At 44.1% G+C, this 288,358-nt stretch overlaps 8 protein-coding genes across 12 annotated transcripts; 4 read left to right on the top strand and 4 right to left on the bottom strand.

Annotated features, from left to right (window-relative positions):
• Positions 1–61,353: 61,353 nt before the first annotated feature.
• On the bottom strand, positions 61,354–62,606 carry RPS29 (ribosomal protein S29). The gene is made up of 3 exons (XM_073350232.2): positions 62,486–62,606; positions 62,133–62,232; positions 61,354–61,501 (listed from the first exon to the last, which is right to left on the bottom strand). Exons 1-3 carry the CDS (start codon positions 62,545–62,547, stop codon positions 61,493–61,495), a joined length of 171 nt encoding a protein of 56 aa, XP_073206333.1. The 5' UTR covers positions 62,548–62,606; the 3' UTR covers positions 61,354–61,492.
• A 4,119-nt stretch (positions 62,607–66,725) lies between these two features.
• On the top strand, positions 66,726–83,905 carry LRR1 (leucine rich repeat protein 1). The gene is made up of 4 exons (XM_073350225.2): positions 66,726–67,149; positions 71,856–71,954; positions 78,900–79,627; positions 82,769–83,905. Exons 1-4 carry the CDS (start codon positions 66,949–66,951, stop codon positions 83,019–83,021), a joined length of 1,281 nt encoding a protein of 426 aa, XP_073206326.1. The 5' UTR covers positions 66,726–66,948; the 3' UTR covers positions 83,022–83,905.
• Positions 83,906–92,952: 9,047 nt separating this feature from the next.
• On the top strand, positions 92,953–94,721 carry MGAT2 (alpha-1,6-mannosyl-glycoprotein 2-beta-N-acetylglucosaminyltransferase). Its single transcript, XM_073350224.2, has one exon. The coding sequence runs from the start codon at positions 93,277–93,279 to the stop codon at positions 94,600–94,602; it is 1,326 nt and encodes a 441-aa protein (XP_073206325.1). The 5' UTR covers positions 92,953–93,276; the 3' UTR covers positions 94,603–94,721.
• Positions 94,722–96,966: 2,245 nt separating this feature from the next.
• Positions 96,967–115,307, bottom strand: DNAAF2 (dynein axonemal assembly factor 2). Its single transcript, XM_073350223.2, has 3 exons — positions 113,294–115,307; positions 103,571–103,717; positions 96,967–98,122 (listed from the first exon to the last, which is right to left on the bottom strand). Exons 1-3 carry the CDS (start codon positions 115,097–115,099, stop codon positions 97,553–97,555), a joined length of 2,523 nt encoding a protein of 840 aa, XP_073206324.1. The 5' UTR covers positions 115,100–115,307; the 3' UTR covers positions 96,967–97,552.
• A 1,193-nt stretch (positions 115,308–116,500) lies between these two features.
• On the bottom strand, positions 116,501–145,291 carry POLE2 (DNA polymerase epsilon 2, accessory subunit). The gene is made up of 20 exons (XM_073350231.2): positions 145,111–145,291; positions 142,262–142,362; positions 141,526–141,601; positions 139,911–139,988; positions 138,646–138,739; positions 136,551–136,625; positions 135,239–135,322; positions 134,113–134,169; positions 133,621–133,669; positions 132,694–132,766; positions 131,210–131,382; positions 129,218–129,307; positions 128,942–128,996; positions 127,713–127,772; positions 127,538–127,615; positions 126,888–126,996; positions 123,889–124,065; positions 123,581–123,648; positions 119,446–121,986; positions 116,501–118,513 (listed from the first exon to the last, which is right to left on the bottom strand). Exons 1-19 carry the CDS (start codon positions 145,176–145,178, stop codon positions 121,968–121,970), a joined length of 1,584 nt encoding a protein of 527 aa, XP_073206332.1. The 5' UTR covers positions 145,179–145,291; the 3' UTR covers positions 116,501–118,513; positions 119,446–121,967.
• Positions 145,292–146,524: 1,233 nt separating this feature from the next.
• On the top strand, positions 146,525–214,644 carry KLHDC1 (kelch domain containing 1). Its single transcript, XM_073350229.1, has 13 exons — positions 146,525–146,812; positions 163,149–163,219; positions 164,392–164,509; positions 167,729–167,847; positions 169,529–169,607; positions 174,343–174,426; positions 176,352–176,435; positions 189,131–189,189; positions 204,040–204,152; positions 207,493–207,565; positions 211,437–211,521; positions 213,433–213,485; positions 213,814–214,644. Exons 1-13 carry the CDS (start codon positions 146,705–146,707, stop codon positions 213,986–213,988), a joined length of 1,221 nt encoding a protein of 406 aa, XP_073206330.1. The 5' UTR covers positions 146,525–146,704; the 3' UTR covers positions 213,989–214,644.
• Positions 214,645–218,779: 4,135 nt separating this feature from the next.
• KLHDC2 (kelch domain containing 2) lies at positions 218,780–235,889 on the top strand. 4 transcript variants are annotated; one of them, XM_073350226.2, is made up of 14 exons: positions 218,780–218,879; positions 219,552–219,727; positions 220,823–220,902; positions 223,201–223,318; positions 224,711–224,826; positions 225,187–225,268; positions 225,386–225,469; positions 229,178–229,258; positions 229,342–229,400; positions 229,882–229,991; positions 231,476–231,548; positions 233,841–233,928; positions 234,200–234,252; positions 234,608–235,889. In XM_073350226.2, the coding sequence occupies exons 2-14, from the start codon at positions 219,572–219,574 to the stop codon at positions 234,729–234,731; spliced, it is 1,224 nt and encodes a 407-aa protein (XP_073206327.1). In that variant the 5' UTR covers positions 218,780–218,879; positions 219,552–219,571; the 3' UTR covers positions 234,732–235,889. The 4 variants fall into 4 exon arrangements, with proteins under 4 accessions (XP_073206327.1, XP_073206328.1, XP_073206329.1 ...); XM_073350227.2 differs by lacking the exon at positions 234,200–234,252; XM_073350228.1 differs by lacking the exon at positions 233,841–233,928 and having other exon boundaries at positions 234,608–234,695.
• On the bottom strand, positions 232,387–274,258 carry NEMF (nuclear export mediator factor). 2 transcript variants are annotated; one of them, XM_073350220.2, is made up of 33 exons: positions 274,172–274,258; positions 270,889–270,957; positions 269,983–270,085; positions 264,709–264,834; positions 264,485–264,633; positions 264,182–264,249; positions 263,716–263,802; positions 261,980–262,056; positions 260,671–260,741; positions 260,505–260,580; positions 259,150–259,212; positions 258,030–258,107; positions 257,458–257,666; positions 255,178–255,366; positions 254,604–254,667; positions 253,966–254,054; positions 253,145–253,248; positions 252,077–252,139; positions 251,631–251,743; positions 248,305–248,362; positions 248,100–248,158; positions 246,985–247,105; positions 246,554–246,839; positions 244,180–244,231; positions 244,037–244,086; positions 241,341–241,488; positions 240,882–240,959; positions 240,602–240,793; positions 239,931–239,963; positions 238,642–238,748; positions 238,480–238,523; positions 238,307–238,386; positions 232,387–236,758 (listed from the first exon to the last, which is right to left on the bottom strand). In XM_073350220.2, exons 1-33 carry the CDS (start codon positions 274,228–274,230, stop codon positions 236,663–236,665), a joined length of 3,261 nt encoding a protein of 1,086 aa, XP_073206321.2. In that variant the 5' UTR covers positions 274,231–274,258; the 3' UTR covers positions 232,387–236,662. The 2 variants fall into 2 exon arrangements, with proteins under 2 accessions (XP_073206321.2, XP_073206323.2); XM_073350222.2 differs by lacking the exon at positions 264,709–264,834.
• Positions 274,259–288,358: the final 14,100 nt, after the last annotated feature.

Here is a 288,358-nt window from a genome sequence, read left to right as displayed (position 1 = left end):
TAAACCAGGTATTACATGTCACCCACCTGTTGCACTGCCCTTACCATCCACAGAGTGCAGGGGCAGTTGAAAGGCAAAATGGTGTGCTTAAAAATAAGCTGGCAAAAATCTGTAGTTCCACAGGGTCAAACTGGCCAGCTGCTTTACCACTGGCCCTTATGGAAATTCGGTCATCCCCATCCCAGAGTCACAAAATGAGTCCATTTGAAATCATCATGGGACGCCCTATGCGAACAATGGCTACTATTACCCCAGCCCCAGACCTAAACCTAACTCACAGCACGCTCCTCCAGTACTGCAAAGGGTTAATGCAAGCGGTGAGCTCCTTCCATTGGCAGGTGTGAGCAGCTTGGCCGAGGGAACCCACCTCTGCTGCCTGTCACACCCCTGAGCCTGGTGAGTGGGTCTGCCTGCGGCACCCCCTTCGGAAGCCTGCCTTGGAACCCCGGTGGAAGGGTCCGTACCAGGTACTGCTCACCACCCAGACAGCAGTGAAATTAACCGGCATCGCTGCACGGATCCACGCCTCACAGTGTAAGCCAGCGCCACCTCAAGGGGACCAAGCACCTCTGCAAGACCATGCAGAACCAGCTTCAACCCCAGAAGACAAAGAGGAACAGCCTGCAACCCCTTACAATCTGCACTCTCGTAAGGGTTGCCAGAAGCAGAGGGTAAGCAGACAGCAGGACCCAACAAACAAGAAGCAGTAGTGAGCCTAGCACCTGCTGCCTGGTGGACGTAAAACCGTGACTGTGGTTCCCTCGAAAGGGGTTGTCGGAACCAGAAAGGGTCCTGCTTCCAACGTGTGTCCTTTGAGAAGCTTAATCCTCAGCTACTGTGTCCTGAGGGTCTGGGGAATCCAGAGTGCTAATCTAATGTTGTTAAATGTCACCAGTGAAAGTAATGAAAAAGAACAATTGATGTATGGAATCCAGTAAGTCATTGGTCATGGGCGTAGCCTTGACCAAAAGGGGGGATTGTGGAAGTATAACATTGTGTAAGTATAGCGTTGTATAAGGGGACATGCTGCATACATTGTATACGAGAGGGCATGCCAAAACATGTTACAAAGTATCTGAGGGAGCACATGTAGGGACAGTTAGCTTTTGAATGGAGAAGCAATTAAGATAGAGCCAGCATGTCTAAGAAGCAGGCATCAGAATGGAAGGTGTGAAGGGCAATTAGTTAAGTTAACTGGAAGCTGTTAAAGGAGATTGTTAAGGGTAGCAGGTAATTGAAGATACGTGACTGGTCTCAGGGATCTCGAAGGGTGGTGACTAAAATCTTTTTTCTTCTTTGGTCTGTAACTTCTCTGTAACTTGTTCTCCAAAAACTGTATAAATTAAGAGACACAAGCCCCACTCAGGGGGGCTCACTTCTAAATGTATTAGCAGAGCAGCTTTGCTAATAAAACAGAGTGGTCTGATAAATTGTGAGTCTGAGTCAAACTTTGACAGCGGTTATACAGGGGCTGCAGCAGCAGTCTGTGGTCTTGCTGCCTTTCCCACATTACAGCGGAGCATGTCCGTTTGCTCCCCCATGAGCTTGACCACAGCATCCTGCCTGCTCTCATCACACACATCCCTCCTCTCTTCGTATTCATGTAACGCTTTACGCGACTCCGTAATTGTCTGCCTCCACGCATTCAGCTGGGCCCTATCAGTGCGGGAGGACTGGTGGCATCACCCCCCATAATTGCATGCAGCTCACAGTAGAAGCGGCACGTATGGGGCTGTGACCCAGAACACCCATTCGCCTCCCTGGCTTTTTGGTATGCTTGCCTGAGCTCCTTGATTTTTGTACAACACTTCTCTGTGTCCCTGGTCTTTCTGTCATGGCCCTGGAGACTTTAGCGTACATTTTTGTGTTTCTTTTTTTGGAACATAGTTCTGCCATAACAGATTCATCTCCCCAACATGCAATGAGATCCAGTACCTCCCGTTCGGACCATTCTGGAGCTCATCTGCGAATCCGGGACTGCGTGGTCTCTTGTGATGGTGGATTCTGCATGGTTGCCTGTGATGGTGGACTGTGCTGATGGTCACCTGTGCTGATGGTGACCGAACAGGAAATTCAAAAGTTCCTGGGGCTTTTACTGCCTACCTGGCTAGTGCATTGGAGTTGAGAGTGTTGTCCAGAGCGCTCACAAGGGAGCCTTCTGGGATAGCTCCTGGAGGCCAATAACGTCGAATTGCGTCCACAGTACCTGTAACCCGGGCCTGCGATCTCGATTTTAATGCTACTCCACTTGCCAAGGTGGAGTACAGAAATCAGATTAAAGAGCCCTTTAAATCGAAAAAACTGGTTTGGTCGGGTGGATGGATTCAGTTTTATTTCGAAGTAACTCAGCTAATTCTGAAATAACCGTGTACTGTAGACCAGTAAGGGAGGCGGTGTGGTTCCCTGCCACCCCGGAGAGGGACGAACCCCGATGAACCCTCTCTACACACCCCCTTTGGGATAAGAAATCATAAAGAAGTCACCTTTCCCTGCACAATGTTAATGAAGAGATCTTAATGAGGACCCCTTTGGTTAGTTCTATTTCCCTAGTTTTAAAGAGGCAAGAATAGAAGAAAGCTTGAATGAAGCCCCCAGATCCAAACTCTCTTGAATGCCGGAGGTGGAGATGGGGCTGGGGGGGCACACTGGGCTCCAAACTCAGATCTAGATTTCATGGCCTGGCACTATTTCTTTAATGGGCTGAACAAAAACTCCAGACCCGAACACACCCAAACTTGCATTTGTAATCTGAACCTGATTCAGATTTCATAGGGGGGCCCCCCTTGGAGGAGGGGAACTACTTTCACGGACACATCTGATTTTAAACATAGTGGTAGTCAGCACGCAGTCCAAGGGCTGGAATATTGCTGCGGCTCAAATACCACGGGGGGAAAGGGAAGCTCCTTCTGTTTCAAATATACTTGACTTCAACATTTAGCTTCTCCTGAGTGCCGGGTTGGACGTTACCAATATGCCAGCGCTGCAGTGGTTAGTTCTCTTTGTCCTAGGATAGAGTTTGGAGGTCTGGAAAGTGTCACCACTGCATATATTTATCATCATCCCTTTTGATCATGTCTTCTGGACAGCTCCCTAGATGAGATGCTAGGTATTAATGAGACAGCAGCTCTCTCCTTTTAGTGCCTACCGAACCGGAGTATCCATCTCAAGTTTTCTGTGCTCCACAGAATGAAAGAGTTGACCGACAGTGCCCCTTTTCCTTCAAGACCCATTTGGCGATAGCACTAAGGGAGTTAGATCAGTTTGCCCTTTCAGAACTTATGTTAATCAAAAGACTGTCAGCTTCAGGGCATACAAAACAACTATCTTGCTATGGAGACAACTAAGTGGGCAGCTTTTAAGATACAAGTTATCACCACATGCCCCTCTGTAGTCCTTACAAAAAAATCAATCTTTATAGCTGGAAAAAGACAGTGCCTTATTTAATTCATTACAAAAGCAAAGACAAGAGGAGAATAGCATTGAAGATTACACTTTCCAAGTTCAATGTTCTCTTATAATGTAATGAAATGAGTTATAGAGAAGAGTGAATTAATGCTAGATGCTGACCTCATCTCACTAATCCCGGAGAGCAATAAGAAACGGAGGGTTGCGTTAGCCAACTCGGTTTTTAAGGTCAGATAGAACTGAAGTGGTCAGTCTCTTCTCCCTGTAATTTAGTATTAACAGAGCAGCCAGCTCTGATCCTCCTCATTTATTCTAATCAGGGGAATTACTTTTGTGCCTTTGACAGGTGGTTAACTCTTGCAGGATCCAGGAGAGCATTAGAATTAGGGACTGTGGATATCCTACCAGCTCGCACACCAAAGCAGTTAGTCATTCCGGTGGTAGTTAGTACTTTTGCATTGTGCAGATTAATACGACTACAGTCAAGCAGCTGCTCACCTTGGCACGTCCACACACTGATATACACGGGGTTGAATAGCTTTTGGACCAGTCCTAAAGTTCTCCCATCCTTCCATGCTCAACTCCCAAAACCTTCAGTGTTTCCCTTCTCTTGTCTTTGGGATGTTCAAAAATTAGGAATGTGTTTAAGGTTTTAACTCTGTTCTGTTTGCCCAGGAAGGAGCTGAGCATGGAAGCAGGTTTTAGATGTTAGAGCAGAGAAAAGGTACTGAAAAATTCCTGTGAAAGGTGCTGCCCACATGAATTATCCTGCACTGGACTGTCATTGGAAATTTTATGGAAATTTTTTTAACTACAGGCCTAGGCATGGCTGATTAGTATAATTCATTTAGCCCTGAGTTTAACCTGAGGCATTCCTGGAGACAAGACCGAATGAGGAGAAAATATGGGCTTGCAGGCTGGAAGATTTAGACTGAGTAAAAGTAGCTGCCTGTGGAGACCAAGACGTGAGAAAGCTGCACAATGACAGGTTAGTGGCTGGGGAAATATTGCTGGTTTAACCACTATAGAACTGAATGTGCCTAATTACTGGTTCAAGAACGACCATTGTGCCAGGATAGGCCACACAGCGTTTCACCCACACAAGGCTCTGCCAGCTGAACTACTCAGGCATTATGGAGGAGGAGCACAGATGACTGAGCTGGGTTTCCCTGGATACTCATGAGGCCTATAAACCTTAGATACTGTAGGCAAATATTTTCATGGCATCCCTGCAACAGGTTTAAATAAATGACTCCTTATCATCCTGATCCTCATGTATAATACCCACCACTAAGCAGATTGTTCTGCATTTTTCATGGGTGAAATCCACCCCTGCGCAGACACCCAGCACAAGACCTAGAGATGATGTACATCTCTCTTAAATTTTATTTTGAGGATCCCAGTGGGCTTTATGTAGTCTACATGCCTTGTCCTGGCCCCTATAAAGGGACAAATTTAGCTACATGCGAAAGTCTGCATCCCACATGAACCTTGTATCCTGCCTGGTGGAAGTGCTTGTTTGATATCTGGAGAGTTTGTCCATGCACCCTTACTATGTACCTTCTGAGATTGCACTTCAATAAAAGATCTAAACCCAGCTGTATGATATGGGATTTGGTAGGAATTTTTCTGAACAGAATACACGGGTTGCATAATTTGTCATCCCACTTAAATTTTTATCCATCGTGTGAGTCTCTGTAAAGATAGAGCTATCACTGTGTATGAGCATGCAATGCATATTTTGTAACATGTCTATAACTTCCTTACAGCCCAGGCCTGTTCCCACTGAAGTCAATCACAAGACTCCCAAAGCCTTTGTTGGGACCAGGGTCCAACCCAAAATTTCTTGAAAGGAAAGAATGAGATAATAAAACACCTTGGCCTGGATCCACAAAGGGAATTAGGTGTTGCAACGCTGAGCTATGCAGTGCCTAGCTTTTAAGCACGTAAAGAGAAAAAAATCATTGGAATCTACAAACACTGGGTTAGACACCTAGAGGAGTTTTGTAGGCACCAACCGAGGTTTGGTTTTGGTTTAGGCACCTAAATCCCTTTGTGGATTGTCCTTATGGAAAAGGAGACATCAAAGACGAAAGCCAAAGTCCAGGAAATCCAGCAAGAACAGCAAGTCTCTGCTTTACAGGGGGGGGAGGGATAGTTCAGTGGTTTGAGCATTGGCCTGCTAAACCCAGGGTTGAGTTCAATCCTTGAGGGGGCCATTTAGGGATCTGGGGCAAAAATTCGGGATTGATCCTGCTTTGAGCAGGGGGTTGGACTAGATGACCTCCTGAGGTCCCTTCCAACCCTGATATTCTATGATTTCTATGATTCTACTAATCTCTCTGTATGATATGTACATAGGAGCTGATTCTCCTTGTTTACACTGCTGTAACTCCATTGGCTTCAGTGGAGTTACTCCTGACTTACACCAGGCCTAGGGAGAAGACACAGTAGATTCACAGTGGAATAAAGGTTTGCTCAGGAGTGAGAAATATAACCACCACAAGCACGAGGAGAAGCTACAACACTGCATTTTTAAGCCACAAGTTTAGACTCAATAAATCCATGTGCAGCCTTGAGAGCTGGGGGGTTACTAGATTCAAACACACATGCTGCTCATCAGAGCCCAGGGAGCATGGGATCCCAGTAATGAGCGAGTGTTGCGGGAACGCAGAATTGGTCCATGCTGTGCTTGGCTGATCTGGCAACTCATGGTGTCAGACGCCTTCAGGTGGTCAAGGGACATCACCGGAAATCGGCAATACCCGGAGAGAGGAGCTGGAGTGCCTTTGAGAAGTGAAGTTGGGAAAGTAACTGAAATACTTCCCTGATGGATTTTATTTACTGAAGGGCAACCTATCCTAAATTCTCAATTACTGAGGGACAATCTACACTCATTACTGTGTTTGCTTTCCACAAGCTACTTTTAGTCTAAACTTTCTATGACTGATGTACCTGAATATTTGGATGCTAATATTTAAACTGTATCATTACATTTATTAACCTTAAATTTGGGATATTGCAGATTATGTATTTTATGACTTTTAAATCAAACTTTGTACTTTTGGATAATTTAAGTATTATAGCCACCTGTATAGACACTCTTTCCTTAACCTGTTTGTTAGATAATTTTAACATTGAATGTAGGGGTACTGAAATGTTGATCTCCTTATCATATGAGTAAAGGGCAGCTTAGCAGGCCCTGATGGAGGGGGTCATCCTAAACTGCATCTCACTTGCTAACCAGGGGATAGGGATGCCAAATGCTGGTGAAGATGAGACTGGGTGGGGATTATGCTGAAAGACTCAGACATCATTTGATCCTCCTCTTGCCAGTGTTTAAAGGCAGAGGTGATTAGACTCACTTGAGAGTCCTTGTTTCTATTTAGTGATTGCTAGATGGAAGTCACTGATGAGTAGGTCTAGGAGCTAAGCCTTAAATCTTTTTCCGGAGCAGAGGTGGACCCGTGTAAACACACCTCTGAACTCTGGTCTTCACTGACTAACGACAACCAACTGTGAGTGGGGTACAGTGGAGGGAAAGGGGAGTGGCATGTTGGAGGTACTTTTGTTCTTTGGACAGTCACTCTGCAAGGTGGGAAACTGAGGCAAAGGCCACATGAAAACAGTTTACACCTTCAAGTAACAACTGACTTGAAGTCCAAAGAGCCAGAAGAAAGAGCTCCAAGAAATCAGGATCTTCTGTTATGAATATATTAATGTCAGTTCTACTCCCTCCTTCCCCATCACCTTCTAAAGCATTCAACAAAGATCCCGGACACATTTGGGGATTTGTCAGATGTCAATGAGTTTAACCTGAGAATCCAAACATTTGTGTGATCCAATCTCTTTATCTAGCAAAAAACCAAGTCCACCTACCATACGCACTGGGTGAAATTCATCCTACGGATGTCCTACTTAAATCCCAGAGGAATGGGTCTTAGACTACAGCAGTGATCCTGCATTTGGATTCACTTGGGCACACCTGTGCATTGGCACAGATCTATTGGCAGGACTGGAACCTAGTTATGTCAACACTATCTGGGTTCATGACTTTTGTAGAGTTAATTTCTATTAATAAAAGCTTTAAAGTTACTGGCCTGCAAACCTCCGTGTTTAAAACAGTAAACAAAAGAATCAGGAAACACAAAAACTAAGCTGTCGCTATTGCTCTGGCAGCTTGTACACCATACCCTCCCTCCCCCACGAGGGCTGTTCCAAATGACTATGTTCTCAGCCCTTGAGAAATGGGGCTTAGGAAAAGCTTGGCAGAGTCTTAACTAGAGAGCTCTGCTGCTGGGCAGCTAAAGTATTTTAGTCACTTCACTAAGTTGGACATAAATTTTAGAACATTTTAATCGGAACAATGATTAGAAGCCAGGTAAGTCTAATAAACGCATCTGGTTTCATGGCAAGGGCTGCTAACGTTGCTTTTGATGCATGAAAAGTGTTTTGCAACGTGGAAATTCATCCCCTCTCTCAATTCCTGATGAATAATCCATGTATATAAAGTGGGTGTCCTGGGAAAAATCATTCCTCCCGGGAATGTGAATAACTGCAGCTAACAGAGAAGAAAAGTCAACTGATCCATTTTTAATAAGTCATAAGCAGATTTGGGAATGTGTTGAATGTTCATGGCAAGGCTGTTTAACTGGCAGCAGCTTTACTTCACCACTCTAACATCTGGCTAAGGAATAGATGTCCCTCAAGGGGCAAGGCTCATGTCATTTATCAAGCTGGCTCCCTGACGATAACTGGGCAGAAGAGACATGGCTTTAGCTTCATCCCAGAAAGACTCAGGGCTGGATTGGGCCTTATAGGCACTGGCTATTCTGGGGCCATGGCAGCAGTAAACTACTCCAGTAGGAGCACCAGGAGCTGCGTTGAACTTGCGGATCAATAGAAACTATCACTCTCCAGCACTGTTGAACTGGCAGCTTTCAGCAGCATTTTAAAAAACCCAAAAAGATAGATAGGCAGCTGAGACCTCACTCAGATAGTGAACACAGAATATCTGCTCTTCTACAAACTGCAATCCAACCCAAACACAGAGCCTGCTCTAGGTGTTCACTCGGGGAACTGGGAGTCAAGACTGCTGGTTTCCATTCCCAGCTACGTCCGCAATTTGTTATGTGAAACTTCTTTATTCCTCAGTGTACGTAAGTGTAAGATGGTTAGAGTCCTTCTCAGAGCATGACTCTCCTCACTCACACCAGCAGAAAAACAATGCCACTCCACCAACTTCAGTGGGCTTACTCCTGATTTACACCAAGGTGAGCTCAGAAGTGAGGCCACAAACCTTATATTGATAGCTCTAGTGTAGTGCTTTTGGCCCCATAGTGCACGGGCCGCTATGCCACAGAGTCAGCACGTTCAAAAGGTAAAACTAGAAGGAGCCTTCACAAGCCTGAAGCAGGCTGGGATGAACCAGGACATAGCAGAAATATTTTTTAATAATAATGGTGCATGCCCCCATGTTTATTTATGATGGCTGACTAGCTATGGTGTCAGATTAAAGGGCTTGTAAGGAGAATCAAGTAGGAAAGCCAAGAGCACACATATGATGCCTCAGCCCCAATCCTGGGGACATGGTGTGAGCACAGATCCTCACCTCTGGGTCACCCCCCTCATGCCTAGATACAGTGTTGCAAGGGGTCCTCATCTCTGGTGCCCCTAGTAGGCTCTCCCTCAGACCTACATCTTCTCTCACCGCCCACTCCGGGGGTTCTGTAGCTTGGTGCTCTGGCCAGGTCGCATAAAAGCCTAAATCCCTTCTAAGGTAGCATGAACAAGTCCAAACAAACCTTCAAACTAAGAGCCCTTCCAGCCCCTCGTGCTTCAGTATCATTCCCTTGTTAACTCTACCACAGGGCTTCTCTTCTCCCCCCCATCCGCCTGCCCCTATTTGGTTAAACCTTACCCCAGGGCTTCTCTCCAAGTGATCTCCCTCAGCCTACTTATATGGCCTAGCTTCTCCACCTCTGGTCAGCAGGCAGTTACTTCCTTACGCACACACCTCAGGTGCAGAGCTTGAGTAATTGGGGTTCTTCTCTTTGCCTCACAGGTGATGGAGGTTTACCCCCATCACACACGACTGTTTTGCCAAATCTGAGAAGAGAGAAATCAAAGGGAACATTCAGCTGGTACAGGACCCTACACCTGGAAAAGGAAGGAGGGTGGGGTGACCGAAGAAAAGCTGCCTAGAGAGTCAGGGAGAGCTGCTCGGTAGGGGAGGAGACAGAAGGCACGTGCTGCTAGGACGGTCTGTTTCCCCTTGCCAGATATGGGTGTTGGCTAGGCTGAGGGGACTGAACAACTGACTGCAAGGAAAGGTTAAAGTGTAGATAGGGGAAAATCTCGGCACATGGGTCTTTACTGTTTTACTCTCCTTGCTCTGCGTGCTTTGTACCTCTGATGAACCCGGCTTTGTTTGGAAGAAGCTGTCTTTGAGTCCTTTGACTCGGCTGCTGTCATGGGCCCCGGCAGGTAAAGGGTGTACAGGTGCCAGACTCAGTGGGGCCTGTCCGGCTGATACAGTGAGGAAACGAGGGGAATGCAGCCCAGAGATCTAGGCTGAGGCTATGACCACGCTGCGATCAGAAGTGTATCGGCAGCACGTGTAGGCTGTGTTATACAGGCAATCCGGCTGGATGATCACAGTGGTCCGTTCTGGCCTCGGGATCTACGAGCAAGCTAGCTCCAGCAAGAGCGCTGCCCAGGACTCTGCGTATGTATTTGAGCAGCCAACCCATGATGCCACTAGTGCTCACTACTATTGTTGTTCCAGCAAGCTGGGTCACAAGCGAAACCAGCCCCAAATGGGCGTACTCAAGAGGGATGAAAAGGGGTCTTTGGTTTGCACACAAGCATTGGGCCAAATTCTGCTTTCAGGTTATGCCTGTGATAAATGAAGGTGTGGGGGGGTAACTCCCTTTTATGGACACCCAGCCAGCCAGTTAGCTACATAATACCTGTTAGTAGCTGTTCTCTACTTGATTTATGCATAAAGGGTTAAAAAAGCCCATAGGTAAAAGGAAAGGGAGTGGGCACCTGACCAAAAGAGCCAATAGGAGGGCTAGAACTTTTTAAAATGGCGGGGGAACTTTCCCTTTGTCTGTCTGTTGTTCTCCAGAGCGTGGAGACAAAGCAGAAGCTATGCTGTAAAAAGCTGTGAACCAGGTATCAAAATCACCAAATCATACCTAAAAACTACTCAATTTGAAACCTCAGATATGTAAGCAGATCAGGGAACGTCTAGAAAGATGCGATTAAGTTTATTTCTCTTTTATTTCTGTAAGGTTTGTGGACTCCTCTGTGCTAACCCCAGGTGCTTTTGTTTTGCTTGCAACCTTTTAAGCTGGACCTCAAAAAAACCATTCTTGATGCTTAACTATTATATTTGCTCTTTTTAAATCTAGCAATAGCCTAAGTTCCAAATGTATTTTCTTTTTTTGTTTTTAATAAAATTTACCCTTTTTTTTTTTTTTTTTAAAGAACAGGATTGGGGTTTTTTGTGTCCTGAGAGGTTTGTGCATGTGGTTTAATTAGCTCGTGGCAATAGCTAATCTTTCTTTCTTTGTTTGTTTTCTTTCTTCCCTGGGGGAGGATGAAAGGGCTTGCAGGTACCCCACAGGGAGGAATTCCCAAGTGCGTCTTCCTGGGTCCAAAGGGGCTTTTTTTGCACTCGGGTGGTGGCAGCATCTACCCATCCAAGGTCAGAGAGAAGCTGTAACCTTGAGAGTTTAATATAAGTCTAAAGTGGCCAGTATTAATTTTTAGAATCCTTGCGGGCCCCCACCTTCCGCACTCGAAGTGCCAGAGTGGGGAATCAGCCTTGACGGCCTGTTTATTGGACAGACAGACACACAGCTCTTACTGTAGAACTTTCATAAAGTTCTTTCACAGCAAAAGGCTTCCTGGGTGACCAGCTCTTAATACCAGTCCAAAATTAAGAGTAACTTCCCTTAAGTCCGACAAGTTACTCCTCATTTGCAGCGGTGTTGCTGGTGACGGAACTCCACTTATTGTGCAGTGGGTGGTCTCAGCATCTGGAAGGAGCTGTGTTGCATCCTCGAGTAGGAAGAAGCTAGGACACCTGAACAGCAGGGAAACTTAAAAATACTTTGATCGTAGCTGGTGATTCAGATAAAGACCGGCTTCATAGGTTTGGTCCCTCACTTTTACACTGAACAACTGTTATGAACTTATTTTCCATGCAAGGATTCTGCCTAGAAAATTTGGAATCTTTAGCAAAAACAAGGCAACTCTGCCTGTGCATTAGTTTAAGCAACATTACTTCTCTCCGCGGCATATTTTATTTCTAGATGAGCAGCTCTGACCTTTGCAGATGCATGACTTCAGTCTGCAGCTCTAAAAATGTCATCGCTGATTCTCATTTACTTGTTTCTATTAATCACTTTCTCTCTTTACACACTACATAATCAATGGGGACAAGTCCATAGTCCTTCTAACTGATTTCTATTATTCCTCATTATGCCCTTTGTTCCAATTCTGTGCTTCCCATCTGGTATTAAATATTTAGATGCCACATCTAAACTGTCCTTTACCGGTCTCTGTAGGGACAACTATGCTTTAGTCGTGTAATCAATTAGCCAGGCATCAGACCACTGGTTCAGATGCCTTCTTGGGCAGCTTTAATTATGATTAATATCTTTTCATGACTTTGAAACCATATAGGCATGATTCCCTACTCAACCATGCTTGTTAAAATCATAAATCAATCCATGTTATTCCCTGTAGATGTTAGGAGACCTTTCCGTATCCTACTATATAGCTACAGTGTACGAGAGACATTCAGGGGGCATTTTTTGTCCCTCTGCAGAGAGCAAGGCTACCCCATGGAGCCAACTCGCCTGGAAATGTTTGGTTTTGATTGTAAAGTAACTTTTTTAAAAGTTACCTCCCCTAGATGTTGCACTTTACAGCTTTTCATGTGGGTAGAAGGCAGCAAGTAGAAGTGGGCCCCAACCACAGAACTCCTACACCACTAACAGCACCCTCCCCCCCCAAAAAATCATGTGTCACTTTTAAAGTCTGGCCTCTGCTGACCCTACCAATGTGGCACCATTTTCTTTCTTCTCTCCCCCTGCCCAGCTCCCTTCAGAAAGAACACTTGGGTGCGGGGAGGGAATGTTTAAAAAATTCTCCATCTTCTCAACAGACTTTAGTTTAGGTATCCTTTGGGACAGTGATCTGTACTGGTACATTACATGGTCTTATCCTACTGCAGGGAAAAAGCAAACAACAGGAATCCAGAACATTTACTTTGCACTCCTAATGCTTACTATACAAGTATCCCCCCGCAAGACAGGTAAATATTATTCATCCTATCTGTAAAATGCAGCAACTAAGGCTCAGAGAAGTTAATCAGCATCAGATAGGACATCCAAGACAGATCCAGGAATAATACCCAGCCTGTCTGCCTTCCAATCCTGTATTTTAGCCACAAGAGCATCCTTCCTCTCTCATATTACAAATTGACAACTCACAACTTTCATATCTGACCATACCAGACCCATAAGGTGGGGTTTTAGATAAGCAGCTGTTACTCGATCAATGCACCTAAGGAAATATAACCACAAGGGTCAGTCTGGCTCAAACAGCAGCACTCTGTGTTCAAGGTTAACAGACCACACCAGAATTTGGGCTCATATCAGCACAGTACTAGGAAGGAGTTCTGAAGGGTAGTGGGTCCCACCTACCGCTGGGCCAAAAAAAAAAATCATTTCAAGTTCTGGGAAACATTTAAGCAAAAAGCCCCTCCCCATTTTTTCATCTCGCTCTAGTCCTGTCCATTGGATCATTTACTTAGATTTCAGTCTTATCCGAACGCCCCAAAGGACACCCATCCAAAGTACCCTTGATGTACACTTTAAAGCACAAGAACACAGGAGATAGTGTTACAGTAAAAGCTGCTCCCAAAAAGGTAGAAAAGTTGCCATTTGTGGAGTGGGGGTAATTTTTCCCTCAAAAATTTTTTCCTGTGGTTTTCTGAATTTTCAACCAGCTCTACAGTTGGTCATAAAAACAGGGAATTGTCCGTGTTTTCCTGTTTTGTTTTGGTTTAATTTTGGTTTGGGGTTTTTAAAGTTTTGCTCAGATGACTCAGAGTATCCCCTGGATGAATACAGCCAGACACAATATCTCTGGAGTGGTGCAAGCTGTTCCATTCATCTCAATGGGTGTCCATATTCTTTATGAAAATATGCTTATGATATGGATATGACATAACTGAGACACTTTAAGCAAGGTGGCTCATGTGAGATATGGTTGGAAAGGTTCTGATTTACTGAATGTGATTATCCTATTTGTATGCATGTGTCATTTCTGTATCTGAAGTTAAGAACATTGACTATGCAGCTGCATTTCAACTATGCTACTTTGAGTGGTGCCCTCTGCCAACACTTCAGGTGCAACAATGGAAAAGCCAGACTGGGCGGATGGCCCATCAACAAGGACAATGGACTGTGAAAGAGCTTAGTCTTCCTGTGAACGTGTGAGTCAGCCTGTGAAGAATGGCTACAAGGGCCCCACAGAGTAAGGTGGTCTTGTCACCCTGATACTAAAACATTACCTAGAACTTCTTGTAACTTTCCACTTAAGGGAAGGGGGGGTCAAACTAGTAGACAATGGATTCCCACCTTATGCAAATCCTATTTAAGGGTGGGGAGTGAGGTCATCCTAGTGGATGAGTTCTCCTCTGCAAACCCAACCAAGATGACGACTGGAAGCAACTAAGACTGACCAAGGGGAAAGAACTGGACCCAGGCTGGAAGGGCATCTCGTCTGTGAAGAAGATTATTAGAACCACATTTAGGGTGCGAACTCACATGTAACCAGTTTCTTTATTGTATTAAGCTTAGCTTGCATGCTCTGTTTTATTTTCTTAGTAATCTGCCTTGTTCTGTCTGCTACCTCCTTAACTACTTAAAATACACTTGCTATAGTTAATACATTTATTTCTGGTTTATAATACAATCCAGTTTATGTGATTTCAAACTGGGGGAGCGGAGGGGTGAGAAATTGTGCATACCCTCTTCTACACTGAGGGAAGAGGCGAATATAATATATCTTTGGGTCTGTACGCCAAGGGAGGGGGACATCTGAGTGCTGGAGCAAGTCCCTTAAGCTGAGTTTTCCCAGAGCTGATCTGCAGCTGGGTGTGGCCTTGCCTACATGTGTGTTAGAGGAGGTTTTAAGAGCCTGGCTCAGCAAGACAGGCTAACGGGGGCCCAGGCTGGCAGAACAGGTAGACTCAGTGGTATCTCAGCACATCAGGTGACTTCCCAAGGGGTCCAACCTGTCACAGTGTCCTCCTCCCTTTTCTCCTAAAATCTACCTCAGCCCCTGTTCTGAAATCAAGACAATCTTCCTATGTTTGGAAGTAAACTGATTAAAATCAGCTCTTGTTGGGGGGGTTATATCTGAGGCCCTTGACCAATTGATTCCAGTTTGCACCACTCACTCTATCCCTGGCCCTAACGTGGCACAGCAGTATTATGGTGGGGTGATAGCACTAGGATTTCCATTTTAACAGGTGTGAAAAAAGTCTACAAAATTCTGTCTTTTAGATTAGAGCATCATTGTACGTGTTTATTGTAGTTTGTGCACTTGTTGATTTTTCTACAGCTGTTCTGAGGGGAGGGGAAATATCAATGGCGGCTTGCAATGACTGTTTTATAAGGACAGTGGTACTCAAGTTTTTCTAGAGCCTGATATTTACTGTGGACCCCTTTTTTCCCCAAAAAGTACAGCACTTTGAGGGGTGAAACTGATAGGTGCAATCCCCGCATTTGTGCAGACTGGATGAATTCTTGTAGAAAGCTGAAATTCGTTTTCAGTGTTTACTTCATGATAAACATAATTTTCTGTTTTGACTAAGGACAGTATCGGGGCACTGCATTAGTCAATGTCAACTTTAGGCCAGCCCTTAGAATAGGGCTCCCTATGATAGATGTATTTCCTAATGCTCATCAACATGCTGACACTGATGAGAGTTGCAGCTACTTGCTTTTCTTTGATCACACTCCCTTGCCATTGTCCGGGGAAGGGGAGAGAAGCCTGAGGCATGATTGCTATATATTAGAGTCTCATGAAGATGAGTAGGGTTGGAAGAGACCTCAGGAGGTATCGACTCCAATCCCCTCCTCAAAGCAGGACCAACCCCAACTAAATCATCCCAGCCAGGGCTTTGTCAAGCTGGGCCTTAAAAACCTCTAAGGAAGGAGATTCCACCTCCTCCCTAGGTAACCCGTTCCAGTGCTTCACCACCCTCCTCGTGAAATAGTGTTTCCTAATATCCAACCTAGGCCCCCCATCTGCAACTTGAGACCATTGCTCCTTGTTCTGTCATCTGCCACCACTGAGAACACTCTAGATCCATCCCCTTTGGAACCCCCCTTCAGGTAGTTGAAGGCTGCTATCAAATCCCCCCTCACTCTTTTCTTCTGCAGACTAAATAAGCCTAGTTCCCTCAGCCTCTCTTCGTAAGTCATGTGCCCCAGCCCCCTAATCATTTTCGTGGCCCTCCACTGGACTCTCTCCAATTTGTCCACATCCTTTCTGTAGTTGGGGGCCCAAAACTGGATGCAATACTCCAGGTGTGGCCTCACCAGTTTCGAATAGAGGGGAAATAATCACTTCCCTCGATCTGCTGGCAATGCTCCTACTAATGCAGCCCAATATGCCGTTAGCCTTCTTGGCAACAGGGGCACACTGCTGACGGATATCCAGCTTCTCTTCCACTGTCACCCCTAGGTCCTTTTCTGCAGAACTGCTGCTTAGCCACTCGGTCCCTAGTCTGTAGCGGTGTGTGAGATTCTTCCGTCCTAAGTGCAGACCTCTGCACTTGTCTTTGTTAAACCTCATCAGATTTCTTTTGGCCCAATCCTCCAATTTGTCAAGGTCACTCTGGATCATATCCCTACTCTCCAGCATATCTACCTCTCCCCCCATCTTAGTGTCATCTGCAAACTTGCTGAGGGTGCAATCCATCCCATCATCCAGATCATTAATGAAGATGTTGAACAAAACTGGCCCCAGGACAGACCCCTGGGGCACTCCGCTTGATACCAGCTGCCAACTAGACATCGAGCTGTTGATCACTATCTGTTGAGCCCAACAATCTAGCCAGCTTTCTGTCCACCTTATAGTCCACCTTATACTTCTAAAGTAAAATCTGTGTCTGTATTTGAATTTTTGAGCACTTTCAAATATCGGCTCTTAAATCACAAACTTTACTCTCAGGGCAAAAGTTCCACAAGCAGCCCCTGGAAAATGCCGGCAGAGAGCAGCTAATGTGCATACCACACATTCTCAGAAAGCAACTAAGCGTGGGATGAAAACTCACAACCTATGGGTGCTTCATGGATTTAACAACCAGAGCATGTTACCTTGAGCCACTCAGTTGCTATGATAGTAACCTCTCTGCAAACCCTCTGGCTTGCAACACAGCCACGTCCTGCTGCTCATGCACAAGTGACATTCTCTAGTTGATCAGTATGGCTCAAGCCACATTGTAGATCCATATTTCATCCCAAATATCTTTTAAATATTGCTTCCCCAAAGAAAGTGGGTGCCAGACCCTCGCAGAGATCAATCCCCAGCAGGTGCTATCCATTTGGGGAGGGTCAGAGCCATAGTTTGAGCCCCCTGTGTACACAAAATAAAGTTTTAAAATGATAAGAACGGTAAAATATTGAATCCAGCATGTGGATTTTAGAGCACTTAGAAAAGTCACCCTTCACTACAGAGACCCTACACCCCACTGTAAGCAACCAGCTATGTGCTGCTGGTAGGGTACCCTGCGGTATCTTGGTCATAAAAATAACACTGTAAACATCCATTTGTAGTTCCTATTCCGTTCCCAATCAGGAAAAAGCGCAAGAAATGACAAGAAAGGTCAACTTAAATGTAAACCAACCGAAGGTATTGATCCAGTTTCCTGACCTGGACACTGGAAGTTCCGCGGGGACTCGGGGAGTGACAGAATTCAGCCTGCCATGCTGTGGCGTATCAGGACTGCACCAGGCTCTCTATTTCTGAGGCACCCTTGTCCCCTTCCCCAACGCCACCCAACCGCAACGTTCCAGCCATTGAGGCAAAGATCCTACACAAACCTGTGTGCTGCCGACTGCCACGGACATATGGACCCTGAATCCTGGCTTCTGGGATCCCTACCACGTTCAGGGGAATCACAATCATGTCCTGGCATGCATGGCCCTCCACAGCCACAGATGAGGAGCAGAAGCAACATTTGCCCCAATTCAAATAAATTACCATTCACATACAAATAATTGACCAGTGTTTACAGAAGGGCTGATCTAGCTCCCATTAAAATCAATGGAAAGACTGCCTTTGATTTCTATAACCCTGATCCAGCTACTATTTAATCAATGAGAAGCATTCCTTTGATTTAATTGGGAGCTGGATCAGGCCCAGCGATCAAAACAGATCACAGAGAAGACATTTGCAGCTGCCTAAAAACAGAGACACGTTCCTCCTCTTGGTTATCAAGAAATTGACATTGTTCACTCCGATTAGCAGGGTCACTGCTGACAGATTTATAACTCACAGCTGGGGTCTGAATAGGAAGCATGTGAGGAAAAAGTCACACCAGTCACACAACAATACTGAATCTTTTCAGTTTTGCTTAGCTTGGGTGGAATTCACCTCAGTGCAGAAAGCCAGCACAAGGCATATACCCTCAAAAAGACCTCTCACTCTGAGCACTAAATCATAGAATCATAGACTATCAGGGTTGGAAGAGACCTCAGGAGGTCATCTAGTCCAACCCCCTGCTCAAAGCAGGACCAATCCCCAACTAAATCATCCCAGCCAGGGCTTGATGGCTTAAATGGAGTGCAGATCTTCTGCTGGACCTCTGTTGCGGGGTGAATGTCAAAATACTTTGCAATGTCACCCCCAGATCATATTTTCAGGCAAAAAAATGCACCATAAGTAGATAATATAACGTATCCGTGTGTATTTTCAGCTAGAATCTGCTATCCAAGTGTCATTGTCCTGAAGAGTTCCAGTCATTACCGACCGCCTTCTTCAGTAGTAATGGATGGCACAGTTTAACATTCAAACAAATAGATTTGGAAATCAAACAAAGCTGGAAAAGTTCCACATCACTAACATTCCTGGAGTGCTCAATCACCTCTAAGAAGGAAGCATTGGCCAACATGCGTTCAAATAAAACCCACTCCTTTGCTTTAATGGCATTTGTCATCCACTTTATTGAGTTTCTGCAAACATGAGCGCCATTTTGTTCCTAGGAATGGTGGAAGAAAGCATGGATACTTGTGCAGATATGGATCTGTGCCAGGGCTCCCACTAGGGTTGCCAACTGTCTAATTGCACAAACCCAAACACCCTTGCCCTGCCCATTCCCTGAGGCCACACCCCTGTCCTGCCCCTTCTCCGAGGCCATGCCCCCCACTGACTCCATCCCCCCTCCCTCCATCGCTCGCTCTCCCCCCACCCTCACTCACTTTCACCAGGTTGGGGCAGGAGGTTGGGATGTGGGAGGGGGTGCAGGCTCTGGGCTGGGGCCAAGGGGTTTGGAGCGTGGGAGGGGGCTCCGGGCTGAGCCTGGGGCAGGGGATTGGGGTGCAGGAGAGGGAGTGTGGGTTCTGGGAGGGAGTTTGGCTGCAGGAGGGGACTCAGGTCTGGGGCAGGGGATTGGGGTGCGGGAGGGGGTGAGGGGTGCAGGCTCTGGGTGGCGATTACCTTGGGCAGCTCCCAGAAGCGACCAGCATTCCGGCTCCTAGGCTAAGGGGCGGCCAGGTGGCTCTGCGCGCTGCCTCTGCCTGCAGGCACTGCCCCTACATCTCCCACTGGCCGCAGTTCCCAGCCAATGGGAGCTGCAGAGTTGGTGCTCAGGGTGGGGCACAGGGGCAGCAGGAGAAGACCCCCCTGGCAACCCCCGCACCTAGGAGCCGAACATGCCGGCTGCTTCCGGGAACTGCATGGAGCCAGGGCAGGCAGGGAGCCTGCCTTAGCCCTGCTGCGCCGCTGACTGGATTTTTGGCCTATTAAAATCTCCCAGATTGCTTTTAATAGTCACCGGGAGATTGAGGCCCATTCTGGAAGACTCCCAGCCAATCCGGTAGGGTTGGCAACCCTAATTCCCACTAGAAGCCATGTGTTAAAAGCCTTCTGTTTGCAGTCACTCCAGTGAAGGTGAGAAATCATGTGACCAAGGCAACTATCACAGGGCACAGCTCACAGGTAGCACACACTGAAGTGAGTAGTTGCTGGGACCTTTTGCAAGCAATCCACAGGCTGAAATAGGTTTGCATTACATATTTGTCAGATAGTGTCAACTAACGCATTCATACATATTCCGTTCATGCTCAGAGTCATACATATTCCGTTCATGCACAATGTGTGGGCTAGATTCATTGAATAAATTATTCTTTATGAGTCGTTTGCCCACCTCTAGTCACTGCCAGGCAACTTCTGATTTACTAAAATTAATTGGATTTTTCCTACAAATTAACTCCTGTATAAAATGATTTTTTATAGAAAAAATATTCATTCCCCTCCTTCCCCTCCCCCCAGTTTGTCCCTTCAATTGCTACATTACCCTTGAACTGAGCAACCTCCGGCACATTGTCAAGAATTGAAAATCCAGACAGAATGTTTTTAAGTTTACAACATGATTTACCACCCTGACAGCATGGACAAATGTGGGACCTGAAGTCACTGGTTTCCAGATGGGCCTTTGTGAACTACATAAACCACCATGCAAATAAGGGGCTATCAAAAAATATTTTTTTAATGTCAAAAATTCTCTTAGGAATTTCTGGCATTTGGTTAAAAAAGAAAACAGTTCCTGATTCCCTTTTCTTCATTAGCTCTTTTAATTATTACCAGCAGAATGAAATACCATGCTAGTGATAGAGTAGACGAGGAACAAGACCCTGCTGCAGAACAATTAAAGAGAGGTTGGCGAAGCCAAGTATGTTGCATTTACATTGCAAAGCGCCTCCGAAAGCCAAGAGCAGCAAATAGAATGGATTGTCTTATTTAAACAATAATGGCAGGTTTCAGAGTAACAGCCGTGTTAGTCTGTCTTCGCAAAAAGAAAAGGAGGACTTGTGGCACCTTAGAGACTAACCAATTTATTTGAGCATGAGCTTTCGTGAGCTACAGCTCACTTCATCGGATGCATACCGTGGAAATAATGTGGCTTGCAACAAAACAATATAGCACAAGACACCTGCAGTGTGGACAGCAGACGCTGGCCCTGGTTCAACAAAGCACTTAAGTATGTGCTTAATTTGAAAATAGGGGCTAACGTTCTCCGCTTCAGAGCTTTGCTGAATTGTGACCACTGAGAGCAAGCACCAAACATTGGAGAGACGAGAGACAAGGTGCAGAGCAGAATCAGTGTGACAACAAATCAGAATGTAAGGTCATGCTACCTCCAATTGTAAGGCATGGGCCAATCCTTAAAGGGGCTCCTGTGAGGAGCTGAGCACCTTAAGCACCTACTGAAGACAATGGGAGCTGGTTGGGCTCAGCACCGCTCAGGTTCCGGTCCTTTGTCGTGGCTACAACATGCTGCAAACATACAGTATACATGTATATTGCACACTTACCACCTGCTTGGTTAGGCTGGCTGGGGAGTGATATTGACAAGACCCCTGCCCTCTGTGCATTTCAGAGTCAAAGGAGCTTGTCAATTCCAATTCTATCCTCTCTTGATTGGTTTTGAGTCACCAGGCCTGGGAGCTGAGATGGATGTAAAGCTGCTGCAGCTCTTGTTTGGGAAGAGCTAAAACATCCTTCTGATAGAGAGGTGAGTGTGTAACCGTGCCCCAATGGGTCACCAGTGAGGATGCCAAAATCAGGACCAACTGCTGAGAAACAGGGCAGATACACCCCAAGACTGGTGGCTAATCCCCCATAGGATATGCGAAACCAGCAACAAAAGTAAACTTCTGTTTCACCACACTGGCTAACAAGAAGTCATAAAAGCAGTTTCCTTGAGCATCCCAGTCCTTGTGTTACCACTGAAAACACTGGATTTAAAGGTGAGTGGTTCTTTACAACCAGTCTCATCAAATAAAAGGTCCTTCGGATCCCAAAGGAGCAGCCACACACCGAGGTCAATATGTAACTTAGATCTTACCCAAAAATCACACTGATGCCCATCCTTTAGTATCTAAAATGTAAAGGTTTAATCATAAAAAGAAAAAAAGAAAGGTGAGAGTTAAAATTGGTTAAAGGAATCAAATACATACAGTAATGGCAAACTCCCTACGTAAAAGGATAAATGGACACAAATCAGATATTAGGAATGGCAATATACAAAAACCTGTAGGAGAACACTTCAACCTCCCTGGACCCACAATAGGAGATTTAAAGGTAGCCATCCTGCAGCAAAAAAAACTTCAGGACCAGACTTCAAAGAGAAACTGCACAGCTTCAGTTCATTTGCAAATTTGACCCCATCAGCTCAGGATTAAACAAAGGCTGTGACTGGCTCGCCAATTCTAAAAGCCGTTTCTCCTCCCTTGGGGTTCACACCTCCACTGCTAGAAGAGGGCCTCATCCTCCCTGATTGAACTAACCTCGTTATCCCGAGCCTGATTCTTGCTTGCATATTTATACCTGCCTCTGGAAATTTCCATTACATGCATCCGATGAAGTGGGTATTCACCCACGAAAGCTTATGTTCCAATACGTCTGTTAGTCTATAAGGTGCCACAGGACTCTTTGCCAGTAATTGCAAATTTCTTGATTCAGGCTTGTAGCGGTGATGGCATAAACTGCTGGCTTAAATCAAATCTCTGTAGGCTTCCAAATCACTGGAAGGCCCTGAGTCCCTTGGTTAGAATGTTTCCATTAGTATAGTCTAGAGACTTGGGCAGGAAAGAGGCTGGAGCAGGATAAAGGCAAAATGAAGGGGTTTCCAGGCCCATTTATATCCTCTGCCATGTGGAGGGAAACCCATTGTTTCAAACAAAAACCTCAGCCCAGCTAGTGGAGAATCACAGGTGACCAGACAGTGTTTGGAGTCACATGGGCAAGTCACATGTCCATGCCCAATTTCTCTCAGTCATTGCAGGAAGCCTTTACCTGCACTCCAGACAGCACGTTTACAGGACAGTCCACTCAGTGTAGCTGAGCATTTCCCAAGGTCCACGGTGAGTTAAGTGTCCTTTTGATGGGCCACTCAATTTGAATAGTCCCTCCAAGATGTACTGGCTAACTACTTCCTGGGCGTTACCCCAGGAGCAAACATTTGAAATCCAGGTATAGAGCCAATACTTATAACTTCAAATACAAAAATGATACATGCATATAGACAGCATGATCATAACCAGCAAATCATAAACTTTCCATAGACACCTCACTTGACAACCTTTGTACAAGATTTGCTGAAAATATATAGGTTTCAGAGTAACAGCCGTGTTAGTCTGTATTTGCAAAAAGAAAAGGAGTACTTGTGGCACCTTAGAGACTAACCAATTTATTTGAGCATAAGCTTTCCAATGAAGTGAGCTGTAGCTCACGAAAGCTTATGCTCAAATAAATTGGTTAGTCTCTAAGGTGCCACAAGTACTCCTTTTTTTTTTGAAAATATATAACAGTGGTTGCAACAATGATCTATATAGTCATATTTTAATCAGATAATGTCACAGCACTCAAAAGTTTTGGAACTTGCTCTCTCTGGTCTGGAGCAATCCTACTTCATTGGCTTTCTGGGCATGTTGGAAGGCCCATTTGTTTTCCTGAACTGGGAAGGCTCCAGTGGCTAACTAGTTCTCTGCTGCTGAGAAGATGATGTGTATGTTAATCACAGTGCAGGGGTGGGGAATATCTCTGAGGAGTCTGTCTGTATAGCTGTATTGTTCCACCCCCAGACCTCCACCTCCCCCATACTCCTGCTTCCCACTCCACGGCTGGAATCCAGTCTCCCTGTGGGGTGGCCCTGGCTCAGGACACGCCACCTTCCCTCCCAGCGCTCTGCGGTTGGGGAAGCTGGCAGTTGGGCAAGGGGGCTCTGGACTCCAGTGGGGGGGTGTAAAAGGGGCATGGCTGGGGGCTAGCCTCCCCCAGCCGGTGGTTCACGCACCGCCCATGGATTTAAGATGCCTCCCGCTGACAGACAGTGTAGACACTGCTCACCCCTCCTCTAGAGTGAATCCAAATCAGTAACTTCTAAGCCATTCCTGCTATCACAATATAACATTCTCTCTCTTTCTCTCCCCTTTTCTCTCTCCACACACACACTGGCCAGATTTTCCAGAGGACTCAGCACCCAGCAGGTCTAGCTAAGAACAACATCAGATGTGGGGTGCTGAGCGCTTTGGAAAATCTGACCAGCATACAGCTAGGTCCAGTGAGCTGCTACTCTGTTAGCCTAATTGATACAGAGAGCAGCCTCCAGCAAACTGCTTCTCTGTAATGGGTAAGAAAGTCGTGGGTTTTTTGGTTCAAACGTTGGGGCCATAGTTTGTTAAAGTTGTGGTGCGGGTTTGGGGCCAAATTTGAGTGCGACAGGTCTCAATGCCTCTCACTCAGATTTAGCCTGGCCGCCCCTCCATCCTGACAAAGGGCCAGCCGGGCCACATCGGAGTGAGTGGCAGTGTGACCTGGCACCCGGGGTTGCATAACCACTCAAACTCGTGGTACATATAAAGTTGTCGTGAATGTTAAAAGTTGCACTTTCCACAACAAAACTACCGCCTGCGGTTTTCTTACAGCCTTGGGAAAGGTTCATTGAGCAAGGCGTTCATCCAAACCATGAACAACAGAAGGAGAGAGAACAAAATTCATACATCAGGAGAGAACAAGCTGTCTGTGAAATAGTTAAAGGGACAGCAGGAAATCAGCATCCCCACTTCAACATCAGGTAATAAGATGCTGGCATGTCTGTGTTCTCCCACCACTGCAGGATGCCTTGTTTTGGACCAAAGAGAACCTGCCTGACACCGTGGAAAATCCTTAGCTAGGGAGAGAAAGCATGTCCCCATTGTAAGTGCACCTATCTCTCTCACAGTGCTGCATGTTATGAGATGCAGGAGTTACCTCTAGGCAGGCGTGCTGGAATAATGTTTATAGTGGGTTTGCTGATGATGGAAACCCTGCATTAGGTGGTTGTTATTACTACTTCAAGCCCGTGGCAGCACCCCAGCACTCCTACTTCCAGCACCACTGCCTCTATGCCTACTAGGAGCTAACCAGGAAAGGCCTTCTCATCGCTAGTGTTTGCTAATTACATTGTCCTCACTTTCTAGAAGTAAATCAGGATCTTTTTGTAGTTAGGAGTTCTAGCAGAGTGCACTTGTTTAAGCCCAAAGGCCATGATGCAAGACTGAGTTTACTAGGGTGACACATTTAAATGATATTCCAGACATGCAATTCAGCAGATACAAGATTAATGTTCAGTCTGCCATATCACAATGCCAGGTCTGTGACACTCCACACATTAATCCCCCGATCTCCTCGTATCACAGACAGAGCTCCACCTACCTGTCCCCCCTACCGCCTCTGCCATTCAGTACAGCAACACTGGAAACAACTGCAGCGCGTGCAGTTAATTCCCAGCAGCTATTTCCAGCTCCAGGGGGCAGAATTAAGGTTATGTGGGGGTTTACCTTACCTCTGCATTGCCTGGTTTTCAGAAATGTGAGTTTTGCTGAACTTGCCGTTCTGCAAGGAGCTAACATCAGGCAACCTCAACTCTGCATTAACAAAGTTTTTTTGCCATTTAATTCATAGAATCATAGAATCATAGAATATCAGGGTTGGAAGGGACCCCAGAAGGTCATCTAGTCCAACCCCCTGCCCGAAGCAGGACCAATTCCCAGTTAAATCATCCCAGCCAGGGCTTTGTCAAGCCTGACCTTAAAAACCTCTAAGGAAGGAGATTCTACCACCTCCCTAGGTAACGCATTCCAGTGTTTCACCACCCTCTTAGTGAAAAAGTTTTTCCTAATATCCAATCTAAACCTTCCCCACTGCAACTTGAGACCATTACTCCTCGTTCTGTCATCTGCTACCATTGAGAACAGTCTAGAGCCATCCTCTTTGGAACCCCCTTTCAGGTAGTTGAAAGCAGCTATCAAATCCCCCCTCATTCTTCTCTTCTGCAGGCTAAACAATCCCAGCTCCCTCAGCCTCTCCTCATAAGTCATATTTATGTTAGTTCTGGATATCCATCTGTTCCACTCAAAATATGGAGCCACCCCAATCCTAGCGGTATGCCAAGCGTCTAGCATCGTCCAATCCCTTCCCTCCCCAAGTTAGCAGCTGGACCATAAAAAGGTGATCTGCCTAAAAGTAGACTTATTGGGCTAAATCCTCAGCTGGCACAAGGCAGTGTTGCTCCGCTCACACCAATGACATCAGTTTACACAGCTGAGGCTCCAGCCTGTGATTTCTATACCTGTCCACCTGGAAGGCAATACACACAGCAGATGTGGATGATTTCATCCTCAAACCAATTTCCCAGCAAGAAAATGGGGTGAGATGTGTGAATCACTTTCTCTTTATTGGGACAGAGCAGCGGGGAGAAGCAAGCAACTGACTCCACCGCCCAGGGTGTTCATCCGGGATGTGGGAGAGGCAAGTTCAGGCCCCCGCTCCAATAAATAGTTAGTTATGTATACAAAGAGGACCAGCTTCAACAGGAGATATTGACAGAGACCCAAGAGCCCAGACACTAACCTGAGCAGTGTGAGACGTGGGTTCAAGTCCTTGCTCTGCCTGATTCTGAAAACACCTCTCCCCAACCCCAGATGAGCACCCCACCCACTGGGCTAATGGGGTGGGGGCCAGCTTCTCTCTCTCTCTTAAGAAAGGGCTGACCTGACTATGGTGCCTGACTCCAGGAAAGGGGTCGTAGCTGAGAGACCTGAGCAGAGATAGGCACTTCCTTCTGGCCTGTCAGCCTAAGGCCCAGGTCCAGGACAGTTAGTGCCTAAGTACCTTTGTGAAACATATTCATAAATGATCTGGAAAAAGGGGTAAACAGTGAGGTGGCAAAATTTGCAGATGATACAAAACTACTCAAGACAGTTAGGTCCCAGGCAGACTGCAAAGAGCTACAAAAGAATCTCTCAAAACTGGGTGACTGGGCAACAAAATGGCAGATGAAATTCAGTGTTGATAAATGCAAAGTGATGCACATTGGAAAACATAATCCCAACTATACATATACAATGATGGGGTCTAAATTAGCTGTCACCACTCAAGAAAGAGATCTTGGAGTCAGAAAAGGGCAACAAAAATGATTAGGGGTATAGAATGGCTTCCGTATGAGGAGAGATTAATAAGACTGGGACTTTTCAGCTTGGAAAAGAAGCGACTAAGGGGGGATATGATAGAGGTCTATAAAATCATGAGTGGTGTGGAGAAAATAAATAAAGTAGTGTTATTTACTCCTCATAATACAAGAACAAGGGGCCACCAAATGCAATTAATAGGTAGCAGGTTTAAAACAAACACAAGAAAGTATTTTTTCACGCAATGCACTGTCAACCTCTGGAACTCCTTGCCAGAGGGTGTTGTGAAGGCCAATACTATAATGGGGTTCAAAAGGGAGATAGATCCATCAATGGCTATTAGCCAGGATGGGCAGGAATGGTGTCCCTAGCCTCTGTTTGCCAGAAGCTGGGATTGGGTGACAGGGCATGGATCACTTGATGATAACCTGTCTGTTCATTCCCTTTGGGGCACCTGCCATTGGCCACTGTCAGAGGACAGGATACTGGGCTTGATGGACCTTTGGTCTGACCTAGTATGGCTGTTCTTATGTGCCCTATGCTCGGCTCCTTTCCTTTGCATTTCACTTTTGGCTGGCTGAGGTGGCTCCTCACTCAGTCTGCTGATTGCTGAGAATCCCTTTCTTAGGTACCGAGCTCTCCCCCTACAATGCAGGGAGAACCTGGGCACCTAACCACGGGTTTGGAATTCCATTGCGCAGCAGAGCATCTAGGAGTTAGCAGTACCTAAGTCCCTTTGGTCTATGCATGCAGAACACCTGTATTCTAGGCCTCCATTCCCTGAGCCACAATAGAGGAAGTGCCCCATTTTTCACTGATAAATCGTGCCCACCCAGGTCTAGTATTACATACATTACAAAACCCAACTTCCAGGTCTCACACAGAAACGCACCAGTGACACATTCCACTGCAAAAAGAAGAGTTCTTGTGACACCTTAGAGACTAACAAATTTATTTGAGCATAAGTTTTCGTGGGCTACAGCCCATGAAAGCTTAGGCATAGAATGGAACATATAGTAAGAAGATATCTATATATACATATAGAGAGAATCATGAAAAGGTGGGAGTAGCCAGTTTGTATGGCAACTCCCACCTTTTCATGATTCTCTGTATGTATATATATATATATCTATATATCTATATAGAGATATATATATCTTCTTACTATATGTTCCACTGTATGCATCTGATGAAGTGGGCTGTAGCCCACGAAAGCTTATGCTCTAATGAATTTGTTAGTCTCTAAGGTGCCACAAGTCCTCCTGTTCTTCTTAAGGATACAGACTGACACAGCTGCTCTGAAACATTCCGCTGCATTTATCCCCAATTCTGAACATGTCATTGATCACCACCCATAAACCAAAGGATAGGAATCAATATTTCTAAATCCAGGATCTTGACACCCAAGGCTTCAAATAAGTATCACAATGATCCTCCAGTTTTGATGACTGCTTCAGCAAATTGTGCACTGCTCTGAGGGAATAATTGATTATTATCAATGGGAGCCAAAGCTTTAGTTATGTGTTTTCCCAAATTGTACAGCTGGGAATCTGTAAAACGGACCAGAGCCTAAAAGGAATATGACATGTTTCTGGATCTTTGTAATCCTAAAATACGGTCTCTCTCTGTCTGCCATTATAAAAAGCTATAAATACTATCAAATATAATAACTAACTAGAATTTCTTATATTACCTTACATACAGGAAGTTTCAGTATCCATTTATGACGATCCCAACCCTTTTTTAAAAAATCATTTGAGATATATAAATATCCAGAAACCTGGCATATTCTTTTTGTGAAGTGGCCAGCTATCCTGATTAAGTAGATAATACTGTGTAGGACAATTTTACATTTATATAGCACCTTCCATCTGAAAGCACTTTACGAAGTTAGCAGTGCTAAACTGCAGTCACCTCTGGGGTGGAGAGCAGCAGCGACCCAACAGAACACAGTATGCTGCACAATGGTGAGGGGAAGGGAATTTTTGTACAATGACACCAGGAGTGAACCATACCCTTGTGGTGGGCTCTATAAGCCACAGAAAGAACCTCAGGTTTTCAGGTTTGGTCTGGAAAAATCCAGAAAACAAACTGCAGGTTTATTTAAGCACCCATTTTATTAACCTTGCGCATGAAGGACTGAGCTAGCCCTGGCTGGATTTGAACCTATGCCTTGGAGGACACTAAGCATGTCAAATGGGATGTTTGGGCAACTAGGAAATCCCCTCCAGCAGAATCTAAAAGTTACTCGGTGTGGTTTTGTTTTATTTTTAAACCAGTGTCTCTCCATAAAGAAAATGCTCCTGGCAAAGACTTCATCTACCCAAATTCCTTCCCAAGTTATATTCAGCACCACCTCCCTCAGGGTTGCTCTGACTTGTACCCACCTGCCTATGGCTCCAAAGGGCCATTCCCACAGCGGAGCATATCTGGATTAGACACTCCAGCCACAGCCCACGCCCCATTCCGTCCGGCCACACTCCCTATGCCGGAGTACTACAGCAGTTCTGTGCTACCCGGGGATCCCTCCCCCCCACCCCACATGCCTGGATAACTCACAACTGGCCAGACCAGCTGGGGGCTGGTTCCTTTATGGCAGCAGAGCAGCACAAAGTTGCCGGAGCAGAACAGAGGGCTGGATCCACCATCTCTTCTCTTCCCAATACGTTCCCTGAATGTCCTCATGGATGAATTGGGAAACCACGGGGCTCACCCTGCCTCCTGCCTATGTAAGGCAGAGGCTATTAATCCCGAACTCCAACCTTGCCACAAGGTGTCTCAGCCACTCGCCTCACGCTACCCAATAGGTCAACGTATACCTTCTCCTCGCCTCTGACCATCAGAGTGTCCAGCTCTGAGAAGTTGTTCCATTTCTACAGGATGCTTATGATCAAGGCCTCAGTTACCCCAGAGATCCCACGAGGGTAATAGATTTTCAGCTTCCACAGCACCCAGCTGGAAACCTCTGCCGTCACCATTACCACCCAGATACCGCAGAGAAAGTGATAGACTGTGGCTTGGAGACCAAGCTCTTGGAGAGATTAATGCCTTCAGAAATTACTTTAGCAAGAGACAGAGAGAAATTAAAAGCAAAATAAACAGCAGTATTTCATGTGCACAGCTCTGGAAGGTCCAGCTGCCTCTCCACAAAACCCAAATAAATTTTCCTCTGTGCAATTAAATAAATAAATATCCCATTAGCCAAGTCAGGAGAAAATACTGGCATTTTTAGTCAGCTGAGACACACAGTTCCATCTCCATCACTCACAAATTACCTCTTCCGTTGTTAGAAAGGACTTTTTTTAAACACCAATTTTTTCCCCGCAGACCACTCTCACCCGCCCTCCTCCCTTGACTTATATTGAAGTATCTGATTTTGCAGTGTGTTGATATTTAAACGTACAAAAGTCTATGTCTGTCTGTCATTGATTCTAGCTGAATCATTCCTGATGGAAGGAGAAGCTTTCAGGAAAATAAGACCCTATATAAGTAAAGAATATTAAAATAATCACTTACCAGAGGTTAGCCATAAAATCACATGGTGGGCCGAGCGGCCCCTAACCTTGGCCCCAGTTCTGCAATCACACCACTGGGGCTTCTGCAGCATCTGCCCTTGTTGAGCCAGCTGCAGGATGGGGGCTTATACGACCTCATGAAGCAAAGACAGACCAGCAGGCAGCAGAACAGAGTTGCTGGACTGTCTCACAGATCACCGCCCTTTATTAAGATGGCCAGATACATTCCCATTATAAGATCTGTTTTCAGTTGCTTATAACTTTGCCAAACTTTAACTGTTTAGGCTGAAATTTTTCATACCGGGTGTCTGCCTCAGGCTGAATTTTCCTGGAAAATTTCAGACAAAATTGTTCAGCCATTTCCAAGAATGAGATTAGAGGGGAAAATACCTTGTTTTGCCCATGTTAAAAAATTCTGGCAGCCGTTTCTTTGATGACACTCTAGCACCCCCAGGCTTTGAAGCAGGGAATTGAAATTTGGCAGGGGGTTGGCCTTCGTGTCACGGCTGTGCCTTGTGCTTTCCCTGAGAAACCCATCCAAATTCAGCAAGTTATGACAAGCCTTTGAAAAATTTCCGTTTGCCCAGGCTCAGTAGAGACTTGCTAAAGCGTCACAGCTAAGTTCCCCCCAAAGATTCCATCCACATGGGCCATGCGCCTTCCCAAGGCTTATCGCTAGGGCACACCAGAGCCAGGCACCACGAGGGAGAGCGGGGGGAACTGTCTCTCCTGTGCAAGCCAGGACAGTCGGGAAGAGCATACCTGATTCGAATGCAGAGGGACCAAATGCTAGACCCAGGAGGCAACAGGGAGGAGGGAGGGGAAAGAGAAACTGGGACTAGATGCTGGAGCAGGGGAGGTGTCTGGTTGTCCGACCAGGGAGACTTGGGCTGGGAGGCAGGGAGGGAAATAGAGGGGAGGAAAGGGAGAATTTGGAGCCATTTGAGTAAGGAGGGGGTGGGGGGAGTCGGAGTGGGAAAGAGACAGGACTGAGACAGGGACAGGTTGGAGGGGATGGGAGAAGAAGGGGTCACGCTTGGGATGGAACAGGCAGAAGGGCTGTGCCCACTAGAACACACTCCCCTCCAGAGCCTGGAATGGAACCAAGATTCCTGACTCTCACCTGTCCTTTGCTGTCAGCAAAATACCTGTGAAATCTACTGGCAAACTGTCTCAGCCCCTCTACTGCTGGTCCACATAGAGGATGACAACCTACTACTGCTACCAGTTACTCTTTTAGCTCTAGTGGCAGAGGTCTGTGCGATAGATCTACACATCCCAACCTTGCTGATGAGCCACGTAGGGGTCAATCTGATTCCACATGACTGAATTTACTTTTTTTTCCCCAGGTTGCTTTTTTTTAAAAAAAAAAAAAAACCTGGAAATTACACACAACCCCCCTTTCCCCTTATTAAAGTTGCAAAGTCAAGCACTCAGAAGTTAGGAAATGCCAGAATTGTCACCTTAATTTGGACCCCTTGTGCATGTGCATTATGATACCCAGGTCCTGTGGAAAAACTAGTATGTGATCATGTAATTAAGAACTAGGTCATAATGCATACGCCTCTGCAACCTTAATTCTGGCATTTTTTAACTTCTACATGCTTGACTTTGCAACCTTAATAATGTTCTTTTAACATCGTTTTGGATGTGTAATATTATTTATATTACCTTGAGTGGTCTAAACTGAGATCAGGGCCCCACAGTCCCTACCCCAGACAGTATAAATAGAAAAGACAGGGCGGGAGAAAGGCAGGATTATGCTCACAGTTTTACAGGTGGGGAATTGTGGTGCAGAGACCTGTGACTCACCCCAGGTCACACAGGAAGCTTGCAGCAGATGTCTTGAGACTCAGCCCTGTGCCTTAACCCCAAAGCCACCCTCCTGCTCCCACTTGAGGAGCACACCCAAGAGGACGTACACAGTCCCTCTCAGTGCTACCCAACTCACGATTTCTTCACCAGTGATGGGTTTTTGGCCGGGGCTGGAACCAACCTCGCAACTGAGTGAGAATCTCCAGCCCTGTTGCAAATTTCAGCCCCGCCTGGGGGGAAGCCACCTCTGATTGGCTGCCTTCCTCACTTGCCCACCTCCTAGGCTAGAGCAACCAATCAGGGTCACTGGAGCTCTTCCCTCCTCTCCTATAAGCAATGGGGACAGCTCCTCTGCTCCTCCCCCCACAACACCAGCCCTGGGAAGGGGAGAGGGGGCTCTTCTGCAGCCTCCCCTGGCCTGGGAGAGAGGGCATGAAGAGCTGAGGCTGCGGGGACAGTTGTGGGGTCTGGGGGACAGGCAGATGTGAGCACGCAATGGGGAGAAGCTGGAAGCTCGGTACCATCAGGCAGCCAGTGGGAGCTCCGGGAGCAGGGCCCAAACTCCCCTCACTCACCAAGCATGGGAGAGCCGGCAACACCAACTGTTGCACACCACAACTGGAGGTGGGCAGGGGGAGTTCAAAACTCAGGAGACAGACCGACAACAAAATACGATTTTTTAAGAAAACCATCTCGTGCTTTTTGACCTTTTGAGGCTGGCAATACTGCTGTCTGTCTAGGGCAAGGCTGGGGTGGGGATGGATTACGGCCCAGTGTAGCCTCAATCCACCCAGATCCTCAGAATAGTGATTAGTGGCACCCCACCCAACCAAAGAAAAAAGCCAGACTCCTCACCCTGAAGCATCCCCATTGTACATTCACTCCCATTGTTTCCCTGCTTTCAGGGTCTCTTGATTAAAACGCCCCTCAGAACAATGGTGTTCGTTGAGCCTGGCGGTCTCCTACGGCCCCACCCTCAAGAGCCTCAAAACTGCCCAGGGGCCTTATCTGTCCCAGCGGGTGCCTCCGCCCATGGCAGTGCCTGGTACGGCCGCCTTGGTGTCACTGCTGGCAGGGCCCCTCGGAGTCCCTGGTCCCACCTCTGTAGAGCCCCCACCGCACACACACACCCCGTGAGTCTCCCCTCCCCTCATCTCGGTAACATCCCTTATAAAGCCCCCCCATGCTACACCCCATAGAGTCCCCCTCCCACACCAGGCATTCATGGCCCGCCATACAATTCCCATATCCAGATGCAGTCCTCAGGCCAAAAAGTTTGCCCACCCCCGATCTAAGTGGTTACACATTGCTTCCTTACTCTTCAGCTGCCAGTGCTGAGTTACTGATTCTTCTTTCATCTGGGGGAGCGGTTGCTGCTCCTTTTGATTTAGTCGTGTAGCTGTATAATGGAGATGGCTCCTAAATGGAGAAGAAGCTCTGAGAACTAGAGTGCCTGCACAAACAATGAGAAGCCTATTAGCCATCCAGAAAAGGTGCTTTAGGGAAGAGCGTACTATGGTCCCCAGGACACAGAATAACCAAAAAAATCATTCCAGTGTAAAAATGGTGCTGGCGGTGTCTCCAGGCAGGCAGCTGAGAGACTTGGACAGCACTGAGGCTGTACCTCGGTGCATTTCCAAATCCAGCAAGAACATACGTGAGAATTTCAGAAGCAACTAGCCATATTTTAACTCCCTTGGGTGCTTTTGAAAATTCTGCCCCAAGAAATCCAACAACTGCTGAGAGAGGAATGTGATACTGTGAACCCTGAAGCTGGAGTTGAACCTTAAGTGACCTTCTAGTTAAGAACGTAATTTTGAGAAGTTTTGAAACTATGGGACACCAATAGGAGGGCCAGATCCCATTTGCGTTAAATTGTGTAGGACGGAGGCCCAGGATCAGAACTCTAAGTATAACAGAAGTTTTAAAGACAACGGAGGGTGGATAAGATTTTGGATCACCACTTAGTGGTAACTCTTTACATCAAACCACTAAGACAAGATAGTGAGGAACATAACTATGAGCTTTACTGATCATATCAATGCTGCCAGATTATTTACACAGCACTTCTTAAGCACATGTACTATCATGCATTGGCTTCGTGTAAGACTTTGGAAGGATTCTCTAGGAGCAGCTTCGTCTTTGGCGTTCTAGCTCTTCCGCTAAAGTCCTGTCATGTTCATTGTCGAACATAAAGGCAATAATCCTAGTACAACTCAACTCAGAGAGGATTTACCACCTGGGCTTTAATCAGGGATATGAGGGATCTTGTCCTGAAGAATAAGATCTTGTGTACTTGGCATTACATATGGAACAAGTGATCTGCTTGAAACATTGTATTGCTATCAAATATGACCTGCCTTTGATGGGCGAGATTCCAAACCCTTTGAAGTCAACGGGAATCTTTCCTTCTGCTAAAATGGGCTTGGGATCAGGATCTTGGTGAATACAGTCTTGTGTATCTGGCAAGCTCCCCAGCATCCCTGATTACAGACAGGTTGGTACATCCTCTCAAGACCTGTGTTGTACTAGGGTTATTCCTTCTCTGATCTACAATGAACATACAGGGCATTAGCAGAAGAGCTAGACCCAGACTCTTGGATCCTGGACAAAAGCCAGGGGACAATGTCATCTAGAATGCCAAGTTCTTGCTGATATGACATTGACTTACAGCATGATAATGACCTAATGGCCCAATAAAACCAAATGCATCTGTCCCCTGACAAACCAGCAAGGTCAGCTTAAGACACAGGCTTGTGAACACCATGGAACACGCAAGTAATCTCTCAGAGACTTACTGCACATGGAGACAAAATCTTTCTGGTAGAACTCCATTGACTTTGGGGGAGTTCTGCTAGGGATGAATTCATCCCTGGTGGGGGTTTTTAGACTACTAAGATTCAATCCTCCTCTGCCATACAGTATAACCCCCCAGTACATCAATGTCAGAGCAAATGTACCTACAACATGTCGGCACAAAAGATTAGGACAAGGAATAGAGGGGGAGTGAAATTCTCTATTGACAAACAGAGCAGAAATCCAAAAACACACTCTCCCTATCAAGGAAACTCCCTGTGTGTGCAGTGTCTGCTGGTAACAACGGGACTGAGCTCAGTGATAGATAAATAAGGATTTGAATTCTACAGCCTCATCCCGCAAAGCAAATATTTTGGGATGTGCAGTCTCCCACGCAGGCAGACCTCTGGAAGGCTGAGCTAGCCAAGCTGGGCCTCCCTCCCCGGGCTCCATGAGCTCTGCCTGGAGGACAGATAGGTGCAGAGGCAGCCAGCTGCAAAGAGAGGAAATAAAAGGCAAAGAAAAGACACCAGACAAGAGACAGTCAATGGAATGGCCAGAAAACCCAAATAAAAGCAGAAAGTTGGAAGGAAAGAAGGGAATAAAGAAATGGAAAAAGCAAGACAAGAGCCCTGCCTCTCAGGTTACTGAACCATATCTTGTTTATTCAGAATTGTAGATTTCATTGTATTTCCATGAGGAAAAGGGAAGCAGAAAAGAGAATGTTATTTATGCACCTGGTTGGTATATAGACATTAATGCAGCTTCTGGAAAGCTGATTGCAGATTTTAGTGCCACAGGACAGGAGTGCCCAGTAGTCCTGAAAGTCAAAAGCTATCAGCCCATCAACGTTATCAGCCTTTGAACGAGGACAGGAAAGACAGCAAGATCTAAACCCACTAGCCTGATAGCCAAGAGCTCTGCAAGATAAGGAGTGAGGACAGACACAAATCTCAGAGCCAAGATTGTCAAAACATAGGACAGCTGCCCAGGACAGAAGGCATTTCTTACATGGCAGCTTCACTGGGGCACAGACGGCCTGGAGTAAGATTTTCAAGCCACGGGCAGTCATCCCTCAGCAGCACAGCATAGTCATCAGGGGACTGGTGTGTTCCCAGGAGGGTTCCCGAACACATGGGACACACAGAGGCCATCTGTAAAGCCAGCATCCCTTCTGCCTCTGGAAGAGGGATTTCTGCCAATATACCCATGGGAGGACAGCTGGCTGCTATTGGCAAGTGCGAGTTATTTGTATAAGCTAGTTATAAAGCCCAACCTTGCATTAATACAATATTGTATAACCAAACCCCAAACCTTGGTCACTTTACTTTCATTGCTCCTTCTCCCTACCCTGTCTGTCTGTGTTTAGATGGTGAGCTCTTTAGAGCTTGTGCCTTCTCTTCTGTTTGGGAAGACACTTTAGCACATTATGGGTGTGACTGGAAATAATTAACCCCACACACATACATACACATATGAGAAGCTTGCCATGTGGCCCTGTGAGGGGGCAATTTAAGAGTGTGAGCGCTGCCGATCACCCAATCAGTAAAACACACAGGAGACTAGTAAGTACAGGCAGACTTCTCCCAGGTCTTTCCTAGCATCACATCTAGTGAGGAGCAAGCCCTACCTTTTATTCATAGGAGCAATCAGCTGGCCCTTCCCAACTTCCTTTTACACTGATCATAGCCAGCTGCAGTTGCACCCAAAGCTGAAGGGTTAATCCCTTCACTACCTGTCCAGAGACAGGGCATGCCCATGAAGTCTCTAGCATGCCGTTTCTAAGCACCACGGGCCTGGATCCTGCTCACACAGAAGTCAAAATGGATCAGGAGGGAGTGATCAAAAAGTACATAGTGTTATTCTGGAGGTTGGATGAGACTTCCTGGATGCTGGTGGGCATGATAGCCACCCTGCTTTGAGGATAAACGTAAGAAACAGTTATGCTTCTTTTGTAGTCAGCTAGCTGAAACAATACATCCAGAACACATGGTACATGGAAAGCCAGTCAGGAGCTGAGCTAGGCGGGCTGAGGGCTGGGTATTGTTCTGGTGGAGCTGTGGGTGAGAGAGAGCCAGAGAGCAGAAAGCACCACCGAAGCAGAGAAGGTGGAAGAGAGCCAGAGAAGCACTTGCAGTGGGACCCTGAGAGAAAGCTGAGAGCCCTATCTTTTGTTGTTTGATTCGACTGTATTCAGGGAAACAGGACTGGCTACATTCTTCGCAAATAAACAGTACTGCACTAAAGAAACACCTGACTCCATCATCAAATTCTCCTCCAAAAGGAAACAACCTGCAGGACCCCGAATACTGGCTGATCACGCCATCCAAAGGGGTAGCAACAGTTATCAAGCTTTTACATAAAAACACAAACTACAGCTGTGAGATGGTCTCCCACATGCTCTTACTCTGATGAAATATTTATTTTAAGCTACCTTACATCATTGCCGCCTGACACGTCTCTCCTAAAAGGTGGTGCCAAGAGAAAATAATCAAATCTGCCTGCGCTAAAAACAGCAACGTGACAATGTTGCTTGATATGACGCTGAGTTACTCCTTGAGATCTGAAGGGAAGCACAGAGGAAATGGCAACATCTCAAGGAGCAGAAGGTAGGAAATAGCTTGTTTTACATCTGATGAATAACGCATTGCCCCTGTGTGGTAACTTCCATTTCATCCAGTAATTTGAATTTCCTTGTGTTTGCATGAAATCAGAGTAAAAAATAATGCACAGGAAATAAAGGCTCTTGGGGCTTGAATAGAACATGATGAGGTTGCCTCAGGCCGACTCTACATTTTGAGACCATTTGAGATATTTTGGTCATTAGGCCCAATTGAATGCATCTGCCTAACCACAGCCAGAGTGGCTTGTTCGCCATGTGTGCACCTAAACATTTTTTCTTGCCTGGGATCTCTGAGCCTCTAGGTTTGTAAATGCAGCCCTGCATATGGAATACGAGTTTGGATCTGAGTCACAATGCCAAAAAGCAACAGGCTTGGTTTTACTTCTGCTACCTGCATCTCATACTATGACCATTACTTCAAGAATAAGAAGTTATATTTACATAGACCCGCATCCCACCAGATTCACACAAAGTGCTTTACAGACTTAAAAAGCTAAACTAAAAACTACAGCCCTGGTTCACCGCTGCATCACTCCAGTTTTATGCCCACATAATTCCACTAAAATCTATTAAGCTAAACCGGTGTAAAACTTGAGTAATGAAGAAGTGATTAAGGTTTGTAGATGGATCACTACAGAAACCCCCAAAACACAGCCACCTCCGGGGTGTTCTTGATCCATATTTTTTTAAAGTAACAAAAACATATTTCCTCCAAGCAGAGCCTATTTTTGGATTCACTGCAAAGTTTAGGCCTTCCATGTCCAGTTGGCCTAACTACCCTGGAAGAGCGATCTTGACAAATCCTAAGAATTCTAAAAAACAGACCTGAGAAACTTCATTGCAAAGGCTAAAGCAAATGTAGCTGTCCTCTGTTTCAGAGAAAATGGGTATTATAGCATGTTAGCAAAGCTGTCACACCTGCCCTGTGGGTGGCTTTTATGGAAAAGAAGCCGGTAATTTTTCAAGGACTATAAAACCATCAGCTTCACAAGCAATAAATACAAACACACAAGGGGTAGATGGTGCGCCCTCAAGACATAAATATAATTTCCAAACACTCGCACACTCACGGACTTGACATAACTAAAAGGGAGTTTCTTGGATTCCATAACTGTCAATGGAGCCGAGATTTTGAGTCTACTTAGTACAATATTATTTAAGAGCTAATGCTGACTGCATGATGCAATAAAGGGCTACTGATTAAATGCTTTGAGTCAAGCTGAGGCATTTGATAACCGCAGAAGTTGCATTGCAAATCTATCCCGGTGCTATGAACATCAGTGCTATTATATGACATGATAAATATACAGGGGCTATTAGATTTGAAATGAAATAATAATAAAATATTTAACCATTTCCCAGGAAGTCAAATCTAGAATAAAGTGAAGAATGCACTAATAGGTGAGAAATCAATTTGATTTTAAGTTGGTGTAAAGCAGTTTTAACGCTCAAGAAGTAAACATTTATAAGTGAATAAATAGTTTTCAGTTTAGTCAATGAGCATTCAATAGATGTTGGCATAAATATTCAGTTATGGAAATTATTTGATTTAAATAGATTTTACAGTCCATAAATAAACATTGTTGAAGATGAATATACACTCTGAACAAGCGGCAAGACTCAAAGACCACTAATGCCTAATGACAACCTTGGAAAATGTTTCATTACAGAAGCACTTCTGCATACCACACTTTGAGTCAAATTCTGTCCGTCTGAGTTTCTAACGTTCCTATCACCATCTTGTCTGGATACCAGAATTGCAGTGGGATTGCATAAGTGTAGCCATCAGTATAATGTGGGCCGTCCTCTGCACTAATGTTTGGGCCCAGTCCAGAATTCCTTTCCTTGGGGCCATATTGGAGGCAGGAGAGAATCCAGGAAACCCACTAAGGTTTAACTAGTGGAGTTTCTGTCATATGCTCCTCTCACAGGGGAGAAATGTGGGGGAACCTCGGAGTTCTACTCTTGAAATTCAGATCTCACAGCCTCCAACATTACGCTGCAGACCTTCCACACTGTTCATGCCACTGGCTGTGTAAAGGATATTGTGGGAGTAGTGGGACATGAACTCCTGATTGAATATCTGGTGTTGGAAGGCAACATTCTCCCCAGGTCCACCTGCTCCCATCACCAAGCATGGAGTCCAGGCAGAAGGACATTCACAGGGCTCCAGGCAAGGGGAAACACAAGGTGAGGCTGTAATGCCCCTCTTCCATAACTCCAGTCACAGAGAAGTGACCTCCCCTACCTCCACCAAAGCAGATGGACTGATGATCAGGCCATTGGCCGTGACTGAGACGTAACTTTCATGGGCCTTAATAACCCAGGAATTCAGGATTGGGCCCCTGATTAAGGTATTTGCATGTAAACAGGCTCTTTATTTTTCAGAGTTTGTTGGTTCCTGCTGCTCTTTTCTCACAGGAAATGATGATTCTCTGCTGGTATCACATTTCATGGCTGTGGAGATGATTATGATGGCACAAAGACAGGATTACGTGATTTCAGCTGGAGAATAAACAGCAGGAGCAGGTGAAGTCTTAAGAAACAAATACCCTGTTTCCACGCAAACATCTTTAGTAATGCAGAATAAGGGAAGAAAATAAAACGGATTCTGCTATGCAACAGCAGTGCTTGTATGAGAGTTTTCAGTACATCCCTAGCAAAATAATTTCTGTTAATTCTAAGAAGTTAAGAGACTGATTGTGGCAGATTTTGCACTGGTGAGCAATTGGGAAACAGAGCAGGGACAATGTCTCATGCCCCTACCTAGGGGCCAGGCACGTTCATAGGGGCTGGTCTGCTCTCTGTTTTATGCAGTTTGCAGAAAGCCTCTGTGAAAGGGTTCAGGTATTTCACCGTAGTCATTTTTATTTATTGTTTATATTGCAGTCACCTTAACCAGGCTGGGGCTCCCTTGGGTTAGGTGCCACAGTACACAGCAGACTCTGCCCCAGGGAGAGCTTGGAGAAGTCGAATAGCCCCATTCATTTGTCCTTTTCTTGGATTGTCACTGTGGCTACTTTTTTTCTTTTTTGGTGATGTTCCCAATCCGTAACGCTTTTGTCCAGATCTGAACTTCCCCAGAGATTGGGGTTAGTGGCATTTGGGGCTCCAATTCATATGTCTCAAATAGAAAGTTTGGATCTGGATCTGATCTTCCCCGACGCTTAATTGGGCAGTTTCAGATACAAACCTCCACTTCACTGACATCTATGTCTTTTGTGGGGAACTGAAACCCCCCATGACTCCTAGGATCCTGTAGAGATATCTAACACTGGCCCAGGGATTTAAGTGAACTGAAGGCAGTGGGAGCTCAGGATGCTCCAGATGGTCAGATAGGACCACACAAGAGCCACATAATTAGTGGTGGAGTGAAGTTAAATAGCAGTCAAGTGCTGGAGTTACCATGACTGGTGTGAGGAGCATGTCAGTGAGTATACCGTGGAGATGGAACCAAATGTCCCAGGGGCTCCTCAATGGAAGATAGTGACCTTCCTTCCCCAAACGGCTGGTTTTGGATCAGCCAAGGTTGGTAGTGAAAGACCCAGTTCTGCATGGTGCTGTAGTCCATGACAAGTGAGCTGGGGGTTCAGCGCACTTCCCGGTGTGGACACAAATTCACTTCACTAAAAGTGTCATCCCCACCTCCTCCCAGGCTGCAACCCGAGCAGAGCCTGAGAACTCGGCAGGCACAAGAGCTGAACTAGTCCCTTATTCACGCCGCTACAGCCCTCCCCTCTATTCCGTAGCCTAGCGTGGTACCCTCCCTGCTCAGCCAGTGACTGTTTGAGCATTTCTCCCACAAGAGCCTTGTGCTTTCTCCCAGGCTGCCTCTTCCTCACACGAAGGCAGCCAGGAGGGGTGACAAAGGTCAACAGAGTTGTTTACGTCCATCTTGCAGTGAGCACACAACTAGTCTGTGTAACTGTGTGTTCCTAGCCCTGCCCCTCTGATCCCCCCACCTATTCCTTCTATGTTTGTGACACCCACTGGCTGAGTCTTGTGCAGCGACAACATTAGAGCCAACACTGGGATTCTACAAAAGGGGAAAGGACCAAAGGACAGTGTCTCACTACAGCATGAGAACCAGGACATAAGCCTGCCTACAGATAAAAGTGAAACCGCCAGGGAATCGGTCTCTTTGCCCAAGAGCAGGAAAATCCAAACTAATAGCAAGCCAAGAAGAGCGTGCCCGAGTTTTAAAACGGTGTGAGTTGCCCTCTTTTAAAATGGCTGCATGAGCTGGACAATGAGCGCACCGCCTACTTTGGGAGATGTGATCCCTTGTGCGCGTAAAAGTGGAGACTCAGAAAAATCAAAGGAGAGGACTGGAAATGTCGCTTTTTCTTTCTCCTCCTGTTCATCCACATGTGTAACTGCCATTAGTGTCAACCAGGAGTTGCGCATGAATGAGGAGAGCAGAACAGACCCCATGGGAGGAGTGAATTTGTCACAGTCTAGTTCGCTAGAGCACCTGCATTCCTAAGCATTCCAAACGAAAAATATATTTCCTGAAACAGGCTCTTGCAATTACACGGGGGATGATTGTGACATGCATTACAGGAAGAGTACACTGTAGTGCCTTTCAGAAAAGTACATCTTTATTATGGAAAGGGGATCATTTTTAGACATCTTTTATTTCCTGTTTACAGCTAAGAAAGCAATCCATCCACGCGACCGTTACTACAGGCCATTTTAACTTCCTGCTGCAATGATGTGATGACTCTGCCATCTAGCCTCTAAACTCAGGCATGGGAATTTATTAAACTTTCAGCCATAGCTTGTTGTTGTAGAGATTTAAACTATGCCCATTATTAAACCAGTATCTTCCCACACTGGCTGCAAAACAATGTTAGGAATTTTGTTGATCTTTTTCTTCAAGAAGCTGGCTTTACGCGGCTCTGGAAGGTTGTCAATGCACATGCGGGTTACTAGCTCTCAGCTGAGAGTATCGCCACCTTACAGGTAAACTAGCTATACAGTGATATCCGAACCAGAGCACCAAGTGTGTCAGTGGAACAACTCCTGATGGAATCAGTGGGCCTTGGACCAAGCTGTAGAAGCACCTCCACTTGGCAGTCCTCTGTTTGAAGCCACCACGTTAAAGTAACTGTTAGGGGGCTTATTCCTTCACCCGCTTACTTCCCTGGTCCTTCTCGCATGAACAGAGAGCAACAATACCCGAAGTCCAAAGGTGCAAACAATTCGCTGTTTATTGGGGTGAACTTCCAGCAAGCATGATTCCAGTTTCCTTCCTTAGTGTCCCCCCTTCCCAGCTCTGACACCACAGAGCCTTACCCCTGTGGCCCTGTTCCCATTCCTGCCCTTTGCCAAACATGATTCCAATTTCCTTACCCCCATTCCCCGTTCCCATTTCCCCCTTTAGCAAAACATGATTCCAATTTCCTTACATTCCCTGTTCCCATTTCCCCCTTTAGCAAAACATGATTCCAATTTCCTTACCCCCATTCCCTGTTCCCATCTCCCTCACCCACACACCCACCCTCTCACTTCCTGATTGACTGCAGAATATATAGTAAAACTTGAATTCTGCTTAGCTATACCTTAACCAATCATTTTCCTGAAATTTAACTAACCAATCCTAACATATTGTAACATGATTATGTAACCAATTATATCCCACCACCTTAACTAGTTTACACCCAGCAAAATTAATGATACAGCAGACAGGAACAATCACAGAACCAGACAGAGATTATACAAACAAAGAATAGCAAAGTGGGAACTATAATGACAAAACAATACAGAAGTGAGGATTTCACATCCTAGCTATTGATAAGTGAGTTCTTGCCAGACAGGATGCTATCAAACTAAGTTTCCTTTCACTTTTTCTAGGCTCTTCCCTGTCTCTGGAGGTGACAGGCATTATCAGGACAGGATTGTATTCCTAACAGCCCAATAGCACCTTCTTTCAATGTGGCTGGTTTGGGATGTGAGGATGTGACCGGTCGCTTCCCAGCTTATGGCTGCCTCTGCTGCTTAGCCAAAGGCCTTAGCCTAAGAACAGGGCCTCAGACTGTCACAGTAAGAGAAGGCCCTTACACTAGCAGACAGTGATTTTGATTCTTTCTTTTATACCTCTAGAACTAGCCAAGTGATAAGAATACACCTAAATTCTTAGAGTACAGGCCTTTACAGACAGGCCTGAATATCTATATCCTAACAGTAACCCCAAGGTTTATGGTACAATTTTGTTTGATCTGTAATGGTCCCATCTACTTGAAACAAACAGTTTTTGCTGGTCCCCTTGACAATCCCTAGAATGAAGATTTTGGTAATAAAACTAAATTTGGTTAATGCTGAATGGGAGACAAAATGGGAAATGAAACTCATCCATTGCTTTCACCCGGCCTAATGAACAGTAAATACGGCTGAGAGCAGTGGAATTTCTAATCTTCCTCAGTCTCCCACACACTTTGTCAATTGCTCTTCTTACCAAGTAGGACAGGAGGAGGTAGTTTGTAAGATAGAAGTTCTCAGTCGTTCACCGTTAGATCGCTGAACAGATTTTCACTCTGGAGTTGTATTGTGAAGTCAGGAGAGGGGATACCTGGCATTTCCTTTTTACCTCACTAATGCCAACCAGTTCACAGTCGAGGAAGGATGGAAGCAAATGGTCCTGACCCACTCGTGAGCATGGTCTGCGTCTCCAGACATGGAGGTTGATCATCCATGTGGGAGGAGGCCCTTTCGCTGACATTTTAAGCTTTCAGACTTTCCTGTGCCACTCTCTGGGGACGTACACATTTGAGATGGGGACTTTGAACCTGAAGGAACAGTGGATTAACTCCTAATGTGTTACCACAGAGCAACATCACCATTCTACACCCCCCATTTGGAACCAAAACCTGACTCAGTCCAAAACCTGACTCAGTCCAGAACCTGCCCGAAGCAGGCCTTGTGATGAAGGCAGGGACTTAAAGTCCAGGGGCCCAATTCTCAGCTAACGTCTCCATTCCTCATTTGGGGCAAGAGCAAGGGGGAAGAGCAGCTTTAACATATGCAGGGGTTATGCAGTACACTGCCCAGATCTTCAGGGCTTCTCCAGTTTACAGTGTTCCATAGTCCCCTATGGGCTCTGGAAAGCAGAGAATAGCCAGAGTGCAGCCCACGCCCCCATATTAGGGGCTGATGCTGAACACTTACATCTGTTGTGCACCAGCCAGGAAGGCCACTTGCACAAGGGGTGTTCTCCGAGGGCCCTTTCTCCACACTTCTGGGCTCCTTTGTCCTCCCGAATCTGCCTGAAAGGGCCATAGCGTACCTGGAAATCTGGCTTCAGCTCTCTAGCCTTTAACAGAGGATTATTGCTCCTGACACCGCCCATTACTCTGTGGTCCTGTGTGCTCTGTGACAAGCTGGACCTGTCTTCCAGCAAGGCCCCCTGGTTTCAAGGCAGGGCTGAATTCTGCAGCATAGTGAAAATTTTGCAGCAACTTCAAGTCAACTAAAAAAAAGGAGGTTTTTTACTGAATTCAGCATGAAAATGGGTGATAGTCAGTGCAGTATCTGCTGAGCGTTATACTAATATTAAATTCCCCAGGGTGGGCAGGGATGGAAGCAAATTGAAATTTTTGGCCAGGCTTAATCTGCCTATTTCTCTACCTTAGCAGGTTTGGACACCAGCCAAGTGCCCCACTATTCTCACTCCAATATCTGCCACAATGCAGTAGTCACAGAGTGCCAACATTAACCAGATGTGGCTGCTAAAATGGCCAGTCAGGAAACAGTCAACGCTGACATTTTTAAAATACATCATTAGGGTTCAGAGTCAATGGCACAGTACTGTTGTTCCCGGCTCACTCTTTGCAGCCTTAGGCAAACAACACTGCTGCATCAGGTTCACATTCTGAAGGTTTTCTTCACAACCACTAAAGCTGGAAGTTTGTTTTTAAAGCAAGTTGAAATTCTAGAGCATAATCTTGCAGCAGGGGCTGGATTCTGCCATAAATGTAATGGTTGCAGAAAACCCAGGGCCCTGACTAGGGCTCTAAGGACAGTTCAGTCTGCCTTGGTGTAGCTGCCAGCTCCACAGATAAGAGTCAAAGCCCTCATCCTAGTAGAAGTTCCGTCTGCTTAACTGCATGGCAAATTGTACAGACTCTCTCATTTTCAGCTTGGCTCAGACAGATTGCTCATCAAGCATTAGTCCAAGGATTGTCCTAGTGGTCTGGTACCAAAGCATTGTACTGCCAGGTGGGATCTAGCTCCATAGGTATTCCCAACCCCGATTACAGGAGTATTTCCTCCCACCACTCCTGTAAGGCAGGGAGGCATTATCTGTAATACACAGATGGAGAACCACGACACAGGGTAGATTAACTGACTCGTCGAAGATCACACAGGAAATTTTCAGAAGAGTCAGGTCTCGAACCCAGGTCTGTTGAGGGCCAGTCTAGTACTCTATTCACTAGATCAGTGGTTCTCGATCTTTCCAGGTTACTGTATCCCTTTCAGGAGTCTGATCTGTCTTGTGTACCCCAAGTTTCACCTCACTTCAAAACTACTCGCTTACAAAATCAGATATAAAAATACAAGAGTGTCACAGTATCATATTACTGAATAATGGCTGACTCTCATTTTTACCATATAACATTAATCAATAGGAATATAAATATTGTACTTACATTTCACTTGTGAGCCTTGTCTGAAGACTGAGCCCCACTGCCCAGGGCTGAAGAATGTAACTTAGCTTTGCTGGGCCCCCTGTGGCATGGGGCGCCGGGCAATTGCCCTGCTTGCCACCCCCAACGCCAGCCCTTCACTTGCGACCGCCCCTAAACCCATCCCACAACCGCCAGGTTGAAAAACACTGATCTAGATGAGTTGAGTACCCTCTGGAAGATGCTCTGTATACCCCGCAGGGGTACACGTACACCTGGTTGAGAACCACTGCACTAGATCACCCTTGAGACCCCTGGGCTTAGCTCCTAAGCTCAGCTGTTGGCAGGGGCTGAAAGCACTGTGGCTGCAGTGAAGTTGAGGGTACAGGGCAGAAGGATGCCCTAATGTCACTCACCAGAAGGTCCTTTCTGCTGACAAAAAGAGCAATCAAGACCAGTTCTGGAATGAGATATTGGCAAATGGCTGCCAGACGCTAAAGTGGACCAGTTAGTGGAGCCTTCTCCTCAGGGGCTGAACTTGCCGTGTGTATCTTGCATGATATTACAGACAAAACTGGAGCTCATTAATCTTGCTTTCTATAGGCAACAGTTCTAGTAGGGGAGGCTTCTGGTAGGATGCAGAATTTTGCATTCTCACAGGAATCACGCTGCAATAACATGCCTGCAGTAGTCATATTTTTTCATTTGAATATGTCAAAGAGCTTCACTGTCTAGCCTGGGGACAAGTTCAAAAGCCTGCATTTTACCCAAAGCTTTGCAAACTCCAGCTAGAGCCTCTAACAATCAGAGATTTAATCTGGTATATAACTTGATGTGATTTCAGGGTTTTTTAAAAATTCCCAATCCCACCTAAAATGTATTTTAACAATTACTGGTTCATCTGTTTTAAACTAAAATGCATCAGTACCTTTCATTTCACTTCAGATGTACAGCTTTATTCCCTAAAGGAAAATATACGATTATCAGTCACTGTTTGGTATTAATGTAAATGTCCTTGAAAAATATTCTGGTTTTACCTGTTCAGGTAAAATTATGGCTCTTTAGAAATAATTTTGCTTACAAGTAAGGTGCGGTGCCTCAGATCTATGCACATTAGTAGTTTGTTTCCATCAGCTCTAGGAGGAAACAAAATACAATTTGCACTATAAGCTCAGGAAATTCAAGGTTTCGGCGCCTACCATTTGTTGTATATTGGGCAATAAATACACAGTTAAGTCGGCAATAAGGGTAAAATGGAATTATAGTTTGTACTACAGCAGTTCTCTGCTAGACTTAAAAGATGGGAGTAATAGAATAGAAAAGAAGCAAGGACATTTATGGCATTTACTAAATTACAAGGTGAAAATTTAGGTATTTTAATGAGCACAGAGTAATTCAAAAAAGCATTTGAGTCTTGTTTTCAAGTGGGAAGTTGCTTTTCAATTGGGAACCCTTGCTATTTTGTACAATAGACTTTTTATTTTTCATTCTGCAGGAAACGCAGATTGTCTGATACTTAACTTCAAGGGCCAGATCCTCAGCTACTGTAAACTGCATAGCTCACGACACTACACAACAGAGGACACAGCCCTCAGTGTTTGTAACAAAAGACTCAAAGAACGCTTGGGTATGCAGATCTCACAATCCTGTTCTCGTATCCGTGAATGAAGTATCCATTGTAATGGCACATGATTCTTAATTCAACTGTTTAACTCAACTTCCTTTGATGGGGTGGTCGGCCCCTTAAAGGCAGGAGCACCTAGTGGTCAGCCTGCCCTGCCATTTGGCACGGCCCTTTAAGGGTTTGAAAGGTCCAGCACAAAGACCCAAGGGGCTTATAGATAAAGAAGCAGTAGTCCCAGGAATGAGTGGTGCATGGGAGGAAATCCTGTCACTGCATATGTAAGGGCTCCAGGCCGAGAACCCTGCAGAGAGGGCAGGGCCAGGCTCCCCTCTCACCCAGCCAACTGGGATTGAGCTGGGAGATGGGGAAAAGGATATAGGCTCCCTGCTCCCTCATAACAGGACAGACACTAGCAGGAGAAGGCTGCCAAACCTGCTGAGCTTCAAGACTAAGTGGGGCCAGCTGAGGGAGTAGCTGGCTAAAGCCCCACGGTAAGCTAAAGGACACTGTGCCCCAGGAGAAGAACTAGGGGCTCCTAGCTTAGGGAGAGAGGCAATAACTGCCTGAGGATATGTCTACACTGCAGCAGCCCAGATAGGGTCATGCAGCTGGAGTACAGACTCTTCCAATCTCGATGAAAGGGGGTTTCCACTGATGTAGTTAAGCCACCTCTCCAGGAGGCAGTTGCTAGGTTGACAAAATTCTTTTGTTGACCTAGCTGCATCTACACTGGAGGCGAGGCTGAGCTAACTACAAAAACAGAAAACCCAGTAATAATGGGGGATTTCAAGTCTCCCCATAATGACTGGGAACATGTCCCCTCAGGATGGGATGCAGCAATAAAATTTCTAGACACCACTGATGACTGCTTCTTAGAGAAGCTAGTCCTGGAACCCACAAGAGGAGAGCCAATTCCTGATTTAGTTCTAAGTGATGCACGGGATCTGATCCAAGAGGTGAATATAGAACCGCTCGGTAATAATGACCATAATGTAATGAAATTGAACATCCTGGTAGGGGGGGAAATACCAGTGAAACCCACCACAGTACCATTTAATTTCAAAGAGGCACTACACAGAAAAAAGGAAACAAGTCAAACAGAAATTAAAAGAAAAAGTGACCAGAGTGAAATGCTGCATGTTACATGGGAACACCGAGAGCTCCCTGCAGTGAATCTACCTGGATGGGCCACCTCAGGAAGCTTTTGCGTGCCCCAAAGGGGCCCTGCACCCCAACTTCACAGTCAGCAATGACTCTCAGCCAGCGTTGTAGAACAGAAAGGTTTATTAGTCAACAGGAACACAGCGTAGAACAGATCTGGTGGGCACAGAAATCAGGAACTTTCAGCAAAGTCCATCTCAGGGAGGACGACCAGGGCCCATATAAAAATACCTTAATAGAGGCTCAAACAATATGTATACCACAAATAAAAAAAAATAGAGGACCAAAAAATGCCATCATGGCTAAACAGAGTAAAAGAGGTAGTTAGAGACAAAAAGACATACTTTTAAAATTGGAAGTCAAATCCTACTGAGGAAAATAGAAATGAGCATAAACTCTGGTCATCAAGTATAAAAGTATAATTAGCCAGGCCAAAAAAGAATTTGAAAAGCAACTAGCAAAAAGTAAACAGCAACATAGTTTTAAGTACATCAGAAGCAGGAAGCCTGCCAAGCAATAAGTAGGGCCATTGGACAACTAAGGTGCTAACAGAACACTCAAGGAAGATAATGCCATTGCAAAGAAACTAAATTAATTCTTTGCATCTGATGCAGAGAATGTTATTGAGATTCCCACATCTGAGCCATTCTTTTTAGGTGATATATCTGGAGAACTGTCCCAGATTGAGGTGTCAGTCGACGAGGTTTTGGAACAAACAGAAAAATTAAATAGCAATACATCACCAGGACCAAAATGTATTCACCCAAGAATCCTGAAGGAACTCAATTATGAAACTGCAGAACCGTGATATGTAACCTACCATTTAAATCAGCCTCTCTACTAGATGAGTGGCAGATAGATAACATAACGCCAAACTTAAAAAAAAAAAAAAAAAAAAGGCTCCAGAGGCAATCCTGGCAAATACAGGTCAATAAGCTTAAATTCAGTACCAGGCAAATTGGTTGAAATGATAGTAAAGAACAGAATTATCAGATACAGAGATGAACATGATTTGTTAGAGAAGAGTCAACATGGCTTTTGTAAAGGGAAATCATACCTCACCTATCCATTAGAACTCTTTGAGGCAGTCAACAAACACGTGGGCAAGGGGGATCCAGTGGATATAGTATACTTGGACTTTCAGAAAGCCTTTGACAAGGTCCTTCACCAAAGGCTCTTAGGCAAAGTAAGCACTCATGGGATGAGAGGGAAGGTCCTCTCGTGGACCAGTAACTGGGTAAAAGATAGAAAACAAAGGGTAGGAATAAATGGTCAGTTTACACAGTAGAGAATGGTAAACAGCTGGGTCCCCCAGGTATCTGTAGTGGGACCAGTGCTGTTCAACACATTCATAAAATATCTGGAAAAAGGGGTAAACAGTGAGTTGCAAAGTTTGCAGACGATACAAAATTACTCAAGATAGTTAAGTCCAAAGCCGACTGCAAAGAATTACAAACGGATCTCACTAAACTGGGTGACAAAATGGCAGATGAAATTCAATGCAGGTTGTGGTGTCCTTGCTCTCTTCCTATCAGTGGGGGGTGAAACTGAAATGTGGCTTACGTCCCTCCTGCAGCAGGGTAGTTTGTTGTGGAGCCCTGGCCTTCCCACTCCACTGGGCTCTGACCCAGGGCCATCTGAGTGTCAACAGTGTCCATCCCTTGGAGTGCCCTCGGAGTTACCCTGCCTGGATCACTTCCTACCATCTGCCTCTCCCCACAGTTCCAAGTCCAATGTAAGGTAACAAACGAAAGAGAAAGAGAACTAAACCTTCAGCCCCAACCCAGCTACAGGTGCAGCCCTGCTCCTTAGAGGGAGGCTTCCTCAGCATCCTTGTCCAGAAGCCCACAGGGTAAATCTGTCGTCCTCCCCAGCCTCCCATTCTGAGCTGGGTCACGCCCTTTCAAGCTTCCTCTTCATTTGGAGCATGCGCTGCAGGTCTGGAGGGTTGGGGCTTTCTGGGCCCAGTATTGCCCTTTAATGCCTTCGGGCCGAGTGCAGGGTTTGTACACACATCACATGGAGTTGTTGTGGATAGTTCTCCGCAAACATCTGCTCCATACACAGCGGCAGTCAAAAAAGCGTAGTGTTAGGAACCATTAGGCATGGGATAGATAAAAAGACAGAAAATATCATAATCCCACTACATAAATCCAGGCTACACCCCCACCTTGAATACTGTGTGCAGTTCTGGTCGTCCCATCTCAAAAAAAGAGATATTAGAATTGGAAAAAGTACAGAGAAAGGCAAGAAAAATGCGTAGGGGTATGGAACAACTTCCAGACAAGGAGAGATTAAAAAGACAGGGCCTGTTCACCTTAGAAAAAGAGACGACTAAAGGGGGATACGATAGAGGTCTATAAAATTACAATGATGTGGAAAAAGTGAACAAGGAAGTGTTATTTACCCCTTCATGTAACACAAGAACCAGGGGTCAGCCAATGAAACTAATAGGCAGCAGGAACCAACATAAGGAAATGTTTCTTCACACAACACAAGAATCAACCTGTGAAATTCATTGCCAGAGGATGTTGTGAAGGTCAAAAGTATAACTGGGTTCAAAAAAGGAATTAGATAAATTCATGGAAGATAGGTCCATCAATGGCTATTAGCCAAGATGATTGTTAGGATATAGATAATCAGGCCTGTCTGTAAAGGCCTCTACTCTAAGAATTTAGGTGTATTCTTATCACTTGGCTAGTTCTAGAGGTATGAAAGAAAGAATCAGTATCACTGTCTGCCAGTGTAAGGGCCTTCTCTCACTGTGACAGTCTGAGGCCCTGTTCTTAGGCTAAGGCCTTTGGCTAAGCAGCAGAGGCAGCCATAAGCTGGAAAGTGAATGGTCTCATCCTCACATTCCAAACTAGTCACATTGAAAGAAGGTGCTATTGGGCTGTTAGGAATAAAATCCTGTCCTGATAATGCCTATCGCCTCCAGAGAAAGGGAAGTGCCTAGAAGATGTAAAAGGAAACTTAGTTTGATAGCATCCTGTCTGGCAAGAACTCACTTATCAATAGCTAGGATGTGAAATCCTCATTTCTTTGTTGGTCTATCACTGTGGTCCACACTTCCCTATTGTTTGTCTGTATAATCTCTGTCTGGTTCTGTGATTGTTTCTATCTGCTGTATAATTAATTTTGCTGGGTGTAAACTAATTAAGGTGGTGGGATATAATTAGTTAAATAATCATGTTACAATATGTTAGGATTGGTTAGTTAAATTTGTAGTAAAATGATTGGTTAAGGTATAGCTAAGCAGAACTCAAGTTTTACTATATAGTCTGCAGTCAATCACGAAGTGTGTGTGGAGGGGGGAAATGGGAACAGGGAATGGGGGTAGGGAAATTGGAATCATGTTTAGATAAGAGCAGGAATGGGAACAGGGCCACAGGTAAGGCTCTGTGGTGTCAGAGCCGGGAAGGGGGGACACTAAGGAAGGAAACTGGAATCATGCTTGCTGGAAGTTCACCCCAGTAAACATTGATTTGTTTGCACCTGTGGACTTCAGGTATTGTTGCTCTCTGTTCATGCGAGAAGGACCAGAGAAGTAAGTGGGTGAAGGAATAAGCCCCCTAACAATGATCAGGGACACTACCCTGTGCTCTGGGTGTCCCTAAACCTCTGACTGCCAGAAGTTGGGACAGGACGACAAAGTCTGGATCAGTCGATGAATTGCCCTGTTCTATTCATTCCCTCAAGTATCTGGCACTGGCCCCTGGCAGAAGATAGGATACTGAACTAGATGGACCAGTGGTCTGACACAGTGCGGCCATTCCTATGTTCTTATAGTATTTAGTGCCCCCTTTCTGTATGACATTTTGCACAAACACAGATCCGATGATGCTAATGCGAGTTAAAAACACATCAAGGGGAGGGCAGGCTTGTTTTACTACAACATGGGAGGTGAGGCATTAAATAAATGCTAAATACATTAACAATTGTGAAGTGCTCAGATCCTATGGTACTGGGGCCCATATAAATACTAATTACAGTTACGCAGACAGTGCTCCAGTAGACAGGACATAGGAGTGAGATCTATTCTAAACTCAGCACTGCCACTAATTCACTGTTTCTCACCTCTTAGGCATTTACATGACCATCATCATCCTAGTATCTGAGCAGCTCACAATCTTCAATGTGTTTATTCCCCCAACACACCTGGGAGATGGGGAAGTACTACTATCCCCTTTATAAATAGGGACCTGAGGCCCAGGTCTTCACAGGTATCTGAACTGAAGTCAATGGGAGTTAGGCAGCTAAATCTCTTTGCGGATCTGTACTAAAACATCTTGCTCAAATTTCAGAGTAACAGCCATGTTAGTCTGTATTCGCAAAAAGAAAAGGAGTACTTGTGGCACCTTAGAGACTAACCAATTTGAGAACAATGAAAAAGCATTCAGGTTTCTTACAAGAAGACTTTTAATAAAAATAGAAGTAAATAGAAATAAAGAAATCCCCCCCTGTAAAATCAGGATGGTAGATACTTAACAGGGTAATTAGATTCAAAACATAGAGAATCCCTCTAGGCAAAACCTTAAGTTACAAAAAAGATACACAGACAGAAATAGTTATTCTATTCAGCACAGTTCTTTTCTCAGCCATTTAAAGAAATCATAATCTAACATGTACCTAGCTAGATTACTTACTAAAAGTTCTAAGACTCCATTCCTGGTCTATCCCCGACAAAGACAGAATATAGACACACACACAGACCCTTTGTTTCTCTCCCTCCTCCCAGCTTTTGAAAGTATCTTGTCTCCTCATTGGTCATTTTGGTCAGGTGCCAGCGAGGTTACCTAGTGAGCTGTAGCTCACGAAAGCTCATGCTCAAATAAATTGGTTAGTCTCTAAGGTGCCACAAGTACTCCTTTTCTATCTTGCTCAAAGTCACCCAAGAAGCCTGTAGCAGAGAAGGGAATTGAACACTGGCTCCCAAACACTAGGCCAATGCCCTAACTACTGGGCCATCCTTCCTCTCTGTATTGGAGATGATTTTTCACATCCAAGCCGGAGCAATAATACTTAACAACCTTTGCAAAGCTGTCTAGGCTTTTATACCACACTCTTCAACACAATTTCTGGAGGATATTAACCTCCAGACTTTGAGATTTATGGACAGAAAATGTCACCAGTATTAAGTTTTATTTATATCTACATGAAATAACCGAAGGTGAAACAAATGCAGTAGATTATGGATTCCAATAATAAAATTCCAGAGGTTCATTTTTTCCTTGCTTTGCTTAATTTTTTTCATCTCAGTGCCTGTTTAGAGCTGGCCGTCTTCTAATAGTGACACAAAGTGGATGAGGTAATATCTTTTATTGGACCAACTTCTATGGGTGAGAGAGACAAGCTTGAGCTTACACCAAGCTCTTCTTCGGGACTTGAAGCTTGAAACCTTGTTTCTCAGCCATAGAAGTTGGTCCAATAATCGTTGGTCTCACCCGCCTGATCTCACTAATTCGTTGGGACCAACACTGCTACAACACTGCATATAATCCTTTAATATGCGTTTTATTTTTGTGAAATAAAAATGAAAAGCATCTCTAAGCTTAATACCATGTTATCTATTCTGATGCGGTAACTGTTGGTGGCTTTAGCACTTAGTTCAAGCATATTGATTTTTCTCTCTGCTGTAAAGGTCTCGCACCGTGCAGCAGCGATGCAGAGAATCTGCACTGGGGACTTGTTTACCCTCTAAGGCTGCGTTGATGCAAGCAGGTTGTTAGAATTTACATAAGTTTTCTTGTGTTTGATAGAATGGCTGCGCAAAGCTCCTGTTTGAAATACACAAAAATTCCATTTCTAGACTGAGAATCTACACACAGTGGAAACATGCTCAATCTGTATGCAGGGGTAGAGACTGCCCAGAAACAGTGTACCCCTGGAGAAAGAAGATGCCTGAAGATTCAGAAATCATATTCATTACTGGGTTGGAGTAAGCTACACAGCTTGGGGAGGATTCCGTTCCTCTTCCTCTCCCACTGCTACCCACGACCTGGTTGAGCTGGTCACTGAGCTCTGGATCTACGCCTAAAGCCAATGTAATCCCATCCCCTATCCCACATTTCTGCAAATCTCTCTCAAATGCCTGCATGCTTCAGTGAATCACTCTATGTGGAAATTGACCCTGATACTAGAGCCCCAAATTCTCTGCGAATGACCTCAATTAACAGCAGCTCCTTTTGACAAATTACATGGGCAAATATAAATTAATTGGCTTTCCCCTGTTCATTAAAAAAGTAAATTACCAGCAGAACATGGAACAAATTAAAAATACTGAAAAGTCAAATATGTTGTCTATCAATAAGTGTCCACTGAACACCAGACAGATTTAACAATTAAATACTTGGTACAAAAATTAAGCCAGTAAATTTCTGATTTTTAAGGCGGCAGTCAAGCCAAATAGAAGCTGGCTGCCACCCTCTAACTGGATGTTCCTATACTTGTATTAATTGGTAGAGGCTGCAGAGCTAGTGTACACTCCAGCTGCTTTGCATGGCTCCAGTGATGCAAACACCTACATGAAGCAACTATAAACCTGGATTATTGCCAGAGTGTTCTGGAGAATCTAGCCCAGGATCTTCATAGCAGCAAAGACAAACAGCATCACCAGCTGAAGTTGCCCTTTGGTTGTAGGAATAAAAAAAATGAAAAATTACTTGCCTACAATTCTACTTCATTGGAGATTCCATACATCAACACTTACTTTTGTGCCCTGATCTTGCACTTATAAATGTTCTTAACTTTACTATGGTAGGTAGTCTCAGTGATTGCCCAAGTGTTTGCAGTCATCAGGGCCTTGGCTTCCTGAGGTGAGCTGGATTGGAATCTCCTAAATTTAGTTTTATGGCTCTTCTTAGTAATTTAAAAAAAAAAAACTGAGTTAAGATGTGTTTTTCTCACACCAGAGATGAGAATCAAAACTTTCCCAGAGGTACTGAAACTGAGGCAATAGAAAACCTGGATTTGTGCTGGAAATGGCCCAACTTGATTATCATACACATTGTAAGGAGAGGTTTCAGAGTAAGAGCCGTGTTAGTCTGTATTCGCAAAAGGAAAAGGAGTACTTGTGGCACCTTAGAGACTAACCAATTTATTTGAGCATGAGCTTTCGTGAGCTACAGCTCATTTCATCGGATGCATATTGTGGAAACTGCAGAAGACATTATATACACAGAGACCATGAAACAATACCTCCTCCCACCCCACTCTCCTGCTGGTAATAGCTTATCTAAAGTGATCATCAAGTTGGGCCATTTCCAGCACAAATCCAGGTTTTCTCACCCTCCGCCCCCCCGCCCCCACACAAACTCACTCTCCTGCTGGTAATAGCCCATCCAAAGTGACCACTCTCTTCACAATGTGTATGATAATCAAGGTGGGCCATTTCCTGCACAAATCCAGGTTCTCTCACCCCCTCACTCCCTTCCAAAAACCACACACACAAACTCACTCTCCTGCTGGCAATAGCTCATCCAAACTGACCACTCTCCAAGTTTAAACCCAAGTTTAACCAGAACGTCTGGGGGGGGTTGGGGGGTTGGAAAAAACAAGGGGAAATAGGCTACCTTGCATAATGACTTAGCCACTCCCAGTCTCTATTTAAGCCTAAACTAATAGTATTCAATTTGCAAATGAATTCCAATTCAGCAGTTTCTCGAGCCTCTGATAGTGTGGCTGATGTTATTAGGCCCTGTGATGGTGTCCCCTGAATAGACATCAGCCACACTATCAGAGGCTCGTTCACCTGCACATCCACCAATGTGATATATGCCATCATGTGCCAGCAATGCCTCTCCGCCATTTACATTGGTATAACTGGACAGTCTCTATGTAAAAGAATAAATGGACACAAATCAGATGTCAAGAATTATTCATAAACCAGTCGGAGAACACTTCAATCTCTCTGGTCACGCAATCACAGACATGAAGGTCGCTATCTTACAACAAAAAAACTTCAAATCCAGACTCCAGCGAGAAACTGCTGAATTGGAATTCATTTGCAAATTGGATACTATTAATTTAGGCTTAAATAGAGACTGGGAGTAGCTAAGTCATTATGCAAGGTAGCCTATTTCCCCTGGTTTTTTCCAACCCCCCAACCCCCCCCCCAGACGTTCTGGTTAAACTTGGATTTAAACTTGGAGAGTGGTCAGTTTGGATGAGCTATTGCCAGCAGGAGAGTGAGTTTGTGTGTGTGTGTGTGTTCCCGGGGAGGCGGTGAGAAAGCCTGGATTTGTGCTGGATATGGCCCACCTTGATTACCATGCACGTTGTAGGGAGAGTGGTCACTTTGGATGAGCTATTAGCAGCAGGAGAGTGAGTTTGTGTGTGTGGTTTTTGGAAGGCGGTGAGGGGGTGAGAGAACCTGGATTTGTGCAGGAAATGGCCCACCTTGATTATCATACACATTGTGAAGAGAGTGGTCACTTTGGATGGGCTATTACCAGCAGGAGAGTGAGTTTGTGTGTGTATGGGAGTGTGGGGGGGGGGGGGTGAGAGAACGTGGATTTGTGCAGGAAATGGCCCACCTTGATTATAATAGGGACCTAGACAAATTGGAGGATTGGGCCAAAAGAAATCTGATGAGGTTCAATAACGATAAGTGCAGGGTCCTGCACTTAGGACGGAAGAACCCAATGCACAGCTACAGACTAGGGACCGAATGGCTAGGCAGCAGTTCTGTGAAAAAGGACCTAGGGGTGACAGTGGACGAGAAGCTGGATATGAGTCAGCAGTGTGCCCTTGTTGCCAAGAAGGCCAATAGCATTTTGGGATGTATAAGTAGGGGCATAGCGAGCAGATCGAGGGACGTGATCGTCCCCCTCTATTCGACATTGGTGAGGCCTCATCTGGAGTACTGTGTCCAGTTTTGGGCCCCACACTACAAGAAGGATGTGGATAAATTGGAAAGAGTCCAGCGAAGGGCAACAAAAATGATTAGGGGTCTGGAACACATGACTTATGAGGAGAGGCTGAGGGAACTGGGATTGTTTAGTCTACGGAAGAGAAGAATGAGGGGGGATTTGATAGCTGCTTTCAACTTCCTGAGAGGTGGTTCCAGACTATTCTCAGTGGTGGAAGAGGATAGGACAAGGAGTAATGGTCTCAAGTTGCAGTGGGGGAGGTTTAGGTTGGATATTAGGAAAAACTTTCTCACTAGGAGGGTGGTGAAACACTGGAATGCGTTGCCTAGGGAGGTGGTGGAATCTCCTTCCTTAGAAGTTTTTAAGGTCAGGCTTGACAAAGCCCTGGCTAGAATGATTTAATTGGGGATGGGTCCTGCTTTTGAGCAGGGGGTTGGACTAGATGACTTACTGAGGTCCCTTCCAACCCTGATATTCTATGATTCATACACATTGTGAAGAGAGTGGTCACTTTGGATGGGCTATTACCAGCAGGAGAGTGAGTTTGTGTGGGGGAGGAGGGTGAGAAAACCTGGATTTGTGCTGGAAATGGCCCAACTTGATGATCACTTTAGATAAGCTATTACCAGCAGGACAGTGGGGCGGGAGGAGGTATTGTTTCATGGTCTCTGTGCGTATATAATGTCTTCTGCAGTTTCCACGGTATGCATCCGCTGAAGTGAGCTGTAGCTCACAAAAGCTCATGCTCAAATAAATTGGTTAGTCTCTAAGGTGCCACAAGTACTCCTTTTCTTTTTAGAAGTGTAGTACTTTTAGTAAATAAAAGGAATAAGATTAAGCTAACTGGATGAGGGATTTGGTAACAGCAGGTAAAAATGCTATGGCTTACTGCTTCTAGTGCTAAACCACTTTGAATTTGCTGTTTTATGCTGATCAATCCAGACTTCAGTTCCCAAAGGCTGGAGACTACTTCAAAACTAATAGAGAAGACCCAGTATCGGACTATAGAATTTAACACAAGGCTAGAGTTTAAACTTTTAAAACCATCCAGGTAGAATGGTTTAACAGTTTGAACTCAAGTAGAAATTTGGTCCTCCACTAACTTGAAAAATAACTGAAGCTACAGTCTTCAAAGAGTCTCATTTAGTGCTAATGTCCAAACCAACAATCAACAGAATCCATTCACTAGCTTTAATGTTATGAACAAAGGAGCCTACTTGGCCATCATAGAATATAATTTTCCTACTTTTTTTTTTTTTAAAGTCCATTCTGGTTAAGATCACCCTAGTTCTGGAGATACAGACACACAGAGCTTCGCTGAAGCTGAACAGAATTTCTCCAAAACAAGACTTGACGTTTGTTTCAATGAGAAAAAACAAGCTAGACTTCAAGAAAATTGTTAGTGGTTTGTCAGTTTCTATCAGCCCTGTGCATCTGGACATGTGCCGCTTTAAGTTGGGCCTAGGAGGAACAGAAAAGTAAATTACGAAGTCCAAGAATTTCCAGGTCTCTCCGCTCTCAAATGAATCCCTTCAGGCTATCATACATCAGCGAACAGATTACACCCATCTAGTGAAGTTTTTAAAACCCATACTTGAAATAGTCTTTTTAGACAGAAAAGTACTGCTTATAACACACAAGTGGTTAAGTATGATGCATCACATCTTCAAAGGCCAGAAGGGATCCTAGTTTGATCGCCTGCACAATACAAACCTATAGAACTTCACCTAGTAATTCCAGCACTAAGCCTATATAATTTCTGGGTGATCTATTTCTTCTTTAGATTAACAAAATTACCCATTCTTCAAATAAATGTCTCTCTCTACATAGCCAGCAGCTCATTTCCATTTCTAACTAGAGCACTATTGGTAGTTCCAGTGGGAGTTGGTGGCATATACTGTAGTGAAACAGGAACTGTCACTATAATCAGCATGGCATTTTCCCCCACAAAGGTCAGAGTGTTAACCCTCATAAATTTGAGTCTGTGTGAACCAAATGTTCTTTATAAAAATAAAATCAAACCAGATTCCAAGGCCCAGCAGGACTACTATGATTATCTAGTCTTACCTGCTATGTGACACAGGCCATAGTACTTCCCCAGAATAATTCCGAGAGCAGATGTTTTAGAAAAAACATCCAATTTGATTTAAAAGCTGTCAGTGACAGAGAATCCACCACAACCCTTGGTCAACTGTTCCTATGGTTAAAATTATTCACTTAAAAATGTACACCTTATTTCCAATCTGAAGTGTAGCTTCAACTTCTACCCAGTGGGTTGTTATACCTGTTGTCTGTTACACTGAAAAGCCCAGCATCAAGTATTTCCCACGTAGATACTTTCAGATTGTAGTCACCCCTTAACCTTTTCTTTGTTAAACTAAATAGATTGAGCTCCTTGACTATCACTACAAAGGCATAACTTCTAATCCTGTAATCATTCTTATGGCTCTTCTCTGAATCCTCTCTGATCTGTCATCTTCCTTGACCTGTCGATACCAGCACAGGACACATTATTCCAGCAGCAGCTGCACTAGTGCCAAAATATAAATGGAAAATAACCCCTCTATGCCCACTTAAAATTACCCTTTGTGCATCCAAGGAGTATTAGCCTTGTGGCAACAGCCCTGCACTGGGAGCTCATATTCAGCTGATTATCCATCACAACCCCCAAATCTTTTCAGAATCCCTGCTTCCTAGGATAAGAGTCCTCCATAGTGTAGGACCTACATCCTTTCTTCCAAAATGTATACATTTACCCATATTAACACAAATTGTTTGCTTCCACGGAGCTTAAACTATCCCGATCACTCTATATCCATGACCTATCCTCTAAACTGTAGAGGACATTCAATGCTAGACTGTTTCCCCTTCAGTCCAGCAAAACAATGCCTATTTGGTTACTGCCTCTCACTCTAGCCTTACCCTTGTGGGAAGCTACTAATGATAGGGCTGATACTGCATTTATAACTAGCTAGTTTAACATTCTTGCCATGACCTGCATTTCACCCTATATGGATACCTCTACACTGCAATTAAACACCTGCAGCTGGCCCATGCCAGCTCACTCTGGCTTAGGGGCTGTTTAATTATGATGTAGACATTGGGGTTCAAGTTAGAACCCAAGCTCTGCGACCCTGCAATGGGGGAGGGTCCCAGAGCTCAGGCTTCAGTCCAAATAAATTGGTTAGTCTCTAAGGTGCCACAAGTACTCCTTTTCTTTTTGCGAGTCCAAGCCTGAACATCTACAGCTAGCAGAGGTAAGCTGCAGGTGTTTAACTGCACTGTAGACATACACTTTCTAGGGTATACTGAGGTAATAGGTGCCCTATTCACTTATTTAGAAGTTATCAACAAATCAAAGCTCTTAGATTGTATTAACAGTTTAATCCTTTTTATGAGAGAATGAGGTCTAGTACTTCAAGTGTATTAAGATTTGTTTCAGACAACATTGGCTGTAAACATGGAGGATTTCTTTGCACAACATTCCCATTAAGAAATACTGTATTTCAATAACAGTTCACCTTTTCATATAAAACAGTATAACAAAGGAGCATAGTACATAAAATCATTTAACTTTGACTACACTGAAGCAAATTTAACTCCTTACACTGGAAGTTTAAATTTCAAGTATCCACAAATTAAACAAAGCAGAATTGACTGTTTGGCCATTTTATTTTATATACAAAATAGCATGGCAAAGACTTGGTAAATTTAGTGTGCCCAGTTATCCAAATTAGGCAGAGAATTATGTCCAGAAGTCTCCTTGTGACATCTCATCTTCTTGAGAAGTGTTTAGTCCAACTGAAAAGAGGAAAAAAAAAGTTGTGAAGGGTAAAGTTGGTATCTAGACAAATGACCAATTTCCAAATCATGCATTTTCTCCAGCCATTAAATGGATATTTAAGCATCAGGATTCAGTCTTACAGCAGAAGGCTTATACTAGTAACATCTGAAGGAGCTATTTGCTAGTAAGGAACAGATGGCAAGGATCAGAACCAAGCCATTTCAAGTGATGATTTCAAAGTTACAACCATCCAACTCCCACGTACCCCCTCTTTTCATGAAGCACAGTACAGTCAACTACAACGAGCCTGTCTGGACATCACATTAGAGCACAAAGACTGGTGCTGCCCCTCAATAAACAGGGAGATTTCCTTCCAGCACATGCATTTCGGGAAAGGCTCAGTTTCTTAGGGCAAACAGTAACTATACAGACCACGACCTAAGGGACTGCATAAAGGCCACTGCACTGAGGACTTCTCCGTGAAAACCAGCTACAGGAGCTCCAGGTCCAGGCCTGACACCGCCGCGTTGAGCCCCCCTCCCCCAAGGATGAGCTGCGGAGCGGGCCGCCCGCGCGAGCCGAGCCCGGAGACCAGCGGCGGGCGGGGCGGGGGGCGCAGCAGGCCGGGCCCGGGGGGGCCCCCCTCACCTTGACGAAGCCGATGTCCTTGGCGTACTGGCGGAAGCACTGGCGGCACATGTTCAGCCCGTACTTGCGGATCAGGCCGTGGCGGTTCGAGCACACGCGGCTGCGGGGCGAGAGCGGGAAAAGCCGGTCAGCGCAGCGGCCCCCCCGGCCCCCCCTCTCCGGGCCGGCCCCACCCACGGCCCCCGCCTCGATACCCCCTCCCCCCCCCGGGACACCCCCCACGCCTCAGCCCGCTTCCCGCAGCGGGTCCCGCCCGGCCAGGCCGCGAGCCCCGCGCGGAGCCCGTCATGGCGGCCGGCCGGGCGGGGGGAGGGAGGGGGGCGGCCCCCCGGGCCCCAGCCGGCGGCACCCACCACGAGCGGGAGCCCTGGCCGAACTTCCTGGGGTGGCTCCAGTAGAGCTGCTGGTGACCCATCCTGCCCGCTGCTCGCACCGCGCCGAAAGGGAGTGGGCCCCGCCGCGCATGCGCTAATCAACCCTGGCCGGCCGGAACGTCCCGGCATGCACAGCGGAATCGCTCGGCTCTCTGCAGACTGCGCAGGCGCAGCTGAGATCGGAGCGCGTGTCCCCCGGCGTGCGCAGGCGCGAGTGGAGCAAGGGGGAGCGCCGCGCCAACCACGCGCAGGCGCAGAAATATTTTGCTTCCCCTTCCCGCTCGTGACGTCATCATCGCTGCAGCCTCTAGTAACAGGCTGGGAGCTCACTGTATCGCCGGGCGCGGTGGCGCACGCCTGTAATCCTAGCTACTTGGGAGGCTGAGGCCGGTGGATCGCTTGAGCTCAGGAGTTCTGGGCTGCAGTGGGCTATGCCGATCGGGTGTCCGCACTAAGTTCGGCATCAATATGGTGATCCCTGGGAAGCTTGGGGTTACCAGGTTGCCTAAGGAGGGGTGAACCGGCCCAGGTCGGAAACGGAGCAGGTCAAAACTCCCGTGCCGATCAGTAGTGGGATCGCGCCTGTGAATAGCCACTGCAGCGTAGCCTGGGCAAGACAGTGAGACACGGTCTCTTTTTGTGCACCCACCACAGAGCTTGTATGGGGGGGAAACACGGCCCCCAGGATCCTGTTTGGGGGCAAGGGAACAGGATTTTTAATGAGGTGATGGGGCACCTACAAACCAGGATACTCTGGGCGGGGTTAGGGGGCCCCCACACACGCACCCAGGGTGCTTACTGGTGGGCACCCACCCACCCACTGGAATCCTGAACTGGGTGGGGGTCAGGGGCACCCAGGATGGTTACTGCAGGAGACGGGTCTCAGAGGCTCAGTCCCCGCCCCGGGGTGCCATGGCCTTTTGCACTGGTGGGGAAGGTCTGCCGGGGGGCTGGAGAGACAGGGACCCTGTCTCTCTGTCTCTCACACACACCCACCCACCCAATGCAGAGCTCCATTGGCTGTTCACACGGTCCACCCCACTATTCACGCTGACCCTGGGAGACACCAGCACCCTCACCTCTGCGAGTCTCGCTCAGCTCCTTCTGCCTCCCACTGGTCCCAGGCTGGAAATGCAGCTCGGAGCCGCTGCGTTCGCCCCAGCAGCCGGCAGGGGTCAGTCCCGTGCCTGAATCAATGTCCCTAAATCAGTCTCTGCTCTGTGCGAGAAGCGGAGGAGAGATGCACTAACCCGACTCCCAGCTTAGCCCGGGCAAGACAGTGAGAGATTTTCTAGCAGAGAGGAAGGCGGGACACAACTCTTTATAAAGAGGAACAAGCTGTGGTGAAATACGATTCTTTTAATCGGGGTGCCCCAGTCTCTTTTAAATGGGGGAGATGGTGAGCCACAGACTTTTCATAATGTGGGGGAAGATAGAACCAGGACTGTGTCATTTTCCCTCCACAGTTACCGCACAACTGTCCTCGCATAACTGTGTAAACGAGCCATAATGCCACTGAGATTAAAGTAATTGGTGTAACAGCAATGTGACTGAGAGGAAAAAAATCAAGCCCAACAAATTCCACCTGTCCCAATGGTCAGATCCCAGAACTAGGGGAATAGATCTATGCTCAAAACAAAAAGAATAACAATGGTTTAAGATATAGGCTACATATGTAGTATAGGAAGCATGGGTTTGAAAGAAGAGAGAAAATGATCAATAGGAATATTCTATCAATTGATATATAAGGGACATGGGAATATTAAAGGGACTCCACCCAACACACATCTTAATTCTATTTTCACCAACAGTTCACATCTTGCAGATACAAGTTGCAACTTCTTTGACTCAGAGAATAAAATAAGATTTAACAACCATGAGGCTGATCTGGCTTACACCTCAATTGATTCCAATGGAGTTACTCCAGACTTCCAACGTACATGAACATAGGATGGATCTTCCCAGGACATTGCAATCCAGAATGAGTGCTTTCAGCACAAGGCACAGATAGTTTACCAGCTTCTCCCCTCTGACACCACCTTTTCACCACGGAGTTTTGTTGTTGTCGTTGTTCACAATTCTGTGCCATTTCTTCCTATTTCTCCAGTACTGGACATTTTATAGGCCTCAAATTCTCATGTTGTTTTAAAAGTTTAGTTTCAGAGTAACAGCTGTGTTAGTCTGTATTCGCAAAAAGAACAGGAGTACTTGTGGCACCTTAGAGACTAACCAATTTATTTGAGCATAAGCTTTCGTGAGCTACAGCTCACTTCATCGGATGCATACTGTGGAAAGTGTAGAAGATCTTTTATACGCACAAAGCATGAAAAAATACCTCCCTCCACCCCACTCTCCTGCTGGCAATAGCTTATCTAAAATGATTACTCTCCTTACAATGTGAATGATAATCAAGTTGGGCCATTTCCAGCCCAAGAAAACCTGGATTTGGGCTGGAAATGGCTCAAGGTGATTATCATTCACATTGTAAGGAGAGTGATCACTTTAGATAAGCTATTGCCAGCAGGAGAGTGGGGTGAGGGGAGGTATTTTTTCATGCTTTGTGTGTATAAAAGATCTTCTACACTTTCCACGGTATGCATCCGATGAAGTGAGCTGTAGCTCATGAAAGCTTATGCTCAAATAAATTGGTTAGTCTCTAAGGTGCCACAAGTACTCCTTTTCTTTTTAAAAGTTTAGGACATCATACAGTGCACAGACATTTAAATGCAATGCAAGTTGTGATGTTGACACTAGATGGAGTATTTTTTCAACTCATAGACGTTAGGACTCATTCACTAGTGGGGCAAAGTGTAAGGAAATAAAACCTTTCAAATTAAAACCAACAATCATTTACATCAGCAGGAAAGCTTATGTCAATAAAATAAAATCAAGCTAAAATCCAGGTATCATTTGTAAATGTCATCACACTCCATTTTTTTCTCACATGGTTTGGTCTGTAAAGCACAATCCTGACAACTACGTAGGTAAGAGAATCGAACGGATTGAAGGAAAAAGACAGAGAGGCAGACCCAAGAAGAAGTGGCGGGAGTTGATAAACAAAGACATATTACAGGCCTGGCCCACAACATTTTGGCACCTGAGGCGGCGAGCTCAAATGACGCCCCCATGCCCCCTCACTTGGGCCAAAACTTTGAAACTCTGGGTCCTAGTGAAGCCCTCCCACAGTCTGGCACCTGAAGCAGCCGCCTCAGTTCGTCTCATGGTAAGGCCAGCCCTGACATGTTAGTATGTGTTATAATAGAGAATACAACATTGATCAGGAATCACACAGAGGACTCATTTGATGAGATTCACGCAAGGAAGAAGATTTTGTGGAGGAGACAATACGTATAAAGAAAATATTTTCTGTTCAACACCTTTTCGTTATTATCGATTACCACAGCCATGAAAAGAATGGCTACATAAGAGAAATATGTCTGTCTACATAAGAGAAATATGCATCTTTTCAGCTTCACAGATTCCAAGCCCAGAATGGGCCATTAGATCATCTGTTTTGACCTCCTGTATAACACAGGCCAGAAAACTTCACTCCATTAACCCTGTACTGAGCCCAATAATCTGTATTTCATTAACGCAATATCTTCCGTTCCAGAAAGACATCCCATCTTGAGCCTAACACATCAAGAAACGAAGAATCTACTCCTACTCTTGGTAGCCATCGTAGATGCATGCCCTGATGCACAGCAAGGGTTACAGGGGTGTAGTTTGATCTGGTAAGCAGTTGGGCTAGGCGGATGCTGCCCCAGGCAGGTATGATTGTTACCAGTAGCTAAGTGCTGACGGTGTGCACGGCGCTGGACAAGCCACACACTAGACAGCCCCTGATCCAAGGGACTTGCAGCGTAGGTAAGTTAGTGACCCCATCGCACCGAAGCACAGGTAGGGCCCTGCCCGCCCCCCAGTGCCTGGGGTCATTTGGGGCCCCCCCGGATCCCGCCGGCTGGCGCTTGCCCCCACGCTGCTGCGACGCAGGGCAGGGGGAGTCCGGCCCAGGCTCGGAGCGAGCAGGAGACTGGCGCGAGCCCCGCCCCGCCGAACCCCCCGGAGCGGGGCTCGGCCGCCCCGGGCTACGCCGGCCTCCACCGCCAGGCGGAGCAAGAGCAGCCCCGAGGGGGCGGGGCCAACAAGGGGCCCCGCGCTCGCCCGCGAGGGGTCCTCACGCGGTCGGGGTGTCCTCACCCCTGCCTGTAAAACTCCCGCAGCCAGGCGGCCCCCGCTCTCGCCCAGGGGGTCCCTGGCCGGGGCGGAGACCGCAGCTCGGGCCCCGTCGTGGCAAACGCGCCGCACAGACGAAGCCCCAGCGGAGGGAGGGCCTACAGGAGTCAGGCAGCGCGCGGGCGGCTCCGCCAGGCTGCGCCGGGAGCCCGAGCGGCCGCAGGACCCCCGGGCGGGCGGGCGCGCGCTGCCTGAGCGGGCCGGGCATGAGGCTGCAGTGCGAGGTGGAGGTGCGGAGCCGCCTGCTGCCCGCCTGCGGCCTGCGGGGCCGGGCCAAGGGCGCCCGCGCGCTGCTCTCCCTGGGCCGGCAGCCCGACAGGCCGCCCGGCCGCGGGGGGCCCGGCGCCGGCCACGGCGTCTACCTGATGGTCTGCACCGCGCGGGACCGGGCCGGGGCCAGGTACAAGGTGAGGCCCCGCCTCCGCCCTCCCCCCCGGGCCCGAGGGGAGACCCCCCCACCTCCGCCATTCGCCTCTCCCCTCCCCCCCCGGGCCCGGCCCGAGGGGAGACCCCCCCGCCTCCGCCCTCCCCCCCGCCGGGCCCGGCCCGAGGGGAGACCCCCCCGCCTCCGCCCTCCCCCCCCGCCTCCGCCCTCTCCCCCCCGGGCCCGAGGGGAGACCCCCCCACCTCCGCCATTCGCCTCTCCCCTCCCCCCCCGGCTCCGCCCTCCCCCCCCCCCGGGGCCCGGCCCGAGGGGAGACCCCCCCGCCTCCGCCCTCCCCCCCCGCCTCCGCCCTCCCCCCCCGCCGGCCCCGGCCCGAGGGGAGACCCCCCCGCCTCCGCCCTCCCCCCCGCCGGGCCCGGCCCGAGGGGAGACCCCCCCGCCTCCGCCCTCCCCCCCGCCGGGCCCGGCCCGAGGGGAGACCCCCCCGCCTCCGCCCTCCCCCCCGCCGGGCCCGGCCCGAGGGGAGACCCCCCCCACCTCCGCCCTCTCTCCCCCGGGGCCGGGCCCGGCCCGAGGGGATACACCCCCCGCCTCCGCCCTCCCCCCCCGCCTCCGCCCTCTCCCCCCCGGGCCCGAGGGGAGACCCCCCCACCTCCGCCATTCGTCTCTCCCCTCCCCCCCCGGGGCCGGCCCGACGGGAGACCCCCCCGCCTCCGCCCTCCCCCGGGCCCGAGGGGAGACCCCCCCACATTCATCTCTCCCCTCCCCCCCCGGGGCCGGCCCGACGGGTGACCCGCCTCCGCCCTCCCCCCCGCCGGGCCCGGCCCGAGGGGAGACCCCCCCCGCCTCCGCCCTCCCCCCCGCCGGGCCCGGCCCGAGGGGAGACCCCCCCCGCCTCCGCCCTCCCCCCCCCCGGGGCCCGGCCCGAGGGGAGACCCCCCCCGCCTCCGCCCTCCCCCCCCCCGGGGCCCGGCCCGAGGGGAGACCCCCCCCGCCTCCGCCCTCCCCCCCCCCCCCGGGGCCCGGCCCGAGGGGAGACCCCCCCCGCCTCCGCCCTCCCCCCCCCCCCCCGGGGCCCGGCCCGAGGGGAGACCCCCCCCGCCTCCGCTCTCCCCCCCCCCCGGGGCCCGGCCCGAGGGGAGACCCCCCCCCGCCTCCGCTCTCCCCCCCCCCCCGGGGCCCGGCCCGAGGGGAGACCCCCCCCCGCCTCCGCTCTCCCCCCCCCCCCCGGGGCCCGGCCCGAGGGGAGACCCCCCCCGCCTCCGCTCTCCCCCCCCCCCCCGGGGCCCGGCCCGAGGGGAGACCCCCCCCGCCTCCGCTCTCCCCCCCCCCCCCCGGGGCCCGGCCCGAGGGGAGACCCCCCCCCGCCTCCGCTCTCCCCCCCCCCCCCCCGGGGCCCGGCCCGAGGGGAGACCCCCCCCCGCCTCCGCTCTCCCCCCCCCCCCCCCGGGGCCCGGCCCGAGGGGAGACCCCCCCCCGCCTCCGCTCTCCCCCCCCCCCCCCGGGGCCCGGCCCGAGGGGAGACCCCCCCCCGCCTCCGCTCTCCCCCCCCCCCCGGGGCCCGGCCCGAGGGGAGACCCCCCCCCGCCTCCGCTCTCCCCCCCCCCCCGGGGCCCGGCCCGAGGGGAGACCCCCCCCCGCCTCCGCTCTCCCCCCCCCCCCCCGGGGCCCGGCCCGAGGGGAGACCCCCCCCCCCGCCTCCGCTCTCCCCCCCCCCCCCGGGGCCCGGCCCGAGGGGAGACCCCCCCCCGCCTCCGCTCTCCCCCCCCGCCTCCGCTCTCCCCCCCCCCCCCCCCCGGGGCCCGGCCCGAGGGGAGACCCCCCCCCGCCTCCGCTCTCCCCCCCCCCCCCGGGGCCCGGCCCGAGGGGAGACCCCCCCCCGCCTCCGCTCTCCCCCCCCCCCCCGGGGCCCGGCCCGAGGGGAGACCCCCCCCCCCGCCTCCGCCCTCCCCCCCCCCCCCGGGGCCCGGCCCGAGGGGAGACCCCCCCCCCGCCTCCGCCCTCCCCCCCCCCCCCGGGGCCCGGCCCGAGGGGAGACCCCCCCCCCCCGCCTCCGCCCTCCCCCCCCCCCCCGGGGCCCGGCCCGAGGGGAGACCCCCCCCCCCGCCTCCGCCCTCCCCCCCCCCCCGGGGCCCGGCCCGAGGGGAGACCCCCCCCCCCGCCTCCGCCCTCCCCCCCCCCCGGGGCCCGGCCCGAGGGGAGACCCCCCCCCCCCGCCTCCGCCCTCCCCCCCCCCCGGGGCCCGGCCCGAGGGGAGACCCCCCCCCCCGCCTCCGCCCTCCCCCCCCCCCCCGGGGCCCGGCCCGAGGGGAGACCCCCCCCCCGCCTCCGCCCTCCCCCCCCCCCCCCGGGGCCCGGCCCGAGGGGAGACCCCCCCCCCGCCTCCGCCCTCCCCCCCCCCCCCGGGGCCCGGCCCGAGGGGAGACCCCCCCCCCGCCTCCGCCCTCCCCCCCCCCCCGGGGCCCGGCCCGAGGGGAGACCCCCCCCCCGCCTCCGCCCTCCCCCCCCCCCCGGGGCCCGGCCCGAGGGGAGACCCCCCCCCCGCCTCCGCCCTCCCCCCCCCCCCGGGGCCCGGCCCGAGGGGAGACCCCCCCCCCGCCTCCGCCCTCCCCCCCCCCGCGGGGCCCGGCCCGAGGGGAGACCCCCCCCCGCCTCCGCCCTCCCCCCCCCGCGGGGCCCGGCCCGAGGGGAGACCCGCCTCCGCCCTCCCCCCCCCCCCGGGGCCCGGCCCGAGGGGAGACCCCCCCCTGCCTCCGCCCTCCCCCCCCCCCGGGGCCCGGCCCGAGGGGAGACCCCCCCCCGCCTCCGCCCTCTCTCCCCCGGGGCCGGGCCGGGCCCGGCCCGAGGGGAGACCCCCCCCGCCTCCGCCCTCCCCCCCCCGCGGGGCCCGGCCCGAGGGGAGACCCCCCCCGCCTCCGCCCTCCCCCCCCCGCGGGGCCCGGCCCGAGGGGAGACCCCCCCCGCCTCCGCCCTCCCCCCCCCGCGGGGCCCGGCCCGAGGGGAGACCCCCCCCGCCTCCGCCCTCTCCCCCCCCCCGGGGCCCGGCCCGAGGGGAGACCCGCCTCCGCCCTCTCCCCCCCCCCGGGGCCCGGCCCGAGGGGAGACCCCCCCCCGCCTCCGCCCTCTCCCCCCCCCCGGGGCCCGGCCCGAGGGGAGACCCCCCCCGCCTCCGCCCTCTCCCCCCCCCCGGGGCCCGGCCCGAGGGGAGACCCCCCCCCGCCTCCGCCCTCTCCCCCCCCCGGGGCCCGGCCCGAGGGGAGACCCCCCCCCCCGCCTCCGCCCTCTCCCCCCCCCGGGGCCCGGCCCGAGGGGAGACCCCCCCCCCGCCTCCGCCCTCTCCCCCCCCCGGGGCCCGGCCCGAGGGGAGACCCCCCCCCCGCCTCCGCCCTCTCCCCCCCCGGGGCCCGGCCCGAGGGGAGACCCCCCCCCCCGCCTCCGCCCTCTCTCCCCTGGGGCCGGGCCGGGCCCGGCCCGAGGGGAGACTCCCCAACCCTCGTCCAGGTAATAGTCACCGGCTCCTTCTCTTCTTTGGGCTGCGTCAGGTACAAGGGGAGACTCTGTCCCCTCCCAGGGCAAGGTACAAGGGGAGACCTGCACACACTGGACCCAGTGTGACTTCACCGAGCCGGGTAGGGGGTAAGATTTCCTATAACCACAGCACCCGGGCTACCTAAGGTGAGACGCCCGCCCCGTCTCCCTGCAGGTGGCACCCCTGAGAGTGCTGTGAAACAATGGTCCCTTTCGAGGCATGGCTGGAGAGTGGTACCTGCGTACACCAGCGCCTTAGCTCTCTCTCAGAGTCAGGGGCTTCTCCCTCCCCTTTTCCTCTCTTTTGAAAGTGGTTCTTCTGATGCAATGAGAACAACCCATTCAGGGAAGGGGAAGCTGCCTGTCTGCAAAATGAATGAACTGAGACTAACCACTCCAAGCCATTACCTTTTGGGATCTTGGCAATTCTTGGTCTTCATAACAATAGCATGTAAACATTTCAGACAAAAGTACGACTTGAGTTAATGTCCCTTTCATTGTGTGATTCTGCCAGCTAGCCACATGACTGTTCAGTAGACAGAGTATCCTGAAGAAACTAAACTTAAATTAAACAGGCTCTAAAATCAGATGGGACTGTATGTATTCAACTTCTTGTTAGTCCAGATATAGCTGAACATTTTCAATAGAGGTTACAGAACAGCACAACATTGGGTATCTGGTTGTGCTTTTCACTTAGGCACTAGCAAAGCTCAAGTGTGTTCTCCATCCCTACAAGATTCCTATGTCTGCATTAGAAACATTGTGTTTTTTAATATTGACATTTGATAGCTATGCCTGGGTTGTTAAATGTATGTAATAAATTGAGCAAAGACTTTTAGAAATGACATGTCTTGGGATGTGTAAATATGCTCATTCTGTAATATGGCAATAACTTGTAAAATAGAGAGATCTGATTATTGTTACTATATAATGTTTCTCTAAATGAAAGGTCACTGTTGTAGTGATCTCTCTGTTATTTACATGGTAAGGATTTGCAAACTTGATTTGTACTAGATAAAGAAAAAAGAAATTGTGTACTTAGTACTACACCAGGAATAGTTATTAAGCTCAATTATACTTTGAAACTGTATCTTGAAAGGTGCTTTTACTGTTGTTTTAACCAAAATTAAATACCCCCTGATTTCTTGGGAAGACTTTACACTCAAGCTCTCCACTTTTTTCCTCTCTTTCTTTCAACAGTTGAAGGAGAACATTGAGCAGTTCTTCACCAAATTTGTGGAGGAAGGGAAAGCTACTGTTCGTCTGAAGGAACCTGCAGTGGATGTCTGTCTCAGCAAGGTAGAGAACTGATAGCGGGCTAGCTTTCTGTCTGGCTTTCTTTTATTTTATGTGGGTGGTTCACTGGGAGACCCCTCCCTTTTTTCTGTGGTCTTGAATGTTGCTCTTTCTGTAGCTAGTAAACACATGTCAAGCCCTGGAAAAGTTGGCGTATAAAACCTTCCTGAGGTGTTTTCTTACCTGACATGCGTTCTGACTCTACAGCATTCGCGGCACCTATTGGTGCATGTAGTGTGAGGTCTCAATCTGGTGTTAGAGGTGGATCCCCTGTGTAGGAGTTCATGGCACTGGCACTAGACCAGCCTTAGCTAGGTTTCCACAGTTAAGTGTTCCATAACCTACGTGCCTGTGCATATTTGTTTGCATGGCTTTAATTGCTTGTTGTCCAAAGCAATATCTGGACTAGAAAGTATTCTGGGGTGATCTGTATGAAGTCTGCTGTATAGAAATAAAACTGTATTGTACTGATGTCATATAGAGTATAAATGCTCAAGCCAGGAAGTTTGACAGGATGTCATTTGCTTCTGTCTGCCTTTATACTGTATAAGGCATCTCTCTATTCAGAGTGAATGAAAAGTCACAATGCAGATACCTGAGCAATTTTCCCTAATGTTTTTAAAGGAAAATTTAGGCTGTAATCAGTGTTAGTCTTAGCAATTTGGGCCTGCCAGACAATTATTTTGGGGGCCCACAAACTTAACCAGGCACAAAGGAATAGCCTTTGGATATATGGTCTGAGATTATTCAGAAATATAATTAACTTGTTATATATATCTTAAAATGGGGAGGGATCTTTGGGTTATCCCCTCATTTTGCAGAAAAAGCTGAGCCCTGCTGCTTTTGCTTTGATACGTTAACTTTCTTTCCTTTGTTTTTCCAAATCCCCGCTGTTCTATCTCTGCCACTCGGTTTCCTCATTTGTCTAGTGTTTTTTCTCTCCTCTTTCCTTTAAAAAGCAGCATCCCTTATCTCTTTCTTTATTTTTCATCTAGCCAGTCCTCCGTTACTCCTCCCACGTTACGTTGTCTCTTTTCCAAAACAGCTTACTACATGGATTTTCCTTACAATTGCTTCAATGCTTCTGTGAATGTATGAATAATGCACTGTTAAAATGATTATTCAGCTTGTGCTGCAAAATTAGAGGCCTCTGTTAATGTACCAGCAATACATTTGCTGTCTCTCTTATTGCTCAATTAATGCCTGTCTAGAACTGATGCAAAATTTAGGAAAACCTCGAATCTTTCTAGGATTATTTTTCTAAAATCTCAAAATTAGGTTGTGTGGCTAGAAGAAAAGTAGATTGTTTACCCTTTTGTTTAGGAAGCCGCACTGGTTCCCGGTGCCCTTCCGCTTGTGTGCTGTATTCCTGAGTCTCTAATCTAAATGAAGTCCATTTTTGGATTTATGCGAAGAAGGAAATGTAGGTACTATGAGGAAAATATATTCTATCTTTGAAGAAAAGTTGTTCAGAGAATTAAATTTAATAACAGCTTATGGTCCTTGTGAACAGAAAAATAGCTTCAGTAGCCTTACAGAAAAGTTGAAACCTTAGAAGCAATGCTAGGAACACTTGATAACATCCTTGCAATAAGCATTTATTTATCTGTTTAATGGATTCGAACAGTAAGCTTCTGAGAGCTGGAGGTTCTGGGAAGAACCCATTGAACCAGCACTTCCAGCCCCTGAAAATGGTTTTGCTTATGGGGGCAGGGAGTTTCTCACCTACCAGTTCTACCCCCAACCTCCTTGCCTGCCTGTCCATTTATACAGCGCTCATCACCTTGGTATCTGAGGACTTCGTGCCTCCACTCACTTCTGAAGCCATTCAAAACCTTAGCACTTCAGTTTGGTGGATACAGTATTTAAAAAAAAAAAATTAAATGTGTTAAATTTAATTAAAATGATGCTTTAAATTAATTTAAAACAATATAATTCTGTTCATTTTAGGGCTGACTCTGTCCTGTCTCACCTTCCTCCTTTATAAGACCAACAATTATTTATGTTAGGGTTGAAGTCTGTTTCTGGCATTGATAGAGCATGTAGTGCCTTTCCACTTTCAGTAGGATGTTTCTTTAAAGGTGGTGGTTTTGGCAGATCTTGTGTGTGGCTGTGCCGTGTGGCTGTGCCGTGTGGCTGTGCCGTGTGGCTGTGCCGTGTGGCTGTGCCGTGTGGCTGTGCCGTGTGGCTGTGCCGTGTGGCTGGTTGGTAGGAGTCCATAATTTCCCTGTCAGGATGACTGAGTGATCAGATGTGATTTTACAAGCCATTGAATGGCACCTGCCTGTCCTACCACTGTCATGCTGGAGTTAGGGTTCATATTAAACTATTCAGTCTTAGATTGTTTCTCAAGGATAACCAGAGTACATAGGAGCCCTGCTAGGTATAAATAGTTACAAGAATTATTTTACCAAGAAGGGATCCACAACTCATGGATCTAGCAGAGAGGATTGATCTGAACCTGCAAGTTTCAGGAACATCGTTGCTGAGAGTATTCGGCCTGACGATTGAGCTGTGTTTGTTTAACTGATAGAATGTGCTGGATGTGGTGGTGATAAAACACACTTTTTCTCTGCATTCTGATAACTGACCTCTCAGATGCACTGTCTGTGTGTTGATATAGGGAAAATCTGCAGTAGGGGAAGGACTTGCGAATTCTTCTGATTCACAATTGTGATAACGATGGCTGCATCCTGTGTAGGAGGAAAACTTTGTCACATAAGATCATTCAGAGCCAGTGTGCTGCTTTTACTCCTGCGGGAATTCTGCGCCACGGTGCAATGCAGAATTTTGCAGAAATTAACGTGCATGCAGAGGTTCCCTTCCCCCACAGAAATGGGCTGCAGTGCTGCTGGCCATCACTAGGGGCCACTCTACTCTGCAGAGCCCAACTTGCACATAGAAGACCCTGCTGGAGGGAGGGAGGGAGAGGGAGCTAGAGCAGGGGTTCTCAAACTTCATTGCACTGCGACCCCCTTCTGACAACAATTACTACAAGAGGGGGGACCAAACCCTTAGCCCATCCGGAGTGGGGGGGCAAAGCCAAAGCCCAAGGGCTTCAGCCCCAGGCAGGGGGCCTGTAACCTTAACCCTGACACCCAGGGCTGAAGCCCTTGGTCTTAGGCTTTGAACCTGGGCCCCAGCAAGTCTAAGCCAGCCCTGGCGACCCCATTAAAATGGGGCCACAACCCACTTTGGGGTCTCGACCCACAGTTTGAGAACCACGGAGCTCGAGGGTTCCTGGCAGCTGGGCTCTGGAGAGGAGGTGGTTCGGGTGTATTGGCGGGGGTGACCCTGCAGGTGGGGTGGTGGGGGAGGGGGTAGAGAAACAGGAACTGGGTTGTCATCGGGGTTTCTTTAACTCTTTACTCCTGGGGGAACTTTTTTGTGTCTCTGTACTGTTGCAGACATACTTGCTGACAGGTGTATTGAAATAAATTACCAAAATAATTGAAACTGGCGTGATTATGTAGTATTATTTTGACAAATAAAATTTGCAGAATTTTTAATGGCGCAGAATGCCCCCAGGATTATTCTTTGCATCCTGATTGAAGGTCCTTCTCTCTCAGTATTGATTCTGAAATGGTACAAATCCAAAGGTTTGTTTCTGAGCAAAAGGCTGAAGGCCTGCTGGCGGCTCAGAGGTTTACAAGAGGTATAAAAATTGAAGTGGAAAATGTGTGTGGCTTAAAGACCCATTTGGATTTCATTACATATCTACAGAAAAACTGCTTGACTGACTTCATCTGTCAATCTAGGTTACAGTATCCATTTAGAGTTTATTTAGTGGCTAACTTCAGCATTCCGTGAAGCAGTTGAAGGTAAATCATGAGCTGCTTATTACATTTAAAACCTTTTATTAAAAAGCTCCATGTTTCATTGTAGGTGAATGTTGACATTTCACAAAACTGATGCAACCCCCTTCTGAGCCACTCTAATTTTGAGTTCAGATTTTCAGATGACAGTGATTTCAGCTTCTAGAATGAGCTTCACGATCTAGGAACACATCCACTCTAAATTCTTTAAGAATTAGTGGTGCTCTGGCTTTGTATTTTCCTTTGTCAGCTACATCCCAGACAACAGCCTTCATGATATCATCATTGGTTTCATAGTTCCAGTGGATGCTGGTGACTTCGATCTCCTGAGTAGGAATATATTCCTCAACAAAATTCTTCCCCTGGAGTCAGTGCTAGAGTATGATTTTTTCCCTGTGTTCCTGTCCCCTCAGATAACAATTTTCGTATTATACTGGACCCCTTGGCAAATCTGTTCTGCAGAGACTGGTTCATGGACTACAGTCCTACAAGCATGTTCTTATCTCTGACTGGAGCCTGGTCCAAGCCCACCAGCTTCTTCAGGGCTAGGAACATCTTCCATGTCCCACACCTTCCTGGAGAAGACAAACCTCTGTGCAGCCTGTAGAAGAAGAGCCTCCTGCCAGAGACTCAACAGCAGCCCCGTCCAGGAGAGCTCCTGGAGGTGAGGGGACAGGTTACTTATGGAGCTGGCACATATTTTTTTTTATGGCAACAGAGTGGGGGTGTGATTGCTGAATGTCCCTAGCAAAACACAGTCCTAGGCCCTAAGAGGGAGGAATCTGCCCAAACCCCAGCACCCTTGGGCTGGTCTCCCAGAACCTGCCTCCCTGCCCCGTGCTGCTAAGCAGGATGTGGGACTGCAGTGCAAGGCTTGGCCCATCATAGCCTGAAGGGGGCAGAGGGCACTGTCTACCCGAGGGGATTCATCCTAGATTCTTTCCAAAAGTGAGAATTCTAGCTTAACTAGTCAATCTCCCTGCCAACAATATTTCCATATCCTTTCTGGTAATGTTCTCTTTCATAACCTTGTTGTAGACAGGTTCCTAATTTCTCTGGAGTAGACTGAAGATCTTTGGAACATCCATCCAGTGCTTTATTTTATAACCCTGGAGCAAAAGATCATTAGAAGGAATCATTAGATCCAAGGAATGTCTACTTACGTAGCCAGCTTCAGATCAGTTCCGGTCCGAGAGATTTGTAGGGCAGCAACACAGACTGCTTACTTTTACAATAGCCTTTTTTATTGCTGGGACTCTGATATTTTGATTCCAGTTTTCACTTATTACTATCACAGGATCCTGAGCACTTCTGAGAGTAGCCATTTGCCTATTTTATTTGCATAGGCATGTCTTTTTGGGTTTTCTCCTCAACTTGTTCTTGTTTAGGGGTATCATACTAACTTTGCTTAGACAATGTGGTAGGATTTTCTTTTTGAGACACCAAAAGACAAGGTATTGTCATCTTGAAGTTGCAGAATGTTTTACCTTCAGCCTCTGGCATCCCAGAGCTGCTTAGTTTCCAAGAGTTGGCATCTGCTGTGATATCCACTTCTAGAGCAAAGGAAATCTTACCTATAACTTTTGTTCTCTGGTGTATAGTCACAACAAATCTACCCACTTCCCCAATGATCGGGGGGATATTTTTTCTTATGTTCAGATTTGATTTGCCACCTTTGATATTAAACGGGGAGTTAATTTACATTAGATATTTGTGGGCTTAGTAAGAAAGCCAGTAATACTGTTAGCAGTGCAATCAGGTTTATTTGGCCCTTACTGCTATCTTAATCAAATACGGCTTATCTGTATGACCATAGTGCCTAAGGGCCCCCAGGATCAGGGCCCCACTGTGCTGGGTGCTTCAGACACATAGTAAGAGACAGTCCACTGCCCTCTAGAATTTACAATCTAAACAGACAATGGCTGGAAGAAAGGAATTACTATCCTCCATTTTACAGATGGAGAACTGAAGCATATAGACTGAGCGACTGTGGCCAAGCTCTCAAAGAGCTGTCAGAGCTGGGAACAGAGTATAGATCTTTCAAGTCTCTGTACAGTTCTGAAGCACAAGACTCCTCTTCCTCTCCTGCTTTGAGAGAGAAGTGCATGTTGTCTGTGGGAACACCTCATCGTCTGCTTCCTTTTTGGTTTTTTTGTTTTTCTGAGGTGCGTAATAGCTTAATCTGGCTGCTTACCGCATGCCAGTTAATTTTCTGTGAGAGGTAGTTTGGATTAGATCTGTACTGAGAGGCTTTCAAAAGAGCTGAGGCATTTGAAAGTGACGCCATACTATTTAACCTCAACTGTACCAATACAGATCTCCTTTAAATCTATTAAAGTTGTGCTAGATCTTTACTCAACATGCAAGTCATCTGGTATTCCTCAAACTGATCCATGTGATATGTCAGTGGTGCTATCATCATGCTGCACCCAACCTGAAGCAAGGATGATTGTTTCCTCAGAAAAGTAGGGAGGCTTCCTGGTTCTACCAGAAGCTTCCTGTGTGACTATGGGCAACCAGTTAACCTCTCTGTCTCAGAACATCTGAACTTGCTCTAAGGATGTTAAACCTGTTAGTCCAGAGTTTCCATTGTGCCTCAAACTTCAAATGCCACCCATGCTCAACCTTTGTTTTTTTGTTTGTTTTTTTGGGGGGGTGGGTGTTTGGTTTGTTTGTTTTTCCCTCCCTGCCTAGGGGCTGTCAGAAACACTGTTTATAGCCTTAAAACTCTGTCTCCCCCTCCACCCCATGTGTGTAGTCTATAGAAACAGGCATGTTAACCTGTTCCAGCTGTGACTTGCTGCCCTCCTTTTCCAACCCTTATTCTCAGCTTCAAACTCTTGCGCTTTGTTCTTTTTTTGAGCTATGTAGTGCATTTTGTTTGCTCTGACTGGTTAGGGGAGGTTGTAACTTCCCTACCTGAATTTTTTATCATTGGCACTTAAATACAGTTACTAGAGAATTCAAAACAAGCCTGAATTAAGCCTCTTTTTTCCCCCTAGCCATTTTCATTACTCTGCTGACTCAGCATCACTGGACACCCTTCTGTACAAAAGAGTTTAGAAAGCACTAGCACAAGTCCAGGAGGTTTAAAAGTGAAATGTTTAGAGTTATTCTGTTTTTGTTTTTGTAGGCAAATGCTAGCAATTTAAAGAGCTTCCTTGCAGCAGTGAGGCTGGCTCACCGAGGCACCGATGTTGAAGCCCTGCCGCTCTCAGTCTTGGTACCAGCAAAGACTTCGGAAGTTGAAAAACCTAAAACTAAGATGATCATTACGTCGAGACGAGACTATCCGCTAACCAAAAATTTCCCTTACTCCCTCGAACAACTGCAGGCCTCATACTGCAAACTCGCCCGAGTCGACATGCGAATGCTTTGTCTGAAAAAACTCCGAAAACTAGACTTAAGCCACAATCATATAAAAAAGCTGCCAGAAACTATTGGTGACCTCGTCAGCCTTCAGGAGCTTAATCTGCACAACAATCACTTGGAGTCCTTCTGCGTAGCTCTGTGCAACTCCACGCTTCAGAAGTCTCTCCAGTTTTTGGACCTCAGCCAAAATAAAATCAAAGCACTTCCAGTTCAGTTTTGTCAACTGCAAGAACTCATTCACTTAAAGCTGGATGATAATGAGTTGATTAGGTTGCCGTTCAAGATGGGCCAGCTAAGTCAACTGCGCTTCCTGTCAGCAGCCCGTAATAAGCTTCCTTTTTTGCCCAGTGACTTCAGAAATCTCTCACTTGAGAAGTTAGATCTCTTTGGAAACCCTTTTGAACAGCCTAATCCTCTTGTTCCCAGCATACAGCTAAAAATACCATTAACTTTACTAGAATCTGCTGCAAGAGCAACAGTAAATTACAGGTAAGAATAGAATGATTCATCTATAGCTTTGAAAAAGAATGATAAACAACCTGGCAAGTGTTTAACTTTATGACTTCTAACATATGCAATTACAGTAAATTACAGGGTAGCAGAAAAGTTCCTTTAAACTCAATATAAGTTCATCTCTCAAGGCTCAGTGTAATACTGGTGAGAGTCTGAGATTGTTTTAACTGTAACTTGAAGCTTTTGAAGGGGGGGGGGGGGGGTCAGTGAAACCTGTAGATTGACACCCTCTATCCACAGAACAGGTATAGTTTCAGAAATGAACATCTGCTCTCTCAAGTTATAAGAATACACCTGTTTCCATGAATATTGGTCTCTTCTGAAATTACCAGTGCAGGGTTCCTATTGTGGGGAGGTTTTGTCATGTGGGTGTATAGTTCATATTGGGTCCTATCCACTATGGCTTGAGGCTGCTTTCACGCATGGTTGCCACTCAGCTTGTGTTCACACACCCATGTTAGAAATCATGCTAAATATTTGCTAGTGGGTATCCACTTTCTGCTAATATGCTGGTTTTTGAAAAGGAAAAGAAACCGATCCACACTGAAACTGCCAGCTGCAAATGTGTTTGTAGCTTGTTCTGCTCTTTGTATGGACAGGGCCTTAAAGAAGATCTGAGCAGCGTTGGAAAGATTTTGGTTAAATGTGAGGTGACTGCTTGGAAGGTAAATGTATAGCTGTAGCTACATCATTCCAATTGAGGTTTCTATCTACCTTACCACTGGCTTTCTTGAAGCACTGCAGCATCAGGATCGCTAACTGGCTTTAGGGGTTAGGATATGGAGCTTTTCACCTCTAACTTGAAAAGACCCAGCTCTGAGTAACTAAGGCCTGGTCTACACTGGGGGGAGAGTCGATCTAAAATACGCAACTTCAGCTATGAGAATAGCGTAGCTGAAGTCAATGTATCTTAGATCGACTTAGAATCACTTATTTCGTGTCCTCGCGGCGCAGGATCGACAGCCGCCGTTCCCCTGTAGACTCCGCTTCCGCCTCTCGCCCTGGTGGAGTTCCGGAGTCGACGGCGGAGCGATCAGGGATTGATTTATAGCGTCTATACTAGAGGCGATAAATCGATCACTACCCGCCAATCTGGTGGGCAGTGTAGACGTGGCCTAAAAATAATTACTATCTCACTCTTGCAGGAAATAAGCAGCCTCCCTGCAAGGCCAGTGTCTGCCATCTGTACTCCCCGGGGTCTACTACAGTGTGCAACAACTAAATGTTACTGCCTGTCGGTCTGTATAGAAACCAGCAGCTGTGTTAGGAGTGGAGCTGCCATGCCCAGTAACAACCCCTAGGGGAGACAGGCAGAGGAAAAATGCTCAAGTCCCAAGCTGCAAGACGTAAGAGTCTGCTGCTTCTGGACTACACAAGAAATTGGGGTTTGGATTAGAAGAGAGGTGTGGGGAAGGTTTAACGTAGGACCCAGAGACAGAAGAAAGGGGAAATAAAATGTAGATTATCAAAATTCTGGAATCTTTCTCCAGCCCTCTCTCTAAAATATAAGCTGTAAAGCCCTGTCCACTGGTCTGGAAGTACAGGTTACAAGTACCTACGGGTATTTGGGACACTCTTGTAATGTGAATTTACTGACTAGTTCATATCTCATATTCTCACTGGCTAGCTCATATCTAGTTCATATTCTCACTGCCACTGACCTCCCCTTCGCAGGTGAGTTACTCAGTACAGTCCTGATGAAGTTTTGTGAATACTTTTTTTCCCAACTTCCAAATACAAAGTACACTTGTGACAAGCTAGTATATACTTCTCAAAAAAGTGCTAAGCAACCTAAATATAGGGGTTGCTACCAGCTCCCTTTTAGTAGGGTCTGTCTGGAGAACTTAATGCCAGTACACTAGCCAGTTAGATTTCAGGAGGGCTTCTTTTAGTTAATATGCCAAGCATAATCATTTTAATACATTGCTGCTAATTGACTCCAAGGATATGGGGAGATTGAGGGTTTGTCTACACTTACCAGGGGATCAATGCATCGGTGGTCGATTTAGGGAGTCTTCACTAGACCCGCTAAATCGACCACAGGTCGCTCTCCCATGGACTCCTATACTCAACCTGAATGAGAAGCACATGGGGATTTGACAGGAGAGTGTCTCCCATTGACATAGTGTAATGTGGACCCTATGGTAAGTAGATCTAAGTACATTGACATCAGCTACGTTATCACTTAGCTGAAGTAGCGTAACGGTCTCCCCCGTAGTATAGACAAGGCCTCAGAAGGAACCCTTCCCAAAACCCCTAAACTATATTTGGGATCTGTGTTTATACTTTGTAGCAGCATAGTATTCCATATGCAAAATCGGAATTTGGATTATCTGTGGCTTCACTCTTCTAATTAGAGGGAACTGGGAACAGATCAAAGGCAGCAAACTAATTTGGGGGGGCAGAGTCTCTTATGGTTATTTAAAACAATAATTGCATGAGGGAGAATCCTTGGTTCTAGTTCTTGATCTGAAGTAATTATTGAGTGTCATGACAGAGAAGGTAGGTAAGTCAGCAGTAGGTAAGTCAGCAAGAAGTCCGAGTTAGGGTGTCTAGGACATACTACCATTTTGTTTATTTCAAAGCAGTTTTTATAAATATCTAATTTATCCTAAGAGTAATATTTGACATCACTGTCTTTTCTATGTCACCGGCTTTGAGATATTTGATGTATTATGAATGGATTGGAGGGTGGGGGGGAACATACAGAGACCTTGCTGACCGGTGTGGGGGGGAGGGCAAATGTGTGGTGTGGTGGCTAAATTTTTGTTGCCCCTCTTCTTTTCTCCCTGCATCTGTCCTAGCACTGTAATGATTTTTTTTTTATAACCAGCATGGCCCTCTGGCTCTTTTTCACTCTGTCTGTCTTGATCCAGGTTCCTGATTCTTAACAGAGCAACCAGGAACATGGTTGCAATTTATTTACTTTTCTTGGCTGTAACGCTAGTCTGTCATTGTAGATGATGAACAGGTCTTTCAGATTTGAATTATGTTTATTTCCTCTTATAAAGGGTTATCTCATGGCACAATTGTTAGCAATGCATGTGTCAATCACTAAATTTGACTGGTATTGGTTAATGTTGCAGTATGTTCACACAAACTCATCTTTTTCAACAGAATCCCTTACAGTCGTCATCTCCTTCCTTCTCACCTCTGTGAAGATCTGGAAGTAGCTAAAACATGTCAATGTGGAAGTGCCTGTCTAAGCTGCTTCATTCAGACAACAGTGACCATGAATCTCCACCACGTAGCTCATACTGTGGTCCTTGTAGATAACATGGGAGGTACAGAGGCACCCATTGTCTGTTATTTTTGCTCTCTAACTTGTTATTCCCAGTTTCTAGATAGATATCTGCAGAGTAATAGGTGACCTTAAGGGACAGCAAAGGCACTGTTGTGGGAAGTTTCATCCAGTGATGGAGGACTCTGAAATCAAATGTTGCTTGGCTGTCCTTGTTTGCTATTATGAAATGGAGACAAACCATTGAATGTGCACTACAAATAGTTAATAATGTCAAACTTACAAAGCCTTCTCACCGTAAGCCTGATGTGGTGTATCTGTGCTTTAAAGTTTCTTTAATCTTAAGTAGCTATCACTTTAGTGCAGAGAGAGAGATCGCTCCCAACTTGAATCTTCTTAGTAAGAATGCATTTTAGCTTGCTTATATGGCTGTAACATTCTCCAAAGCTTCATTATTTTTTCTCTTTATGCTTTTTTTTTTAAATGGATTAGGTGACCTCTCCTTGCCAGAAGGAGAGAGTTGGGTGAATTTCTGCTTGTTTCTGTTGTCAATCTTGTACACCCTCCCTTGCTTGATGCTCTGAATTCTATCAGTTAGAGAGTACTAGACTTTTTTCCTAGTCCAGAATCTCCTATTCTCCTTCGTAAGAGCACAGTGTGGTGCCTTTCCTGCCAGCAAGCGGGAGTCCTATGTCTATTCACTCGCTAGTTTATTGCGGAACAACAAAGTATTCTGCTGCCAAAGAGCATGACTAGTTCTAAAACACTCTTCAGGTATTTTCGGTTCCATAAACAATTCCATGTATAGGGTGCTCACCTCAAACAGGAAACAGTATTATGATATTTTTATCTGAACAAATGTTTGTGTGTTTTTATAACTGTCATATGAAAGAGAAATGACAGCTTCACATTCACAACCTAAATTGTTTACTATTTCTAAGCATCATGCAAATTTTTAAGGTTCTTGGGATGTTCATTATGTGATTACTTCAATTATTAAATGGTGAAATTCTTTTTCTTGCACATGTGAATTTATACAAATGTTGCTTTGTGTTACAATTGCACTTGTCCGTTATAATCATCTAATGCTTTCCGGTCACTAGTCCCAGTCTCTTATCTTGACCAAGATATTGAAATGTTTAGAGAGCTTCCACACTGCTAATTCATGTCTTGTCTGTGGCTTGATTGCTCAGAAGCTCCAACCTTCAACCAAAGGAGACTGCAACTCCAAAGTCCATTCCTCTTGCCACCAGCACCACCTCTGCGTTGCTTGGGTTCAGCTTCAGCCAGCTGTTCTTTATTCATGAACTGATCTCATCCAAGCACTGGGCCATGGTGGTGGTAGTGATATGGTCATATGTAGTGAAGAGTAGGTAGAGCTGAGTGTCACCTGTGTATTGCTGGCATTTGAGTACATGTCATTTGACCAGTTCGCTTAGTGACCATGAAGCACATGAAGGACTTCCCAAAGGGAAGACATGAATAGGTGAAAAACTTCTGCGTTCTCATAGAAGTCACTTGCATTTTTATTTAATGTGATTCTGGGAGAACTTCCTATGAAGACTTATTTTCATTTGTATGTTCTTTGATTACATATCAGAATATTCCATGAAATACACTACGTGATCCAACCTGAACACATTGGGTGAGTTGACTTATTTTGATATGTTATGGAGAGACCAACTTCTCTCTTACAATTATGGTGCTCCAATACTTTTAGCCCAAGTCCTTTTTAACTTTTGACTTGAAAATTGCCAGGTGTATGCTTAAAGCTAAGGAAAACTTTTTAATACTATGAAGAAACCTGGTCAAGCTGTTTTGGAGTTACAGATATTAAAATTTATCCCAAACATGGAAACAGTCTGCAGCAGCTCCTTAGTTAATCTTGTGACCAGAATTCCATTATAAATCCCTATAACTTTGCACGGGGAAACTATGTTGGGATTTACTCTGAATAGACTGGAATCTCTTTTGCAAATGTGAAAGCAATTGGTCAAATAATTTTGAAGTTAAGGATTCTCAAACATGAGACTTCTTTGAAATGTAATTAGTACCTCACATTTAGCCTTCTACCTTAAAAAAATAAACAAACTTAACTAACACTGCAATTTTACATAGCCTAACTTTCAAGGGCACTTAACTATTGGCTACCTTTTAAGTGGATTTACTTGATAAAATTAGCCTAGCGCTATTGTACTCCTGGTATCCATTATTGTAATATCTGAGTGCCTCATAATCTTTAATGTGTTTATCCTCACCGCACCCCATAAAATTTACAGAAATAATCTACAATTTGAATTTAAGATTGCTAATAGGTAGCCTGATTGGTTTGTCTTCATTTAGCCACAAAGCATTTACAAATATGGAAATAAACCATGCTGTTCAAATACCCTCTGATACAATAACTACAAACAACTGTACCTGTAAAACTGTAAATACCACATTGCACAGAGGCTGTGACTAGGCAGCAGCAATCTGCCACAAAATTGAGGGTAGTGTATGTTTGCTCTAAATTGCAAGGATAGAGATTCACTTCAGGACCAGAGGAATATAAAGAAAACCAGGGAAACTGATCATCTGAAGGAGAGCAGTGATGAAATGCAGCACTTCCAGCATGGAAAGATGGAGAACTACAATAAGAAACTTACACCAGCTTCTAGGTGAAATGTGAGAGCAGTGCTTTTGTGCAACAGTAGCAGTGATAGATAATGCTAGTAAAGGTGGTGAAATAAAATCCTGACAAACATCTGGATTAGGTTTGTCTGCAACTAAAGTCTTCATTTTGTTATTAGGTTTATCAACCGATGTGAAGCATAGCTTGCACTAAAACAAAAATTCCCTTCTGTAACCACAAAGTGGTGCTAGAATGCTCCAGCCATCTATGCACTTGTGTGTGAAGAGGGAAGGGATATTTAACCCTCAAAGAAGCATGCTGCATGGGGCATTATCCTACTACTAACATAGCTACTTTAAAGCAGTGGCAGAATGTAGTCTCCGGGTGTTGCTTTTAAATATTGTCACTGAATTCCATCAGGGAGGAAAGCTCTAGATCCGTTTGCCACAAACTACCTTTTAGCTAGTTTTACAGCCCCGTCTACGCTACAACGTTTGGTCAACGCAAATTATGTCAACTTTTGTGTATGCCTTTTATGTATCAGTTTGACTCACGCACGCTTGGGAGCTTGCATTGGTGCACATACCACGCGTGCCTGCATTGAAGTAGAATGCAGTGTGCGACAGGTAGGTATCCCAGTATGCCCTGTGCCATTGTCCTGCTCAATGTCTTGTGGGATACCAGCACTTTACCAAGGGATTTAGGGGTCAAGTTCCCACCATGCCACTTTCTCCATCCCATAATGCTTTCCACATTCCATAATTTGTGCACCTTTTTTATTCTATTTTTTTTAAACTCTCAGTCCCTCTTGCTGCTTTTTGGTCTTTGCCATCTCTCTGGCAGATATATGGGCCCTGAAGAGATCAGTAGGGTGGCCATTGTAATTACAGGATGGCCACTGCTAATACAAGATGCACAATTCTCCTATATTTCCAGGGCTTGAATGAGTAATACTACAACCAGTATTGCAATGAGAAAGAGGCAGAGATGTACTGGATGCTGAGGGACACACTGTGTTGGAGGGGTGGGGAGCCAGGTTGCTGCTCCACAGGGTGGATTGCTGTTCCGAGGCCCAAGAAATGAGCACTGATAGGGGGGATTGCATTGTAAGGCAGGTCTGAGCCATCCAGTGCAGTGACACCAAAATGAAAGCTGCACTGCAAGTGGAGACAATTATGCTCTGGGAGCTCGCAATGCCGAATTGCTGTAGGCAATCAGTTTGGAAATGGAAAATCCACAGTGGGGGGCCATTGCAATCCATGAGTGTAGGGAGATTGTGTCTTATGCTACACAGGACCATGACTCTGGGTTGTATATAGAAAATAATGGATGGATTTTCAGCAACCTGAACTGCAATGGGACAATAGACCACATACACACATCTGTATTCTGCCAGCAGCCCATCTTGCTACTGTGCAGACCAACAGACAGAGCTACTTTGCCATATCTATGCAAATGCTTGTAGATCATCGGGATGCTTCACTCATATTGATGTGGGTTCATCAGGGAAGGTGCATGATGCTCGCATCTTTAAGAACACAGGACTTTGTCCCAGCTTGTAGGTTTTGGAATGCTTTCCTGACCGGCAGATTACCACTGGCGATGTTGAAATGCCTGTAGTGATTCTGGGTGACCCAGCCTACCCCTTGCTTCCCTGTCTTGTGAAACCATACAGTGAGCAGCTGGACAGCCCCAAAGAAAGATTCAACTATCTGCTCAGCAGTTGCAGAGTGTCTTGTGAGATTAAATATGGATGGCTCTTTGCCTCCCACTCTGAATTCTGTAATGCTAGGTAGGGGTAAACTCATAAAGATATTCAGAGTTTTCAAAAATAGAACTTCGAGTGCAAAGAAATGGGCAACAAAATTAAGAGCAAACTAACTCAAGGTTAAAAACATTTTACTAACACTGTAACAGGGTGAACCATACTTCACTTCCATTTTTGCTTGGGGTTTTAAACCGTGAACACCTCCTCATCTATGTAAAACCCATTACAATGGAGTAGCCGGGGCTTCACATGCACCTGCCTGTGGTTTTCACCAGTTGGTATGAGTAGCTCTAGTTCTCCTTCTCCCCTGGTATGGAGTAGTAGGGTGGGGATATTGAGGGGTGTAGGGAGCATCGACTATGGAGTTCTCCAATGATTGGAAAGGCTGCTGAGTCTGGGGTCCTTGGGCGTGTAGGTCAGTAATTCTCTGCAACATCTGAGTTTGTGGCCTGAGCAAACCCATGATGTCCTGGCTTATTTCCCAGTCTGCATCTCAGTCCTTTTTCCTTTCCAAGTCCTGTGTTCCTCGTTCTTGATCTTTGTCCATGGTCACAATCATATGGCCCCTCAAAGCCCTGTGTTCACAGTCGGGGGCTGTGGAGTGCACATATCTTCTGTAGTCCTCATCTTGATCACCGTCAGACATTCAGTAGGTGTGCTGGGTGCATCTCTCTAGGCCACCCCACTAGAGGCTGCTGATTAAAACAGACAGATGCACCATTAGATCTTTCAGTCACAACAAAAAGGGAGAGAGAAGTCTCAAAACTCCCTTAAATTATTCCCATCAATATCTTTAATCAGAAATGAGAATTGTCACTTTAACATTGGAGTGCCTCACTACAGGAGCTCTGCAGCTCAAACTATGGTGAAGGTGGCCTAGCCTAGCAGGGCGGAGGGCTGTTCTGTTGAGTTGAAGCTTTAAATGCTGAGTGCCCATCCCCATCTGTGGGTTTAGAGAGAGTTCAATAAATAGTGGGAATACTTTCACAGGCAATGGTGCTTTTGGCATTATCTCCCTCCTGAGGGTGACGCAGGCTCAGAGATCCCAGCTGCTACTGATGTTCCCAAGCCAGCCGGGCCTATATGCTGCCAGCTGTTAACTGCAACGATGCCAGAGTGCCATGGGAAAGTCTTCTTTGGCAGTGGAAGATACAAGATTGCCATCCCTAGAAATCTTCGGGAGAGTTTTGCAGAGTATCTCCATGAAAGTTTCATCAAGAGCTTTCAAGAGGATAAAAGGGACATCCCTATTCAGATTAACAAACTACTCTAGATGGCCTCCCCTGCCTAGCCTAACGCGCCAAAAGAACTGAAAAGCAGATGCCACCTCTACCTCTCTGTTCTACCTCTACCTGAGCACAGGACACTGATCTGCTGGGGATTGTGTGATCAGATTTCCCTACTAATTTCTTAGAAAATAAAACAATAGGGAATAAATTCAAACATAATACCAGTAAAGTAAGCAATCAGAAGTCAGTGGCTTTGTTCTGTGCACATGCGGATGGATGGGTGCCAGTTGTAAATGGGGAAAATTGTTAGCAGAGGAAGGGTGGTGAAGTTTTGGGCAACCAAAAGAAAAAAATGTATGAAAGCATGCACATGCTTGCCTGAGCTCCCTTCCTCTTCACCAGTAGTATCATCTGTGCTCAGCTGGTGGGACTGGCATGACTTGATGGAGTTTCAAGCAGCTGGCTTGTGGCATGATTTGAGTTCCCTGCTGCTTCTTCCCCCTCTTCCTTACTATTCACAGCACGGGACTCTGTATCCGGCTCCTGTGAACTGTTCACAGTCATCTGCTGGCTTCTGGTGGGGTCACTGCCAAGTATGGCCTGCAGTTTGCAGTAAAAATGGCAGGTCTGCAGAGCTGCACCAGATTTCTAGCTGCCCTCCCTCACCTTCTGGTATCCCTGGAGAATTTCCTTGGCTTGTATATAGCACTGCTGCCCCTCTGTGTTGTACTCCCATTTCACCGTCCCCTGTGCAATCTGTACGTAGATGTCTGTGTTTCTATGGCTGTTCTGTAGCTGGGCTTGTACAGCCTCTTGGATTCTCTTGGGCTATGGGGAGAAGACATCTTGCCTGCTCCTAGCAGCTGGGGGGCGGGGGGCACTCTGGTCAGATGCACGCAACAAAGGTGAGCTGGTAGGTGTGCTGGCCAAGGTGGGCATTCAGGAAGAGGCATAGATAAAACATGATTTTTAAAAAGGCAGGGAGGAGTGTGGGGAGAGTGTCTGTGACCCAGTGAAATTCAAGGCTGTGACTGAAGCAGCCACTGTCATGGAGATGGGCACTGTGGGACAACTGCTGCAGGACTGTCAGGGTTGACTTAGTAATGCTGTGTCTGTACTCTCACTGCATTGACCTAAGTAGTTAAACCACGGCTCTGAGTCGCTTGGGGAGGTGGTGGTGGTGTGTTGCTGTAATAAGGTACTTATGTCAGCAGGAGACAAACTTTGGTGTAGACGTGCACAACTAGGTCAACACAAGTCAACTTGTATAGACCAGGCCTGAGAAATATTTCAGGCCCATCCTTGTAAATTCCTTCTCAGATTTCCTATTACCCTTGCTTTCCATCAGAGTGCCTTTTACCATTTTGATAATTGCAGATAAATTTAACAGTGTGATTTCCATGCGTAGTGCTCAGCTGTACACTGTCCCAGAGCATGTACATCTCATTAACTGAGGAGCTCTCAGGTAGCTGCTATGTTTGTTTGTGGCTAATAAGGACATATTATGAATTACAATATTGTGTTATATGTAGGGCCCTATCAAATTCGTGGCCATGAAAAACACGTCACGGACTGTGAAATCTGGTCTCCCACCATGAAATCTGGTCTTCTGTGTGCTTTTACCCTTTACAATAGAGATTTCATGGGGGAGACCAACATTTCTCAAACTGGGGGTCCTGACTCAAAAGGGAGTTGCAGGGGGGGTCACAAGCTTATTTTAGGTGGCTCGTGGTATTGCCACCCTTGCTTCTGCGCTGCCTGCAGAGCTGGGCTCCCGGGGCCAGCAGCCATCGCTCTCCCGTTGCCCAGTTCTGAAGGCAGCAGCGCAGAAGGAAGGGTAGCAGAATCGCAACCCCCCCCCCCCCTACAATAACCTTGCAACCCACCCACACGACTCCTTTTCAGGTCAGGACCCCTAAAATTACAATACTGGGAAATTTAAGATTTAAATATCTGAAATCATGAAATTTATTATTTTTAAATTCCTAGGACCGTGACATTGACCAAAATGGACTGTGAATTTGGTAGGGTTAAATGGCTTATGTAACAGAACACATGGGTGCTGTGATTTTCCTCTCCACTGCTATTGAAAGAGCAATGAGATTGATGACCTGTTCTGTTCATTCCCTCTGAAGCACCTGGCATTGGCCACTGTCGGAAGACAGAATATTGGGCTAGATGGACCTTTGGTCTGACCCAGTATGGCCGTTCTTATGGTCCTATGAGAATGCCTGAGGTGATCTCCTACCAGGCATGGAAGGTTAGAATCAGAAGGTTCAGTGGCCATTGGAAGGGAGAGATCGTGGGAAACCTCAGGAAAGTGAAGTTCCTCAACCAGCACTTCCAAATCCCACCTCCTTTCTTTCCCATCTTCAGCTGACTCTTAGCAGTATAGGAAACTCAGAGAGGTGTGAAGTGGTCCATTCATCTCAGTGTGCTCTTCTCAGCTGGAGAAGCCCCAGGGAGATGAATGCAGCCTGAAACAACAGGTCTGAGCAGTGTTCAGCTCCAACCATCCCACTGAGTGTTCTCATTCCCTTCTGCCCCAACTCCTGCAATTATAACAATTGTGGGCCTATTATGTGCATGGAGTATGCCTGTTCTCAGCTCCTCACCTTGCTCTCAACACTGTGGCTATGTCTACACTATAGCAGCACAATTGCAGCTATGCTACTGTAGCATAGACACTTGGTACTGTGCTGGAAAAGATTTATGTCACTGTAGTAAATCTACACCCTCAAGAGGTGGCAGCTAGGTTGACGGAAGAATTCTTCCATCACCTTAGTGGTATCTATACTGGGGCCTATGTCAGCTTAACTATGACCTGATCTACATCTAATAACTAGATTGACCTCGCTATGTTGTTTAGGGCTGTGAAAAGTTTCACTCCCTAAGTGCCATAGTTAAGTCAACCTACCCCTTGCTGTAGCTGTAGCTAGGCTGAGAGAAGAATTCTCCTGTCAACCTAACCACTGCCTGCCAGAGAGGTGGATTAACTACAGCAATGAAAAAACCCTTTCATCAGTGGAGGAAGGAGCATCTATAGTAGAGAAGCATAGCTGTGCTGCAGGACCCTAGAGGTACCCTACCTCTTTCAGGGGTGCGCACGGTAGCTAGGTTGGCCTAAGTTGTAGGTGTAGAGGAGGCCTGTGTATTTTGCACCTGCTGGTTCGCACCTCCCAACTGCACTCTCAGGGCCATATATCAAACATCCTGATTTCACCGCTCACCTGGGTCTCTGCTTTGTATGCCTGGGCCCTGCAACAAGCATGCCTGTTCTCAGCTCCTCCCCCCACCTCGGCCTGCACCATGCACGGCATATGTTCATTCCCACCTCCCCATCCAGCTCTCAGCACTGTGGGGACATATTTGGACAGAAAGGGAGAGGTTTGAGGAGGCAGAGCTGACTCCCGCATCCCTCACTGCACAGCTCTGACCCGCTTCTTTTCTTTTCTCTCCTGTTCTGACCTCCCCTTTCCTTGAGGAAGAGCAGGGCAGGGGGCTGATGCTCCTTCCCCGCCGCGGGAGGTAGCGCGAAGGAGGGAAGCTAAGCCCTCCTCTCTGGGCCCTGTGGAAGGAGGGCGGGGGTTCTTTGTAGGGACGGGCACAGATGCGCTCCTTTCCCCTGCCCGAATGAGGTCGCTGGAGGACACAAAGACCCCGCCCCGGCGCCCAGGCTGGGCAGGGTGTGCGGGGTGACAGCGGCCTCGGGGCTGCAGGCCCGGCTGGGCTCGCAGAGCAGCGGACGCGGGGTTCGTCGACCCCGGTTACACACACTGATCAGCGGCCCCCGGCGCCGCACCGGTCTTGGGCAACCGCAGCTCCGCGCTGCGGCCCCGGGGCCGGCGGAGACTCCGGGGCGGCTGGCCCGACACGGGCCGGGGGCCGTCCGCAGGCCCAGCCCGGCGCTCGCGTCCCTTTCCAGACACGGGGACAGGGCGGGGGGCGGCGGCCCGGGCTGCCCACAATCGGGGAGGGGGGCGCTCAGCCCGTCCCCAGGGACCGCTGGAGGCTCTGCCCGGAGCAGCCAGCGACACCGACACGGCTGCGTCCCCGGCCAGCTGCCGCTCGGCCCCGGCCCCCCGGCCCCCGGGACAGGCCCCGCGTCCCCCCGGCCCGCGGGACAGGGACAGGCCCCGGCCCCCGCCCCGGGACAGCCCCCGGGATAGGGACAGGCCTCGCGCCCCCAGCCCCCGGGACGGGACAGGCCCGGCCCAGACTGGGCCACGCTTCCCCCTCCCCCCGCCACGGGAACCGGCCCCGCCCCTATCCGCGGGGCTCGGCCGGCGGAGCCGCGCTCAATATCAACCGGCCCCTCGGGCAGCGGAAGGGGGGGGCGGGCGGGCGCTGAGTGACAGCGCGTTTGACCAATGGTCCAGGGCCCACGTGCGGCGCGTGCCCTATGGCGGCCGGGGACGTGTCCGGTGGGGGGGGCGGGGCGCAGCCCGGGCATCGCGCGCGCGCGCGCGCGCCGCCGCCGGCCCCCGCCGCCGCCGTGACAGTTGGTGCCCGCCTCCCTCCGCGCCGGGCCGCGAGGTGCCGCCGCCGCCGGGGCCATGCGCGCGCCGCGGGCTGGGCGCCCCCGCGCTCCGGGAGGGCCGCGGCGCTGATGCCGGAGGGGCGGCCCCGGGGCGTCTCCTCCCCCTTCCGGGCTCGGTCTGGCCGCCGCCGCCTGGGGCGAGCGGGGAGCGCGGCGCCCGCGATGAGCTAGGGGCGGGCCGAGCCGAGCCGAGCCGAGCGGCAGGCCCCGCTTCCGCCCCCCGCCCCGGGACCATGCGGCTCCGCATCTACAAGCGCAAGGTGCTGCTGCTGCTGGCGCTGCTGGTGGCCGCCTGCGGCCTGGCGCTCTGGGGCAGCCACGGCCGCCCGCGCAAGCCCGAGCCCGGCGAGCCGCCCGCGCCCCGCGCCGCCAGCCGGCCGGCCGAGCTCGCCGCCTCCGCCGCCGGCCGCCGGGCCGCCAACGCCTCGGCGCCGCCGCCGCCGCCCAGGGCCGAGCCGGCCAACGGGACGCTGGGCTACCGCTCGCTCTTCTACCAGCTCAACTTCGACCAGCCCGTGCGCAACCTGGCGCGCTCCCCGCGCCGCCCGCCCGGCGGGCTGGAGCTGGTGCTGGTGGTGCAGGTGCACGAGCGGGCCGAGCACCTGCGGCTGCTGCTGGACTCGCTGCGCCGGGCCCCGGGCGTGGAGCGCGCGCTGCTGGTGCTGAGCCACGACCTGTGGTCGGAGGAGCTGAACCGGCTGGCGGCGCAGGTGGAGTTCTGCCAGGTGCTGCAGATCTTCTTCCCCTTCAGCAGCCAGCTCTACCCGCGCGAGTTCCCCGGCCACGACCCCCGCGACTGCCCGCGCGACCTGGACCGGCGGGCGGCGCGGCGCCTGGGCTGCATCAACGCCGAGTTCCCGGACTCCTTCGGCCACTACCGCGAGGCCAAGTTCTCGCAGACCAAGCACCACTGGTGGTGGAAGCTGCACTTCGTGTGGGAGCGGCTCCGGGCGCTGCGGGAGCACACGGGGCTGGTGCTCTTCCTGGAGGAGGATCACTACCTGGCCCCCGACTTCTACCACGTCCTCAAGCAGCTGTGGGCGCTGAAGCAGCGGGAGTGCCCGGAGTGCCAGGTCCTCTCCCTTGGCAGCTACAACGTCGTGCGGGGTGGCTTCTCCGGCAGAGCCGACAAGGTGGAGATGAAGACGTGGAAGTCCACCGAGCACAACATGGGCATGGCCTTCAGCAGAGACACGTACCAGCAACTGATCGAGTGCACGGATGCCTTCTGCACGTACGACGACTACAACTGGGACTGGACGCTGCAGCATTTGACTGTCTCTTGTCTTCCAAAGTTCTGGAAAGTGCTAGTACCCGAAATCCCCAGGGTTTTTCATACAGGGGACTGTGGCATGCACCACAAGAAATCCTGCAGACCCTCCACCCAGAGTGCCAAAATCGACTCGCTCTTAAGCAGCAACCAACAGTTCCTGTTTCCTGAAACAATGAGTGTCAGTAAAAGGTACTCCATGGCACCTCTCTCCCCTCACGTGAAAAACGGAGGGTGGGGAGATATTCGAGACCATGAACTCTGTAAAAGTTATCGCAGACTGCAGTGAAAATCAAACTCTCAAATAGCCTCTCTTGTGAATTATTCCATACTGTCTTATGGACAAAAGTGTATAAAAGGGTTTCTGCTTTAAGATGAATAAACATTCTTGTAAAAGGTGTCTAAAAATAGTAATCTTTCATGTTTCCCAGTTAGATTTTTTTAAATGGGACAGACTCTACTGCTGAGATCAGCTGGAAATCAAAATTTAAGCCCACATACAGAAAGTAGCCATTATGCTGTGCTTACTGACAAGGATAAACAACATTAAAATGCATCTTCTCTATTACATTGTAGGGCTTTTCACTTTCAGACTCTCAAACTCCATGTAAAATACATTTTGAAATGAGCAAATCCATGATACTCAAAGTACTGAGAAGAGTAAGGGTGGAATGGAATAAGCTTGACTGAACTCTAGTCAGTTTGCAGTCCAGCAGCCCTGTACTGTTTTAAATAACTACTTATTGTTTAAATTCAGTGACAGAGTAAAATCATTCAGCATTCCACAAGCTTGTACTATTTTATTAGGCTTGCTTGAGATTTAGTGCATATCTGCAAGAGCATTCTCTTATTTGCTATGTATTTGATTATATGAAGAGGGACAAATCATTGCTCAGTTTAATGTAGAAATATACTTTTTTTTTTAGTTCTGCCAAAATAAAATTCACATTTGTAATACCATGAAAGTCCTTGATTCTGCAAAACCATTAGTTTAGTTTAAATCTTTCCTGCTGTGACAAAATTCAGTTTTCCTAATACAAAAGGGGTTTAAACGTACACCAAATGTCATCATTACCCATTCAAAGAGCGTACATCTAACTTCATTAAAAAAATCAGTAATTGAGTTAAAATAGAGTAACACAATATTAACCTCCTTCGGCAGAAAGTAATCACAACACTTAGCTTTCAAATTAGTCAGCCATATAAAAAGAATAAACGTACTGTTTAATGAAAACATATATTGAACCGGAACTGAAAGCCAGAAACAATACGAAACAATGCCATTTGTTAAAGTGAAACATTTGTCTGTTCTAACTGTAGTGATGCATTTTTTTTTTTTAAAATGTCACCATTGAAGTACAACAAACTTGTCAATACTAGTTAAAGAAGTTTTGTGGAATAGACTTAAAACAGATTTCACTGAACGACTTAGACAAAGTATAGAGGGGGAATGTACGTGACAGCTGGAATGCAGTCACTCTCTAAACATCAGCTAGTCCCCATAAACCATATCAAATACATACAAACCAAGGTTTTAAAAATGGGGTGACATGAATTATTCTAAAAGTACTTTCATGTAGCTAGATGACTTACAGACATTAATTAAAAAAAAGTGATTGGATAAATTTGTTACATTCAGCCTGAAGAAAACTCTACTGCACTTGTATTAGGATAAGAGAGGGTCAGTGGCCTTTTGTTCCTGTCTAAAAATAATTATTGCTCAATGAAACTGGTTAACTTGTGTGCTGATAGAGGAGACGTAACTTTCAACAAAACTCTGTTCTTAATTTTCTCTCCTACTTTATGGTATGTGAATAAATTGCTTAAATGTATTCACTGGAGAGGAAACAAAACAACTTATGAAGCCATCTCAATATGTGGATGTTTATTACTTTTTAAAAAATAGAATGTATGCCAAAACAAATTGTTCTCCTGAGTAATTTAACTGTCAAACTTTAGAGTTAGATAAGGTGGGTGAGGTAATATCTTTTACTGAACCAACTTCCTGTTGGTGAGAGAGAGAGAGAGCGCACGAAGCTTTGCTGCTTGTGCAGAGCTGTTCTTCAGATTTTATTTGAAGAGGAGCTTGGTGTAAGTCTCTCACCAACAGGAAGTTGGTCCAATAAAAGTTATTATCTTACCCACCTTGTCTCTAATATCCTGGAACCAACACAGTATATACATTTTAAAGTTGTCACAAGCAATAAAATTCAGTACTTGCTCTGTTAAGTATATGCAGCCCCAAGAAGTACTTGTGGTTGGCACAGCTACGTAAACAACCTAACTGTGGGAGATTTGAACTGTAAATCAAATTTAACCTCATTTTGTTCAGAAGTACATTTTCTTCAGTATGTACAACGGTTTGTAAAGGAATGGGTGGTTGTTTTTTTGAAAGTGACAGAAAAGGGATCTGAAAGTTTGATATCAAAGCTCAGAAGTGTTCTTGCTTGTTGTTGCACTTCCACTGCTATGCAATCCGACGTGCAGCACATTTAAACCACAGGAAACTTATTTTGAGTGGTAAGAATAATTTAGATGAATTGACTCCATACTAGAAGATGACTATACATGAATAAATGCAGAGATGTTGGGAAATGCAGGGTTTGATGCACTGGATAACAAGGAAACAAATTAGTTAAATGGTGTATTTGGATACTGTGTATCTGAAGGAAAGTAGTAGGCTAAGATAGCAGTATAAACATTTATTTTAAGGAGACTAATTAAACAGTGGGCCTCTCCATGGAATGAAAAATTTTATTTGCCAAAAAACCCTACAATCATCACAAAATGAATATTGGCAAATATTTACTTCAAATGATGGGTATTGTTTGTCATTAAGTTGAACAAAGATAGCAAATCTGGAGAGAAGCATTGCAAAAACACAGTAGATAAACATATATAAGAACTTTATTACATTAGAGAGATTACACAACTAATCAAGATCCAAGTCCTTGAAGGGAAAGTAGTCCACTGTTGCTGTTTATATGTTTTAATTTCTACTCAATTGAACATTTCTTATGAAAATATTTTTATTTTAAAGAAAGTTAAAACTGTAAAAAAATCAAAATTAACATAAATTGACTTGTAAACAAAACAATTAAATTGGTTCCTCTTATTGAAGTTGTCAGACTCAAGTTCAGATTTCTGCTTTCCGTGCAATGATTTAGATGCCAAAAAACAGAAGCCTGAACTGCAGATAATAAACTGACCATTACAATTAAAATCCTAACTGACATAACTTAATCCAATTCATACAACAAAGAATTTTGAAAAATTAATGCACCGTGTGTTGTATGATCTCTAACAATTTGCACACTTCCATCTTGCATATTCATTTCATTTATAATTGGAGAAACTGGTCTACAGTTCAAATGGTGCTGGTTCTCTTCTGCTGGCTCTGAAGACAGGACTTCTTCATCCCTTCTTATTTTTGCCTGCTCTTTCAAATGAAGTAATTCTTGCTTTTCACAGTCCAAGGATGTGGCACTTTTGCCTGTTGTGAAAGCAAGTTCTAACTGTGGTTCATTTATCTGAGATTTCCCAGAAATTGCTAAACTAGTGTCAATAGGTTCAACTTGCAAACAATGGCCTGAACTACAATCTACTACTCCTATTGTTTTAGCAGTTGTAAAAGATCCAGTAGTAATGTCAGTTTCCATACCATGTTCTCCAGCTGTGTCAGCTGCAATATGGTTAGCTTCTATATTTGTTTTTAAATAGTTTCTGTTCTCTTTTTCAACTTGATCTCTTCCTGAATTGTTAATTCTTTGTTCTTTTTCACCAAGTTCACAATGTTTAACCTCCTGTGACTGTTGAGGAAAAAAAGCAGGAAATTAATTGTACTTTGATACCCTAACACTTAATGTTGACTGAACACACAAAAATACGATCAATGGCAGGCCCTAGACACTGAATAACTCAGGATGCATTTATTTCTATGAGATCTACAATCTGTGTTAATCTGTGCTTTCAGAAAGCTAAATCAGACCTGTGCTGAGGGTTTCCCAATACTGTAATCAAAATGCATGTGGGAGTGTATTATATTCTTTCCACAGCAGAGTAAAACCTTATAGTGGGAAAGAGCTGCTGGATAGCTGCCCATTGGTAATGATGTACAACAGTTAATAGTGGAAGAAAAAGCAAATGATTGCAGTTGGGTTATTACACACAGCCTTGCATAAATCCATGGCTGCAAAATTGGCCCCAGAATATAAACTTTCATTTGAGGAAATGTTCCTAGCCTGTAGGGCTGTGAAAACTATGTCCCTGTTACATGTGGAAAGTTTAACTAATGCAGTGTTGTCTTCTTGAGTGTGCATAAAACAATGTCAGAGAACTGTTCTTGTTCATCTCACTAAGGTGAGCACTCTGAAACAGATGACTGAATACCACAGATCCACACTCACTTTTTTGCTGTTGGTTATTTCAGCAGAAGCTTTTACATAGTGTGTATTCATTGTTAATAAATAGGGTGTGGCTGGCTGTGGTGGAGTGACTTAATGTTGACAAAGGCAGCTGCCTAGCTCCGGGAACTAGCAATTTCAAGATTTGTTACCCTTCCAAATCTTCTCTAGTCTACTCCCCACCCCCCAGATGAGTTACTGTCACCGTGTGAACAAGAAAGTAAGAGAAGATTCATTCCCTTAGCAGTGACGAAAGCTTCACCCACCTCTTGGGTACTAATACCCCAAACTACCTTCCCTCTCTCCCTCACTTCCTTGGTGCCAAAAGCCAAATCTGTTTATCCCAGCGGTTCTCAAACTGGGTCGGGACCCCATTTTAATGGGGTCGCCAGGGCTGGTGTTAGACTTGCTGGGGCCCGGGGCTGAAGCTTGGCCCGAGGGCTTCAGCCCTGGGCGGTGGGGCTCAGGTTACAGGCCCCTCATGTGGGGTGAAGCCCTTGGGCTTTGGCCTCCCTGCCTGGGGTGGTAGGGCTCAGGCTTTGTGCTCCTTCCCCCACTCCTCAATGGCAGGGCTTGGGCTTTGGCCTCCCTGCCTGCAGCGGTGAGGGTTGGGCTTTGGCTTTGGTCCCTCTGCCTGCAGCAGCGGGGCTTGGGCAGGCTCAGGCTTTGGTCCCCCCTCCTGGGGTCATGTAGTAATTTTTGTTGTCAGAAGGGGGGGTGCAGTGCAGTTTGAGAACCCCTGGTTTATTCAGTGTCCAAAATCTCCAGCTTTCCTCCAAAGACTTCTACAATGCACTCATAGATTAGAAATGCAGTGATATATTGACAGGTTTCAGAGTCTGTATTCGCAAAAAGAAAAGGAGGACTTGTGGCACCTTAGAGACTAACCAATTTATTTGAGCATAAGCTTTCGTGAGCTACAGCTCACTTCATCGGATGCATACTGTGGAAACTGCAGAAGACATTATATACACAGAGACCATGAAACGATACCTCCTCCCACCCCACTCTCCGGCTGGTAATAGTGATATATTGGAACTTCACAACTCTGCTGCATGCTGAAAACTAAGGGTGGAGTAAAATTGAAAAACTATAAAGCCAAATTGTTGAAATTAATAGTAGGTTAAGGGATTACTATAGTGACTATTTATTTAATTAAAACCTTATTATTGACATTACTTGAAGCTGCCACAAATGACAATTCAATATCGTTCATCAGGGAGCCTTGCGACAGAATTTAGGCCCACTGTACCACTGTGGAGTTATCTATTGTTAGACACAAACAAACTGAATGTGCAAAAGGCTATATCTTATTTTGAGATCTGCACAAAACATGCATCTTAAACTATGGCTAAATATTGAATAAATTACAAAAGTGAGGGACAAAATATTTAACATGACTAATTTGGAACAATGCAAAAATATGTAAATGCAAATGAGGACACCACAATGTGATGCGAAGTGAAATCTGGAAAAATTCTCATAGTTTAACCATAGTTAACTGAAAGAAGAGTGAACTGAAGTAACAGCGGAGCAACTAGCCCTGAAGTAAGTTCTTTACTCAGCTACTTCAGTATCAAAGTCCAAATTCCACTTCTGAACTTTGGTTTTTGGATTAAAGAAAAGGAGTACTTGTGGCACCTTAGAGACTAACCAATTTATTTGAGCATAAGCTTTCGTGAGCTACAGCTCACTTCATCAGATGCATACTGTGGAAACTGCAGAAGACATTATATATATAATACTATATATAATATTATAATATAACAACAACATAATAAGACATATGTCTTCTGCAGTTTCCACAGTATGCATCCGATGAAGTGAGCTGTAGCTCACGAAAGCTTATGCTCAAATAAATTGGTTAGTCTCTAAGGTGCCACAAGTACTCCTTTTCTTTTTGCGAATACAGACTAACACGGCTGTTACTCTGAAACCGGTTTTTGGATTAGCATTTAAGTGTTGGCTAGAGCTGCAACATACAGTTGTAGATGGGACCTAAACAGACCCTGTCAACTTGAAACGTAATGTAATGGGTTTCAAAAAGAGAGAAGTTTCAGGTGCTATGCCTTCCCAAATCCCCATCAGTTTTGGTAGTTTTACCATCACATTTTGCTATCTTAAAAACGTTGTGCTCTCTATTACTCTGAAAATTTCATACAAACAAGAGAGGAAACATTCACTAGAGACGGGAAACAGTGAAAGTTACTATGGACAAAGTTAAACTGAAAAAGCAGAGAAAGCTTTTTCCAAACTTGTTCAGTTATTGTAAAGGGTTCAGATGTAATTAATTTTGGGGGAGGGGGGGTTATAAATGTGGCTGTACCTCCGTGTATTTAGACAATGAAGGGGGCAGAAAGGATAGTTTTCTGGGTAAGGCAGGAGACAAGGAGCAAGGAGAGTTTGATTTCCTGTGGCTGACACTGCCATGTAGTTTTTGTAGGACTTCTGGCAAGTTACTTATCCTATGTACCACAGTTTTGTGTTTGATAAAATGGAGATAATGCTTAAGCTTACTATACCCCTCAGATACCCTGTGAACTAATGGAAAAACTGAGGGAGGAGAGTCAGTTAGCTGACACCACATGAATGGCAGTGGTAGGATTAGAATTCATGAAGTCCTGCCTCCCAGTCCCATGTTAATCCTCTAGTCACACTGCTCTTCTGTAGACGAGAGCCCTGTACTCTCACAAGTATGCCCTAACTGACACAGAAAACTCACAAGATTCAAAGATTTAGCTCAGCTCAAATAGAAGAAGTTGAGATTTTTATCCAGACAAACTTTCCAAGGTACCCTCTCTACCTTCCCAACAGTCCCACTGCTCCTCTTTGTTGTGACCTCCCTGTCCATTTCAGCATAGTCCATCCTCATTGCAATCCCCAAAACAACGAGTTTTCTGTCCTCTCCCTAAGCCTCCCGTCTGTGACCCCCACATTCCAAAGTATAAATTTTGGGCCTTCTGTCTTGAGCCGCATCTATAAGCATGAAAGATTTTAAATCAGAGGTACCTCAACCCAATGGAGTATGCCAGTGGTTCTCAACTTTTCCAGACTACTGTACACCTTTCAGGACTCTGATTTATCTTAAGTACCCCAAAGTTTCACCTCACTTAAAAACTACTTGCTTACAAAATCAGACATAAAAATACAAAATACAGCACACTATTACTGAACAATTGCTTACTTTCTCATTTTTGCCATATAATTATAAATAGGCATATAAATATTGTACTTACATTTCAATGTATAGCATATAGAGCAGTATAAACAAGTCAACGTATGAAATTTTAGTTTGTACTGACTTCTCTAGCGCTTTTTATGTAGACTGTTGTAAAACTAGGCAAATATCTCGGTGAGTTGATGTACCCCTTGGAAGACCCATGTACCCCCAGGCCAGGGGGTACATCAACTCATCTAGATATTGGTTGAGAACCACTGAAGTACTGTACACTATATCCACAGGGTTCCAAAACTTTACTCAAAATTGTGTATATGGAGGGACATGGACTCTTCACTTATTCATATTGAGCACATCCTTAAAGAAGAGTTGGAGAGTTAGGTCTTGTCTACACTGCAGAGTTTTGTCAACAGAAGTTATGCCGCTTTAATTACCCACTGTTGCATATCCACACTATGCTCCTTGTGTTGGCAGAGCCCATCCACACTAGCAGCTCTTGCATTGACACACAGAGCAGTGCACTGTGGGTAGCTATCCCACTGTGCAATTGGTTGCATGGTGCTTTGGGAAGGGTTTGCAATGCCTCATGGGGTAAGTACAGTGTCACATGGTGCAGGTTTCTCAATCCCATTGTTCCCTGGGCATCCCACTAGATTGCCAGCTGTTTTTCACCTGAAGTGTATGTGGAGGAGGAAGAGGTGTGTGTGTGTGTGAGAGTGCGTGTGTTGGGGAGGAGTGTGATGGCATGCTGTCTCTATGTTCAGACAGCAGCCTGAGCAATCAATCCACAACAGTCTCTCTTGCTCCCCCCTCCCCCACGGCAGCAGCCTGCTTTGCCTACCTGCAGTTCTGCAATTCCCTTGAGCTCTCTCTCCCACAGCCTCCTCAACAGCTGGGTGAGCTCTCCAGGGCGAGGAATGTCAAAGCTTCCTGGAGCCTTGAAAGGGGAGAGGCGCATGCCTGCAGGGCAGCCAAGTTGAAAACAGCGAGCAGAGCCAAGCTGTCACAGCAGTCATAATGTGTGATACTTGGGGAGGCCAATTATGTCGACATAATGATGCAAATTTGCATAATGCAAAAAGCCCTATGTCTCTCATCGAGGTGGTTTTTTGTCACCAAAAAACAGAAGAGTTTTGTCACCAAAAGTGGCTTCGCAGTGTGTACACTTCTGCTGTTTGCCACCAAAACTCTGCAGTGTTGACAAGGCCTCAGACTGGTTCTATTCCAATCACGTCCCTACCCCTGGTTTTTCTGGAGCGTGTAGACTCCAGCACAGCCAAGTGGCTGTGAACTGGAAGCACTTTCTGGGTATCTGTATCCCCTGAACACTACTGAGGTAGAAATCTGAGACTATTTTTGTTTTAATATGAAGGAGGGATTTAACATATAGGTATTTATACATGAGACAACACAATGTTTCACTGTCATCCCAATAAAACTGTTGCCAAGCCAGAACTGTATGTAGTTCCACTTCACCATTCAAGTTAAATTAAATGGAGTTTAAAGTAAATCGGCCTTTCCAAAAACTCATGTTTACACTTGCAAACATCACTTCCTATACATGATTTTCAGTAGTATCCAAACAAAGCAGGAATGACTCCATTTGAGGGAGGTTTCACACACTATTCTTGTTTAACTATAGAAGTGCCATGTATGATTGCTTAGCAGATCCTTACCTTTAATCTGATTTGACTTTTGACCTCCGTAACATCAAGTACTTCAATTAATGGTTGGCTTTCCAGTGTTGTCTGTTTGAGGAATGAAGGGCACAAGACACTATCCAGAAATTCATCAACATTTTCTTCACTGACAAACAACCTTTCCTAAAGGCAAAAGAAACAAAGTTACGTTTACATAATGTGAAAGGAACATGTATCAGTGCTTTTGTACTCAGCACCCCACTAAATATATACATACACATAAAATTCTGATTCTGAATGTGCAGCTGAGACACACACATTGCTTATGAAAAAAGTATCTGTTTAAATCTCTGGTTTAATTAATTTTCAGTAAGACATTCAGAAGTAGTGAGAGATGAACATGAAGAAAATGGTTTAAATGATTTCTGTACAAAATATGGGTCTGACTCACACAAGAGGCAATGGTTTAAAGGGAGACATGTTTTCTACATGTAATGTGTTTAAGTTTCCATTTGAGGAACGATTACAATGAAAAAAATGTTTCAATTGCCCTCCCTTCTCTTTTGATATTCGATTAAAAAAAGTTCTGGATCTTTGGGTTTGCTTAATTACCTTCCCTTAAGAAAAATACAAACATCTGATTAGTTTGTAATTCCAGCTCATTTAGTCATCAGATTTCAAGACTAGGCTTTCTAGAGCGGAGAGTATGAAATATATATATGACAACATCCATTTCAGATCTGTGTAACAAACTTGTCTCTTTAGATCTTCATTCAGGTATGAGTAAATACAAGTGGAATGGAATGAAATGCAGTTTACAGTTAAATAAGATACTCCAGGGTATATTTTTAGGGCTATTCAGATGTGGTTCAGGTACACTGTGAAGCATGTTGCTACTCATCTTATGACTCAAACCAGCTGTGGATATTAATAGTCCAAAAAATACAACCAGGAATATCTTGTTGTTTAAAAAAAGACAATAATACTTTATAGATTTATTAATCTGTTTCTTTTTCTATTTAACAATAAATTCTTCCATTATGTAAAATAGTTGGAAAAAGGTTAAACCCCTTTTTCCAGGATTCTCAATTACTCGGATTGTTTTAATATACACACTTTTAAATCCCTCATTCCTTTTTACTCCCTCATTTCATCAACCTAATAAGAGCTGGAATACCAGAAAAGTACAGCCACCAGGGAAGTCCTGTTGATGTTAGATGCAATGAGGCAATTTTAAATATTTTCAGCTCTCTCATCCCAACTGTGTCTGGACTCTCAAAGATATAATTCCGATCACTAAAAGAAACTATAATTGGGAGCATGAAATAGTTCCATAGTCATACAATATTAAATGAAAATTTGGAGATCATGTGTATACTGCCAATTTACAAAGTATAGAATTAAACCCATTTTCTGCCCGAAGAGTTTACAATCCAAGAAACGTACACAGACAGCAGGACAGAAAGGAAGGGTGCAGAGAGATTATTCATGAACAGAATACAGTAGGGGGCTTGTTTACACTAGCAGCATCCACCACTAATGGTAGTAATGGTGACTGCATTTTGTAGAAAGGACTTAGCCATTGATATCCCTGTTATGCTCCTGTACCAGACGTGGACTAACTACCCAGCTTGCTTCTCAGCGAGACGAACACATCTAGTGCGTATCATAAGATCCTTTAATGCTTTGCCAGCTATGACTGAGGTTAGCTTAAAGATGGTATTTCACACAGTGCCACCAAGTGGCAGAACAGTATAATAAACTTTAGCATTCTGTTATATCTCCCCCTTTAAGTTCTACATTCCTATCATTTACAGTATTTATGCTATCACACTGTCTTTGTCTGTTAAAGAAAAGGAGTACTTGTGGTACCTTAGAGACTAACCAATTTATTTGAGCATGAGCTTTCGTGAGCTACAGCTCACTTCATCGGATGCATTCAGATGAAAGCTTATGCTCAAATAAATTGGTTAGTCTCTAAGGTACCACAAGTACTCCTTTTTTTTTGCAAATACAGACTAACACGGCTGCTACTCTGAAATTTGTCTGATAAGTGTCTCTGAATGGTATTGGTTTTCTAATTACATGACCTAGTTGCATAAGAACTTGTTCATTTGGCTGTCCGTTAGTTACAATGACTGGCTGTCTGGAATCCTTGAGTCGTTGTCATCTTGTACTGCATCTGCCATCTGTAGAGTTTGCTCTGTTGATTGATTGTGCTGAGGAACAAACTGTAGACGTCAATGGTTTCTGTTGAACTCTCCTCTTGATCACATACAATCTGAGTGCTGAATTATAGAATCATAGGACTGGAAGGGACCTCGAGAGGTCACCTAGTCCAGTCCCATAATGCACCTATCAATTAAAGGTTTTTCAGAAATCAGTTTGCTTTATATGAGAGGGAAACCTATTATTATTTGTAATGTAGTTTAGGGAAGAGATTATTTCAAAACCAAGCAATGAATCTGTTCTGTTCTCTTTTTTTCCTTCCTGTGACCTGCCAAAAACTTGGTAAGTGTCTCGAAATCTTCAGTACAGAATTAATTGACCCCAAAATAAAACATTCACAGGAGTAATCTTGAAAGTCTTAGTTTCTAGCATCGTCTTATAATAAGTAACCTAGCCCCAATCACAATATATTAACTCTTTTTTAGACAGGAAAAAGAGTACTCTACAGAACCTGCAAACAACTATATAGACAAAGACAAAATTTTCAACACTTGTAGTCACATTCAAAATTGCTTTGAAATAATAGGAAAAGTTTTGTCCAGCACTAAAGACAGACAGGCTACCACTACTTTCATAAATGACATCAGTAAGATCCACCAGCTTTGTTTTGGTTTGCAGGGAAGCAGATTTTGTGGGTGCACTGTGCCATCCCCTCAGCTCTCATGGACAGCTTTATTCTTGGAAGTTGGAAAGGGCTTTAAATATACATGAACCCTGCACTTCAGAACACAGCCCTCTGGGTTCATATATAGTGGGTTACCACACTTGTATCCATAATGCAGCCCTGATTTTGGAAAGGTTGATAATTTTAAGTGTCAGAAGAAATTTTTATAAAAGAAAAAAATGGTATTTTTAAAGATATTGTGAGATTGACTACTTTTAGGGACTGTCAGCCTTGAGAGTCCCTTTAAAAAAATTTTTAAAATGACAGACTATATAAAAAGTTCCCATGGCCTCTCTTGTCAACATCTCTGTGACATAGACAACTGTGGAGGACATTTACCTTTAACAAAATAGGATTTTCCCTATAATGTGCCTTATCACCAAAAAAGAGCATAGGAGTTTAGATGTTAGAAAATACGACATTTCTAAAGTACATATCTACACATGTGCTTAAGATAATACTAGGTAGAAGTTACAGCTGTTACAGCATTATATACAGAATTATTACGAAGGGGCCAGTCAGATTCTCAGCATTATAACAAGGAAGCATTAACATATGCAGTTAGGTAAGACTATACATTTCACGAGTCCAACTCTTACAAAACTAATATAAGCATATGAGGAGAAAGGAAAAAACAATGCTTGCTTTATCTTAGATTGTCAATTCATGAGGAGGTCCAGCTGTGTAGGATAACAGTCAATCCACTGTCGTTTGGGTATACTTGGTTGCACACAGATCTAAAATGTACTCCACAGGCGTGTCAATGTTGATGCAAGGGTCCAAGAGAGCTCTCCTATCCTTTCAGACATATGCCTTAATTAACTTCTCACAAACAATAAAACTTGTAATTATCTACTATAAGAGCGAACCATGAACTAACACAGCATGTCTAACATTACTTAGAAAATGGGGTGTATTACCATTCTCTGTAACCAGTCCACAGGCCCAAGTTTAATTTACTTCCCATTATGGTAAAGTATGACTGTTCTTATTTAAGATTAAGAAGAGGACATTATTGTGACCACAACTCATGAGCTGAAGTCCCAACACACATCATAAGCAGGTTTGTTTGATCTTGGGTTTTTTGGTACAGAGGATTGTGTCCTTCAGTGATGAAAGAGTACCAGATAGTGTAGTAATGAAAAAAGTATATTTGGAAAAGTTAAATATTTTTCCAGCACCACTACATCCCATAAACACTGGGCTCAATCAAAGATAAGAGTAAGGGGATTATTCCATGTACAGGTGATAATATACATAACCCACAAAAGGAGGTAGCACAATTCTCTATGTAATCTTATTCCTAGTATGTTATGGAATAAACCTAATGCCAATGTCTAAAGGGCGGTCAGCCTTTAGGATTTTAAGTATTCAGTAACTTTTCCTCCAAAGATGATGATTTTAGAGCACAATCACCAATGATAAAAGTATATACCCCTATGAGCATAGCCTCCTCAGCACTCTGAGGAATACCTGATGTCTCTTACACTTAACCTGGAGGAAGTTAAATACATTTCAGTTAGTACTTTAACTAACATTTCTCTAATTAAATAAAATAAGGCACTTTTGCCCCCAAAAGCTGCAGGTGGTTGGTCTACCTAAATTAACTGCCTCTCTGAGTCTGCTTCCCATTTCTGAATATAGTTTAAACTACTGTTACAAAATAGTCTATTGACAGCAGAATATATTCTTGATTCACCCAACAAGATCAAAACCTGCTTTCTATTTCTGTTAAGAATTAAGTATTTCATTTCATAGGCTGAATGTCAAGAGGCAAGCTAGCCCTTTAAGAGGGGGGTCAGGATTTTCCACTTGCCCTGTTCCTGGGTTAGCCTAGGACCACAGCATTCTGGAGAATGTAGTCCAGTGTGAACACAGGAGATGTAGACTAGAATATAAGTAACAGTGGGAGAGATCAGGATCTGCTGTTGGGTAAATCTAGGCAAACAGCCTGGGAGGGGATTTTGGAAGAGGCCTTGAGGGACAGTACCCTAAATCAGAGCCCTGTATGGGAATATTTTTTTAATCCCACTCCCATCCCGCCCCACAATACCCACTCTCACCCGTTCCTGCATTGTTTCTTGCATTTTTATCCCATTACCACCCACAAAAACCTTAGATCCCGCAAATCCCACAGTGGAGACAGATTCCCCCACGCTACTAAAAAAACCTCAAACGGTTGGTTAATATATGTCTGAATTGTTTTTTTATATATCTCTTTCAAATTGCTGAAGTATATGGTTTTGAAAAGACAAGGAGTCTGTCTATATCTGACTTCTGGTGTGTGTGTGTTGGGGCCCATGAGACTGCAGACTCTGCAAAAACATCTGTATAACTAATGTCTCGAAATTTCTTGCTTAAACTTCTTGCTCAGTGGTTATTGGTGACACTTTGAGCATAAAAAGGGGAAGAGGTCTGAGTGATTTGGATCTGACCTTCTGGACATCTCTTGGAATCCCCAATGTCACGCGGATTGCTGGCCACTTGAACCTTGTCATTTGACCACTTGAGACACCTCCAGACTATTGTTTGGGGGCGCTCTAACCCTTTTGCATATTTGTGTGTGCTTGAGATCTAATAAAATAATAAGTTTGGATGAAAGCATTTTGAGTTTGTGCCAATATTTAATCAGATGGATGCGCTGTGTTCCCCTTTGATTTGTCCCTGACACCACCTCGCAAAGAGGACAGTTAGGGGGTAACACTGAACATCTACAGTTCCCTTTTACTTCAACTGGAACTACAAGTGCTCAGCACGTATGAAAATTGAAACCTAAATATTTAGTATGAATGTATGCCAGCCCAGAGACCCTAAAAGATCTGACCTCGTCTAACAAAGAAAAAGAAAAAAATATTACTCCCTGAACTATACTTCTTGAAAATAGTGGTACTATGTCAACTCAAAGACTGTGTCCTATCTTCTAGGTTTGAGACAATTCAGGTTTGCTAATGGGGACAACACCTGAAAGGAGTGCAATCCCTAGTCTCCAGTGTGGAGTAAGAGAATGTCAAGTATGGTATTACACAGTCATAAGAAGTTTTGTCAGCCTTTACTCCTACAAACATAATGCACTGTCAGAGGAGAAACTGACAGTTCAAAATGAATGGGTAAGTAAGGATGAAATCCCAATGACCCCAACCCACTACACGAATATGTCTGGGTGCTGAAAGTCCCCTTACAATAGAAATGTGTCAGCTCCCCAGGCTCTTCATTTCTGTACATTCCAAAAGAATCTCTTCTCACAGAGCACGTATGTATCCATGCTTGACTTACACTCTCCAGACCTTGTTTATAGGAAATGTGGCTCTGACTGACACAAAAGCATTTAAAGCAGAGGAAGACCAGAAGATTTGGCAGAGAACTAGAAGAGTTCTTTGCAGAATAGATTGAAAAACTATCAAAGGGCCAGAATAAGCAGAGCTCTGAAAGAGCAGAGAAAACATAGGGTATACAGGTGCTTATGTTTAAATATTAATGATCATTTCCCTGTTCCAGTAGGCATGGCTATCAGTATTGGTACACTTAGTCACCTTTGGCAAACGTCTTAGCTAAAAATCCAATAAACAGAATTAATTACTTCAATTTACCTTAATTTCTCAAATTCAGAAGTCTCATACCCCAAAAAAACTGTCTCTCAGAATAAATTAATTTTTAATCTACTACGTTAATGAACTGCTGATGGCCTATGATAAGTCCTAAACATCCTCTCCCCTACACACACACACATTTAGTAGTCCAAAATGAATGAGATTATCTAATTTCAAAATTTTAACTCAGAAAGGCATTTGACTATTTTGATTGGTTGATATCCTGAATAACCTTTTAGTGACCTTCCCCACATATACTCAGAAGGGGAGGGAAGGGGAGGGATAGCTCAGTGGTTTGAGCATTGGCCTGTTAAACCCGGGGTTGTGAGTTCAATCCTTGAGGGGGCCATATAGGGATTGGGGCAAAAATTGGGGAGGGATAGCTCAGTGGTTTGAGCATTGGTCTGGCCCAGGGATGTGAGTTCAATCCTTGAGGGGGCCATTTAGGGATCTGGGGAGTTGGGGATCAGTCCTGCTTTGAGCAGGGGGTTGGACTAGATGACCTCCTGAGGTCCTTTCCAACCCTGATATTCTATGATTCTAACTCCTAATGAATGCATGTACCAAACACCAACAGTCAGGTTCAACTGGTACATGAAAATTAAATCAGATAATCATTCACCTCATTACAAGCACATTATATTACATCAGAGTGTCCCAAACTGAGGTTCATTACCTCCACAAGAATCACAGAGGGGACTCATGGGAGGTCGTGCAAAAAATGTAATACTGTGCAACATTTTGGTGTTATCTGAGCACCCTACATAATGATTTGGCAAGTACTAGGATGCAAGAATGCGCAACAGGCTGCTAGAGTTTCTGGTAATACCTGCGTGCACGTGAATTTCATACAGAGAGTACACACCATGCTAAATAATTATGACAAAGGGAAAATACCCATGTGAAGCTGCACCAGGAGAATGCATGTCTAAGACTTTTCAGGAAACAGTCAAAGATTCCTATATTCTGTGACAGTGGTCTACTGAAATCTGCACAGATAGGGCCAATGCCATATCAGGTAAGAAAAGCTCTTAGTCACATGGATTAGAACATTGAGGATAATGCCTCATGGTTCCACTGATGTACATCAGAAGCTCTTGCTTTGAAGAAAATGCCCATGAATCTGTCCCAGGTAATTCACCACAACAGCTATAGTGAAGGGCCATCCAATGAATTCTCAACTTTTTACACTGCCCCGTAATGACATGGTTTCCTTTCACCAGCAACTTCTCCCACACTGATATAAGATGGCTTTCATGTAGGCATGCAAAATTAGAAGCCAGGTTTCAAAAAACTTGTCCCTTTCTACACTAACTGGGGGGAAAAAAGCAAAAATTAAGAAGTCCCAGAATCCCTGAAAGCGTCACACAATATTTTGCAATCCTCAGATTTTGGATCCGATGAAGTGAGCTGTAGCTCACGAAAGCTTATGCTCAAATAAATTGGTTAGTCTCTAAGGTGCCACAAGTACTCCTTTTCTTTTTGCAGATTTTGGAAAGAATTTTTCCATGCTCCAGGCCCTCAGCCCAGTGAATATATTGAAGACATTAGTCAGCTTTACAAAATGGGCATCTCACAATGTGTGTTCCAAGTTGTAAAGGATTTCATTGTTCTACAATATAGTGAAGTTGAACCCAAAACTCCATTCTCTTGGGTACTTATACATGGAAAGTTTGTTTTAAGTGCTCCATGTGCAGGAAAGTCCAGTTCTTTATCATGGAAATCTCTGTGAATGCTCTTCACTATTGAAGAAAACCAGTTTTGAGTATTTCCATATGTTGGAAACAGGTATTTTTAGAATACTACTGAGAAAACAAAGTCACGTTGAATGTCCATGGCACAGGGAATAAGGAAAAAATTAAGCGAGAAATCACATCTAGATTGCTCACATGACGTTACTGGAGCTCTAATTCAAGATGACAATCAATGGCTTTTTAACATTTAAAGCTGCTTTTTATGTTAACCTGCTTGTTTTAGCAATCTTATTTCAACAGTTATAGCAGTATATAGTTATCTTGAAATTGGTTGTGTATAGCAGTGGCTCTCAACCTTTCCAGACTACTGTACCCCTTTCAGGACTCTGATTTGTCTTGAGTACACCCCCCCCCCACCTCACTTAAAAACTACTTGCTTACAAAATCAGACATAAAAATAGAAAAGTGTCACAGCACACTATTACTGAAAAATTGCTTACTTTATTATTTTTACTATATAATTATAAAATAGATCAATCTGAATATAAATATTGTACTTACATTTCAGTATACAAATTATAGAGCAGTATAAACAAGTTATTGTCTGTATGAAATTTTAGTTTGTACTGACTTCGTTAAGTGTTTTGGTTTTTTATGTAGCTGGCTGTAAAACTAGGCAAATATCTAGATGAGTTGATGTACCCCCTTGAAGACCTCTGAGTATCCCTTGTTGAGAACCAGTGGTGTATACTATATTCACACACTTTCATTTAAAAATAATTGTATGTGTGCACACATACATACACTATTGTTCATGTGAATTTAGTGCTCGTGGAAGAGGACAGCTTGATAGCCCTGGAGATTAAAGCCAATTATTTAACCACAAAAGAGGTACAGCAAGGTTAGGCCTTGCTTCCCTCACACTGTTGTGCCTACCTGTCTTCACCCTTAGTTATTTAGGGCTTATTTGCCTTAGTTATTTAGGGCTGGTCTACACTGGCAATTTACAATGCTACAACTTTCTCGCTCAGCAGTGTGAAAAAACACCCCTGAGTGCTGCAAGTTTCAGCACTGCTAGCCTTTCCCCTTGTGGAGGTGTTTTTTTAGAGCACTGTGCCGTGACTACACAAAGCACATTAAAGCGCTGTCACAGCAGAGCTTTAACGTTGCCAGTGTAGACAAGCCCTTAGAGGGACCACCTCTGAGAGCAATAATAGTTTTTATTCCACCCCATTCAATGCTGGGCTTTTGCTAAGATTCTTAATAGTAGCAGTGATCTCTGCCATGTGAACGTCGGCCCACCGTCCATGAATCAGAATAGGGCCATCACAGGTACTGGTTCATTTTATAATAGGCCACTGAACAGCTGTCAGATGGTAATGGACTTGAAGGCACTACCCACCTGGTTTAAACCTGAACTAGTGGCCTAGAAGTGAAAAGCTTTATAGCCCATTAACTATCCCCTAAGTCAATCATCTTTTTTTTTTTAAACTAGATCAAGCTATGACCTGCCCCAAAGCACATCTAAATTTAAGCTTATTTTGGGATCGTTATATATTGGATGCCTCATTTTAGAGATAATTACCTGCAAAGTGTTGCTGTTTAAGCCGAAGTACATCTTCCCCCAAAGTCCACCACTCTCAGGAGATTTGGCTAGTCCTATTACAGCGTTGTTGGGGGAGACATTAATACCAGCCTCTGGGGGGGTCAGCTTGTTTTCAAGAGGAAACTGTAAGAGGAAGGAGTAGGAAGCAGCATCCTTGGAACTGAAACTGAGTCTATAGTGATTTGTGCCAACTTCCCCCTTCAAACTCTCTGGCTGGATGTTTGGCACCTGCAAGAGCAGGGTCAGAGATTCTTCGTCTTGGGTGCACTGGAAGGCGGGACAAACCGGAGCGGTCAAGGTGCTGGGGGCCGCAGGACGGTCTGGGTCGCCGCTGCAACTCATGGGGGGCTCTGCGCTGCGGCTCAGGCACTCGGTGGGCACGGCAGGGTACAGGCTGTTGCTGGGACAAGTGGGAAGATCTGTCCCGTTACTGGGTGCCAGGGAAGGATCCGCCTGGCTGCTGGTGGTGGTGCACGAGGTCAGATCCACGCTGTCGGGGCACACCGGTGTCACGGGAGGAGTCAGGCTGCTGGGGGCCCGGCCGCTACCGCCTGGCACACACGCTTGCTCAGTTGGCGGCAGCCCGAGCTCCTCCTCCTCCTCCCCGGCTGCAGGCCCTGCCTCTTCCCGCTGCTCCTGGCCCGGACCAAGGCCTACTGAGGAAGCCGGGCCGACTTCGGGCTCCTCCAGGCTCGCTCCGCCGGGCTCGGCAGGGGCCGCGACGCTCAGGACGGGCAGCGTGACCAGCAGCTGCCGCTTGGCCTTGTTGAAGGTGGCCTGCCCGCGGTTCTCGTCCACCGGGTAGGGCAGGCGGAGGCGGAGGCGGTAGGCGGGCCGCTGCGAGTCCAGGCGCAGCTCCCGCCCCCGGATCTCCAAGGCGGCCTGGCCGGCGGAGCTCAGCAGCGGCAGGTCGATGGTCACCACCAGCTCCCGGGGCACCGGGCTGGGCGCCGAGTCCCGGCAGCAGCGATAGTCCTGCAGGTCCACGTAGGAGCGGTGCCGCAGGCTCCAGCGGGGCGCGGTGGGGGCCGGGGGCCGAGCCCCGTCACCCGGCTGGGGGCCGGGCGGCGCGGCGGGGGCCGGCGGCGGCTGGGCGCTGCCGCCGGGGGCAGCGGGGTAGGAGTAGGGGGACGGGAAGGGCGGCAGCGGGGAGCCGGGCTCCTCGGCCCGCGGCGGCGGGGCGCCCCCTGGCAGCGGGGTGCGGATGACGGAGGCCTGCGGGACCCCCTTGTAGGCGGTGCCCCGCAGCGGGACGGCGTTGGCCCGGTCCAGCTGCACCCCGAAGCGGCTCTGCACCGCCTCCAGCGCCGTGTCGCTCACCATGCGCCTGAAGCGGGCGCTGCGGGCGGCCAGGCGCAGCGTCTCCGGGTGGAAGACCACGTCGTAGACCAGGCGCCGGCGGCCGGCGCGGCCCAGCTCCTCGCGGCCGGGGGCCAGGCTGTAGGGCAGGGCCCAGCGCTGGCCGCGGGGCTCGGCGCGGGCCTGGGGCCGGCCCAGCAGCGGGTCGCTGCAGACGTTGAGGTAGCAGCGCTGGGCGCCCCCCTGGCTGGTCCGCAGCACGTAGCCCGGCGCCGGGTGCACGAAGCGCACCTCCACCCCGCGCTCCCGCTCCAGCGCCGTCACCTCCGCCTCGTACCGCCGCTGCTGCTCCGGGTCGGCCAGCTCCGCCGCGTACTCCGCCAGCAGCGCCCGGAACCGCTCGTCCCGGAAGGCGCCCTTCAGCCGCTCCACCTCCTCGGCCGTGAGCTGCAGCTCCTCCAGGCCGGAGCGCCCCGCGGCCGCCATCGGCCTCGCCCGCTCACCCCGGCCGGACCCTCGCTGGTCTCCGTGGAAACAGCGCCAAACAAAATGGCGGCCCCGCCGCTCCGTCTGTTCCCGCCTCTAGGGGGCGCCGTGGCGCCAGCCGCGTACGCGGGTTCTATTCCGCCCCGAGCGGCTGCCGTGGGGCGCCCTTATTTCCCTCTGCCCGCTCAGCAGGCCCGCCGCCGGCTGGCGCAGGCCACCCTCCCCCCAGCCAGGCTGAGGTGCAGCCAGGGCATGGATGGGGGGCCATGCCTCCTGACTTTTTCTTGCTGCTTTGAGTGCACCCCATCTGAGTGCAGCTGCAGGACTGGTTCATTGGCACATAGCCTGGTGTGGCTCTCACCTTCCTGTCCAGCAGCCGCTAGGGCCCTGTTTGTATCCCTTAAAGACCCCCATGAATTATTCCATAGAATCATAGAATATCAGGGTTGGAAGGGACCTCAGGAGGGCACCTAGTCCAATCCCTGCTCAAAGCAGGACCAAGCCCAACTAAATCATCCCAGCCAGGGCTTTGTCAAGCCGGGCCTTAAAAACCTCTAAGGAAGGAGATTCCACCACCTCCCTAGGGAACCCATTCCAGGGCTTCACCACCCTCCTAGTGAAATAGTGTTTCCTAATATCCAACCTAGACCTCCCCCGCTGGAACTTGAGGCCATTGCTTCTTGTTCTGTCATCTGCCACCACTGAGAACAGCCGAGCTCCATCTTCTTTCGAACCCCCCTTCAGGTAGTTGAAGGCTGCTATCAAATCACCCCTCACTCTTCTCTTCTGCAGACTAAACAAGCCAAGTTCCTCAGCCTCTTCCCGTGAGTCACGTGCTCCAGTCCCCTGATCATTTTCATTGCCCTCCACTGGACACTCTCCAATTTGTCCACATCCTTTCTGTAGTGGGCGGCCCAAAACTGGACACAGTACTCCAGATGTAGCCTCACCAGTGCCGAATAGAGGAGAATAATCACTTCTCTCGATCTGCTGACAGTGCTCCTACTAATGCAGCCCAATAAGGGCACACTGCTGATTCATATCCAGCTTCTCATCCACTGTAATCCCCAGATCCTTTTCTGCAGAACTGCTGCTTAGCCAGTAGGTCCCCAGCCTGTAGCGGTCATCTTACCACCAGCTGGAAATCTCTCCACGATAGCAAAGAATTTTTGAAGGTAGCAACATATTCTCTCCCACCTCCTGCAGAGGCATCTAGCTTAAAGACCCTGTGTCATGTTAAGCTTCAGAGTCCCTTTAAACTTCTATTTTTTTTTTTTTTTAAAAAAAAAAGGTCAAAGCTTTCAGTTAAGGTGTGAGGTCTTCCACTGAGGCGCTTTAAAATAATATGGTTAAGTAACAAGGTTAAAAGCCACTGTGGGTAAGAGCTATTCAAGTTTACACAGAGGAGGAGAAAAGTCTAGCCTTTTTTTGAAAAGTACTTTAAGAAACTTATTTCTTCAAATAATTTTTTTAAAAGTTGTTTCCCCTTTGTTAATTTTGAGTGAAATAGCTTGTTAAAGTGATTGAGACTTAGACGGAAGCACCTCTCAGACATGGAAGGTTTTTCTCATGATGCTCAAACTTCAGGTATCTACAGCACATTAAGCACATTGATTACTGCCCAGCTTTCTACTGGAAACAACCTTGTTACTACATATTTATAACATTTTTTTATTTCTAGCCTCCAACTTTAAATGTGGGTCTAGCTGTAATAATAATAGGGTTAATTTCTTTTTTATATGTTGTGCAACATAAGAAGGGCTATACTGGGACAGATCAATGATCCATCTAACCCAGTATCCTGTCTTCTGTCAGTGGCCAGTGCCAAATGATTCAGAGGGAAAGAACAGAATAGGGCAATTTATCGAGTGATCAACCCTCAGTTGTCCCGTCCCAGTTTACAGCTGTCACACATTTAAGGACACCCAGAGTATAGGATTGCTACCTTTGACCATCTTGGGTAATAGCCATTGATGGACCTATCCTTAATCTAAGTTTTGTTGAACCCCGTTATACTTCTGGCTTTCACAACATTCCATGGCAACAAGTTCTACAGGTTGATTATGCATTGCGTTTGTTTTAAACCTGCAGCCTATTAATTTCATTGGACCCTAGTTCTTGTGTTCTGTAAAGAGATATAATACTTCCCTATTCACTTTCTTCTGATTTTATAGACTTCTGTTATATCCCCCTTATCATCTTTTCTAAACTGAACAGTCCCATGCTTTTTAATCTTTCCTCCTGTGGAAGCTGTTCCATACCCCTAAATCATTTTTGTTGCCTTTCTCTGTATCTTTTCTAATTCTGATGTATCTTTTTGGGGGACGTAGACCAGGGCTGTACGTAGTATTCAAGGTGTGGGTGTATCTTGGATTTATATAGTGCAGTTATATTTTCTGTCTGTCTATCTCTTTCCTAATGGTTCCTAAAATTATGCTAGCTTTTTTGACAGCCGCTGCAAATTGAGTGGATGTTTTCAGAGAACTAGCCACAATGACTCCAAGATCCCTTTCTTGAGTGGTAACAGATAATAAGAACCTATCATTTTATATGTATAGTTAGGATGTTTTTCAATGTGTATTATTTTCCATGTATCAACATTGAATTCCATGTCTTTTTGCTGCCCAACCACCCAGTTGTATGAGATCCCTTTGTAACTCTTCAGTTAGCTTTAGACTTAAGTATCTTGAGTAATTTTTTATTATCTGCAGACTTGCCACCTTACTGTTTACCTCTTTGTCCAGATAATTTATGAATATGTTTAACGGCACAGGTCCCAGTACAGATTTGAGGGACCCAGTGTTTACCACATTCCATTATGAAAACTGACCATTCTTATCCTTTGCTTCCTATCTTTTAACCAGTTATTGATCCAAGAGAGAAGCTTCCCTCTTATCCCATCACTGCTTACTTTGCTTACGAGCCTTTGGTGTGGAACTTTGTCAAAGGCCTTCTGAAGGTCCTGTCACCATATATCAACTGCTTCACTCTTGTCCATGTGGTTACTGACACCCTCAAAGAATTCTAATAGATTGGTGAGGCATGAGTTCCCTTTACAAAAGCCATGTTGATCTTTCCCCAGCATATCGTATCCATCTTTGGGTCTGATCCTTCTGTTCTTTACTATTGTGTGCACCACTTTGTCTGGTATAGCAGTTAGGCTTAACAGCCTGTAATTGCCAAGATCGCCTCTGGAGCTTTTTCTTAAAAACTGTGTTACGTGGCGTTAGCTATCCTCCAGTTTTCTGGTACTGAGGATGATTTAAACAAATGGTTACATACAGTTAGTAGTTCCTTCAAAACTCAGGTGAATACCATCTGGTCCTGGTTACTTATTACTGTTTAAATAATCCATTTGTTCCAAAATCTCCTCTACAGCCACCTCAATCTTGGACAGGTCCTCAGATTTGTAACCTAAAAAAAAAAAAAGGTTCACATGTGGGAATCTCCCACACATCCTCTGCAGCGAAGAGTAGTGCAAATAATTCATTTAGCTTCTCGGCAACAGCCTTGTCTTGGTCGAGTGCTTCTTTGGCACCTTTATCATCCAGGTGCCCCACTGATTGGCAGGCTTCCTGCTTCTCATGTACTTAATTTTTTGCTGTTAGTTTTTTGCTAGCTTCAAATTCTTTTTTGGCCTGCATCATTATACCTTTACACTTGACTTGCCAGAGTTTGTTTTCCTTTCTATTCTCCTCTAGCAGGATTTGACTTCCACTTTTTAAAAGATGCTTTTTTGTCTGTTTAATTATGCAGTATAGCCATGGAGGCATTTTTTTGGCCCTCTTACTGATTTGTTTTGTTTTTTTAATTTGAGGTACACATTCAGTCTGAGGCAAGTATAGACTAGAAGTGCTACATTGTTGCAGCTGCACCAGGTCTGGTGAAGATGGTCTATGCCAACAGGAGAGCACTCTCCCGTCAGCATAATTACTTAATCTCCATGAGAGGTGGAAGCTGTGTTGGCGGCAGAGCATCTTCCACCGACATAGTACCAGTGTGGACAGCGCGTGGGTTGCTGTAACTTGCATTGCTCGGGGGGGGGGGGGGGGACATCTTTTTCACACCCCTAGGCAATGTTAGTTAGATCAACTTAAGCAGTAGCGTAGACCTGCCCCAAGCCTCTGTTTTGGTGTTGTCTGCAAGTTTCTTGGAAACTATCTAACATGTCACTTTTGTGACTATTCCCTTTTAATTTCCATTTAACTAGCTCTCATTTTTGTGTAATTCTCCTTGTTGAAGCTAAATGCTACTGTGGTGGGTTTCTTTGGTATTTTGCCCCCTACAAGGATGTTAAATTTAATTACATTATAGTTGCTATTACTGAGTGATTCAGCTATATTCACCTCTTGGGCCAGATCCTGTGCTCCACTTCGGACTAAATCAAGAATTGCCTCTCCTCTTGTGGGTTCCAGGATTAGCTGCTCCAAGAAAAAGTCATTAATGGTGTCCAGACATTTTATCTCTGCCTCCCATCCTGAGGTACGTTTTTGTGGCCTCTCTACTCTTCCACAGCATTTCACAGTCACTGTTGCCATCCTGGTCACGTGGTCGGTAATGTATTCCTACTGCTATACTCTTATTATTCAAGCAGGGAACTTCCGTCCATAGAGATTCTATGGTACTGTTTGATTCACCTAAGATTTTTATTATATGTGACTATGCCTTCTTTCATATACAGTGCCACTTACCCACCAACGCAACCTACTCTGTTATTCCTTTGTATTTTGTACCCTAAGCGTGTTCCACTGAGTTTCTGTGATGCCTGTTGTATGACTATCCTCATTTAATACCAGACACTTAAGTTCACCCATCTCAGCATTTAGACTTCTAGCATTTGTATACAAGCACATATAAAATGTGTCAATATTTAGTTGTCTGCATTCATGTGATGTAATTGAGTGGGCCTCTTTTGTTTGACTGTTTCTGCCTCTCCTCTTTACTAGGATATAGGGAGGATTTATTAAAGGGGATGCTCTAAGGCAGTGGTTCTCAACCAGGGATATGTGTACCTCTAGGGGTACTCAACTCATCTAGAGAAGTGTTTCTCAACATGAGGGTTGCAGCCCCCAGGGGGTCACAGGATGGGTTTGGGGGAGTTGCAAGGCTGGCGTTAGGAAATGGCAAGCAGGGCAGTTACCTGCCACACCACAGGGGGCATCACAAAGCTAAGTTACATGCTTCAGCCACAGGCAGCGGAGCTTTGGCTTCGTACAAGACTCATAAGTGGAAAAACAGGCTCAAGTAGCATTCTGAAATGCAAGTACAATATTTATATTCCAATCCATTTATTTTATAAGTATATGGTAAAAATGAAAGTCAGCCATTTTTCAGTAATAGTGTGCTGTGACACTTTTGTATTTTTATGTCTGATTTTGTAAGCAAGTAGTTTTTAAGTGAGGTGAAACTCGGGGTACACAAGACAAATCATACTCTTGAAAGGGATACAGTAATCTAGAAATGTTGAGAACCACTGCTCTAAGGGATGTCTCTGTCCAAACCGTGTGCTCCTCCACAATTGTTGGCTTTCCCCTAGTCCTTAGTTTAAAAAGTCCTCTATGACCTTTTAAATTCTGCATGCCAGCAATGTGGTTCCATTTTGGTTTAGGTCCTCCCTGTACAGGCTCCACCCTTCCCAAAAGGTTTCCCAGTTTCTAATAAACCAAAATCCCTCTTCCCCACACCATCATCTCATCCATGCATTAAGCCTCTGCCTTTCTGCCTGTATAACTGGCCCTGCATGTGTGGAACTGGAAGCATTTCAGAGAATGCTACTATGGAGGTCCTAGACTTCAATCTCTTATTTCTAAGCCTAAATTTGGCCTCCGGAACCTGTCTCCTACCTTTCCCTATGTCCTTGGTACCTACCCAAACAAGATCAAGCAGTTAGATACTTTAATATTCCTGCTTGTTTTCAAGGTGGCTTTACTGAATCAGGTACAAAAATGGTATTAGTGCAGAACTGTCAAAATTACTAGTTTTTAAAATATTTTTGCAGCTGCTCTTCAAAGAATATTCTGCCTCACACAAATAATTTTGTCTATCATGTGATTCAGTGTCTATCCAAATGCCTCTAACACTTACATTTCAAAAATATTTTTAATTCTGTACAGACTCTATGGCATAAAATACTTCAGTGAGCTATGTCACACTCATTTTATGTCATACTCTTTAGCAACGAAGCTCAAATCTTTTTGTGTATGCCAAAGGAAGCCTTTGATTTTCCCTCACTGGTATTTCACTTGATTTCATCAAACACTGTAATATAGCCTGAGCAAAACCAAGTTTTAGACTCAGACAAGGTGCAGGCTACTCTATGCTGGTTTCAAAGGAGACTATGTACCTTAAATATTTGCCTACTTATTTTTAAACTGTCAAAGCAAGTGTAGAATAAAACATACATATTTTTACCGTAAAGGGGAAAAAAACTGCTCAAGAAAGAGGTCTTCTATATCTGTGTCTCAGAAGTAGATCCTGACTTTTAAAAAAAAAAAAAAAAGACCAGCACAAGGTAAAAAAACAAAATTCTCAGAAGAAGCACATAATTTTGAATATGTACTTAAAGTTTAAATATAAAATATATCCACTTTGAATATCTTTTAATTGCATCTCCACTTCTAGTTTTCGATCTTGCAGGTTAACTCAAACACACATTATTATGAATCCTTAATTATTCTAAGAAACTAACACTGACATTTTTTCCTGTAAAATTTATTTACAAAATTTACCAGTCTTTTGCATTGACATTTAAATATGAATAATCTAACACACAATAAAATAAATCCATAAGCATATGAAACAATCTCAAATTAGTTCTGCAATATGTTGGAACAGAATGTTTGACTTCTTCATGCAGTCTTTCAGAAATTCAGAGATCTTGAAGTTTGCTGAAAATATTAAAAACAGTATTTAATTTGTATAACATACATCATTGTTTCCTGAAACCAATTCACTTACCATTATGCTCTTTCATACCTGAAAGGTTTAATAAAGTCTCAAATATTTGAACAGATTTACTGCCTTTTAGTGGGGTATTTTCTATCTTCTGGTCAAAGTTGTGTGAACAATTCTATTATAGACTCCCTTATCTTATATCAGCCATTTAAAAAAAAAATCTAGACAGACTTATTAACTGAATCACAGAGTTCTATTTAATAAGAAATACTTTTCACATTTCTCATAAGCTTCTATTGTAATGGATTCAAACTGAAGCAGATCTCATCACAACAGTAAACCTACTATACGAAGCTTTCTATTGCCAGTACATTTTGACTGGCCTTTTTTCCAATCGCTGTCCAGACCACATGAAGTTTACAGGTGTAAAATACTGAAAATCTAAAACTAACCCACAATCACTTGTTGACTAGATCATGATCCCAAGCATGTCAGAAAAATTGCACTGGGATTTAATTAGCTCCAGTTACAACAACAACAAAACTATATTGGAAACACATTGTTACAGCAAAACAGGACACTGCATGGAGGAAGAAGCAAATGTTTTCCAAGATCTAGGCACAATATAGCACCACCTCCACTGAGGGTGCCAGATATCCGTTTTTTGACCAGAAAGTCCAGTTGAAAGGAGACATGTACAGTGTCTTGTCAGATGTACTGACTGGACACCAAAAGTCCAATTACTGGGGAGGGGTGTTGGTGGGAAGGAGCACCAGGTCATCAACCTGTGCCAGCCACTGCTCAACTGGGGCCAACTCCTACTTGCATCTCCTGGGCAGGCAGCCTCCCCGTCAGGGGCTGCAGTTCTCTTCCCAGTGCAGGAGCAGAGGGAGCCCAGCTGGGGGGGCAGGGCATGGGGGAAGAGGCAGGACTGGGGAAGGTTCCAGCACTCCTGCTGTAGTGTCCGGTTTTCAGAAATTAGAAAAGTTGGCAACCCTAACCTCCATAAGTTAATTACTTTCTTTCAGCATTGCAGTTGGGCTTGAGGTACTGAAAAGCATACGGTACTCTCTCTTTTTTTTTCCCCTCTACTTACTGATTTTATTATTTTATCACCTACATTTTTACTATAATTTGTAAATTTATTATTTTTATTGTAGGGATTCAGGACCCTGACTACACACATTTATGTATAAAGTAATAAAGTATATGTCAAAAATTACGTGTTAGTTATTGGAACATTTGCATCCAGATACTGTTAAGATATTGTTGCATTTAATAAATAAATAAGCAAATACAAATTCATGGTAGTGGAAAATGGCCAGTTCCTGCCCTGAGGTTTGTGTACTTCACTCCCATTAGCTTCAATGGGAGCTGCATGTTTGTTTCTGAAGGCAAAATCTGAACTTTGCTTCATTGTCCTTAAGTACGCTATGTATGGGTACAAGTATGCTATGTTTGGGGTAACGAGAGATGATGATCTTTTGTCTATATCATTAAATATTCCTGTTCATTCTGAGAAGAAAGCCAGCAGAAAGTGGTTATGTTAATCATTTGTTAATAACATCAGGTCCTGAAGCTATTTACCTGTCTTCTACTGTTTTGTTGGAGGGATAGAACACCTTGAAAGAAAATCCACTTCTTGGAAAAGAACCCTATAATGAAAAATATACCAAACTTGTGTCAGCAGCTTGTAGTGTTATTATGCGAAGAACAAATTGTAACTGCTTTCTTTTTGTCTGTTAACCATACAGTAGTTTCCCTTCTATATTTGGCCTACTACGAATACTTAGAATAATTTAATTGAATAAATTCAATTTTAAAGATATTATACAATTCTCTGCTTATTGGTGATGTAGTGTCCTTATTTTGGTAAAGCATAAAGAAAATCTTACAGGATTTATGCAAACGCAGTCAGTATTAGTAACAGTGAAAGGATCATATTTATCTGCAGTGACGATCAGATCTGGCACGGGGTACACTCTCAAGGAGTAATCATATGCCCAAAATACAGGGCTGACATAAAGTGGAAGTGGAGTCAGATGTCCTTGTGATAAGATAGTCTTTACAAACTGCAAGACAAAAATAAAAGAAAATAATGAAATGTTCAATCAACCGAAATTCATGTTTGCCATAATTATTTACCAATTCTCCATCTTAAAAGCAACTCAGAGATGCTTATAGTTTTCATGTATTTCTCCTCTCTTGTTTTTTAATCAGTGACACTTGCAGAAAAGCACGTGTTTGTGAAAAGAGTATCTATTTCTGCTTATGTCTCACTAGAAGTCCTAATCCTGTCTGCACCACAACAACTAATTGTGAGGTCTCAGTTACAATCTCAAGAACAGTAAGATTAATGAACACATATATATAGTCAAATCAGAATTATTCCACGGATCATACTGAGTTTGAAGGACCACCAACCGCTGTTAATGGAAGCATTACATGCATATGACTCTATGGTTCCACTGATATTAATGAAGACCTGAAGATACCATAAAGTCAACATGAGGGCAAGGTTTTCCCCTCCCATTAAATTGCTTTAATGAGGCAGACTGAAAAGGAGGAGGGCACTATGGGTACAATGCAACACAGCTCTCAGAGGGAAAATGCTGTGGAGTCATGCAGAAAGCATCCTTGCGGACACATACAATAGGAGGGAGAAAGGTGTTTTTGTCATTAATATAGGAAGTAAAGATTTGTGGCATGCATGCATGCACAAAATGAAGATTTGTAAATTTCTGTTCTTGACTGGGTAGCTCTTGACACTAAAAGGCTCCACTGTTGTGTGACGCAGTAAGGGAAGGAAACCTCAGAGACAAATAGGTGCCAAGCTGTACAAGCCTTGGGTACCACAAACAAACAAAAGAGCAATATAAACTCAGCCACCATTCTGACCCCTGGAATATCAAGGCACAACAGGATATATTATTCTAAACCTTTTATTAAGAAGTCAAAATTACTTGGCACAATGGCTATTACTGGCAACATACACACCCAGAACACTGATTGCTAGAAAGTTCCAAACTTGTGCATTTAGATCGGGGTAGGCAACCTATGGCACGCGTGCTGATTTTCAGTGGCAGTCACAATGCCTGGGTCCTGGCCACCGGTCCCGGGGGCTCCGCTGCCAGCCGGGGTTCTGTCCGCTGACCTCACTCAGCCTGCTGCTGGCCCTGGGTCACCTGGCCACCGGTCCCACGCTGCTGGCCTGGGGTACCGGCCGCCAGCCCACTGCCAGCCGGGGTTCCATCTACCGGCCCCCTCATCCCGCTGCTCAGCCCAGGCCCCAGCCACCAGTCCGGGGGGCTCCGCTGCCGGCCTGGGGTTCCATCCGCCAGCCCCGCTCAGCCCGCTGCCAGCCCCAGGTCCCAGCCCCTGGTTTGGGGTACCGGCCCCCTGCCAGCCAAGGTTCCGGCCACCGGCCCCGCTCAGCCTGCTGCCAGCCACGGCCACCGGTCCGGGGGTCTCTGCTGCTGGCCTGCGGTCCTGGCTGCTGGCCCGGGGCTCTGCTGCTGCCCCCAGCTGTGGCTCTCTGGCCCCAGCCTGGGGCAGTAAGGGGTACAGACAGGGTCAAGAAGGGGCGCAGCTCAGCATGGCTCACATGGATTCTTATTATTGGCACGCAAAACTTTAAATTAGAGTCAATAAATGAATACTCGGCACACCACTTCTGAAAGGTTGCCAACCCCCGATATAGATGCATGGGCCTCAGCCATGGAATCCAGAGAGACGAGGACTCAAAGAACTCTGAATGCTGCCAGTTTGTGTTAGATCTTCAGTTATTTTACTATAGAACTTACTTCTGAAGTAGTAACATATGCACTGAACTCTTTTTACAATACTGTCCTCAGTCATCATCAAACATTCTATTATGAGGTTTTGTTATAGTGAGGTAAGTGATACAGAACTATAAAACACTGTAAATCAAGGAGATCCTAACAAGAAATTTTGAGCACTGTAGCCAATTATTATTTTTAGTATTCATATATCATGCAATATGATAATATGTTATACTATATGTTCATTGTATGTTAATTAGAGTTGATCTGTAGGATGATTAATCAGTATTTAGAGGAACCAAGTATTAGTTTAATGATTAAGACAAGCTGAAATGCAAGACCTGTAGGCCGAAGCCTGCAAGATTTTAGCTTAACTATTTTAGGCCTTGGAGACAAGAAATTATTGTGCAAGACAATGACTGAGAAATAACCCAAGAGATGATGGGAAAAAGAGGCATTAATTGGTAACATTGCAAAAAGTACAGCTAGGAAGATTAAAATTAAATCATAAAATTCTGAAACAACAAATAGTCTCTTAACATGTGCCCTAACCACAGACAAAGGTAGTATGTCAATATTGACGAGAACCTACCCAGCCTTTAAAATTTGGGGTGCCTTGTGTTTCCAGGAGACACAAATCAATAAGAAAGAGGGTTGACACTTATGGACATGCACAGAATGTAGGTATAAATGGATTCAGAGTATAAAAGGGTTGTCCAGAGCAGGGAAATTGGGCTTCCTACGGGAAACTCCAGCAGGAATCACTCTTATATTGATAGTCAATCCATGAGAGGGCCATCAGATGGTATCGCCATCTAGGAGGATGTGAGTATGTCTGTAGGTATAACTAGTTCACTATACGCGTCCATAGAAATTGTATATGTGGTGACATTTACAGCTTTGTTGGTAACTTTAATAAAACTACTAAAAGATAGATGCTCTTGTAATTGTACGTGTTATTTGCCTATGGTTTCATGTGTTCCTACGAACTCTAAATCTAGAGCTAACAGAGGTGACTCTATTGAACTGGAAACTGTAGCCACAGAGCCAAACCCACTGAGGTATGATTAACATTAAATAGAATAAAAGGCTACATCGTACTCTTAACTTACGTGGTTAGGAATATCCAAGTTGGTACTAGGAAAGCGGACGCAGTTTCTGCACATTTTATTTACTAAATCTTCACGAAAGATGATTATTTCTTGTGTGCAGTACTGAACCCTGAATAGAAAATACCGAATGAAATTTTAATTTTCCTGGCATTGGAATGAAGTAATAAATGTTATGAAAGCCTGGAAAAATATTTCAATGTCAATCTCTTCCCTATTGTTTATATCTACAAAAATTGAAGATAAATTGCAATTAAAACCACTCTCTCCAAATCCTGACATCACGCCTCCCTTCCTCTCAAATAGAAAAGTAAACATATTGGATCCGAGCTGTCTTTGTTTATATTTCTGCTACTGAACTTTTAGGTGAGGGAAGAATATAAGATAATTGCACACTATGTACAGATACTAATTTTAAAGGACACATAAACTTATTTATTCCTCAATAAATAACAAGTAGAAGAGGTTACAAGGTAAAATGTACCTTTTACTGCTAATGTTTAAAACTAATTTCCCTCTAATATATTTACTGTAGCTATCACACATTTTAAGAATGTTACTTCTACACACAAACTGGTCACTCACTAAAACAATATGAAAAATAGCAATAAGTGTTTTGCATTCTCTGGTTACTATAAAAGTCACACATTTACCTGCAAGGATTTGTAGTGAAAACTGAAAATGGCACCTGCTGTCTGAATTCACTAGTGATGTTGTCGGCTAGTGGTGGCCTACAACAAAGAGTAACATTGCAGAAGATTTGTATGCTCTTTAGCAATATTGTACTAGAAAGTTCTTAAAATTAGAAAAACTCTGTAGCAAACTTGCCTTGGCAAAATTGAACCAGGACCAGGATCTTCAGGGCCAGGAACAAACACAAATCGACTGCTATAAACAATTTAATGCATAACTTATGTTTAATATAATCATAATTCCAATTATCTAAATTTAAGTTACATATTATGAATCAAACTACAAAGATGCTTAAGTAATGTTACTCTATGGGTACCCATTCAGCTGACCAGCGCCAGTAATTTGAGAACTGTTATTACAAATTCAGAGCATCAGAAGATGGAGAGGATGAGCCTGGCTACCCCTGCCTTTCCCTCCATACCCTCAAATCCATGTAGTAGTAGTATTTATTTGTATGACCACAGGAGCCTTCACAGACTAGGGCCCCATTGTGGTAGGTGCTGTACAAACACAAAACGAACCTGTGCTCAAAGAGCTTACATCAAAGTATAAGATGAGACAACAAATGAACAAACAGACAAGTGAGCACAAGGGAACAATAAGAATATGGGTCAGCATGATTGGCAATGGTATCAGCAAAGCAGTGGCCTAACCATTGTCACTTTTGCAGGCATCACAGCAAAGGAGAGTTTTAAACAGGGTTTTGTAGGGAGTATCAGCCCCACAGCCATGGAAGGAGGCTTTGAAAGATCCACAGAAACAGGAACAACATAGTGCAGAGAGATCATTTACAGGAGCTCCCCTTCTATTAGTTCGCTCCTAAAATAATGGCTGTGGAAAGCTGTCTGGGAGAGAGGTGGAAAGGAAGTGCATCTGTATCAAGCCAATATTTCAGATGAAGCTTTCTGGGGCTTGCACAGCTTGAAGGCCTGCTGTTGCTTCCAGCAGTGTAAAATCTTACATTTGAATTTATAAAATCCAACTTAGGCCCTGATCTTGCACTGGGCACCAGGCAGGCACAGAAGTTCACCCGAATAGCACTCTGGCAAGATCAGGGACTATAACTAGTATACATGAAAACAGTTCCAGAGCTGGAGAATTGGTCTAACCTTTGTTCAACAAACAGTTGCTCACATTACACAGCTATCACAGGCTGGATCCAAACCTTACACAACTCCAAAAATAACAACAATATGACCTTGTTTCAACCCTGTGGCATGGTACTGTGAACAGCTACACAATCATAGCTGACCCATAGTAATTAATAAAGTATTTAAAAGTCATTAGCACAACTATTCTGTTAACTTTTTCACATAACAAACATAACTTTACCATTATGTTTCCATTTTGATTTTGATACATACCTTTTATGAATGCTGGGGTATTCACATATTATGTCAGCAAGAGCCTTGAGGGAATCTGAAGTCAGAAAAAAATGCATTTAAAGATTTCTTATGACATTACCTGTCTGGACACTAAAATTATGTACTTCATGAACTATTCATACATTTTAATATGTCTAAAATACTGTCTCTCCTAAAACATTAAAAATGTTATAGAAGTGAAAAAGTATATATTTTAATCAGTATTTGTTGCCCATTTAATGTACAATAAATATCTGACTACAAAGACTTTCATACCTTTTAGGGATTGAATTTGATTTTTTCCATATGGTGCAGATGAAAAATTTCCACAAAAGAAAAAGCAAGTTGGAGGCACAGAGGAGTAACCTGGGAAAGATACATGAATATTACACTCAGTATTACTTTGTACTTTAGGATTCTTCACTGATGAACAGCTCACCCATAACTATTTAGAGGGGACAGGATTGAGATGCAACATCTCATTTACAGGGAATTCTCTGTTATCTGCAGCAATAACAACACAAGGTCTGCTCCAGCTCCAGACTTCAGTAGGAGCAGAAAAGGCCAATAGTTAGTATTTCCACACAAAAGAAATCAAATCACACCGGATTAATTAAAAATGAATACACTGCAATTTTAAAAATACCTACTTTCCCTACACAACAGTAAAAAGGACAGATACATCTTACAGATACTGTAAGGGTGTGTATACATGTTCCAAAGTTTGTGTGCGCAAACACACGCCTCTCTCTGCACTAAAAAGTAATTCCAACACACTGCAGCATACTTACTTATTATTTCTTTAGATTGTTAATTAGAGGTACCTCTCTAAACAGTCTAAGAGTCTCTGACAAATATTTTAAATACAACAAATCACAAAAAGAAACAGCAACCCGATAACACAAAATATTAGTAAGTAATAAGACAAATTTAAATAACCAAAATAAACCAAATTCCCAATAAAAATTAACAAGAACAAGTACTGAGGCTTTCATATATATCTCTGATTTACATCCCAATTTTTGAAATTATTCTATTCCAGGCTCAAGTTTTGTTCCACTGGCTTAAAATGCAATTGATAAATGAAGCATCTAACAAAAGGTTTTATGTAAAAAAAATTAAACTCCTAACCAATGTCTCTATACTGATATTTCTCCCAAATATTACTATATGTTTTTAAAAAGCGTGCCATAAATAAAACTCTTATTTGACCTAATTTTTGAAATAGTAAATCTATTACATGCATCCTAGATAGTAGGATACTTAACTGATCAAGATCCCTTTATTACTTTATCATATGCAATCTTAGATCTGTTTAAGTCACTTCTTGTCAACCTTTGTCAAAATAATTAATTAGTTTCCATAACGTAATACTAGGATAGAGTTTGATAATTTGTCTCCCATTTTCCATAAATTAACAGTAATTTCCCACCTATGATTTTGTTTTTTCCACCTCCTCTGCTTTGGATAGAATGCAAATGATTGAATACATTTTGTTCCAAAGGTATTTTGGAACACCAAGAAGCAACTCATGGATCACTCAGACATTTGCTGTACAAGAGCTGTCAACATTACTAATGTAATATGTGAGGGGAAAAAGCAGTGCATATTTTAAAAATAAATCATAGCATGTTCTTACTGCTAAAACCAGCAATAGCACAAGAGGGAGTATTAGATTCCAATAAAGTAAAGGATTTCTTAAAAAAAAAAAAAAAAAAAAGCCAAGGAAGAAACAAGGCAAACATTCTTGTCATGTCACATCACATAACATAGCTACAATTCAAAACAATATTGTTACTAAATGAAATATAGAGAGGTATCTGAGCTTACAACTTTTTGCAAAAACACAATGCAAATCCATTTTAAAAACTGTTAGAGAGGGGTCCAAATTAGAAAAATAATACAAGCCATGAATCAGCGCTGCAACCACTTGAAGAAAGACTGACTTTTCATCAGAACTGGGCATAGGTTTGGCAGGGTTCTAAACATAATAAGATGTGCCCCACTCCGCCCCAACTCCTTCTCTAAATGTAAGGTTATTCAGTCATGTGTTCATGCCGAAATTGGCATGTGGCTAGTGACTATTATGCTACTGCCCGAGCTTTTCTCAGCATCTGCTTAACAGTGACAGATTAGTTGTCATATCACAACTTGAGGAAAACTCCTTTTTTGGCAAAAGAACCTATTTTAAGTCATAAACCCAACCAAACTGCTTAAACATTCTTCAACATAAGGATCAGCTAAAAAGGCAAATAACACTGCACCTACCTGAAAACATAGTGTGAAGCTTTTCTAACACTTCCACTTGGTCCAGCCAAACATCAGAAACAAAAACAAACATGGCATCTTCATTTTCATCCTCCAGTTGTTTCAGTTTTGCAGAAGCTTTTACTGAAGTTGAAGAAGGCCCTCCAAAAAAATTTATGTTCCCATAATATGCCCTACAAAATTAAAAACAATATTTTGTCATTCTTCAGATTTTTATTTCTTTTAACATGTTTACTGCTGTAGTACTTAAGGGCCACTCAAGAGTGGGACCCCACTGTGCTAGGCATTGTACAGAGTAGTAGATGGTCCCTGCCCTTAAGAGCTTACAATCTAAATATACCAGGCAGACTCAGGATGGGAAAGGGGTAGAACACACAAGCAGAGTGAACAATGTGGTAGCAGCAAACAGCATCTTAGTTCCACAATTTAATTTAATTAATTTATTTATTTTGGGTGAGTTTACCGTAGGAGTGGATCAGCTAAATGGAAAGAAAAGGGCAGGGGAGAAGAGGGTATTGGGCAGATGTGGAGTGAAGGTGAGGTGAAGAGACAGTGAAGGAGGAGTCAGGGGAATGGAAGGGTCAGAGCAAAAAAGTAAATCAGTACAGGGCAGAGAAAGTACAGTCAAACTGTAGAAAGTACTTTGAATGTCCAGAGATCTAAAAGGTCCCTGCTTTGGCTTCTTCCACCCCTGCCAGCTTGAATCTCTAGCTGGCTCCTCTCTGCATTCCACACTGGGGACACCACCTGGGGCCTAACGCCCTGCACAGTTCTGGATTCAGAAGGCTGCTGGGGGAAAGGGTGGGCCCAGCTGTTTGCCATTTTATCCCTTACTTCCCCCTCCACTCCCTCCTACTGTGCAGCAGTTTGGCTGCTTCTGCCTCTACTTGTTGGAGTTTCTGCCTGGAGTCTCTGGTTAACCCCTTTTTCTTCCCAAATCATTTCTGGCTATGACCCATTTTCCCAATTAATATGAACTTTTATTATGAAAATTTTTTGCTAACTGAAAATTAGACAAGATGACATTCAGTATCTATATGGGGGATGGGGGGTCAAAGAGGGGTGAAGACAGAAAAAGCAGTCATCCAGACATTAAGCATGGGCTTTGACTTGCTAAACTTCAACACGTTCTCATTGGTGTCTTGATCCTGGGTTCTCCTTCACATTCATCCTCACAGCAATCCTTGCATCCCATTTCCTCATTTCCATGCAGTAGTTTCCCTATCTCCATCTAACAACGGCTTATATTATCATCAATATTAATGCACAAAAGGCCCAATCCAAAGCCCGTTAACCACTGGGACACTTTCCACTGACACAGTGGGGTTTGCATCAGGCTCAAGTGGATCAGCAAGATATAAAAGTCAATGCAACGTTTTTAAGAAAGGAAAGCACACCGTTGATGTTCTACAAATAACAAACAATAGTAGTACTTTGAATGGTGTAACAAAATATGAGAAGACAGAATGAAGTCATTTTTATACCTAGTGGTAGCAGAAGGCTCAATGGGTGGAAATCCAAAAGCATTCACGTGGAATACTTGATCCTCATACCAGCCTAGGAAGTTTAATCCCCACCCCACAGAAATACATTTTAGTAAATTGAACATATCTTTAACGCTGTATTTTATACTAACATTGTTCCAATTTTATAAAAAGCAAAAGCGGAAAAATATGAAAATGACACTACTTCCACCCTTTCTTATTTATTTTTCATTTAGTTAATTATGAAATCTTTAAAACATTATGTATTACCATAAAACAAGAAATTGTTCATATTATGTAGATTATATTATATTATGCATGTTGGAATTATTTATATATTATAAAATAAAGTGCTAACAATAAGAAAAATTGTCCACCTGAACTTATGCCAACATAGACACTAAAAGCCCCAAGTCTGCACTTAGACACATGTGCTCAAATTTACTGCTGTGTGTAGTCCCATCACAGTGTTTGCAGGGTTAGCACCTTACTAACAAGATAAAACATTTTGCAATCTGAAAATAATGTATTTGCCTCATTAAATTATTTTCTAGTCCCACACCGACGTTGCCACTGTTTCCTTTCCCTAGTTTAATTATATTTTTCTTCATGCACATTCTGTCCACACAAACTGAACACCCAATCTTGAGAGGTGCTAAGCACTGTTGGGTCCCACTGATTTCACTGGAAAAAGAGTACTCAGAACCTCTCAGGGGTGAAACCCATAAGACAGCTATTGGCTGTGAAAGATCCAAGCTCAGGGGCAAGAGTTTCAATCACACACCCAGTTCACAGACAAACCTCAGTAGCATAAATACTGACTTAAATCATTTGCTTCTTTATCCACCTCAAGAGGGTATATTGTTACAATAATGGTCCGAAGAGAAAGGATAACATTTTAAAAGTTGGCAAAAAATTTTGTTTTACCTTCTGCCAAAACAAAGCATGATTCAGTATATAGGCCACTGTGGAACTGGTGCAAAGCTGTTAAGGACAATGTTCTTGTTAGATGGGGATACTGAAAGAAATTCCTTTAAAATCTATTTTACAGGTGGTGTAGTAAGGCTGGTTGGTGGCAGTGTAAATGCATTACACGCTGAGTGAGAGTAAGGTGATCAACCTGGTAGTTGGCTGGATGGATAGCATGTTGAACAGGAACATCCCCCAACTCCAGACAGGTTTCCAAGAGGCAGAATACAAACCCCACTGCAACAAGCCTATCTCCATTACAACAAGCCCTTTTTGTGTCTTTGAGCTGAGGCAAACTCAGTTATTAGCATGGAAAAAAGTGGAGAACTGCAGTTGTGTATGTGTACTTTTAAAATGTAATCGTTCGCCTTTTTAAAGTGTGAAATGATGCAGTTCTACAGTAATTTTTCTGAAAACCTCTTAAATCCCTAAGATTCTCAGAAAGGATATTGCTTTACTAAGGTCTAGCTGAACAACTCCTGTAGGATCTTCCAAGAAAAATTTCCCCTAAAAGTTAAAAAAAAAAAAAAAAAAATCAAAAGCATATCAAAACAATGTATACCTCTAGATCAACGGAGATTGTGCTATCACACTCCAGAGAGAAGCAATACAGAGCCCACACTATGGTCAGGGACCCTTTTGACCCCCAAATCAGAGCTGATAACAGGGTAAAAGCATCTCCATTCCCCATCTCCAGCAAGCACTGCATGTGGCTGCATACTGGGGAAGACATTATGGGAAAATGGGTTAACCCTTTTTCCTATATTGTTAGTACCTACTTATCCTTAGACACTGGTTCAGAGAATTCATGACTCCAGTGGCGATCACCCTTTGCTGGATTTTTGGACAACAGAGATCTCACACAAACTCCCAAACCATTCTTACAGAACGGATTACTCAGGCACCAAAAGGACCTATTGCTGGCTTCTTCGTAACAAAAACAAAGATTTTCATTGTGCTGGTCCATGCCAAACAAACCAATTTCTAAAACCAACCCTCAACCTAACCACCTCTGATTTTAGCTAACAACTTACATCAGTGATAGAACCAGATTATCATTAGGCACACTGCATATTTTTAGCTTCAATCTTAATTTTTAACATGTTTCAGGGCATATAAAGGGAAAGCATTTGATACACTTATTAAAGAAAAATCATGTCAGATGTTTAAACTTTACAATTTCATCCTTTAACTGCAGAAGTTGTTTTGATTTTTATATCCTTCTTTATTGCAAGAGGTATATAAAAATGCACTGGCAAGTTCAGACATAACATTTCAGGATTTCAATGGTTGAAGTTGGAACTCTCTAGAAACTGTCTGACTAACAGTCCAGATTTACAGGAAATTGAAGTTCTATAAAATTCTGTCCTTTGAAGAGAAAAATGCAGATCCCTTATGTATAAATTATTGACTGTTCCTAAGAAAGTGTTCCGTATAAAAGACTGTTCCTGCACCATTGACTTAAATAGATGGAGGATCAGACCACAATTGAGATATTTAAGCCATATAATTTTTAAAAATATTGTATTGCTGAAAGCATGACAACTAAAAGACCCCACAATAAAATGTATCCTACCTCTTTTAGCTGTGTTATCATCCCAAGAACAATCACTTCCCCAACTTTAGCTGTATTGCCCAACAGTGTTTCTATTGTTTTAAGCTGGAATCAAAGAGTGTACTAGGTGAGATTTAAATTACACCTTCTATAAATCTGTTCTTAAGTAAGCAAGTTAAGTACCGCACAGTACATGATATAGTTTATATACATAAATTAGTTACAATATGATTCAGTTTTACTGGAAACTTGAGGATACATTTATGTGTCATATGCACCTGTGTATAGGGGGAAAAAGTTGATAATAATGGCTACTAGCTTAAAATTGTTCAGTGGGGGAAACAAAAATGGCAAAAATATGAGAAGTTTAATTTACAAATGGATTAAAATTAAACATACGGGCCAAATTTTGGCCCTGGAATACATTTTGTCAATGATAGTAACATACATTTATCAGCAGAACAGAATTTGAACCACAGAGCTAGCCCACAAGTCATTTGGTAACATCAGTCGCTTTTAAACTAAGAGGAATGGTTAGAAGGACTCAAGACAACACCTGGGTCTCCAGAGTTCTGGAAATGTGATGCAGCTGATACCAAAAGTCCTGTGCAAGGAAGGTGCAGTCTATATCACTACCAAGAAACCATATTTGATTGGGTCACAGATTGGCATTATACTCTAATCAGAAGAAGCAACCTTCTTAGTGTCAGCATATGCATTATGCACGCTCCTAGTGACAGGGGGGAGACATAGCAGTCAAGAAAGTAATATGCTAGTATAGAATTAAGAGGGATTTATTCCAACTCAATTTAGATCTATTTATTTTGCTCTTTCAAAGCCCTTGCAGTGCTTTGGATATGGAAATAAAGGAAGGGTCAGGACAGTGGATAACTGAAAGGCTACCATTTGGTACCTGAATTTCCCAACTGACAGCACAAATAAGGATACAGAAAAAGAGAGCTTATTAGCAGTAGGCTGATGACTTTATTAGCTCTAAATTTGTGAATTTAGTGCTTATGAAAGTGAGGGATGGGGAAAATATCTCAAGCTTAATGGAGGCAGTGTGGGAAGGTTCTCTGCCAATGCACCTCAGCCAGACCTCTTCTCTTCCAGTTAAAAGCTGTTTTTGAGCAGCCCGCTAATTATGCTGAATTGTGCCAGATACAAGGATTTTGTGATGTAGAAAGAGACTAAGACAATAGCAAATATCTCATGTTCACTGGTTACGAAAGTCAGGATTAACACTTGGGTATCAAGTAGGGAAATATTAATTAACTAACCCACACTGAGCATACACTTCTCCCCGACCCCAAGAAAATACCGATATTTTTACCTGGAATTTACTCCTGCTGTCATCAGGATGAGCACCAATCGCTGAAGGAGTAAACAACTCATGCCTATGAGTCCTCTAGAAAAATCGAGATTAATGTGATCTGGTTAAAAATGATCACCACCACCACCACAAAAAAAGAAAAGACGACTCACTACATACACACTATATGAAATGCTATTTTAAAATTCTCTTATTCAGTTTCAGCCAACATCTTTTGATTTGGAAACCACAATATTTTTTAACAAGAATTTACTTCCAAATAATAAACCATAAATAATACCTGGCAATAAAACAGAAGTTTAAGAGGTAACTTTTTAAAGCCATGAAAGAGGTCTTGTTATATATTATTTATAACAACATTGGTGTCTAGGCAGGGAAGAGGTCTCAGTGAGGGACCCATTGTACGAAGTGCTGTATACAAACATGTAGCGAAGAGGCAGTCCCTGCCCTAAAGATCTTACAATCTAAAAAGTTAAGCTCCTGCATTAATCTTTGAACGACAGTGCCTACGTTTACCAGGCAATGTTTTAAAAGTGAATGGCAAAGAGAATGAAGAAAAGTTTTCAGCTTTACAATGGTTTTGTTTCTTTTAATGACTTTTATGCACCCACTAACATGGCACTTGAACACCTGACCCAAAAATAAATGCAACAACAAATAAAACTGAACCCCAATCAGCAACTCAAACTGCTCCAACCCCATACCATCCCAGCATAGCACAAGCAATAACCCAACAAGATCCACAGGCTAATAAATCCCTAACCAAAACAAAATGTGACTGGCACCTCTATTTTAAAATTAAAATAAAACAGCCTTCTGGAAAACCAAAAAGAGTGAGTTCCATAGCCAAAGCCCCCTCTATTGAAAATGCCCTGCTTCCAGCAAACAGGAATGCACATCTCAAACTCTCAGAAGAAGTGCCTCAGTTTATTACAGATACCATGATATTGCATAGGAAAAGAGGAGGCATCTATGGTAATCAGATTCCACATGACCTGGAACTTCACAGATCAGAACCAACACCTTGAATTGCACCTAGTACACTTCATGGAACCCAGGGATCATGTGCTCACACCAACAAATTCTACTAATCAGACAGATGGCTGCATCTGCACCAACTAAAGCTTCCAAGTGGTCTTCTAGGGTAGCTCCCAATAGAGCACATAGCACAAATCTAACCAGGCAATGACAAAAGTATGGATGGCTGTGAGGAGATTCTCCATCCAAAGGAAGAAAGCCGGAGCCTGGAATAGTACATTTTCTAAATGAAAAGATAACTAAATAAAATATCTTAGCAAACAAGGTGCCTCAAATATTAAAGAAAGTATGGGTTTTTTGGTCTTTCAACTTGCCAGAGTCCCAGCCCACACGATAGTAATGACACTACACTTAGTGAAGCACGGAGCCAGCCTACATGAGAATTAAAGAGTCACACACATTCCTCCCTCACAAACATACATTTTTTTAAAAAATGAACATTTAGTTCTTTTAAATTTTTAATGGTTTCTATTAAAAAAAAGTCAGAGAAAAGTTTGGTGCATACTACTCATTTGCAAAGTTTTTATTGTACCCACAAGGTACATAGTAAGACTATTAATAGAAAAGCCTTTCCAAACCTGTGCAATATACATCAATTAAGAAATAAATTCCATCTCCACCTCCCTCCCTAATCCCTCCTCCCGCAACATCTCCAAACTCTAGCAGTTTCCATTATGCATGTGATGTTGCCAGTGCGGCACTGCCTGCAGCATCACTTGAAGCAGTAGCTGGTAGTCCACAGTTTCAGTGGACCTTAAATTTTAAAGCTAAAATAGAATCTGTTTGGTGCATTCAGTATATAGTTCAAAAGTTGGTGTGTGATTCTTAATGTTATTCACAGATCACCTTTCAAACATGATAACAGATACATCAGAATCCATAATGCCATATAATTTCAAAGGATAGTTAATTCAATCTGTAACATATCCTGATTTTATAAGTTTACAACTGTGGCTCACACTAGCTGCTCAACTATAAATGCCTTACTATACATATATGTCTCTCTCAGAACATGAGATGATAGCATTAAACAAACCAAAACCTTTCTTTCACTCACCTGCTGCAAGATGGTGTAGCGTTCACGAAACAACTCTGCTTTATCCCTGGCAGTTCCAAATAAATTTGGTGCAGGATGGTTGGTCATTGATAGACTGGAAGAAAGTTAGTCATGATTTATTTATTTATTTTTAGAAAACAAAGACCCAATGATACTTTAATCTAAATCTCTATATAAGTAGGAAGCTACAAAGTCTTCAACGCCATTGCGTATTTTATTTGGTCAGTGAGGGAGTTTTCTGCTAGGAATCCCATGTATTTATGTATACGGAAGATTACATTCATTTTGTCCCCTTTAACACCAGAGAAGTTTGTCACATCTTTCCAGCTGAGCAGCACCGGACACAACTCTGTTTCTTAAATGAATAAAGATATTATCCTTGTTCTGGCTTAGCAGCACATCTTCACAGAACTCCCAGCTCCTGCCAACCTTGGAAGCTATAGAGTGGGATTCAGAATGAAAAATCTACAGCAACCATGCAGGATGCTTTAGATAGGCCAGCAGAATCATGAACAAAAGTTAAGAAAGGATTCTACTCTAAAGGAAAATAGGTGTAAATTCCTTCACACATATCAGGTAGCTATGAATAGATTACTGTGTGCTGCAACATAAGCAACTTGTCTATAGCGTTTACTACAAAATCAGACAAATAGGAAAAAAACACACACACTTTGTGAGGCATGAATGCCATCTCATCGAAAGGGATGGATTAAGTGCTATATGGACTTTTTCTGTCCCTCATCAAATACCATATAACAAAATGTTCAAACCAAAGAACTGATAGACAAATACATACAACTTAGGGCCACTATCATCACCAGCAGTACAGCATATATTGTACCAATCATCACAGGACAAAGATTACCTATTCTCACTCCATGCTACTGAAAGAGAAAGTCTTGACCCATGGCCCAGATGTAAATATATTTACCTGCCATTATTTACCATGACCCTTAAAACAGAGTAACCTAATGAGTTCAACTAATTTTATATAGAAGTTGTAAACCCTATTTAACAACAACAACAAAAAAAAACCAACCCCCCCCTCAAAAACAGTTTGTTATAATCAGTTTCCTAAAGGCAGTGTGCCCACAACATACTCACTCTTGAATCACATATCATCCATCTTGAGACCAGCACACAATCCAAGAATGAAAGTTCATAGATAGCAAATTTTAACCATACAATAATAAAGGCTTTGATACATGGACAATTAGTAATGTCATAAAAATAGCAGCTGAGACTTAAGAAATGGAAAGACTTACGGTAGAAACTTCTTCCTTTCTGAATTATAAACATAACGTGGAACATCAAAGGCCCCGATAATATTGAAAATGTGTTCTCTGAAACCACAATAGATTTAAAGCTTTATTTGAGAAAAGAACTATTTCAAGGAAACAGCTAACTTCAGTGCTCCACAGAAACCTCGTTTTGAGTAAAAGAATGTCAACACACCCCTTTTGTTAACTCTTTCATTCTTTTCCCCTCCAGTTCCCTCCCCGCACCTCTGACCGTTGTATCTGCATCTCATTTACGGAAAGTATTGTTTTTTAATTCTGTATGGAAATTAAAGAGAAAATAAATTATGTGCTCTTCTTTCTTTCTTTAACAAAAATTGCCAAATTTTTAAACAGAATTTGTCAAGATTATTTATTAATATGCACTGGTACCTAGTTTGAAATAAAATAGCTTTGGTATGGGTCAAGATAATTTTTAAAAAGTGGCTACTACATATGCATGCTCCTTTTCATACCATTTCATGGAAGGGTTGAATGCCACTGAATTTATTGTTGATTCCCTTCCAACAATTAATCTAAGTTTTAATCCTCTTATTATAATTGTAACAGCTTCAGAGTTGATAAAAATTACAGCGTTGATTTGTAATGTCAGGACGTATTGAAGCTTACAGGCAGAAAACATCCATCATTGCCTAAGGGAGAAAATGCCTTCGTTATGGAACAACATGGCTCTCTGACGGATGCTTTGTCTTTGAGTTTATCACAACAGAATTCAAGAGATACAGGAAGGGAGACTCTTTGGTCCACAGAGCTCTATTGACTTCAGAGGTACTCTGCACTAGGATCTACCCACACAGATTTCTCTTCAGGATTGAGACCTACATATGTGAGAGCAACTATGTGAAAAAACTACTTATGTTGTTACAGTTCTAACAAACTGGCAAAAGAGAAAGTATTCCAAGTCAGGTGGGGATATAACCTCATACCTGGGAACTATAGGGTTGCACCACCTTATTGACTTTCTTAATCATTTATCTGCTTTATTCAGTTTGTATTATAATCCCAATAAACACGATTTTAAATACATCCTTTCATATTATCTATGTGTGTGCGTATATCACACACACATAATACTCTCAGCAGCCCCAACAATGGGTCAGTTTTCAAAATTCAGTAACAGTCTAGTAAAAGCAAAGAGTAGAAAAGAGCATCATGAAATGTTTCAAGAACAAAAGATATCTTAAGAAATGCAGAATAATAATAAGATATTGATGAGTAATAATGGAAAAGAGAAAGTCCAACTGAAAATGCACAAAAATAAAGTTCATTCTCAAAAATATTTATTTCTATTTTTTTGGCTGATACTCAGTATATCATATGTGTAACACAAAGCCATAGCATTTTAATTTAAGAATGTTAGAACCATATCACAATCCCTACAGGTCTATACTTGGGAAGCAAATTTCCTAAGAAAGAAGATTACTCAGTTTTAAATTAAATATCAGGAGACAAAAAACACGGAACAATTACTGTATGATTAGCATTGCAGAAAACATCGGACATTTATTCCCTAAGAAGAAATCAGTGAATGCACACTATCTAGCCATAAATTTCAAATAAAAATAAATTTGTATCACCATACATAGTTTCATCTAATGACTGGCTACATTCCTGGACTGCGGCTTCCACTGTGGCCCGTTCAATCATATTAGATGACACTGAAAAGAACGTTTCATAAGATTAAAACTATAGCCTATGGAAAATGACAAGTATTAAATTAAATATGTTTCAAATATTTTACAAAAATGATTCAATATCCTCCTTCAAAGTGTCTCTTAAATATTCTTTACAAATCATTATATTTTCAGCAAATGACATATGGTACCCTAAATTTTCTATGGCAAATTTCTAAAGGCAGTTCATTAAATATATTTGCCAGAAAACGACATCTCTACACAAATCCTCATACTGTATCTGTAGTTAACTCAGAATTTAGAACAAGAGTATTATAGTTAATCCCTGTAAGCCTGCCAAAATAGCCTACAGAAGCTTCATATACTGCAGGTTCATTGTTCCAGAAGCTTTTTATTCAGGGTCATATTATTATTCAAATAGGTTAACACAGTCTGGACAGTCAGGAGAAGCAGGGCTGCCAGGCTTCTGAAGTGGCAAAATTACACTGGTTTTTGATGAAGTGATAAACCTTAATATTTAGCAAAACAGGAAGTCAACAGTAAATATATGTAACATTCATCTATGTTCAAACAGCTTCACTAGAACAAACACCTTAGTGAGCTGTCAGTAGGTTTTTCTTTTTAAAGATTACATTATAAAGGCAGGATTAATTTAGAAGGTTTACAAAAAAAAATGTTACTTACAAGGCTGTTTTTCAACAGCATCAATGATGTTTTCTATTACATCTTCAAGCTCTAATTCATTGACAGACTGAAGAGCTTCAGTAAGATATTTATTAGCTTCACTAATTGGAATGAAAAAATAAGTTAGCCAAGATAAGAAATTAATATTCAATAAATAAAATATATGCTTTATGTCCACTATTATAATATTGACACGTGCACACACAACTGCTGTAAGGCTTGTGGTTATTAGCGAGAAGGAGCATAGAAATAATTATCCTGATCCCATTTAAATCAAATATGCTCGGAAATTAAAAAGTCCCAAGAATAGAATAATTAAGTATAAAGCAGCAGGCCTTGGTGATCTCAACATGGTGATCTCAACAGATCCTACAGGCAGAATGTTCACTGTACAATCCAATGTCCTACCTTACTATGTGGGTTTTTAAGGAGAAGGCAAGACAAAGTTTGATCTATTCTAGAGACCTCATCATCTTGGGGAGACTCTTATTATCTTGACACAGTGAAGTATGATGCTCTGAATACTATCCATGGAAACATTAAAAATAAAAGGGAGAGAAGATAGACATATAAAAGGGAAGGGAATGAAGGAAAAAAGGAGAGAAAACACAGGGAAAAATATTCCTTCCACTTGGACCAGAAACTCAAATTATTATATTCAAAATACCACCTACTCGCTCCCACAGTTCTGGAGTTCCCACTCATCTGAAGGAAGCACTGAAAAGGAAGAATAGAAGCTCTCTTCTTACAAAAAAAATTTGACAGAGTAGTTTGAAGATGTGTATCTATAGACAGGGCTGTCAGATGACTTACACTGCCAGTATACCTACTATTTTGCAATAGAAAGGGGGAAAAAATCAATTTAAGAGATTATTTTTAAAAGCTATACAAAATTCCACTTAAAATAATTTTTTTCATCTATAGTGCTTCCCTAAAACTCAAAGTAAAGGCCAGTATTTAAAGAAAAGCAATTCTGTGATAAATGTCATCTAACTACTGATCAAAAATGACATTTTGGTCAACAGTCTGAACTTCAAAATATTTCACATTTAACCCCTGGGTACCAGGAGTTCTAAACTTAGAATCCTCAGAGATTTCAGTAATGTAGGACTGTAGGACACTGTCCAAAATAATTGTTTTTAAAAATTAAAAAAAAAAATTAATGCCCTGCATAATTGAACCCCCTGTTCAAGCCAAAAGAAAAAGATAATCACTATTGTATTAAGTTCTCTAGAGGAAAAAATATGAGCAACAGAATCATATTATCAGTGAATAATGGAGAACTGAAATGAGGATATTAGTGGCTCGGGGCAAGTCTCCTGTTAGGCTTTGTCTACACTGGAACCTGAACGTCAAAACTATTGTAGTTCAGGGCGTTGAAAAAAAACACACACACACCCCGAACGACAAAAGTTTGCTGACGAAAAGCGCAGATGTGAACAGTGCTTTGTCAGCGGGAGAGCTCTCCTGCCAACAAAGCTACTGCCACTCGTTGGGGGTGGAAATTTTTTTTTGTCAGTGGGAGAGCTCTCTCCTGTCAACAGACAGCAGCTACACTGCACACCTTTTAGCAGCACAGCTGTGTTGCTAAAAGGTGCATACTGTAGACATAATCTTAGATTCTTTCTAGACTAACCCTAGGCCTGCCCTCAAATCAGGCTGCCAGTGGTGTTGAGATGCACAGAATGCTCTACAAAGCCATGTTAATTTCCATGAGGAACCTACTTGAAAATAAACTCATTTCCTTTGCAATCATAGGCCCCAATTCTGAAAAAACTTAGGTATGTGATTGACTTTATGCACTTTGACTACTCATAGTGCGCAAACTAAGCATGTGCCTAAATATCTGTAGGGCCTAAGTATTTGAGATTTAAACCATAGTAGTTAATATGTTTTATACTCACGTAAAGGGAGATCATAGGTCATAAATTTCATACACAAAGTTTATGATGAACTCTAATCTGTAGCAAGAACCTACTCCTATTCTCAAGGCTTTTATTTAGTAAGCCTGCCAGCTGGGTACTCTATTATTTCTGTTAAAATACTTCTAAGTGCAAGAGAAATAAAAGCCTGCCAGCTGGGTTGCAGGAACAGAAGTGACACCAGATATTATAAAGCTCCGACACCCAAAGCGTGTCTGGGGAGTGATAGCTGGACTTACTTTCTGAAGACAGTATTTAAAATGACAAAGGATTCCTTCAACCACTAGCAGGAAGAGTTTTAATTCTGTTCTAGTAAAACACCAAGAGAGGGGATTAAGGCCCAGATCCTCACAGGTATTTAGGCTCCTGACTTCCACAGATTTCATACCAAGTATTCTCATTACTGGGCAGAAGAGACATTGCACATTAAACTGCCTGATTGCTGCTGTCTCTCGCCTGGAGGGAAGTATTTCCCACCTCCCCAGACTCTTATATGGGCCCGTTCTCGCGGACTCGGAGCACCACTCAGGAGTATGTTTTGAGTACCAGTGTCTCCCACTGGTGATGGAGGACGGTGGGTCACCCGCGGGAGGGCCAGGCTCTCCCCACTTGGGGCGACCAGGGTCGGGAGGAGGAATAGGATGGCAGCTGCTTCCCCCCTCCGCCGCCTTGGGACGGGACGGGAGCGGGGCGGAGTGGCACTTGTCAGCCGCTCCCCCGGGCAGGGGAAGGGGGCGCTGCATGTCCCCGCCTCTCTGCCCGGGTTCGTGTGACATTGCCACTCTCCCCGCCCGCTCTGCGCCACCCCGGGCCCGGCTGCGGGCGGAGAGCAGGGCCCGGGCCCCGGGCCCCAAGCCCCGAGCCCCGAGCCCCGGGCCCCAGGCCCCAAGCCCCGGGCCCCAGGCCCCAAGCCAGCCGGCTACTCACGCTCGGAGCAGCAACCCGTGCATCTTGAAGGCAGAGCCCACTTTGCTCCTCAGCTTCTCGGCAGCCATCTTGAACCGTTGGCGCCACCGGCCGCCGGCCCCGCCTCTAGGGGCTGTCCCGGGCCTGTCCCCGGCCAATGGGGCGGCGGGCGCAAGGGCGCGCGTCCTCTTCGGCGGTCGGCTCTCAAGCTTTGCTCCAAGCTCCCCTCAGCTGGGGCCGGCGGCGGGCGTTGGTTAGCTCGGGCGGAGCGGGCAGGGCAGCGCTTGTAGGGAGGGTCATGCGGGAGAGCTGTCTCACAATCGCCTCCATTCCCAGCAGCAGCGGCAGCCCCAGGCCTTGGTCCCATTCTGGGAGGGGGGGACTCCTACACATCATCTGTGACACTGAGCCGTGGGAGTGGGGGAAGCATGAAGTTGCTGGGGCATCCCCAGATGTCCTCTAAAGTTTCCAAGGGGTTTAAAGAAAAGGAGGACTTGTGGCACCTTAGAGACGAACGAACTGGTTAGTCTCTAGGGTGCCACAAGTCCTCCTTTTCTTTCTGCGAATACAGACTAACAGGGCTGCTCCTCTGAAACCTGACATTATGCAAGTCAAGGGGTTTAAATGATTCTTTCCACATCTTGTGCCCCACGGGCTTTTACTGTTCCACGGGGTCTGTCTACATTCCATAATGGTATTTGCAAGGTTATAAACGTTGGCGTTTAAACCAGTCTCTAATAAGGAGGAGGCTAAACCTATAACGGGCAGGGATTATCCCATATCTGCCCACTGTGGGGGTTTCTTGCACCTTTCTCTGAAAGCATTTGATGTTGGCCACCCTCAGAGGCAGGGCAATAACGGATGAGATTGATTAGGGGTCTGACCCAATACAGTACAACAGTTCCTATTGTGTTTGACCCACGCTGGATGACATAAGGTCACTGACCACAGTTTAACAGTCAGCACAGACGAGGTCAGCACCATCTTAAATGGGCCATTCACTAACATGTTGAAGCGCAATAACATTTTGTAATATAGACAGACCCCTGGTGCACATGCCCCGCGACCCCATGTGATCACTTGTTTCAATTTCAAAGCCAGCGGGCCTGGGTGTTGGGTGCCCGAGGTCCTGCTGCCCCGGGATGGGGGCGATAATGCCCCCCACGAAAGAGGGGCCCCTCATCTTGACGGGCTACAGCAAAAGCATGAGACGGTTCTTATTTTGTCGGAAAGGGGGAGCAAACCAGCACAGCAAGGGGCCCTGCACCCTCTACATGAGGTGCAAACTGCACCCACTTCGACCTGCTACCAGTGAGCGGCCCACTTTCTTTTCTGAAGCAGGCGGAAGGAGCTGAGCCACAGAGCCGGACACCTGGCCCCGAGTCGCCTCGCTGATCCCGCAGCCCCCCCACTTCCTCCCACGTGAGCGCCTGATTTGGAGCGGGAGGAGAGGAGGCGCTGCTGTGCTGCTCGTTCCGCTACTCCCCATACTTTGGACCCTCTCCGCTTCCCGTCCGCCGGAGGGTGACCGAGCGGCGGAGAGCAGGTGGCGCTCCAGAAGGGGGTGGCGAGTCGCGGTCGTTGCGGCAGACGCCTCCCTTCCCCCCTTCATAAGATGGCGGCGGGTCCACCTCCTTCTCAGCAGTTCTGCGTGGCCGAGGAACGGAGTGGCCACTGCGCCGTGGTGGACGGGAACTTTCTCTATGTGTGGGGGGGATACGTGGTAAGCAGGGAGGAGGCGGCTTGGGGCATCAGGGGTGGCAATGGGGGGCGGGCTTTGTTGCTGCACGGCCGGGCCAACGCACTGTGCCCCACGGCACCCTGGGCTGGGTGGGAGCAGTGGTTAGTAGCACCCGGGTTCCTCAGCTGCCCCCAAAGGAGCTACCGCTAACTGCGGGTTAATCCTTGTTCCTCGTGAGAGGGCGGCAACCGCCACACGGACAGGGCGGAGGGGGCGTGCACGTTCTTTACGTCAGCTCGGTCGCTGATTGGCGGGGCGGGACATGCCGCGCGGGAAGGGAGCGGGTGTTTCAAGTCTCAGCTGTCGAACGCTCGTGCTGCTGCGCTGGATTCCCAACCGCCATAACGGCCGCCTGTCGAGGCGAAGGGGCACGTGCTTGGTGCCTCCAGGGAGTCCAAGCCTAGAACATGAGAGTGGGGACTTCGCTCCCGTCCCAGATACACTTTCCTCTGCTCCAGTGGGGTGTCCTGAGAAAGATCGCACACACCCCTGTGCCCTATTCACATTTCCCATCTGCTCCACTGGGGAGTGGTTTTCTGAATAAAACACACAGGCACAGCTGTCTGCCCCCCTTCCTGTTTCCAATCTGCTCCGGGAAGGGTTCCTTAGCAAAACTGCTTCCATTTCATTTGTACCTATGTGCTGTCCACCCAGTCACATTTACCAGCTGCTGTGGGAGGGGATCCCAAGTTGGGACTCCTCTCATACCCACCTGTCCCCAGCCACCTTTTCTGTCAAACGTAACTCATGTGAGTGTTCATTAAGCATGGAAAGTGTGACACAGATAAACCACCCTGACACTTTAATACACCAGACTGTTAGGGTGTTAACTGTCATCAGAACAGAGGCAGCTAACAGGAGTTGGGAGGCTATAGCTGTGGAGTCTGTGCTTGGAGGCAGCAGAACTTGATGAGTCGTGCATTTGATCTGGCTGTGGGTTCTTTGACTGTTTGCTCTCTGGGTAGGGACTACACAGCTGGGCAATAGGTACCTGAGTAAGCAGCTGAAATGGATCTGTTTGTTGGTGCGTTGGTAAAGGCCATGAGGTTCTAACCCTTGGAGTTTGATCAGCATAGCTGTTTGAAGTCTCTGAGTGATTAATCGCTCCCTGGTGATGAGGGGCAGAGTTGAACTGAGCTGAGCAGGGAGACTTGGTCACTTGCTAGGCAAATTCAAGAGCCCTGAACAGAGGGCAACTAATAGGAAAGTATCAGAGGGAGTTAAGAGAAAGATTGTGAGAGGTTTTCTTCCAGATTTAGTTCTGCATGCAATTTCAAGATGGCCAGCAATGAACATTGATGGTGACCTGTAATGGATGTATCATTTTTCTTTACTGCCAAAAGCGACTTCCTGTTCATGAAATGCAAATTGGTGGCCATGCTTCAGGATTGGAGGGGCAAATAAAGATAGTATTGAGAAGCTGAGGCATTCCTAGACAGTCAGGTTCAGAAAACATTGGTACCCCAGATTCAAGGAAGAACAGAGTTGGCCACCAAGGAATCAGAAAGGAAGTCCAAGATGCTTCTGGTCGTTACAAACCACCAGGCTGCAAGAGATCATGGAAGCATCCTACATGGATGGAGATAGACGAGGATGGTCAGGCTGTGGCCATCAGAGAGAAGAGGGCTAGGAAGAATTCCACACAGCCAGTAGTTTCCATTCAATAACAGGTCCTCAGTTTGGAAACAAAATCCTGCTGGCGCAAGGGAATGGTGAGTTGTACAGGACACACCTCTTGATGTCAGCTTGCGCCAACCTATAAGAAAATCAAGCTTTCCCACAGAGTTCTACAGCTGTCCAAAGAAGACAGATGATCTTTGTTGGGGATTCAGTACTCAGAAGAATTGAAAGAACATTCTTCAAGGGGCAGGTGGACATCAGAATGGTGTGCTGTCTTCCCAAAGCCAAGTCCTGAGACATTACTCCAAGATTGGATGGGCTTTTGAAGTTGACAGGAAAGGATCCATTGATGATGGTTCATGTTGGCATCAATGACAATGTGTTGCAGGATCTCTCTCAGATAGTAGATGATTTAATGGAACTCAGAAGAGTGCTGAAGATGAATGTCCAGATGATCTTCTCTGTAATCATTCCTGTCCCATGAGCAAAGGAAGACAGAAGTGAACCTCTAGCTACATAAGTGGTGCAGGGTGGAGGGTTTTGGTTTTGTGGAACATTGGTTGGTCCACCTTTTGTGGGAAAAGGGGGTTGTATAGTGTGTCTTCTCTGGCACAAGCTGGCTAGAGTAGTCAGGAGGGATTTCAACTAATAACAAAAGGGAACGGTAAAATGAGAGAAGATATGACCACTCACCACAAAATTGAGATGTTGAGAACAAAATTAATCAAGGTTTCAGAATATCAGCCGTGTTAGTCTGTATCTGCAAAAAGAACAGGAGTACTTGTGGCACCTTAGAGACTAACAAATTTATTAGAAAAAAGAAAAGGGGGACTTGCGGCACCTTAGAGACTAACAAATTTATTTGAGCATAAGCTTTCGTGAGCTACAGCTCACTTCATCGGATGCATTCAGTGGAAAATACAGTGGGGAGATTTATATACAGAGAACATGAAACAATGGGTGTTACCATACACACTGTAACAAGAGAGTAATCACTTAAGGTGAGCTATTACCAGCAGGAGAGCGGGGGGAGGGGCGGGCACGACGGACGGACGACCTTTTGTAGTGATAATCAAGGTGGGCCATTTCCAGCAGTTGACAAGAATGTCTGAGGAACAGTGGGGGGTGGAACATAAGCTTTCGTGGGCTACAGCCCACTTCATCGGATGCATAGAATAGAACATATAGTAAGAAGATATATCTATAGATATATATATACAGATAAGTTGGAAGTTGCCATACAAACTGTGAGAGGCTAATTAGTTAAGATGAGCTATTATCAGCAGGGGAAAAAACCTTTTGTTTTAATCAAAGATGGCCCATTTAGACAGTTGACAAGAAGGTGTGAGGATACTTAACTTAGAGAAATAGATTCAATATGTAGTGTTAGGATATAGATATTCAGGCCTGTCTGCAAAGGCCTGTACTTTAAGAATTTAGGTGTATTCTTATCACTTGGCTAGTTAGAGGTATAAAAGAAAGAATCAAAATCACTGTCTGCCAGTGTAAGGTCCTTCTCTTACTGTGACAGTCTGAGGCCCTGTTCTTAGGCTAAGGCCTTTGGCTAAGCGACAGAGGCAGACATAAGCTGGGAAGCGACTGGTCACATCCTCACATTCCAAAGTAGTCACATTGAAAGAAGGTGCTATTGGGCTGTTAGGAATACAGTCCTGTCCTGATAGTGCCTATCACCTCCAGAGAAAGGGAAATGCCTAGAAGATGTAAAAGGAAATCGAGGTTGATAGTTTTCTGTCTGGTAAGAACTCACTTATCAATAGACACAGCTGGGAAACTCTTATGTCTTTATAGATGTAGTTGTGAAATCCTCACTTCTGTATTGTTTTGTCATTATAGTTCCCACTTTGCTATTGTTTATTGGCATGGTCTCTGTCTGGTTCTGTGATTGTTTCTGTTTGCTGTATAATTAATTTTGCTGGGTGTAAACTAATTAAGGTGGTGGGATATAATTGGTTAGCTAATCATGTTACAATATGTTAGGATTGGTTAGTTAAATTTCAGTAGAATGATTGGTTAAGGTATAGCTAAGAATATTACTATATAAATTAGGGGCAAACAGGAAGTAAGTTGGGATTCGAAAATAAGGAAAAAGGAACTTGTATTTAAGCTTGCTGGAAGTTCACCCCAATAAACATCGAATTGTTTGCACCTTCGGACTTCGGGTATTGTTGCTCTCTGTTCATGCAAGAAGGACTAGGGAAGTGGGAGAGTGAAGGAATAAGCTCTCTAACATGTGTAATGACTAAGTCACTCCCAGTCTCTATTCAAACCCAAGTTAATGGTATCTAGTTTGCATATTAATTCAAGCTCAGCAGTTTCTCGTTGGAGTCTGTTTTTGAGGCTTTTCTGTTGCAAAATTGCCACCCTTAAATCTTTTACTGAGTGGCCAGAGAGGTTGAAGTGTTATGATTCCTGATCTCAGATTTGTGTCAATTTATTCTTTTGCGTAGAGACTGTCCGGTTTGGTCAGTGTACAATGGCAGAGGGGCATTGCTGGCACATGATGGCATATATCACATTGGTAGATGTGCAGGTGAACAAGCCCCTGATGGCATGGCTAATGTGATTAGGTCCTATGATGATGTCACTTGAATAAATATGTGGACAGAGTTGGCATCGGGCTTTGTTGCAAGGATAGGTTCCTGGGTTAATGTTTTATTTGTGTGGTTGCTGGAGAGTATTTGCTTCAGGTTGGGGGGCTGTTTGCAAGCAAGGACTGGTCTGTCTCCCAAGATCTGTGAGAGTGAGGGATCATTTTTCAGGATAGGTTGTAGATCTTTGATGATGCGCTGGAGAGGTTTTAGTTGGGGCCTGAAGGTGACAGCTAGTGGCATTCTCTTATTTTCTTTATTGGGCCTGTCCTGTAGTAGGTGACTTCTAGGTACTCTTCTGGCTCTGTCAATCTGTTTTTTTACTTCAGCAGGTGGGTATTGTAGTTTTAAGAATGCTTGATAGAAACACCAATGCTAGGACCCTGGTTAACAAACAAAAGGAATTGGAATTGCTCATTTATGAGCATAAATGTGATCTAACTGGTATTACTGACACCTGGTGGGATGATTCGTGTGATGGGAATGTTAAAATCAATGGTTCTAACCTATTTAGGAAGGAGTGAGTGGGCAAAAGGGCACCCGCAATGGCACTCTATGTCAAAAATGGCATTACCTGTTTCCAGGGCACAGACAACTTAGAAGAAATTGATCTCGAATGCTTCTGGTTACATGTCCTAACAGATAAAGCCCAAGATGGGGTACTAGTTGGTGTCTGCTACAGACCACCAAATCACACTTAGGAACAGGATGACTGGCTCCTTATGCCCCTATCTATAATGTGTAGATGGGAAAAGCTGCATGATCATAGACAACTTTAAATTTCAGTGACACATGCTAGAGGTCTATGGCTTCCAGTACTAAAACATTCTTGAACATAAGAACGGCCATACTGGGTCCGACCAGTGGTCCACCTAGCCCAATATCCTCTCTTCCGACAATGGCCCAATGCAAGAGGGAACGAACAGAACAGGTAATCATCAAGTGATCCATTCCCTGTCGCCCATTCCCAGCTTCTGGCAAACAGAAATTAGGGACACTTCAGAGCATGGTTTTGCATCCTTATCCATCCTGGCTAATAGCCACTGATGAACCTATCCTCCATGAACTTATCTAGTTCTTTTTTTAACCCTCTTATAGTCTTGGCCTTCACAACATCCTCTGGCAAAGAGTTCCACAGGTTGACTGTGCATTACGTGAAAAAATATTTCCTTTTGTTTGTGTTTAACCTGCTGCCTATTAATTTCATGTGGTGACCCCCTAGTTCTTGTGTTAGAAGAAAAAGTAAATCTTTCTTATACACTTTCACCATATCACTCATGATTTTATAGATCTCTATCATATCCTCCCTTAGTTGTCCCTTTTCCAGACTGAAAAGTCCCAATCTTATTAATCTGTCCTCATATGGAAGCTGTTCCATAACCCCCTAATAATTTTTGTTGCCCTTTTCTGTATCTTTTCCAATTCCAAAATATCTTTTTTGAGATGGGGCGACCAGATCCGAATGCAGTATTCAAGATGTGGGCGTACCATGGATTTATAAATTTTATAAGTGACAATTTCCTAACTCAAAAGTGTTGAATCCAACTGTAAGGATATTTCAGGACCACCGATCAGGCCCACAGGTTACCTTATGAGCCTAGCAAAGCAGACAACCATTGCTTGCTGTAGCAGACGAATGCCACTGTAATTCCACATTCAAATCCAAGGAACAGGTTTATTTTAGCATAGGTAGAGAATGCCACACCCTAGTGCAGTGGTTTTTAAACTTTTTTTCTGGTGACCCAGTTGAAGAAAATTGTTGATGCCTGCGATCCAATGGAACTGGGAATGAGGGGTTTGGGGTATGGGAGGGGCTCAGGGCTGGGGCAGAGGATTGAGGTGTGGGGGAGAATGAGGGATTCATGGCTAGGAGAGTTAAGCTGGGTTTAGCTAAGATTTAACTGGGAATTGGTCCTGCTTTGAGCAGGGGGTTGGACTAGATGACCTTCTGGGGTTCCTTCCAACCCTGATATTCTATGATTCTATGATTCTAAGGCTGCGGGATGGGGCTGGGAATGAGGGGTTCAGGGTGTGGGAGGGGGCTCTGGTCTGGGGCAGGGGTTTGGGGTGTAGGAGAAGGTCTGGGCTGGGGGTGCAGGCTCTGGGGTGGGGCTGGGGATGAGGGGTTTGGGGTGCAGGAAGGGGCTCTGGGTTTGGGGGGGGGGATTCAGGGCTGGGGCAGGGGATTGGGGCATGGGCTTACCTCAGGTGGCTCCCGGTCAACGGCATAGTGGGGGTGTAAGGCAGGCTTCCTAACTGTCCTGGCACTGTGGACTGTGCTGCACCCTGGGAACCGGCCAGTGGGGGTGTGGAGCCAGTGCTCAGGGCGGGGGCTGCGTGCGGAGCTCTGTGGTCCCTCCCGCCTAGGAGCCAGACCTGCTGCTGGCCACTTCCAGGGTGCAGCGCAATGTTGAAACAGATAGGGACTAGCCTGCCTTAGCCAGGCAGCACCACCAATGGGACTTTTAATGGCCCAGTCAGCGGTGCTGACCAGAGCTGCCGCAACCCAGTGCCTTACATTCCGCGACCCACTACTGGGTCGTGACCCACAGTTTGAAAACCACTGCCCTAGTGATCACTTGGGATGTAACAGGCCAATGCATTGACTGGAAGTACACAAAGGCAAATACTTAAATCTCAGTACACCATTTTTATACCCAGGATGACACTCTACTTTTATCAACACCCCTCCTCTGACTTGTTATGTAATAATAATAATTAATATTTCTGACAATACATACAATTCCACATTACATAATTATATAACATGTTTATCTACTTATTAACAATAACAAAACTATTAATCTTATTATTTAAGAGGGGTGTACCTTGTTTATCCTGATCATCTTTAGCAGGTCACAATGACCTCTTCTTTTTCCTGTACTCAGTGGAGACATTCCAAAAACTGAATAACAGGATATTTAGTAAGCCAAGAAGGCCTTATTTGCACTCCTTCCCAATCGGGTTATTAGGCCAACATTTATATTACTTTTATATTGTGTATGCATTTATTATGTATTGCTAACCAAGATGTAATCCATTAAATACAATTAGGCCCTTACCATTTTACATGCACCTAATCGTTTTATCACTTCTTTACACCAGCAGGGGGGAATTCTGTATTAGACTGTGTCTTGACAGAAAAAGCGCAACTGATCACAGAACTAAAAATGAATGGTAATCTAGGTATAAGTGATCATGATTTGATCACATTTATAATGTGCAAACAGAATAAAGTCCAGACCAGATACATACTTGGTGCTTTCAGAGGGCCAATTTCACAAAGCTGAAAAATATTTTGAGACAGATAAACTTAGAGGAATAATTTAATTAGCAAAATGTAAATGATTGTTGGGAATTGTTTAAGAACAATTTACTGGGTGCCCCAAAAGCCATAATCCCACAGTTGAGGGGGAAAAAAACGATCTGGTGTAGAGGGGAAGTAAAGGCAGCTGTAAAAAGTAAAAAATAAAATATAATAATGGAAGAAAGGGGAAGCTGATCGTAATTAACATAAATCAGAAGTTAGGAATCGTAGAAAATTGATAAGAGAAGCAATGGGATACAAGGAGAAATCATGGCTAAGAGAGTTAAGGACAATGAGGAAGAGTTTTTAAAGTATAATAGGAACAAAAAACACCCTAACAATGCCATTGGTTCCTGTCACAGGGCACCTACGTCACTACCAAATGTACTTTACTGCCTGTACTGTTCGTGTGGTGTCTCAGTCACACCCACCCACTGTGTTATTACCCTTTCACCAAGGTGTATATTTATTCCTTTCTTACGAATTATCACTGTGTAATGCAGGTTTACAGCGAGGAGAGGCTTTCCTGCAGCCTTCACTTCTCAGCCCAGGCTTACTCTCTAGCTTTCCTTTGAGCTTCTCTTTTTATGTCCTCCCAGTTACATTCTTAACCCAGAGATTACCACCCAGGTATTCATAATCCCCCAACAGAAAGTGTTTAACTGCTCATAGCCTTCTCCATGTTGCAGCAACATCAGTGACCAGGGTTCTACTAATAGGGCCCTGTCACAGGTCCATCACTAGATGGAAATGATAGAATTATTATTAATAATAATACAGAAAAGGCAGAATTGTTCAATAAATATTTGTTGTGTTTTCTGGGGAAAAAGAGTTGCAGTCATATCATATGATAACACTCTGTTCATTCCACTCATATTTCTGAAGAATGTTAAACAGCCACTACTAATGTTAAACACTTCTAAATCAATAGGTCTGGATAACTGGCATCCAAGAGTTTTAAAAGAACTGGCTGAGGTGCTCTTTGGACTTAATTTTTCAATAAGTGTTGGAGCGCTGGAGAAATTTCAGAACACCAGACAAAAGCAAATGTTGTGTCAATATTTATAAAGGGTAATTGGGATGACCTGCCTAATTATAGACCTGTTAGTCTGACATGGATCCTGGGCAAGATAGTGGAGTGGCTGAAATGGGACTTGATTAATAAAGAATTAAAGGCAGGTAATATAGTTAATGTAAATCAACCTGTGTTTATAGAAATAGATCCTGTCAAACTAACTTGATATCTTTATTTGATGAGATTAGAAGTTTGGTTGATAAAGGTTTGCTATATTGAGACTTCTTAAGGCATTAGACTTGGTACCACACAAAATTTTGATTAAAAAACTACAAAAAATTAACATGGCATATATTTAAATGGGTTAAAAACTGGCTAACTGATAGGTCTCAAAATATAACTGTAAATGGGGAATCATAAAACTAGTGCGTTTCTAATGGGATCCCACAAGGATTGTTTTTTTGGCCCTATGCTATTTAACATTTTTATCAACGATGTGGAAGAAAACATAAAATCCTCCTTGATAAAGTTGCAAATAGCATAAAAATTGGGGGAGTGGTCAATAATGAAGCAGACAGGTCACTGATGTAGAGCAATCTGAATCACTTGGTAAGTTGGGTGTAAGCAAACAGTGCATTTTAATATGGCTAAATGTAAATGTATACATCCAGGAACAAAGAATATAGGCCTAGTTACAGGATGGGGTACTTTAGCCTGGTAAGTAGTGACTCAAAAAGATTTGGGGGGCGTGGTGGATAATCAGCTGAATATTAAGTCCCAGTGTGATGCTGTGGCCAAAAAGACTAATGCAATACTTGGATGCATAAACAGTGGAATCCCAAGTAAGATTAGAGAGGTTATTTTATATCTGTCTTCAGTATTCATCCGACCGCTGCTGCATGCGTTCAGTTCTGGTGTCCATGATTCAAGAGGATGTTGATAAATTGGAGAGGGGTCAGAGAAGATCCACAAGAATGAATAAAGAATTAGAAAACATGCCTGATAGTGATAGAATCAAGAAGCTCAATCTGTTTATTTTAACAAAGAGAAGGTTAAGGGGTGATTTGATTACAGTACACGGGGAATAAATATTTAATAATGGACTTTTTAGTGTAGTAGAGAAAGGTATAACATGATCCAGTGGCTAGAAATTGAATCTACCCAAATTAAGACTGGAAATAAGGTGTAATTTTTAGGGCTGTCAATCGCAGTTAACTCATGCAATTAACTCTAAAAAATTAATCATGATTAAAAAAATTAATTGCAATTAATTGCAGTTTTAATTGCACTGTTAATAAGTACCAATTCAAATGTATTAAATATTTTGGATGTTTTTCTACATTTTCAAATATATTGATTTCAATTACAACACAGAATACAAAGTATACAGTGCTCACTTTATATTACTTTTTATTACAAATATTTGCACTGTAAAAATGACAAACAAAAGAAATAGTATTTTTCAGTTCACCTCATACAAGTACTGTAGTGCAATCTCTTTATCGTGAAAGTCCAACTTACAAATGTAGATTTTTTTTGGTTACATAACTGCACTCAATAACAAAACAATGTAAAACTTTAGAGCCTACAAGTCCACTCAGTCCTACTTCTTGTTCAGCCAATTGCTAAGAGAAATAAGTGTGTTTACATTTACGGGAGATAGTGCTGTCCACTTCTTATTCACATCACCTGAAAGTGAGAAAAGTCATTTGTTATGAATTACACCTTGTAGGACACGCACACAACTGCTGCGAATTATACCTGGTAGGACACGCACACAAGTGCTACGAATTACACCTTGTAGGACACGCACACCAGTGCTGCGAATTATACCTGATAGGACACGCACACCAGTGCTGCGAATTATACCTGATAGGTCACGCACAGTTCAAATCTAGGCTGAGGCACAGAAACGAAGTCCACAACTGCAGAGTTCCCAAAAGACACTAAGTTTATTACGCTCGAGCGTGGTGCCCCCCTGCTAGCCAGGAGGGGACCCTGAATGCAGATTATACAAAAGTTATATACCTTTTAGCAAAGCATGTTGCCCTCGTGCATCGGAAACCTTAGCCAATAAACAAACCCTTGTCTTATCTACCACCTATCCCTGCTTGGTGCATTCCTCGTGCTATACCAGTATGTTAATTACACAGCATGGTCCTAAAGCCATGCATCAGTGACTTTTATTATCAGGATGGGAGGCCTCACATCAAGGCCAAGAGACAGGGAGTTAGAGACTGACAAAAACCAGATACTGGGAGTCAAGGCAGGCTGGAGACAAGGAAGAGGATTTTCACAGGGATTCAATATCTAAGGATTACTCCTCCTGGTGTATGATGTGCTGGCATTTAAACAATGGTGGGCCCCAAACCAAAATGGAGTCACATGTGCTAACTTTTCCTTAACACATTTGCATGGCACTTTTATAGCCATCATTGCATTATATTTACGTGCCAGATATGCTCAACATTTATATGCCTCTTCATGCTTTGGCCACCATTCCAGAGGACATGCTTCCATAGTGATGATGCTTGGTTAAAAAAATACATTAATTAAATTTGTGACTGAATTCCTTGGAGGAGAATTGAATGTCTCCTGCTCCATGGTTTTACCCGCATTCTGCCATGTATTTTGTGTTATGGTAGTCTAAAATGACAACCAATCATATGTTGTTTGATTTAAGAACACTTTGGCTCCAGATTTGACAAAACACAAAGAAGGTTCCAATATCAGTTTTCTAAAGATAGCTACAACACTCAAACCAAGGTTTAAGAATCTGAAGTGCCTTCCAAAATCTGAGGGAGGAGGTGTGGAGCATACTTTCAGAAGTCTTAACAGAGCAACACTGATGCAGAAACTACAGAACCTGAACCACCAACAAAGAAAATCAACCTTCTGTTGGTGGCATCTGACTCAGATGATGAAAATGAACATGCATCAGTCCGTACTGCTTGGGATTGTTATCGAGCAGAATTCGTCATCAGCATGGACACATGTCCTCCAAAATGGTGGTTGACGCATGAAGGGACATAAGAATCTTTAGCACATCTGGCACATAAATATCTTGTGACACCGGCTACAACAATGCCATGCAATGACTGTTCTCACTTTCAGGTGACATTGTAAATAAGAAGCAGGCAGCATTATCTCCTGCAAATGTAAACAAACTTGTGTGTCTGAGCTGAACAAGAAGTAGGACTGAGTGGACTTGTAGGCTCTAAAGTTTTACATTGTTTTATTTTTGAATGCAGTTATTTTTTTTTACATAATTCTACATTTATAGGTTCAACTTTCATTATGAAGAGATTGTACTACAGTATTTGTATTAAGTGAATTGAAAAATACTATTTCTTTTGTTTTTTACAATGCAAATATTTGTAATAAAAATATAAAGTGAGCACTGTATACTTCGTATGCTGTGTTGTAACTGATATAAATATATTTTAAACTTTAAAAAACATCCAAAAATATCCAACACTTAGATTTACCAAGCCAGCACAAAACAGATTCTATAATCCCCTACTGGTTATCCAGAAGCCAACAACACAGTTCCCTGAAAGTAACCCAGCCTCAGGCCTCCCCTAGATACCCAAGTCAAATATGATGAAGATTGCTGAAAATCTTATTCATCATATAAAAAAGTTCTACTAATCCCAAAGGATTGGACACGTTACCTCCCAGGTTAATGAATATTTCAGATCTTACCCAAATACACGCTTACAGCCAATTCTTATTAACTAAACTAAAATTTATTAAAAAAAGATAAGATAGTATGGTTAAAAGATCAGTATACATACAGACTTGAGAACAATCTTGAAATTCAAATTCATAGCAGAGATGGTGAACTTTGTAAATGCAGAGAGTTTTTCAGAAATAGTTCATAGGTTATAGTTCAATGTTTATATTCAGGGCAGTCCAGTCAGGAGTGGGATCTCAGTCCTTATGGTTTAGGCTTCCCTTGCATGAAGCCTCAAGCAGATCTGAGATAAACAGGATCAGGACCCAAGCAATTTTTTATACAGTTTCAGGCCTTCTTTGACAGCTCGGAGTCCTTTGGTGAACAATAGGCCCTCATGGGAACTTTGAGGTGGACCCATTTCCTAAGCGTCGCTGGTAATTATCCAGACAGATTAACATAAGGCAATTGCCTGTTTTTCCACCATTCACAGATGATTTGCCATACATTTCTAAGAGATGAATACGGCGATATCCTATGTTTACAGTTCATTTAAATATTCAGATGTCCTTTTGATCTCTGATCTCTGAATTAACAGAATACAGCATAGACAGGGACTGTTCGATTACGTTATTGATCACTACCAATATATAGGTAAATATGCAAAAACACAAACATTATCTCCCCATATGTCTTTAAGAGTTGAATTTGAGTTATTTATTTTGCAGGATACTTAACCCTTTCCAGTCATGTGTCACACCTTCAAACACTGGCATCTGTGCCCCACACAAACACAAGCATGCAGTTCATTCCACTGAAAGTTTTAATGAAGATTGATGGCAAAATATGGAGGACCACAGTCTCCCTTTCTCTTAGTCCCAAGCCTGTACAAGGTGGTAACATGTTTCAAATAGCACAAGCAGTATTTTGTATTTTCATTTATATCCTACTAAACAATCAAGCCTAAGTAAATATCCAAATTCCACTGGTTTTATGCCTAAGAATTCTTTACCATAGGTCTAAGCACAGAATAGACAGCTGGAAAATCCTCAGTTTTAATACTGCGTCTGCCAGTGACTGGCTGGATATCCTTGGACAAACACATTTTCAGAAGTGTTTACTAATTTTGTGTACCCTAATTCTCTGTTCACTGACTTTGGGAGACCAACTTAAGACAACTAGTGTCTGATTTTCAGGGGTTTTCCCATGAAAAGCTGCGGGGTTCTCAGCATCACCAGTAGTCACGCACAAAGGCCCAGGTCCCCAGTCCGCCTCAAATTGGGCACATAAAATTAGTGAACACTCCTGAAAATGTGAGCTTTGACCTCTGTCTGTATATCAATTTTCCCATATTACTTCGCAAGGGTGTTTTGAGGATTAGGTCACTATTTTAACAGTTCTTTAAAGATATAAAGTGCTTTATTAATACTAGCATGACACTTTGCAGTTGACCAGCATTCAGTGAAATCAGCATTTTTATTCTTAACACCAATTATATTAATTCAGGGCTAGTTCATAAAATAGATGCTTGGCTTCCCATCACAGGAGCCCCCAAATCCATTTGCACATGGTCTTATATATTATGTATAACGTGAAAGCTGCAAACTGCACATCTAAGAACAGAACCTAACAGGTGCTTTCAAAAGTCTGGTTCCGTAGATAACCAACGGTGGCAGTTATACTTCCAGAATACACTACCCAAATTTGGAAGGGAATAGTTATAAGGCATCAATTAAAGTAAAGATGTTCATATAAGCAACTGTAGCACGAACTTACTATCTTGGAGTTAACTTTGATTCCTCTCTCTCTTCTCCCATTTGATCCAGACTTTTTTCTAGATCCCTCTGCTTCTTCCTCTGCTACGTTCCTATATTTTTTCCCTTGCTCTCAATTCCTACAGCCTTTTGGTGTTTCCCCAAGAACTCAGTCTGATTCCAATCTCATCACTCAGGTTCCTTTATTTGGCATACAGCAAAGCTACTCTTGAGTTGATCAGACTTAAGCACTGGGGATGGGTACCGTGCATACCACATATCCAAAGTTACACACTAAACCTCTTCCTTTATATACATTTACACATTACATTGCATTTACTATACTTTGCATCAGACATTTTGGAATTGTCTTGGTCACTTTGTAGGAACGAGTCCCTATGCAGCATGCTCTGCCCACGCACTGTCCATGCATGACTTACTCTACCTCATCTTATGTTCCATGCTTATCTTATCAATTTTATTTTGTCCATTTCAAGTTATTCCTTTGGTGATTCCCCCTTACTTTAGCTAGTGCATACATTCTGTTTCCAGCCTGCTAATCTCCCTAATCCTGTCTTCCAAGAAACGAGGCCTCACCCATGTCCAGTTACTGATATCAAGCCAGGCCTACACTGTAAAGACACTGATTCATATTATTATTATCACCAACTTTAATATTGCAACCTCCTTCTCTCTGACTTCATATCTCTTCCCTCCATTCATTCAAACCACTGTTGCCAAAATAATTTTCCTTTCCCAACCATTCTCCCCTATTTGCAAACCTTCTCAGGTTTTCTATCTCTGGCATTAAATTTAAGCTTCTCCTCTTCTTTATGGCATTCCATAGCTTAAGATCTTATATCTCTGCCTTCTTCTTTTCCTATACTCTTCCACTCTCCCCCTACCACCACACACAACCTCTTTCACTTATATATGTCATCAGGCCTTCTCAATTATGCCTGGAAAATCCTCCCAATTAAAGATGGCTTTCAACGAAACAAAAAATGATCTTGTGCCTTTCTTTATTTTATAAAATAAAAATATAAAAAGATATAAAAAGAAGCCCTTAGTTTTTTAAGTGTTTTTTTTTAATTTTATTTTGTGGTTTGCTTGTTTATCCAAAATTTAAAATTTGGCCTCTCATTTGCTATATGTCATTACTGGAGGACACAGACATGTTGATTGGGAGATCTGAGTCCTCAACTGAAGGGCCCAAGGTATTGAATCCCATTTTAAAAAAAAGTAGTTTTCTTTCAACTCTTTATTCAAGTATTTGAGTGAAAGTGGTGTTTAAAAAAATGAAGTCTTAAAATAAATCACAGCCCCTCTCTATTAATAGGGTTTCACTTCATGATTTCACTGTTATCGTAATCTTACCAGTTGTCTAGCCTTCCATAGAGACTTCCAGAAAACACAGGTGAGACCTGAATTGCTATTGGGGAGAAATAAAAACATAAAAACCCCTTTAAAAAGTATTTGAGGCCATATCATAAAGAAGCAAAAGGGTACAAACCTAATTAATTATTTATTCCTTTGGAGGTCATCTTCAGCGTTATATAGGTGTATTAGAGTAGCAAGGATTACAATACAATGAAAACTGGTTAAAGTAACCACTCAAGGGACCAGGAAAGATCAGTTATTTAATTACACTTACTAATCAGTAGTATTCTAATAAAAGCAGATAGCTGCTCTCTATTTTGGAGATACTTTTGGGTAGTCTCTTAAAAAAGAAGCTTGCCTAAGTGTGGTTTCTTGCACTGGTTTTGCTGTGTTTTGCTTCATATTGCAACTACAATGCAAAATGTAGTGGCTTTTAGTCATAATTACTATATTTCTTGATGGCACTTAATAATTTTCCTGAGTTGCTACTGCTTTTTACATTTCCTGCAAGATGGCCACTGTGCATTAAACTGATATTGCTAGTTGAATATGGAACCACTCCTCTCCCTCTCTCATTTACTGCAAAGCCAAACATTTTTTTTTCCAGTCTACCCATGTGCAAGTGAGTGAGCAGGGTTGGCATTCAGCAACTAATAAAATTATTTCATAGGGACACCATTCTGCGTAGATGCTTTATTTTTTTATAATGCTTCAAAAATAAAAATAAAAACTTGTTTTGAACTTACAATGTTAAATATAAAAATACTAGAACTATTGAGCGTTTCCAGATAAAATTATCAGGGAGTACACATTGAGCATAAAAATTTTATGCAGTCTTTGTGAATTGTCTCATTAAAAGTTGTGAAATGTTCCTAACATGTATTTTCATGATTTTTGAATTGTAATGACATATGATACATAACTGATTAAATATTTTGCATAATTGTTTTCTTTTAGTCAATTGAAGAAAATGAAGTATATTTGCCTAATGATGAGCTTTGGCTCTATGAAATTGATAGTGGGTTATGGTAAGCCATTTTATTTATATTTAATGAATTTGAAAAATGTGCTATTTACACCTGAGTATTTTTACCTATGGTAAAATTACTATTATTTCAGATACATAAATGAGGTCTGTTTCTTGTCTCTTGGCTACTTAAATAGCCTGCATTCATTTAGTGTAAAATTTAATATCTGATATATATTTTGGAATAATGTCTTCAGATAAGAAAATACCTATGTAAGCACAGCAATTTTTTTCAAAGGGATGTTTCCAATGTGAACTTTTTAAACACAGTTTAAGACTTGTTAAATGTAAAGAGCCACTTATGTATTTATACTGGCTAAATAAACTTTTATGTTAAAATGAATATTAAATACAACAAGATTAGGGTGCTTGATCCATTTAGGGTTACTTCCTTTTTGTTGTTATTACTTAATCATATCAGAAATATGTTTGCATAGATAATATATTTTAAATGTTTAAATCAGATTAAAATTTTACACATCACTAGCAATATAATATTTAAGTTTTATTTATTTAATTTATTTATTTATTTATTCAAATTTTATTTACGCATTTTGGGGAGGTGGGTCTAGTAGCAATGCCAATTATTAAAGTCGGCCGATACTTCCCATTATCAGACCCTGTTTTTAGTTGCTTATAATTTTGCCAAACTTTAGCCATGTGAGCTGAAATTTTCCATGCTGGGTGTCTGCGATATATATAATATTTTAAATTTCAGCCAAAATGGGTTGAGCTGTTTAAGAACGAGGCTAGGGGAAAATATGCTGTTTTGCCCAAGTTAAAAAGTTATTGAGCCCTTATCTTTGAAATGTTCCATGCTTTGGTGCAGGGACTTGAAATTTGGCAAGGGTATGGCTTTTGTTTGGGGGATGTGTCTTTTGCCATGCCTGTGAACATCCACCCAGCTTTGGCCAATTTAAAGTATTTGAAAAACTGCAGTTTGCACATGTTCAGTAGAGACTTGCTAGAGCCTAACTACAAAAAGTCTCAAAGATTCTGTCCTTAATGAGCACACCTGATAGTGCTGACCAGCCTACTAATGTGCCCTCCTCCCAGAGCAACTGTGTGTTCCCCATCCTGTTATATCTCCTACTAGTACTACTTTGCTTTTGATGTATTTTGGTTTGTTTGGGAGCAAAATTATGAAATTTTAATATATTTACTAAACGGCAGGACAATGCACCTAATGGAAGGAGAGCTACCTACCTCTATGTCAGGAAGTTGTGGAGCTTGCATTAATGGGAAGCTGTATATATTTGGAGGATTTGATGATAAAGGATACAGTAATCGGGTATTGTAATCTTTTAATTCTGGAGTATATTTTAATCGAATGACTACTAATGCAGAACTTCGTTTAACAAAGCATTTAACCTTGCATTTAACTAGCAGGAAAAATCTAAGGGTGAGATTTTGGTTTTATTTTAGAAAAGGTGCACTTTAAAATACTTTAAATTGTAGATCTGATTCTTTAGTCCCTCTGCATCTGCACATCTCCTGTTGACTGCATTGGGAGTTTTGACTGGGTTAAGACTGCAAGATAATGCCCAGTATGTTTTGTTTTTTATTTTTATTTCTCAAGTTTGCTAGTATTTCCGAAATTTAATTGTATTTCTATGAGAAAAATATATTTGCAACCATAATTAGACTTACCTCACATTTGTTGCTTTTTCTTTGCTCTTTAGTGGGCAAGTGGCATTTGCGTTTCTAGGAAAGTCCGATAATAACTAGTTAACATTAACATATGACTGCTAGTTTCATAGAATCATAGAATATCATAGAATCATAGAATATCAGGGTTGGAAGGGACCCCAGAAGGTCATCTAGTCCAACCCCCTGCTCAAAGCAGGACCAATTCCCAGTTAAATCATCCCAGCCAGGGCTTTGTCAAGCCTGACCTTAAAAACCTCTAAGGAAGGAGATTCTACCACCTCCCTAGGTAACGCATTCCAGTGTTTCACCACCCTCTTAGTGAAAAAGTTTTTCCTAATATCCAATCTAAACCTCCCCCACTGCAACTTGAGACCATTACTCCTCGTTCTGTCATCTGCTACCATTGAGAACAGTCTAGAGCCATCCTCTTTGGAACCCCCTTTCAGGTAGTTGAAAGCAGCTATCAAATCCCCCCTCATTCTTCTCTTCTGCAGGCTAAACAATCCCAGCTCCCTCAGCCTCTCCTCATAACTCATGTGTTCCAGTCCCCTAATCATTTTTGTTGCCCTTCGCTGGACTCTCTCCAATTTATCCACATCCTTCTTGAAGTGTGGGGCCCAAAACTGGACACAGTACTCCAGATGAGGCCTCACCAATGTCGAATAGAGGGGAACGATCACGTCCCTCGATCTGCTCGCTATGCCCCTACTTATACATCCCAAAATGCCATTGGCCTTCTTGGCAACAAGGGCACACTGCTGACTCATATCCAGCTTCTCGTCCACTGTCACCCCTAGGTCCTTTTCTGCAGAACTGCTGCCTAGCCATTCGGTCCCTAGTCTGTAGCTGTGCATTGGGTTCTTCCGTCCTAAGTGCAGGACCCTGCACTTATCCTTATTGAACCTCATCAGATTCCTTTTGGCCCAATCTTCCAATTGGTCTAGGTCCTTCTGTATCTTATCCCTCCCCTCCAGCGTATCTACCACTCCTCCCAGTTTAGTATCATCCGCAAATTTGCTGAGAGTGCAATCCACACCATCCTCCAGATCATTTATGAAGATATTGAATAAAACCGGCCCCAGGACCGACCCTTGGGGCACTCCACTTGATACCGGCTGCCAACTAGACATGGAGCCATTGATCACTACCCGTTGAGCCCGACAATCTAGCCAGCTTTCTACCCACCTTATAGTGCATTCATCCAGCCCATACTTCCTTAACTTGGTGACAAGAATACTATGGGAGACGGTGTCAAAAGTTTTGCTAAAGTCAAGAAACAATACATCCACTGCTTTCCCTTCATCCACAGAACCAGTAATCTCATCATAAAAGGCGATTAGATTAGTCAGGCATGACCTTCCCTTGGTGAATCCATGCTGGCTGTTCCTGATCACTTTCCTCTCATGCAAGTGCTTCAGGATTGATTCTTTGAGGACCTGCTCCATGATTTTTCCAGGGATTGAGGTGAGGCTGACTGGCCTGTAGTTCCCAGGATCTTCCTTCTTCCCTTTTTTAAAGATGGGCACTACATTAGCCTTTTTCCAGTCATCCGGGACTTCCCTGGTTCGCCACGAGTTTTCAAAGATAATGGCCAGTGGCTCTGCAATCACAGCCGCCAATTCCTTCAGCACTCTCGGATGCAACTCGTCCGGCCCCATGGACTTGTGCACGTCCAGCTTTTCTAAATAGTCCCTAACCGCCTCTATCTCCACAGAGGGCTGGCCATCTCGTCCGCATTTTGTGATGCCCAGCGCAGCAGTCTGAGAGCTGACCTTGTTAGTGAAAACAGAGGCAAAAAAAGCATTGAGTACATTAGCTTTTTCCACATCCTCTGTCACTAGGTTGCCTCCCTCATTCAGTAAGGGGCCCACACATTCCTTGGCTTTCTTCTTGTTGCCAACATACCTGAAGAAACCCTTCTTGTTACTCTTGACATCTCTGGCTAGCTGCAGCTCCAGGTGCGATTTGGCCCTCCTGATAACATTCCTACATGCCCGAGCAATATTTTTATACTCTTCCCTGGTCATATGTCCAACCTTCCACTTCTTGTAAGCTTCTTTTTTATGTTTAAGATCCGCTAGGATTTCACCATTAAGCCAAGTTTCCCTGTTGATTGCAGGTAATTAAATACTAATAAGGAATGAAATGGGGAAAATGGGTATTCAGTGGATTAATGTAATGGAAACCAGAATTTCAGTGTAGATTAGAAAACAAGTGAAATGAGTTTGATAGTTTAACTAACCTGCAGCACTTCTGCACCTAGTTAGGTTCTGTGTACACTGCATTTATAGTAATCTGTCTGTGGCGAGAGCATTAGACTGAGACTAACAGGTGAAATAGTAGTGCCATTGAAGTCAATGGCAAAATTCTTACTTCAGCAGGGCCAGGATTTCAGCCAAAGGGCATTAGCAAAGCGGAGAGGGGGAGATTTTGCTGCTTCTTCCTGCATTTTATTTGTGATTAGTGAGTAAACCAATCTCTTACTATCATAAGAATTCGCAAAAAGAAAAGGAGTACTTGTGGCACCTTAGAGACTAACCAATTTATTTGAGCATGAGCTTTCGTGAGCTACAGCTCACTTCATCAGATGTAGCTCACGAAAGCTCATGCTCAAATAAATTGGTTAGTCTCTAAGGTGCCACAAGTACTCCTTTTCTTTTTGCGAATACAGACTAACACGGCTGTTCCTCTGAAACCTATCATAAGAATTATAATTTGTCAATTGCACTCAGATTTCTTTTTTTTTTTAATAAGAAAATGATTGTTCTTTTGCTCTTTGTAATCATATCTATTGCTGATTTGTGCTTGATTCTTCAAAATAATTTATTTTATACTAAAATATTATAATTTTTCTTTTAAGCTGTATTATGTTAATTTGCGAACAAGAAATGGAACCTATAGGTGGAAAAAAATTACAGACTTTAAAGGTCAACCTCCTACACCACGTGACAAGCTTTCCTGCTGGGTGTATAAGGACAGGTAATATACATCAAGAGAATTTTTAATACCTACTAACCAAAGGGAAGAAGTGTTATGTTATAGGTAGAACACAAAACTGGAACTCCAATTCAGACTGTGATTTACTCTCTGACCTTGGACAAATCTCTTAACATCTCTGTCTCTCAGTTTTACCACCTGTAACATTGGAATAATCATACTTACCAACCCTAATTTATGGAGATGTTGTGAGATTTAATTATTTTTTAAAGTGCTTTGAGATCCTTGGGTGCAAGACACTATTCAGGTGCTAAATATTACTTTTTATTTAGTTGATTATTATTAAACTGGTATTAAAGTTAATTTACTGAATTTTTAATTGCTTATGAAATTACATAGATTATGCTATAAAACATTGTTAGATTTGGTATAATTTCAAATTATATTTGTTAGCAAAAGTATTGACAATAAGAAAGGGTATTTCAATGATAACTCCCTGGTACAAAGAGCCAAGTTGAGAATACAAGCTAGGTATTTGTATTGTAACTGCTTCTTAGCATATTTAGCCAAATTGGTTGTAAAAGTTCTTTAAATTATTTAAACATATTAAACTAAAAAACAAATGTAAAAAATGTCTTTAGATTTTATATTAACCATTAAAGGTAGCTATGGTGGTAGAATTGGTCACTGAGAAATAAATCAATTGTATATATGGGCTATTTGCTGTACAAGCTATTGTAAACACATAAGAGTTACATGATATATAATGAACAAAATAAACAATTTATTCATTTAATTCATTTATTGATTTCTGGACTCCAGGTCCTCCAGGGTGTGACAAAAAAACAACAACAACAACCCCCCAACACATTTAGTACTTAGTACTGCATTTTGGTTTTGAAACTCTGAATTAGCTGCAAGATGTATAAACATGTATGCAGCCATGCATCTCTTTTTAGCTGTCGATACCAGGGTGTTCAAGAGCATGAATTAATTAAATTCAGAGTCAAGTTTAATTTATGTACAGAATGAAGATCCACCCATTTCTGGTGGAAGTATGTAACTAACTCTACATTTTTGTTAAATGTACGTATTTGGGGGCAAACTACGCTCCATTTTGAAAATTTGCCATCAGTCCTCAGGAGATGTGAATTTGAAGATGAGCATTTCTTAGAAGCTTGCACAATACTGGGAAATATCTAGAGAGCTGCTGTAATTCTGCTTTCTTAGGGATGCGAGCCTTCCGTCATCCCTTGTAACCTCCCTTCTGTACAAAATCAGCATCAAACTGCCACCTCCCAAAACAACCAACTACAACACCAAATGTTCACAACCACTATTGGTGAAGAAAATATAGTCTGGTAAAGATGTGTGTGCAGAAGTATGAAACGGGGGCAGAGTTAAGCCTTGTTCTGTGGTGTGTAGTAGTTTTGGCAATGCTGAGGTGTGATAAACGTGTATGTGGAGGAGTAAAGCATGTATCTTAACTTCATTTCCTTGGTTTTGTGGGTTTGTATCAGGCATGTTTATGTGTGTAGCAACACAAAGTTTGTTTAGTAATTATATACAGTATGTAATATTTTTCTTTGTTTACACATTTAAACATTAATAGTAGAGATAATTGAAATTTCTGATTAATTAAATATAATAGCTTTTCAAAATATCAAATTGAACATTAATTTAAAACAAATGAAGTTCAATAGTTTTTTTTTTGTTCTTCCAGATTAATATATTTTGGTGGTTATGGATGTAGGAAACACAGTGAACTGAGTGATTGTTTTGATGTTCATGATGCATTTTGGGTAAGATTTTTTTACTGTTTAAAATAAGTAGTGCCTTCTAATTGTTGAAAAGTATTATTAAACACATTACTATTATTAAAGGAACCACAGCTACTAAAACAAGGGGCCAGATTCAGTCCTGGAGTAAGTATAGTTAACTCAATTGAAAGAGAGATCTCAGGACAGTATGGTGTATATTGGGTTTAACAACAGTTCTATTGTGTATACCCTATACAGGTGATGTGTTTCCTCTGTGTAGCAGGTACAGTGGGCAATATTGTGAGGAGGGGTGCAGTGGAGGTCTTCTTCAGGGGAGTGATGGACAGTGATTTAAGTTAATGGAACTGCACCTGGTTGCACCAGGATTGGATTTAGGAAAACTCTGGGCTTTACTCCATTTTTTTAAAACTAGGGTGTAAAATTCTGGCCTCATTGAAGTGGATGTCAGATTTCCCGTTGACTTTGATGGGGCTAGGATTTCACCCAGAGATGATTATTTAGAGATACTTCATAATGAAAATGTTTTGTTATATTAATGTTGATTTACTTTTGTTTGAATATTTTTCTCTCTTCAGAGGAATCCTCTCATTTTAGTGGAGCAACGTTTCCAATATCTGTTATTATGGAGCTATAATAATGACTCCATAGGTGAGCAAAATAGAGCATAAAATGGAAAGTAAACTGTAAAATGCTTTCCATTTTACGCTCAGTTTTGCTCACCTCAAGAAACTTCCACTGAAGGTCCTTTTGGCTTTATATATATGTTTTAGGTCATTGGAGATTTTTAAAAAATGTATGAGGTTAAAGATACAAGCTGTTTTAAATTTACGGATAATTGAAAAAGTGGTTTAGAGTATCAGCTGTGTTAGTCTGTATCTGCAAAAAGAACAGGAGTACTGTGGCACCTTAAAGACTAACAAATTTATTAGAGCATAAGCTTTCGTGGGCTACAAGCCAGTTCATCGGATACATAGAATGGAACATATAGTAAGAAGATATATACATACAGATGTTAAGGAAAACTTAGCACATGTGACTCCATTTTGGTTTGGGGCCCACCATTGTTTAAATGCCAGCACATCACACACCAGGAGGAGTGATCCTTAGATACTGAATCCCTGTGAAAATCCTCCTCCTTGTCTCCAGCCTGCCTTGACTCCCAGTATCTGGTTTTTGTCAGTCTCTAACTCCCTGTCTCTTGGCTTTGATGTGAGGCCTCCCATTCTGATAATAAAAGTTACTGATGCATGACTTTAGGACCATGCTGTGTAATTAACATACTGGTATAGCACGAGGAATGCACCAAGCAGGGATAGGTGGTAGATAAGACAAGGGTTTGTTTATTGGCTAAGGTTTCCGATGCACGAGGGCAACATGCTTTGCTAAAAAGTATATAACTTTTGTATAATCTGCATTCAGGGCCCCCCCCGGCTAGCAGGGGGGCACCACGCTCGAGCGTAATAAACTTAGTATCTTTTGGGAACTCTGCAGTTGTGGACTTTGTTTCTGTCTCAGCCTAGATTCGAACTGTGCGTGACCTATCAGGTATAATTCGCAGCATTGATGTGTGTGTCCTATCAGGTGTAATTCGTAGCATTTGTATGTGTGTCCTACAAGGTCTAATTCGCAGCAGTTGTATGCGTGTCCTACCAGGTGTAATTCGTAACACAGAGAAGGTGGAAGTTGCCATACAGACTGTAAGAGGCTAGTTAATTAAGACGATTAATGATGATTAAAAAGTAGTATTTCACTTTTTGAAAACTGTTCTAATTTTTGTTGTTTTGTGCTCATAAATTCAAACTAGATTTACCATATACTACATCTACAGATTACAATAATCTCAGCAGACGTGTAAAATAATCATGTTGTACTGCAGCCATTTGATATTAGACTGTTTCTTCTTTAGTTTGTTTCTATTAGATTGCATCAACAGTTATACAGAATTGAATCTTGAAAAATCAGTTGTGATTTCAATTTATAATTTATTGTGAGTACCCAAGGCTGAACTCTCCTAGATAAAGTAAGAGCAAAGTGCTGTTAAAGTAGAAAAAGTGAAATAGCTCTATTCCAATTAGATGCTTCCACTTACAAAAAATTATAGTATTGAGCTCTTTGAAGTAATGGCCAGGAACTTATAGCCTCACAGTTTTATCTGTCCACAAATACCTTCCCTTAATTTATTATCCAGAGTAAATACCTTTACCATAAGATGCCTGGAACAAGGTACTACTTAGTTTCCCATAGTGAATTGTTACAATCAGGACTGTCCCAAGGGGGGGTTTGGGGACTGGGTCATAGGTGCCAAGGTTCTAATCTGCTGGGGGGTGCTCCCCCCGGCTCCACCCAGGTGCTGCCCCCACTCCACCCCTTCCCCCAAGGCTCCGCCCCCCACCCTACTTCTTCCCACCCCTGCTCCACTCCCACCCCGCCTCTTCCTCACCCAGTTCCGCCCCCTCCCCTGAACACGCTGCGCCCTTGCTCCTCTCCCCTCCCCCCGAGCGCCTCCTGATGCCATGAAACATCTGATCCTCAGTAGGCACTGAGAGGGAGGGGGAGGCGCTGATTGGCAGGGCCCACCGGCAGGCAGGAGGCGCTGGGGGAAGGAGGAGGTTTTGGTAGGGGGGCTGCCAGTGGCCGCTGCTTGCCTCCTCACTGCCCGCCCACCGCTCTCTTCCTTGCCGTCCGCCTGCCACTCGCCTCCCCGTTCACCTCCTCACCTTGCTTGCCTGCCGCCTGCCTCCTGCCTTACCTCCGTGCCCGCCTCTTCATGATTTTATCGAAGCACAGGGCCCCCCAAAGCACGGGGCCCAGGGCAGTCGTCTCGATTCACCATACCCAAGGGATGGCTCTGGTTACAGTATTCATAATTAGAAAATGACATAGAAGTCTGTTTAATCATTATGCATGTTCAACTGTTGTTGGCATTAACGAGAGATAGATACATCAAGGAGAGAACAGATCCCTTATAGATTAATACTAACATTTGATATAAGAAAAATGTCTTCCTAATGAATAAAAACTTTTGCTTATACAAAGCATATCCTACTAAACATTTGAAGGCAATATTTTCTAAAGTGCCCAAATGATTTAGGAACCTACATCCCATTCTCAAAAGAACAGAATTACCAGACACATAGATGAATATGATTTGTTGGGGAAGAGGCAATGTGTTTTTTATAAAGGGAAGTCATGCCTTACTAGTCTACTAGAATTCTTTGAGGGGGTCGACAACGGTGATCCAGTGGATATAGTGTACCTAGATTTTGAGAGAACCTGTGACGAGGTCCCTTACCAAAGGCTCTTAAGCAAAATAGTCAGTCATGGGATAAGAGGGAAGGTCTTCTCATGGATCAGTAACTGGTTAAAAGATAGGAAGAAAGGGTAGGAATAAATGGGTCAGTTTTCAGGATGGAGAGAGGTAAATTGTGGTGTCCCCCAATGGTCTGTACTGGGACCAGTACTATTAAACATATTCCTAAATGATCTGGAAAAAGGGGTAAACAGTGAGGTGGCAAAATTTGCAGATGATACAAAACTACTCAAAATAATTAAGTCTCAAGCAGACTGCAAAGAGCTCCAAAAGGATCTCACAAAACTGGGTGACTGGGCAACACAATGGCAGATGAAATTCAATGTTGATAAATGCAAAGTAATCCACATTGAAAAATTCCCAACTATACATATAAAATGATGGGGTCTAAATTAGCTGTTACCACTCAAGAAAGAGATCTTGGAGTCATTGTGGATACTTCTCTGAAAACATCCACTTAATGTGCAGCGGCAGTCAAAAAAAGCGACCAAAATGTTCGGAATCATTAAGAAAGGGATAGATAGAAAATATCAAATCTTATTGCCTCTATATAAATCCATGGTATGCCCACATCTTGAATACTGCATACAGATCTGGTTGCCCCATCTCAAAAAAGATATATTGGAATTGGAAAAGATTCAGAAAAGGGCAACAAAAATGATTAGGGGTATGGAATAGCTTCCATATAAAGAGAATAATACGACTGGGACTTTTCAGCTTGAAAAAGAGACAACTAAGTGGGGATACGATAGAGGTCTATAAAATCATGACTGATGTGTAGAAAGTAAATAAGGAAGTGTTATTTACTCCCTAGGGGTCACCAAATGAAACTAATAGGCAGCAAGTTTAAAACAAACAAGAGGAAGTATTTCTTCACACAATGCACAGTCAACCTGTGGAACTCTTTGCCAGATGTTGTGAAGGCCAAAACTATAACAGGGTTCAAAAAAGAACTAGATAAATTCATGGAGGATAGGTCCATCAATGGTTATTATTCAGGATGGGCAGGTGTGGTGTCCCTAGCCTCTGTTTGCCAGAAGCTGGGAATGGCCGACTGGGGATGGATCAGTCGATGATGATCTGTTATGTTCGTTCCCTCTGAAGCACCTGGCATTGGTGACTGTCAGAAGACAGGATACTGGGCTAGATGGACCTTTAGTCTGACCCAGTATGGCCATTCTTAAAAGTGCCTTTGGCACTAGGGGGCCTAAATCCCATTGACATTCAATGAGATTTAGGCACCTACATGTTTTGTCACTTTTGTAAATGTTACCCCATGTGTATTTTAAAAATAAAAATTAGTGCATGCCTATACTTACTCTGATTAAAAACAGAAAATAAATTGTCTGTCACTTTTATGCCTAAACCCTTTTGATGAAACAAAAGGATTATGAGATTAAGTAAATGAAAAAAATTTAATTTTAGATATTTCACTCTTCTTTTTAGGAAGGGCAGATATTTTGGGGATGGCATAACGATGTTCATGCTTTTGATACAAACACACAAACTTGGTTTCAACCAACAATTAGAGTGAGTATTTTTTAAATCTTTAATCATTCTGTACTTTTTTGTAACTCCACCACATATTGAATAATAACTGTACTTTAGAGACTGATGTCAGGGAGAACTATTTTGAACATGTGGCATTTCTCAGGCTCATAACATGAGTGCATTTTTATGTTCTCCCTATCTCATAACATAAGAGTAAGGGAACATTAAATGAAACTAAAAAGTGGCAAATTCAAAGCCGGTTTTCAACAAAAGATGTAATTAGACTGGAAGTAATTGCTACTGGATGTTGTTGAGGCCAAGAACATAGTAAAATTCAAAGAGGGGCTGGATAACAAGAATATCCAGAGTTAAAGTAGTTAATACTGACAAAAAGAGTATTGGAAGGGAGATGAACCCTGAAATGAGGGTTTAAGCCAATCTAACTTTCAAGGATTAGGATCACCACGTATCTACCTACCTGCATTTTCCTCCGAGTCCTCTGGTGTTCGAAACAGGATGCTGGACAAGATGGACCACAAGCATGATCCATTATGGCCATTCCTATGATCTTGCAATCAGATGCATGTTAATGGACTCCTGCACTCATGTTGCATTCCACTGACTTCAGTGGGGTATCCAGCAGGCACAGGTTCCATCCATGCAGATCCAATTGCAAAATTGGGTCTCTAGTCATTAGAGTAGCTGTTCAGCCTTTTGATATTTGTGAAAAAAAATGGTTTAATATTGAAGGGATATATACACTTGAATGAATACTGTGTAGATTCAGTTGCTGTGTTTCATAACTCCGTTGCATCAAGGGTTTAATGCTGAGAAAGACTAACATTTATTTTAAGTGTGAACAGGAGCAGTAACTGATGTCTTGCATGTAAGAAATTCTTTTATATTAATATTGTTCCAATGATGGCATATATTCTCAGTGAGCTCTCAATAAAACTGTAATGTGAACATTTTTATATATTAATATTATAGCATAATGAAGAGCCTCATAAAATTCTGGTAAGATTACACAGACTCCATTAAGAGCTCAGTGGAAGAATTATAACATAATAAGATTGTTTGACACTTTCATGTTTCTTTTATGTGACTTCCTATGATTCTATAAAATTCTTAAGTGAAAAGTTCCATTAAAAGCTAAGGCCCCAGTGCTGCAATCCCTATTTTTTTTTTTTTTTTACATAGGGAAAACTCCCGCTGGCATCAGGTGATTGGCTATTACATACAAAGTTTAAGAGTCTGATTTTCGTAAAGCAGTGAAATTTATGAATGAAGCATATTATATAAGAGCTAGGTATTCATTATTATTTCTCAATATTACATCATGGGGATATTTTTGTCTTCAAACAAATAACCTTCGCAACATACAAGATCTTTAAGCATAAGAAGGCGAACCTACTGTCTAAAATTTATCCCCAGGAGTTACCATAAATCCTGATCATGAACCAACTCCATAGGTTTGAGTAGTCAAAGTTTTGTTAAACCCTCTGCAAAATTCCTGCATTTTAAGTGCTGCTGCTTTTCCCCCACCCCCAGAGGTGACCACATGTGGTACTTTGCACCTCTGAAAAACAGGCCCTAGAGGACTTTTCCACCAGTATTACTGTAGTTTTACACTGATGAAACTCTAGAAATCAGTGGAGTATCACTGGTGTAAAACTGGAATAAAGCATTGGTAAATCAGGTGCTGAAAGAATAAACTGAACACCAAAATTTATGGCAATTTAGTTAAGGCTGAACTGTACTATAAAATGTGTCATCTAATGCCTTGGGAGTTTTGGGTGTTCCCACAAATTGTTTTGCACGTTTGCAATTTTGCCTTCATATTGGAAGATATGGGGTGCATTTCAACCTTACCATTGCATTTCATGTTTTATTGACTTGCAGTTAGACATTTACGGACACTGTATAGGTTAATGTTCTAAAAAATCTTGCATTGGCCCTTTCAGGGTGGAGTTCCACCTCAGCCTCGAGCAGCTCATACATGTGCTGTGCTGGGAAATAAGGGTTACATCTTTGGAGGACGAGTGCTGGTTAGTAGTTATTTAATTAATATTTTATTGGCAACAATATTATTTTTTGTTAATTACTTACTGAAAGCAATTTATTTATGCAGTACCAACAGAGCCCAGAATGTCTTTGCTCCTAACCCATATGTTCACGGAGAGAAGTCCCAAGATGTCTTTTTACCTCCTTGTGCACCTGCAAATAGGCTATGGACAATCTGCTTCTTCTATGCAACCCTAAGGGTGGAAGCACAAATTGCCCAAAAGAGAGCAGGCAAGTGGTAGGCCCTGGTCATATACCACTCCACACTGGTCTACAAAGATGGCTGGCCATAGGGAGGGGGCACATCCAGACAAGCATGTAGTATACTTTTAGGTCTGTGTGACTGTTAGGTCTGCACTACTTCTGGCTTAGAGTTATGGCTAGATTCCATAATTTAGTCCTAAATGATGTTCATTTCTATTTTAATGGAATCTTTTGTCTTTAGCTCATAAAATATTTTTTGTGTTTTGCATATTTATTAGTAAATTCAAAGAAGAATCCAACCAAAGAGCTTTTTGTACATATGTACTGAAACAGTATAACAAAGCTAGAGCTAAAACACCACATGGCAATTAGTCAAAGTAAATATTTTAAAAAGTCTCAAATTGAAGAAATAATGTTACTTTCAGCAGTAAGGTAAGTGTCACGTAGTGGAAGAATAACTCAGTCCATTGACATTGTGCAAATGTCATTGATCACATCTTCAGATGAATCCAGGACATGAGGCATTTCAAAGGTAATGATAGAAATATATATACTTGTTGTCTTATAAGGATAGATAAGGTATCCATAAAATGTTCATAAACCCAATAAAACGGGTAAGCTGTGTGTAAGCTCCATTAGCTTTGCTTTCAAAGAAGTCCTGCCAAAGTATGACTTACGGTAGGTAAGCTTCAAATAAGTGGCAGAATGTTTGTAATCTGTGCTAAACACAGTTTGAAGGGCTTATATGGTCAAACCACTTATTTTTTCTATATCAGTGAATGAAATAATAGCAAGTGGTACATTTTAATTGAGTGGTTTTGATGTTTTATGTGCTGTCTCATGTAAATAAATACTACCAATCTCTCTCCCCCCTTTCTCTCTCTCCCCTCCAATATAATGCTGTCAGGATTCCCCCCACTCTGAACTCTGGGGTATAGATATGGGGACCCACATGAAAGACCCCCTAATCTTATATTCTACCAGCTTAGGTTAAAACTTCCCCAAGGCACAAATTCCTTTCCTTGTCCTTGACAGTATTGCTGCCACCACCAAATGATTTACACAAAAATTCAGGGAAGGGTCACTTGGAATCCCTATCCCCCCAAAATATTCCCTCAAGCCCCTTCACCCCTCTTTCTTGGGGATGCTTAAGAATAATATACCAACCAATTGGTTAGCAATGTGAGTACAGATCAGACCCTGTGTCTTCAGGACACTGAAAGTCAATCCGGTTCTTAAAAGAAAAACTTTATTTAGAAAGAAAAAAAATAAAAATCACACCTGCAAAATCAGGATGGAAGGTAACTTTACAGGGTAATAAAAAGATTTAAAACATGGAGGATTCCCCACTGGGCTCAGCTTCACAAGTTACAAAAACAGGAATAAAACTACCTCTGAAGCATAGGAAAATTCACAAGGCAAAACAAAAGATAACCTAACGCATGTCCTTGCCCTACTTACAATTTCTGTAATTTTAGGTATATCATTCCAGGTGTATTTTCAGGAGATGTTGTACCTGCTTGGTCTCTCCCCCCCCTCCGGAGAGGAAACAAACAAAAAGAGCCACAAACAAATCTTTCCCCCCCAGATTTGAAAGTATCTTCTTTCCTCATGGTTTCTTCTGGTCAGGTGCCAACTAAGCTATTTTAGCTACTTAACCCCTTACAGGTAAAGCGATTCAGTACAGCTGCCAAGGAGGGATTTTATGCTACCCTTCTCTCTATATTACAAATGCATTCTGGGGCATTACAGAGAGAAGGCATCAGCAAGGACCATATTTTTAAAGGTATTTAGGCACCTTAAATCTGGGTCTAAGTAGATAGTAAGTCAGTAGATCTGGCCAAAATGAGAAGACAATAAAGTAAAATTAAACTATATGCAGAATGCTACCCATATTATAACACTTACTACAGCTATTATGGGTAATACTTAATTTTTTTAATAATAAACTTAAAACACTACTGAAAGAAGTAGAAAACTAGCCCCTAAAACTTTCTAGGAAGGAGGCAAGTATCAGTAGTTTATTTTCAAATAGACTTTTTTTACAAAAGATAAATGCTTCTTCTTCAAGTAGTATCCCATATGGGTGCTCTGCTTTAGGGGAGTGTACATTCCTGTGCCTGTGATCAGAGAGTTTTGGTAGCAGTGCCCATTTGGGCCACACATGCTGCATTTCGTGCCACTTTTTGTGGCTATATAGCGCTGTGTGACCAAACTGCCTTCAGTTCCTTCTTTCTCTATTGCCCTTGGCCTGAGACAGAGCTCTCAGCAGAGCATATTTAGTGTTGTGTTGTTGTAGTGATAGTTAGAACTATGCTCTTCCCTCATTTATTTATTTCTTGTTTAAAAAAAAATTTTTTTTCTGCTAAGAATCTGTTATCTGTAGAGTAGTGTAGTTTTTTCCACAATGCTCCTTCCCGTTAGGGAAAGATACCAGGAAAGAGGGACATGCCCAGATACTCCAAATTCATATAGTCTCTCTCTTGTCGGGAGACTATCCCCATCAGCAATGGGTGCTCTTGGTGCATCCGCTGTCTAGGAGAGGCACGCATACCACAAAAGTATATGCATTGCCTCAACTTCAAGGTATGCAGCAGAAGAGTCAGTGTTCAAGTTAAAATTTACCATGATGGAAAGCTCGCTGTGTCCAGCTTCCAATCCGGGGTCAGAGACTCCCTCTGAGCACTGGTCCCCATTGACCTCAATGGCAGGTTCAGAGAAACATTTCCTGCTTCCCTCACAGAGGAGACTGCTGCAGTCCTCGCAAAAGGCCACCATGAAGAGAACAACAACCTCTTCTACCAGGGAACCTGCTAAAAAGAAAAGATCCCCAGCATGCTTGATGACATTGGTACTGGCCACAGCAAGGTTGAACACCTTTGAGTTGGTGGGATCCTCTGGTATCGCTGGTACCGTTAAAGCCAAGAACCCTAAGAGGGTGGGCTCAGAAAGGAGTGGCAGAGATAAGCCTAGCTCCTCCATGCCAGTACCAACTGAGCCACTCAGACATGCAGCACCAAGCAGATTGGCAGCACAACAATTTACCAGTCCCTCAGCAGAGCACAGAACCCCATTGGCACTGATAACCACTTTGACTATAGTGGTACTACTGCTAATGTCTCCCTGTGGTACCATAAGAATTTTGTTTTCAGAAGGACTTTATAGCCAATTAGTTAATTTTATCATTCATTTATTGTGTGATATGATTAACATGCTATGTCATATATAATCATTGTATTCTCAATAGATTTAAATTGTAGGATTATAGAAATATAAGACTGATTGGTAGCCAGAAGGGATAAGTATATATTAGGTATCTAAATAAGTAGGGCTGAAACACAATGCGTACAGGCTGAGGCCCGTAGGATTTTAGCTTAGCCATAGTAGGCCATAGGCTTAAGAAATGCTTGACATAAATAAGTGACTAAAGAATGACCCAATGGTACAAGATTATGGGGAAAGATGTGCGTATGGGTGGTATTGCAAAAAATTAACAATAAGAGAAGTTTTTTGCTTACAAGATACCTGGTAGTCACATTTTTTCCTAATCACAGGGTGCACCCCAATCACAGGGTGCATCCTAGTGCATTAGTGCACCCTAATTACAGGGTGCATTATATCCGTAAATGTTAATGAGGTATAGTTGGAATCACATTATAAAAAGAGGGTGCCCAGATTGGGCAAGTTGAGTTCCTTATGGGAAAACTCCAGCAGGAACTATCCCTCTACTGATGATCAATTGGCAAGGCAGCCATCAGAGTTTAAGAATATCATTAAGGATGTATATGTAACTTGTGCATGGGTCTTTATAGGATTTCTATATGCTTGGTGTGACAAGATGGCCGATTTCGTATGGTGGGTCCTGAACTTTTCTGGGGTAGGGGCTAAGATGCCATCCTTTGCCCCTGCTCTTGGGTGCCGAAGGCCCTGCTAGTGGCCTGGGAAGGTGGTGGTGGGGGGTGGGTTTGCTCCTCCCTCTGAGTCCCAGCCCCTCTCAACCCCTGCGGGTTTCTTACCCTCTTCCTCCTTGGGTGGGGTTATCCTTGGTCCTTAGACGCTGGGGGAGGGAATCTCCCTGCCCGTCTCCCTTACTTCAGTTCTCTGGTCTTTCAGCTCTCACAACACACCTCCAAACTCCAGTCCTCTCTCCTTCCTCCTCTTTCCCTGACTTTCTGAAGCAGGGGGTTTTATTAGGTTCCTGACAGGGCCTTAATTGACTACAGGTGCTCCAATTAACCTGTAGCAACCCTCCCTAGTCTACAGGGAACCACGCCTTAATATGCTAGGGCTTATATATTTCCCCTCTACCACTGCTCCCTGGCCCTCCTGTATCACATTGGGTAATCATGACTTTAATAAAACTTGAAACACAGACTAAACCTTGTACTTGTAAATGTATGAGTGTCACTATCCTTGGTCTTTATGTGTTCTTAGAGACTATACGTCTAAAACAAGTAGCAGAGGTGACTTTCACTCTGAGCTTGAAACTGTAGCCACCAGAGCTGAACCTATGGTGGTGTAATACCACATTACAAAATTCACTTGAAATAAAATAAAAGGCTACAACTTGTTGGTATCTGAAATACCGGAATCTCCTTGGTACCGATATTGCTCTGGTACACATCGCATACCCAGTGCGCTCGACACTGTCACATTCAACACCGCCATCCAGATCTGCCCCCTTTATCCAGTGAGGAGGACAATAATGAGGAAAAGGACATTTACTTCTCATCAACACTCCGCTCAGACAACTACTAGCCTTTGGTACAGGCCAGATGTCAGCCTAAGGGTTATGCACATAGATGGTACAGACATACATGGATGCCACACATGCCATTCCCACAACAATGGCCTTACTGGGATCCATGGGCTGCATACAGGCAACAATTTTCCAGGCCTCCTAGCACCCATTGAGAGCTCAAGATGCTCTGCATCAGCCTCAGTAAGTAGACACACACACACCCTCCCCCCCCGAACCTCAGGACCAGACTTTTGAGGACCAGGAGGAGAGGATGGATCAGGAAGTCACCCCACCAACTAACCTCATCCGGAGAGGACAAGGAAATACTATCATGCCTTCTCCACCGGCAGCCAATGATTTTAATCAATTCCAAGAACTATTTGAAAGAATTGCAGACTCACTACAAATATCTTTGGAAGAAGTTACAGAGTCTCAACATAAGTTACTGGATATACTCCAAACATCAACCTCTTCAAAAATTGCACTCCCCATAAATGAGGCTCTGATGGACCCAGTTAAGGCTGTCTAGCAGACACCTGCCACAATACCTCCCACCTGCAAAAGAACAGACAAAAAGTATTATGTCCCCTCTAAGGACAAGGAGTTTCTATTTTCACATCCCTCCCCAGATTAGTAGGTGGTCAAGGCGGTGAATGAGTGGAGCAGGCAACACCATACTAGAAATACCCCGTACAATAAAGATTGGAAATGGTTAGACCATTTTGGGTGCAAGGCCTACTTATCAGCGACTCCGCAATTTTAAATTGCCAATTATGAAGCACTGATGGCCAAATTTAATTACACCAACTATTCAAATATGACTCAATAAATTCAGTCATCTTTGGGGGGAAAAAACAACAATTCTAGGCAATTATCTCAAAGGTCACCTTCTGGCTAGGATGGCCTTACAAGCTTCCTTAGACCCAGCCGACACAGCTGCCCAATCAATGTCTCCAGTTGTAGTCATGCGAAGGCCATCATGGCTTCACTTCTCAGGATTTCCTGAAGAGGTACAATCTATGGTTGAAGATCTTCCCTTCAAAGGATTGAAACTGTGGACAAGATGGATGAATCCCTTCATTACTTAAAGGATTCAGTCTTTATATATCTACACACCCGCGCAAAAGAGAAGCCCGAATAAATACCATTCTGCACAGTGATAGAGACCTGCTCCATACGTTTCTTCGCAGAGACGATGTGATTTGCAAAGACAGAGGGTCACAAAATATAGGCCACCTCTACTGCTTTCCCTAGTCCCATCTGCTCCAACCACCATCAGATTCGAGACTGCCTGACTCCATTCTACCCAGTATGGCAGAGTATCACCTCAGATAAGTGGATGTTAGAAATTATCAACATCAGATACTCATTTCAATTTACTTTCCTCCCTCCTGCCCTCTCTCCCCATCCTACTTCAGGGACCTTTCTCATTAGCACCTTTTATGGAAGGAAATAAACCACCTCCTGCACTTGGGTGCTGTAGAACCTGTTCTGATACAACAGAGGGATGGGCTTTTATTCCAACTACTTCCTAATCCCGAGAAAGAACAGTCATGGAAACCCATCAAAGTTCACCAATTCAGGATGGTCACATTAGCAACAATAATCCTAGCACTGGAACAGGGGGATTGGTTCTTAACCCTCAACCTCCAAGATGCATATTTTCACATCACTATAGATTCATCAAATCAGAGATTCCTCAGATTTGTTCTGGAGCAGGATCACTACCAGTGCAAGATACTTCTGTCTGGCCTTTCTGTGGCACCCAGAGTGTTCTCCGTGATCCTTGCAAAGGTGACAGCTCACCCCTGCAAACAGGGAATTATGATATTCCCATACTTGAATGGTTTGTTTATTCAAAGCCCCCTCTCAAGAAGATACCCTAGCAGCAACACAAAGGACAATGGCCCTTTCCTCACAAGTAGGCCTCCAATCAAACATTCAGAAATCGATACTGATACCTGTACAGCACCTAGAATTTATTGGGGCCTACCTCAATGCATTAGAGGCCAAAGCCTCATTGCCAACTGTAACAGGGTGGCATTCACCGCTCACAAGCACCCCCCTTGGCAGAGTGCATGTGCCCACCCTTTCTGTATCCCTTGCAGTGAGTCTTCAGCAACTCAGCTCTCCAGCCAAGTCACACACTGTCTGTGTTTGAAATAAAAAGCAAAACCCTTCAGGGGTACAAGTCCAACTGGGACCTCTCTCAGTGCCCTCTGTAACATCTCTTTACCTGCAGCCCTGTCCTTAGGCTCACTCCTCAATCAGTCCAGCAGGGCCTATCATAGTACTCTGGTTCAAACTGTCTCTCAGCCCCTTCTATACTCTCTCAAATTGCCCCTGCTCTGGCATAGAACTGTGCCCCAGGGTTCCCTCCCTGGAGGCAGTGTTTTCACCCTCTTGGCTCTCCTGCTGGGCCACTAAAAGAATTCAGTTCCCCCTTCTGGGCTGCATCAAAAGTCCAGGCCACTTCTTCAGCGGCTAATGGTGGTGGCAGGGGGGACATGCAGGCCCACCACTACTCCAGATCCTAGCCCAGGGACCCTATACATAGCAGCCATCCACTGCATCACTGCAATTCCCTGGGCCACTTCCCATGGCCCCAGCACATTCTTCACCATTACCTCAGGGCCTTGTCCCAGTTGACTCCCAGCAGCCAGCCCAGAACACCATCTTGCTCCCTTCCCGCATCTCTGCTAGCACTGCTCTGTCCAAGGTCCTGTAGCTGCCTCAGCCAGCCAGGCACACCATCCACACTGTTCCAGCTCCAGCAAGGAACTGAACTCACTCTGACTCTTTTTATACTAGCCTGCTGGGCCCTGACTGGCTGCTCCCTGCAGCCCCTTCTTATTGGCTGCGTCCCACACAGCCATTCTAGGCAGTTTTTTCAGGATGGGGAGATGTGTGGCAGGACCGTGAGGCCTCCAGCTGGAGGCTTCAGGGCCTAGTCCACTCTGTCACACTATCTCACAGTTTGTATGGTAACTTCCAACTTATCTGTGTATATATATATATCTTACTATATGTTCCATTCTGTGCATCTGATGAAGTGGGCTGTAGCCTACGAAAGCTTATGCTCTAACATATTTGTTAGTCTCTAAGGTACCACAAGTACTCCTGCTTTTTTTACTGTCTCACAGATTTACCCCCACTAATCAATTTGATCTCTACAGTGCAATCCAGCCCACAGGTATCAGCCAGAACATGCTTACAACTAGGACTTATGGCAATGACCACCTTTGTTGTAAGACATGCCAGACTACATATGCGCTGCCTTCAGGAGTGGCTCAGGACAGTATACATTACGCACAGAGACAATTTGAACAAGTGTCTCTTAATGCCAGTCACAGTCAAAAGCTCACTAGACTGGTGGACAAAGCCGCACAAAGTGTGTTCTTCACAGAGCCACCTCTGTCACTCATACTGACAACAGACATGTCTCTGTTGGATCGAGGAGCATATTTGCAAAATTACAGAGTACAGGGCAACTTCAGTGTCAACTTTATATATCAACCTATTGCAACTCCAAGAAGTCCGGAATGCATGTTCACACTTTTTATCACTGCTCAGAAACAAGGACAAAAGAATAATGACCGACAACATTGCTTCCATATTTTACATAAACTGTCAAGGGGGAGCAAGGTCGCAATCACTGTGTGTCGGAGCACTGAAATTATGAAATTGGTGCATTCACCACAACATCAACATCTCAGGACTTACCTACTGGGAGGTCACAACACCACAGTAGACACACTAAGCAAAACATTCTCACAGGAACATGAGTGGGAGATAGATACCATGATCCTATACAAGGTATTCAGACATTGGGGATTCCCAAGTATAGACCTTTTTGCCACACTTGAGAACATCAAATGCCCACAGTTCTGCTCAAGAGCAGGACTGGGCTACTGTTCTCTGGGGGTTGCCTTCCTCATCAAATGGGACACACATCTGCTGTATGCCTTTCCACTGATCCCCTTAATGCCCAAAGTAATTTGCAAGATAAAAGAGGAACAAGTCAGAGTCATCTTGATAGCCCCAACATGGTTCAGACAAACATGGTTCCCTTACCTCCTATGGATGACAGTATGCCCACCAGTCATTCTTCACCCTGTTCCATATCTCCTGTCTCAGGATGCAGGCCAGACTCACCACCGAAACCGAGAGATCCTCCACCTGAAGGCATGGCTCCTGAATGGTTCCAGAATACTGAGATGACCTGTTCTGAAGATGTAAAGGAGATACTATTAAATAGCAGAGAAGATTGACTATGTGAGCTACTTACCTGCACAAATGGAAGAGATTCCACATTTGGTGCGCCAACAGACATACCTCGGCTATCACCTCACCCGTGCCACAGATACTGGACTATATCTAGGGCCTACCAAATTCACAGTCCATTTTGGTCAATTTCATGGTCATAGGATTTTTAAAATAATAAATTTAATGATTTCAGGTATTTAAATCTGAAATTTCACAGTGTTGTAATTGTAGGGGTCCTGACCCAAAAAGGAGTTGTGGAGGAGTTGCAAGGTTATTGTAAGGGGAAGTTGCGGTACTGCCACCCTTACTTCTGCGCTGCTGCTGGCGGCAGCACTGCCTTCAGAGCTGGGCAGCTGAAGAGCAGCAACTGCTGGCTGGGATTCCAGCTCTAAAGGCAGAACCACCACCAGCAGCAGTGCAGAAGTAAGGGTGGCATGGTATTGAAGGAACAAAGTATGGACACTGTGTAGAAGCAAGCACGTGGGTTTCAGAGTAACAGCGTGTTAGTCTGTATTTGCAAAAAGAAAAGGAGTAGTTGTGGCACCTTAGAGACTAACCAATTTATTTGAGCATGAGCTTTCGTGAGCTACAGCTCACTTCATCGGATGCATTCAGTGGAAAATACAGATGTTTTTATACACACAAACCATGAAAAAATGGGTGTTTATCACTACAAAAGGTTTTCTCTCCCCCCACCCCACTCTCCTGCTGATAATGGCTTATCTAAAGTGATCACTCTCCTTACAATGTGTATGATAATCAAGGTGGGCCATTTCCAGCACAAATCCAGGTTTTCTCCCCACCCTCCCCAACAAACCCACTCTCCTGTTGGTAATAGCTTATCTAAAGTGATCACTCTCCTTACAATGTGTATGATAATCAAGGTGGGTTTATTATGCACAGCGCTGGCGGAGTGTCACCTTGCTTATTAGGCTCAGAGACACTGCCAAACAATTGATTACAGTGAATTATATGGATTTTCCATGGGTGGAGGGAAGTGACAGGGTAGGCAGTCCCAAACCCCTGGATAGGTTTAGCAGCAAGACAAGATAAGCACAGTAGCCAATAGTCCAAGATTACATAATGTCTCCGCCCATGGTTTCAGGTTAACAAGTAACATACAATTAGTACACAGGTGTTTTCCTTTAAACAATGTATAAACTGTGTTAGTATAAAATATATATGTTGAATTCTGATTTGGGGTCCATAGGAACGAAGTAGCTCCTCTGATTGTCCAACAGGTACATACCTGGGGGTTAAAGCAAAGAGACAAATGAAAAGTATTTGGCAATAAAGATTGCTTTTTAGTTGTTCATTTGTGTTTCTAAGGCAGGCACTGGTAATGGCTTGGAGGAGGGATGTACATCTGTGAGAGGGAGGATGTCATATCTCATACTGACTCGTTTGAACCTCTTCCATAAACTCAAGGTTGGTGTGTAGGAAGACACCTCTTCTACAGAAGAAACAGGGCCCCTTTCATTCGTTAGGTCTGTTTGCAACTTTTAGATAAAGTCACCAATTATAATTCTCCATCTGGCATCTTGCTGACCAAGCTTATCTCAGCAATAAGGAAGGTTGTCTTCTGTTTGTTCTGCTTCTTAGCTAATATTGTTCACTATTTGCCTTAGATCTCTGGCATCTTGACCAAACTCTGGACTTTGGGCCTGTAAAAAGAGCTGGCATAGTCTATATATCAGGTTGCAACATAAACAGCATATGGATTTTAGCCCTTCAGTATGGAATTGCCACCGTTACTTCTGCAATGCTGCTGGTGGGGCGCTGCCTTCAGAGCTGGGTGCCTGGCAAACAGCCACCACTCTCTAGCCACCCAGCTTTGCAGACAGCACAGAAGTAAGGGTGGTAATACTGCGACCTCCCTAAAATAACCTTGAAACCCCCTTGCAGTTTCCTTTTGGGTCAGGACCCCCAATTTGAGAAACGCTGGTGTCCTCGTGAAATCTCTGTAGTATAGGGTAAAAGCACACAAGATTTCACAGTGGGAGACCAGATTTCATGGTCTGTGACACGTTTTTCATGGCCATAAATTTGGTAGGGCCCTAACTATATCCTAGGACTAAAAAAATCAGAACTATCCTCAGGTTCAATTAGAGTTCATCTTGCAGCTGTTGTGGCTTTCCACTGCAAGATTAATGGACATTCAGTATTTACCCATCCTATTACAAAACGGTTCTTCACAAGTATTTGAAACCTCTATCCTTGACAAGATCCCACTCCACCTTGGGACCTTTATCTGATGCTACGATGCCTCACTGTTTGAGCCCATGGCAACCTGCTCACTCATACATCTATCTATGAAGACAACCTTTCTCATAGCCATCACATCCGCTTGAAGAGTGGAGGAAATAGTGGCTCCCATGATGTACCCGCTATATACAATTTTCTTCAAAGATAAAGATACATTACGATCACATCCAAAGTTCCTACCTAAAATACCTTCCTCATTCCACCTGAATTAGGCTATTTACCTCCCATCATTCTTCCCCAAGCCACATGGGAATAAAAGGGAGGCCATGCTCCACATGCTAGACTTATATGCCAAAATTATTCCTTTCTATTACTGAAAGATCAAAAGGTTCAGCTATATCTAAACAAAGGCTTTCAAAATGGATTTCCGGTTGCATTCACTTCTACTATAGTCAATATGATTTGCAAACCCTCCCCCTGCCCAGGAACTCAAACACACTCCATGAGATCAATTTCCACCTCTATAGCCTTCCTGAACAATGTACCAATTACAGAAATTTGTAAAGCAGCCACTTGGGCATCAGCCCATACAGTCACAGAGCACTATGCGATTGTGTAGGACTTAACATCGGATGCTCTCTTACGACTGACTGTCTTATCATCGCTCATGAATCCCAACTCCGAAGCCCCATCCTTCCAACAAGGGGCACTGCTCTCCAGTCACCTAAAGTGGAGCACCCATATGGGACACTACTTAAAGAAGAAAGGGGTATTCACCCTGTGCAGTAACGGAGGTTCTTCTAGATGTGTCCTTCTATGGGTGTTCCACTACTCACCCTCCTCCCCATTACTTCGGAGTTCAGACACGGACTATGTGGTAGAAAAGAAACTGGTTTGGCCGCACAGCGCTATATAATCTCCAAAAGCAGCGCGAGATGGGGGAGCGCATGTGCGGTCCAAGTGGGCTCTGCTACTGAAAATCTCCAATCACAGGCACAGGGAAGCAGACTCACATAAAGTGGAGCACCCACAGGGACACACATCTCAAAGAACCTCAGTTACTGCACAGAGTGAATAACCCTCTCTCCTGATCTGGGGATTTTTCAGACTGTTGTGCTGAGCTACATGGGTACAAATTTCTTTTAATAGAATGTTACTTAAATACATAGTATCTAGGAAGATCTCTGAAATACTCTACTTTATCACATGCCTAATTTAAAACACCTGTTTTTGAGCGGTTTTTTGTTTGTTGTTTTGTTTTAGCAAACTAGAATGAATGATTTGCATTGTCTGAATTTAGACACTTGGATTTGGTCTGGAAGGTAAGTTTGGCCATGTGCCACTTAGTTATAGATAACAGATTGGAACTATTTAACAGTATGTTTTGATGCTATTATAGTAGCTTTTCTAGGAGGAGAATGGGAGTTTTTTAACTATTTCAACAGCTGTTACATTATTATTTCAATTTAATTTGTAGTGGCTACTAAACTGTTCTCTGTTGTGCTCCAAGGACCACTGATGCTATCAGGCAAATTTTCAGCACAGCATGTAGTGATTTAGTTGCCTCATTTTCAGACATGGGTAAATTACCACTGAAATTTTACTTTCATATGTCTTTTTAACATTACAGTCCCTATATGTCTTATGTTATGTAGATGAGGCTCTTCTTTATATTCTAGATTGGGGAAAGGTTTTAGTGTATATCAAGACAAACATTTAAGAAAGAGTAGAATTTACGAGGGAAGACTCTTTCGTAAATATTTACTTTTTGATAAAGTTTGTCAAATTATTTTTTTGCTTCCTATTATTACACTTGGTAGGGAGCATTTATGATAGAACCCACTAGAGAAGAGGAGTCACTGTTTATATATTGATTTTCATGTAGCTATTTTAGACAAATGTCATTTGATGGCCATTGTGTCTGTTCTTTCCTACGTTGCCTAACTGTCATTTCATGCAGGGCAGGGGAATACAGTGTCTTCGAGTGTGTCCATGTGGATCCCACTCTAAGTGCATGTGACTTTTGCACAAGATTAGAATCTTTGAACAACAGTGTTCTTTGGGCCACTCCTGCACCTGCATGGTCTTGCGCCCCTCACCGCCATCCAAGTGCAGAGTGGCCGTGATTGCCCCTCATTTCCTTCTTGTTGTCCATTGCAGTGAGACAAAACAAGCAATGTCTGCTGCTACCACTTAGTAGAAATTTCTTCTCCTTTGCAAAAAGAAAAGGAGTACTTGTGGCACCTTAGAGACTAACCAATTTATTTGAGCATGAGCTTTCGTGAGCTACAGCTCACTTCTGTAGCTCACAAAAGCTCATGCTCAAATAAATTGGTTAGTCGCTAAGGTGCCACAAGTACTCCTTTTCTTTTTGCGAATACAGACTAACACGGCTGTTACTCTGAAACCTATCTTCTCCTTTGATATTTGTCATCTAGTTAGTCAGTTATGGTTAATTTCTCAATCAAATAATCTTTTTTCTTTAATTTTTTTTAAACATTTAATTTTTCTCTGGCGCTTTGCATCAATATTATAACCTACAGTGGCAGATTCTAAGCCTTTGGGCTTCTTGTGATGGACTCATTCCTCTTACAGTCAGCCATAAATAACCACTACCTTTTTTGTCTTAACAAGAACCATGTGCCAGATCACTGTTCAGTTTGCCATTCTTTTTTTTACCAGAACAAGGAAATCCAGGGAAACTTGGTTAAAGTTGTATCTTCTTGAGATCTCAGTGAGAGAAATTTCAGACCTTGAAAAAAGGGCATTAACATCTAAAATGGGACCGGTCACTTCTAAGTCACAGCTAGGCAGTGCCCGTATTAGCTGGCATGCAACACCTAACTTTAGAAGAAAAAAGGGGGTCTTCATCCTATCCTAGATCTGAAAAGAGTGAAGAAATATATACACTGTCTAAGATTCAGAATGGTAACATTCTCCATCATCCCTTCTCTTCAGGCTGGAGACTGGTTTGTGGCTCTTCACCTTTAAAACATGTACTTCTATATTGCAATCCATCCAACCCACAGGAATTATCTTTGATATACGGTAGAGCCCAGTCATTACCAATATAAGATTGTACTATTCAGCCTGTCCACAGCACCGAGAGTCTTCATAAAATACCTACCTGTTGTGGTGGCCTATCTGAGGAGACATGCCATTCATGTCTATCCATATCTTGACAATTGGCTGATCAAAGGTAAGTCTCATCAGCAAGTTGCCAGAGCCCTGAACTATGTCTTTCACTTCTTCAGACAGCTGGGCCTCATGATGAATTACAAAAAGTCCTCCCACAACCCATTATAGACAATAGAGTTTACAGAAGCCTTAATCAACTCCAAACTGACAAAAACATACTGTCATAGGGGGACTGGCTCCTTTAAGAGGGAGCAGGCCCATCGACCTGTGTCTGGTAAATTGCCTTCTAATGGGACTGAAGAGAAGACACCCGGCATATATAAAGGGTCAGGCAGTAATTGGGAAGGGGGAGACAAGAAGGGGCAGCTTGGATTTGGTGGAAGGTCCCAAAAGACAGCAAGCTGCTGGAATTTCTCCAGAGAGCAATAGTGGAGAGCTGTTGCGGGAAGAGAGTTGGTAAAAGCTCAGGGCCAGGACAGCAGCAGAGGAAGTTTGCCCGCTGACCTCTTTTGAACCAACGGAGAAGGAATATCCAGGTAAACAATTATGTGGGCTGGTGTTCCAGACAAGTAACAGGGAGCTGGGAAGAACCCAGGAAAAATGTAGATCTTCAGAATCTACAAAGCTCAGAACCAGGACAGCAGTGGAGGGAAGTTTGCCGGCTCACATCTTTGAGCTTGTCTCTTTCAGGGAGAAGGAAGTCCAAGAGAATAATTTTGATATGGTGGGAGAACCCAGGAAGGACTAAGAACATAAGCCCAGCGTGGGCAGACCTTGGTTACTTTTTCATTTTTGTTAAACGCAAGGCAAGCAGACTCTGTTTATTTTGCACTTTTCATTTGGGCTTTGAGTTTGGCTAAGGTACACCAGGGAGAAATCTTGGTACCCGCCAATCTGATTAAAAAAGGGAGACTGAAGAAGAGCCTGGCTTTTGTATTATGATGAAGGACTATACGTTGGGGGGGGTTATTTTGAAGCATTTATGTTAATAAATTAGCCCATAGCAAAGACATTACTGAACAAAAAAATGAAGATGGAGTTTATGAAGACCTGTATATTGGAGACACTGAGGCTGTGGCACCTCTAGCCATGAGGGGACGCTCCAGGAGGACCTGCCTTATTACACATACCTTTCTGCAGCCAGATTTCACCCTCACTAGATGATGACCACCAGCATGAAAATGAATCCACCAACCACAATAAGAACCTGCCTCAGACTCCTAAATCACATGTCAGTATGCATGTATGTGACACCAGTAGCCAAACTTCATCTATATACAAAATTGGCTAAGGTTCGTGTTTCACTCCTTGGATCATCAAATGAGCATGCACATCGTGATTCCCACTCACATTCTGTCATCATTGAATTGTTGGTCCGACCCAAGAATGCTCAGAATGGGGTCCTCTTCTCTACACCACCGCCTTAAAAGACACTGATCCAGATCCATCAGGAACAGGTTGGGACATACCCCTGGACAGCCTCCAAATACAAGGAACTTGGGTTCAAAAGAACAATATCCTACACATAAATATTCTAGAATTACAAGCGATCAGATTAATTTGCATAGCATTCCTTCCTGTTTTAAAGAATTCTGCTATGCAGGATCTCACGGACAATACGTCTGAAATGTTTTATGTAAATAAATAAGTAGGTGCCCGCTCACCACCCCTTTGCCAGGACAGAATCAAGTTGTGGACATGGTGTCAAAAACATGGGATAACCCCAATAAATCTCCATCTCACAGGAGCCAACTATGATTTAGCAGACTTTGTAAGGAGACAATCTGTCATCAACCCTGAATAGTATCATGCCAATATCAGAGATGCCAACCCTCCCTAATTTTCCATAATCCTCCTGATTTTTATATGTAATTACAAAATTACTAATTCAGGCTTAAATCTACTAATTTTGCAAGCACACACATTATACGCCTATGTACAAATATCTGTTTGTCACTCTCAACCACTCAGTTCCGACAAACTCAGCAAATAGCACCTCGGCCACAGAGAGCATTTTTCTCCACCATCCCTATGGCACGTGCACAGAGTACACAGTGAGGGTCTGATGGGAGGCAAGCTGCGGCAATTTTGAATGTGATGGGGTGCTGGTGGATTCACTGTCCAGACCACAGGCTGCATATTGTGTTCTGACTGCCCCGTGTGGACCCTGATGGACTATGTTAATGCACTGTAGGTGTGACAGAGAAGGCAATTCCTGCCATATCCATTAGAGACCTTATTGAATTAAGTTTAAGTAGCTTTGGGGTCCATTGTTTTAAATGAATGCCTTATATTCATTATTGTGAGCTGGGATTGTGTGTCACATCTCTAGGGGGAGGTGAATGCAAATTTCCTGCCTCTGGTTATGCAGAATCCCAGCCTTTTGAAGCTACTTCCAGAGGGGAGGACTACTGTGTACTAATTATCTGTTCCCAGAATCTGAAGATCAAAGGCCCAAGCTATTCATGGGGATGCTTGTTCTGAGCTAAGGCTATTATGAACTTGTAACCACAGGGAAACCCCTTTGTGGAGTTTGAAGGACAGACTCCTACAAGAGCTCTTGTTGGAGTTGGGGTGATCTCTAGTAAGCTTTTTAGCATGTTTCTAGGTTCTTTTATTGCTTTAGTATGTTTTTTCTGTAATGCTTTCACTTTAAGAATAATGTGCTGGCTTATAAAGAGCTGTGTGGTGACTAATAACTTCTATCAATTACCCTAAAGTCAGGCTTAAACCTAGAAAATAAAGCACAGACTGGCCTGGTTGGTCAATCTGGCTTGCTGAGGCTATCACAATGTACCCAGAGAACTGTGCAGCCTGGAAAAACCCCGGTCGGGAGGGAGAGAGGTGCAGGTGTCTGTCCAAGAGAAGTGATGGTTGAGGAACCAGGAGCCTAGAATGGGTGCCCTCAGGGGACCAGAAAAGGGGAATACAGGTCCGGTTGCCCTGAACTATGATGCTAGGTATGTAGAGTGCACCAGAAGGGTCTACACAGGATTGCTGGAGCTCAACATGCAGCTTGGGCAGTGAATCCAGCTCCCCTGACCTAGCTGACAGTTGCTGCGGCTTGCCTTCTGCACAATCTGTGGGGAAGGAGAAGCCAGAGGGGCAAATGAAGGCAGCAGTGGAGGAGGAGAAGGAATGCGACAGAAGAAGTAGAAGAGAAGGAGGACCATTTTGGGAAGGATGTCCAGGCCTGGGACTGACCAAGCCCTAAACTTCATAGGAGGGCAGCTTTCCTAGGGCCAATCCTCCCCTTCTTTCTCTTTGGGGGATGGGGCTCAAGGACACAATGAGGGTGTGGCCCAGGGGCTAAGATCCCTCTAAGATGCGTGGCTACGCAGCAGGCTATAAAGGGCCATGCAGCCACAGGGACCTCGAGAGGAGAGAGGTAGGGCATGGGCGGGGACTGGAGAGAGGAGCAAGTTGGAGCGTGCAGGGCTGCCTCAGGCACCTCCCCCAGAGCTCTGTGCTGCCAGCGGGGAGAGAGGGGACAGACGACCCCCCCCCCCCCCCCGAGCTCCGTGCTGCCAGCAGGGAGAAGGCTGGGAGAGTCCTCTGTCCCTGGACCTGGGGCAGCTTGCACCCTGAACTCCTCATCCCCGGCCTCACCCCAGAGCCCACGTCCAGAGCCCGCACCCCAACCCTCTGCCCCAGCCCTGAGCCCCGTCCCACCCTCCGAACCCCTTGGCCAAACCCCCGCCACCAATCACCTCCATATTGGTGCACATAACAAAATTCATTCTGCACATGCACTTAAAAAATTAGAGGGAACACTGCCCAGGGGTCAACTCTGTCCCCTCTTGGCCACAGACAGGGAGATGATAGGAGGGGAGAAGGGAGAGGTCCCAGTTTCTCCACAGGGAGAGGAGCAGATGAGGAGAGAGAGGTCCCAGTGTCTGAGAAGAGAGGGAAAGGGGGAGAGAGGTCCAAGCAACCTCCCTAATGTCCCAAAAAGTCTCAGAGCAAGGTTGGCATATATGCAGTATTTCACTGATGGGGAAACCCCACTATCGACATGTTTGCCACAAAAGCGAACACAGTGTCTTTTGCTTCAGTGGAGGCATGAGCCCAGGATCCTTGAAAGACACCTATCTCATACTGTGCAATCAAGGTCTTGCATACACATTTCCACCGATCCCACTGATACCCAGTGTGATGTTATCTGATTAAATTATGACTATGTAGATCATTGTTGCTACTACTGTTATATAATCGCAACAAACCTTGTACAATGTCAAGTAAGGTGTCTATGAAAGAGTTATGATTTGCTGGATATGATTATCCTATTTGTATGCATGCATCATTTGTATATCTAAAGTTATAAATGTTAACTATGTACCTGTATTTCAAATGTGTTTGCTCCTGTGGTATCACCCACAAGGTATTTAGCCAGCACATTGTAAAGGGACTGTTCAAGTTGAATGGCCCATCAAGGAACATTTAACTCACAATGGACCATGAAAGACACCTATCTACACCTAATGGACTTTCCTGTGTTCTAGCTAGAGTATGGGTAATGGCCTCTGCTATAACTCAGCAAAGCATGCTAGGGCATGTGACGAGACCATGTGACACTAAACTCCATCTTGTTACCTGTATTTTTCCACAAGCTGTGTGGAGGGGTTTGTTTGAAACAGTGGGTTTCCCTCCACATGGCAGAAGCTATAAAAGGCTCTGGAAATACCTCCATTTTGCCTCTTTCCTGCTCAAGCCTCTGGACTATGAACTTATACTAATGGGAGCATTCTATCCAAAGGACTGAGGACCTTCCAATGATTTGAAGCAACCAGAGACTTAACAAGCCAGCAGTTTATTCCATCACTGCTATAAGCCTGATCCAAGAACTTTGCATTTATTGTATGTATTTGATTCCTTTAACCAATTTTAACTCTCACCGTTCTTTCCCTCTATAATTAAACCTTTAGATATTAGATACTAAAGGATTGGCAACAGCGTAATTATTGGGTAAGATCTGAGTTATATATTGACCTGGGTATGAGGCTGCTCCTTTGGTTGATTAAATTGGTTTTTAAATAACCATCATCATTTTAATAAATCATCATTAAGTCTAGTGTTTTTGGTGGTGATACAAGGACTGGAATACCTAAGGAAACCGCTTTTCTGACTTTTTGTTAGCCAGTGTGGTGAAATAGAAGTTTACTTTTGTTGCTGGTCTGGTATATCTTATGGGAAAATAACCACCAGTTTTAGGGTATATCCTCCCTATTTCTCGGCAGTTTGTCCTGAATTTGGTATTCTCAGTTGTGACCCACTGAGGCACAGTGACACCCAGGTTAATATGAAAAATCAGACGTGGGGCAGCCACTTGAATCCTGATAACTCCAAACTGGCCAAAACAGTTCTGGGTAATAGACCTCCTCGAAATATCAACTGAAGCTCCGATAGTGCTTCCAGACTGTCAAGTCGTAGTGTCACAGAACCTAGGTCAGGTACTTCACTCAGACCTGAAATTGCTACACCTGATAGCCTGGATGCTAGCAGGTTGAATGCTACTGACAGAGACTGTTCACTAGAGATATTAGAAATCCTATTGCAAAGCAGAAAGCTGCCCACAAGGAAAACTTACTCAAAGTGGAAATAATTTTCAGTTTGGGCAACCCAACACCTGACCTATTGGAGGCCCCTGTACCTAAAATCCTGGATTATATTCTGCATTTGAAACACTTTGTACTTTCATTCAGTTCCATTAAGGTCCACCTTGCGATGATTTCATCATGCTACCACCCCCACTCAGTCGTGTTCCCCCCCACTGCATTCAGATTTTTAAAGGGGTTACTCTGTACTTTACTACCAGTAAAGAAACCCCCTCTGGCATAGGATACTATCATTTCAAGCCTACAGGAGTTCCCCTTTGATCCTATCTTGAACTGCTCTTTACACCACCTTACTCTCAAGACGGTCTTTTTGGTCACCACTTTGTCAGCCAGAAGGTCAGCAAACTCCAAGCTCTCACATCTGATGCTCCTTACACAATGTTCCCCTTACGGTTATTAAACCCTACTCCCTGGACTTGGCAGCAAGATCAGATGCCAAATTTGGTAGGGAAGTGTTACAATCACTCTTTAGTTAGTGGCAGTTACGATTCTTCAGTCCCACCTTACAGATGGGGCACTGCTTATCAGTCACCTAGAATGAGCTCCAGGAGCTCCACAGACTTATACTCAGAGAAGGAAAAAAATGGTTACTCAGCTGGTAACTGTGGTTCTTCTTTTAGTAGATACAGACATATATTGCACTTAGATGAGCGCATGCCCAGCGCACCAGAGCTGTAGAAATTTGCCTAGCAGTACCTATATAGGGACGTCACTCACGCTGCATTGTTGTAGCCCTTCCCCTAGCTACATGAGGTGGTGCTGTCCTGACCTTCCCTCAGTTCCTTCTTACCACCCATAGCTAGAGTCAGAGCTCTATGTGGTATTAACTTCATAACCTCTCAACTATTTTAGTTTTTTCCCGTGTACATGGTTAGTAGTACCGTTAGTGTTAGTTGTAGTAGTTTGTTTCCTTGGTGATGCCCTCACAAGGGTTTAAACATTGCCCTTCATTTGGGGGAGCGATCCCCAGCAGCAGTCCCCACACGTGGTGCTTGCTCTGTTTTGGCAATGCCCACATCAAGAAGCATTGTACGATCTGCAGATCATTTAAGAAATGGACTCAAGTGGCTTGGGACCTTTGCCTGAAGCAGCACCTGTTTGAACAGGCCATGCAGTCTGCTTCATTACAGAGGCCCTCATTGGGTGAGAGACTGCCCTCAGGCTCCGAAACTGCTACTGCTTCATGTTCTGGAGCAGGCGCCTCTCTGAAGAAATGGAGGAGCCATTCCTCATTGACTGCACCGAGGAAAAGGTTGCATAAGACCAGTCAGGACTGCTCCAGATCTCAGTGTGACTCTTCCACCTCCTCCAGAAAAAGTGTGGACTGACCGGGAGTTGGTGCAAGCACATGGGATGGTGTGGGTATGTCTAACCCTTCCCTGGTACTGAGTATAGAGGTTAGAAACCCTGTACCATTGACTGTGTTTCCGTCCTCCACGTGTGCATTGAGTCCGGTACTGACGAGAGAGATGCTGGTACTGACTGTTTCCATGTCGGTGGTATACCAGGCAGCTACAGACCTTCTCTGCCTCTTGTTCCCAACCTCTCCTTTGGTCCATGACTTTGCCAGGGTCACATCATCTATAGCCCTGTCGGTTGAACGAGCTGCTGATGCCTTGGGTCTTTTGGCATTGCACCCCCATGTTCCCCTTCCACAGATTGGGGAAGCAGGGCTGGTACCAGGATCAGTACAGGGGACCTCTGTATTGGGAATCTTGTTGGCACTGCAAATGCTTTGGTGGTGGCTTTCACTGCTCTTAACGTTGGTATTGCCAGATACTCTGGTACCGCTGTTGACTTTGGGACTGACACTGCTTCCGGCACGAGCATGCTTGGTACCAATGGTACCGCTTCCCTTGGAAGCACTGCTTCCTGCCTCATTCTAGGTGAATGATGAGTCATACTGGTTACTCACTCCCTCTGGTCTCATTCTGTCTTTATCTCCTGGATCCCAAGATTCCTCAGCGTCTGAGTTGGGGTTGTCATCCTCCTACTCTCCAGTGCCTGACCAGCATCCCCTGGCCAGGTGCCTACTGGTCACCAATGCCTTATCCATGTCAGTGGCCTCTATAGAATCCATCAGATGCTCTTCAGTCACGAAGGTCCCACTCTTTGTCTCGCTTGAAGGTGAGATCGCCAGCCAGGTCTGCAGTGGTGACCATCAATATGCCACAGGCACTGGCGGTCCTTCTGTCCGCACTGGAAAAGTATCTTCCTTTCACTCAATTAAGGGCCTCGTCTTTGTCTCCAGACAATTCTGTGCTGCCTGGCTCATCCTTCCTTTCGGTACCAGAGAATTTTAAGATGTACCAAGACCTTCTGCAGTATGTAGCTGCTTCCCTCAGTATCCCAGTGATGTTCTCTTGCACAAATTAGTGGATATCTTGCAGCCATCTGCTCCTGGGAGAGTCCCCCTCCCTATCAGTGATGTGCTCCCTGAATTGACTACGGCTCTATGGAGCATACTGGCTTTGGTACCGCCTGCAGCTGAGCAAATTGAAAAGCGCTATTTTGTTCCTCTGCAGGGATTTTTGAAGGGTTTTACTCCCATCTACCCCCAATTCCCTTGTAACTACAGTGAATGAGAGAGCCCGGCAGGGCAGGTTTAAGTCCACACCCAAAGATAGGGACTCTAAATGATTGGCCCTCATGGGAAAGAATATTTATACCTCTTCCTTACAGGTGCGGATTGCTAACCAGTAAGTTCTGCTGTCCAAATACGATTTCATTAACTGGACAGCTATGTCAGAGTTCGCAGACCAACTGCCCAAGGCCTCATGAGAGGAATTTTGGGTATTTGTCACTGAGGGCTGCTTGGTACCTAAAACGTCCTTGCAGTCCACGCTAGACATTGCAGACACCTCAGTCAGGATGATGGCCTCTGAGGTCACCCAGAGGAGGGCTTTTTGGCTGCAGAATTTGGGCATTGCCACCAGTGTCCAGCAAGCCACTGAAAATTTGTCCTTCAACAGCCAAACCCTGGTTTTGGACAAAACTAACAAGATGCTGCTCTCCTTCAAAGACTCCAGGGCTACCCTGCAGTCATGTGAGGAGTATACACTCTGATGGTGCAGAGACACCACTACGGCGTTCAAAAGGAACACCAGCAGCAGTATCGTCTGCAGTGCATGTTTGGCCAGCCTTTCCCTCATCCAAGGCAATGGGACTACCCGAGAAAGAGGGATAGATCCCATAGGAGAAAGCAGTCAGGCTTGGGGTTCAGCCAATCCATACACTGTCCTACAAGCACCCATTTTGACTCCTTGCTCCAAAGCACTGTTCCAGTCATTGCTCCTCTCTCCTCATCTCCCCCGACTTTGGGGACAGGCTGGCCCACTTTCACAATGCTTGGGACTTGATCACCACCAACAGCTGGTTCCTAAGCACCTTCAGATCAGGTTATGCCATGCAGTTCCTCTCCACCCATCCTTCTTCAGGGACCCCTCTCATGAGATACTTCTTCTCAAGCAGGTCTGCTCTCTGCTGGCTTTGGAAGTGGTGGAAGAGGTTCTGCTGGAACACTGGGTCATGGCTTCTACTCCTGGCACTTCCTGGTACCCTGAAGCAAGGGAGCGGTAAGACCCATCCTTGACCTTCGCAAGCCTCAACAAATGTATCAGATCTGTGAGGTTCCAAATAGTCACTCTGTTGATTAGTCTCCGTCTGTTGTCGCAGAACAACTGGTTTGTTGCTCTGGGCTTTCAGGATGCGTACTTTCATGTGGTGATTTTGCTGAGCCACAGAAAATTCCTTCGATTTGTTGTGACAGAATGCCACTTTCAGTACACAGTGCTTCCATTTGGCCTCTCTTCTGCCCCTCGGGTTTTAACCAAATGCATGATCGTTGTTATGGCATATCTCAGGAAGAAAGGAATTCACATCTTCCTTTATTGGGATAAATGGTTACTGAGGGGCAGATCTAGAGAGCAAGTTCTTGCTCACACTGGCACCACACTGCTCTTGTTCAAGCATCTGGGTCTCAGCCTAAACACTGGGAAGTCAACCTTGGCTCCCACTCAGAAAATCGAGTTCAGTGGGACCCTGTTAGATTCCACAACATTGAAAGCATTTCTGCTGACTGACTGTTTTCAGACTATTTGCCGTCTTTGCCTCAGTCTTGAGTCTCAGCTTTCCATGACAGTTCAGATGTGTCTGAGGCTTGTGGGCCACATGTCCACTTGCATGCAGGTGGTCCAGTTTGCAAGGTTGTGCCTTCTCCCCCTTCAAATGTGGCTCAAGATGATTTACCATTCTACGCTTCACCCTCTAGACAGACTGGTTCATCTGTCTCCTCTGAACTCCTTGCAGCGGTGAATGCATCCAGAGAACATTTGGCAACATATTCCCTTTGTCTGGTCCTCGCCAACCAGGTCAGTTGTTACTGATGCCTCCCCAATGGGTTGGGGGGCACACTTAGGGTCACTGAAAGTGAAGGGACTGTAGTAGGAGCAGAAGGCCTTACTCCATATCAATATGCTAGAGCTTCAGGCCATCTACAATGCATGTCACACTTTTCAGGACCATATCAGAGACTCAGTGGTTCACATACTTACCGACACTACCACCATGTTGTATTATGTGAACAAACAAGGGGAAGCACACTTCAGATTACTCTGCCTAGAGACAGTCAGGTTTTGGCAGTTCTGCATTGAGGAGACCATTACTCTGATAGCTATTCACTTATCCAAGGTTCATAATCATCTCACAGCCCATCTCAGCAGCTATTTTTCCCTGAGTAACAAATGGTCCCTGAAGACAAGTGTCCTTTGGGTCATCTTTACAGCTTGGGGCATCCCAACGATCGACCTGTTTGCTACAAGGGACAACAGGAAATGTCATCTATTCTGCTGTCGGGGGGCATCAGTCCAGGCTCCCTGTCCAATGCTTTCCACCTCAGCTGGCAGAGGGCTCTTCTCTATGCCTTTCCACTGGTCCCAATCATCCCTCAGGTCATCCTTGGATCCTTGCACTCACTCCTTGTATCTCCCAGCGTGGCTGCTGCCTGCCTGAATGAGGAGGAAGAACTGTGTTCAGTGGCTGTCCAACAAGTTCTCCTTATCAATGGAAAACCCTCCACCAGGATGTCCCTTTTCAGCTAAATGAAAGTGATTTTTGGTGTGGTCAATAGCCCATGGAATCCAACCGACACTGGTCTCTATCCAGGACAGTTTGGATTACCTGCTGCACCTTCAGGTGTTGATGCTTGTGTTTAATTCACTGGAAGTGCATTTGGCAGCATTTATTGGAACTTCATCTCCCCATTCCAAAAAGGTCAATCTTCTGCAGTGCCATGGTAGCAAGATTCTTAAAAGGACTCCTTCATCTACATCCCCCGGTCTGAGAGCTTGTTCCTTTGTGGGACTTTAACTCAGTCCTAACAATCTTAATGGAACCTCCATTGAAGCCCCTGGCATCTTGTCCCTTTCCGCTTTTGTGTCAGAAAACTGCATTCGTGTTAGTGATAACATCTGCAAGGAGAGCGAGTGAGTTGCAGGCTCTGATGGCAGAGCGTCCTTATACACAATTCTCCAAAGACAAAGTGACCTTATAACTGCATCCAAAAAAATTTCTAAAGTGGTTTCTCAGTTTAATTGGAACCATGCGGTACCTGTGTTCTTTCCTAAGCCGCATTCATCTCCAGAGGAGTGGTATCTCTGTATCTTAGAAGTCAGACGATGTCTGGACTGGACTAAACTGTTTTGTGCTTTGCCTCGTTTGTTTGTGTCATATGCAGATCGCATGAAGGGTCAAACGGTCTTTTCACAGACAATCTCCAAATGGATAACATCCTGCATCAAGACTGCATATGAAATAGCTCTGGGTAAGCTCCCTCAATGAGTGCAAGCTCTTTGTACGAGGGCGCAAGCAACATCCATAGCATTCCTCAGTGACATTTCCATATTGGACATTTGCAGGGCTGCTACATAGTCATTGATACATACATTCACAAACCATTGTGCCATAACTGCATATTCCAGGGTGGATGCACCCTTTGACGGAGTGGTCCTGCAGTCCTTGTTTAAGTAGGCTCTGAGCCCTGTGTCCTGGGCGAGGTACTGCTTGTGAGTTACCTAAATAGAATATACGTCTGCATCTACTCGAAGAAGAAGAAATGGTTATTTACTTTAACTGGTTCTTCGAGATGTGATGCAGATGTGTATTCCATGACCCACCTTCCGTCCCCTCTGCATCAGAGTCTCGTTCCTGGGTGTTCAGTGCGAAGGAACTGAGGGAGGGTTGGGGCAGCACCACCTCATGTAGCTAGGAGAGGGGCTATGGCCACCAGGCATGAGTGCCACCTCTCTATGGATACTACTAGGCAAATTTCTATGGCTCTGGTGCGCTGGGTGTGCACACATCTAAGTGGAATACATGTCTACATCACAAATCAAAGAACCACAGTTCCAGTAAGTAACCATTTCTTCTCTGAGATGTTGTCTTCTGGCGGATCGCACGACCTGCCCTCCATCCCCACTTTTTTTTAGTCAGGATACTGAGGGATGGTTGCGGCCACTCTGCCATTTATGCCCTAGGGTGGGAAAGTATGAGGATATGCACAGCACAACGGACACTGCTATTCAGCGATTCCTATCTCACATGCATGAGGCACATGCACATCTAGAATTGGATCTACATGGACAACGTGTTGAAGAACATGGTTAATATAAAGTAAGTAACTCTTTTTTTCAATAAGTATCATAGATCTTGTTCTGTGATTCTCTCAGGTCTCCCAAGCTAAGCATCAAGTTCTTGGGAGAGTCCCCAGGAGCACCTAGCTGTTGCAGGAAGTAGTTAAAGTGGCTCAGATGATTTGTAAAGAGGCTCAGAAGGTGGCACTCTTCACCCAAAGTCTGTATGCGCCTGTGTCCTGCCATTCTGTTAGAGGGCACTGTGTCTGTGGAAGTGTGGTATCTTGGGAATAAGAAGTAAAGCCAAGGTCCCAGCCATTTGTAGTCATTAAAGATCTTATTTATTTTCTCAGGACCAAGAGAACTATAACTCTACTATCCTGGTTACGTTTTAGTTTGAGCAACTCCAATCTATCTACTTAAATACTCTATTCAGTTTCAATTGGACACATTATTCTTCACTTCCCATCCTAAAACTGTTCTTGTGTGTTAAATAATCACTTCAGTGGTTTAAAAAAGCAGTCCCTGTGTTTCGTACATAAGTTTAAGATTTGTAAAATATCTTGGGGGAGGAAAATATGCTATATAAGTGTAAGATCATTATCATAAGTGCTACTTCCAAAGAGCAATTGTTACATGAAATTTCTTGTTTCAGTTTGCTCTGCTTACACTGTAGCCTGTTTAATCAGGACAGAGCCCATTCTTATTCTAGAAAACGATGAGCTGCCAGTCCAGTTCAGTTTAAGCATTCTTCTTAACTTGTTCTCTTCTTATTTTTTGTTTTACCAAGAATTCATATTAGTGGAGAGAAACCAAAAGATCGATCGTGGCACACTTTGACTCCTATAGCAGATGATAAACTTTTCCTGTTTGGTGGACTGAGTTCAGATAATGTTCCTCTAAGTAAGTACTTCAAAACATACAGAGTCCATCATACATTTTAGTGCTAACCATGATGTTATATACATTCAGCTTCATCATAAAGATGTTTGGTCCAGATCTTGTTATATGACTCTTACTCTATGTGAATATTTATTCAGACATTTTTTATTATTGTTGTTTTATATAGCACTGATGATGGACATAGCACAGTACAATGAGTATATGTGTTGAACAAATAGCCTTTTCACCAAACAACTTACCATCTGATAAAATAAGAGCTAGAGTCTCACTCATGCCAGTCTAAATCAGGAATAACTCCATCAAAGAAAATAAAATTGCAAAACTACTAACAAAATATAATTCCAACACAATATGTGAATAAACGTAACATTAATCACATTCTGCTCCAATCTGACCTACAAAACCTTCACGTAAAAAGTGAGAGAGCCTGCTACAAAGCTCTTTTTCTAATAAAGGCAGCCTGTATAACTGATAAAATGCACAGTTGGTGGTAATGGTGGAGCTTCAGGTTTCACAAATATTCAGGGCCAGATTTTGAAAGGTGCCTTGACCCATCAATCTGAATGTATTTAATGTGTGTGCATATCAAGTGTCCCGCAGGGATCAGTACTGGGTCCAATTCTATTCAGTATCTTCATCAATGATTTAGATAATAGCATAGTGTGTACACATGACGTTTGCAGATGATACCAAGCTGGGAAGGGTTGCAAGTGCTTTGGAGGATAGGATTAAAATTCAAAATGATCTGGACAAACTGGAGAAATGGTCTGAAGTAAATAGGATGAGATTCAAGAAGGACAAATGCAAAGTACTGCACTTAAGGAGGAACAATCAGTTGCACACATACAAAATGGTACATGACTGTGCCAAGGAAGGAGTACTGTGGAAAGAGATCGGGGGGGTCAAACTGGATCACAAGCAAAATATGAGTCAACAGTGTAACACTGTTGCAAAAAAAGCAAACATCCTTCTGGGATGTATTAGCAGGAGTGTTGTAAGCAAGACGCAAGAAGTTAATTCTTCTGCTCTACTCGGCGCTGATTAGGCTTCGGCTGGAGTATTGTGTCCAGTTCTGGGCACCACATTTCAGGAAAGATGTGGACAAACTGGAGAAAGTCCAGAGAAGAGTAACAAAAATGATTAAATGTCTAAAAAACGTGACCTCTGAGGGAAGATTGAAAAAAATGGGTTTGTTTAGTCTGGAGAAGAGAAGACTGAGAGGGGACATAACAATTTTCAAGTACATAAATGGTTGTTACAAGGAGGGAGAAAAATTGTTCTCGTTAACCTCTGAGGATAAGACAAGAAGCAATGGACTTAAATTGCAGGACGGACGGTTTAGGTTGGATATTAGGAAAAGCTTCCTAACTGTCAGGCTAGTTAAGCACTGGAATAAATTGCCTAGGGAGGTTGTGGAATGTCCGCCATTGGAGATTTTTATGAGGGGGTTGGACAAGCACCTCTCAGGGATGGTCTAGATAATATTCAGTCCTGCCATTAATACAGTGGACTGGACTAGATGACCTCTTGAGGTCCCTTCCAGTCTTATGATTCGCACAGACAAATTTGGGATTTGACACTGCACTCTTTTATTCAGGCAACACTCCCATTCATTTTAAGAGTTTTGCCTGGATAATGATTTGGACTGTAAGATTGCGTCTTCTGTCCTTTACAGATATGAGTGATTGTCCCTGCAATCACTTTTTAGCAACCATTTTTTTTAAAAGCCCGTCACTTAACATCTATTATGCATTAATCAAATAATAAAAATATTACTACTGTCCTTGCAAATTAAGGAATTTTATTTTTATTAAGGTATAAGATGATCATTTATATATTTAATTATGGAAATCATGGTTGTAGTCAGTGTTACTCTTGCTGTTACTGCATGAAAATATCTATTATGCAAAATGAAGGCCTTAATTAATTCCTTCTTCATTGTCTGGCACCTTGGAGATCAAGCAAAAAGGAGACTTGGAAGAAGGAGGAAGAGAAAAAAAGAAAGACAGAAAATGAGATAAAGAAAGTGAGGGAATATTGTTTCAATATCGGTTTTGTTCAATATCTTCATTAATGATCTGGAGGATGGCATGGACTGCACCCTCAGCAAGTTTGCATATGACACTAAACTGGGAGGAGTGGTAGATATTTTGGAGGGTAGGGAGAGGATTCAAAGGGACCTAGACAAATTAGAGGATTGGGCCAAAAGAAATCTGATGAGGTTCAACAAGGACAAGTGCAGAGTCCTGCACTTAGGATGGAAGAATCCCATGCACTGCTACAGATTAGGGACCAAGTGGCTAGGCAGCAGTTCTGCAGAAAAGGACCTATGGGTTACTGTGGACGAGAAGCTGGATATGAGTCAACAGTGTGCCCTTGTTGCCAAGAAGGCTCACAGCATTTTGGGCTGTGTAAGTAGGCGCATTGCCAGCAGATTGAGGGACGTGATCATTCCCCTCTATTTGACATTGGTGATGCCTCATCTGGAGTACTGTCCAGTTTTGCTCCCCACACTACAAGAAGGATGTGGAAAAATTGGAAAGCGTCCAGCAGAGGGCAACAAAAATGATTAGGGGTCTGGAGCACATGACTTATGAGGAGAGGCTGAAGGAACTGGGATTATTTAGTCTGCAGAATTGAAGAATGAGGGGGGATTTGATAGCTGCTTTCAACTACCTGAAAAGGGGTTCCAAAGAGGATGGATCTAGACTGTTCTCAGTGGTAGCAGATGACAGAACAAGGAGCAATGATCCCAAGTTGCAGTGGGGGAGGTTTAGGTTGGATATTAGGAAAAACTTTTTCACTAGGAGGGTGGTGAAGCACTGGAATGGGTTACCTAGGGAGGTAGTGAATCTCCTTCCTTAGAAGTTTTTAAGGTCAGGCTTGACAAAGCCCTGGCTGGGATGATTTAGTTGGTGTTGGTCCTGCTTTGAGCAGGGCATTGGACTAGATGACCTCCTGAGGTCCCTTCCAACCCTGATATTCTATGATTCTATGATTGGGGGAGTACTTTAAGATTTGTAGAGTCCCTGGGACACAGCAGTCTTCATTCTGATGAATATAGTCCTGTCATTTCAAAATAGTCTCTGATTTGACTTGTATATTTTATATTGTGTTTTTAACTCCAGATTTCAGTGTAGCTAACTTTATCTTTTGTGACAAAAAAGAACTCACAAGTTAAGTCATGAAGACTCTAAAATTATGGTAGTCAATTCATTAACATGGTAGTCATTCTTTTGATGTTAGATATTTTAGACTGTAGAGCTCTTTGTACAAAACAAAAGGTAATATCTTATTCATCAAGAAATAATTCTAAGATACATATTTTCCTTATTTGCAGGTGACGGTTGGATTCATAATGTCACAACAAATGGATGGAAACAACTTACCCACTTACCTAAGAGTAGGCCTAGGTATAAAAAAAAAGTCAGCATTTGCTGAAATTTTTGAATATTTTGAAATATGATTAAATAAGGTATTAAATCAGAACACCTGCCTTTAAAATAATGTATTAAAATATTTTACAAAATGAGCTCGACATAATTGAACAGCTTGCTTTATATAAGTAGTTTTATTCTTTTTCATTATTAGGCATAGTCTTTTTTTTATTTTCAAGATTTATTATTTAAAATGCTTGCTGGCACTAACAGGGTGTTTGTAATGAAAGGGGTGCAGACTAAATTCACTTGATGTTTTACTTCCAAATAAGTAGATATCAGAAATATGTAAAAGTAAAATGTGTAGCACTTTTACTAATTAACATTAGATTTAATAATATACAACTAAATGAATCATGAAAGTTCATTATTTTTAGAAGAGACAGAACCAGGGAAATGATGTTGCACTCTTTTAGGATTCAAAGGAAGTTTAAATAATAGTTCTTTCTGTTTTTTTCCTGAACAGAAGTAGCTAATGACACTTATTGTTTTGCATAAATTAATTTAATACAGAACAACAGTGATTGGGTTTAAATTGCAGTATTTTGAAAGACTATAATATCTTTAGTGGACTTCATTACTGAGCAAAAAGGGTCCAGTTCAAACATCCAATGTCTATATCTTTTAGATTTGCACAAGTAGACTTTTTTTAGAGCTTGCGTAGAACAAAAACATAATTTAATTTTATGGAATTAAGAGCAAAGGAAATGTGTGATTCGTTCCATGTCTGACTGAAGTAAGTAAGTCTCATGTTCTAAACATGGATGTTATACAGATAGTGCCATTGAAAATGGGTACTTACTGCATCAGGGTACACTTTTTTATTTTTGCCAACATTTGCAGCATTCCCTATATTTAGAATCCAAAATATTGTAAATACCTAGGTAAATTTAATTACTGCAGGTGGTACATAGCCAGTTTTTAAAAGGACTTTATACGTTAACCGGGGTGTTTCCAGGTTTCTTCCTGAATTACCACTGCAATATATCTGCTATATTTAGTTTAATTATAATAGGATTGTTACACCAGATCTGGTTGAAATTTAGGAAAACACCTTAAAGCACAAGTATTAATAATCATACTTAGCTTTCGACATCACTTTCCATCTATAGATCTCAACGTGCTTTAGGCAAGAAGGTGAGTATCATTATCCATGTTTTACTGATGAGGAAATTGAGACACAGAGAAATGGAGTGACTTGTCCTGGGTAATATAGCAAGTCAGTAGCAGAGTAAGAATTAAAACAGTTGTCCTCTGACTCCCAGTACAATCCCCTGTCTACATTGCCTCACTTAAAGTAACTGCTGGGCCACACTGCCTCCCACAGAGTAATCAAGCTGTGGGTGAGTGTCCAGTGTGAGGACAACCAAAGGGCTGTAGTGTAGTCACCATTCCAGACTGTAGGTTAGAATAGTATCTGTGGCCCCTGTGCTTAGGTTCTTGGCCAGTGGATCTATATGGGCCTGATGCAGAACCTGTTGAAATCAACGGAAGTTTTTCTATTGATTGCAATGGGCTTTGCATCAGGCCATATAAACACAGATCTACTGGCTTCTAATCTGGCCAACTCTGGAAATCCCCTTCCTTGCTGGCCTATTTGGAGTTGGTTCAGAGCACATTTTCAGTACTGTATCTGTGCCCTATCTCCTGATATATGTATAGGGTTATTGCAGGGCCTTCAGAACACAGGCAGCTTTATGCAGGCCTTTTGCAGTGGGATGAATTTGAGAACAGAGTCTTAAAATTAGGGTTGCCAACTCTGACTGAAGCTATTCCAGGAGATTTTTTTTTCCAACATAACATAATGTCATTTTCTTAAAATATCCTATTAAAATCTCCTGCATTGCTTTCAATAGTCACCGGAAGATGGATGCTGATTCTGGGTGACGCCAGGCCAATCCTGGAGGTTGGCAACCCTGTGCTTAAAATGTGTTGGCAAAAAAAGTATACATGTGTATATCCCTATATAAAGATATAGCTTATATCACATGCATAAGTGCATGAATGTATTTTCTTGAGTTTCCTACAAAACTTTTTCATTTATGACAATCCCCCAAAATAATTTATGTAAGAGACTGTTTTTCTGTTTCTAATTATGCATAATAAACTGTCACTCTTATTATAGACTTACAGTATTGAATGAACCTTGTGTGTCTTGCTGGAAAAAGTGTTTTGTTTTTTGGTTTGGTTTTTAATTGCAACTAGGCTAAGACTTTGCATGCCAAGTTTCTTTCCAGCATGAATTTTTTGTTTGTTATAAACTCCCAGTCTTTAACTAAAGGATAAACTATGTCATCACTATAATTCTAGGTAGAGAGTCTGTGTAAAAAGGTTACATTAATTCAGCTTATGTACTATGTAAATAACATGCTTTATTAGAATGTTTAGGTGATAAGTTAGAGCAGCTGTGAGAGGACATAAACTCTATCAGTCTATAGAAAAAAGCATCAGGTTTCAAGCTAGAATGTCAAGAAAGTCAAGGCAGGAAAGGCTTTCCAGTGTTCTTCGATGATCAAGTCCAGGCCAGAGTTTTCCTAATGCAGATAAGACAGAGACAGATCTATCTACAGGTATGAGGAAGAGAAAAGGTGGGATAGTTTAGTGTAAGGAGAACAGTGAATAATTGCTGAAATGAATGACGTAAGAAAATGTGAGTGAATTTACTTTTGCATGAAAATTCCATTTATGCGTACTTTTTAGTAGTTAAAACATAACAGAAGGGGCCAAATTCTACATTGACTTACACCCAATGCTATCCTGTTTACCTGAGTGGGATTACACTTGGCACAAGACAGTGCAGAATTCGATCAGTTAATTCTAATAATAATAACAATAACTAAATGCAGTACAGTGAAAACCTACTTATATGAATCGTTGATAAAATAATAAGTTTATAAGAATCACTTTTCTCCAAAACATTTTATATACACAACACAAACAAAACTTCTCCTGCTGAGCATGAATGTGGAAATTGTCACAATCAGAAAGTGATCTGCATGAATTGGAATGAGGCAGAAAAAGGATGGATGGGAACTGATGGAGAAAAACCTGTGTTCTGAGACTCAATCCTAAAATTCAGGAATGAGAGTCAACATAAATGAGCCCATAATCCCAATTTGCTAGTACTTGTTAATTAAAAAATAAAAGTGGAAAACTGATATAAAAATAAAATACTTACTATATGTAAACATTTATCAAGATATTTATGAGTTTTCCACTGTAGTGTTCTGTGTAAAATAATGATAGGTAAACCAATATATGTATATGGGTGTGTGTGTGTGTATATATATAATAGAAAAACTATACTACAAATCAGCCAGACAGCCACATTAATATGTCGGTCTGAAAGTTCTCTTAAGGTAAAATGGCTAGTCATATTCCTTTCCATTACTTTTTAATCCTCTCATACAAGTATAGAAGTGAATAATTTGATCTTTCAGGCATGGTTCCTGAGTGTTGAAGCCTCCTGAAATATTTTTTTTACAATAAGAATTTAATAAAATTCCTCTTGGTAAGTAGTGTAAGACCAGTAAGAATTCAATTTGTCTGTTCATAAGTATTGGATTCATAGCATTTATAAAATTGACTGCTCCATTTAACCAAATTTATCATGTCATTATTCAATTTTCTTTTCAAATGAATCTTTTGAGATATGAGAAATGAGGGGGAAATCATGTGATGTGGATGAGGTTATACTCATTCAGGTAAAGGTCCTGCTTCCCTGAATCCTATATTAAAACATTTAAAATTAACTAATTTAGATTTGTTTAGTTGATAATATGCAAATAAACCATTATTATTATTTTATTTATTAAGCTATTCATTTTATTTATAAATTTGTTTGTAGGTTGTGGCACACAGCCTGTCTTGGCACAGAAGGAGAAGTGATGATCTTTGGTGGGAGCAAAGATGACTTGCATTTCTTGGACACAGTCAGTAAATTTAATAATGAAGTCTTAGTATAATTTAATTAAAAAAACATTAATTCAACATTATTGCTGAGAATTTAAGTGCATGAAGATCAGGACATTCAAGGCCAACTGTTCCGTTGGTATAAATCAGTATAATGTCTTGACTTAGATTCCTAGATTCTGTGGCCAAAAGGGATCATTGTGATCATCTAGGCTGACCCCATGTATAGCTCAGGCCATAACTTCCCCAAAATACTTCGTAGAGCAGATCTTTTAGAAAAATCTTGATTTAAAAATTGTAAGGAATGGAGACTCCACCACGATCCTTGGTAAATTACTCCAATGGTTAATTACTCTCACCATTAAAAGTGTATGTCTTATTTCCAGTCTGAATTTGTCTAGCTTTGACTTTGAGCCACTGCCTCCTGTTATACCTTTTTCTGCTAGATTAAAGAGCCCTTTTGTAAGTACCTACATAGAAACAAATATTTACTGGACTATAAACAAGTCACCCCTTAACCTTCTCTTTGATAAACTAAATAGATTGAGCTCCTTAAGTCTATCTTTATAAAGCATGTTTCCTTTCATCATTCTTGTGACTACTCTCTTCAGTGGAGCAATCTTGATTTACATTATAAAGTTTTGGTTCCTATAAGAACTACAATTCATCATCATTCATGGATTGTTTGGTATTACTATATAGTGTGTTAATTTTTGTGCCTTAATGCCTATATCCAGAGCATAGCAACAGCCCAATTAGTGGGACTGGGTGCTTGTAGATGTGCAGGGGAAAAGCCAGAGAGGCACACTCCATACCCCAACCCTCCAAATGAATGGCACAACTCTGCTGAGCCTGCTTCATCCACTCCTGCAGGAACTGACACGCATCTGCATAGCTACAGATCACCCACTCCCTATGCTGCTATATAGGTGCATCTGTAGATCTGAGTTCCACGCAGCACAGAACATGTACTTGTGTGCATAATTCCTGTGAGTAGTCCCACTGAAGTCATGTGAATAGTTATGGGCATGTGTGAATGTCTGCATATCTTAACCTAAAAAAAACCAAAAACAAGACTCCACAAATAAGTGTAACAAACGAGAGGGAAAGGGGAAGGAAGATTATGGTAAAAGTAATAGTTATCATCTGGTTACATAAGCTAAGAGTGTGTGTACACCTTGATGGTTCTGACTCATTTAAACTATGTTTTAATTTTACTCAATTACCATTTTAAACATCTGCTATCTAACCATAGACCCCATTATTTGTATATTATTTATTGTAATTGTTTGTTTTCATTCTATTCTACTGACTATTCCCAAACATCTTTCTATCTACCATTATTAGTTCCTTTTAAAATATAAACTCCTAAACTTCTCTCCCCCTAGAAGTCCTGCCTCAGATCGGGCTGGAAGGCCATCAAAGCTCTTCTGTTGTTCAGGGACCAGGGTTGGGTCCCTGAAGATGCCAGATGGCACATACTCCATCAATCCATAGTAAAACATATATTCTGACATCACTGTTGTCCAGGGTTGTGAAGATGCCACTAGAGTTTGCCCATTACCTAAATCCCTTCTTACCACTTTCCCACATCTTTCCAATTCAAAAATCCACCTCCCAGCCCCACAAAGCAGTTGTCAGGGGAACTTGATGCTGTAAAGATGTGGCCCTTCAATGTTGCTGAGAGGGGAGGTTGAAGAAGACGTGTCCCCAAAGTCCTGCCTCTGTAGGCATGTAGGTGGGGGCTCAGAAGTATTTTTAATCTTTATAATATAATTGTTAATTTAAATATTCATAGATTTTAATTATATTTATGGTAATCCATTTTATATCATCCTGTTGAAACAAATATAAAGGTATTCCTGGGATAACTTCTAAATTGACAGTTAATCTTGATCATTCTCCTGATTGTTGCTGTTCTTCTTCATTAGGGTCACTGCAGTGATTTATTGATTTTTCAAACTCAACCTTACTCACTTCTCAGGTGAGTTTAGATTATATAGTGGCACAAAGAGTCTAGCACAGATAATTATGGTACTACTTTTTATAACTGAATAGTTTTTTTTAACATAAGGCACTTTTAACTATTCTTACCTGGATCAGTAGGTAAGAAACAAAATGATGACTCTAGTTAATAATGTAAATATGCTCTGTAAATATGTTTCAAAACAGTTTTAAAGCATTGGTATTATTATGGAATGGACTATACATAAATTACATATATTTTTAATTTAACATTTTTTGTAAAAGTTTGTTTCATGTGTTTTATCTTTAGGTTATAAGACCTTAGTTAATTCTGACATTCTTTTCAGATTGTGCCTTGACTGCATTGGTAAAAATGCCAGCCTTTTAAAGAATCAAATATCCTGGTTACCATCCAAAATTTTGCCACAAGTGTTGAAAAAAATAACCTTTTGGGCTGCATCTAACCATCGGCAAGAGAAAAAAGCTGAAATTGAAAAACAAGAGCAAATAAATGTCACCTGAACAAGGACAAAAAAGATATTGACCGCTATATGTATTTATAGTATACAGCAAAGATTTTTGTTAGCGATTGTTTACTAGCAGTACACATAAGGTATTTGGTAGGCTGAGTTTCTACAAGAAAGTCCTTTTTGTTTCCTGAGGTATTGCAAAGAGTGAAAACGAAATATTCTGTGTTGTAATAACACCACTTGAGGTTGCAGAAATTAACTTCTGCTCTTATGGTCTTGGTAAGCGACTTCATAAAAAGTACTCTTTTGGAAAGTAACAGAAGACAGAACTTTTTCGGAGGCATAAAAATTTCTCTTTCAGATCTAAAGTCTTATTTCCAGTTTTGTCACATCAGCACTTGCTGATGAAGACAAAATTAGTTTGACACAGTATCCGTGTTAATTTAACTCTTGTTAATATGATTATAATTGCAAATCCTTTTGTTTGATTTATTTAACAGCAGCATATGAAAGTTTGACTACTGATACTGGGAGGTAACCATCCTACACAAAAGCAAAAAAATCAACACGTTGGCTAACTGTGGAACTTTAAAAGTAAAAAAAAAAATATATTAAGCTAAATAATTTTGTATGTGAAAATTCAAATGCAGTTCATAACATTGTTTTACTGTAATTCTCTAATCAATGACATTTTTTCAAAATAGATTTTATATATATATTTTATTTTGAATGTGTAAAGTTTATATTTAATTTTGGTTCAAAATATTTTATTTATTGTAAAAAGCTTATATAGAATTACTATTTTCCTATCTGTTTTGGGTATTTAGTTAATTGGGACCCAGTCATTAAAATTTTATGTAAACAGTATATTTGAATGTAGACCATTCTGATTAGTTTTTACCATTTTTACAATCTGACTCCAAAATCCTATGTAATTAGGAAAGGAGATTTTGTAGTGAATGTGTATCTTAGAAGAAAATATATTATGACTGAGTATCACAGTTGAGCCATATTTTCCTATTTTCTTCAACTAAGGAGACATTTGATATTAGCAAAAAAAAAAAGTGTGAAGTGGGAGTGTAAATTGTTCAGATTTGTGGTCTTTATGTTAAAAGGGATTCCCACACACAAGGAAATGGTTCAAATGATTAAACTGGCCCCAACGACTGTAAAATTTTCTTAGGTATAAGCATCCACTCCTTCCACTTTTTAACATATAGCTGGATTTGCAGCTCTTATCCTGCAGAACAAGGGACAATTTCAAATACATCCTACCACAATGCGTATATTAATTACTTAGAATTTGTTATGACCCTCATCCTGCAAAGACTCATATGCATGCTTGACTTCAAGCACATGAATAGTCCCATTTTGTTCAGTGGGATTACTCACATGCTTAAAGTTATGCACATATATGAGTCTTCGAAGGATCAGGGCCTATAAGAGCTCTTTAGACCATCATTTGAACTGATCTGATCAAATTTGAAGAGAACACCTCCAGGCTCCACCTCCATCCTCCAGCTTTTATGACTGGAGTTCAGAAGTTTTGAAAGTCCTTTTAAAATTGGTTCTTTCACATACGGAATTATATTTTTCTCAGATAGGAGTTACGGTTAAGGATAGATAACATCATTTTGGAATTAATTATAAATCCTTAAAAGGCAACTTTTCCCATGAGTATCTGTATTAATGATACTAGGGACAATTCCCTCTCAGATCCACATGATAGTACGCAAGTCTGGTGTTCTGCTTCCCCGTATGTGCAGAATTCACAATGACATCATTGAGAGATCTACATGCATAGAGGAATACTGAAGTGCTATTTCTACCTTACAGACGTGAGAGGAGAATTTTGCCCATTGATTTACAGAGGAAATAGGATCAAAACATTTTGTGGCAATATGTAATCCTTAATCCATTTGCTATAGTTTTGCCACTGCACATATGCTGCTGTGAACATTTAAAATCAGTGGAATGTTAGATGTACCTGGGACATTCAACAGCACAGCAAGTGCACTTTATAGGAATGTTCCTGGGGAACATTTAGCACTATGAGAATTCAAAATGATTAATTTCAGACTGTATGTAGCAGTGGAAAATTTGTGTTAATTATCTTAAGACAAGCAATTTTGTTATTATTACACTTGGGTAAATGTTCTTATGTAAAGAAGTTAGTATAAAAAAAGAGGTAAAATACCAGCAATTTTTTTTATGGAGACTATGTTCAGATTCAGTTATAGACATTATCAAAAGTGCCTTTAGCACCATGTTATGTTTTCATTAATGTTTCAGAATATTTGCAGTTACTTCTTTGTTTACTGTTATAAACTAGAATAAAAATGTGAGTTTTTGACAGACTACATTGTAAATCAGTTATGATCACAGACTGCAAAATATTTTACAATTCCATCATAAGTAACGTGTTTCCTTTAAAATACGTGACTGTGCCACACTTTAAAGTACTATCTGTAATATTTAATTCCTAAAAGCATACTGTTTTAGGACAAAAGGATCCTTACACTCCCATTGACATCAGTGTGTCCCATATTTTGAATTAGTTGTACCAGTATTTCACGATTTTCTTCCACCCACTACTTCTAACTTCTGTCTAAAAACTTTGCTAATTCTTCTTCTTCAAGTGATTGCACATGTCCATTCCACTGTAAGTGTGTGTGCACCTTGAAGTTTTTTCTCTTAGCAGTACCGGTGGGGGCAGCATGAGTGCCCTCCAGTGCCTCGCATCACTGCATGTAGGTATAAAGGGCTGCACTGCTCCCGACTCCCCTCAGTTCCTTCCTACTGCCAGTGACAGTTACTATTGCAGCTACAGTCTTTGTTTCTTCATATCTTCCCTCCTTTAGTGTAAATAGTACCTTTAGTGTTTGTTTTTAGTTTTTACAGAATATCTGTAAATAGCTTCAGGAATAAATTTAGAATACTGAGGGAATAGAATAGGCTGAGGGAACTGGGGTTATTTAGTCTGCAGAAGAGAAGAGTGAGGCGGGGGGGATTTGATAGCAGCCTTCAGTTACCTGAAGGGGGGTTCCAAAGAGGATGGAGCTAGGCTGTTCTCAGTGGTGGCAGATGACAGAACAAGAAGCAATTGTCTCAAGTTGCAGTGGGGGAGGTCTAGGTTGGATATTAGGAAACACTATTTCACGAGGAGGGTGGTGAAGCACTGGAATGGGTTCCCTAGGGAGGTGGTGGAATCTCCCTCCTTAGAGGTTTTTAAGGCCTGGCTTCACAAAGCCCTGGCTGGGCTGATTTATTTGGTGTTGGTCCTGCTTTGAGCAGGGGGTTGGACTAGATGACCTCCTGAAGTCTCTTCCAACCCTAATATTCTATGATCTTTTTAGTATATAGCTACCGTTGGCTTGGTTGGGCTCCAGGTTCGGACTGATGCCCCATTCACATGGCTTCAAGGCCAGTCTGTTCATGTAACAGATCTGCCAGTGAGCAACCCAAACTCCATCTGCCTTAAGTGTCTGGGAAGGCACATGTGACAAACACCACACTTGCAGAGGGTTCAAACCCTGTTCGAAAAAGGTCACAAAATTGCCAGATTCAAGTACATGCTCATGGAGTCTGCCCATCATCTGCTGTCAGAATGAGTACCAAGAAGTCCGAGTCTGTTAAGCATGCTCCTCATGTTCTAATAGAATCCTAAGAAGAGACTGTGTTAAGTCTCTTAAAGCCTAGGTACCGGACTCTGCAAGAAGAAGGCACCAAGTGTTTGTAAGGACTCAGTGGGGCACTCAGAAAAGTCACACCCCCAGGAGCAATGTGTGAGCCAGGAGGGATTGTTGACTCCAGAACCCAGGAAGGTCCATTCAGACCAATCCCTGAAGGATCAGTGCACCTCTTGGTACTGCAGTTTCAGGAGCCCTTTCTAGTACCCCTGACCTATTCTTGTATGGGCTACATGTAGACACAAGTGTCTGTTTGAATAGAATCAGCTGCAAGGCCAAGGTCTAAATTAAGTGTCCTAAAGGTCAGTATGTGACCCCCACCACCATGAAGTCCAGGTCATCATGGAGTATGGGACAGGGAGTACGTAGTGAATAATTTAATATTGTAATCTTGAGGCAGAGACCCTATTTCTGTTCTGTACTCGCATGAGGGTTGCCACCTCTGCATACAAAAAAATATGGGGCATCTGCCCTCTGAGGTGCAAAAACACAGGACATCCACCTGCCCCCTACCTTCTACCACATACACCTGGCCTCCTCTCCCCACCCCGGCACTGGCTCGCTATCCCATCCCTGGGGGATCACACCAGCCCCCACAGCCACCTGCTGCCAGGGCTGCCCTGGCCACTGACGGTGGCAAACAGGGTATGGCACCAGCCGATCCATCGTACTCCCACCTGGCGGTGACCCCACAGCCGGTACCTGCTCTGCCCGTTCCACTGGCTGCTCCCGCGCCACCCCATCCCTGCAGTTCCCAACTACTCCGGAGCTAGGGCGCCCGGGGCGCGGGCACGGCTGCCCTCAGGCTGTCCCGACAAGAGGGGCTGTGGGAGCCAGTGGGGCGTGCCTGACCAAACCCGGCACCTTTACTGCGCTGGGAAGATTTCCAGGACACCTGGGACAGCGGGCGGCCCTGCTTTGTACAGCGCCGAGCGCAGTGGCAATAGGACATGATCATCCCCCGCCAGGCTGCTGTAGGACTGTCCACGGACGGGAACCAGGACCCCCGGGGTCTGGCCTGGGCACAGCCAAGCTCCTACCCTGCGGCCAGGCGGCATCGCTAGGGCGGGGCCAACGCCTGCCCCTCCCTCCCTCCCACCTCGGGTTGTCATGGGGGCGGGGGAGGCGCGCGCGCGCGCGCGGCGGTCGGTGGGGGGCGGAGCCGGCGCTGGGCGCGGAGGCTGCCGGGAGCGGAAGTGCGGCGCGGCGGATGTTGACAGCCGTGGCCCACAACAGGCTGGGTGGCCCGCTGAGGTGAGTCAGGGGGTGGCGCGAGCCGCCTGCCCCCGCCCTGCGGCGGCGTCGGGGGAGTGTCCGGCCCGGGCCGAGGGGCCCGGCGCAGCCCGTGGGGGGGCCTGACCCTTGCGCGCGAGGGGCGGGCGGCCGGCCGGCCAGCGCCCCCCCCCTCCCCCCTCCCCGAGCGCAGCGCCAGCCTCGGCCCCCCCCGCCAAGCGGCTCGGCCGCCCTGGCGGGGCCCCTGGTCCGCCGGCGGCCCGGCCCCGGCCCGCCTGTGAGGCGCCCCCCGTATCTGCGCGGGTCACGTCGCGTTTGGCCGTGTCTCCGGCCGGGTAGGTGTTGCTGCCGCGTCGCTGGGACAGACGCGCCGCCGGGAGGCTGCGGCAGCCGCCGCCGCTTGTGCCAAGAGTCCCTAAGCAAGGCCGTTAAATCCCGCTGAGCGCGTGTGGCCCGCCCGCGTTCTGTGCTCGTCCGTAAAGGCGGCCGCAGCCGAAGTGACACACAAGAAACACACAGCGGAGCCTTCCGCTCCAAGTGGCAGGAGAGTGCACGGGGAAACTTCTTCCACCGTGGGGCTGACTCTTGTTTCCATCTGGCATCTTTCACCTGTGTGAGGGAAGCAGCTCTGTGAAGTTTCTCTGCTCCTTGTTTCACCCAGTGATTATTAAAAGGCCCACGTGTCTGTTTTAGGAACATAGCCCTGTATCAAAATGGCTGATGATAATGAAGAGCTGCAGGCAGATGAAGAGCTCCCCGCTCCAGCTGAGGACAACTTTGAGCAGCTGGAGAACAGCAGCCCCGCAGAGCGCAGTGGGCATGTAGCAGTCACTGATGGACACTGCATGTTTGTTTGGGGAGGCTATAAGGTACCATTCTCAAACTGTTATTCTTTTAAAATATTACTACAGCTGAGTCCTCCTTATCTGACAAAACAGCTTCTCTCTGCGCTAACCCAGGCATCTGTCATTGGTGATGCTATTGAGGTTGACCGGCCTCAGTATTTTGACAAAACTCTAAATACATAATATAACCACTCAAAAAAAGTTTGACATGCCACGTACTGAACTTTATAACTTTAAGGTGACATGTAAGTAGTTAGAAATGGTGTGACCCTTGTAAAATGATGTTAAATAAATGCTCTGGAGACTAATCAATGGCTATTTGTAGGAGATGGGGTTTCTTTTCTCTATTTCTTCCCAGCTATTTAATCCTCTGGAAGATAGGGAAATACTGTTGGTTGGTTGATCCAGATATTGCGCAGATCGGCACTTAACCATTTTATCTACACAGCTTTTCCAGCACACCCCTACTTGGAGATACATTAGAGTTCAGAGGTCCTGAGTAGACTGCTAATCATGCTGGCGTATGTGTAGTTTAAAAAGAAAATAAAACCATATTATGATCTAGTTCTTGTTGGTCCAGTTCACAAGGGTAAGGTCACCAAATTTATTTTTCACGTGACATCAGACTAATTTTTTTGCAGATATCTGGAAACAAGGTGCCTAGTGTATTCCATTAACATCTGGCAAAATCCTTTTAAAAAAAAAAGTCTGAGCGCAGATCCTCATGCTAGAGCTTTAGTGTGCCGGGGGAGGGGGTTTGCAAAGGTGGCTTTAACTCATGTTAATACTCCTCTGATCCTGGAGTCTGCAGTGAGCTGGTGCAGTCCCCAGCACAAGCTAAAGTAGCCCTGAGACAGCTTGAATTTGTCACAGTGTGTTACTGCTCCCTAAGGGCTGTTACACAAGCGGGAGTCACTGGAGTGCAGCCTGCACTGGTCACACCACTACTCATCCCTCCTCTGGCTCCTGATGCTATTTTCTGTTTCATAAACATTTAAAAATAGGTGGATTGTTTCTGAGGGGGGAAGGAGGGCAGGCCTGAAAACACTTGATTCTACATGATATAAAATGTCGAGCCTTTTGTAATAGTGCCTTTTCTCTTCTCTGCTGTCCCTGCAGAATGCTCAAGTTAGGGGATTTTATGACTTCTATCTGCCTAGAGATGAAATATGGATCTACAGCATGGAAACTGGAAGATGGTACAGTACATGAGTGACTTTATTTTTCCTTTCTTAAGCCAGTGTCTGTATTTTAAAGAGGTTGTCAAACTGATCTATAAATCATACTGATGCTCCATGGAGGAATTGCTGGTGCATGTCTGGCCAGTATGGCACTGCCTTTCCTCATTTCCAGATGCCAAACTGCCACCCCAAGGTCCTTTGATGTAAATATAAGCAATTTAAATCACTGACTTCAATCACTGTTTAAATCAGCAAGCAGGGAGCTTTGATTTAAATCCATTTTAATCATGTTTTGCATTTGTACCTTTTAGTTATTTTTCTAAAGAAAGGTTGATTTGATTTGCAAGTAAATATAGCCTGTACACTAAATTTGGTGGTTCTTTTTGCTAACCAGGAGGATACACTATATCTATACACATTTAGTTAAGCAGTTATACACTTCCACATACACTTACTCAGATTTTTAATTTTTACCTTTTTTATTTTAGGAAGTGATGCATTTCTCATTTACTAGAGTATGATTGTTTTTTACTTGTGATCTGTGTCATGCTCTACTTGGATGGAAACATAAATTAAAAATGCACAAAAACAACTTTTTAAATAAAACTATCCTTAATGAGCTGGAAACGAGGGAAAAAAAAATCAAAATATGTTTTGCATTCAAAACAAACTGGTTTATTAAACAAAGGCAGTATTAACTATGGTTAGTGAATTGAACTGATGTTTCTGGTCACTGTTTTTCATGATTTTAGAACTAATAGATCTCATCCCCTGATCCCTTGTTTTTATTCTTAAACAGTAAGTGGAAAAGAAGCTTTCCTGGTTTTTCAACTCCTAATTGGTTTCTTAACTTGGAATTAAATTAGTAACTGAGCTGAACTAGTTGAATAAAGTGAAATGAAGAGAATATTTTCTCTGCATCTGCAGAAGAGGCTACTGCTGTCAAAAGTTAGGTTTGCACTTCAACAGATTGTAGTTCAAGGAGCTTAGTCAATGGCTTCCACCAGTTCAGTGGTTTGACCTTTAAAATTTGGCAACAAATATGTACTATTAGGGGGTTTTTTTGTATAATTGAAATGATTTGAATAATTATTTAAGCCTTAACATAGGTTGTCAATTTCAAATTTTTAATTTTAAGTGCATTTATTTTTTAGAAGTCCATATTTAATTAAAATTAAAACTGACTTTGGTTTTTTTAATCATTGATTTTTATTCACTCTGCAAACTGCATTATAAAACAGTTAAATATCAAGTTTTCTTAATCTTATTTTTCCATGTAAGTGATTGCTGTAGTTGCCACAGGGATGTCACTTGACTCTAAATGGGAGAGGAGGTGGCTCCCAAGACAGTTTCTCCAATAAGGCGTGACAAACACTGTGGAGTGTTTGAGAACCCCTGATATCAAACATAGTTTCCATAGAGTGTAGATATTTGTAACATACTACAGCAAATAACCTAATGAAATAAACCTATGTTCAGGTAGTATTTTCTTCATTGTGCTGTGAAGGTACAATATCTTTTTTAAATTAAAAACATCTGTTCAGCGACATATACTATTTTTGCCTCCTAGTCCAACAAAAAACCCCGAAAGTTGTTCAGAAGCTGCATACCTGCTGTTGGGGGGGGGGGCGTTTGGGGGTTATGTGTTGCTTCACCTCTTTAGACAACTAAGGACTTATCCTGCAAAGTGCTCTAAACTCTTTAAGGAGTAGTATTAACTGGTTCTGAAGGGAGTCCCATCCAGTCTTTCTTGGCAGTTGCTGTCCTTGTGGTCATGTGGAGCCTTGAGTTTGGAAATGCATCCTTGTGATTACAGCGCTTTGGAAACATTAAAAAACCCTCCTTTTTTTTACCAAGATGTGTTTTAAGGGAGGATTCTCTGTGTCTGAGAATCTCTATTTCAAAAAGGTGGAGGGGGGAGGAGAATCCTTAGTCCTCTGAATTGGGCATAGAGAATCCCCCGAAAATACATTTTTGTAAAAGGAGGGTTTTTCAGTGTTTTTGAAGTGCTGTTACTACAAAGATCCAAATGACTCAAAACGGGATTCCTCAATATCCCACAAACACTTGTAGTTACAGAGTAGCAGCCGTGTTAGTCTGTATTCGCAAAAAGAAAAGGAGGACTTGTGGCACCTTGAAGACTAACAAATTTATCTGAGCATAAGGTTTCATGATAAATTTGTTAGTCTGAATGGTGCCACAAGTACTCCTTTTTGTTGCAGTTAATAACTCAGCCAGTCAGACTGAATGCTTCGACTTCAGACAAAATAATTTTTTTCTTTTTTATCAGTTTTTAAATGCATTTTATCTTTCCAGGAATAAAAAAAAAACAGAAGGAGATGTTCCACCTTCCATGTCAGGCAGTTGTGCTGTGTGTGTAGACAAAGTATTGTACTTATTTGGAGGGCATCATGCACGTGGCAATACAAACAAGGTCAGTGTCTGAAGATTAATTATACCCTTTCTATTAAAGAGGTTCCAGTAGACAATGTTTGTAGCCCCATTCTGTACTAAAGGTAAGACTGACTTCTAAGCACATTAAAATGCATCCAAAGCATGAAAATACCACATTTCATAACCTACAAACCCTCTTCCTTCTGAACAGCTATAGTATGTCTGTTGGACTGTGTTAACCAAGCCTCGATATTGTCATGTTAATGACTGGGGAATGCTGAATAGGTAGCAAGTCATTAGGTCCTTCACATTCTCTCCTACAACATACCTTCATCTGCTGTCTATATGTTCATTGCTTGGAACTAAGAAACTAGTTTTCTTTCCCTCAATCGCGTCCTCAAACTTGAAGTAATCCAAACAAATGATACTTTTTTACAATTGCCGAAGAAGCAACAACTTACAGTAGTAGTTTTACCACTCTGAGCTTTTCATCCAGATGACTGACACAGTGATTTCCACCAGTTCAATTTCTCTGTAACTTTATTGGCTGATACGGGTTTTGGGAATGGATCATGTCCAACCCTAGATAGTTTGGCATGACTGAGGGGAGTAGATTGCAATGCTGGAAAACATCCTCCTCTCCAGTAGTTGTAGTTACTGCAGAGGAAGTGGTGTTAATCCTAGTGTACTGGCCAAATTCACCCTGCAGTCATATTACATAGATCCTTTGAGTCTACTTAATTTTGAAGGCTGAGAGCTTAAAAAATCCACTTAAATCTTAAGCTTGCAGCTGAATAGAAGTGGCGACAAATTGAGCTGGTTTGTGGTAGTTTGGTGAAAATGGTTCTCTTTCTTCCTTCCATCCATCTCAGGCTTGGAGAATCTAAGCTTTCACTTAAAAAAGGATACCAGTAAATCATAAACTAGAGTGTAAACTGATGAAGTGATGATGCAGATAGGCTGAAATAAAATAGCTCTGACACCTGACCAGCTTCATATTCATGTCACTGATAGACTTCATCATTAGCATAATGACAAGTTCAGTTCAACATCAGCTGTCCCTCTGCACAGCCAAGTGTGCAAGAAAGGAGAGATGATCATATTATAAAAAAATCTGCTGAGTGGACTATTTTACACTCAAATGGCTGGAGCTTGAGAGAGTACTACAGCTTTCCACCCTGGGATGCGAGTAAACAAAGTTCAGTACTAATATTCCTTTCACAGGTGTAGAACCGCACTAAGGGCCTACTTATGGGTGGTGTTGGATCCTTCCATGTGACTGCAGAATATTTCATCATGGTATTCTGAGCTTGGAAAAGAACTATATACTTTTATGCTGGTGCATGCTAATCAGTATATTGAAACATTTGTTAGTCTTTAGATTTATGCTAACTGTGTGGGTTAAAAAACTTTTATTTTTATTGTGTTGCAGTTCTACATGTTAAACTCCAGATCCAAGGACAAAGTGTTGCAGTGGGTTAGAGTAGAATGTCAAGGTGTTCCCCCCTCATCAAAGGACAAACTTGGAGTTTGGGTTTATAAAAATAAGTAAGCAAGCATGACCAAAAGTATTGCAGTTCTCTTTGTGACTTTTTTTTTAATAAGATTGTCATTCTTGTTGGTGTATTGTATCTAAGATGAACAAAACTGGGAAGGGAATACATGTTATACATTGAATCTCATGCTGGGTTTCATTCTAAATAAACATTTTAAAAGTGCTCAACCCTAAACATGTTTGAAAATAAGAAGAACCTTACTTGTAATTTGGTAACAAAGTCAAGGAAGCATAGTGGGTTTTCCCGTATGCTGTGCGTGAAAAGCCTTTACTGAGCATTAAGTTGTAATAGCAGAGATTGCCATACAATGATATTTGCTTTTGATAATCTTGATGTAATTTCTGTTGAACAGGCTAATATTTTTTGGAGGTTATGGTTATTCGCCTGAAGGGATACCAATAGGAACTTTTGAATTTGATGAAACCTCTTTTTGGGTAAGTAACCTTCTTTCTCCACCTAAGAGTAATTTTCAGTAGAAAACATGCTGGTGCTAGTGCATAATATGTTCATTAAAATGGAAATGTAATAGTTTTTTCATCAATTTTCCAAAGAACTCAGGTCAGCCTAGAGGATGGAATGATCACGTACATGTTCTGGACACTGAAACCTTTTCTTGGAGCCAGCCCATAACCACGGTAATTTTTAAAAGAATTTTGACACTGAGTAAAACATAACTCTTCAGGAGAAATGGCTGCTTTTTCTAGGATTGACACTAGAAGGGACATGAAGATAAAGAGTAGCAATACTATGCAAAGTATCATCACTTGCTAGGCCTGAATGGTTTTTTTAGTTTTGTTCTGATCCTCATTAAGAAAGAGGAAGCCTACAGATCAAAAGGCTGCTCTGCAAAGGTGCCTCCAGGGGCTTCCAGCAGTGGCTTTGAGCAATTGACTTGTCTTGAAGTACCACTTCTGTATTGTAGTCCTATAAATTCAGTAGTTATTTTATTGGCGGATCTGCCTGTCTCTTTCTCCCTCTCCACTCCCCTCTCACCCACCCCCATGTCTTCTCCTCATATTAAAAGTTTACTTGTATGGTCCAGCCTCACATTTTTGCTCTAGCTCTAGTCTGTCTTCCCCTGATACAATGATAGAAGGTGTGGTATTGTGCAATTACTGTTCCCTAGTATGAAGTGTGTGAAGTCCCAGTTGGTGCCGTGAATCTCTTCTCTCCCCAGCCACACACATATTCCATCCCTATGACCTTGTGTACAAGTCACGAGCCTCCTAGCTGAGAGGGCAGATGTAATGCGCCCTCAGCTTTCCTCTGCTATGGAAAAATAGTACGGCCTTTGCAACAATCCAAGTAACTGTCATTCCTAGTTGTCCTCTGAGAGCATGTAATTTAACTCTGATCTGCAGGAGAGTTCAAAGGAAGGAATGATGGTCTTGTGATTAAAGCATACAACTGAGTCGGGTGATCTTGGTTACAATCCACACAGTTGTTGCTGACCCTGACTGTGTGGTTAGTATTCATTTTCTGCACCTCAGTTTTCCCATCAGTGAAATAACAGAAACGTAGAATTGTAGCACTGAGACAGGACCAGGTATACATAGCCCTGACAGGTGTTTGTCCAACCTGTTAATCCTCCAGTGATGGAGATTCCACAACGCTGTTGGTAACCTATTCCAGTGCTTAACTAACCTTATAATTTAGAAAGATTTTTACCTAAATCTAATGTAAATTTCCCTTTCTGCAAATTAAGCGCATTACTTCTTGTGCTACCTTCAGTGGACATGGAGAACAATTGATCACTGCCCTTTTTGTAACAGCACTTAACATATTTGAAGACTGTTATCAGGTTCCCCCTCTGCCTCTCTTCGAGGCTAAACTTGCCCAGTTTTTTTAACCTTTCTTCACAAGTCAGGTTTCTTCTTCGAGTGATGATCCCCATGTGTATTCCACACATGGGTGCTCATGCGCGTCATGCACCTGAGTCCGGAAGTTTCTCCCCAGCAGTGTCTGTTGACACACACGTGCAGTATGTCTCCTTATGCTCCCGATCAAGAGTCTGAGGGGCAGTGTGGGTCGACGCCACTCCAGTTCTCTCTCACTGCTGCATGGCCTGAGTTGGAACCCCTCTTTCTCCTTTGCTCTTATTTTGATGAGAGTTGTCTCCACACTTTTGTGTAAATAGTTTTTCATAGTGTGGTTTAGTGTAATATAGTATAAACCCTCCCTGATCAGGGGAAACAACCCCGTCACCCAGGGACTATGTCTAGGCCCCGCTCTGTACAGCGGCCTCCACCAACATGTAATGCCCCTCTGAGCACGAGCAATGGTGTGGAGCCTAAAGACAAGCGCCACCGCAAGAGTAAGAAACACTCTCCTGGGCGTAAGAGCAGATCCCCCCAACAGACTGCTCATAAGAGACACATTCCCTCCCTGAGCCGCATCAGGTCGGGAGAGATGTCACACATGGATCCTGCTGAATTGGCACCAAAGGTCCCCTGGCTGGAGGCTATGGCAAAGAAGTGAGATCCATCTGTACCGCCAGTGACCCTCAGTTCTGGGACACTTAGAGCACCTATCTATGAGCGCGGCTCCAGATGCTCTGTCAGAGCCACTCCACCAACATGCTGACTGGCTGGCCGTGACTGCTGAATTGGTTCCCTCCGGTGTCTCAGTGGCACCTCACGGATTGCTGGATGTACAGAGACATTCCAAATGCCAGAGGAGGAGTTCCAGCGTACCCGCAGTCTCCACTCCTCTTGGGCCCACCAATTCTTCGGGATGTCCCCACACCTGAGGATGAATCGCTGCTCCTTCTGCAGCAAAGCCCCTTTCCCATCCATCAGATGAGGGCCATCCAGTACCGACAGTCCTGCTGTTTCCAATGGCACCATCATCCGACTCAGAGGAGTCCCAGGAAATAGCCCCACCAACATCTCTGCTGCCATGCAGGAGCCCAGATGGATAGCCGAGGCACCCTTATGACACCCCCATCCCCCCACCCCCAGAGAAGCCTGGTACTGCTTCTCCTGGGGACCGCCCAGACTGAGGGACCCTTCATTCTGGCCCTACTACTGGAGTCCCTGTTTTTGTTTTTAGTAATCCAGCACTTAACTATTTCTATGTCTGATTTTGAAAGCAAGTAGTTTTTCAGTGAGGTTAACCTTGGGGGTACGCAAGACCAATCAGACTCCTGAAAGGGAAACCATGGTCTGGAAAGGTTGAGAGACATTGTCCTAAATTACCTCTTTGACCTGAAAACATCAGGCTTAGCTCTCACCTCTATCCACGTACACCTGGCAGCACTTAGCGCCTGGAGAGATGCTATATCTTTACACACCCTACAGTAGTTAGCTGTCTAGACCACATTTCCCTAGTTTTCTTATGAGAATGTGAATTGGTAGGAACCTATCTATTCCCTAGTTCTGCTTTTATAGGGAAATCAGCAAAGTGAAATTTACAGCCTAACTCCAACCTGTTGTTGACCAACTGACAGCTCTTGAGATTGCAGTGTTGTGTAGCCCTTTTGGTTCCCAAGATGGATAATACCTTTTTATTGGACCAGCTTCTGTTGGTGAAAGCTTGTCTCTCTCACCCATAGCAGTTGGTCCAATAAAAGATATCACCTCACCCACCTTAGCTCTCGAGTTTCGCACTCTTAAACCCACTTGGCTGGTGAATGAAGGATCAAAATAAAGAAAAATGACTGCGTGCTATAGCGCCGCACATTGGACACTAAAGCTGTCTGAATTGTTCAGAAGCAAACTAATAGGATTATAGTGCCATGGATACCAAGGGAGTAAAATCTGATGGGAAGTGACATTCAGATAGTTAAGACAAAGAGTTTGAAACAGTTGATCTCATGCCCTGGAGTTAGCTGTAAGAAAAATATTTATCACTTCCCCACCTCATCTTTTCAATTAAAATCTGAGAGAGTTCCTCATATACATCTATGTCCATCATAAGTCCTCCAGCAAAACCAGACTTGATATTCCTAGGGGTGTTTTTTTTTTTTTTAAATTGCAGCCTTTCCTTTCTCTCTTCTTAGGTGACTTCCCAACTGCCTCCCACCCAAACACGTAAAACTTGGGTCTCCTGGGCTTCCCTTATGTAAATGAATGCAACCCCATTTTCTCCCCTGTCCCCACCTGCTGCTGGTCACCTTAAGTCAGACCATTAACCCAGAGTTTCTGCCCTCTTAACCAATCATGAATTTCTGGGGGGAAATGGTATTTGGTTTTATCTTGAATGTAACATCTGTATAATTATGGAGCTGTTAAAGATCTCTGACCAGATTTCCTTTCTTAGTTTCCAGCCGCTGCTCGATACCACTATCTGAATAACGCTATCGAACAAGTCTTCCTTCTAATTTTAATATTTTCTTATGTCAGGGTAAATCCCCCTCACCCCGAGCAGCCCATGCCTGCGCTACAGTTGGGAACAGAGGCTATGTGTTTGGAGGCAGATACCGAGTAAGTGTAAGAACAGTTTTACAATGTTACTGCTGAATCTCTAAAGTGAATATTTCATTCAACTTTTATCTATTTTATTTTAGGATTCTAGAATGAATGATCTTTATCATCTTAATTTGGACACATGGGAGTGGAATGAAATGTAGGTATCAAAGCTCTTTAGTCTTTTTTTTTTTTCAAGGCAGTATATCATTGTATTTGTAAATGTGCTTTTTCACCTGCAAATCATTCCAACAGAACTTCAAAGTATTTACCATCAAATGCACTGCTTTTTGAATGTTTATGTTCTAGTACCTTGTTTCACTGGCCATCACTAATTTTAAAGTGCCTGGAGATGAGGAAAACTCCTTCTGCCATTCAGACTGCCATTATTTGAGATTATTCTGTCTTCATTGGATTAGTCTGTCTGCAATAACTCTTTCCAGGAAGTCTGACCTATAATCATTGAGAAATGAACTGTGCCATCCTCAACAAGGAACTGAATTGTTGCTGATAGTTGGTCAAAGTTAGCATCCAATACTCAGCTGCATGAATTTAATATCTGAAAAATCACTGCAACCCAGAAAGTCTGCATTGTGTTTTAGCTGGTCTGTAACTTGGGGTGCTTTTTTGTTTAAATGCAGAATTACACAAGGCATTTGCCCAGTAGGCCGATCTTGGCATTCCTTAACTCCAGTTTCATCAGATCACCTATTTCTCTTTGGAGGGTTTACCACCGATAAGCAGCCACTGAGTAAGTAATTCCAAGGAAACTTTATACTCTCCAAATTCTATACAGTTGCATGCTCAAGTGTCTGTTTAACTGTAAACTCTTTACTAACAGTGTCTCGGTAATACCTAGTGCTTTCCACCCATAGAACTCCAAGTGCTTTATAAAGGTCAATATCACTGTCTCCATTTTACAGATGGGGAAACTGAGGCATGGGTTAAGTGAATTGCCCAAGGTCATCCAACAAACCAGTGGCAGAGCTGGGAATTGAACCCAGGTCTCCTGAGTCCCCCTCTAGTGTCCTAGCCATTGACTATTCCCATGGGTGACATTTTGCAGTGCTCATTGTTCACTTCTCATAGCAGCAGTGGCATTTTTTTAAATAGAGCATCCCACGCCCAATCAGACACTGAGAGCTCATTTCTTAATCTTTCCAGGAATGTGCAAACCTGTGTAGTTAGGTGACCTGCTGTAGACTTATTCAGCCTTGTCAATACTGAAGGTTATTAGGCTTATCTTTGAAAAGTGCTATTTGATTATAGTCAACTCCCTTGTGTGGTGTAAAATCCATTCAGACGAATGGAACATGTGATGGCAGACTACTCCCAGAGTGGTAAGATGGCTGTACCTGTCCCCCAAATTGTAAGAGTTACACTGTCTAGCCCCAGGGGAAAACAAGAATTGCATCATCAACAGACTGGCCATCATGTGAATGATTTCTTATGGTTATTAGAAAAGCAACACTACTCTTGTCTAATTCAACATGTAATCAGCTTTTTGTTTTGTGAACTTTATCAAGACCAGATGCACATTTAGAGAGGCTTATGAAAACTTCATTAATAATATTACATCTAGTTTTCATAGGTACACTGTTTTCTGCAAGGAAAAGCGTTCCATCATTTGTCTGGTCTGTTGTGTTTTAGAAGGAATTTAAAATAAGACATTTCTCTTCCTTCCATAAATGGAAAGATGTAAAGAGGACTATATACCTATACATGTGTATAATTTGACTTGACTTAACAGCACATATATTCAAAAACATAAATAAGGATTTCAGTGTTTGTGTGTAAAGGCTTCCTGTACATGCAGTCATGTGGAGTGGGAACCAGAGAGGAGGAGGAGATGGAGATGATTAGTAATTTATGTTCAACTTTGTGGCTGTATTTTTCTTTTTCTACAAAACCACTACACTCTCACTTCTCATTCAGAGCTGATAATTTACAATTTTTGAAGTTTGTAAAGTTATAAACTTTATTCCTGAATGAAAGTTTTGCTGTGGGTATGGGCAAGGGATAAAAGCATAGGTTCCCCATGTGCCTCTCTCTACTCTGTCCTAGCCCCAGAAAGCCACCAGCGAGAGCAAGTTTTCACACAGCCAGCCAAAAATTGTAAATTTCAGTCCTGAAGAATTGGACACACACATGGTTAAACACTATATTCTTAGGTTATACCAGAACATGCTTGTTCTGGCAACAGTGACAAGGGTTAATATATCTTTGTGTTTATAGGTGATGCTTGGATTTATTGCATCAGTAAGAATGAGTGGAAACAGTTTGAGCATAATTATTCTGAAAAACCGAGGTAAGATGTACACACATTCTTGGAAATGTATAAAAACCAGTATGTGTATCTAGGAAATCTTAGGGGGCAGTCTGTAGCGTTGATACGGCACACATAGGACTCGGATCACTCTTTCACTAATACAGCATCTTTTTTTAAAGTAAAGTAGTGATAAATCAGATTGGTTTCTCTTACCCCACCACAGTAATACATCCTGTTTTATGAAGTTGCAGGATTAAGGTAGCTATATGTCTATACTGATACAGACTCCAGCATATCTCTCTGACTACACTGTTTGGAACTCCGCTATCAGCTGATACTTTACTTATCTGCGTAACTATTAGCCTGTAAAATGGCAGAGAACTAACTAGAATGTGCATTTTAGTGGTGTTAGTACACAAAGTTCTAGTACTCGCCAGGCAGAGTAGACCTTAACATGCCAGACTTGGAAATCCATGCTCAGTCTACTAGCAGAATGATTCTTTAAAACTGCTGCTCTGGACATACGGGGAATTGCAGTGCTTTGATTGCCCTGGCTGACAGCTGGCTCTGCGTCAGAGTACTTTGCTGGATGGACTTTGTCTAAATAGAGACCGTTATCTTTTACACGGCCAAAGTCATAAAATTAACAGTGTTAAGGTGCATAAAAATGGGATGGAAAACATTGTAATGTCACCATAAATCATCTTCGTTTGGAATACTGTTCAGTTCTGGTCACCCAATTTCAAGCCGTAATAGAGGGAGTTCAGAGATGTTTGTCAAAAAAATAATTAAAGGCATGAAAAGACTTGGATATGAAGAGATTCACACAACTGGGACTGTTTAGAGAAAGATACAAGATAACAGTATAGGGAAGGCATGGGGTACTCTTACACTTTATTGTACTAAAAACAAAGGGACGCTGAATAAAAGCGGAAGGTAACAAACTTAGAGAAGGAAATACTCTTTTGCATAAGTGGTCCATGGAATGTGTTGGTACAAGTTGCAACTGAGACAGAGATCCAAGATTGCACTCATGGATTAGACTAAGCACAGTCACAGGGCTTGTCTATACTACGTGCCAGGAGGGGTCGATTTTAGATGTGATAAATCGACTGCTGAGCGCTCTCCCCTCAACTCGGTACTCTACCAGAACGAGGAGCGCAAGCGGAGTCGACTGGAGCTTACTGGAGAGTCGACTTACCGCAGTAGGTTGATCTAAGTACGTCGACTTCAGCAACGTTATTCACGGAGCTGAAGTTGCGTATCTTAGATCGACCCTGTGCGGTAGTGTAGACAAGCCCACGTTCGATAAAATATTTTAGAATGACGATAAACCATAATGCTTCTAGGCATAAGCCAGCCTCAACTGATGGGACGGGTGTAGGATAACTTGCTTAGTATGACACTACTTATCTCTTACTGAAGTGTCTAGTACTGACCCCAGCTGCAAGATACCAGACTGAATGGACCACTGGTCTGATCCAGTATCATAATTTATGCGGTGGTCAGCCCTGAGCATACTATAGCTAGTTAACAAGGCTAATCTTTTAGGAAGGGCAATATGGAGAAGTACTCTTTCCTCACTGTGCAAAATTTTGTAGTCAGACTGTAGTAATCTACTAGAGCTAACCTTTGTCCTACCCCAAGCACCTTTCTTACAATTGATCTTCCTGCAGGGTTCAGAAACCTGCCTTAAATAGTTATGTTGAAATTTAAATAACTTTTTTCAGATGCTTGATTAAAAACACTGAAATTTGACTTAAGTACTATAAGGCAGCTAAGGTGTATCGGTAATATGAGTTAGACAGCAGGTGGACTGTGATAGTGTGGATGGTGAGGGTTCACCTTGTCTCATTGTTTGGAGAATCTTATTGTAACTGATTCCTTCGGCTCAAAAACTGGAAGCCTCGGATATGACTGGCTTGATTTAAAAAAACAGAATGCTCTACCTTTAAACAATATTTCTTCACAAACCCTTCAGCTACCCAAACAAGGATTACCGTAAATTTTAGTTTACTTTCAAAAGATGAACTTCATGAGTGCCTGTCATCAGACCTTAGAACCACTCAGCAGTACTTTGCTTTTCCACCCAGACAGCTTACAAAGTGGATATCTCCAATATGATTTGTGTAGAAAGAATAGTAACTTTTAGCCACTGAAGTCATTGTTTACTTTTGCTATAAGTTATTACATGCCTAAAATAAGCTGCCTGCATCAACCTTGCGTATAAATATCACCTCTTATCTCACAGTGTCTCTCTAATGGTATTAATGCTATACTCGGACTCTTCCCCTCTCTCTCTAATAAATGTGGGGCTTGTTCATTTTACAGGCTGTGGCATACAGCTTGTGCGAGTGAAGAAGGAGAGGTCATTGTTTTTGGTGGCTGTGCCAACAACTTGCTTGCCCATCACAAAGCCGTAAGTCTGGTTTTAAGAATTTCTAGTACTGCTGGGTGGAGAACAAGTTTTTTTAAAAGTGAGACCCCCCCCTCCCCCTTAGCATCTGTCACTTCAACTGCAACCTCCAATTGTGAAACGCATTTCTCTGTCATCAGTGACTAAGACTTTCAGTGCCACAGGAAAATTTCACTGTGTTTAAAGGAGAAACTTTTGCTGCTTTTTAAGGAATTAACTTATCAATGCATTTAACAATAAGGCTTCAAATATTAATTAACATCTCTCTTTCCAGGCTCATAGTAATGAAATACTTGTGTTTTCTCTGCAACCAAAATCTCTTGTAAGGTAAAAAAAAAAAAAATACACTTTTGAATCTAACACCTTTGTTCTTCCCTTCTCATTTACTAATACCTTGTACTTTGACTACATAGACTTTAGTACCAAATCATGGTTCCTAGGCATACTTGGGAGACTGAGTTAATAACATTCCCCAAGGAAAGCTGAAGTAGCATTCAATAATGGAAGGAGTCTTGCTGCTTCCATTCTTATGTAAAGACTTTATAATCCTCTGACAATGAAAACAGCTAATACTTTGGGGGGAACAAGTCAACTAAACAGCTTTAAGAAACAGAATTCTTACCTTTGGTGCTATTTCACTTATGTTCTTAATAGTAACTGAAATATTCATTCTTTTTCCAAGGCTGTGCCTAGAAGCAGTCATTTGCTTCAAAGAGATATTAGCCAACTCATGGACCTGCCTCCCAAAGCACTTGCTTCACAGTGTCAATCAGCGGTTTGGAAGTAACAATACATCTGGCTCTTAAGACTTCTATCAGTTACTTCTGTGAAGGTGTGCGTGGATGAGCAATTCTAAAAGATGTAATAATTTTACCAACCACCTGTGGCAGATGTGAAACTTGTATAAATATCTGCATTGTCAGTGGTAGTAGCTTGTTGGTTGTAAGTTGCATGTGAATGGCTTAGAGAGAACCTATTTTTGTGTAAAGATGTTTGCAATAAATGTATTTAATGCAAGTTGAAATGTATCAGTGCCTAAGCTAAGTTAAACCAGTAATGGTTTGTTCAACTTAATGCCACTCACTTCATTATGTGATGATAGGAAAACTACTCTAACCTAAATTACTTCAGAGTGTGTCAATGCAGGGAAATGCTGTTTAAGGAGTTACCCTTCGAGGATTTGTAGGTTGTTGCTGAATTTCTGGGCCTTAAAGTTTGGCAAATGCTAGAAGTATTTTCAGGCATTAATGTTCTTTGGGACACCATTAATATTAAAGAACAATGACACTCTAGCATTATTCAACATGATAAAGTAGTTTTAGTCTGTATTAGCATCTCACTGATAGGAATAAAACAGATTCCTAACATGTTTGGCCACATGAGTTTAAGGTTAGAGAAACTGCTATTCTAATTTAGTCCAGGGATTAGCTCACCAATTTAAGGTCTAGTTTGAGTTGTTTAAAAACAAACAGAGGGATGGTGACTAAGTGTCATGTTGTGGGGTTATTTAAGAGCTGTAAGTGTGAGTAGATGTATTCTGTCTTAATTGTGAAAATGCTTTAGTCAAACTGGACCATGCATGTCTAGGAGTAGCCAAAAGTACAAACTGCCAGTTTCCCAGGAATGACTTGATTATTAATGTGCTGTTTCCTTCAGCAGCTTCTAGATCCAGAGCTTCATGCATGCTGTAAAGCTGATGACTAACAGCTGCCAGGTTCTGTTCAGCTTCACTAGTTTTAAAACTATTGAAAGTAGATTGTATGTGAGCAGCAACCAGCACTAAGGCCCTTCTGGCTCTGCCTTAACTGTGCTCATTGTCTCCCAGAAGGCATAGGCCACCACTGATACAGTGGAGGGGTTGAGAAACTAATAAATGGCTTGTGATTTAAATATTGGAACAATGTGACTTCAGCACTCCCCTTATTGTCTTTCTTTTTATAATAAACTGAATATTCTGACTATAATTTAATTAGCTGTCTTATATGCTCTCCATTAGGGTGAACAGTAGTGGTGCATTTTATTTGAGCTGTGATTTTTAAGCTTTTAGCTCACCATTCATCTCTTTTACTGTTTTTTTGGCTGCTCAGAGGTATAGTACATATAAAATCACCCCAATATGGACAAAGTATTATACTATTCCCCATTCATTCATAATGTGGCATGGTGGTGCTCCACTGCCAGTAAGTGACTGCAGCTGACTAGTCAGAAGCAAGACTTGGATTTTTGTCCTTGCAGGGTTTTTCTTACCCTATGCCTGTACAGGCTTTTGGTAAACATTATCTTCATTCCTAAACATGGGAGTAGATGTTCTGACTAGAAAGAGGGCTCCAAATATGTTTAAATCCTGGCCTTTGCCCAAGGAGAGCTGAAAAGAACAAGCAGCAGGACTTTTGCTGCAGCATGAGCTAGAGCAGGCAGTAAGGAGAGAATGGACTGGGTCTGGGCCAGTCCTCACAGCATTAGAAAGAGTATCAGTCCAAAATCAGTCTTGCCTTTGACAGCTAAGGCCAGTAGTACTTTACTTGTGCACTTCAGAGGAGTCACATGCTACATGTAATTTAAAGTCCATACAAATAGATGTAGGCCAGGGTCAGATGCAGGAAACAGTTCACCTCTGCCTCTTAAATTTAGTCCAACTGATTATAGCTATTTTACTTTATTAGCAAAATTGGAAGAGGTCCAGATGGCAGGTTTGTGTCTATCCTCTTCTGAAGCAGGAGTAGCAGTTCAAACACATTCATGATTTACGATCAACACACTTCTTTTTCATGTTCAGGAGCTTAGGTGCAGACACTTTCACTTTACCAGGAATATTTCTTGATAAATCAGTATCCTATAAAACAAAATCAAGAGTCAAAATTAAGTAGGAAGTGTTCAACAATCACTCCTTCCCAGCCTCCCATGTCCTCTCTGACTACTAAAGTAATAATGTCACATGAATCAGTCACTGTCACTTTACAGTACAGCATATCTCTGCTTGTTTCTCCAAAGAAAGTGGCCCTCTGATAGTTCAGTAAATGATTGATGAAAATGCAGTGTGCTCAGACCTTCCCCTTTTTAATGAATAAAGAACCATTAACACTTACTGCACCTCCCACCCATTCCAGGGAAAACAATGGATCATCAGATCATATATATGCTTAACACTCCAGCTATCTGAACATAACTTTGTTCAGTAGTATTCAATATACGTAGTTGTTAACAAAGAATCATCAAAGGGGTGCATTCCTAATAAGGTTCCACCACAACTGTTGGTCGACCAGATTATTCAACATTTTTATCAGGGATCTAGAAGTAAATAAGATAATTGATAATAAAATTTGCAGAATGGTAAATGAGGACAGGGCAGTTAGTGTAATCTGGATTGCTTGGTAAATGTATTTGAATACAGCAAAATGCAAGGTCATATATCTAGGAACAAATAATGCAGGCCATGCAGACACAACAGGAGACTTCTCTTAGACAGCAGTCACTCAGAAGAGGATTTAGGGATCCCAGACAAGCAGCTGAACATGAGCTCTAGTGGGACTGCCAAAAAAGGGGCGATGCAACCCTTCGATGTATAAACAAGGATAGCAAGTATGAGCAGGAAGGTGATTTTACCTCTGTACAGGGCACTGATGAGACACTAGAATACTGTGTACAGTTCTGATGTTTAAAAATTGGAGACAATACATAGAAGACCCACAAAAATGATTTGTGGGCTGGAGCAAGTGCCTTACAGTGAGACTAAGCTCAATATGTGTATTTTATCAAAAAGAAGATGATTTGAGAGGTGACTTGATTACAGTGTGTATGTACCTTCATGTACAGAAAATACCCAGTTCTAAAGCATTCCTGAATCTGGCAGAAAAAGAACCAATGGCTGGAATCAGACCAATTTAAAAAAAAAAAAAAACAGCACAAAATTCTAACTGTGATTAACCACCGGAAAGGAAGTGGTGGATTCTCCAGCTCTTGCTGTCTTCAAATCAAGACTGGATGCTTTTCTTGAAGGTATACTTAGTCAAATGCAGGTTATTAGGCTCAAGATGGGAAACTGAGTAAATCTTGGGGGTTGGGAATAGATGATTTAATGGTCCCTTCTGGCCTTAAAAGTCTATTAATCTCCTATGCCAATAGGGAGAAACAAGGTGTGGGTGAGATATCTTTTATTGGACCAACTTCTTGGGGGGGAGGGGGGGTTGGGGAGGGAGGAGGAAAAGAGCAGAAGGGACTTTCCCAGAGCTTTTCCTCATGTCTGGGAAAGGTACTCAATGTCACAGCTAAATACAAGATTGAAGAGATAGTAATGCAAGGACAAAACAGAAAGCAATAGCACTAAATGCTGCTTTCATTCTTGCTGTAATAGTTTGAACAAGCCAAGAAGATGGCTCTTTACCTTTACACTGCGAAATAAATCTTTTTCTCTTGTGGTAGCTTCTTTGTAATGCATGAAATTATGCAAAGCAGTCTTGGCAGCTGTAAAAAGTACATGAAAGAAGATGTTAAATGGCATGTGCCAGCTTAAAGAGCTGCTGGGTTGAAAAGGACTACTTGTGCTGTACACAGTACCTTTTCCTTTCTTCTGGGTGCCTGGAGTGAGCTTCACTTTGTATCTTGTAAAAGAAAAAAAAAAATCACACCATTTACCAGGTGTTAAGGAACTAACTCAAAGTGCTGCCAATCTGTCAAATTAAAATTCATTACTTCTTCAGATAATTCGCTGCAACTTACTTATAGTTTGTCATGGTAGTGTAAGGTGCACATATTGGTATAGCAAAGAGGAGGATATCCTCCGAGTGAGGCTGGCCTGTCAAAGAATTTAGCAGTCTCTCTCCTTCCTAAAATAGCAAAGACATTCCTTGCTGTCAAACTAGAAAAACAACATTTAAACAAAAAGCAACAATTAAAGCAATAAAAATAAACCCAATCTTTTACTACCGAAGAGGCTGGAATTTGGTCCTTCTCCCTCACAGCCCAAGTGCAGAGAAGTCATAATTCCCATGTGTATATCATACCATAATCTGTGGTCACAGTATTACTGAAATGTAGTCAATTTATCAAAAGATGATGGGCTATTGGAGAAGCTCTAGTTTAAAAAAAAAATCTGATAATTAAAATCTGAAGGTCCAAAATTACATGGATTTTCGTTTTAAATGAGGTAAAGGGGAGTTTCCAAATTTGGTTTATACTTTGGCATAGTCAATTAAGACTTGTTATTATAGAAAGAAAGTTTATACTTTTCCTCTTAGATAAATCCATTTCTTCAAATTGTCTAAGTGTGGAATACATCTACTGAAAGCTTTTGAGAAAATATATCCTATGTACATTGAAGGTAAAGGGCTTTTTAAAAAGTACAGTAAACAATTTTAAGTAAACTGGAACTTTTTGTCTTAAGAACTATTTTTATCACAGTTAGATTTTACTTATTGTGTCAGCCTATCAGGGATCTGGGATCCTCCACTATTCTGAGGTCTTGATGGAGTTAATCAGGTGAAGACAAAGGGAAAACTACTTAATGGGTTTGTCAAATCCTTGTTATTTTACCCAAGTTTTGTTGGAACTTGTGTATTTATTACCTTAATACTATGCACTAATACCGCCATACAACTGAGCGACTAGGAAGGTCACATTTCAGCTCCCCACTAGAAAAACTTTAACTGATTTGATCCTTATAATAAAGGAACATTTATACCTGGATTGACCATTTGCAACTTAACTGTGACTGAAAAAGCCAAATTATAATGCAGTGATATGTCTGAACTCATGGGGTCTGTACCAAAGTCACAATCAGTAAACCTCAGCTGTCATTACGCATAGTAGCCAAGTGCTTCACCTTTGTGACATGCCCGATCTCCTCCAAGTTAGGAATTGTTAGCCTCACTGACACTCCTCAAACTGGGTTAGCGGATAGGACCCTGGGGTCCAGGCCATTGGCAGTGTTGAGCAGAGAGACTTTTAAAAACTTTCTAAGCACTTTTATTCTAGCACTTTATTAGAAGTGTAAAGGTGATAATATTTACCTCATTTTCCTGTTGGTCTTGATCCTGTTCCTCCTGTACCACATATGTAAATAAAAGGAAACATTAACACTTGTAGAACATCAGAATCCTTCTCCCAGAAGGGTCATATTCACAGCAGATAGAAAGCCATGTGTGGGCACAGTCTCCTCAATGCATATGGAATGCCATTTTAAGGGAGAGCTAAGTGAAGTGCATTTTTATATAGAGTTTTTCTTTCTATCCCCAAACTCCCTTGGCACATGCAAAGGTGGAAGGAGACAGATTTGGGTGGAAATACTGAAATTCAAGCTGCCAATCTACAAAAGCTTTTATTGTTTTTTTTAACTGCACAATTGATACAGTATGACATTAAGAGATCCTCAGCACAGCTCAGCCACACATCGTACCCCTCAAACGTCTAGTTTTGGTGTGTCTGTGCTCCAGCGAAGCACCCTCCTGGTTTCTTGGGTTGGTGCCTCTTACAACTATTAAACATTAGTCCTGACATTATATACACTGATCTCAAAAAGAACAACCTGATCTAAGAAAAGCGGAAACTACACAAATGCAGTAGAGTAAGTAGTTCTGCAAGCACTACGCAGACTCGGTTTAATATTTATAGTACAATAAAGTAATGATTTAACAGCCTGAGCAGCAAAGTGTGGGGAATGAAACGTGTCTAGAATGTTTACCTTCTCCTCCTGCTGATCTTCCAGGGTCATGTCCTGTAACTCATGTGTTAATACTTCTACCGTGGGGGTTTCTTTACGACCTGCATCAACCTGATGGCCTCTGTTTGGTTTCTGGGCTTGTTTCTTTACTGATTCTTTTATTTTTCCTTTTTTACCTTTCTTCACTTTTTCTTCTTTGCTTGACCCTGCAGACTAGATTTCACATATGAAAATGATTTAAATCTACACTCAAGCACAGAACAAACAATACAAAGGAAAAGCCATAGTTATTTTGGCTTACACCCAATAGCTTCATTATGAGCTCTCTGTCTTCTTCATCCTGGTCCTTGTACTTCTCTTTCATTTTTTTCATTTTACTCTACAGATAAGAAAAATGGGGGTTAATAGTTTAGCAAACAACAAAAAGGAATTTCTGCAAATATCAACATAGAGCTCAACCCTTCACTGGTATATGGATTTGGTCTCTAATTCTTTTTAGTTTAAGCACTGTATTAACCCAACAGACGTCATTTCTATTCAGAGAAATATGAAATGCTGAAAGTTAGTCAATCAACAATTGTTATTAAACACAGACAACTATTCAACTGAGTCTAAATTTGTCAGATGCCTGGAGATGTTTGAATATGCAAATTGGAATATTGGGCAAATGCTAAAAAAAATTAAACATATGAAATGTGTCTTTCAGAGGGCCCTTTTCATTGGGTAAATCTAATCAATTCTGCAGCTTCATCCATTCTACCTTCTGCCCTCGTTTCATGGGCTGAGGGGCTGACATGCTCTTGTTTGAAACAGGAGAAGATGGGAGCTGTGTGCTGGTCTCTCTTTCCTTTCCTTCAGCTGGTTCTAAATCCTCTATGTCATGTTGCTGCTTCTTTTTCTTCATTTCCCTAAGAGAAAAATAATCATTGGGATATGCCCTCCTACAGGGTTCTGCTGCATGAAACGACAATGATCATACGTTAACATAGCACCTGACTTCCCAAAGGATACATTTCTACAAGTTCAGTCAATAGACCAATCAAGAACACGGAAAATAGGTCACATTGATGATAAAAATTCAACATTTAAACATAGAAGCCAATGACAAAGTGATTCAACAACACAGGAGAAACGGCTTACTTGCCACGACTGATCCCGGAAGATATACACTGGGATACAAGGCTACGTCTGAGTTCCCAGAGGAGGCCAAGGTAGGAACTTGCCAAGCTCAAAGCTATTCGTTTCCCCTCCCCTGACCTTGGAACAACAAGCAGCCCTGCTGCTTCAGCCAGTGTCGTTCATTCCTATCAAAATAAGTAACATATTGTCCAAAAAAAATACAGAACTCTTCTTTCTGAAGGGAGGCCCATCTTTCTCCAGAGAACAGCATCCACTAAGCCACTTCCTCTGCTCCAAAAGGTACGATTAACTAAATACCTTCTATTTCCTTCTGTCCTGTGTCAGGTTCTCTGCATGAAGGTTTGATTAGCATAGCCATGCAAACCTGTGAGCATCAGTGCTAGTGACAGGAGAACATAAGCGCCTAATGTCCAGCTCTCTCCACAACCTCACAATTCAGTTACCAGAACGTGTCTCCCTTCGCATTAGAGACAGACTCGAGCATTTCTGCCTGCTTCAGCTCAATCCAATACTGGCCCATGGACCAGCTGTTCCCAATGCAAGTTGCAAGCGCTGCATATTGGAAAACCTGCTCTCAAAGGTGTCCTTGTGTCTCAGAGAAAGGGATGTCAGACCAGTCCTGAGTGACTACAGTAGCCTTCAACCCCCAAGCTCTTAAGGGGAATGTGGAAAGAATCATTGGTGACTTCCTGCTGAAATACTTCCTACCTCTTGCCTTTGATATAACCATGGCAGAATGAAAATAGTCACACCTCCTTCATTAGCCCATCCAGAATGGGGTAGCAGGATCTAGTTTTGATATATGGGACTGACAACCCAAACAAACAATCCAACTGAAAGAAATACTAGGGTGATTAATATTTCTTGATGTCTTCTCAGATCAATTATCTAATTTATTACTCCTATACAATGAGTTCGGGTAGAATGAAGACTCAGATGATTGCCTGCCAGAACACGGGACAAAGTTGGTGGCATGCTGGAAATCAAGCAGTAACTCCCCCCAACACAGATCTCATCTTGTGCTTTGAGTAAGGCATTGCCTGCTCCAAAGAGAAGTCAATAATAAGTTATCTGAGTGAGACACTAAAAGGCATCGAAGTCTTGACACATGCCAGTCACATTGATAAGTCAAGATCCTGAACACATCAACCATTTCAAGGAACATTTGTGACACCAAGCTGAAATTCTCCTCCAAGTCAACTTCATGTCACACTTATAGGAAACACTGGAAAAAGCCAGAAAATTGTTTGTAGCTCTGTCAATGATCCAGATGCTTGTGGGGATTCCCAAAGCAGAGGTAGCTGCACTCTGCTCTGGGACACAGGATATCATAACCATGCCTGTCCAGGAGGGACATGGTAAAGCAATATTTGGTGCAATCAACTGGAATGTTTGACTGATTCTCTGTATCTTTAAAGCATGAAAGGGGAAGAGGAAGAGATGCAGGCAAAAAAAAAAAAAAAAAAAAAAACACCACCACCAAAAAGCACAAAGGCCAAGAACAAAGAGAACTGAAGCACTCCGAGACCCACAGCTCCTACTGCATCAAAGTTGTGATCAACACAGATGGAGATGATCACCAGCAGAAACTGTCAGTTATTTATTTTTAAAAGAAATGAATAAAAAAGCACTAACAAGTTGACACACCAAACTAATTCTGTTGGATGAGTATTTGGCTGAAGACCTAAAGGTTTCTGGTTCAAGCCCTGGCTTTGACAAGTGTAACCAGAGTGAAAGAGAGGATGCCTAGAAGAAGATATGGCCAGATTAGCTGATATCAACATGGGTCAGGCAGCCACCTACTGGAAACTGGGAAGCTCCTTAAGAAACCACATCCAGAAAGGAAATTGGTGCCCCTTTGCCTCCAACTCCTACGTTCCACCTCAAGGGCTGGCAAGAGAAGCTGCTGGGCTTAGAACTGAGTTTGGATTCAGTTCCTGCCTTGTTTGCACACAGAAGCATGGGACCATCACCACTGCATCTTTGGGGTAAATAGTATTCTGTGGCATAGAAACCTGAACTAGATCACAAGCCCTCACAAATTAATTTCCACAGTGCAGAAGTTACCCTTTATATTCTGAACCAGACCTTTGAAATAACCCAGTATCCCATCAAAAAAATCAAATTCTTCCAGCTGATAAAAACCAGCTCCTTTGTGTTCACAGTGTCTGTTATATCCATATTGTTAATTTCAAGGGGCAAGAAAAACACTGCAAGTGACTTCTTCAAAAAAGGTTAACTCCTCCTTAAGAAATGAGGACTTTCATACATGGAGATATTTAGACCTTTCCTTCCTTAAAATGAAGACATTCTTACCTTCTCTCCTTGGCTGATAAGTGTCTTCGCCCATGTGACTTACTGTCACTCTAAAAAAGTGAAATAAAGTTATATTTTATTATTTCCACTCATAGAAATCACATGCCGTGTTACTTGTTTGACGATCTTACCCGAGAGCTTACCAGGTTAGATGCTTCCTCTTTTGTAACCATTTTCTGGTGGGATCTGTGAAGACTGAAAGGTGCAGCATGTTGTTAGAGAAATAACAGTCTGATAACACAGTCCTGACATAGCAGCAGCTGCCACAACTGAGACAAACTAATTCAGAGTTGTCTATTGGGCATCATGTCCAGGAAAGATCCTTTCCTTTTCTGAACAGGTAAATAGCGTCAGCACTATGCTGCATCCAGGGGATTTTGCACACCACCCCAATGTACCCTGTAGAATGGGTAATGAAGTCTCTTTGTTTAGTGACCAGACACATTTAACCTAGCATTGAATCCAAATCTCTTGAGTTTGGATTTTCAAAGGAGCCTAAGGAAACTGAGTGCCTCTGAAAGCCCCAGCTGTGATAAATGAAATTAAGTCACAGAGAAACTGTGAAGTAGGCTCTCAGAGATCTTCCCCTGTTAGGTCTTTATTGCATGCACACAAATCCCACGCACACAAAGCATTATTTTTACAGCTGTAATACCTATTAAATAAACCCAGACTGAATGAATTGGAAACTGAAGTCTGATTTCTTGGGAGGACGGGTGGCAGTTTTCCCCGACTCACCCCTAAGTGCCTCAATGTCTACGGTGAGAGTGGTTCATTCTTATGCCCATTCATCTCGTTCCCTTCAAGCTGCTAAATAGTGCCATTTGTGAAGACAGCAGGGTAAGTGGTAGGAAGATTAGCCACTGGCACTAACTGGAGATCACCATCTCATTTCAGGTGGCAATAATTTTCACTCACTACCATCTTGAATAAGAACAGAAGTGACATTAGGCTTCCCATTTCCTGGGTCCTGGTAGAACACTTAAGTGGAAGAAGGTTGGTCTCCCCAAGTAGGAAAAATTGTAAAATGCCCTGTGCTTGAAGCACCCCTAGCCAATATATCTTGATTTTATTTTTTTTTTAATAGTCCCCCACATGGCATTCTCATAAGCAAATTAGGGAAACGTGGTCTAGATGAAGTTACTACAAGGTGGGTGCACAATTGGCAGAAAGACCCTACTGAGAGAGCAGCGATCAACAGTTCACTGTCAAACTGGGAGGGTGTATCTAGTGGGGTCCCACAGGGGTCAGTTTTGGGTCCGGTACTATGCACTATCTTCATTAATTACCTGAACAACAAGTGAGAGTATGCTTATTACATTTGCAGAGGACGCCAAGCTGAGAGGGGTTGCAAGCACTTTGGAGGACAGGATTAGAATTCAAAATGACCTCAACAAATTGAAGATGAAATTCAGTAAAGATAAGTGAAATACTCTGCATTTAATAAGGAAAAGTCAAACACACAACGATAAAATGGGGAATAACTGGTTAGCTGGTAGTGTTACTGAAATGGATCTGGGGGCTATCGTAGATCACAAATTGAAGGAGAGTCAACAATGTGATGCAGTTGTGAAAATGGCTAATCTCATTCTGGGGGTGTATGAACAGGAGTGTTGTATGTAAGACACAGGAGGTAACTGTCCCACTCCACTCGGCACTAGTGAGGCCTCAGCTGGAGTACTGTGTCCAGTGCTGGGCTCCATGCTTTAGGGAAGATGTGGACAAACTGGAGAGACTCTAGAGGAGAGCAACAAAAACAAAACAAGGTTTAGAAAACTTGACCTATGAGGAAAGGTTAAAAAAACTTGGGCATGTTTAGTCTTGAGAAAAGAAGATTGAGGAGGGACCTGGTAAGTGTTCAAGTATGTTAAGGAATGTTATAAAGAGGACTGTGATCAGTTGTTCTCCATGTTCACTGAAGATAGAAGTAGTAATGGGCTTAATCTGCAACAAGGGAGATTTAGGTTAAATAGTAGGGAACACTTTCTAACTCTAAGGGTAGTTAAGCTCTGGAACAGGCTTCCAAGGGAGGTCATGGAATTTCCATTGTTGAGATTTTTAAGAACCAGTTGGGCAAACACCTGTCAGAGATGGTCTAGGTTTACTTGGGTCCCACTTCAGGGAAGTGGGCTGGACTTGATGACTTCAAGGTTCCATCCAGCCCTACATTTCTATGATTCTATAATAGCATTGGCAATGGCCAAAATACCACATATGCCCCAGCCAGAGAATGCATTAGCGCGGTGGTTACTACAGTCAGGAGAAGGGGGAATAAGATAACCCAAAATGAAGAACTGTGTAACTGTGTAGAGAAGACCATCTAGGAAGGGCGGGGCAGCACTACCAGACATGTATACACTTGTTTTACTTGGTATTCAGGCAGCCTGCATCTTTGAACACTAGGATTAAATCTTATGTACTCATTGCAATCCCTCTTATCACATAAACATAGTTTAAGGCACTGACATTCTTAGAATGGCTCATACCGCTGACAAACGTGGAGGCTCTTTTGGTTACCTTTGTGGTTGAAGATGTGACAGGTCAATTGCAGTGTCTGGATAATTTATCTCCTCCTCCTTTACTTCACTCATCAGCTCCTGACCTTCAGCCTCTTCTTCAGATTCTACATCATCGTCTTCAGAGGTTCCCTCTTGTGCTGGTAGCTTGTTTATTCCATCCTTGTCTGCATGAGCAACGTCCTCCTCGGGGTTACTGTTAGACCTGACTTCAATACCATCAGGCATTTCTTGAGGCAGTGCCTTCTCATCATCAGTGCTGCTATCATCTCCTTCTGGTGCTTCTTCTAAATGAGGTAGGAGAAAAGACATTTCAGTTTACAGACACTAGACTAACACATTACTAATTCAGGGAGCTGAATGCACATCCCAATGTATTTTTAAGAGTTCCCAGCATGCCCACAGTAAAATATATTAAACCCTGCATAATACCTAGTAGCTCCACTTCTTCTGACACCAGTTCATTGGTACTACTGGTCACAGACTCCATATCCTCATCCTGCACTTTGATCTTTCGTTCGTCTCTGTGTCTCCAAACACAAGATTCTTCCACCTAAATGACAGAAGCAGGTCCTTTTTATTGAGCAAAAGGATTTCCAAGGAAACTGGCTTATACCAAACCCAATGAGAAACTGTAGTGAATGAACACGTGGAACTTCAAATCTTTCTACTGATTCTTAGGAACCCAACAACAATGTTCATCATGGGCTCCATTCAATGGACAGAATCCCATTGAGTTCTGTGAGGACTGGATCTGGCCAAGAGATTGAAAACTACTACATTAATGCAAGCTCTTGTGTGGAAACCATTTGGCAAATCTTAGTGTCCCTTATTTGTCTTGACATCATCTTCCTGTTTTTTCAGCATGCCCTTCAATCTTATTCCTCTCCAGGAACAAATTCTGTGTGTCCCTTGAACTCATTTACACATTCCTGAAACTGCCTTCCCTGGTGATTAATTTCCAGCCTTTATATGCAACAACTGACTTGCCTACTTCCATTTCTTTTCCTTATTTTTATGTAAAGTCTCCTAAGTTTTTGAGCTCCTTTACCATGGAAAGGAATAGGGGAAAAAGTTTGAAAGCATGTCCCTAGAAGATGAAGGCTAGTGGGAGCCCACTGTAGCTAGTCACACACCCATCAGACTGCCCACAAAAAGGGAGCTTTACAAACTCCTGCTAACACTTTAAACACTTGTTATTAAAAAAAAAAAATATCTGGAGGTGCCGTGGTCACAGGGTTTGTTCTAAATAAATAATTAAAAACAGGAATCCCACTCCAGGGGGGAAAGTATTTAAAGAGTGGCAGCTTCTTTGATAAGCTTAGCCCATTGTACCCAGTTTGTTTCTTCAGTTGGCGGTTTCTGAGCTGCATGCCCACTCTCATGAACTAGATTAAAGGTTTCTCTTCCATTCAGAGCTAACAGAATGATAGTGACCTACTGGAAGGGAAAGGTGCTCATGGGAATTAAGGATTGTTGTGAACTATTACAGCTTTATGTTTATGTAACAAAAAGGAGACAAATGTAAGCAATGAATGGGACAGTACCTTAAATAAGAAGCTAAACCCCATCATAAGATATGAAGGTGGAAGAAAGTTTTTTTTCCCTGGGGAAAAAAAGGAAAACATAAGGTGGTTTAAATATATAAACATATTTTGCCAGCTTCTTGCAGTGATCCTTGCCACTGTAGAAGATACAGATTTTTTGGACAATTGTGGTTTACAAATTGATGGTCTCTCTTCAAGTTCTCACCTCTTATCATGAAGCTCCCTGTAGTCAGATATTCTCCAGTTGGTGCTGTTTTAGACACCTGAGAAGAGCATCACATATTGTATATTTAATAAAGTACCGTAGAAAACGGTGCCTCACTGAGTAATAACGGTAATAAAAATGAGCATTTAAGCTAACTGAATTTCTGATTTCTAAGGACAGCTTTTTAACTTCACAAAGTGAAGAGTATTATAGGGAGGATTTGCTGAGGAACAACCTCCTATCACCTGAAGCCTTTAAATCATCACTGGATGTCTTCCTAAAAGATGCTCTGGTTCAACCAGAAGTTACTGGCCTTCATGTCGAAATCACTGGATAAAATTTAATAGACTGTGTTATGCAGGGGATCAGATTTGAGCATAACAGTCCCCTCTGGCCTTAAAAATCTATGAATCTGAGGGCTTGTTTTCAGTTCCGGGGTAAGCTGACCTAAGATACGCTACTCCAGCTACGTGAATAACGCGCTCTGCTGTCGATTTAGCGGGTCTAGTAAGACCCACTAAATTAACACCCGTAGGGGTGTTGATCTCCTCAGTAGTGAAGACAAGCCCTCAGTTTCTTCCCAGACCTAACTTAAGTGGGCTCTGTAATGGAAGACTCCCCATTCCACTGCTCCCAGGGCAATACTGTGCTCTGCTTGCAGGAGGTTCCTTTTGAGACCAGCCTTCTTAGCCAGAGGGAAAGTCCTTAATCAGTCTTGAGATTACAGGTTCAAATCACAGCAGAAAGAAATTGTTTTCCCGATAGGGAAGCAGTGAGAGATTCCAACAACTTTTTGGGAACCAGTCTTTCACTGTTAGTGCCCAAGACACAACTAAAACCACATACAGATACCTAAGTAGAGATACTAGAAATGTTTACATGAGCTAGCCTCAGTTACAATACAGTGCCATGAAGAAAGAACATATTGAAAAGGGTAAACTACAGCAGGCTTGGTGAAATTATGTCAAATGACTGTATCTAGAAAACAGATCAGCTTTTCATGTTGCCTGCCCATTCCAACATTCTAGGTGTTTTACGACAAAACAAACAAACCCTTATTTAATATGTGAATTAAAGTTCTAACAGAACATTAAAAACTGATTACACTTCTTAAAAATCATTCCCAATCTGACCTTGTGCTGGGGTGCACCACGCCCTTTGAGGAGGCCTGCTGGAGGCCTTGCGGTCCTACCACACTCCGCTCCAGAAAAGGCATAGTAAAGGTAGGTCCTCCAGGCTTGTGCTGAAAGGCTGCAGGGGAGCAGCCAATCAGACCCTAGCAGGCTCAGTTAAAAAGAGCAGCACAGCCACCTGAGCAAGTCAGTTCCTGACGGGGACTGAAAGGGAAAAGACAGAGACTCTCCAGGCAAGGAGGCCTGGGTGAGACCCTGCGCAAACAGGAAACAAGAAAGTAGAACCCAAGGACTATAGCCTAAGGCAGAGATTCTCAAACTGTGGTCCACGGATCACCAGTGGTCTGCCAGCTCCATTCAGATGGTCCGCGGATAGTTCCCTCTAAGGTGCACGCCTGGGCGGCCACCCACCTGATTAGTGGAGCCGTGCAGACATGGCTCCATTAATTAGGTTCCTGGACCGTGGAGAAGACACACATGTAAGGTGAGGTAGTGGCCTTTGGGGGAAATAGGGGGTAGGTGGGAGGGGGCAGTGGAGTGAGACGGGGGGTGGAATTTAGAACGTGCAAGGCTGCGGCTGCCAGAGGAAGAGGAGACTTTCCCCAGCTCCAGGGCTGCGGCTGCCAGAGGAAGAGGAGACTTTCCCCAGCTCCAGGGCTGCGGCTGCCAGAGAGAGATGGCCCTCCTTCCCAGCCTCAGCTCTGTGGCTGGGGAGATACCCCTCCCCTCCTTCCCAGCCCCAGCTCGGGGGCTGCCACAGCAGGAGAGAGAGGGCACATCCATTGCATTAGAAAGGTAAGACTACTGATATTAAAATATGAGTTGTGTGCTTTTATCTGTAGAACAAAATTTTTTTTAATTTTTTAATTTAATTTTTTTATATATAGTGCTTTTATCCAAAGCACTTTACAATAGTTAGCTAACGGTACAAACAATCTTTGGAAAGATCATTTAGTGGTCCACCGAGACCCTCAGCAATTTTCAAGTGGTCCGTGAAAAAAAAAAAGTTTGAGAACCACTGACCTAAGGTAATGGGTGAAGGTGATGGGACCGAGTGGGAAGCCATCCAGGAGTACCAGCAGCAACCAAGTAGAGGAAATAGTATGTGGCTGTTGTCTATAGGATACCTGGGTTGGGACCTGGAATAGTGGGTGGGCCCGGGTTCCCCCACCGTCCACAGGAGAAGTGGCTTAAGCCTCAAGGAGGTGATAAGACTCTGCATAAAAAGCCCAAGAAAGGGGCTGGGAATTTAAACAGGACCAGGGATGGGGCCGAAGACCCTGAAGAGGGCCAACCATTCTTTCAACTTTGTTACTGCCAGAAGGGGACTGAAGTTAAGGCATAAACTGGCTGGAGAGCTGGGATGCCAGAGAACTGCTGATGACAAAGTCTCCGGGGAGACCGCCTTGGGGGCAGTGTTCTCTAACAGGGCAGGGACAGACTGAAAGCTAGCCCAGAAGGGGCTGAGAATTGAGCCCAAAGGCAGGGCCGCAGATGACTACTTAGGCACAGTGATAGTCCGTGTTGGAACTTTGTCACCTGGAAGGGATTCCCTCTTGCATTTAGACTATGGCTAGGTCTATACTACAGCTTATGTTGGCATAACTTACATCATCCCCCTGAGAGAGACAAGTTACACCGACATAAGCGCCGGCGTGGACAGCACTATGTCAGCAGAAGAGCTTCTTCCACGACATAGCTACTGCTACTCGTGGAGGCTGAAGTATTTAAGACGACAGGAGAACTCTCTCCTGTTGGCTTAGAGCAGCTGCACCACTGTAAACTCTATAGTGTAGCCGTGGCCTATGTGTGACTTAGCCGGAGGGCTGAGCCACTGAAGACCCACCTGATGAGGGCAACAGGAAACAGGCAACCTGAGCCAAGAGAGAGTGCAGGTTTGCACCCACAGGAGGCGCTCACAAGAGATGAGTGCAGCACATCACAGACCTTTAACCTCTTTTTAAAAGATGCTGAACCCACAGCATTTCTTGGGTCCTGGGCCCATTATACCAAAGATTCACAAACCAAGGCCGCTGTCGTAGAGCCAGGGAGAACTTGTAAGGACCATCACATATAATACACAACTGTTTCTTTCAGTCTTTAATTTCATCGGTGGTGACATTTACATCGACAGTTCCACACTCATTCTTTCAGAGATTAACTTCTCAAAACGAACAGGCAAGATCTCCTTACCTGGTGATGATAGACCCACCAGGCACTAGTGATGACACGAGCATCCCACGCAGCACTGTAACATAATGCCATGGTGCCGGCCTCAGTCAGGGTCCGGGGAGGGATCAGCTCACCTGTAACAGCAACACCACCACATTTGCGTTAGCTGAGCACACGTTTAAAAAAGTAACCAGACATCGTACAAAAGCATCTCCGAGTGGGGATCTACAGAGGCAGGTCCTGAAGGCAATTTTCCTGCACAAAACAAGTACTGTGCTATTATGGCTTCCTCACTGGCTTGCACATTAATAAGGAAGGACTTCAGACTAAACCTCGTCAACTCGACGTCTGAAGTGAAACGAAGAGCGGACAAGGATGTAGCAGTACATTTTTACTGAAGTCCATTAAATTTCAAATTGTTTGTGTTTAACAGATTATAAATCAGAGCCAACCACAGACTTAATTACCTGTAGGATTCTTGATTACACAGCTAGTTGCACCATGTAGGTCAGCATGCACATATATATCTCCTAAAACAGAAGAGATAAGATTGGGACACATCACTGAGCACACTTAATTGCTGCACTGATCATTAAAAGAGGGTTCCAAGCTTTGAATTAGAAACTGATTTACTTGGAGCACTGCCAAAACATTCACATATTCAGGGGAAGTAATTATGTCTACTTGTCAGTTATACCCCATACTAATTGTCATTTATTCTGACATCAATATCATGGTGAACTAAGACCTTTGGTATGCTAATATATTGCAATACTTCTGAATTCTGTATTCTGCTGTAGAACAGGGGTTCTCAACTTTTTTCTTTCTGAGGGCCCCCCCGCAACATCCTATAAAAACTCCACAGCCCACTTGTGCCACAACAACTGTTTTTCTGCATATAAAAGCCAGGACCCAGTATTAGGGGTATCAAGTAGGCAACTGCCTGGGGCCCCACGCCACAGGGAGCCCTGTGAAACAAAGTTGCTCAGGCTTCAGCATGTGGTGGCTGGTCTCAGGGCCCCAGGCTTCAACCCCATGAGGTGGGGCTTTGGCTTTCTGCCCTGGGCCCCAACAAGTCTAATGCTGGCCCTGCTTGACAGCCCCTTGAAATCCACTCGCAGCCCCCCTACGGAGTCCAGGACCCCTGGTTGAGAACCACTGCTGCAGGAAAATACTAGCTATAACTTATGTCTATGGTCTTACGCTCCTCCATGTGGAACAGTGTACAACTGCAAAAGGTAAAGTCTGTTAGTTTGCTTTTTAACTCAGTTCAGGCAATTTCAAAACTATTGGGTGAAGCTGCATTCCATACCACACCTCACACATGGACATAATTATAAAGCTCCAAAGAACTTCAGTCTGAAATTCCAGACAATGTAGCAAAATGAGAATGCGTACAAGCAAGCTGAATTTTATACACAAGCTAATAAAGATCTAATAGTGTTCCTCAGTTTTGGATGTACAATACAAGCATTTATAACAATCAGCAAAGAAAACAAAAACTATGCTGACATGCTTGATTTAATCTTACTAACCTGATTTCAAATATCGCTTCACAATCATTTCATTCTGCTGTTGATCTCTTCCAGCTATAATGAGGTAATTTTCAGAGCTAATAAACCACAGGAACTTCTCAAACCTGTCAAATTACATCAAACCACGCTGTATAAAATAACTGGAACTGTTTGCCTATTACAGAAAGTATGGTTTTTGCCAGGGTCTCAGTACTTTAATGTATTACAGGTGGAAAGACAGGTATTCTCAAAGATACTTCGTTTTGTTGATCAGCTACAGTTTCATACATATGTATATGGCATAAATTCAAGGTATTGTACAAATGTAATTGGACTGTCAATCATATTCTTTAAAAGGACACATCAAGCAAATCTCACAATCTATTTTTTTTAACTATAATTGCTACTTTTAAAACAGCTGTTTATAAAAAGAGAGAAAGTATTTCTTTTCCATGTTTACTCTGTGTGCATTTAAAATCACTTTGTGTACAGTCAGTCTCCCCAGTTGTTTGTGTGGATCTTTTATATTGCAGATAGAGAAAATGTTTAAAATTTTAGGAAAACATGGCTTCAATCCCACAAGAGGATCCACATAGGCAGATCCGCGCACCCATGCAGAGCACTCTTGAAGGGCCCCACCCAGGTGGATCTACCGGCAGGACTGGGGCTTATAACTAAAACCACAACAACTGACAAGGGACATACGGGTGGGTGTAGTACCAAAACACTACTTTTAACTCTTTTTTTAAAAACCAAATTAGATTTCATGTCAACAACGTCCTTTTAAATTTACACAGACTCACACACTCATCTGAGAGGGTAACTATCAAAAGTTTACTTGCCAATAAACCTTTCTTGCTTTCTGAATGGTGGTAACTGTTTGAACTTCTTTCAATGTTTGCTTTGTCTTCTTTTCTGCTGATTTGAATGCCTGTTTAGGAAATATGGACATTCCCAATTCTACAAATGCAGTGATCATACAAGCAATAGCCAAACAGTAAGACAATATGAAGAAAAATACCCCCAAAATGTAGTTTGAGACAGTATAGTCACTCGTTTTGCACATAATTCAATTTGCAGACCTAAAAACCATTTCTGCCCGTGCAAAATCAGAGGCACTTCATTAACGGCTGTCTTAAAATCTTCATAATTTTGAAAAGGCATGTCTCCATTATTCCGTCATGTAGTTTCTCTAAAATGTGTGTTCTGAAAATAACATCAGCTACCTGATCATAATGGTTCTTGTTAATGCTGCCTCAGCTACTGGTCTGTCAGCATTTCCATTATAAAATGCTTTTAAGGAGTTCATAACTGTTGATGGAAACTAAATGATTCAAGGCTGCAACTTGTCAGCCCTACATGTAGGTTAAATTGTTTTGGCAAGCTTGATGGGAGGGGGTTGAAACATTAAATCAGCGTAACAGTATTAACACAAAAAAGGTACATTTTAAACAAACCAGGAAAAGGTAATAATAAATACCTTCTCTGCAGCTTCTACTGTCTTCTGTGTTTTTTTGGCTGCATGTCTCTTATGATCATAATATCTGTGAAACACAAATTCATTTACATCTCAGATCCCAGTATATTAACTCATTTTTAGAGCTATTTCTTCCCACGGTACTTCGTGCCAGCAGTAAATACTTCATTCTGATAAGGAAAATGTTATGTTTGGCTTAGCTTTTTTGCCTATTGCCTATCACTGTGAATCTGAAAATTGCATCAGTTGAAATGAAGTTACTAATTTATTACCCTCACTAGAAATGTAGAGCCCTGCCTTTATATTTACTTTGCAGAGAAAGTAGCCATTATGTCCTGTGTCTGTTTCTATGCTTGATGTAATTAACATTAAATTAAAATGATTATCAGAGACTGGTTAACACAGAAATGGCAAGACAACATTCTGGGGCGGAGGAATGGACAGTCTATAACTAAGGTAAGGCTACACACTCTAAATATTTCTGTAGGAAAAAGACTAATTCCTATGATAGTAGCAGAGTCTATTGAAATTAAGCTAAGGAGCAGACTACTAAAAATATACACATTTTAAATCTTACTTTTTAGCATTGGCATATGCAGACAAACTGAGATCAACATCAACCAACAATGGCTTGTTTTTCTGAGGTTTCTTCAGCTGTTTATTTTTATGCTTTTTCTTCTTCCCTTTTGGTTCTTCAACTTCTTTCCAATGATCAGCTTCGTCATCTTCTTCTTCCTCCTCCTCCTCCGATAATACATACGGGTTTCTATCAAAATATAAAAGTATATTGATTGTCTTAAAAAGTACTCCAGACTTTTTATTGTAAAAGTTAGCAAGATGCATTCCTCCTTCCATTAATTTTGTAAATAATATTACAAAAGATACACACTCTTGTTTTCAATCTGAAGAAGGCTCTATGGTTATGAATAAAGATAAATGTATAATTATAACAGTTTTGATTATGCACTTTCACACAGGAGAAGGAGGAGGAGAACAAAGATGAAACAAATACAGGACATTTTACCCTTGATCTTTGTGCAAAATGAAGACTAGATAGTGGCTCATTATGTTTAATCAAAGCAAATGCAAGCTAGGTAACGGTCTGAGATTTTGTGAAATATCTGATCCATTATCATGAAGCTATTCTGAGCATGTATTACTTTGAGTTGCCTTTACTACTCATCAGCACAGTAAACTCTGTCTTCTATTACTATGTTTGACATGTGTAGCCTTAAGGAGGTAGAGGAGCATACAGCATAAATAATGTTTTCTCTGTATCACACAGCAAAGTATACTATTGTTTCCATTATCTTGTGTAGATTCAACTGTCTTTAGATGATGTGTATGATTAGCTGTGTGACCTTAATTCATATTGTGAAACAAACTGAAATAGCAGAGACACTGATAGATTCCAAGGCCAGAAGGGACCATTGTGATCATGTAGTCCAGTGGTACCCAAGCTTTTCCTCTTGCACGCCCCCCCGTACCACTAATGGAATGTGCATGCCCCCCCACACTCCTGGGCCGGGAGTGGAATCATGGCCAACCTGGTGGCCACGGCCAAGGCCTAGGAGTGGAGCTGTGGTCGGGAGCCGAGACTAGGGACCGGAGATGGGAAGGGGTCTGAACCACGGCCGGGAGCAGGAGCACGGCCGGAGATGAACTGGAGGCAAAGTGGAGCTAGGTGGTGCTCCCTTCCCACCGCCCCACAGAGGCTGGCCCAGGTCCCACTGCGCCTCCCCCGGACATTCCTTCACACAGCCCACAGTTTGGGGACTACTGATCTAGCCTGACCTCCTGCATTACACAGGCCATAGAACTTCCTCAAAATAATACAGGAAGCAAATTGTGACAGTGAGCAGAAGCAAGATTATTTCAGCCCCACATTTTACTCAAAAGCTGGAATATATATCTGGAAACCCCTATATTCACTTTTTGCTTATCGGTACAATTCTCATATCCTTCTTTTCCATACTGACTTAAGGTATTTTCCACTATCAGTTTTTTACTCTCTATTAGGCTTCCTAATTGGGGGGTGGGGGGTCTATATATAAACTCAAACGAAGATCTCTTATATTTGGGTTTAGGCTTAGAGGATTTCCAGTACATTTACACAGTTAAATATATTTCTAGTTTGTTGCCGATACCTGCAGGACCCTTATGTTTTGTACCTCATTTAGTTTTTTTATTTTTAAGTGTCCGCAAGGGCAAGGCACTGATCCAGTATCAAGCTTCTTGTGATGATTTTCCTGGAGGGAGCAGAATGATCTAAATCACAGCTCATACCAGTTTGAATTTTGAACTCTAACTTGTTTACTGGGCCATCTTGTCCAGCCAGCCTACAGCATGCTAAACTTTCAACTAGATTCCCTCTTTTGGGCATCAAGGAATGTCAAGATTATTTAAGTTACTGATTTTTTAAATGCATTTGTTTTGCATAATATGCTTGGTGTTGCCTGTTGCATCAAACCAAATGAGGCACGTTTCCCGGAACTGCCTAGGACATGCAGGTAAAAGTGCTTTTGCTCACTACTGCCCTTTCCTCTTAGACATTTCCCACCACTTTTAAAATGTGACCAGTTAACTCTTGCTTTTATATGCTTGAAGAGTCTATTTCAGTTATTGAACTAAAGGAAAACCAAGAAAGAAAGGTGCATATCGGATCAGTGCCTCTGTCTGTTCACAAAGCCCTCACACTCACGCTTTAATGTTGCTAAAACCCAGCACCATGAATACATTTGACATATATTAACTGACAAAATAATGTAAGCTCAAATGAAGATGCTCTTTTCCTAGTTAACTTGCTAGTTGTGGGATTAGTCCCTCTTAATGTCTTGTTGATCTACAACATACTTACTTTAGTAGCATTGTGATATGATTTGTCTGAAGCTTTAATTCTTTGATTGCACTCGCAACAGGGTCTCCCTGAGCCTGAGCTTCTTTTACAATTGCTCCAATTTCAGTCCAGTCTATCTGGTTGGCTAAGGCACTGCGGACCACCTGGATAGCTCGGTCAACTACGTCCAGGTTCATTTCTACGAGTTCTCCTTTTACCTTATCAATTTCCTTCAGGAAAGAAAAAGCTCTCTTACAATTCAGACTAAAAACCAATTAAATTTCATAAAAATGATGATTAAAGAAACAAATCTATACAATTAATACAGCTGCACTAAAATTAAACACATTGTTCAAAAGATGACCTCTTCCAAGGGCACGCAAAGCATTGACAAGAAGCAGTGTATCATCACTACAGTTCACACTTCCCTCTAGCTTCTCTCCCTTTTTGGTGAACTTGTTAGTGAATAAATACTCCGATTTGTCATCTCAAGTGAACACTAAGGAACACAACTTAGGGTGGAAGTGATACTACATGGAATATTAAAAATATTTTCTCTTTAAAACTTGTCTTATGAAAACAGATAGCTCTACCTGAGCTTGATGAAGAGATTCTAGTCTATGCTCATGATCTTTACGAACATTTTCCAGCTTCTTCAGTGCTTGTTTTTCCTTTCGACAGCCAAAGAAAAGAAAGTAAAAAGATTATTAAAGCTAATGTTTAAAATCAAATTTACACAGGTTCAGAGGGAAGGTACTGTACATCTGGGGTCAGGCTTGAGTTATGAGAGATTACAAGTATTGGTTACAAGGTTCACAAGATACATACATAGCACATAACCAGCACAGACCCAGACTGGAGTTTTTAAAAAAATCAGTGAATAAGTGATCTCGGGTATGCAACCCATAAAATTTATTTAGAGTCCAAGTCAGTGTTGGTGTAACGAATAGGTACATGGGTGGGGGTGCATCCCTTAGTCAGTCAGGGGAGGAAGTGGGTTATTTCCCTGACCGGTGGTTTTGTTTACTCATCCTAGTACTGACAGTGTCCCATGACGTGCTCCGTGTAGAGGTCTCTGGACCACCTGATGGTGTCAGACACCATGAGCTGTCTCATGAGCCGGGCGTAGCGCCGACCGACTCTGCATATTACAAATTTTGCAGTGTTAGATATTCAACACCCAACTGTATCCTATTACAGTATGGAGAGGAAAGAAGTGGAAACAGGATTTTGTTGAGCACTGTCATAGAAAGCGTAGCAAAAGCCACTTCAGTGATTTTTGGACAGGCACTCCATTCATTACGGATCATTACCTGTTAGGTTCACTCCCTCTGGGGCACCTGGCATTGGTCACTGTTCATAGACAGGATACTGGGCTGGATGGACCTTTGGTCTGATCCAGTATGGCCATTCTTATGTTCTTGCTGATTAGCTATTCAATGCCGTGTCTGCACAGTTTAAAAGGAATCCACGGAAGCATCGTAACACTAATAATAGTAGCGGTCATAATGATTGTAATTTCCCAACAAGAACTGCCCTGGTGCATGCAGCTTCAGACCTGCCCCATACAAAGCAACCCATTATCTTTAACTGAACAAGACAGCACCCACATGGTGCTACAAAGAGCAAGGGCCCCTAAATCAGACAAATGTCCAGCATCCTGAAGCTCTAAAGGAGTTAAATCAGCTGTTCTGCTTGTGAATGAGACTGTACCTGTTGCAAAGCTTTCAAATCAATCTTCTGACCTTCTAGCTTGGAGTAAAATTCATCCACGGCCTTCAAGAAAAAAAGTCAGTTTAAAGGATCTCAAAGGATGCAATAACCTAGATCAGGAAAGAGTAAGCAGACAGGAGTGGTTCTGTTCTTAAGAGGAGACTGCAAGACTGCAAAAAGGAGTCTGATCCTAAACTAGGTTTCAACACACTTCCCCTGCTCTACCTAGTCAAGGGACAGTTCAGCGAGGTACTTAAGCACAGGCCTAGCTTTAACCATGGGACTGAACTGGAGCCAAATTCTATATTAGCAAATGATGTAGTGAAGGAAGGAACACGTTCTTTAATCTAAGTATGTAACAACTGTGAAACTACCGTAGGTACAGCCATCTCTGCAATGAGCCATCATAATAATCAAGGTTTCAGAGTAACAGCCATGTTAGTCTGTATTCGCAAACAGAAAAAGGCGTGCTTGTGGCACCTTAGAGACTAACCAATTTATTTGAGCATAAGCATAATTATCAATTGGTTAATAAGAACAGAATCTCCAAATCAAGCATATGAAGTTCAATACAGTTCTTTGTGGTTGGTTTCAACAGGCAGAAACTGCTTACAATAAAGTTTCTGAGTTTATTTATGCTATGAAAATCACCAGCACTGTGAGGTAGGTGGTACAAACATGATGGGGAGGCATGGCAGGAGAGTGCAAAGTAGGGAATCTAGAGATCGGATTTAGTATAAAATAATTATCTATAGGTTATGTTAACCTTAGTTAGCCAAGAACCAGAAAGGACAAAGATTTCATTTTTAGTGAAATTCCATGTCAAACATTCATCATATTTATATTTTTGCTATTACCCTCAGCTATAAACCAACTGTCTATAAACACCTATATAACCACCAGCAAAATATGTTTAAACAAGTGAAGACAGAGAGTAGCTTGGTTCTGGACACAAATACGTCTTTCACCAATGCTACATGCTATATTTCAGTTACTGGACATTTGAGAGACAAGATGAGTGAGGAAATATCTTTTATTGGTGAGACACACAAACTTGGTCCAATAAAGATATTTCCTCATCCACCTCGTCTCTCTAATGTCCTGGGACCAACACAGTTACAACACCACAGTTACTGGACATGACAGACAAATTGGGAACATAAATGGGTCAACTGTAGTTACCAAGAAATATTTTATTTAGCTTATATCTTACTATGATACTTACTGATTTTACACACCAAACTACCTAGTCATAAAGCATAAAAACGTAATAGTTTCCAGCACCATATTTTCTTTCACGTTTTTAGTATCAGTCATTTGAACTACTTAGTACTGTATCAGCAAAACCACTATACCTTATCAAATGTTTCGAATTCCATGTACGGACACTTTAGATGTTGAGAAAACAAGAAAGGATGAAATTCCTCATATCTGTAAAATATACATTTGATAGTATCACTTGAATGCTTAATATAAATTAGCTTTCTAGCAAGAAAGGGAGTTAATACTTCAAATATTTACGTGAGGATTTCTTCTGCAGGTTTATCTGGCTCCAGGCTTGGCTTTTTCTCCCGTTTCTGAAGGATATAACCCTTAAAAAAAAAAACCCCATAAGACACCACATTCACACTCATTTCTTTCCAGGAATCTTAAAAGTTATTTTTCCTTTCTTGCCCAAGGAGGAACAGTTTAACACCTTGCAAACATCTGACACTAAATCCACTGGTAAGCTCTTTTTTCATAGAGACTTTATGGTGCTAAGTGACTTTGCAGGTAAAATTTTGGCCACTCACCTTTATTCTAAAATATTCCAAATGAACACTGAACTTCTATAACAAACCCAAGTATACAATGCATCACACAAACTTTGTACCTTACATTTTAAACAACCCTTGTTTGTTAAGGATGCAGTGATGGGCAAGTCAGAATCAGAATGAATTGTACCATAAACTGAGCAATCCTTTCCGCCTTGAAGTTAGAGAAGAACTTGCTATAAGACAGCAGACTCAGAACATGGAAGAGAGAGGAGTGGATGGGCTATAGCACAATTTTTCCACAAGAAGTGAAAATGATCAGAAACACTGGCACGGGCCCACAGAAGATGTTCAATAGTTATTGCAATAAATAAATAAATACATGTTTGAAAATTAGGACTAAATTCCCAGGGTTAAAGAATGATTTCTATTACCTACTGGTAATTGGCAGTCTTTCTACTCAGGCCTTATTCCCAAGTTGCATTAAGATCGATGTAGAAGGATAAATTACAATCATATTGCTCGTCAGGCGCATGAATACCTTGAAGACACACAACTGCAAAATTAAATTTTGGTTCCTCATTGAACTACAGACTGAGATTATTTTGATATCCCTGAACACTTCATACATTAAAATTACTATCAGTATTTAAATACAATGGTGACACACAAGTCAGATAGGTCCCTTTTACTCCATTAGCTCATTTACAAGCTGCACGTCCAAGACAAGCATCATATATACACACCGGACCCTTGCTAGAACGTGCATCTATATAGCGCAAATTCACATATAATGTGGTTGCAGCAATGGATCCCAAATTTAATTACTTTAATTGGAATTCATTTTAACGCGGTACTGTGTATGGATCCCAAATCCCACGTTCTAGCGAGGGTCCGGTGTATTCCTTATTAGTATCTGGAGGACATCAGAGCAGCAAAAATAGAAAGACAACAACATGAAAAGATGTGATAGGCATGCTAAACCAATAGCAAATGTCTGACATGATAGAAGAACAATAATGCATGTTTCTTAGACGGTTTAACTTTGAACTATGCAGATATCAATTAAGATTTACCTTTCCACTAAAGTGGTTAGTTATCTTCATATATTCTTCTGCCTTCTGTAAAGCAGCAAGTACCCTTTCAATATTTTCTAAAGGAGAAAAAAAATGGATTTTGAAGAGGCAAGAATTTTGGGATATTTTACATAAACACATAGTGCACTACTTAACCAATAAAGGCTAAAGCTTGACAGACCAAAAACTAACCTCTGCTACTAACTGCATTTCTAGCCAGGGGTACAGAGGAATTTTCTCCAATATACAGTTCTTGTGGGAAGTCTGGATTATGAGATTTTCAATAATCCTACTCTCTGAAATACTCTAAAACCAGGATTCTTGCAAATTTCAAAAAAGTCCGCATTTTAATAAGCATCTTTAACCATCAACTCCTTGCATTAGAAACAAATGTCCATTTTGAAGAAAGCCTCATTTAGTGTCCTTTTTAAACTTTGAGATATTTCTTTAAAAAATACGTATTGCAGCTACATGCATAAAATATAAGAGTGCTGGCATAAACACATAATTGCACATAAAAAACAAGGACTGGATGCGTGCAATTACCTGTCTTGGCAAGGGTGTACAATGAAAGTCCCTACTTTTGAAACATTAGCCATAAAACTCCCTTCTTTATTACAGCACTTCAGATAACAACAGATATCAGGTATTACATTATTTTAATTAATTACAGATCATCATATTAACATAGTTCTCCCCCTCCGAAAAAACACTCATAGCAAAGTACGACTACAGAACTAATCATTCTGACCTTACCGCCTCAACCCATAATTGTATATTCCAAAAAAATCAAAAGCAACTGTTCTAATTCATTCAAAATCCACCATATAATTTTTTTCATGATTAACACTTTGGCACATGACTCTTGTATAGTAAGTCCCTTATTAATCCTTCCAGTATCACAATTACAGTAGCACTTCATCATATGACATAAAGTTAACTATTTAGAATTGAGGCTAAAAGGGATGGAAAAATACTAGTATATAAGCAATGCTAGGGCTTTAAGAGAATAGTGTTAAAGTAGTCTCCAGCCTGTAAAAACTTACACTGCATATCCATTGTGATGCTCCCCAAGGGTACCCTGGGTTGTGAGGTGCCTCACCACTATCTGCTTAGTGTGAAGCAGTCTTATCTGTGCCTGCTGTGGGTCAGCTCCCTGAAATCACCAGTCTCTGGCAACACAAGCACTGCCTTCCAGGCCTTGCTTTCTCTGGACAGGTAGCAATAAGCAGACACCAGTCTCAAAATCCTTGGACTTTTCCCTGCAGCATCCAGGCCCTTATCCACTGAATGCTCACAGAATTACCAGGCCTGGGGTTCCCAAAGGAACACTACATACCAGCTTTTAAGATTCAACTGAGGACCACTGCTTTGCTTAACACCACAGCACTTCAATATATTTATATTGAAAACACGAATAAGTTTATTATCACAGATTAGAGATTCATAGAGTAGTGAGTATGAATATTGGAAACCAATGGTTACATATAAATAAATCATGACACGCTTTTAGAGACCAAGCTTAACTAACAAGTTAAACATCGTTTGGTGGAAGGTTCTCTCACCCAAAGTTCCCTTCAGCGTTTTCAGCCAATCCTGGCTGAGCACCCTTTTTCCATGAAACAAAGCCACTGTTCTTTTACGTCCTCAGTGAAGGGTACCTAGGTGTCTTCTCTGCCCCTCCAAATATAGTCAAGCAAACCTTTGAAGTGCACAAATATTATACTCCTACATACCTTTGCTTCCCATCTGTTGATCTACTTTGGCATTACCAGACAATCCAGCTTCTATAAGGCAGTGCTCAATGAGTGTGGCTCCATAAGCTATAAAAGTAGAAAGAACCAACTATAGAAGCAGTTTAAACATTCAGGTTGAAATCTGTATTAAGAATGATTAATTTCCAAAATTGAATGAGACATTCTAGCCATCACTGAGAAAATTCAGCAAAGGTCCCGATACTATAAGTGCTTCATGGACAAATCCCTACACCCATATAAAGCATATTAAGGGATTGCAGCCAAGTTTCTATACCTTTGTATTAAAATTCTAGTCTTAACAAATAATTTTGCATTTTATACATAGGAGACTGTCTTGAACCTTCTGAAACACAGTTGTGTCTTTCTTATTTTAAATTTTCACATTACATCTAATATGAATGCAAACAGTTTGCACATTTCATATTGTAATAATGCCATTACTTACGAAGATGTGGGTTAAGGACCCTCTTTAGCAGTTCCCCGTTAGGTGCATTTGATATTGTTTCAGTCAACCTAAGAGACATAATAAGCAGAATTGCTGCTATTCAAAAGAATAAATGTACAACGTTGAATTGATTTTCCATGTTTTCTGAATTAGAGAAGAAAGCAAACAATTTCAATTCTGTGAGAACTGCATCACCTACACAATGTTCAAAGCTTAAAACAGACTATTCAGACTCAAAATTTTTATATGTAAAAATGGTCTTTGCTTTATTTATAATATGCATGTTGCACAGAATAAAGTTACCTTTCCAAGGTAGGTAATGGTGCAGATGCTTTAGCGTTATCAACTGGGTACCGTTCCCGAACTGCAAATTTGACATCATCTGCCTCATCTGTGCGAAACCTCAGGATGTTTAAAATTAAGTATTCATAGTCTGTCAGAACAATGTTTCCCTGCAATAGCAACAAAACTGATTATTAGAGTCCATATTAAATACTAATTATAGACTAAACAGTTTTATGACTTACTCTGTCGTAAAGCTCAACAATGAGATGATAGGCTGCTTCATCACTTCCAAATTGAAAGTCTACAATTCTGTCTATCCCCAGCTGTTTTACACTGACAAGTCTTCTACTCCTTAAATGCTTACGACACTGATGATATGGAAGAAAAAAAATATTAAAATATGTATATGTATATAAGGTGTAAACAGAAAGGTCCTACTCATATTATTTTAAACTGAAATATTTAATTAAACGACTGTGTGTGTATGCCCGTGAAAATCTGAACATTTCTTGTTTATCTTGCTTGTATTTGTCTATAATAAGTGGAATAAAGATAAGACCTGGTATAAACTTACAAAACTGAATATTACATTCATGAGCTGCTCAAACTTTGACAACCATCAAGCTCTGATCTACTCTTGCTTGTTAAAGAAAAATAGTAGCTCCAAATTGCAAAAAATTAAACATTTTTGTTAAGCATTCAGCATTTACAGTAATAAAAACAGCTGTACTATTTGAAACCTGCATGTCTCTGCCATCCCAAGGAGGGAAAGAGCTAGTGTAACCTAAGGCCCCAATCCTGCAATGACCTCCACTCAGGGTTACTCCTGCTTCCACAAGCCTCCCACTGACTTCAGTGGGGGATTTGCAGAGAGGTATTTCAATGAAGCTCCTCATGGGCACTCTTGTGTACGGTCTCTTCGCAGGAGTGGGGAGCTAACAAGATCTGTAATCTGATTCTGCAATCAGACGCATCCACAACGGCTCTATTTGCTGAACTGGAGCCTAATAGTTCACTTCAAGGCCTGACACCTCAGATAGTCTAATTCAGAAGTCCTTACTTATGCAAGACTCCCATTCACTCTGGGTTTTGCCTATTCAGAGGCTTCAGAATCTGGCCTATATAATAAAATAATAATATATTCACTTTGCCAAAGTAAAATTCCAACAGGCATGGCTTATGAGTGAACATTTATAAGCTTGAGTATCAAAGGCCTGGTCTACAGTACGCAGTTATTTCGGAATTAGCCGAGTTAATTCAAAATAAAACTGATTCCGTCCACACAACCAAACCGTTTATTTATTTATTTATTTAAAAGGGCTCTTTAATCCGATTTCTGTACTCCACCTCGGCAAGTGGAGTAGCACTAAAAATCGAGATCGCAAGTCCGGGTTACAGGTACTGTGGACACAATTTGATGTTATTGGCCTCCAGGAGCTATCCCAGAATGTTCCCTTGTGACTGCTCTGGACAACACTCTCAACTCCAGTGCACTAGCCAGGTAGGCAGTAAAAGCCCCAGGAACTTTTGAATTTCATGTCCAGTCTAGTCACCATCAGCACAGGTGACCATCAGCACAATCCACCATCACAGGCAACCATGCAGTCTCAGACGAGCTCCAGCATGGCCTGAGCGGGAGGTACTGGATCTCATTGCACGTTGGGGAGACGAATCTGTTATGGCAGAACTACATTCCAAAAAAGAAAGGCAAATATGTACGCTGAAGTCTCCAGGGCCGTGATGGAGAGAGGCTACTCCAGGGACACAGAGCAGTGTTGCACAAAAATCAAGGAGCTCAGGTAAACATACCAAAAAACCAGCGAAGCGAATGGGCGCTCTGGGTCACAGCCCCATACGTGCCGCTCCTACTGTGATCTGCATGCAATTATGGGGGGGGGGGTGACACCACCATTACCCCACCACTGTCCATGGACACCCGTAAGGGGGGAGCTGCATGGAGCAAGGAGGATGAGTTATTGTAGGATGAAGAGGAGGAGGAGAACAATGCACAGACGGCAAGTGGGGAATCCTTTTTCCCCCCTAGCCAGGACCATTCTTAACGCTGGACCCAGTCGCCTCCCGGACCATGACCCTGGAGAAGGCACTTCTGGTGAGTGAGAGCCTGATCAGAGCCACGCGGTGGGAGGAAACCCGCCGCACTGGGCTGTTCGCGTTTAGTTTAAAGGGCTCATCCCTGCTCAGAGCCTCATCGCAGCCACACGGGGGGGGGGGGGGGGGTGTTGCGCCACGGGTGTTGTGTGAAGTGATCATCCCAGAGAGCCCACAGACCCTCCTTTTATATGGCAAACCCACCAGGCATTGCTTGCTATGGGAAAGGGGGCCCAGCAGTTTGAAAGCATTGAAATGAATGTGGAAGAAGCAGAATCCCATGTGCCCCTAGGGCTTACCATGGCTGCCTGCAAGCTGAATTCTGTTGCCCGGCCACGTGTGATGGCTTACTTACACCAAAGTGGCAGGCACTTCAGTATAAGAGGCAAACTGCGACCTTGTACAGAAAAAACATGTGCTGTGTACTACGAATTGTCTGTTTCACTGAGAAAGTGTCCCCTTTGTTCTCTAAAAGATATCTTTTAAAATACTACCCTCCCTTTTTCTCCTCCTGCAGGTGCAAATGTTTCAACGCGGTCCCTATCTACTCCGTCCCAGAGGCTGATCCAGATTAGAAGGTGGAAAAAAACGAACTCGGGATGACATGTTCGCCAAGCTCATACGGTCCTCCTGCACTGATAGGGACCAGCTGAATGTGTGGAGGCAAACAATTGCGGAGTCCCATAAAGCGTTACATGAATACGAAGAGCGGAGGGATGTGTGCGATGAGAGCAGGCAGGATGCTATGGTCAAGCTCATGGGGGAGCAAATGGACATGCTCCACTGTATGGTGGATCTAATGCAGGAAAGGCAGCAAGACCACAGACTGCCGCTGAAGCCCCTGTATAACCGCCCTCCCTCCTCCCCAAGTTCCACAGCCTCCTCACCCAAGAACACGGGCGGGGGGGGGGTATTACGGGGACCCACACACTCAACCCCAGAGGATTGCACAAACAGCAGAAAGCTGGCATATCCAAAATTTTGATTTGATTTCTGGACTTGTCCTTCCCTCCTCCTCCACTCCCCTTTCCCAGTACCCCCCCCTCCCCCAGTCTACCTTCTGATTTCTCTCAATGTGTTGTGCAACAAATAATAAAGAATGGTTTTTAAACAATTGTGACATATATAGAGGGGGCAGGTAACTTCAAGAGAAAAACACAACTGTACCCTGGCCAGTCATGAAACTGCCTTTCAAAGCTTCTCTGATGTGCAGCATGCCCTGCTGCGCTCTTCTAATCACCCTGTTGTCTGGTTGTGCTAAATTGGCCGCCAGGCGAGTTGCCTCAACCTCCCACCCCGCCATAAATGTCTCCCCCTTACTCTCACAGATATTGTGAAGCACACAACAAGCAGCAATTACAGTTGGAATATTGGTTGTGCTGAGATCTGAGCCAGTAAACGGCGCCAGCACGCTTTCAAACATCCAAAAGCACATTCTACCACCATTCTGCACTTCCTCAGCCTATAGTTGAACTGCTCCTTACTACTGTCCAGGGTGCCTGTGTACGGCTTTACGAGCCATGGCATTAAGGGGTAGGCTGGGTCCCCAAGGATAACTATAGGCATTTCAACATCCCCAACAGTAATTTTCTGGTCTGGGAAGTAAGTCCCTTCCTACAGTTGTTCAAACAGACCAGAGTTCCTGAAGATGTGAGTGTCGTGCACCTTTCCCGGCCATCCCACATTGACGTCGGTGAAACATCCCTTGTGATCCACCAGTGCTTGCAGTACTATGAAAAAGTACCCTTGCGGTTTACGTACTGGCCGACCCGGTGTTCCGGGGCCAAGATAGGGATATGCGTTCCGTCGATCACCCCGCTGCAGTTGGGAACCCCAGCGCATTAAAGCCATCCACAATGGTCTGCACATTTCCCAAAGTCACTACCCTTGATAGCAGCTGGTCAATGATTGCGTTGGCTACTCGCAGCACAGAAGCCCCCACAGTAGATTTGCCCACTCCAAACTGATTCCCGACTGACCGGTAGCTGTCGGGCGTTACAAGCTTCCACAGGGCTATGGCCACTCGCTTCTCAACTGTGAGGGCTGCTCTCATTTTGGTGTCTTTGCGCTTCAGGGCAGGGGACAGCAGGTCACAAAGTTCCATGAAAGTGGACCTACGCATACAAAAGTTTCTCAGCCACTGGGAATCATCCCATACCTGCACCACTATGCGGTCCCACCAGTCTGTGCTTGTTTCCCGGGCCCAGAATCGGCGTTCCACGGCATGAACCTGGCCCAGCGCCACCATGATCTCCCAATCGCCACATGCCATGCTTCTAGGAACATCTGTGTCCATGTACTTATCACTGTTGTAATCGCACTGTCGTCGCTTCCTCGCCCGGTTTTGCAGGTACTGCACATACTGCTGGATAATGCGCAAGGTATTTACAGTGGTCAAAACTGCAGCGGAGATCTGAGCGGGCTCCATACTTGCCATGCTATGGCGCCTGCACGGGTAATCCTGGAAAAAGGGCACGAAACATAGGAGAGCAGAGTGGCAGCAGAAGAGGTGCTGTTCGGTTCACGATAGCCGGAAAAAGGCGGGAAATGGTTGTCTTCTGTAGCTTTCACGGAGATGGGAGCCCAGGACAGACAACATGGAGAAGCTTGGTTGCGCGGCAAGAGCGGTAGAGCAGAGTTGGCGGCGGAAGCTGTGCTGCTCAGTTCACAATGGCTGAGCAGAGTTGGCAGCGGAAGCGGTCGATGAGGAAGAGAAAGAGTAGATACTTATAGAGATTACATAGAAAGTGGAGAGGAAATGCGACGTGGATTCATAGTACCAGGAGAGAAGCGGTTCACCATACTACACTGTCTGCTGAAAGCAGTATGGCGTCTGCACGCCAAAAAGGTGCGAAACGATTGTCTGCCATAGCTTTCACGGCGGGAGGAGAGACTTACAACACACACCCAGAAACACTCGTGAGAATGTTTTTGCCCCATCATGCACTGGGAGCTTAATCCAGAATTCCAATGGGCGGCGGGGACTGTGGGAACTGTGGGATAGCTACCCACAGTGCACCGCTCCGACATTCGATGTTAGCCTCGGTACCGTGGACGTACTCCACCGAATTCACGCTCTTTAGTGGGGATACACAAGACCAAATGTATAAAATCGCTTCCAAAAATTCGAATAGAATAATTTCAAAATAATTTCGTACCGTAGACGTACCGTAAGTCTTAAAAACTACATTTTGACTGTTGTCAGGTACCAAGCATCAGTTCTGTGTCCCCCACCATTCTGCAGTTGCCCTTCTTTTCAGCCAGTCCCCACATCATCATCATCTGCTTGACCAAGACCCACTCAGCTAGCTGGCAATACTTTAATAGTTCATTTACATCTCAGATGTGAAACTACAGCATTACTCTCTCTTCTGAAGGAAATTTCAGAAAGAGAAAGATTAATTTACCTTCATTGCAAATCCAGATGGCATCATATTCTTTGGCCACTCAAACTCTGTTGTGTGAATCCGTATACCAGATTCAATTAGAAGTGTAGCTTTACAGTCTGGCCTGTTGACAAAATAAAGACTAGTTTGACACTTTAAACGCCACCAATTTGTCATTATACCAATGACATTTCATTAGAGCTGCACACCAAAGTACCACAGATAGATTTCTTTGACTTATAGTTGAAGTTGTAGGGCTTTCAGAGGAAGCTATGGTCAAAAATATTAGAACAGTTGAGATATATTGAGGCCAGGTTGGTAGCAAAAAGACGAAGTTAAAAACTAAGTTTAAGATAAACTAAATTAAAGGCTAGATATACTGAGGTTACTTGATTACTCCAAAAATATCCAGGATTACCTTTTGCAGGAAGTCATTTTGAAAGGCCACCCACCCAGAGCACTGTCCAGTTGGTCAGGTGCATTACAAATAGGAAAAGAGAAAGCTAACAGTCCAACACAGAAACTGGGTGACCAAAAGGGACTTTTCTGGCCCTGTGTAAAAAGCATCAGACTACACAGACTCATTGCTTCAGAACAGCAACTCCTGTGGTCATAACTGCTTATCATTACCACAGCATACGCACTGTTCTTGGTATTTACGAGAAAAAACTTTTAGGCGCAAAACACACCTGCTCTTCCACTTATTTTCTGTATTTTGTTTGTAAAAAGGGCAAAAACAATTATCTTCCTGTGATATTTCCTAAGAACGCCCATGATAAAAATATTTTTCTTCTTCCAGGGAACACCACAAAACTAGTTTTTAGCAAACTGGTTATAAAGGCTTGATAAGCAGCAATTAATACAAGACAAATAGGCTCAAATTTAAGGAGGAATAAAACAGAGCTCACAAATGTTAAGAGTTCTTACTTTTGAAGGCGAATAAGATAGGTCTTATTATCCACATCATAGACATTGTTTACTCTCATTCCCAATAAGCTGTTAAATAAAAAATAAATACATTTTGTGAATCCAGTATAGAATTCATACAAGCCTGTCAGAAAGATTCAGTGACAACTGAATCTATATGTACATAAATAAGTTTCCTAGGTTACAATATATTATACAAATAGCATTTGAAGAGGTGATAGGGTAGACGCAGTAAAATGGACAAGCTCCAGGAGAAATTACGATACAATTAGAATTTGCGGGGAGCACTATTAATGAAATAAATGCAAAAAGGAACTAAAATAGAATAGCCACTTGAACAAGACTTTAATGCAACTCCAGAATTTCAGCAACAATTCATTTTATGAGACACTAATGCATATGCATATCTCTGCATCAGCAATTTATCATTGAAGCCCCACTTACATTAGCAAACTAGCCCCCCTGGCTGATGACTGTCAGCAGTACATCTGGCTAAACAGGTGCTGAGAATGCTTGAAGAGCTAGCCTGGATGGGACTAAAGCACTTTCAGCACCACCACAGAAAGCACAACTGAGATTTGATCCCGTTGCTGTTTCATTCATAGTTATTCAAGACACCATAACATGGATGATAAAACTCCCATGTAAATCACACCTTGAGGGGTATCAGGGTCTCCTGGGTGGAAGGGGGAGGGACTATATGAGTTCCAGGGGGTAGTGGGATGGGGTCTCAGGACGTCCATGAGGGACAGTGGAATGGAGGTGGAGGTGCAGTTTGTCTGGGCTCCAGTGGGGTGAAATGGATTGTGTGCGCACAGGGGTCAAGACGCCCCTAGTCTCCTACATGGGGCAATGGGTGTGTGTGCAGAAGAATCAGGGCTCCCATGCAAGGCAATGGGGTTGGAGATGTCAGGGCTCCCTTGGGGGACAGCGGGGTGGGATGGTCAGGGTTCTCCTGGCCTTTCACATGGGGCAACGGATGTTATGGAGCATCAGAGTTCCCATAAGGATCCATCGGGTAGGGTGGTTCCCCGATCTCTAACATGGGGCAACAGGGGTTCCTGTGGGAGGGCTGTGGGTGTGGGTTCCCAGGTCTCTCACACCAGGTGGTGAGGTGAGAGGTTCCTGGGGGCAGGGGGAAATTTGACAAGGGGGCTCCCATGGGGGCAGTTCCCAGTTTCTCACATAGGGTGGGGGGGTTGGTAGGGCAGAGGCATTCCCAGGGGCCAGTAGGATGGGGGGTTCCCCAGTCTCTCACACAGGGTAGAGGGGTGGGGGTTCCCATGGTGGGTTCTCATGTGTGGCAGGGTGAAGGGTGGTTGGGGGGCAATGGGGTGGGGGTTCCCATGGGGGGAGACAGTACCAGTCAGGGTGGTTGGGGGCAGTGGAGTGGGAGTTCCCATGTGGGGGGTTCCCATGTGGGGGGGGGGCAGTACCGGTCCGGGTGGTTGGGGGGGTGGGGGTTCCCACACGGGGGTTCCCCTGTGGGGGGGCAGTACCGGGCGGGGTGGTTGGGGGTTCCCATGGGGGGGAGCAGTACCGGTCCAGGTGGTTGGGGGTGCCCATGGGGGGGCAGTACCGGTCGGGGGTTCCCCTGTGGGGGGGGGCAGTACCGGTCGGGGGTTCCCCTGTGGGGGGGGGCAGTACCGGTCGGGGGGGTTGGGGGGTTGGGGGTTCCCATACGGGGGTTCCCCTGTGGGGGGGGGCAGTACCGGTCGGGGTGGTTGGGGGCGTGGGGGTTCCCCTGTGGGGGGGCAGTACCAGTCGGGGTGGTTGGGGGTTCCCATGGGGAGGCAGTACCAGTCGGGGTGGTTGGGGGGGTGGGGGTCCCATACGGGGGTTCCCCTGTGGGGGGAGCAGTACAGGTCGGGGTGGTTGGGGGCGTGGGGGTTCCCCTGTGGGGGGGCAGTACCAGTCGGGGTGGTTGGGGGCGTGGGGGTTCCCATACGGGAGTTCCCCTGTGGGGGGAGCAGTACCAGTCGGGGTGGTTGGGGGGGTGGGGGTCCCATACGGGGGTTCCCCTGTGGGGGGGCAGTACCGGTCGGGGTGGTTGGGGGCATGGGGGTTCCCCTGTGGGGGGAGCAGTACCGGTCGGGGTGGTTGGGGGCGTGGGGGTTCCCCTGTGGGGGGAGCAGTACCGGTTGGGGTGGTTGGGGCGTGGGGGTTCCCATACGGGGGTTCCCCTGTGGGGGGCAGTACCGGTCAGGGTGGTTGGGGGTTCCCATGGGGGGCAGTACCGGTCGGGGGTTCCCCTGGGGGGGGCAGTACCGGTTGGGGTGGTTGGGGGTTCCCATACGGGGGTTCCCCTGTGGGGGGGCAGTACCGGTCGGGGTGGTTGGGGGTTCCCATGGGGGGGCAGTACCGGTCGGGGTGGTTGGGGGGGTGGGGGTCCCATACAGGGGTTCCCCTGTTGGGGGGCAGTACCGGTCGGGGTGGGTTGGGGGGTGGGGGTTCCCATACGGGGGTTCCCCTGTGGGGGGCAGTACCGGTCGGGGTGGTTGGGGGGGTGGGGGTTCCCATACGGGGGTTCCCCTGTGGGGGGGCAGTACCGGTCGGGGGTTCCCCTGTGGGGGGGGCAGTACCGGTCGGGGGTTCCCCTGTGGGGGGGGCAGTACCGGTCGGGGTGGCTGGGGGTTCCCCTGGGGGGGCAGTACCGGTCGGGGTGGTTGGGGGGGTGGGGGTCCCATACAGGGGTTCCCCTGTGGGGGGGGCAGTACCGGTCGGGGTGGTTGGGGGGTGGGGGTTCCCATACGGGGGTTCCCCTGGGGAGGGCAGTACCGGTCGGGGTGGTCGGGGGGTGGGGGTTCCCATACGGGGGTTCCCCTGGGGAGGGCAGTACCGGTCGGGGTGGTCGGGGGTTCCCATGGGGGGGCAGTACCGGTCGGGGGTTCCCCTGGGGGGGGCAGTACCGGTCGGGGTGGTCGGGGGTTCCCATGGGGGGGCAGTACCGGTCGGGGGTTCCCCTGGGGGGGGCAGTACCGGTCGGGGTGGTCGGGGGGTGGGGGTTCCCATACGGGGGTTCCCATGGGGGGGCAGTACCGGTCGGGGTGGCTGGGGGTTCCCCTGTGGGGGGGGGCAGTACCGGTCGGGGTGGTTGGGGGGCAGTGGGCTGGTCCCAAGAGGGCGGCCGAGTCGGGGGGGGGCTGTTCCCGTGGAGGGGGTTCCAGCGCGCGGGAGCACCCGTGTGGGGACGGGGGGGGGGGGGTCTGAGGGAGGGGTCCCGGTCTCTCGGCGGGGGCGGGTCCCCGGACACCCCCGGGCCCCGGCCGGGCGCTGACGCTACCTGTCCCTGAGCTCGGCCAGCACCGCCCGGATGTCGATGGTGTTGAAGCGGGACTTCATGGCGGGACGCCCCTGACACCCCGCGCCCCCCACCCCTGGCTCCTCACGCGCCCAGACACCAGCGGCCGCACATGCGCAGTGCTCGTCCCTACGGCACGCCCCGGCAGCCCAACTTGTGCGGCGCGTTTGGGGCGGCTCCGCGCTGGCGCCGAGAGCCCCGCGCGGCGGGGAGGGGGAGGGGGAGGGGGAGGGCCGCTGCCGGTGAAGCCGCCCGCGCAAGCCTGCGGGGGGAAGGGCAGCGGCTTCAGCAGCTGAACGGAGCATGCTCGGAAAGAACAGGCGGGCTTGCGGCACCTTAGAGCCTAACCCGATTTGTTTGAGCGGGAGCTTTCCTGAGCTACAGCCCGCTTGTCCGTTAGCCCGGCTGCCCGCTCGCCCCCTCCCAAACGAGGAGCAGCAGCGGGGCGTGGAACATTTCGTTCAGGGCGCAGGGTTCAGCTGCGCTATGGCAAAACCAGGATTAAAAATTCCGAGCTGCCCGGGGCGGAAAGTGGCCCGTTCCCACGCCGAGCGGGTCGCACCTGGCAGCGGGCACCAGGATTCTGTATGCGGGGCGGGGCTCCCCGCACCGGGGCTCCTGGGCGGGGGATGCGGGGACCGGGGTCCGCTCTGGGAGGACAGCGGAGCCCACACACCGACAGGAGCGGCCGGGGGCCGGGGGGGAGCAGGAGCCTTCCCCCATGGCAGCCTGCCCCCGTCTGGCCAAGGCACACAGCTCCCCAGCGCCGTTTAAAGCCGGAGATGGGAGCGGGGAAGCCCAGCCGGGCGCCGTGGCAGGCGCCTGTGATCCCAGCTCCTGGGGAGGCTGAGGCCGGCGGATCGCTGGAGCTCGGGGGTTCTAGGCTGCGGCGGGCGGTGCCGAGCGGGTGTCCGCACGAAGCTCGGCAGCGATATGGTGAGCCCCGGGGAGCTTGGGGTCACCAGGTTGCCTAAGGAGGGGTGAACCGGCCCAGGTCGGAAACGGAGCAGGTCAAAACCCCCCTGCCGAGCCCTAGTGGGATCGCGCCTGTGAATAGTCCCTGCAGCGTAGCCTGGGCGAGACGGTGAGACGCGGTCTCTTTTTGTCCACACACCCACCGGGCACCCTGGGGGGGGGGAGGGGAGCACCCGCACGCCGGGGATCCTGGAGGATCCCATGTACTGGAGGTTATAAAAGGGGAACAGGGGCACCCACACACCGGGTGTCTCGCAGCCAGAGCCGCGACCTTAAGTTACAAACGGCAAGTGATGGGGAATCCACCCCGTCCCTTGCGGCGCTCGTGGCGCTGGATAATTAGCTTCACTCTTACAAAGGGTCATTTCCAGGCGGGATTTTGTGACAGCGACTTCAAGCCAAAGGGGTCTTGTTCAACCTTCCTCTGGTGAATTAAGGAACCCTTTAAAAGCACATATTCCCCCCTCTGGGAATTTTTAAAACAATGTATTTAAAACGCTGATTAAATCGCCTCTTAACCTCCATTCAGTGAAATCAATTGAGCTTCTTCAATCTCTCGCTGTAGATAAAAAACAAAGGAAGTACACTGTTCTGCTCTAAGGCAAAAATCCTGCTCTTTCTAAAGGGAGTTACTGTTTAAACTGTCAGTTTGGGGAAGGATTTGGCTTGCACTCAGAGATCTGTGTGCTGGGTTATAATCTGCGATCTGAAGGGTCAAATGCAAACAGCGTTTAGATGAGACCAGCGGTTCTCAGTCTGGGGTCCGTGAGCCCTTCCAGGGGGGCCGCAGAGTCCCGCGGCGAAACCCGGTGCCCTCAAGCCCCAGTGCTGAAGCCAGGAGCGGAGCGGGGCTGAAGCTGGTGCCCCCCAAGCCAGGAGTAGCAGATGGCTGAAGCCGGGAACCCCAGCGCCCCACATTGAGGCTGGGAGCTCCACTAGGAGCCCCCTGCCCCTACAGAGCCCCAGCCACACCTCCCTGCACCCTGAGCTACTCCCTTCACTTCACACAGCTCCGAGCTACCCTCTCGCTGCACCCTGAGCGGTTTGCAAACTTTCTGAACTGAGTTCCCCCTTTGAGTTATGTTTTGGTTGCGTCCCCCCCACAGCCCAGATAGGCAGAGTAGCCTCTTGAGTGAGCCAGGGGGTGGAGGTAGCACTCCCCCCCCCCCAGACCTTACTGTGCGGAGCTAACTCAAGCCCTGTCACCCCTCACTTCCACCCCCCAAATCGAAGTGAAATTCCCTATGCCCCAGGATCCCCAACCGGGAGGCCTGAGCTCTCCTCCTCCACCCTACCACTGGGTCCTGGCATTTTTATAGCATGGGGGCGGCCTCAGCAAGGAAAAGGTTGAGAGCCCGTGACCTAGGGCACCATTTCCCCTAAGGCTGGCCCTGACCCTTAAAAAAGGGGAACGGGGCAACCGCGCGCCAGAGATCCTGAGGAGCCCAGCCCCCGCCAGGCACTGCTAACACTCCTCCCCCAGCAGAATCTGTGTGGGCACCAGCAGACAGGAGACACTCAACCTGACCCCCCGAGCAGGCCCTGCTGCTGGGCTAAGTATTGGCACCCCCCCGGGAGCTCAGCTGTGAGCAGGGGGGTAGAATGAACTCCCACTGCTGCTTCTGGGGGGGGGGTTCCCTGCAGCCACATTTGCCTGTACACCACAGCGGGGGGCCTGTGTCATGCTGGGCCTGAGACTCAGCTGGGATTGTCTGCAGGTGACCCTGAGGTACCCTGCTCTCTAACTAGGGTGACCAGAAAGTAAATGTGAAACATCAGGACAGGGTGTGTGTGTGGGGGAGGGGGGGTAATAGGTGCCTATACAAGAAAGAGTCCCAAATATTGGGACTGTCCCTATAAAATCAGGGCATCTTGTCTGTAGTGAAGGACACTGCTCCACGTAGGAATGTGCCAGTAGCACTTATGAATACAGTGACAAAGTTCTTCCTCTGCCTTGGTGGGTCCTGCACTTATTGGAAGATTTGCTTGGCTCAGAGACTCATAGCCACCCTCAGTTTGGCCACTTTTGCTAGTGGCTCACACCTGCCATTCACTCAGCTAACCTCATTACTGGCCAGCATGGGGAAAGAAAGGAGAACAATCCCCGCAGTCTCTGCTGACCCACCTAGTGGGTCAGGGGATAGGCCAGGGACCTTCCCCTCTGGTGGGACCCACAGTCTAGGTCACCTCCCCTCAAATAGGGAGTTGAGAGGGAGAGGGGGAACCCAGGCTCACCCTCTACTCTGGGTTCCGGCCCAGGGCCCTGTGGATTGCAGCTGTCTACAGTGTCTCTTGTAACAGCTGTGTGACAGCTAAACTCCCTGGACTACTTCCCCATGGCCTCCTCCTAACACCTTCTTTATCCTCACCACAGGATCTTCCTCCTGAAGCCTAATCACACTTCTACTCCTCAGTCCTCAAGCAGCTTGCCTTCTCACTCCTTGCACACCCCCCTACTAACTGATGGGACGTCCTTTTTAAACCAAGTGTCCTGATCAGTCTGCCTGCCACAATTGATTCTAGTATGTTATAAATTGGCTCCAGGTGTCTTCATTAGCTTCCCTGTCTTATTGGTTCTAGCAGGTTCCTGATTGCGCTAGGGCAGTCCCTGCTCTGGTCACTCAGGGAACAGAAATCTGTTTATCCAGTGGCCAGCATATTTGCCTTCGACCAGACTCCTGCAGGGCCCCTGCCCCGTGGACCCGACCGACCCCCCCGCCCCTTCACCGTGAGCCGGCTGCGTGAGCTGCAGCCGGTCCGGTTCCAGACCGCGCCAAAACGACATCTCTACACGCTCGTGCTCCACACCCTTCATGTCCTCACCCTCGCGTCCCGCCCTGACACAACGTAGCGGGACCTCCTGCCACCTCTAGAGGGTGAGGAGCCCCGGTGGGCCAGCCTCTATTCCACCTTAGTGCCGAGGCCCGCCGGGGATATCAGTTGGCGGCTCCTTCACGGGGCCGTGAGCACGGGCGTGTATTTGGCGCGGTTCACCCCGATTCCGGACACCTGCCCCTTTTGCGGCGTGAGGGAAACCCTGGCGCACGTCTATCTGGAGTGCGCCAGGTTGCAGCCCCTATTCCGGCTCCTCACCAATCTTTTGTTACGGTTTTGGTTGCACTTTTCTCCTCACCTTCTCATCTACGCACTCCCTGTCCGTGGCCCCACTAAGTCGCGGGACCTCCTGGTCAACCTCCTCCTGGCCCTGGCTAAAGCGGCCATCTATAAAACCAGGGTGAGGAGGTTGGCCGATGGAGTCTCCTGCGACTGCGGGGCCTATTTCCGCTCCTCTGTCCATTCACGCCTCCGAGCGGAGTTCCTCTGGGCGGCGTCCACCGACTCCCTTGACGCCTTTGAGGAGCGGTGGGCGCTGTCCGGGGTTCTCTGCTCGGTGTCCCCGTCCGGTTCCCTTCGTTTGACCCTTTGACCGCACTCCCGTCCCTGTTTTTCATTAGTTGTCCCCTGTAATTAGTTGGCTCTCCAGGCCCTGTGGATCTCCCCCTTAGGCTGGGGGGGGTCCTTTTGTAGTGGACGAGCTCTGCCCGCCCACTTCCTGAATCCCAATAGGACCAGACTCCTGCAGGAGTGGTGGGCGCTGTCCGGGGTTCTCTGCTCGGTGTCCCCGTCCGGTTCCCTTCGTTTGACCCTTTGACCGCACTCCCGTCCCTGTTGTTCATTAGTTGTCCCCCATAATTATTTGGTTTTCCAGATCCTGTGGACCCGCCCCCCACCTTAGGTTTGGGGGGGATCCTTTAGCAGTGGAAGGGCTTCGCCCGCCCACTTCCCGGATCCCAATAAGACCAGACTCCTGCACCCCACTGGTCTGGGTCTGTCACAGTACGTATGGATTGTAAGAAATTGCTATTGTATTAAACTGCTACCTGATGTATGAAATGCCTACAGATAGCAGTTTCTTGCACTATAGTTTACGTGAAATCACTACATGAAGAAATGTGCTCTCTATAGCAGTTGGCGATACGTATAGATTGTAAGAAACAGCTTTTGTAAAAAGATGCTACTTTATTTGTACATGCTTGAAAACTCTTATCATATTTCAATCTTCCCTCATAGGTCATGTTTTCTAGACCTTAAGTTTATAAGTGTACTCTCTATGCCATTATCTCAATCATTACGATTTTGAATAGAAACATATCCAGAATTGATCCCTGGAGAACCCCACTCATTATGCCCATCTTATTTATCGTTATGTCCATCTAGGTTTCATTTCCATAGTTTGTTTATGAGAAGGTCATGGGAGGCAGCATCAAAAGCCTTACTAAAGGCAAGATAGACCGTATCTACTGCTTGTAGGCTTTTTACACTGTTAAAGAAAGCTATCTGCTTGGTTTTACGTGAGACTGCTTGAAATACGGTTTTTAGCAAAGCTGGACCTGTCGCTGCTGCAAGCTGCAGGGATGCGCTGCTGCCTGTGACACTGCAATGGGATGAAGCTAATTCCTACAGGCAGGACTTTCTCACACCATGGGTATGTGAGACCGTTATCTGTAGCAATCAGCTACATCAGCTGACCTCAGTGAATTCTTACCATTAGCAGTTCCTGAGAGTTGCGAAGGGCTGTACCTGTTAGCCTTGTGGTGTTCTGAACATTAGCTCTTATGCTAACAGAAAGTGACATGGATTGGGTACGAGCTCAAGATATGACAGTCTTAACTCCTGTGCTGACAAAACATGAAAATGACCTTTTCCTTACATATGTTTCTGGATGGTACACAGCTGTGGCCAGCTCAATTAGGGCCCAGCTGGCCCTGATAAGAGGGCTGTGGGCCACAAGCTGGAGAAGTCTCACTCTAGCCCTGGAGTGAGGGGGAAGGGGAATAAGGTACTTAGAATCATAGAATATCAGGGTTTGAAGGGACCTCAGGAGGTCATCTAGTCCAACCCCCTGCTCAAAGCAGGACCAATCCCCAATTAAATCATCCCAGCCAGGGCTTTGTCAAGCCTGACCTTAAAAACTTCTAAGGAAGGAGATTCTACCACCTCCCTAGGTAACGCATTCCAGTGTTTCACCACCCTCCTAGTGAAAAAGTTTTTCCTAATATCCAACCTAAACCTCCCCCATTGCAACTTGAGACCATTACTCCTTGTCCTGTCCTCTACTACCACTGAGAATAGTCTAGAACCATCCTCTTTGGATCCACCTTTCAGGTAGTTGAAAGCAGCTATCAAATCCCCCCTCAATCTTCTCTTCTGCAGACTAAACAATCCCAGTTCCCTCAGCCTCTCCTCATAAGTCATGTGTTCCAGACCCCTAATCATTTTTGTTGCCCTTCGCTGGACTCTCTCCAATTTCTCCACATCCTTCTTGTAGTGTGGGGCCCAAAACTGGACACAGTACTCCAGATGAAGCCTCACCAATGTCGAATAGAGGGGGACGATCACGTCCCTCGATCTGCTCGCTATGCCCCTACTTATACATCCCAAAATGCCATTGTCCTTCTTGGCAACAAGGGCACACTGTTGGAGAAGGGCAAGGGGAGCTCCAGCCTGTTAAACCTGCAGGCCCTGATGAAGGCCTTTGAAAAGGTACAGGGGGGCTGCAGAGGTGCAGCCCAGGGATAGGCAAATGCAGCAGGTCCTAACGCCTTGCCAGTGATGAGTGGCCATTACACTGCAGTCTGCCCCAGTGAGCGGAGGCTAGATGATGACTGGCAGTAGCCACTGAGGTAAGGTGGGTTTAGAGGGTTGGGGGTTCCCTGGGAGGGGAAACCCAGAATAAGGGGTTACTGCAGGGGCAGCACCCCAAGGTAAAGGGCACCAGAGTCTAGCAGGGATATGGGTGCCAGTCGCAGGCAAGACACTGTCTAGTAGGAGGCGCTCTATACACTGGAGAGCTAATTCCCTAGATGACCAGAAGGAAGTGCTGTGCTGGCGAGTCTCGACCTCGCTACAGTGTCATTGGATTAGAGGAGCTTTTGTGGCAAGAACCACCAGCAGACCAATGCATGTGTAATTATGTTTAAAAACTCCCACCTTAACCTATTACTTCCCAATTCATGAGGATAAAAGAACTAGCACACTGGATACCAGTAATATTATAAACTTAAACTTTTCTTTGTGGGTCAATTGGACAAGGCCGTACAAACTAATGAAGAGAAACAACCAAATTATCCAGCTGACTGAAATCACACAGGCCCAGGTTCAGACACGCAGTTTGGCTAATTTATATCAGAGATCTGAAATATAAAGAGTATCTGCACAAGCAGAACAAATTAAAACACACCATTGATATGATATTCTTAAAGGATGGGCCCCCTGTTGATCTTCAACTTTAAAAATTGTTACACCCAATTATTCTTTTCTTTATTCTGATAAGTTTAATGTTAATTGTAATGTGTGGTATGTTCTGTTGGATACTGAAACCACCCGCTCAGATTGTTTCAAAAAAATTATATAGCCTTGAGACAATTACATAAAGTAATAAATACCGCTGGACTGAAGGGTCATTTGAGGGTGAAGGTAGAGCTGAATTTATGAAATTTGACTTTATTTTGTATCAAATGAACAAACCAAACTTCATTGTTCTAACATTGTAACTCCTGTTTGCCCCCCAACATTCTAAATATTCATTACACGTGTTTTAATAAGATTCCATATTGTAACTAAAACCCCATTTTAAAATGCTTACTCCATTTTGCAAAACCCTGCTGTAACCTCATTAACTTAGTTCAGGTGTGTGAATGAGGGATGCATGGATAATGGAATCAACCTCCAGCCGCAGACCCACCCCCCAGACCAGTAAATTTCCACCCCCTGCTCAGACCCTGGCCACGATTCGCCCCCTTTGCCCCCCTGCCAGAAGCCGTCCGCAGAGTCCTGCGGGTGTAAGGGCAGGGGGAAGGGCAGCGGCTTCAGCAGATGAACGGAGCATGCTCAGTGCCCCGTACGTGGCACGTTCCTACGCTGAGCGGCACCCCGCAGGACACCGGCTCGGGGGACGCCCGCAGCCCGCTCTTTCCCGGCCGGAGGGGGCGGCGCTAGCGGCGGCCCGGTCCAGCTCCCGCCTGCCCCGGAGGCTGCCGTCGGCGAAGCAGGGCTCGGAGAGGAACGTCTTGGCCCGCTCCAGCGCTGGTGCCTCGGCCCCGGGGCCTGGCCAGGGCGGAGACACAGCTCCGGAGTCCGGCCGCCGGGCCTCCCAGGGGTGGGAGGAGGTATTGTTTCATATTCTCTGTGTATATATAAAGTCTGCTGCAGTTTCCACGGTATGCATCCAATGAAGTGAGCTGTAGCTCACGAAAGCTCATGCTCAAATAAATTGGTTAGTCTCTAAGGTGCCACAAGTACTCCTTTTCTTTTTACTTCTGCAAATGTGCTCAATGGGCATTCACATTGTCCCCTAAGAGTTTAATAAGCATGGGCTATTATGGAGCTAGAAATCAGACAAGGGCAGTCATTTAAAGATACATCTCTGTAAGAGAAGAATTTGGGCCCAGTGAATTTCCCATGTTGAAGAATTTGGCTTCCAGAAAGTAGCAGAGTACAGAAAGTCCCACACAGCCGTTGCTTGTTCTTGCCATTGTTATGAATTATACCTGGTAGGACACGCACACAACTGCTGCGAATTATACCTGGTAGGACATGCACACAACTGCTGCGAATTATACCTGGTAGGACACGCACACAAATGCTGCGAATTACACCTGATAGGTCACGCACAGTTTGAATCTAGGCTGAGGCACAGAAACAAAGTCCACAACTGCAGAGTTCCCAAAAGACACTAAGTTTATTACGCTCGAGCGTGGTGCCCCCCTGCTAGCCAGGAGGGGACCCCGAATACAGATTATACAAAGGTTATATACTTTTTAGCAAAGCATGTTGCCCTCATGCATCAGAAACCTTAGCCAATAAACAAACCCTTTTTTTATCTACCACCTATCCCTGCTTGGTGCATTCCTCATGCTTAACTAGTATGTTAATGACACAGCATGGTCCTAAAGCCATGCATCAGTAACTTTTATTATCAGGATGTGGAGCTAAAACAGAAAGGCCAACTAGTAACTCAAGGATAGTGTTAAGATCATGCCTGGTCAACAAGAGAACTGTGGGGCTGGAAATCAAGGGACCAAAACTGGTGTGTCGGAAATGAGGTCTAATTGGCAGACAAAATAATAAGAGGAAGGACTATTCCACCAATCGCTCCCTTTGGGGTCCGTTAGAAAAAAGACTTTCGGGGGAGAATGAAGTGCTCTGACTAGCTGGGAGATGGGTGGACAGGAAGAAGTGAGCTTCACCGCACGGCTGCCACATCCACCATCTCCTAGGGACCTCAGGATCCACCGTAACGCTGTTGGGCCTTCATGATCCTGATCCTGATGCTGAGAAATGTCCTGTCCAGACCAGGCCTGAGAGAGAGGGACCTAGATGACACGGCCACCTCCACTGGCTCTGGCCAAATCCCAAACACCACCTGTGATGTAAGACTTTGGTTCCTGCTGTCACCACTGCCCCCACCTTTGTGTGTCATTTTCCTTCCCTCCTATTTCTCCTCTTTCAACTCCCTCTCCTTTTGCCTTCTATTTAGTAAGAGTCTGGCCGAGCTGGCCAAGACTGCATATTTTGCAACACTGCTGTGATCCTGTGACTAAAGAGGTAGCAAAAAGCAATGTTCTAAGCAGCCCAATGCTGGTACAAGTTTGCCAGGTCTCAGAGTGGCTGATCGCACCGTGTGCTGTGCCTTTGTTGAGGCCTCACCAATGTCAAATAGCGGGGAACGAACATGTTCCTCGCAATGCTCCTACTTATACAGCCCAAAATGCCGTTAACAGTGTGCCCTTGTTGCCAAGAGGGCTGACTCATATCCAGCTTCTCGTCCACTGTCACCCCTAGGTCCTTTTCCGCAGAACTGCTGCCTAGCCATTCGGTCCCTAGTCTGTAGCGGTGCATGGGATTCTTCCGTCCTAAGTGCAGGACTCTGCACTTCTCCTTGTTGAACCTCATCAGATTTCTTTTGGGCCAATCCTCCAATTAGTCTAGGTCCCTCTGTATCCTATCCATACCCTCCAGCGTATCTACCACTCCTCCCAGGTTAGTGTCAACTGCAAACTTGCTGAGGGTGCAGTCCACGCCATCCTCCCGATCATGAACAAAACCGGCCACAGGACCAACCCTTGGGGCACTCCGCTTGATATCGGCTGCCAACTAGACATAGAGTCATTGATCACTACCTGGTGAGCCCGACAATCTATCCAGCTTTTTATCCACCTTATAGTCCATTCATCCAGCCCATACTTCTTTAACTTGCTGGCAAGAATACTGTGGGAGACCGTATCAAAAGCTTTGCTAAAGTCAAGGAATAACACATCCACTACTTTCCCCTCATCCACAGAGCCAGTTATCTCGTCAGAGAAGCAATTAGGTTAGTCAGGCATGACTTGCCCTTGGTGAATCCATGCTGACTATTCCTGATCACTTTCCTCTAAGTGCTTCAGAATTGATTCCTTGAGGACCTGCTCCATAATTTTTCAAGGGACTGAGGTGAGGCTGACTGGCCTGTAGTTCCCCAGATCCTCCTTCTTCCCTTTTTTAAAGATGGGCACTACATTAGCCTTTTCCCAGACATCCGGGACCTCCCCCAATCACCATGAGTTTTCAAAGATAATGGCCAATGGCTCTGCAATCACATCCGCCAACTCCTTTAGCACCCTTGGATGCAGCGCATCCAGCCCCATGGACTTGTGTACGTCCAGCTTTTCTAAATAGTCCTGAACTGCTTCTTTCTCCACAGAGGGCTGGTCACCTCCTCCCCATGCTGTGCTGCCCAGTGCAGCAGTCTGGGAGCTGACCTTGTTCATGAAGACAGAGGCAAAAAAAGCATTGAATACATTAGCTTTTTCCACATCCTCTGTCACTAGGTGCCTCCCTCATTCAGTAAGGGGCCCACACTTTCCTTGACTTTCTTCTTGTTGCTAACATACCTGAAGAAACCCTTCTTGTTACTCTTAACATCTCTTGCTAGCTGAAACTCCAAGTGTCATTTGGCCTTCCTGATTTCACTCCTGCATGCCTGAGCAATATTTTTATACTCCTCCCTGGTCATTTGTCCAAAGTTCCACATCTTGTAAGCTTCTTTATAGTGGTGTTTAAGATCAGCAAGGATTTCACGGTTATTTACTATTCTTTCTACACATCGGGATGGTTTGTTCCTGCAACGTCAATAAGGATTCTTTAAAATACAGCCAGCTCTCCTGGACTCCTTTCTCCCTCACGTTATTCTCCCAGGGCCAGGGGATCCTGCCCATCAGTTCCCTGAGGGAGTCAAAGTCTGCTTTTCTGAAGCCTAGGGTCCGTATTCTGCTGCTCTCCTTTCTTCCTTGTGTCAGGATCCTGAACTCGACCATCTCATGGTCACTGCCTCCCAGGTTCCCATCTGCTTTTGCTTCCCCTACTAATTCTTCCCAGTTTGTGAGCAGCAGGTCAAGAAGAGCTCTGCCCCGAGTTGGTTCCTCCAGCACTTGCACCAGGAAATTGTCCCCTACACTTTCCAAAAACTTCCTGGAATGTCTGTGCACCGCTGTATTGCTCTCCCAGCAGATATCAGGGTGATTGAAGTCTCCCACGAGAACCAGGGCCTACAATCCAGTAACTTCTCTTAGTTGCCAGAAGAAAGCCTCGTCCACCTCATGCCCCTGGTCTGGTGGTCTATAGCAGACTCCCACCACGGCATCACCCTTGTTGCTCACACTTCTAAACTTAATCCAGAGACTCTCAGGTTTTTCTGCAGTTTCATACCGGACGTCTGAGCAGTCATACTGCTTTCTTACATACAATGCAACTCCCCTACCTTTTCTGCCCTGCCTGTCCTTCCTGAACAGTCCTTCCTTTACCACGTCTCTACAGTCCCCCTCGTCCTCTCCAGCCCACCTGCTCCAGGCCTTGATCACCCATCCCATTAACTCTGCCCTCCCCCCACATCTCCTCTCATTCCCCTTCAGAGCCCGCTGTAAAATCATGTCACCCGTCAGACCAGCCCATTCTGATCCCTCCCCTGGCTCCCTCGCAGGTCCTACACTAGAGCTAGCAAATTCCCCAAATATGCATCTCTCAGGGCCACCCAAATCACACATGAATTCAGCAAATCATTTCAGCCACACACCAAAAGGGAATGTTTTGTTTTAAAAGTCAAACCAGTTTGTTTGGACCATTCCACAGCAAAATTTTGTCACTTTTCTTTTTGAAATTGAGGCAACTTTACAAAAAGCAGGGGGGTTGAAAAACACCCACAAACAACCTGAAACGAAAAACCAAAACAATTTTGTTTCAGGCCAAACCAAACCAATATATATATATATATTTTTTTTGGTATTTCTCCGACTGGCTCCCAAACTGAAAAGTCACTGATTCGGTCAGCTCCATTCAGCACCCGAGTGCAGTTCTTTGTTGAGTCTTTGCAAACTTCGTCCCCACCTAGCTCTCCGGGCTCATTCCCCCACACTCTCCCAGTCATTCCCTTTGTGTCCTTCCCTGGCTCTCCCTTGCCAACCCCCTGCCATGCTACTCCTCAGGCTAACATTATTCTCCCTTTCTCCTGCCCCAAACTTCCCTCTCTTCCTTCAAGTTCCTCCTGAAACAAGATCCTGCTCAGGAGAATGGGAAATCAAATAAACCAAGCAAGAGATTCTCTGCTCTTTGGGGTCAGGCCTGTGCCCTCCCCTGTGTTGTACAGCCTCCAGCATGCTGTTGGGACTCACGGGTTCTGCGCTCAGACTGCCTTTTATTGCAGCCTTTTGGGAGGGGATTTAGTGTCTGTGTGTATCCTTAGAAAAGAATCTTCTCAGCCCTTTTACTCTCTCAGCCCTGGGCACCAATGCAGCTGTGGCTGGACTAGCATTTGGAGCGCCTCACGCTGAGACAGATGGCCAGTGTAAGCTCATGCTTCAGGTATTCCATGGTCACTGAGAGGTGAGGAAGGAATTTTTTACTCATATGTCAGAGAAAAGCAAAGCTGGCCAGGTGCATTGTAGGGATTTCACCTTCCCCTTTGCTGCTGCCAGAGGCAAGCTACTGGAGTGGACTGACACAGAATCATTTTGCACCTTGTGGTCGAATCTCCTTTTCTCATGACACATTATACAGACAGGGTTTGTGGGGAGGCCCCGGGGCTCCCTTGGATTAAAAATCCCAACAAAAGCCAAGAGCAATCCTCCCTTAATCCAATCTGGGGGATGCAAACCACAAGGCTCTGGCCAGACAGCCCCAGCCCACCTTGCCTCTGTGATGTCAACAGTGGCCCTGTGTCACAAAGGGGGTGGGCCCTGTGTCAGAAAGTGGGTAGGCCCTGTGGCTCAGTGTGCTCTGAGAGCTGGAGGAGGGAGCACACAGCTGTCTGGGCTCTGCTTTTCAGACAGTTGGGAGCACTTTTTGGAGTGTATAGCACCTGTTTACACAGAACTCGCGGAGGAATCCACATCCTCACTGTCATCTGCGATTATATGTGAGACATCAAAATTCTTCTGTGGCTTGACCATCCCAGCACAGGGGTGAGGGACCTTTCCAGATACTCCACAAAGAAGTGGGCGGCGGAGGAGGGGAGAGGGGGGGGATCTTCCAGTTTTCCCGCAGGCTGATCTGAGGGAAACATTCCAGTGAGGGGCTGGGAAAAGGAATCTGAGCTCTCCTCTTCTTCCCTTCCTTCTTCCATCTCCCTGCCCCCTCGTTCTTCTCCCTCAGTGCCCCTTCCTCTCTCTTCCTGATTCCTCCATGAATGAGGGTGGATAAAAAAATCAATTAAAACATCAAAAATATCAGATTTCAGATAAATCTATTTAAAATTTAAATGTGAAAGTATGACAACCTCTATTCAGGCTTAAATTTAATATAATCTATTAATATAACTGAAATTAAATAAGCAAATATTCTAGACCTCCTTGCTTGCTGTCAAAGTTTTAAAGAAAGTCAAAAGCATTGACCTGGTAGATGTCGCTGACTAACCACTTGGAAGGAACCAGAGTTTGCTGAAGTTCTAAACCCTCTTTCAATGGCAGTAGCCTCTTCTGCAGGTTCAGAGAGAATATTTTCTTCATTTCAGTTTATCCAACTAGTTCAGTTCAATGAGTAGTTCATCTAAAGTTTAGGACTCAATTGGGAGTTGAAAAAGCAGGGAAGTTTGTTTTCCTCTTCTAATCTATGAATTAAAAAGAGATATGAGAGGATGAGATCTATTAGTTCTAAAATCTTGAC

Source organism: Lepidochelys kempii, chromosome 6, assembly GCF_965140285.1.
Source record: "Lepidochelys kempii isolate rLepKem1 chromosome 6, rLepKem1.hap1, whole genome shotgun sequence".
In the NCBI taxonomy this organism is placed as follows: domain Eukaryota; kingdom Metazoa; phylum Chordata; order Testudines; family Cheloniidae; genus Lepidochelys; species Lepidochelys kempii.
This window is presented reverse-complemented; position numbering and strand designations above follow the sequence as displayed.

What these genes read in the sequence shown, in the direction of transcription:
- RPS29 (XM_073350232.2), bottom strand. Translation starts at nt 62,547, where the DNA reads ATGGGTCACCAGCAGCTCTACTGGAGCCACCCCAGGAAGTTCGGCCAG. An exon ending in GGCCAGGGCTCCCGCTCGTG is followed by an intron (nt 62,233 to 62,485) that starts GTGGGTGCCGCC and finishes CTCGCCCCGCAG; the next exon opens with CCGCGTGTGCTCGAACCGCC.
- POLE2 (XM_073350231.2), bottom strand. Translation starts at nt 145,178, where the DNA reads ATGGCTGCCGAGAAGCTGAGGAGCAAAGTGGGCTCTGCCTTCAAGATG. An exon ending in TGCTGTTGAAAAACAGCCTT is followed by an intron (nt 141,602 to 142,261) that starts GTAAGTAACATT and finishes CGTTCTTTTCAG; the next exon opens with TGTCATCTAATATGATTGAA. An exon ending in GAAAGGAAGAAGTTTCTACC is followed by an intron (nt 138,740 to 139,910) that starts GTAAGTCTTTCC and finishes ACTTTCTTCCAG; the next exon opens with TCTATCAATGACCAACCATC.
- LRR1 (XM_073350225.2), top strand. Translation starts at nt 66,949, where the DNA reads ATGAGGCTGCAGTGCGAGGTGGAGGTGCGGAGCCGCCTGCTGCCCGCC. An exon ending in GGGCCGGGGCCAGGTACAAG is followed by an intron (nt 67,150 to 71,855) that starts GTGAGGCCCCGC and finishes TTCTTTCAACAG; the next exon opens with TTGAAGGAGAACATTGAGCA. An exon ending in TGGATGTCTGTCTCAGCAAG is followed by an intron (nt 71,955 to 78,899) that starts GTAGAGAACTGA and finishes TTGTTTTTGTAG; the next exon opens with GCAAATGCTAGCAATTTAAA.
- NEMF (XM_073350220.2), bottom strand. Translation starts at nt 274,230, where the DNA reads ATGAAGTCCCGCTTCAACACCATCGACATCCGGGCGGTGCTGGCCGAG. An exon ending in AATTCGAAACATTTGATAAG is followed by an intron (nt 259,213 to 260,504) that starts GTATAGTGGTTT and finishes TTTTTCTTGAAG; the next exon opens with GCCGTGGATGAATTTTACTC. An exon ending in TTATCAGCCAAGGAGAGAAG is followed by an intron (nt 241,489 to 244,036) that starts GTAAGAATGTCT and finishes TTTTTCTCTTAG; the next exon opens with GGAAATGAAGAAAAAGAAGC.
- KLHDC1 (XM_073350229.1), top strand. Translation starts at nt 146,705, where the DNA reads ATGGCGGCGGGTCCACCTCCTTCTCAGCAGTTCTGCGTGGCCGAGGAA. An exon ending in ATGTGTGGGGGGGATACGTG is followed by an intron (nt 146,813 to 163,148) that starts GTAAGCAGGGAG and finishes GTTTTCTTTTAG; the next exon opens with TCAATTGAAGAAAATGAAGT. An exon ending in ACTTGGATTTGGTCTGGAAG is followed by an intron (nt 189,190 to 204,039) that starts GTAAGTTTGGCC and finishes TGTTTTACCAAG; the next exon opens with AATTCATATTAGTGGAGAGA.
- KLHDC2 (XM_073350226.2), top strand. Translation starts at nt 219,572, where the DNA reads ATGGCTGATGATAATGAAGAGCTGCAGGCAGATGAAGAGCTCCCCGCT. An exon ending in TGTTTGGAGGCAGATACCGA is followed by an intron (nt 229,259 to 229,341) that starts GTAAGTGTAAGA and finishes ATTTTATTTTAG; the next exon opens with GATTCTAGAATGAATGATCT. An exon ending in CACCGATAAGCAGCCACTGA is followed by an intron (nt 229,992 to 231,475) that starts GTAAGTAATTCC and finishes TTGTGTTTATAG; the next exon opens with GTGATGCTTGGATTTATTGC.
- MGAT2 (XM_073350224.2), top strand. Translation starts at nt 93,277, where the DNA reads ATGCGGCTCCGCATCTACAAGCGCAAGGTGCTGCTGCTGCTGGCGCTG.
- DNAAF2 (XM_073350223.2), bottom strand. Translation starts at nt 115,099, where the DNA reads ATGGCGGCCGCGGGGCGCTCCGGCCTGGAGGAGCTGCAGCTCACGGCC. An exon ending in TAAACAGCAACACTTTGCAG is followed by an intron (nt 103,718 to 113,293) that starts GTAATTATCTCT and finishes TTTTGCCTTTAG; the next exon opens with GAAAGGTTGTTTGTCAGTGA. An exon ending in AAAGTCAAATCAGATTAAAG is followed by an intron (nt 98,123 to 103,570) that starts GTAAGGATCTGC and finishes TTTCCTCAACAG; the next exon opens with TCACAGGAGGTTAAACATTG.